The 270,038-nt window shown below is 39.6% G+C and overlaps 12 protein-coding genes and 1 long non-coding RNA gene across 20 annotated transcripts; 7 read left to right on the top strand and 6 right to left on the bottom strand.

The window, feature by feature from the left end:
- Positions 1–21,760: 21,760 nt before the first annotated feature.
- Positions 21,761–39,151, top strand: lzts1 (leucine zipper tumor suppressor 1). 2 transcript variants are annotated; one of them, XM_023958549.1, is made up of 10 exons: positions 21,761–21,998; positions 27,822–27,907; positions 29,105–29,445; positions 29,593–29,721; positions 33,135–33,294; positions 33,382–33,770; positions 33,882–34,055; positions 34,177–34,308; positions 37,445–37,639; positions 37,836–39,151. In XM_023958549.1, the coding sequence occupies exons 3-10, from the start codon at positions 29,215–29,217 to the stop codon at positions 38,379–38,381; spliced, it is 1,956 nt and encodes a 651-aa protein (XP_023814317.1). In that variant the 5' UTR covers positions 21,761–21,998; positions 27,822–27,907; positions 29,105–29,214; the 3' UTR covers positions 38,382–39,151. The 2 variants fall into 2 exon arrangements, with proteins under 2 accessions (XP_023814317.1, XP_023814316.1); XM_023958548.1 differs by lacking the exon at positions 27,822–27,907.
- A 2,288-nt stretch (positions 39,152–41,439) lies between these two features.
- Positions 41,440–44,396, bottom strand: hspb11 (heat shock protein family B (small) member 11). The gene is made up of 5 exons (XM_004072466.2): positions 44,136–44,396; positions 43,925–44,031; positions 41,825–41,893; positions 41,695–41,738; positions 41,440–41,599 (listed from the first exon to the last, which is right to left on the bottom strand). The coding sequence occupies exons 1-5, from the start codon at positions 44,225–44,227 to the stop codon at positions 41,507–41,509; spliced, it is 405 nt and encodes a 134-aa protein (XP_004072514.1). The 5' UTR covers positions 44,228–44,396; the 3' UTR covers positions 41,440–41,506.
- Positions 44,397–44,753: 357 nt separating this feature from the next.
- On the top strand, positions 44,754–51,193 carry LOC100049345 (survival motor neuron protein 1). The gene is made up of 8 exons (XM_004072465.4): positions 44,754–45,032; positions 45,417–45,488; positions 45,551–45,670; positions 47,079–47,270; positions 50,110–50,289; positions 50,438–50,512; positions 50,713–50,820; positions 50,946–51,193. Exons 1-8 carry the CDS (start codon positions 44,985–44,987, stop codon positions 51,000–51,002), a joined length of 852 nt encoding a protein of 283 aa, XP_004072513.1. The 5' UTR covers positions 44,754–44,984; the 3' UTR covers positions 51,003–51,193.
- A 4,383-nt stretch (positions 51,194–55,576) lies between these two features.
- On the top strand, positions 55,577–116,210 carry rtkn (rhotekin). Of its 4 annotated transcripts, XM_023958547.1 has the most exons (12): positions 55,856–55,966; positions 107,943–108,204; positions 108,480–108,533; positions 109,587–109,704; positions 110,023–110,247; positions 110,363–110,457; positions 110,981–111,087; positions 111,280–111,411; positions 112,403–112,568; positions 112,866–112,970; positions 113,437–113,533; positions 114,060–114,252. In XM_023958547.1, the coding sequence occupies exons 1-12, from the start codon at positions 55,856–55,858 to the stop codon at positions 114,064–114,066; spliced, it is 1,479 nt and encodes a 492-aa protein (XP_023814315.1). In that variant the 3' UTR covers positions 114,067–114,252. The 4 variants fall into 4 exon arrangements, with proteins under 4 accessions (XP_023814312.1, XP_023814315.1, XP_023814313.1 ...); XM_023958544.1 differs by lacking the exon at positions 113,437–113,533 and having other exon boundaries at positions 55,577–55,966; positions 114,060–116,210; XM_023958545.1 differs by lacking the exons at positions 55,856–55,966; positions 113,437–113,533 and adding an exon at positions 71,814–73,081 and having other exon boundaries at positions 114,060–116,210.
- A 110-nt stretch (positions 116,211–116,320) lies between these two features.
- On the bottom strand, positions 116,321–120,398 carry mblac2 (metallo-beta-lactamase domain containing 2). The gene is made up of 3 exons (XM_004072464.3): positions 119,828–120,398; positions 118,058–118,272; positions 116,321–117,293 (listed from the first exon to the last, which is right to left on the bottom strand). Exons 1-3 carry the CDS (start codon positions 120,267–120,269, stop codon positions 117,120–117,122), a joined length of 831 nt encoding a protein of 276 aa, XP_004072512.1. The 5' UTR covers positions 120,270–120,398; the 3' UTR covers positions 116,321–117,119.
- A 156-nt stretch (positions 120,399–120,554) lies between these two features.
- polr3g (RNA polymerase III subunit G) lies at positions 120,555–123,469 on the top strand. The gene is made up of 8 exons (XM_020706019.1): positions 120,555–120,804; positions 120,935–121,066; positions 121,372–121,501; positions 122,046–122,111; positions 122,189–122,248; positions 122,327–122,391; positions 123,030–123,140; positions 123,221–123,469. The coding sequence occupies exons 2-8, from the start codon at positions 120,956–120,958 to the stop codon at positions 123,308–123,310; spliced, it is 633 nt and encodes a 210-aa protein (XP_020561678.1). The 5' UTR covers positions 120,555–120,804; positions 120,935–120,955; the 3' UTR covers positions 123,311–123,469.
- On the bottom strand, positions 123,456–127,164 carry lysmd3 (LysM domain containing 3). Its single transcript, XM_004072653.4, has 3 exons — positions 127,039–127,164; positions 125,865–126,138; positions 123,456–125,696 (listed from the first exon to the last, which is right to left on the bottom strand). Exons 2-3 carry the CDS (start codon positions 126,129–126,131, stop codon positions 125,001–125,003), a joined length of 963 nt encoding a protein of 320 aa, XP_004072701.1. The 5' UTR covers positions 126,132–126,138; positions 127,039–127,164; the 3' UTR covers positions 123,456–125,000.
- Positions 127,165–127,265: 101 nt separating this feature from the next.
- On the top strand, positions 127,266–222,938 carry adgrv1 (adhesion G protein-coupled receptor V1). 3 transcript variants are annotated; one of them, XM_020706016.2, is made up of 95 exons: positions 127,266–127,961; positions 136,912–137,099; positions 138,289–138,438; positions 142,105–142,200; positions 142,395–142,499; positions 142,624–142,737; positions 143,057–143,287; positions 143,402–143,739; positions 143,828–144,098; positions 145,283–145,609; positions 146,069–146,245; positions 146,389–146,612; positions 147,581–147,707; positions 147,906–148,091; positions 148,251–148,428; positions 152,597–152,760; positions 152,844–152,967; positions 153,066–153,326; positions 155,029–155,155; positions 155,345–155,568; positions 155,657–156,379; positions 157,699–158,072; positions 159,611–159,781; positions 160,338–160,518; positions 160,703–160,896; positions 160,996–161,125; positions 161,405–161,485; positions 161,912–162,051; positions 162,136–162,501; positions 162,636–162,879; positions 162,968–163,183; positions 163,262–163,477; positions 163,567–163,811; positions 163,908–164,089; positions 164,196–164,691; positions 164,822–165,131; positions 165,219–165,428; positions 166,169–166,299; positions 166,461–166,560; positions 166,663–166,842; positions 166,958–167,121; positions 167,313–167,400; positions 167,585–167,608; positions 168,338–168,416; positions 168,508–168,646; positions 168,832–168,973; positions 169,345–169,610; positions 169,730–169,905; positions 170,031–170,158; positions 170,280–170,461; positions 170,553–170,699; positions 170,799–170,879; positions 170,991–171,255; positions 171,853–171,975; positions 172,118–172,340; positions 172,449–172,653; positions 172,736–172,882; positions 172,988–173,243; positions 173,675–173,877; positions 173,967–174,143; positions 174,276–174,458; positions 174,544–174,723; positions 174,815–174,979; positions 175,335–175,579; positions 175,676–175,814; positions 175,899–176,084; positions 176,163–176,398; positions 177,159–177,307; positions 177,460–177,658; positions 177,736–177,955; positions 178,026–178,265; positions 178,349–178,498; positions 178,580–178,800; positions 178,870–179,149; positions 179,261–179,404; positions 179,764–179,935; positions 180,122–180,263; positions 180,755–181,323; positions 181,398–181,661; positions 183,086–183,203; positions 183,340–183,511; positions 183,628–183,870; positions 184,657–185,064; positions 185,693–185,865; positions 185,999–186,245; positions 186,400–186,536; positions 187,423–187,583; positions 188,344–188,444; positions 201,735–201,851; positions 204,762–204,940; positions 207,718–207,875; positions 213,156–213,277; positions 217,798–217,983; positions 219,723–219,900; positions 222,479–222,938. In XM_020706016.2, the coding sequence occupies exons 2-95, from the start codon at positions 136,914–136,916 to the stop codon at positions 222,595–222,597; spliced, it is 18,618 nt and encodes a 6,205-aa protein (XP_020561675.1). In that variant the 5' UTR covers positions 127,266–127,961; positions 136,912–136,913; the 3' UTR covers positions 222,598–222,938. The 3 variants fall into 3 exon arrangements, with proteins under 3 accessions (XP_020561675.1, XP_020561676.1, XP_011477602.1); XM_020706017.2 differs by lacking the exon at positions 161,405–161,485; XM_011479300.3 differs by lacking the exon at positions 167,585–167,608.
- LOC105354753 lies at positions 213,269–217,648 on the bottom strand. Of its 2 annotated transcripts, XR_002290855.2 has the most exons (3): positions 216,156–217,648; positions 214,013–214,373; positions 213,269–213,379 (listed from the first exon to the last, which is right to left on the bottom strand). It is a non-coding gene; the product is annotated as an uncharacterized LOC105354753 (long non-coding RNA). The 2 variants fall into 2 exon arrangements; XR_909311.3 differs by having other exon boundaries at positions 213,310–214,373.
- Positions 222,939–235,579: 12,641 nt separating the features above from the next.
- Positions 235,580–242,323, bottom strand: arrdc3 (arrestin domain containing 3). The gene is made up of 8 exons (XM_004072460.4): positions 241,817–242,323; positions 240,172–240,253; positions 239,934–240,081; positions 239,707–239,809; positions 239,328–239,584; positions 238,742–238,892; positions 238,503–238,645; positions 235,580–238,417 (listed from the first exon to the last, which is right to left on the bottom strand). Exons 1-8 carry the CDS (start codon positions 242,094–242,096, stop codon positions 238,349–238,351), a joined length of 1,233 nt encoding a protein of 410 aa, XP_004072508.1. The 5' UTR covers positions 242,097–242,323; the 3' UTR covers positions 235,580–238,348.
- A 2,266-nt stretch (positions 242,324–244,589) lies between these two features.
- arsk (arylsulfatase family member K) lies at positions 244,590–247,809 on the top strand. The gene is made up of 8 exons (XM_004072459.4): positions 244,590–244,830; positions 244,971–245,100; positions 245,172–245,331; positions 245,456–245,738; positions 245,838–246,009; positions 246,439–246,663; positions 246,793–247,008; positions 247,111–247,809. The coding sequence occupies exons 1-8, from the start codon at positions 244,720–244,722 to the stop codon at positions 247,383–247,385; spliced, it is 1,572 nt and encodes a 523-aa protein (XP_004072507.1). The 5' UTR covers positions 244,590–244,719; the 3' UTR covers positions 247,386–247,809.
- Positions 247,810–247,861: 52 nt separating this feature from the next.
- ttc37 (tetratricopeptide repeat domain 37) lies at positions 247,862–264,675 on the top strand. The gene is made up of 41 exons (XM_004072652.4): positions 247,862–248,046; positions 248,214–248,303; positions 248,410–248,553; positions 248,674–248,765; positions 248,886–248,961; positions 249,044–249,190; positions 249,364–249,462; positions 249,569–249,677; positions 251,521–251,661; positions 251,748–251,846; positions 251,995–252,113; positions 254,065–254,151; positions 254,264–254,367; positions 254,458–254,584; positions 254,689–254,868; positions 254,964–255,088; positions 255,177–255,427; positions 255,528–255,630; positions 255,730–255,912; positions 256,000–256,150; positions 256,238–256,316; positions 256,491–256,552; positions 256,635–256,691; positions 256,781–256,849; positions 257,021–257,095; positions 257,264–257,405; positions 257,514–257,607; positions 257,678–257,755; positions 257,848–257,972; positions 258,057–258,180; positions 258,772–258,996; positions 259,275–259,347; positions 259,482–259,535; positions 259,736–259,847; positions 260,082–260,210; positions 260,281–260,405; positions 260,500–260,664; positions 262,443–262,595; positions 263,012–263,142; positions 264,228–264,357; positions 264,494–264,675. Exons 1-41 carry the CDS (start codon positions 247,996–247,998, stop codon positions 264,566–264,568), a joined length of 4,755 nt encoding a protein of 1,584 aa, XP_004072700.2. The 5' UTR covers positions 247,862–247,995; the 3' UTR covers positions 264,569–264,675.
- Positions 264,676–264,679: 4 nt separating this feature from the next.
- LOC101169368 lies at positions 264,680–267,062 on the bottom strand. The gene is made up of 2 exons (XM_011479297.3): positions 266,357–267,062; positions 264,680–265,751 (listed from the first exon to the last, which is right to left on the bottom strand). Exon 2 carries the CDS (start codon positions 265,724–265,726, stop codon positions 265,073–265,075), a length of 654 nt encoding a protein of 217 aa, XP_011477599.1. The 5' UTR covers positions 265,727–265,751; positions 266,357–267,062; the 3' UTR covers positions 264,680–265,072.
- Positions 267,063–270,038: the final 2,976 nt, after the last annotated feature.

The raw sequence follows: 270,038 nt of genomic DNA, 5'->3' as shown, positions 1-270,038 counted from the left end.
ATCGGCTATTGCTGAAAGCCATATTGATTACTTGACCAGCAGATGTGATTTATAGCTTAGTGCTGATAATTAAAAAGCTAATATCATAAGTGTTTGCAAGCCAAGTTAACATTTCTAATCCCTATTTAATACATCAATGTTGTTGCGATTGTTGTACCTTTTTTGCCTTGTTAGCACAACTCTTTAGCACTTTTATCTAGAGTTTGCCAAAAATGTTTTTCTGTTTTTTCTTATGTGGTGCTATATGAAAAGTAGCTACTCTGCACGGTTGCACTTAAAACCTGGAAAAAAATGGTAATAAAGTGCAGCAACTGCCCATTCTGTGGTCATCGACTCTCAATCCTTTTTTTACTGACTAGTATTGGCAGTGTCTGTGTAGCATGGTGAGGCTTAATTACCCCTCAAATGAATTAAGCTCAGTGTGTCCTGATTGACTTGCTGGTCATGGAAATGAAGGCAACGGCACAGACAAAGAGCAGAAGTTCCACCAAAGTTTCAACACTAGAGTTATGGTTCTAGAAGCTTCTAAGATCATTTCTAGATTTTTCAGCTGTTAGCTTCTAGAATATTCAATGCCAGAATCTGTCTAAAGAAAATAATTTGGTTAGAACCTGGCTAAACTGGAGAGGACAAGGAAAATAGGTCAAATTTAAACCATCTCTTGCTTTTGGCAATTATGGAAAGTTGTGAAAAATGTGTTTTTAGAAATGGCTTTTCAGTTCTATAACCTGACTTCTGGAAGTGGACTGTAAAGTTAATTTTAAATCTGAAAAGAAGAAAGCAAATAAATAAGTAAATCACTGTGGTCCACAGTTGAAAACTGTGGATGTGGTTGCTCCACCTGCACTTCTGTTCATGTACCTCCTGAGAAAGAAAATGTTGTCCAGCAAAAAACGTTTAAATCTACCAAAAACTATGTTTTCCAGAACCCCACCCCTTCACATTTGGTATCATTAAAAAGCGCCAAATGTCCTATGTAGATAATAAAGGAAGATGATTCACTAGAATGCAGTGGTTGGAAGATACTCAGATTTAGAGATGTCCTCTACAGAGGACAAATTTACATTGCTGGCAGTCAGGATATGGGCAAAAGTAAATGGTAGAAAGGCGTACACTCAAGTAGCACTTTACTATATTCTGGTAAAGACCCAAAGCTCTTTACAGTCACAGTCCCATTCAAACATGCACATTCATAGACTGACGGCGACTCCGGTGCTGAACACTGGCAATGACCTATAACCACCAAGAGCAATGTAGGGTTCAGTGTCTTGCCCTAGGACAGTTTAACACATGGCCTGGCAGGGGAGGAACCGAAACCTCCGATTGGAATTTGACCGCTCTACCACTGCACAGATCCGATATTAAATGCTTGAAAAGGTGTGCAGCTACAAATTTCTTTTTTGTAATTAAAAAAAAAGGTGTTTATTACAACAATTTCCATCTAGAAATGGATATAAAATACAGTTTGAGAATAAAACGCTTTAGAGTTGAATTAATACATTTTCTGCATCAAATTAAAAACTTTAAACTCTCAAATCGTATTATAACACTGCATGGATGAAGTTAATTACAATAAAAGACCTTGACATCTAAAATTATGACATTGTGGATTAATTTTTCTTTAGGAGAGAAGGGTTTTCAATTTCATGTTTTACCTTGTTATCTCAAGGAACCCCTACCCTCTACTTCAGTCCAAAAACACAGTGTGCCTGGTGGTTCCAGGTTCTTCAGGGGTCGGTGTGATCATCCATGAATATTTTTGCACATGTGGTGCTGTGATTGATTATATTTTGCTCACTTGCAGTTGGTACAAAACCTCTGAATTCTGGATAAAGAGCGGGTTTAAAAAAAGATCAAATATTTCCAAAAGGTCAATAGTTTTCACAAGATAAACCTTTTTTTTTCTTTTTTACCAAGATGTGGATCACTGCCTTGTAACTCAGGAAATTATTCAGCGCTGTCAGAAAAGTTATTTTGTTGTAAAATTCATATGTATTGGTTCTATCTTTTCTGTTTTATTTGTTCAGAGACAGATTATCAGGATATATAAACAAACATTGTGATTGTGTCTGTCTGTGCTGGATATATATATTTTTTTTTACTGTGTGACTCTCTGAGTCAGAAGACAAATTATTCAGCAAATTTGCATCGACACCACAACCTTAGCCTGTTTTCTTAAACCCACCCCCACCTGCCTAAATGTGAAATTTGAACTACAATCTCTCTTCCCTCTTGCAGGATATTTATACATCTATTGATTTTGTGTCTGCTCCTATCTTGTAATTAATCAGGTCAATAGGTTTTCAACAAAGAAAGTTGCCCAGAAAAAAAATAGGTCTAATTGGCAAACAAAAACAAAAAAATCTTTCATCTTATTCAAATGATTCATCTTAGACTTCACAGAATTTTGAAAATAGGATATGGGAGGGTTAGAACCGATTTGAAAGGAAAAATTATGTTTGTCACCGTGTTGAAAATTCATAAAAGTCTGAAGCAAACACAGCACAGCAACTATTGTTCTTTCAATTGTTCCACTAAAATTCACCCTTCTCTTTGTATGAATAAAATTAAAGGAGACTATTGCAGCTCCAGAGCCTAGGAACAGGAAAATCTTCTCTCTCTCAAACACAATGCTCTGGTTTTTGGGGGGAAAAGAGATAACAAAGACAGCGGTGATGCTAGTCTCCTCTGAGTTTTTGAAAGTTTGCATTGATGCTAAAACTCTCATGTTTAAATGCCATTCAGTTACAGAGGGAGCAGATGTGTGACCCAAAATTGAGGGATGTTTTTAAAAACTAACTTTAAGTCTTTATACTCACTGACAGACCCATCATGGCTCTTGTTTAAATGTAAAGTCCTGCTTTAGTCTCCATTTTTTATCTCTTGGCTAACTAAACTCTCTGAGGACACTGACTGCAGCTGTCTTGAATTCCTTTGTTTTGTTTGTAGAAAGCCTTTATCTGCTGGACACTTGCCAATTCCTATCTGTACTGACAAAATCTAAAATGTTTTTAAAAGTATGACAGATTCAAAATCTTCTTTCAGACAATGTTTTGTGTCTTGAAATAGGATGCAAGATTCCAGCTGACCATTTAAAAAAAAAAGGTTAGATCAAACTTTAAGACAAGACAAGACAAGAAGTGAAACTTTGGCACAATTTCAAAAATGAAGATCCCACCTCTCATCCAGGTCCGCTGGGTTGTTACTTTATTCTACACGCCATCATCAATTAGGCCTTCACTCTCAACCAATGGATAGAATCATGCCTTATCTTCTTTGCCAAATATCACGCTTTTTCCTTTTAATTCACAAAAGGTTGCCTTTCTGCATTCTTCTAGACAGTTTTTCCGGCCCTCCTCCACTCCGTTTTCCACCAGGAACGATCCTTTGCCATGATCTAGCCCTAAACCACCATTAACATCTTGACTCTGAGGTTTATTTAATCCAAGTTTATCCAAAGCATCAAAGTTATCATCCCAGAGCCTTGTGGTTCACCTTTCAGCACATCCCCTCAGGGGTCTCCACAGAAAATCAGCTTTCACTGATTCGCACAGGTGATTTGGCAGAGAATTTTACACACGATGCCCTTCCTGACTCAACCCTGTATTTTATACGGGCTGGGGACTGGCAGACTTGCAGCTTGAAGGGTCTTGCCCTAGGACCTACACTGGATGAAGCTCATCGTGCCCCCTGAGAAACAAACCCTAGTTTCCCATGCGCCAGTCCTACACGCAGCCAACTGAGCGGTTATCTGCTGAAAACCTAGCCGCCAAATATTGTGGACTTATTTCATGCACAACTTTCTTTTCCACGAATAAATCTTCAAACACACTCGTAAGATCTCTACTTAGTGAAATATCATCGAGATGGTTTGTGGTTGTGGCTTGTCTGTGATGTGGGACAGTGACCAGCTGGGATGTACCTGTAAATAATCCTTGTCTTTGAATCAATCAGTTTGCTTCCACAAATCCTCCTAGAGCAGAAATAGCACTGACCAGCTTTAAAAAAAATCAGTTTGAATGTCATAATGTATTCTCTGAAAACAGAAAAAAAGTAGTTTCAGCTTCATTTAAACTGTTTCTATTTGCAAAACTTAGTTTTTTTAAGCATTGTTATTTGATTAGAGGTTGTTTTGTTTTTTTAGCAGTGAATAATCTGCCCTGCATCATGAAGAGTTTAGAGCAGCGCAGGACTTCTTGGAATCCCAGCATGATCTTTCAAGTACAAGCGTGTGTGTTACTCACATAAGGGAATACTGAAGTTTGTATTTTTAGGTCTTTGCCAAGGGCTGTTGTACTTCCCTGGGTCTGTGGACTTTATGTATGCAGTCAGGCATACAGAAGAAAGGTGAACAGAGGTGGGAAGTGTAAGAGAGGCGGGGTAGCAGTGAACACAGGAAATATAAATGAACGTGGATAAAAGATGCTGAAGCATCTATTTTACCCAAATGTCAGCTTCCCTCCTTCAGTGATGAGCTGTGGGTTAGAATCCTGAAGCAATGGAAAGATGGACCCCACAACCATTGCTTCCAGACCCCCAAGACCTCCAAGCATCTAAGCGTTTATGGATCACTTATGTAAACTTGGAGCCAGGTCAAGAACATCTTACAACTACCTATTACCCTGAACTCAAAAAGGGGAATACGTGAAGGATAAAAGGCAGAAGGGATGTGGAGGGCAGCAGGAGATGGAGAGGTGCATGCAGAAATAAAAAGAACAGATGTAACCAAGAAGGAAAAAAAAGCTGTAGTAGGGTGATGTCCTGCAAAAGGTGATGAGAAGAGAAAGGGCTGTATTCACCTTCTGGATTTGTGTGGTAGGTATTTGTTGCAGAGAAACAGTGATGGAGGAAAAAAGAGACAACTAGAAAAAAAGGAGACATCTGAGAAATCACAAACCGGGCTGCTGAAGGTCATTTTTCTTTTCTTTTTTTCTCCCTTTTTTTATCACCCGATAAGTTTTCTGGACCTGCAGCATATTCTCTGTGAATACTGATGCACAGCAGAGCAGAGAGTTGAACTTCTGTTTGCTGCAGATGATACTATACCTCATCTTCTAATGTAACATCCTCCACCATCTAAATGAAACAAATTAAAATGTCCTAATTTGAAATATTTGTACTGACTGAAATAAACAATAAAACAATATTAAACAATCAAATTATAGTTAAGACAATTAAATTGAATGACTATGACCTGCTAGATGTCTTTTGCTCCCTATTTGATAATTCATTTACCTTTTTTCCTAGTCGATTGTGTTTCACAGGTTCAGAGGTTTTTGATACATTTCTAATTAGCTATATTAAGCAAACAAGGATGTGCTTCCACCAGTAGCAAGCCTACCAACTTTGGGACACTATACACCATCTGTTTTTAAACCTGGTAGTCAATACATGCATGCAAGTAAAATTACAGCACCAACAAAAAAATGAGTGCCATATAGGCTTTTGGAAAACTCACAAGCTGTCACCAAATTTAAAAAACGTCTAACTTAAAGTCTTCAAATTGGTTTCAAACAATGAACTCTTGCAGTTCATTAAACCTTTATTCATCTGTTCTTTCGTTAGATTGTCCAATGCTGTGATATACTTTTACACTGGGCAGATCTTTCTCCAAAATCAAAAGCTGCTGCAGGCAAAATTATGACAGTCAGAGAAAAAAAATTACAATTGGACAACATTGTTATTGATCATTGTTACAATAAATGTTAAAAAAAAGGTAAAACAAAGAAAAGTATGTTTTTTTTTCTTAAACCTTGTTGAAACATTTGCATGTATGTTTTGTAGGGATCCAATGATTTATTTTTTTATCAACAATTCGATTTGTATAATAATTTGCAGTTGGTGATACAATTCATAGTTTTGGTTAATTTTGAACAATCTGATTCACTGACCTAAAATCGATCCAGGACATATTTGGCCAAAGATTCAACCAGTGTGACTTAGAGATAAGTGCCTGTGCACTCAACAGTGCAAGTGAAGTTTTCCAGATTCTTTGTGTTTCTTACAAGATAATCAAGATAAAGACAAGATAAAGTGTAAATTAAATATGTGTACAAACAAACAAGTAGACAAGAATGAATGGCAAATCTATTCAAATTTTAGTTTCATAAAGTTCAGCCCACTGTTGTTTTTCCACATGAAAATAATACAAAGGGAACATTATTAGAACATAGCACACTGTATGGTTTCAAGTTTTTTGCAAATTTCAAAGTGTTCTCACGCATTGGACTGTAATGATGTGTTGACCATTGCTCCCCTTCCATATGTGCTGTCCACTGTAATGGCACTTAGTCATTTTTATGTTATACCGTATCTTAATCCAAATGGTACTTTCCAAGATTGATTATAATGATTTAAAAGCAAACATATCTGCAAATAATAGTATAATCAATTTTAATCATTTTGAAATGATTTTATAATGGTATAAGTCGATTTAGGTCAATTTTATATACAATTTGCCTCATACATGGTTAGATTGTACAGAAATATAAATCAATTAAGTTGATTAATCATTGCAACCCCTAATGTTTTCAAATGAGCCCGTACTAAAATCATGGTCTGACGTTAACTGCAGTAAGTTATGCCAGTGACTTTGGCTGTTTTTGTGGCTTTTCAGACACTTAATGAAAATTTGTAATAACTACACAAACCTTTATCCTAAAAAGGTGTTTGCAAACTTTAATCATTCTGTAAAGGTTAGAGAACATAAGTGTTCCTGTTGTATAAAGTTCAAAATTATATAAAGAACAGTAAAAGATCTGCAAAAAAATAAACACTCAATAGGACTTGGGTCAAAAAAATGTTTCATTGTCATTCAGCGGACATAGTTGGCAGCAAAAGTAGCATTTTAACTGGGGGAAATTCCATTTCAGCTTAAATGAAAGAACCCTATTGATGTATAGAGTTGAATATGATTTCATCATAATTCAGTGACTGCCAGCTCACACTCAAGTCACAGTGAATTACTGCACACTCAGAAATGTTGCATGGTCTTTAAAAGCATCATTCTCAGGGAGCTGTGTCTTCTTTCTCTCTGTTTTTAATCATTTTCTTATGAATGTAATCAATTCCAAAATTTGTTGTTTATTTCCACAGAATTACTATTTTGTCATGCTGGCTGTTGGTCATTAAGAAACGAATTATTGTGTACAATGATGTTGTTTCATATAAAGCCATGAGTCTTGTTGAAGCATAACTAGCTACATGTTCGGGTTTGAGCTGAGTTGCATGCTTTAGGTATGCTGTCCATATCCAACATCTAAATCAATTTTCTGCAAATAAAATGGACACACACATGCTCACACTCCTAAATGCACAGACCAATGAAACACTGAAAGATTTTTGACATTTGGAGGGGAAGGTTGAAAAACAGAGCAAGTATTTATGTAATCATGGAGAACATGCAACTGTAAAATTCTAACCTGGGATCTTCATGAGTCCTAATGCAAATAACTGATTCATAAGACCATGGCCACAGGAGCTAAGCATGCTTGATCTCCAAAGTCTAGTTGGTTTGTAATTTCACTTTTTTTCTTGCTGCTTTATGCAACTGTCACAAATACAACTCTGCTACCGCATAATGGGGAGGCATTGGCAGAATCATCAAGATTGAATGCCGCCCAATTGTTGGCGTGATCATGAATGTAGAATGTGGCAGTCAAGCAACAGTCAGTCAGGTGGGGATGAATCTGTTAAAAAATCAGGTGACAACTGGGCGTCCAGAGAGTGGTGGCAGCCCGATCGCCAGCCGCCAACCGCTCTGGTTGGATAATATGTAAATGTCTCCGGATGGCGGCCATCTATATCAAGTCCCACTAGCCATCCGGTTGTTATATAAAAGTGGGCCATTCTGCACTACATATTCGCATCACATATTTTGACCACAAATTATAATCTAATCAATTTACAAATGTTTTGGTGACTTGCCTCCTTAGCAACCAGGCAAGGGCAAAGTCCCAGCACCCAAGAAAACAAAAGTCCAAGCGGCCCAACTACAATTACGTCTTTATTGGATGAAGAGCATCAATGCAGTATCAATCCCATGTCCCCATGTATATGTAGGACCCACGGTGGCTGGGATTGCCAGATTGACGTCTGGTCATTGCTGGGCTCCCAACCCATGTCAACAGCCATCATCGAGTGTTCTCACGATTTATAACAATCAGACGGTGGCAGTGTGATTGCAGCAGGGGGGCAGGTGGGTGGCTGGAGATTAGCAGTCTAAAATCCGCCAATCATCAGACGATTTTAGTGACCTTGGAAATCCTCTTGTCAGTCAATTATGGCATTACTGCCTTCCTGCCACCCGCCTGTCACTTGAGTGCCACTTCTCGCACAACCTCCAAAATGTGCCCGGGCGGCCACTGACCAATGTCAAATAATTGTCCAGTCGTCCTAAAATTTTAACTTTTTCTTAAAACCACCATGGCCACCATGCTGCCTACAAAAAAAAGGGGCCCCACCTCCCAATTACAATTGCATCTAGGCCAATGTGTTTTGGCATTTTGGGATAAGTGACCGTAGTCAAAGTCAACCGGGCTTTGGCTGGCTTTCAGAAGTGTACTCGTTCAGTGGACTCAGGCATGGTACAGATCCTATCAGGATTCAGGTGCGGACACAAACACAGAACGCAGGGAGTTCCAACAAAAAGACCTCTCCTTCAGTGCCGTACACTGGAAACAAGGCTAGAAGGCTTGCGGCACTCGAGAAGGCACACAAAACAACCTGCCGACAAGTGGAGGGAACACACGGATTATGACAGGAGGAAGGATGAGAAAATCAAGCACAGGTGCATCCCTTAAGATGACAGGAGACCCAGGTGGGAGAGAGAAATTGGCTGGAAAGAAAAAAAAACAGAGACAAGAGGAACCGGAAACAGAAGGTAACAACAACTGGAAACACAACTACAGCGCCGCCCCAATATCCTACTGATCTGATTTCATTGCTAAACATGCCCAGCCTCAAATCTTTACAGTTCAGTTATGGGACAATTAGATCAAAATGGCTCTACCGAAATCCTTAACATAAATAAAACCTGACAATCTATTTTGATTTGTAAAACAGTGGAAACAAAAGCATTCAGCACTTATGAGGTTGCTTTTTTCCTATGTGCCGGAAAGCCTTTTTTCTTTAGTCTGACAGAAAAAGGAAAGACCACCATTTAGTGTTTGGTTTATATAAAACAGTTGTATCCACATTCTGCCACAAATCTTTAGGGGTGATATGAGCACAACCCGGCGGTTTAGGTATAGGTATGAGGAGAGAGCTGGTCTGCTTGTATTTGGTAACTCAAACTTCCCCTGCTTTTACCTCAATTGACAGGAGGGAGCATTCTCCATTGTCATCTTGTGTCACCAAGTTCAACTTGTATAAACCCAGGTCTTTACTCTGCATCTTTGAGTAACGGTAGTGTCCTGGAGATTATAGCACCCTGTTTAAGCTCAATGATTAACTTTTGTATTTCTGAAGTAAACAATATATGACATAATAACATAACTGCCTTTAATATCAGCAGGATGTCAAGACAGACTCTAAAGCAAAATTTACACAAAATGATGGTTAAAGAAAAAGCTTAAAAGGATTCCAGATGCAGGTTCAAAGTAAAGACACAGCTGGACTTTTCTTTAGCACAAGGTAGCACAAACAAGAATGTCACCATTAGACAAAAAGGAAACTGCAGTGACTAAATACTGATGGGAAACAGCTGAGATAATTAACTAACACCAGGTGTGACACTGACAGGAAGAAAAATTAAGCACAGCACAGAATCAAAGACCTAATGGGGAACAACTCAAGAAGACTGAAATATATCCAAGAATTTCATAAGAAGCACATAAACATACAAAAAAAAACTTTAACTGGCTCAGCCGTCAGTCACGAAAGACTTATCCATCCAACTTCCTGCTGTTTACAGACATATGCATAAAATTTGTAGATCTTTTAATTCAAACATTAAAGGCTAGGATGCATTCCAAAAGAAAAACTTTCACAAGAAGGCTGGAAAATACCTTCACTTTAAGTAGGTGCTTCCCGGTTATCAACAAATTGACTTCACCTCATAAAAAGGCTTCTGTGGAGACTCTAAGATGGAAGGAAAAGATAGAGACTGAACTGAACTTAGAGAGAGGGTAAACGTTCCATGGAAAAAGTGAGAGGAGGGGTAATTAATTGAGGGGGTCAAGTAGACTGAAAGAGCAGGCGGTTGCTTGTTGACGCTTGCAGTTAATGGGAAAGACAATAAGACGGTAATGGACAAATGCAAAGCTGGTGATTTGCTCCCACAGAAACGATGCCTCTAAATGTTTCCTGTCAACAGTATATTATTGAGAATGCCTTTTATCGCGAAGTTAAAGGGACAGTTCAGGCGAAATGACAACATAAAGGCTCCTTTGTGATGGAAATTCAAACATACAAGTATTTCCTTTGCTATTATTATCCAGAACACGTCATCCATTTCCACAGTGTTCAAAACCATTGCATACACTTTGTTGGCCTTCAGAGTTAAATGATTTATTTAGGGACCAAATTGCCTTTGAGAAATGTGGATACATCCGTGTAAATAATGCAGAAAAAGCAAGGCAATTATAATAAATCATTTTAAAACTTTGAAGATTTGAACTACCAAAATAAAAATTGTTAAAATTAACAGACCCACCTGTAATGTGTCTAATCTATAAAACTGTTGGCTGAAACACCCCAGTTTCTGAGAATCTTTAATCTTCAGCCTACTTGGAAAGAAAATCCACTGACACAGAAATAAATATGCTTCTTTGGGGAAGGGATTGAAACTGTAAGGAGGTAAAGAGTGGAAAAAATCCAAACATCTAGCTTTCAAGTGACAGGTTTAGAGTGGCAGAGCCTTAAATAGAGGTATGATATTTACTCTCACTCACTGTCATTTTCCATTTCTAACTCTCCCTGCACTTCCTTCCATCTGCATGTCACAACAATGTAGTCAGTGAGTCTAGCCAATCTGACTCAAAATCTTTTGCCCTCTACTATTATTTCATTGCAATTTTTCATTCTGCTTTCATGCATGAAAACCTGCAACACACTACCCAGCTCTGATCCCAAACCGCAGAACCAAGGTGTAATGAGAGGAATAAAAAACAGAGAGCAACTGCTGGAAATCACAGCTGAACATTAGCTTGAACCAGGCCTCTCACAGACCCACTTATCCGAAAATCACCTATGTTCTGCGGGCCGAACGGCCTATTATGAGCCAAACCAGAATTTCAGAAACAAATCAGCACAGTATCGTCTTCTTCTTCTTCCAAATCCAGAGGGAATTTATGTTATTTTATTTAACCTTTATCTGCTTATGGGGATAATCTTGTTAGGATATAATGCATTTTTTAGGCTCTGGCTCTTTTCTTAGCTTGCCCACTGAGGCTGTGCACCACTGCAGCACGAAAAAGGAGTAGTTTTGAATTTTTATCACTGTGTTACTGTGATGTTTCTCCAAGTTATTAATAATGTTATTTTGGTCCGATAGGATTGAGTTTGTGTGAAATTACTCACAGAACACCCCTGCATCAGTTCAATATCTGCAGTGGTGTTCCAAGTCCGCAGTAGAAGTTCATCAAAAGTCAGAAGAGCAAACTGAAGTTCTTTCAGCAGCACATCAGGGACAAACTACTTTTGATGCAGACTGTGTTTGAACTTTTGACCTTTAGCCATAGCTTGACAATAAAATAAGACAGTTATCTACAAATTGACTACAATGTTGATTTCCATAAAATGAAAAGATATGATTCAAACATGTCATCATTTCTCTTTGAATAACATAAAATGAAAAAAAAAGCTTTTTTATGTCACAGTTTCATAGTATTCCTATGCATAAGTAATAAAAAACTGGTATAATTTACATTGTATATTGCTCTCATTTTGCTTGCACAGAAACGTGTCACAGCATTACAGTGTGTATTTTTACCAGAGTGTACCTGTCTTTGCATGGTCAACTCAAATCTTTGTGGTCTTTCCGAGCCAGCAGGTTCATTTGGAAATGAGATTTGAGGCAATAATAAATATAAAATTATGTTACTGGGAAGGAGGAGAGGAGGGAGAGATTTTAAAATGATTTTGTCAGGGGTTGGTCCAACTCGCTACTGGGCGTTTGGAAGGATGCAGACAGACAGGCGTAATGGTAGTGACTAACTGTTTGCCAGTGTTTTAGTGCATTCAGGCCCCTTTGCTGAAAGCAGTATTCTCTCCACAGTTTGAAATCCTTTTCCCAGGATAATTATCCATTGTAGATGCCCATCGTCAGATAATGACTGCATCGCCACTGAGCTAGGAAATTAACATGGACCCAGAGTGCCTCCAGCACAATGGAGGGACTGCCCCCTGTATCAGCACTCAGCTAATTTTAACCAAGGATAGAAACTGGGATGCTTTTGTTAATGCTTTCCTCTTGCTTATAAGAAGTAACTTAATTTCATTTTGTGTATGATATCATCTAAAAGGAAGTGAAAATGAAAAATAATGCATAAGAAGACCAAGGTTCATGAAGGAAATGACAACAGTGCCCCCTTGTGAAAAGCTGCCGTGAGTTCTCTTCATCAAGCAGGCAGCACATCAGCTCCAAAATGTCCTTTTTTTTTTACATTCCGTTACTTCAAATAGCTCAATCTTGTGCTGTCAACACACTTCAGTTACTAAACTGTTGCTCAAATACATGAAGGAGTTGGAAAGGCTGAGGACTGACAAAATGGCAGAAGAATTTGGATCATATATGCAAGGTATTTATTTTGAAAAACCTCTACGTGTGGCAAAGACAAGAGCCTAATAAAATGACTGCACAAGCTGCCATTATGTCCCCAGTTGGTTTTTTTTAAAGGTGCATAACTATGGCAAAGCCTTTGTTTTAATTAGCTTGGCAAGTATTAACAGGTTTGTTTAGGGGTGGGTTAGTGTTCACAGGCTTGATTATAGGATAGTGTGGGCTGTATTTCAACTGCCCTGCCTTCTGCGCAGAGTAATAAGTGCTAGCTTACAAACTGCTCATTTACATGATTTAATTCAGACACCTGTTGAGAGCTGACATATGGACTAAAAACCAGTTATAAGTTGGTTCTGTTTTCAATTTACATATTTAACATCCTCATCCATTAGGGGAAACCAAATATACCCCCCCAAAAATGCCCTTTTGTCTTAAAACAGTACTGAATGGTGCAAACAGATTTTAGAGGAAGAGGTTGCTTGGTGTATTCTGTTCACGACGCCTGACTGCACACCTCACTGCAATTTATAACCCAGCTACACCCTATGTAATCCCTATTAGCAGATGCTTAAGACTTTTCAAAGCAGTTAACTGTTGTTAGCCTCTAAAGTATTAACCACAGAAAGAGATAGATGACTTTATTTGCGCTGTTTATGCCATGCAAATCCCAGCTTTGGGGTAAAATGAGCCAATGATGATGGCATCAGCAGTGTTCTATGCACCCTGCAAAAGTGCACACTTAACCTGCAACTCAACATTCACAGATCAAAAACGTAAACTATTGGCAACAGTGCTTTTATCAACCTTGGGGTTTAAAAGGATTATAGGAAATTCTTCGTTTGAAAGGTAAAATAGGGATGAAAGAGCAGCTGGGGGCACTGAGGTTCTCTATGTTCCCTGTCCTGTTGTTAACCTCTCCCATCTTCACTTTTTTGAAGGGTCAAGATGTATACTTAGCAGCAGATGTGTACGCATTTGGACTACAGCTTTTATCTAAAGTCAGTTAATCCTTTTTTGTCTTTGAAGACAGTGCTCTGGCTCAGAGCCCAGCATCTTCAGCATGGAGGCTACGTTCATAAATTAAAGCCTCATCAAACTGTGTCTTAACAGAGAGGAGCAAGGTACTCTAAATCAATACTAATAAGTCCTTCCTGCGATGGTGTGAGTGTCTTGGTGACAGGACCAGTGTCTGGTTGTACAATAGCCTTAAACTATGGTGTGTGGAAAAGAGAAATTGTCATTGTCCTCATCTAACCTGACAGGCTGTTACTGGGCTCTCTGACCGCTTATTTATAAGCAGGCTTATTTATATGCTACCTGTGAAGGAGATCCTGGGGGAGGAAACCGTCTTTGTGGAAAGAGAGACTGCTATCATCTCTTTGAAGTGTGAGCATCTGTGCGTGTGTGTGCAAACTCTGTAAGGCATTTTAAATCGTACACGTTTGTGACACGGGGAGAATAAATTCTATTTATGGATTTTAAATATTGATGACACATGCAGCGAGAGCAATAGAGGAATCAGGTTAAGCAGGAATAAAGCTTTGAACACACAGGTGAATGTCTCTATTGCTCTGTCTGGGTCACATCAGCTCTCGGTGGGAGCAATGAAGTACAGGTCTGGGAGGCCTACCCTGCCCCTACCATACCAGCAGAGCAACATGAGGTCCCTGAGTGGCCAGCTCTCTGACTCGTGTCCCTTGCTGCAGCGGCAGCAAACGAAGCAGCCATACATCACAGGCCAACTGTGTCCTCCGAGGGGGTGACAGACAAAGCCAACAGAATCAATAAAGCCTTAGCTCAAGCCCCACTTCTGTGCACTCGGACCGCCTTACCTTCTTATTTTTCCTCAAATTCTCTCCCGTCTTTCTTTGAGTCGTAGATTTCTCTTCCAATTTTCTCTACGCTACTTTTTTTTTTCAGGTGACATCATTTATCTGTGTCGTACTCCAACTACTGTCGGTGTTATCTCTATCTGTCCATCTACCTGGCCCTTGGTGAACATGCCGATGTGCAGTGGGGCTGTCACTCTTGACAGGAGATGAAAAAGAGCTCTTCAGAAAGAAAGAAAAGACCCGAGGCAGAGGATTACTGAAGGCCATTCAGCTTGTTAGTGGAGAGGTGCCGACATCAGAAAAATGCAAACCTAATTTTTGCACAGGGCAAAGTGATCGAAGTCCTGGAGTGATAAACGCTTCCTAGATAGACATTTTAAATGATAGAAGGCTTTGTGGACAACACACACCATGCAAAACAGAGAATGCCAGGGAGTTTTTAACTGAGTGTCAATGTTTCTTCTACCTGCTTACAACCAGGGAAAATGTCTCCTGTGATGAGAAGTAGCTAGTGGCTTTAAATTATTTATTTTGATTATCACTGAGGTAAAGAATGAGGTTTTGAAACTTTGAATCTGGAAAAATGTAAATCAAATCAAGTTTTATTTATGAAAAGCACTTTGCATGCAATGCTGTTTTACTTTATTCCATTCTAAAATCAACATATTACCTTAAAGAGGAAAAATGCACCTTTCTGTTCATGTGTAACAGCTAAGATGTGCAAAAGTTCAGCAGACCTCCAAACCAAAACCTTTCAAGTGACAGGGATCAAAATGCTTCAATTAACTACATTACCTGAAAAGCAATAACTTTTGAAAATTCCTCTTAAAAAATGTATTTAGACTAATTTAAATGTAGCTGCTCAGCAAAAACTGAATCTGAACAAAGTAAAAACACCCTTGTTTATTTTTCTGTATTGCAAAAAAAAAAAAATCTTATTAAGATAGACTTTCAATAGCAAAACAATCTTAGTTTAAGAAAACTTCTCCTACTGACTGGATGTTTTTAACCAATAAATCTTGAGGAGACATTTTTTCTGACTTCATTGGCAGACTTTTTTTTTCTTATTTAAAAAGAATCTTTCAAATTTTAAGAACTTTTAGCTTATTTCTACAGGGCCTGTTTTTACGGTTATTATCAAAGTACTTATTGTGGCTCAACCAATGGATGCTTTTTATAAGCATGATGCATCAGTGTTTGGAGAATAAACTTCCTAATATTAGTTTTTAACAAATGTGTCCCCATTAAGTCATCAGTTAAAGATGAGTCAACAACCTGCAACGATTCAACAAAGAAAATGACAGCATTTGAACAAACGTTTTGGCTTGATCATCTTTAAACACAGAACTGCAATACTAGTAAATATTTTAGCCACTATTTGCTTGTTGAGTGTTAATAAATGCGATTTTACTTTTTATTTAAAGCACAAAGACACTACAATATGCAAAGAAAGTTCCAGTTTTGGATCTCGACAGAAAACTCCAGATTCTGGGCTCCAGATCCAAAACGGAGAATAAAGAAAAAAAGTTTTGGATCAAAATTCTGGTCTGTTTGGAAACCTCTAGAAGCCATTCTAGAACCGAGATACCTGAGGGTATTGAAGAATTGCACCTCTACAGATTGAAACAGAAAACAATTTGCTGTCAGGAAATGCCAGAGGTACTGTACATTCATACTTTACACAATATTGTGTAATTGTGTATATATTGTGTTGGATATTTTCTTGCTGAAATGCCTTCACCACTTTCAAAATAAAGTAGTAAAAATGTCATACTTTCAGTTTGTCTCCTGCCATCTTTTGTCTGAAACAGAATATTTTGTAACATGCAATAAAAAGCTTGTAAAAAGTCCTCAAGCTATTTACTTTGACTGCTTATTTCCATACAGGGTCAGTGGCTTGCTGGAGACTACCCAGCTACTGAGGGACGAAGGTGCGGTACACCCTGGATAGTTTGCCAGTGCATCGGAGGGCCAGCTACAAAAAAGTGTTGTTTAATTACATTGGAAAAAAAAACTCTTATTGTTTGTTCCATTTACAAATCAAACATGGACATCCACAGTGGGGCAAAAAAGTATTTAGACAGCCACCAATTGTGCAAGTTCTCCCACTGAGAAAGATGAGAGAGGCCTGTAATTTTCATCATAGGTATACCACAACTATGAGAGACAGAATGAGGAAAAAATCCAGAAAGTCACATTGACTGGTTGTTAAAGAATTTATTTGTAAATTAAGGTGGAAAATAAGTATTTGGTCAACTACAAACAAGCAAGATTTCTGTCTCTCACAGACCTGTAACTTCTTCTGTAAGAGGATCCTCTGTCCTTCACTCATTACCTGCATTAATGGCACCTGTTTGAACTCGTTATCTATATAAAAGACACCTGTCCACAACCTCACACAGTCACACTCGAAACTCCACAGTGGCCAAGACCAAAGAGCTGTCTAAGGACACCAGAAACTAAACTTTCGACCTGCACCAGGCTGGGAAGACAGAATCCGCAAAAGGTAAGCAACTTGGTGTGAAGAAATCAATTATGGGAGCGATTATTAGGAAATGGAAGACATACAAGACCACTGATAATCTCCCTCCACCTGTGGCTCCCCGCAAAATCTCACCCTGTGGGGTCAAAATGATCAAAAGAACAGTGCGCAAAAATCTCAGAACCACACGGGGGGACCAAGTGAATGACCTGCAGAGAGCTGGGACCAAAGTAAAAAAGGCTACCATCAGTAACACACTATACCGCCAGGGACTCAAATCCCGCAGTGCCAGACGTTTCTCCCTGTTAAAGGCACTACATGTGCAGGCCCGTCTGAAGTTTTCTAGATAACATTTGGATGATCCAGAAGAGGATTGGGAGAATGTCCTATGGTCCTATGATGAAACCAAAAAAGAACGTTTTGGTAAGAACTCTACTCTGCGTGTTTGGAGGAAAAAGAATGCTGAGTTGCTCCCAAAGAACACAATACCTACTGTAAAGCATGGGGGTGGAAACATCATGCTTTTTTGAGTAAAACCTCCTTCCATCAGCAAGGGCATTGAAGATGAAACATGGCTGGGGCTTTCAGCATGACAATAATGTTAAACACACTACCCGGGTAACAAAGGAGTGGCTTTGTAAGACGCATTTCAAGGTCCTGGACTGACCAAGCCAGTCTCCAGATCTCAACCCCATAGAAAATATTTGGAGGGAGTTGTAGGTCTGTGTTGCCCAGTGACAGTCCCAGAACATCACTGCTCGAGAGGAGATCTGCGTGGAGGAATGGGCCGAAATACCAGCAACAGTTTATGAAAACCTTGTGAAGACTTACAGAAAACATTTGACTGGGGGTATTCCAAAAAGCAGGTTATGTGAGTTACCACGGTAAGTTTGAGGCTAAGGAAGTGGATAACCTCAGCTTTCAGTTCCGAAAAACAGAGGTATGTTTCAGGGTATGTCAAGTTGCCATAGCAACTCATGCTCTGAACACAACCTGGTCTGGAGCAGGTTTATTTGAAGGTTGTTTTCAGAGAGGTGAAGCAGCATGACGTGTCCATTTGAAGATGATTTAGTGGATGAAGAAGCTCAGATAAAACTTTTTCCACCGTGAGAGGATGATAGGACCATGTATGGATGTTGGAAAGATAAACTTTTTTAAATTGATCTAACTAAATTATTTGCTTCAGTTAAGATAAATAATTTTTTGAGATCAACTTAAAAAAAACACATAGGACATTTATTTTACTTTCATTCAAATTATTTCTATTAAGTAGGTGTAACTTGCTGTTAGATTGGCAGCGCAAGGAATGGTGGGATGCCATTCCCTTTGCCTGTCTGGACGGATTGGGGTTTAAGTGTGGCTTTTTGACCAATTGTGTTTTGTTGTTTAGCTGTTTTACTGTGTTTTGCCAAGTTATTTTGTCCTACTATGTTTAATTCTGTCTGCACCATGAGTGAGAGGAAGGGAGGGGATGATGAGATTATTTAGCACTCCCAATGCTGCTGATGTGAGTGTAACTGAAGTTAAAGTCAGAGTCATGATACAGGAATTTGTGTTTTGAATTGCAAATCCACACTGCATCGTTCATGTTAATGTTATAAAAATAAGAATATCTGCAGCCTCTTAGACATATGAGAGTTCAAGAAGCACAATAAATTAAGATGGAAAAACATTTAATTGAATTGAATATGACATTTAGTTAGATAAATATGTACATTTGAGTTGTGTAAACAATTATTGAGTTGGATAGACGTAAGAAATTACGTTGAATAAATGTAACTCAATTACTTGTTACCCATTGAATTAATTCATTTAAGTTGGATATCTATGTATGTCTGTATGTATGTATGTATGTATGTATGTATGTATATCCGTCACAATGAAAATAGAAATGAGGTAGAAACTTGTGCGTTTTCTTTGTCCGTTATTTTTCTCCAAGCAGAAACTATTTATTTCGATTATGCAGCCATATTACTTTTTTGATAGGCAAATAATCTTCATGCACCGTCATTAAAATCTCAAACTCCATCTCACTGGAGTATAGCGCTTCCATGGTAACTCTGGAAATCGGCGATCCATTGAGAATGCCTTTATGTACTTGCTGTGCACGCGCACAAACCCAGGGTTACCAAGTCGAGCGTAATTACGCTAACTCATATCCGGTCTTTTGGAACCGACATATCCAGAGTAAGCAAGTTCAGGCAGACTTCAGCGAGGGTTCAGGGTTAAAATCAGGGTAGTTTAAACATGCCTTTTGGAATTCCCCCCATTGTCATTGCCAACAAATAAACAAAGTACTGAGTTGAACTTTTTTTTATTGACCAAATACTTGTTTTCCACCATAATTTATAAATAAATTATTTTAAAATCAGACAATGGGATTTTCTGGATTTATTTGCCTCATTTTGTTTCTCATAGTTGAGCTATACCTATGATGAAAATTACAGGTCACTGTAATGGCTTAATGGAAGAACTTGCATAATTGGTAGCTGACTAAATACTTTTTTGCCCCATCAGAGCCGATGGCTTAAACTCCAGACACACCCCAACCTTTCATGCAGAGGTATGAAACTTAAACTTTGGCAGTTTTTGTTTGATGTTCATTTGTTGGTCTGTATTTTGACTTTGAAGACATCACTGTCAAGTCTTTGCATAGAGACAATAAATCTCTATCGTTGTGTCTCCACTGTTTTGGGTACTTCATTTACAATTTAAGAAAATATTTAAATAATTGTATCTGTGGCACTTGAAAGAAGGGACTTTCAAGTGAGCGTAAGTTCAATAACTTACAATGTGGAGAAAAGGGAAGCGCTTTCTAGGGTTTTATGTTGAAACAGAAGGTTTGAACCTTGTCTCCTGCTAAAACTGAAGATTACACATATTGCACATATATGTCATACATGTGGAGGGCTTCTATCCTAATGTAACCTTTCTCTGAGTGTTAATTTAATACAAATATACAGTCAGCTGCCTGCATCCCTCAATCTGGTAAAATTGACTTTCGTTTTGTGAGTTGACATAAAAGACCCAACACTAATAAAACTTAAATGAAATGACAAAAGAATGTGTGGCTGATTGAGTTCAAGGCCGAACATCACTGCCGAGAAATGCTTATTCACATGTGTGAGTGTGGAGTGAGTTTCTGTGCAGCGAAGCTCAGACTCGGGTCAAAACACAATGACTGTAGGGGTCAGTGTTATGCCAGCTGGGTCAACATTTTACTCTGTCTTTTCATTCTACAAGGTATTGATTCACATGTATGCGTTTATTTGTGTTAGTGTGTGTGCGTGCATGCATGTGTATGCACTTGCACGTGTGCGTTGAGTGTGGGTACATGTGTGTGGGAGTAAGTAAAAGATAAGCAGAAAGATGAGGCCAAGTAGAAGAAAAACATTGTGAAAGAGAATGTTTGACATAAAATCCAGTTGTTTTTCTTAACAGCTCCTCCAAGAAAAGAGGAGGAGCAAACATATTACATGAGTAACTGTGCCCAATTTATTTACTCAGCAGCATTTACCAAAAAACAGTCCCTTTAGGTACTCCGGGAATTTTATACAAGGTGATTTGTAATTGAAAAAAACCTTGTGCTCACACAGAACATGCAAATAAAAATGCTTTTGAGTTGTTTGTGCAGCTTTACTTGTTGAGTCGTTCTCACAGATGCTGAAGCAATCTTTACAGCAACAGGAAACATTAAAAAAAAAACAATACTGTGAAGCTTCTAAATAACACAATTCAAAGGCTTCTTGGAAACTCTGAAATTACAGGCTTTTATCAAAAACTTCAATACACCACTGAATGCAGAGATAAAAAACGTTGACACCCACTAAGTGCGAAGGCGGTGGCTCTGACTTTACTTCTGGCAGCAGATCAGACACTCTGAAGGTTGGGATATCATTGCAAAACAAACTAGCATACAAGGAAGATTGAAACACATCTTTATAACTCCACTAAACTGGCCCAGATGGCACTATGCAAAACTGCATTTTTATTCATGGGCTGCAGATGGGAAATGTTTTACACTATTCAAATCTCTGTTTAGCAGTTGTTGAGATTTTGAAACAAAAGGATAAAAATTAGAAGCAAGGCTTAAACGGGGAAAAAAGTTCAGGATCTAAAGGTCGAAGAGGAGTGAGCATGCAAACGTTTGTCTAACATGATTCTCTGTGAAGTTACAACCTCCAGATAAATCACTATGATTTAGCCAATCTATGTAACGCACAAATAAGATGAAGCAAAAGAGATTGTCTTCGTTTACACACCACAAACTGGAGGAACGAGTCAGCAGGCTAACAGTCACTTACCAACTTCCTTGTTGATGCACAAGAATGCATATATAGGTTGTACAGGTTCTGTACAACCTATATATTTCTGTTTCAAATAAAACACAGGGACATAATTTCTTTTAATCTTCGCTGGCAGTGAAGATGTGCTGTGTGTGCCCACGTAGAGTGGTGAGCATGTTTACTGACAAGGAGAAATAAAAAGCCAGAAGCAAGGTAAAGGCCAGCGCAGACAGGTTCAAACAAAGAGAGGCTGTCATGCAAAGCAAAAACTGGATTAAAGAGCAAAGCTAGGAAGAAAGGAGCTTTGCATTTCTACCAAGAAGTGGATATATGGGATGGCTGAAGCAGACAGCAAAGGGAGGGAGGATGGGACAGAGTGGTGGATGTTCAGAGTGAAAGACAGAGTGGGAGGGAGTTCAGGAGAGAGACAACAAGAATAGAGAGGAAAAAGAGGAGGGACAGAAAAAGAAGCAGTGTGTTTATGGAGGAATGTGACAGAGTTCAGTGTAAGGGAGCTGGGATGGCCTTATCGCACCAGATCGGGTGGTAAAGAGGGATCCAGAGAAGAAAAACAGTTTGTAAACTTGAAAATTCCTTTTCTTTTTTGGTGGTTTGTCCATAGTTTGCAAGATTTGGGCGACAGCAGTGGCAGCCAGTGCTGGCAAAGTCTAATTAAGGTAAGTAAGCTTTAGTGAGACTTAAAGAATATTTTCTCGATTTGAACAAAATGTTTCAAAGTGGCTGATTTAGGATTCCATAAGAATAAACAAATGCATAAATAGGATCTATTCTGTTTCATTTAATAAATCAAAGCTACTTCTACAAAATTAAAGATCCAGACGAAATCAAAGTCACAGCAAGACAACAATCCAAGTATTTTGCTTCTTTAGGTTAATAGTCTAATTTAAAATACCGGTAGTCTGAGAAATGTGCTGGCTGTCCACTTTTTTGTGTTCTCTCCAGAAGACAGTCATTGGTGGAAGAAAAAAAGAAAACATTGTTTTGAGGAGTACAAAATACCAGGGACCAGCCAGGGGCTTACTTTAATTGTATCACTGGATACAACAGTTGGTGGAAACACATGCTATTAAAATCTCAGCTGGTTATCTCAGGTGTTTAAACAATGAATAAGACTTCTGTTCACCCACGCTTGTCCCACCCACGGTTTCACATTGTTTCCAGTCTTGTTGCTTTTTAATTTTCATACGAGTTCTGCAGTCATTTCTTTTCAAATGAGAAGGATAAGTGCGTGGAAAAAAGTGAACCAAAATGTCACACCTGTGTACAGTGAGACATCTGTTGAGACCCGCAGAGATCATGAATTATTCTACCTTGTGCTCATAACAGGGTAAACTGAGTTAGTAAACTGAGTACATGTCACCTGTCCTGGCATGTTGAGCTCTGCTCTGTTGTGTAACATTGTTTAGGGAATTATAGGGCAGGGTCAGCATCACAGGGAAAGAGTAAGCAGGAAAAAAGTGTCAAAGGGTTACCTTATTGTCTTGTTGTTTAATCTTTGAATGCAAACGTTGAGAAAAATCAGAAGGATGCAAAATAAAACGGTACTTGTTTTTCCCACGATTTCTTCACTTTGTTCTATTTATCTGCTAAGTGACAATCAGTGTGAGCTGTCGTGACCTGCTAAAGAGCACACTTCCTAAAATAACTGCCCCAGATAACCAAATACTGCAAACTCCCATGAATGAACGCTCTGTCAGGCAAGTGCAGCATCTCTCCATCTTCCTCAGACTCCAGAGTATTATTGTAAAGTACAAAACTTTTGAGCTCAGATTTCCACTCTCTTCTAAATAAAGCAAGTGCAACTACTTTTTTTAGATGTCTAAAACCTGAAAATAGAGCACAGTTTTTCCACATGAACAGTTTTGTAATACAAGGTCAGAGTGATTTTATTTTGGAGCTGGGCACAGGTAGCGCCTGCTGCTCATATTTGCTTTCAGGATGATATAGACTCCTTAAAGTAAGATCCTTGTATATCCTTGTACTGCTGCACATAACACCACACATACGCACACACACACAGCCACAGAAGATTAGGAGGATGGGAGGATGGTTATGCTCAAGAATGACAACCTTATCACTCAGTCTTCAGTTTGCAGGTCAATGGGCTCTGCAGAGAAAGGCATCATTCTTTTCCACTTACCTATGAATATCATCATTCTGTCACAGCGTATGAATAAATATTTTAAACACATAGTGGAATGCGCAGCTGCAAGTGAATTGCCAATTTAGGTGGGCTTGTGTAAAGGTGACTGACGGGCAGAACTGTAAAGGCTGCACATGTAGGACATGTTTTTTTTTTACCTGACATTTATCATCCTGAAACTGGAACGTTTACTTGGCAACTGACTTGTAACTCTATAGCTGGAAACAAGTCATTGTTATCTGAAATGTTGTGTATTTTAAACAATAGGTTTTCTGATCGAGAAAAAGCTTTAATGATTTAAACCGACGTTTTAAAAAAGTTAAATTGCCCGATATTTTTAAAAAAAAGTGAGATATAACAAAACATTTAGATTCATGAATAATAAAATTAAAAGACAACAGTTTTTTTATAACTACAGCTATAGTTGTGACACTATACTCTTACTTACTTCGTCTTGAGTTTGGATAAAAGCCTGGGAAGTAAATATTTTATGATAGCGGAGCTGAACATGTTCCTCTTTACTTAATGGAAGAGACACACAGCACTTCTCCTGATCCATTTTTAGAAAGTTTTCACAGTGCACTGTAATTGTAAAAACAAAAAGAGACAAGTTGTACTAATCAATCTTACACAAACAGATCCAGCATAATAAAAAAATAAAAATTCAGTTCTTCAACATCTGATTTAATGACTCAAATTCATGAGCATCAGCTCCAGTTCATGTTGTAACTTTAAATGCTCCCATTAAAAATACATTTTCCTCCATTTTCCATCTGCCAAGTTTATGCAAATATTCACACTTCAGGACCAATGCTTGTCTGCCATATAAATTTAGCCAGCAGTGCAGACGGACTCCTTCTCTATTAAAATCCAAAGAGGCTGATTGCTCGTTTGACCTCATGTCTCATCATAACCACATTTGAATGCAATTTAATTTCAACGGGGGGTTCTTCACTAAAAGCGTGGCCTCTTGTCAAGGTTTCGGCCATGCATCCGCCAACAGAGGACACTGAGATCAAAATAATGAGTTTTAAATGTTTGTTCACATAGTTTTTGATTATACCTTTTTTGGATCCAGATCCTTGTCAACAGAGGATGCATTAGCTGCACCATGGCCTCTGGCTAGCAGTTCGTAACATAATGTGAGCCCCTCAGAAGAAAAATATTTCTTACACTCTTTCTCTTTCTGCTCATGCCTCTCACTCTGTGCCTGGCACTCGATCTCTTTTACTCCGGGGCCGTAATGAGTGTTTGGTGCTCTGCACTTCACCATTGAAGCCTTACTCATGCTCCATCTCAGTTACAATGCACTAAAAGGATTACCCAATTAGCTAATATTGGATGTCACTGAAGGTGTGTGTCTGTGTGCGCTTGGTCACTGAATGGATGCAATAGTGAAAGATGGATGAGTGTCTCGATCCCACACTTGGTTCCCAGTTGATGTTCCTCTGCAGGCCACATTAGTCATCCTAACAGCAGAGGCCTGCGAGTGGGTTTGTGTGTGTTCAAGAGAGAAGCAGAGAGCGCAAGGGAGAAACCAGGGTTTTGACAGGCAATAGAAGATGACAGAGAAAAAAGGAGAGCATTTCCTCTCAATAATTTAATCCCACAGTTCTTCATTCTCAAAATCATGCTCTGTTGTCACATGTGACCTGTTTCTTCTCTTTTTCTCATCTTGTTCTTAATATAATTATTAATGTTACTCTTGGAGGGATAGGAAATGTCTTCTCCATTGCCACCACTGACTAAACTCTGTGAACCATGGGTCAGTGCCAGTTATATAATAGGTTACATCACATTGGGACAAAAATGTAACATGTTGCATGTTTTGGATTTGTAATTCATTTGATTTGCATTTTCTTAAGTTTCTGTAGCAACCTGTATAAAAATAGAAAACACCAAATAAATCTAAATTATCCTAAAGTAATAGCTGATGCACTGGCCTAAATGTTGATGTGCCAGTGTGGATGCTAAGCATATGTGAACATCCTTTAAGCTCTTTTCTCTCAAATAAAATGCTATTTTATCCATAACATCAGGAAAAAAAATAATTTCATTAATTTTTTGGAAAAAACAATGTTCTATTCATTGTCAAATTGGCTGAAAATGCATGCGTAAATTTAGACATGTTTCCATAAGAACTTAAAATATAGATGGGTGTGTGATAGTGATTGCATTACTTCTTTTTTAATTATCAGCTTCAAATGTGGATTTAAAGGTGCAGTTTAAATGTTGAAATATTAAAGTGTGTTCTTTGTTTTTTAAGTTTACTTAAGCTAAAAACAAGTTATCTGGGATATAATGGAACAGAGAATGCCCTAAGCATTTAATTAAAGACAAAGCAGATATTACGGTAAATGTGTTTTCAAAACGCACTCCTGAGCAAATGACAGTAAGCTTGAGATTAACCTAAAAAAACAGACATTGAACTAGATAGATTGCATTCATCTGTTAGAAATTACCATACAGACAGTGGAGCCATCTGGTGCAGTGGCAGCGTGTGGAGGTACAGTGTGAGCAACAGAGTTTGATGGTCATTGTTAGACAGGTATAAATCCTAGACCTTTATATCACACTGCTGCCTCACACTGGCTGTGTAAATGGATTTGCCGTGCTTTGTGAATGTGTGTTCATCTGTGTGCACTTGACTGTGTGTCTTTGGTGGGCTGACGCAAGCAGGGGGGGAGCGTATTGTCAACTTGTCTTGTTTTGTGTCAGGCGGGTCAGCTGGGGCTCAAAGGCGGTGCAGATTCCCCCCCCGCCCTAATGCTTTACCACCCCATCCACCCCTACTTCACCCAGAAATACACATTACCTCTGCACACAAACGCATGCTAAACGAGAATGCTTTTGTGTATAACACAAAGCCAGTCAGATATAAAGATTAGATGTATGCATGCACCCACATGTTCACACAAACCCATCCTGACCTCAGCAGAGGTCCTGAATCAAACAGTCCACTACAAATCTGGGAGGTCAGAGCCTTTCAGTTGCTTTTTTTTTTTAATTTGCAAATTTGAAGCATTAGTGGTGCATTTAAATTACTTGCATTACACATAAGTAAAGTGGACCATGTTTGAAAAGAAAGTTAGTGTGACTGTGGAAGTGAAATATCTGTGTTGTCGTTCAGACACCCTTCAAGGTCATAACAGAACTAATGGAGGAACAATGGCTGTGAGCTGAAAGGATCTCTCAGGAACTCTATGTGTTGCTATGAGTGGGTCACATGGTTGTGAAAACACCTTGTAAAAGATTTTAACACACTTTATCCATGAAAAATCAACAGCAAATACTTTTAAATTACAAATAAAATTTCAATGGAATGTCTGATTCCTATTCCCATGTCTGATTCCTTTTTTTCACAGTAGACAGACATGTTTTGTGGCAAAAACAAGATGTTAGATTCACTTTTGTTTTTCTCTCTTTTTAGAAGAGGAGCTGAAAACCTGTTCTATTGTTCCTATCCAGTCATTTGGAACAGGGAGCTCTGTAAATTTTCTTATCTTGATGTTTATTTGTTGTCCATGAGGTGCTTTGTCACACGCTTTGGCAAAAGGCCTTGACTGAACAGTGACTTTGTGTAACAGGGTGGAAATCATGTGGCTTGCACAACTGCGTGGGAAAGCACGGCTCCGTGGGCGCATAGCCGAACAAACAGCCTAAAGGCAGGATGGCTGTAAATCTCTGCAAAAGTTGGGCTCTTTAGTCCTCTTATTGAGAGGACTAGTCATTTATTTAACACTCAAATATGGTCTCGGACTGTTTAGGAGGGGATACATCAACCAGGGCACAAGAGTCCACACAAAGAGGGCACACTTCAACAGACAAAAAACAAGAAGATAGAGGGCGAGCTCCTTTTTCTTTTTTTTTCTTTGGATGAATTGTTTGTTCAGGGTGGGTGCAGGGCACCAAGGGGGATGGATGGGTCGAGGGAGGGACTGAAAGGATCAGGGGGAGAGGCAAGAATGAATAGTTATTACACAGTCGATGCACAAACGGATGGGTGGGGGGGTTGACTATGGGCGAGTGTGCAGAGAGGAGGGAGGGGTTGCAGGGAGGGTGTAAAAGATCTTTTGTGAAAAGTGGGAGTTAATCACTTGAGCGGCACACGCCGGTTCTATAGGAGCACATGTTGTACACTGATTCCCCTGAGAGGAGTGGGAGGTCTCTCTCTAACACCAACACACACACAACTGAATTTACATGTCAGTAATGATGCAAAACTTGGCACAGGCTGACTAGACAAACAGTAAGCCCCGCCCCCTCCCCCAGAATAGTAAGCGGAGCCTCCTGGTTGTAGTGATAGTGTTTGCATTTGCTTTTTGTTCATTTATAGGCACAGAGACATACACATCCCGTCAGGACTGAGCAGATGAATCTGAAGAGGCTTTGTTAGAGATGGATGCTTAGTTTGGCCTGGCAGTAAGTAAAATCTATAGTTACATTACTTTGGTCCCTTGCCGGTGGTGGATGTTGATATCTGAGAGTGATAGGGAAGTCTATTGTGCAGATTTAGTGGCAGACGTGCAAACACGCTTAGAGTCAGACAGATATGGCTGTGCCAGAGTCTTTTCACCAGTCAAACAGAGGGTGCTTTGAGGCGAATCAGGAATCTCTTCATTTACTTAGGTATTCATTTTCTAAGTTTCTGAAGATTCATAATTTAAATTTAATTTCTATACATTTTTAAAGTTTCCTGCTGTAGCCACAACCAGAACGGAAAATACAAATCCTGTCATTACTCCTTGTTTTCCTCATGGTGGCTTTGTCTTTCTTTTTAGTAATGAATTAATTGACCAAAAAAATCTAATATTGACTTTTCTGTAATAAACATTTAAAGGTTTTTACTTTGTTTACCTAGGAAGATGAAAATAACACATTTTAGTTCTTCACAAATTTTGCAGATAATCACAGAGAAACCATGAACTTAATGTGAATTATTGCTGGCAGTTAGTTCCTTGCTTTGTTGCTGTGGTTATTAGAAAATGCTTAGGGCTTGAGGACCAGGTGGCTCGAGGAGCAAGTCAGTGCGAAGCCCTTTGCCATTAAAAGTCACCACCGAGTCGACATTTCCCCGGTGGGTTGGAGATCATGATGGCAACATCTGGGGTCTGGTAGAGCACTGACAAGAGTGAGAAAGCCTCTTTGACACATGAGTCAGCAAAAGAAAGTGGTTTTTTTTCTTCTATAATTAGGAAAATTCATGCATTAATATATGCATGCTCAAACTTTACTTGTTGACTGAAACCAATCTGTCTGAGTTCTTGTAAAATGAAAATCAACAAAAAAAAACTCTCACTGCCAAGTGTTGTTTAGATTGCCCCGGCAGCCAAGTGTTGAGTTGGCAGTAAGTGGCTTAATTGCCAGTTTGCTTTGAGGAAGGGCACCCAAAGGGTTATTTGTCAAATTCAATGGCAAAGTCATAAATCTCGACTCACAAAGCCAGGCAACATGCCAAGAAAAAACCCCTTTCAGCTTGTTTTTTTTAAAACACAGCTATCTCATTAATGCACGAGCAGGAAGCAATAAATATATACAAAATAAATGACATAAAATCAGATCTGACACTTCCTATTTCTTTGGTTTAATGTGTGTACCTGTTATCTTTGTGTTTTGCAGATGAATCCACTGACAGAACTCATCTGGTGTCAGGAGACATGTCTGCCAATAACTCCTTTGTAACTTGACCATCTGGACTTCAGCCTGCCCTCCCGTGGGCTTGGGGGATCATGGGTAGTGTCAGTAGTTTCATAAATGGGAACAGCCTGAACAGCAAACACTGCAAGGCAACGGACTACAGATTAAAAGAGGGATCAGGCCACCACAGAAAAAGTGGTGGTTGCAGTCTTGATAGTTTGCTAAAGTGCGGATTTTCTCAGAGCTCCTCTTCATCCAATCATCACTCTAAAAGCCTGTCTCACTCCAGGTCAGGACGAAGTGAGGATTTCTTTTACATCAAGGTAGATCACATTCTCAGACTGTAGATAAAAGCATAAAAGATCATAACAAATATAGGCATCTAACAGATTACTTCTGGGGAAAAAAATTGTTTTTTCTGTTGTGTCTAACTTTCGTGTTTCTTTTTTTTTTTTTTTTTCTAACAAAAGGTTAGCAATAGACCAAAGCCTGTTTACCACAAAGAAAGAGCAATGGAAGAAAGAGTAGCCAAAGATGGGGAATCAGGCCGACGACAGCAACCAAAACTGCTGCTCATGCCAGGAAATATGGCGGAGAGGGTGAGTGTGAGGACTTTTTCTTTCATAGTAAATACTGGGATTACTAAAACAGGTAAGATAACACTTATAAAAGACTGACGATAAGGACAAGAGCAAATCATGATAATTTTCAGTAAAGTCGTACAGAGAAAATTCTAAAAATACATCAAAAGGACACAATTTCTAAAGAATATTTGACATAACTTACTTAACCACATTGTTTTATTTACCCATTTCATTCATTTCTCTATTTTAAACATTTCTAACATGGTTTTGGGGGTGCATACTAGTCATTTGTCTCGTAAACAAACAACTTAATGTTATACATGTTAATTATAAAATAAACAAGATTTATTACGTTTAAAAAGCAAACATTAATTAAAGCCGCAAGCTGCGTTGTTTGGCGCGTAGGCGCTCGCCGTGACCGCCTCCACGCACCACTTCCGCCATCGCTGCCCACCTTCTAAGCAGCACCGCCGCCTTCAGTGCCCACCTTTGATCAAGGCTAATCAAAGCTGCATATGTTAAATATGCTAGTTGTGCTTATTTTCTAAAAGTGCATCGCAATTAACATCATTGTATGTCTCAGAAAACCACAAAGTGTAAGATGCCTGGGGATAACGATCAGATTGACATCAGTTTCAGACGAATCGGAAAAAGTAAACTTTTGGAAGTCCTTGACAATGGAGGTTTTTTGATAACCACGCCCACATTAATTATGTCCATATTCCATGTTTTTCAACATGTTCAGTTCCAGCCATGGATGCATGCATTCAATTTTTACAGTATTCCATTGAAAAACATAAGAGTTATAACAGTGCGCCACTTTGTAAGTTCGCCACGCGCACGCTGTTTAAAATCTAAAACTCTTGATTGCAATATTTTAGCCACAGTAGCTTGCCATTGATGCCCCAGAAGTTACGTGAAGATCGATAAAAAATTCCAACAAAAAGTTTATATTTGTACCCGGTAGTAAAGGGGCTTTTTATAAAAAATTCAAGATGGCGGCATTTTCCCAAAGCCAAAGGTCAATGAAACTCCTAAGGTGGTTGTAGACTTAAGCTAGCGACATGTGTGTGAAATCTGAAAAAATGAGAATTGCTTGAAAAAAAGTTAATTTTTTTCTACATTGTGTAAAAGCGAAAATCGCAGGTTTTGGCATAAAATGGTCAGGTCGCCATCCCGTGATGATTTCAAAACTTTGTTTTGATATCCCCGTCAAGGTTATACCGATTCTGTTAGCCGATTCTAAAAAAAATTCTGAAGTTTTTGACCCCATAAGCGATTTTTGGCCCATTCATTTTTTTTACGCGATCGCTCGCCATGATGTCATCGTCTTCGGGGGGATGACGCTCACTTTGTCGAAAATTCCTTTTCAATTTATCCCAGGAGTGTGCACATTATGGTGACTTTTCAAGTGTCAAATTTTTGCTGAAAGGCGCCGAAAATCTTTCCAACTACAAAAACAATATGATCCTTGCAGTCAGTGACTGTAGCCGCGGGCCATAATAAAGGAATTCAGCCATCTAGTAGCCATTTGGATCAATTTATATGATTTAAACATTACAAATGGTATTTCTTGTTTATCCTGCTTTCCAACCACATTTATTTTCCTCTAATTCCATTTAGATGACTTTGTAAAACACAGTCAAATTATATTGAACGGAGTGCATGGAGATGCTTTGCTTTTGACGATTCTGCAGATGACCGTTGGACTAGAGCAAGCCTGGACAACCCTTGTCCTCCAGAGCCACAATCCGTCTTATTTTCCAGGTCTCCCTGGAATGCTGACTACCTAGCAGTGTTCCGTCAATCAGGATATGGAATCTCCTGAGTCAGTTAATCAGGAGAAGGCTGGCCAGAGGGCACTGGAATACAGGCACGGTTTGGGCTCTTGAGGACCAGGCTTGGCCAACCCTAGACAAGAGATTCGCCTCCTTTTCACAAGGAATGGTCTGGTTTATCCAGGGTCAATGTAAAAACAGAGCCGTGACAACACTTTTACTAAAGTATTCAAATAGGAACCTGAAAATGTGGAGTTTTTTTTTAATTTTAGGATTACTGAGTTCACAAGAAACAGCATTTTATCGCATTCCAAAACAGATGAGTGAATTTCTCTGAAAGCTCAGAGTTTATTGTGCACTTTACTTCTCGTGTGTGAATAGCAGCCTCATAAGTTTTTATTTTGAGGGGCAGTTAAGCTCAAAACTCCCAACATCTGCACAGCAAATGATTACCTCCAAAGGGTGCCAATTTGGGAGCTTAAAGGAGGATTTTGCTGCCATCAGGCAAGTACTTTGTCGCTGTTTGCAACAAGGGCTGCCAGTATTGCCTAGTATGCAGACATTGTCTTGCAATATCGATTTTCTCAATGAACTTTTAAATAGGAATAAATCTTTTTTATACTTGAATGTCAAACAATTTCTTTTAAAGTTTACGTTGGCATTTAAGAGTCATGCTTTACCTGAACATCGTGAAATGTGTAATTCTAATGCTGCATGATTAAAAAAAGACTTCAAAATCCTCACATGACTGCAGAGGATGAGGGAAAGAAACCCACAACAGGTACTACAGTTTAATGGGCAGCAACCATTCCTCATAACCTGTGTCCAACCTTTCCAGTTTATTAATCACCCCCTCCCAGATTAATGACTAAAGAATGCCTTGATCTTCTCAGAGAAATCATTTCTGTGCCAAGAATAAATGAGCTGACAGCATTTTCCTAGATTGGCCTTCATTTATCAGGGGAGGGATAAAGGTAAAAGAGAAAGAAAAAGGGAGAGAGAAAAAGAGAACAAGGGCCAGTGAGAATTTGACAGATCGGGAGAAAAGAATAGGAAAGGCATCCTAGCCCTGAAGTCAGTGAGAAGGAATGCTGAACTCACAAGCTTTAGCTTTATACACTTCAGCAGTAGCTCATATTATTAATATCACAGAGAGGAGCTATTCATCTTCCTCCAGACAGCACATGGAGGGGAGACGTAGGGTGCAGAGAAGAAGAGGAAAAAGTGGAGGTTTGCTACTGCTGGTGACAGTCGCGGACAACACACCATGTGGTGTATAAGTTCATCTTGGAAAAAGGTTTTCTCTTCTTTAGACAGTCTTGGGAATTTCTCTTCCAGCAATAGGTGGTTTGCTTCTAATGCTGTCAGTTTGAAGTTCATCAATTCTGCACGCTTGGGTTGCTTCTCTCTTCAGTGAAGAAGCACATTTGGAAAAAAGAAAATGCATCCCCACTTTTTTGTACTGGATTTCAGCTTGTGACATTAGACACAGTTTCTCTGTGAAAACAGATGTTTAAAGTTTCAAAATGTTGCACTCCTCAATTCTTCATCCTCATAGTAAAACATTTTGCTGAGGAAATGCTGAATCTGAAAGCAAACGCAAGAGAAAAAAAGAAAAAAGATTGACTGTGTTTCATTTTACTTTTCAAGCCCTCTGGTAAAAAGTCGCCGGCCTATTCCACTGCCTTTTCATCTGTGAATCCCACTGGAGCATCCTGCAAAGAGGCGGGCCACAACAGCCTGGATCATATCCTTTGTCCTTTGAGGAAAGCAAGCAGTTCAAATGTTGGGAACAAGCAAGAAACCTTAGGTTTTTATCATTATTCTACTGGTTTTACATTGCCTGAAACTGAAACAGCAAATTACAAAAAATTGTGGTGCAATCTTGTTCTTACAGGGACCCTTTCTGACTCCGGACGGAACTCCATGTCTAGCCTCCCCACACAAAGCACAAGTAGCAGTCTAAGGGTCTCCACAGGCACCGTAGGTCATGGTAATAGCACTTCAGCTGTCGGAAACAGCCTCAGGAAAGGACAGCAATCCAATTTCTCTCAATGGAACAATGGAAATAATGCTAACTATGACTACTACAAGGCTGGTTTGAACAGCAGCATGTTGGTCTTCAAGGAAAGTGTGGATGCTGGTTCCCCGCTACATACAAATGAGACAAGCACTCTCCCTGAAGCTGCGGGGGGGATTAGATCTCCTATAACTACAGACGAATCACTGATTGGGCATCTGGAACAAAGACTTCTAGAGAAAGAAACAGAGTTGCAAGAACTACAGGTACTAATAATCATCAATTATTAATAATCACACAAAAAATGGAAATAATAAAGTTCATAAAGTCCCAGTTGCCTTTAGACAGCAACATCAAACTACTCAATTTTCTAACAGGTAAGTTTTGAGGAGAAGGAGACACACACCTGCCAACTGTTTGAGGAAAGACAACTGCATTGTGTTGAAGAGATGGAAGGACTGAAGCAGCAATGCTCTGCTAAGTTGAGACAAGCATCCCAAAATTTGGAAAAATCCCATCAGGCACTGCAGCTGCAAGTCTGCCAGCTTCAGGTCAGTTCACACCTGACTCCTGTCAGTCTGTTTATTGTCAGTATCCTTCCAAATGAAAAGCCAATGAAAAATATTTTCTTCGTTCTTTTGCCTAAATACTTAAAAAAAAAAACGTGTGTAGGCTGACAACAAGAAACTTCAGGAAGAGATCTCAAAGCTGACCCAAGACAAGGAGCTTGTTGAGCTCAGGCTGAGGTCCTATGAAAAGGAGAACACCCGGCTTGCACCCACACTTGAGGAAACACAGTGGGAGGTGAGTTGAAATTAAAGCTGCATTTTTTACTTCAAAACCTACAAGACAACTGAAATTTTTAATACCACAGCCATTAACACGGGACGCCATAAATGCAATTTAAATTCACTAATTTCAAATTCTTTTTAGCTCACAAACACATGAAAAGTGACCCACAAGCAGCCGTTTGTTTACTAATCTGAATTTCTTTGACAGCTGAACTTCAAACCAAACTTAATCTAATTCCAATTTAAGGAACGTTGCAGTACCAGATCGGCAAGAGTAGCAAGGTTTATCAACACCTTACAGGAACTTCCTCTTTTTAACCTGTTTATGGTGTAGGTGGTGTTGATGGGGGGTTTTGCCTGTTAAACTGGAATACTGAGCAGAGTACAAAGGCTGCACCCCTGATATACTCATCAAATCTTTCCCTGCTGTCAGACAGATCATATTTCTCATATTCGGGTTCCTGCAATCAGGTTCCTGATTGGCAGGACCTGTGAGAATGGGCACTGCAACAATGTCAGTAAATGTCTGGTCCAAAAAAATAGCTTGCTGCTTTTGACTAAACTAGGTGGGTGTGTGCGATCGGGAAACAACAAGCTCTCAAAATCCATATGTCTTATTTTTGAGTGAGTTATAATACCCTGTGGACATTAGAGAGCGGTACTGTTTTCTTCTTTCTAAATAAATATTAAAAAAATTGAATGCCCACCAGTGACGCGCAGTGAGGTCTGTGGTTTTTGAGGCACTGAGTCTTTACAAACATACAAACCCAATACATTTGCCAACCACTGATTGTGTTTCATATCATATCAGCAGGTTCATATTGGGCCAAGGAAGTATTGAATATGTAAAGCGGTTTAGTATGACTCCCAAACAACACCAAGATGAATGCTACAGACGGACTATAGCATAAACACAGCACCACTGAAAATGCATGCTCTTTCACACATGCGTGCGCGCACACAAAATTTGGACATTGGTATAACCTTTATTTGTAAATGAAGTCAATATGCTTCTGGGCAAAAACCTCTGCGACTTTGTCATAAAATCTCTCATATTCTTTTAGTTTTAGAAGTCCTTCAGTTTTAATAAAGATGTGTTGTACAGCACTGGTCATCCATTATTTGTTATTTCATGTTTTAATTGAAAGTTTAACTTTGAGAATTTTTTAACAATATTGCATCTTTCATTTTTGCAGTCAATCAGAGCAAGCACAAAATATTTAAAAAAAGGGCCCTTGGTAGGGGGGGTGCTTGGACATCACTGCCAGCAAGCAGCGGATGTCCTCCTAGCACCCTACCCGCCAATTTTAACCGCACCTTAGACATTTAGGGCCCCTTGGTGGGGAGGGTGAGGGGACGTCACTGTGAGTAATCAGGAGATGTCCCCTTAGTGCCCTACCCGCCAATTTTAACCGCACCCCCCTTAGTACACACACCCCTCCCCCCTCAATATATACATCCCAACATAAACACACACACATGCACACACACACTCTCTCAAACACACATACACGCACACACATTTTGCAAGGAAGGTGGGACCTAGGACCATCTGTCCCCTGCCTCTTCCCTGGTGGGGGGTACGGGCCCCTTTGCAACGGCGGCTGTGTCCCCGGGGTGCCGGCTTCCTGGGCCCGGCGGTGCTCTCTCCGCGCGGTGGGGGGGTTCACATTACATCTGAGCCGGGGGTGTTCGTGTCCCTGGGGGGTGGGTTCTGGTCCTTGCTCCTGAGTGCTGGGCCCCGCCAAATTTCCAACTGTGGCCGAGCCTGGTCGGGCCATATTTACAACACCCCTTGTGGGCCCTCTTTTTTCCCCGGGGTTCCCCCCTCCTGGGCGGGGGCGGCGGGCCCCTGCCTCGCTCCTCCCTGGACCAACCGTGGGCCGGGCGGATGGCTGCCTGGAGTGCGGAGTGGGTCTCCCTTGGGGGGTCCTGGCTCGTACCTGGGGTTGGGGCGGGGGGATGCCCGGAACTCCTGGGTGGTGGTGGGGTGCTCGTCTGGGGCTGTGGGCGTCCTTCTCCGGTGGGGCCCTGCGTTGGGTTCTCCCGGCGCGGCAGGGGGGCTGCTCTCCTGGTTGGGCTGGGGCGGCGCCCTCTTTCCCTCCGTGCCTCCCTGCTCTCTGGCTCTGGGGGCCTTGCGGCGGCCCTGCTGGCCCTGGCCTGGGTGGCGGGCTTGGTCGCCCGGGCGGCGGTTGTTCCCTGCCGGTTCCCGTGTGGCGTTGGGGGGATTCCGGCTGCCGCTGCTGGTGCGGTGGGGGTCTTGGGGTGGGGATGGCTGGGCACTCTCCCTCCTTCTTTTCACGTTCCACCATCCATTTTAGAAGAACATAAACACTCACCTGAGCACAGGTGTTAGCTCAACAGACTGAATGACTGAAATATTTCACACTAGTTGGTTTTAAGGCATAAGTATGCGTGTGAACACTATCTGTTTTGTGTACATGTCGACAGGTGGACATTTTTGCAACTAACAGGTGTGTTTATAACATTTGAGTGTGTGTGTGGACAGGCTCCGCCCATTTTTTTTATTTTTTTTTACATTTAAACCTTACCATAATGATTAACAACCACTAAACTTGTTGCTTTATGCTGCTTCATGGCCTTATCCCCCTTCCCCTCCTATTATCACCCCCTACCCCCCCTCTCTCTAACGTCCCTCTCTCTTCTTCCCCTCTTTCCTTTTCCGTCCGGTCCAACACCAAAGATTTTCAGACATGTTTGAAATTAATAAAGTTTGGCCTCAATAACAAAAGGGGTTTATTCAGACATACCTTTGGTTTGTCTGAAGATTAATAACCCCTCTTGTTAAAGTAAAATATGTCCAACCCAAGAGGCCCTCAGCTCTCATCTGACTGCCCAGCTGTTGGACAGGACAAGTTAAAAAAAAATATATATATATATATATATATATATATATATATATATATATATATATATATATAAAGATTATAAAAACTGTGGGGGGAAAAAAAACAATGATTTTGACTGTAAATGAAGTTGGATACACGAAAACATATCCAACTTCATTTACAGTCAAAATTATTTTTTTCACAGTTATAATCAATATTTTTGTGTTTTTATTAACATGTTTATTGGCTCGTATGTCACAAGCAACAGTTTCAACCTTTGTTCCTTTTACATGTGCTTAGGTTTGTCAAAAGTCAGGAGAGATCTCATTACTGAAGCAGCAGCTAAGAGAGTGCCAAACAGATGTCAGTCACAAGCTGAATGAGATTGTTGGCCTGAGAGCAGCACTAAAGGAAAGCACTGCACGGATGGAGGAGTTAGACAAGCTGAAAAAAGACCATGAGGGGAGGCTGTACTCCTGCACCAGAGAACTTGAGGTTAGTTTGTCCACAGTGATTGATTCATAATGCCATCTGAATGCAAATGTTTGCACTCAGTCTGTTTCCAAACAGAAGAGTTCTCAGTAATGAAAATAGTATAAAGAAAAGGATGATATGCTGTATGATTTTTATTTAAATAAATTAAAATAATTATGTTGTTTGTGTGTGTCTTAACATTTTCCATTTGCATCAGGTGTCCCAGAATGAACTCCAGCGCAAAAAAAATGAAGCTGATTGTTTGCGGGAGAAAGTGATTCAACTAGAAAAAGACATAGAAGGAATGAAAGAGGAGCTCGTTGTAGACCCCGAATCTCATAACCAGAAGAACAGTGTTGAGTTTCTGGTTCATTCTGAAAGTCAAGACACAGAAAGAGCAATCCCAGCTTCAGATTTCTCCATCCAGAAACAGGAAGTGGAACCCAAGGAGCCCATCCCCACTGAAACACTCCAAAAGGAAGTGGATAGACTGAGGCAGCAGCTTAATGAGGAAAAGGCTGCTCAAAAGAGACAGGCCAGCAGCTTTGAGCATGAGAGACAGACATGGAACAAGGAGAAGGACAAAGTCATTAAATATCAGAAGCAGCTACAAATCAACTACCTGCACATGCACAAAAAGAACCAAAACCTGGAGAGGAGGCTGAAGGAGCTGACAGCTGAGCTGGAAAGCAGAACAGAACTGGGCATCTGTTACGGCTCAGGACTGCAAACCTACGATGATGTTATTGCCACAGAGATTTGAACAAGGCGGTCTCCCTGCTCTCCACTTTCTGTTAAAGGGATTTCAGCTTGTTTACAACATGCAAAAGCCCAGCAGCAGTTGTGTGACTGACACATTGGGTTTCACTTTAGCTATTTATTAGAGTGTGTATAACCTTTCCAACCTTTTCATTAAATTATTTAATGTTCAATTGCTTAATTTTTTGTTAAGATGTGATTTTAACAGGAGCAACTACGGTAATGTCTAAATTCTGCTGGTTCAAACACTCTGTTGTTGGAGGTCGGACAAACATGCATTAATGTCAGGATTATTGCCTGATAGTAAGACAAAGCATGATGGTTGCTCAGCATCTCTTCCAGCATGACAAAATGACATTGTCAGCAAATTGTTCATTTTTATCAATGGAATTCTGTTCTCTATTCTGTTTAATCTTAGAGGGTTTGGGCATGGAAATACCTTTTTTTATAAAATAAGGCTTTTTTTTAATAAAATGCATTAAGGTTTTGCGATATCATTGTAAAACTGTAATACACTTCATAATACATGTTCAAAATCCACAAAAATGCAAACAGATGACTCTGTTATTAAGATATTGCCATGTAAGTGCCATTAAAAATTTGTATGTGAAAATTTTTATTCACTTGCAGGAAAACCATCACTCCAATTATGGTGTATGTTTATGCAAGTGGTCATTGTTGCAATTTCTGGAAGCAGGAAATCAAAACATTGATCAACCTAACACTTTGTTAACCAAACTTCAACTGACCAATTAAACTTCATCGAGCTTTCAATTTCATGTTTATTTCTGATACAGACCCAGCCGCACTGGGGAACATCAATAAAAATGCTTTGTTCCAAAACAATTATAGAAGCAAAGGGAGAGTAATTATGCATTTTTTTTTCATAATTTGACAGCATAAATCATGGAGGCTGATATACTGAATAGAAGGTCCAGCTTAAACTTAAGCTCTTGTAGTTTATGTGCATTTTTGAGACTTGAGCCTCAAAGGAATTTGAAACCTCAATCAAAGGTGATTTAATTAAAAATGGATTCAGAAATACATTTATATTGGTCAACATTGTCCTGATCCAACATGTTAGAGGAAAATGGCAAAAACATGGGCCAACATTTTAAAAAATGTTAGCAAATGAGCAACTGCTCTCAAACTGACAATCGTTCTATTTTAAAAAAATATATTATAATTTACATTGTATGTTTAAATAAAACAACCTAAAACAATTATCATTCAAAAAGAATATATTAAAAGCATTGTTTTCTAAATCCTCATCTAAATTAGAAATCGCTTCAATTCAACTTTTTTCTGAATCACTGCTTACCATTCTGTCTTCGTTCAGGACTAAAATGATCAAAATATTGTTTTCCCTTTCCGTCAAATTTTCTCATCTCTGCCTTTTGACAGTGTTTCTTTCTTCACACAGCGCTTGCACTACAGCTTTTGTCATAAATGGGCTGACGGGACCAAATCAAAACTGAGATCAAATTAAGGCTCATTGTTGGTGTGTGGCTGGCTCGGTGACTGAAATAAAGAGGGGACGTCACAGAAGAGATAAAATGAATTGGTTTGGCATAAAGAAAAATAAAAAACGAGGGAAGGTTGGAGGTATTGAGTGCTCAAAATACCAAATAAAACATCACTTAGACTTCAGTGAGCTATGGTGAATCTCTTTTATAGATGATTTGTAACATTTTGCAACTTGTGCTTTCAATAAATTTCATGTTGCTTTTTCTTGTCAAACCCCCCCCCCCCCCCCCCCCCCCCCCAATAACTATTTCTAAAGAATTTTAGTCTTCAGACCTTAGACTGTTATTCCAGCACATCTCAGAATGATTGGCAGGAACTTGGGAAGAGGATGCTGGGTGACAACCTACATATCTCAGCCTGCACTACAGCCACTTGATGATAATGCACTCATTTCCTGTTGTGATTCTCCTGTGATTTGCCTCACAGTTAAGCACAAAAGGACCTGAATTCATTATCAAGGGGAGGTGCAACTGCATTCCTGTTCCCCATCCACACAGAAATGAACCGCTTGCATGCAGGGAGCAAACAAATGTAATACTTTCATAAATTAAATCGTAGTATGTTTGTGTTCTTTTAGAACAAGAGTTTGTCGGCTGGTTTGCAGCCAACGCTTAAGCCCCAAGTTATAGTGAATATTCCACACTGTTAAATAATGAATGAGTCAATAACCCTGTATCAGTTTCTACCTTGCCCTTGTTCTTCACCACACACTCATAAACTCAAATGTGCTATAACCCAACCATATCCCCTAGCAATTAGTTACTCCAAAATACCAGGGGGCTAGTTATTCAGGCATGTATTTCCTATATTATTGGTTTACTCCAAGTCTTGTATGCAGACCAAGTTTTAGCAAACATAGCCTCTGCAAATTCCCAAGCTCCTCTCCAGTCAGCAAGTAATTGGAGAGGGAGTCCCTGAGGGTCCTCATATACTTCTGAACTTGACATGGCAATGGAGTTAGACAGGAGGTGGTGTGTGCGGCGAATGTGTGTCTCAGTGCAGGAGACGGTTAGAGTGCTTTGTGTAAATAGGCTCCGCAGCCTTTGAACGCTTGCTGGTGGGCTGGAAAGCCATCTGGTCCCTCAGCAACAATACCCATGATTATCCATATCTGTGGGGAGGGAGTCATGCTCATGGGTAAAATGGTTTAGGGGGAAGAAGGGGTGTCGGTGGGTGCTGGATGAATGCCAATTTAAGTCCTTGATGCTCAAAATGAACTAATTAACTTTATCTCTCACAAAGAGAGAAAGTACCTTTGTAACTTTCATCATCCCATTGCTTTAATTAACAAATGTTTCTAGCTATTTTAAAGTGTTTTTTCCTTATGTTACACTGTTGTTTGGTGTCCTTGGGTTTCTTAAAAGGTGCTCCTAAATGAATAATATTACTATTAGGCAATTGTATCATTATCTTGAACCCAGCTATCCAAAGCTTTTCCAGCAATCCGATTGTGGAACTGGCAGGGACAGCTGAGCGAACATTATGCAGCTTTGTGCTTTTTTACTTTGATGATAAAATTAAGCGAAATACACCTGTTTTGTTTATGAGATGAATTTATTGGGCTTTTTCATCAATGATTTATGCAAACACTTTAAATTGCATCTATTTTTTTATACTGACTTTGTGCACAGAGACAAAATGATCGTATCCTGAAGTGATAATAAAACGTAGGTGGGTTGCACTGCCGGGATTAAGCTGAAAGAAAGAAAAAAGAAAACACAAAGTATGCTTCAACGAATATTTGTTGAGGACACTCAGAAGCCTTTGAACTAAAATTTGTTTCAACTTACGGAAATGGCATTTGTCTGAAGATGTCCCTCTGTGGATTCAAATTCTGAAAAGCAATTAGGAATTATCAGGACTTGAAAGAAAATGCAAAAATAACAATAATAACAATAGGGATCCGGGTGTTGACCTCACCTTTCTCTGTAACAGATTCAAACTGAGAAGCACTTTGTGAGATGTTCTTTTCAATTTTTAGTTTTTTGACTGTAACAAAAAGAGAGTAAATTAGATACAACATGTAGCTACATTTGAACAGTTTTTATGGTGAAATTAAAGACCCACTCCAATGAAAAGTGTGTTTTTGTGGTTTGGTTAACATCTTCTTATTGCATTTTTCCCATGATGGAGGGCATATTTAAAGAAAATTAAGATTAAAATTCTGGTTATTTCTTTGTTACAATTGTGATGGATTAGGAGCAGATGGAGAAAAAGCCATTGGAAAAAGCTTGCAGGTGTGATGTAGAAGCCACAACGGCAAAGTCACAAGCTCCCTGCTCTGCTCCATTCTCATTCATCCACTTGCAGACAAATTGATCCATATACATCTTTGTTCTCCTCCTCTGAGCTGTCATCTGGATCAAAACTCTACTGCTAGATAGCTCCAAAATTGCTCGCCATTTTTGTTGCAGTGGTGATGTTACCTTAGGGAGGGAGAGTGTGTAAACAAGAGGATCATCGGAAACGAGCACATGCCTACTCCACGCCAGCGTTCCCACCCACAACTCAGAGGGGGATTTCTAGTGAACTCCTGCCGCTCTGTGGCAACTATGTCAGAAACTGACAGTTTTTTTGTTGGTTTTTTTAGCCTAAAAACTGCATAATCATAAATAAAAGACCACTGCTTCTACAAGGGACAATTGGACTGAGACTCTGAGGGACAACATTTATTTTTTAAGAAACCTTCTTACCTGGGTCAGAAACACTAACTTCTAGGATTTGGGTTTTAAAAAAAAAACGTATATTAAAAGACCAAAAAACAAAAACAAATATAAGCCCATCAATGGTCCTTTATGGAATTGTGTGCTGGGCGGGGGGCAGTGCAGGCAGAGACTTGAAGAGGCTTAACAAACTGGTTAGGAGGGCCGGCTCTGTCCTGGGCTGCACACTTGAGTCCATCGAGGAGGTGGCGGACAGGAGGATGTTAGCTAAGCTGACATCCATCATGGATAACCCCTCCCACCCCCTACACCAAACTGTAGAGGCGCTGACCAGCTCTTTCAGCACAAGACTGTTGCACCCTCAGTGTAAGAAGGAGCGCTACCGCAGGTCATTCCTCCACACAGCCATCAGACTGTACAACACCGTGTCAAAGTGACACTCCACGGTCCCAGGGGTGTTTTTTTCTGTTTAGTCATTGATTCATTTACTTTTGTTGTAGTTGTTGTTTTTCAATTTTAAATTGTTTTTTGTTCCTGAACAGTTGTTTGTTTTTGTTCTTGGTGTGAACTTCATTAGTTATTTCTGTATTTTGAAAAAATTTGTAATGTTTTTTTTTGTTTTTTTTTACAGTTTACATGTTTTGCAGATCGCATGTTTTTTACACTTTTGCAGCTGTATTTATTTAATATTTATTTGTTTATTTAATAAGAATCTCATTTTTGATAATAATTTTTCATAATAATTTTAGTAATATTTTTAATTATCTAATATAAATGTAATTTGTGATCTCCTTTATTGATGTTATATTATATAGATTATTTCTGAATGTCGTGTTGCTGCCACAGATAAATGAAATTTCCCCATTGTGGGATTAAGAAAGTCATCTATCTATCTATCAATCACAAACTAAAGGTTTTACGATTGTAAAAGTGTATCTGCTAATAATCATCCTTTTTCTTAAAATGAAAATCTGCTGTTTGCTCTGAAATGTTACCAAAACAAAAAAAAGGTTTTTAATTTTGTTGCCTTCCAACACAGAATTATAGATAGAAATTGTTTGTCTAAATGTGTTAAATAAACAGACAAACGCAATAATACATAAGTCCATCATTAACAACTTAAAGAATGAAAATATGCATGCAGCCACTACAAAAATCTATCAGATGAACATCTAAACTTTGTTTGTACTACAACTATCGGTAATAGAGCGATCTGCAAAAATAATAAAAGCAAAATGATGAGACTAAAAACAAAGTGATTCCATCTTATAAACAGTAAATGCTATTTTCCAAATTGTGTTGGTTTGCTACAGGTGATTGTTCTGTTTAAATCAAAGGTTTAGAGGTTCTTTCATACCATTGTAACTGTCCACTGTCAAAGCAGATATGGTCGTGGGTTCAGGAAAACGAATGATGAACTCCTGAGGAAACATTCCGGTGGACATCCAAAACGTGTTAATGTTTCTGGTTGAGAAGAGGAAATGTTCACTAAAGCGACGTATTGTTAGTAAAACAAAAATACCATCATCATTACTAATAATGGTCGTTTTAAACCAAAAAAATGTTACCCGTCCACTATGTTTTCTGGTGGGTGACTCTCATCGCTGGAGGACGCGAGGACAACTTTGGCATCCAAAGAGCTGAAAGAAGAATCAGTCATCCCCACGAAGTTTTTCAGTAAAACACCCTAGTAAACTATTGTCGATGTAAACAAAATAAAATAAAAAAACAAACGTCTCAGTGACTAATAATTCATCCGTTCATGTGAATTTACTTGCTAGCTATTGCCGTTGCCAGGCCAACAACAGCGTCGCGTTAAATATACGTCACGAAACCACTTCCGACGCACGCAGTGTTGCCAGATTGGGCGGGTTTCCGCCCAATTGGGCTTCTTTTGGTTATGTTGGGCGGGTAAAATTGGCATTGGGCGGGTCTATAAAATTTGGGCTGCTTTTCAAAATATTTAGCGGTTTTATTGTCATTATTATTATTTTTCTTATTATTTAAAATATTAAGTAAAAGTATACTAATTAATATATAGCCTAGCTGCCAGTTGTGGTCCAGCAACTGGCAGTGGCAGAAAGAGGGGGGCGCCATCAAAAGCCATCTAGAGTACACGATACGAAAAACCTATAACTGGATTTTCTGTACTTATTTTATAAAAAAAATTATTATAACAGACTTATTATATAATAATTTATTATTATTGCGTCATTTTTTATTAGGCTACGGCTATACTTTTACGTTCAACATTAGGTTTTTGCTAGGTTGAGATTTGGGCTTGTTTTTATTGAGGTGGGCGGGTTTTACGATGAGTTTGGGCTGGAAACTGTCGCTCAGATCTGGCAACACTGGACGCACGTTGCGCGGTAGCTGTTTAGACTTTAGCAATAGCTTGGATCGCATTTACGTTTCACATGGCGAATGGGTGTAAAGAAGTGTTGTTTAGTCGTGGAAGTGGACAGGTGGGTTTATTTCACTGCCGTGCGTAATATAGCAAAATATACAACTTTCTCCTTTTTGGTAGCCTTATTTAGCTTTCGATGTAAGAAGCTAAACTCTAAAAGTTTAGCTAGGTGGAGAACAAAGAGCAAAAACTAAAACTTTTTTGCGAAACGTTAGACTTACTTTAATAGAAAATTTAGGTTTTCATGTTGCACCAACATGGAAAGTAATTACTTTGTTGTTGCTGCAGACAGAATTCGCCATAAGTTAGCGTCCTTGTTGTTGTCACTGTGTCTGTGCAGCAGCAGGTGACTCTCCTGCTTGAAATATGATGAAACTGCATGGTACAAACTGTTTACATGAAATAACGCTGTCTCTATATTACTTATTTCTTTCTATCCTAGAGTGATGATTCAGATATTTGGGATGACACTGCTCTCATAAAAGCATATGACAAAGCAGTAGCATCGTTCAAGGTAAGTCTAGGCTCTGTTACATTTAAAAACAGTTGTCTAAGTTTTAATTTTGGATGTGCTAGACTGCCCTGAAGGGGGAAGGTGAACCACAATCTTCCAAGAAAATTCCCCCAGGGAAGAAACGCAAGAACAGCAAAAAGAACCAGAGCAGGAAAAGAAACAATGGACCAGGGGAGAAGGAGGTAAACACAATGCAGGCAAAGATGCCTAATTTTAAATTTGCAAAAACTAGATGTTGTGCTTTTACATCATCATTTTACATCATTTATTTTGGGATTTTGCTCAAATATAGAAAGCTTTCAGTGTTTTCATTTTAAATGATAGACTTTTTAGATTACCTATATTGTTTGTTTTACAATAAATAAATCGACTGATTGAAATTACTAATTGATTCCATGATGTGGAAATTGATTTTTACCATAGCTTCAAAAACAACTTAATAATGAAGAATAGATAATAGATAGCTCTAAATAAATATACAATAGATAATACAACTAGGTGCTCAGTGTCCATGAGGCATTGTAGAGCCTAATAGCTGATGGGAGGAAAGATTTCCAAAATTATTTTTCAAAATTTTACCCACTGAGACTGAAATGTGTACTGCCTATTTAGAAAGAGAAACATTCAGTGATCAATTATGAAATGAACATAACTGTTCAGATCCTGTTTCAAAGTGTGTGTCAGTGATTTATAAAACTACTATTAAACTTTTAGGCCACTGCCTGTTAAGATAAAGTTTAAAACAATTAAGGTCTAAAGTTTATATGCATTTCACCTCAAGGCAGTTTGCTTTTGATATCCTGCATCGCTGTGATCTAACTCAGTTTGCCCCACAAAATTCACATGACCTTTTCTTAATAAAATGATAGAGTAAAATTCATAGCACTGCCGTAAACAGCTAAAGATGTGAAGCTAATAATATAAAATGACAAGCAATGGAAAGTGAAAACTTGTTCATATATTATATTTTCATTTCATTTTCATTATTGTTGGTTCTGTTAGTGTTAATATATAATTTTCAAATTATATTTTTCATTAACACATTAACACACAGCTAAACCTGTTTACTTGTAATTATTCAAATTCAATCAGGGGCCATAAAGACCAGACTAAGCATATCAAAAATACATTTTCTTGTAGAAATAAATTAGGGCACGGATTTAACTGATTTTTTTTTTTTTTTTTTGTATCGCTGAAAAATAAAACGTTTCCATTAATCTCTGAATGCAACTTTAAAACTAATTGTTCATTTTTTGACAGTGTCCCTTATTTTGTCACTTTTAGCCTGACTTCAAACTTTATTTTTTTATTTATTTAAAAAAAAACTGATTACATTTCTTAATAGATTATGTTATCTAAACACTTAAGTGCCCTACGCTGAGGAAGTCTCACATCAAACATGTTTCTTTCAGCCTGAAGGTGACGGCTGAACCATTTATTGTCTCTGGCAATTAATCAGTTACTCTGATGCAAATCCATCTTAATAGTGTCTATTCAATCTGTGACTAATGCTGTATTGAGTGTTATTTAGACCAGGAGAGAGAGCGCTGATATGCTTTCAACCTAATCATGCTTTATGTTGCTTCTTAGTGGCAGGTTGGGGACTCCTGCAGTGCGTATTGGTCAGAAGATGGCCAGCTTTATGCTGCCACCATCTCTTCTATAGACTGGATCAAAGGCACCTGTGTAGTTGTCTATACAGGTTATGGCAACGAGGAGGAGCAGAACCTTGAGGACCTGCTTTCAGAAATTTCCGAGGCAGATGAGGAATCTCAGTTTAAGGTACAGTAGTATGAGTGAATCATCTATATACATTTTATATACATTTACATCATAACTTTGTATTTTAGTTAGGCTGTTTTACTGCTGTTTGTGCCAAGTTCATGAAATCAGTTTAAAAGTACTGCATACTGTTACTTTTTCTGTGAAAGTGTGGGTTTTTAAAAAAACCTACATATTCACAGAAAAAGTGAAACTCATTTCACATTTAAATTTGAAAATAAGTAATAAATGGATTTTGACCTTTAATTTGAAATAACGTGATGTTTGGTTTAACGTCGTGCATAGTCGGATGTTTTGCTCCAGAGAAAGCCTTGGAGCTCAACAGGACCGACCGGCTGCTCTGCGGATGCCCGGTGCAAAGCGCCGCTCCGCTCTCGCCCCGCTGGCTCTTCGCCTCTCCCCTCTCTTACACCCCTCATAAGGGGGGTGCCGGGGAGGAGAGCTTCGTGACCCGTGATGTTGGACCCTGCACGGTCCTGGCTCGTGTGCCGGTGGACCGAACGAACTGTGTCTCTGAGCAGAGCAGCTGGATTAATAACTGTGTGTTTGAGGGGAGGGAGGATGCTTTGTTTCGTGTGCGTTTTGTTGTTTGTGTGTGTGACTGCGATCCGTCCCGCCGCTCTCGGTTAACTGCTGTCAGGAGAACCGTGTGTCTGAGCAGAGCTCGAACTTCCAGCTCACACAGCGGCTTTGGGGCGGTGTGTGAACTTTTCAAAGCAGATTGTCGCTCAGTCCTTAGAAACCGTTCAAACAATCACGTGGATTTGTGTTTCCAGTCGTGTCCCGACAAATTAAAGGCTGATGTTATTCCCACATTTACGTGCAGCCAAGATGCAGATTGCGGGATTTCCCACATGGATTTTGTGTTCATCAAACAATGGTAAGGTTGTTAGCGCGCGTGTTAGCCTCTTCTGGGAGCTCCGTTCTTCTTCCACAAAAAAGCACTGACCACACAGATTAAAAATAAAATGATGAGCAAACAGGCGCTTCATAATATTAATAACATTAATAAAAGCCCGTTCGGAAGATCGTCTCGTATATTACCAAGCTGCTGCATAAATGTATATGAGAGCAAAGGTCTGTTTACTGTGGGACACATTTCCTTTTTCCGGCGTTTTCAACACTACTGCGCATGCCCAAATGATTTATTCCGACCCATGTGAACGTTTGTTCTAATCGGAAAAAGTTTTTCTGGGTCCATGTGCACGGTTGAATTTTAATCCGACCGTTGAGCCAATCAAGATATTTTGCCCATGTAACCGTGGCTAATGTCTGGTTGGTTTTCCATTACCATCCTATCAGTCTGGATCTAGACGTCCCACAGGATCTTTGCTCTCTCATTCTCTATCATCTTCGGAGGTGTAAACCCATTTTGACCTGGGGGTTTCCAGTCCATATTCTGCACACATGTTCCTGTATATTATTCCAGCCACTTGATTGTGTCGCTCCATGTATGCTTTCCCTGCCAGCATCTTACACCCTGCAGTTATGTGCTGGATTGTTTCAGGCGCCTCTTTGCACAGCCTACACCTTGGGTCTTGTCTGGTGTGGTAGATCTGAGCCTCTATCGCTCTGGTGCTCAGGGCTTGTTCCTGAGCTGCCAGGATGAGCGCTTCAGTGCTGTCCTGTAGGCCAGCCCTTTCTAGCCATTGGTAGGACTTCTTGATATCAGCCACTTCAGCTATGGTCCGGTGGTACATCCCATGCAGGGGTTTGTCCTCCCATGAGGATCTGTCCTCCAGCACTGCATCCTCTGCTCTCCATTGCCTGAGACATTCACGGAGCACGCTGTCAGTTGGGGCCTTGAGCTTGATGTATTCATGCATCTTGGGTGTTTCATCCTGGATAGTGGCTTCTACGTTCACTAGTCCTCTGCCTCCTTCCTTACGGCTAGCGTACAGTCTCAGAGTGCTGGATTTGGGATGGAACCCTCCATGCATGGTGAGGAGCTTTTGTGTCTTAACATCCGGGGGCTGTATCACTTCCTTTGGCCATCTTATTATTCCTGCAGGGTATCTGATGACTGGCAGTGTGTAGCTCTTTATTGCCCGGGTCTTATTCTTTCCACTGAGCTGTCTTCTCAGATCCTCATAGGAAGACATTTTTGTTTGTTTATTTTTGGTGGTCCGCGATCTATCCATACATCCCAACGTAATGAGAACCCCTGCTGTAGACTCATTTCTCAAATTAACGCATAATTTTTGTCAACTATTTGTGTTAATGTAAAGTGAAAGTTGCTGTTAGTCTAAATTGGGAATGGAAAATCAAATTATCTGTACTTCCAAGTATTTTGCTCTTTCAAAAAAGTAAACATTGAAATAACAAGATGCATTTACTATGCTTTCCAAATTAAATGAATCAAATCTACTATCTCTGACAACTGATCGGATACACATCTCAACTTGTTTCTTCTAAAACAAACAGATAATGAATGCAAAATGTAACATGGCAGCAACTGCAGCTTGACAAATGTATTAAACTCTCACAACCTGAGACAATAGTCAGGAAGTACTTCTTAGAAAATACCAACTTTACATCGGGCTGCTCTGGATTCACCATTTCTGCAGCCTTGTACACCCGTTTGGTGCGTGTAAAACAATGTTGGCTTTGATGGGCTACTATGAAACAGGACACTGCTTCAGCCAAGCATAATCACTTGTCCTGCTGTTAATCCACCCATGTTCCCCTCTCCAGTAGAAAATCCCTTTATAGCTCAACACCTGCTGGTTGTTGGTTTGATTTGCATAGTTTAATTATTAGTCGACTCACAGTAACACACGTGTTAGTAACTGAAGCAGATTTTTAGATATCGATCATCATATGGCTTTAACGTTTGCAGAGAAATGAAGCAGAATCGTCCACTGAGGAGAGTGACAGGTCGAGCACGCCAAACCTAAGCAAACATCAGCCACACAGTCAAACTCAGAAGTCCAGACCCATCAAAGGATCTCCTCCAGTGTGTCCTCCTGGTTTCCCTGGGTTTCCTCCTGGTCCACCTCCCTCGCAAGCGTTCAGACAGGTAAGAAGAGAAACTTCATCTAGAAAGTTGCTGTGAGAAATTTGAAAACCCTGATCTGGCTTTACATCAGCTGAAGTTAATTGAAAGCAGCAGAACTTTTCTTTAATGAAGTCTGTCACCGCTTTACCCTATCTTTGACTTCTACCAGAGGAAAAATCAGCAATCCAGTGATCCTGGACCTGTACCTCCTCCCTGGCCTCCCATGATGCCCTTTGGCCCACCTGTAAGTTGAAACCTGGTTTGATGAGTACAAATGCAGGAAGTCGTAGTTTTTTATGTTGTCTGTACTGATAACCTAAAAGCGGCATAGAGGATAGATACGACGGTGGATGTATGTCACCGTGTGGCATTTTTGATTTACTATAATGTCAGGAATCCAGAATCTTCATTTTGATCACAGACAGATGATTTTCTCTGCCTCAGATGATTCCTCCACCTCCACCCATGAGTCCTGACATGGTGGATGATGAAGCCTTGGGAAGTGTGCTCATTTCTTGGTACATGAGTGGATATCACACAGGATACTACCTGGTATGTGCACAAAGCCATGATGGAATATTATAGGAGGTCACGATCATCAATATATTTCTTTAAATCACTTTTTTTTTCATTTAAAATAAATGATAAAATATTAAACTGCATCTATTTGTTTTTAGGGGTTAAAGCAAGGACGCAAAGAAGCTGCCAAGTGGACAAAACTGCACCACAAATGAAAGGAAACATTTGAGGGATTTAAGACCTTCTACTTTTGAATGAACTGCTTTGGTCATGTTGGTAAATCCGTTCAAAATGTCTTGGATTCATTTGTAAATATAGTAAAATAAAGACTACTACGACCGTGTTTGTTCAGTGTTTTTTAAGAAAATATGAAGACTTGAAAATAAAATCTAAACTTTTATGGAAATTTTCTGCTTCCATTTTTTCATAATTTTTACATTTGAATAAGCAAAACAAATGTGGAAGTTTTCCTTTTTTTATTTTCTTTAAATAATGAACCAAAATGAATTATTTGAAGAACACAACAGCCACGACCTTCATTCTTCATACCTAGAACATTCAGCCTGAAGAAGATGGATAAGACCAGGCAGGCTATCAAAGGTCTTTGCATAAATACCTAATGATAGGGATCACATTTTATTGCTAAGAAACATTTTTCAATATACTATATTTTGAAGTTTTGTATATAAATGTAATTGCAATGTGGAGCTTTGTGAAAATGCGGCTTTTCTTTCAAGAATTCCTCGCTTTAGTTTAATATTCCTCACTTCCACAGATGAACTCTTAGTGACTCGTGGTGACATTGACTTTTTAGTTACCTGTCTGACCGAAGACCTTCACACCTTTCTGAACTAAATTTGGCCGGGCAGCCAGATTTTGAAAGTGTTGATGTTGTCAGACTGCTTTCATCTTAGGTTGCTTGAGGCGAGCCTCCCTTGGGCACTTCAAAGAACATTTTCTGTTATCCCACCCTCTACTTAATGCTGCAACAAACTCCTTATCTTGTAGGAGTATAGTTTATTTTTTCCAAAATTGTCACTTAGACGCAGGTGAATTCTTGCCATGTGTAGAAGGGTAATTTTTTATTTAAAATAGTTATTTCAAGCAATCAAAGCAAGGATAATGCACAAAACAATACAATCAGCCGTTATACATTCAGATAACTATAATCGTACCTATCAAACTTAGGATAATTATCTAAAATCAAAAGGCAACATGCACCACAGTTGAGCTACAAGTCTCAAAGCACAAAATTACAACTGCTTTATTTTAAACATTTTTCTACCTCTGGTGAATATTTTGTATCAGCAGAAAAATAAATAAAATCAGTCGCAGAAAAAAAGACTGATGTTTCCTTTCCCAAACTATTCATAGAGCCAATACACAAATGTGTTGCTCTCATCAATTTTACAAATGGATGCTCTGGCTAAATTGGATTGAGAGTCATGGTGGCGCATGTTTCACAAGGACAAATGTGGCTGTAATGGCAAATGTTGTCCAGCAGAAGTCAGAATAGTGTAATTTGCTGTCGCTTTTGAAACATCTTTCATGAATACAAAAATGTCTGTTTTGGCCCGTGCATACAGTGCATGTGCACACATCTCCCTCAATGATGCTTTCCAGGCAACCCATTGAGTGAATCGTTGCAGAGGATACCTTCCACCTGTCCATTTTCTCTGGGCTTTTTCTTGTTGTTCCTCATCTGTCATCAAAAATTCATATGTTTCTATTATAATTTTTCAATTCCAGATATGAGGAAAGAAACGAAAACTATTAAAACCATGTGTCAGTAATAATTTGATTTTCTCTCCCTTCAAAGCAAAATCACTCTATTTTATTTTATTTTGAAAATTTAAATAATCACTTTGTTTGACTTTGCCCAACTTAGGCCATAATGCCCAAGTGAGCTTTCTCCATTCAGAATTCTAGAAGGTTCAACAATATAAGATCACGAGCAGGAAAGACGTAAGGCACCATTTGAGGATACTTCCAGCGTGTTTATATTTAGAGTGTGGATAAACCACATGTAATTACAGAGGGAACAGCTCCGCTCATTCTGCTGAGCCTCACATGCTTTCATTCCACAAAAGGAAAACCAAGCAGATTTTTATAAAATGTCCTATGCTGGTGATTTGCTGAGCGCTAACACCCTCTTCTCCTGGTTCCAAACTTGTGGGGCATTGATCATATTGTGTGCAAAAGGGGGGGAGAGAAATACAATAGGTGTTTGTTAAGGGATGCAACAATATGATTGTGCATATTTATGCTTTCCAATCTTCTTCCAGCAGCTTCGCAGCTATTTCTTTCTTGGTAAAGAGTGGCTTCTTTCTTTGTGCACTGGCTGTGGTTGACATTTTATAGCCCACTGTGACCGCCTGCTCGTATTTACAGCTGAATGTGATTCTCTGCTTTTGTTGCACGTGTGCACGAGCAAAGGAAGGAAAACTGAAGAAAAAGAGATGTTAGCAAGTCCAGAAATGTAGTTTGTGAGATTTACAAATCAAATGTGTGCTATACATGACGGACGATTAAACCAAACCTATCGCTTCCCCACAGATGGGTTCTAAATCTGCCGCAGCAAAGCCTAAACATAAGCCAATTGCATGTCTGACTGCAGCAAACTGAGTCGCCCAAAGGGCCCAGTGGAGCCCAGCAAGGATTTTTTTAAAAGGGGGGGGGCTGACCTTGCTTGGGAGAGCATTTCTCCCCTGTGTGATTGTCAACCCCCACTTGACCAGAAACACAAAAAGACTGTAAACATAATCTGCATTTTGCATAGTCTGGGAAAGAGATACACAAGAGCAATCACATTGCTGCACAAGCTGCATGGCCTCCAGCTGTTTACTCAACATCAACAGACTCTGTGATTTTAAACCAGCAGACCTAAGTGACTAACAGCAAAACTGGCCTGCATAAGCCTTCTTTTCTCCTCAAGAAGCCCAGTATCGCGCAGTAACCCAGGTTGTTAAATTGAACTGTTTGAAACGTTGCTACAGACAGCACTGATTCCAGAATACACTGTTTGATCACACAAGAAAGCAACAGTTTGGACTATCAAGCTTAAGCTTGAGCCATAGTGAGACTTCTTTTCTAGAAACCCTACAGCCAGTTGAGAAATCAGCCAATTTATGTGCACCAAACTGTTACTTATATTTGCATATGCAACGGGTAGCAATGTCTAAGCCGTTTATTCAGATTGACAAATACAGGGGTTGAATTCTGTTTCTTTCTCAGAGCTAATGCACATTTGTGCATCACTTCACCCTATGTAAACGTCTGCTTTACATGCTTTGACCTTTTGTGTTCACAAGAATGATCTGCGATCACCGTCTGACCTTTCGGAATTCCAGTCACAGCAGGTTCCAAAACATTCCCCGGCTGGCTGAAGTTATGATTCCAATTCCTGCTGGATCTTCATGGCTCACTGCAGACGCTCATGAATAAAAAATGTTTATTTATTTATTTATTTTTAATGGGAGTACGAGTACAGCCTCTGCTGCAGGCTCCACAACACCAAAACGGGCTCTGATTGGGGAAGTTTTTCAAAGTTAAAACAGTAGCAAGCACACTGGTAATGAAAGAGAAAAGGAAGCCGTATATGTCTATCTTCATCCCGGTTCAATTATTGTTTTTTCTGTCTTGTATGTCTTCATCGGGTTTCTCCGAGCTTTAGGCATTTCTACTGTTACACACCCAGTCATAGTTATTTGTTTCTCCAGCTCATTAACAGAGCTTCCTCTGTTCTCCTGAATGCAACACATTTTAGAATTCACTATAAAATCTTCTTAAAAGGTTGTATGGCGGAACAACAAATATGCTAGTTTAACATCTAAAATCTTACCGCGCTACAGTAATGTTGGGAAATATATGATTTGCAGAATCTTGTTTGATATTTCATTCATGACACACGCCAATTATTTCATGACAGTTTTTGAAATACATATTTTACATTTTTCATAGCAATTTCAGCATGTTCCCTGGTTTATCAAGTCAAAGCTTTTTCTTTTGTGACAAATTTAGGAGCTACGAATAAATCTTTTTTATAGTACTTTTTTGACTGTGTGTGATAATTATTATATTTAATGAATCTACTGTGACAAATGTGTATGCATAAATGCAAAAATATGGCTGCTTATGACCTATTGGATGATGTCATCTTTGTTTATTTTTTCTTTAATTTGTAATTGATGTAATACTTAATATCTGAAATTGGTTAAAATGTACGTTTTATATATATATATATATATATATATATATATATATATATATATATATATATATATATATATATATATATATATATATATTATGCTTGAAATAAACCAATCAAACAAACATCAAATTTTATCAAATCCAATATTCTGTTTTGTTCTTCCCTTATAATGCAACTGATTTGATTTTTCACTGTCCTTTTAATTAACTTCTTCCTTAGAGGTCTATTGATTCATAGCTGTTTCTAGGTGAAAGTACATTTTGGAAACTTCTCCACCAGTCTTTCACAGGATTCCTTACAATGCATCGTCCTTTATAACTAAAATTAAGAAAAGAAATAAGGAGAAACAGGCAAATCTATTGAATCTATAAAGGAGCCATTCTTGCTCTGAGATAATAATGGATCGTAGAGAAGCCCCAGGGGCCTCACTGCTCGCTGGATGCCTTAGAATCTGGCCCACAGAGGGCTTCAAATTGCAGCAGTAAATCTCTGCCACCGGTAGAGGGCCCCGGAGACAGGACGGCGCTAAGCCGGATCTCAGCAGCTCCCCACTTGGGATGTCCCCTCCGTCACAGCTGGACGCCCCATACTGTTTGGAAAATAAAAGTTGCTTCTCTGAATGAAGTGATCTTCTTCCCCCTCTCCTTGTGAGTGGGACAGGGTTTGATGCTTCCCTCGCCACGCGTGGGACACTCCTCCGGTTTGGATCTTTGTTCTTCAACAGGATCAGCTCTTCTCGGAAGTTTCTTGAAGGTGTTTCCTCAATTTGGATTAAGTTTAGGCTGACGGTGGATTGTGAAGTCTCCTTCCCGAGAAGTTGTTGTGTGGGAGGGAGGAGGAGTTGCACTCACTCAGATGTTTTGTCGGAATCAAACAGCGAGGGCCACCGTTGCCCGGGGCTCCGCTCTGGAAATGGAGATACGGCGAGGAAAGTTCAGAAAGAGCCTCTTCACGGACACATCACAGGTGGGTCGCTATCGCGCGTGGATGATCACCATCAACAGCTGGAGGCACCTCCTGCGCTTCTGATCTGGCTTTTACGCACATGCGTGTTACTGCATGGGAGATTCCTAACAAATCTGCAGCTTTTGCACAGACATGAAAGTGTTTTAAAGATTATTGTGGGTCACTTTAAAGGCTCCTCATGCTGGGGTTGAACTTCTTTCATGCCAAACACAACCTTTTTATGTTCAAATGATTAATCCTAAGTATTTGTTCTCTAATTTGATCAACTTTAGATGCGTTTTGATTTTTAGGTCTCTTATGGGTTTAACTTCTTTCAAACTGTTCAGCAAAAGCAGTTTGTTCATCCTTCCAGCTGTTTATCATTGGATCAGAACCTCTGCATCTGCCTCCCATTAGCCACCGTTTTTCAGAGCAGGAGGAACTGCGACTAGAACCTCTAATTATATTTCAGTATTGCTGCTTTAATGCAAACTCCTCCTTTTTCCCAGACTGCTTACACCAACTTTCTCCTCCAATCAGTTTTTACAACTTATTCTCTTAAAAATGATTGTTACTTTCATCTGGTCCACTTCTGCGGACCAACTGGGTTGCAGTTTAAAGTCAGCTTTTGAACATTTACGGTGCTTTGGTTTTGAAACCTGCATGTTCCAAGTGGGGTTCTTTAGTCAAAGTGGAGGGAAAAAAAGCTAAATGAAAGGAGACTTCATTAGAAGGGTTGGCTAAAGGAATGTCAAGGATGCAGTATTGATCCTTTTCTCTTCTCTAAATCAGTTTTTTAAACTTTAAAGAAAGGAAGAGGCGAGGCCTGGCATTTGCAATATCAGTTTGTGCTCTTTACCATTTACCATGAAAGCATGGCTGACCGCTGGTTGATCTGATGCTTCATCGCAGTCATCTGCTGCCAGAATAATCTGATCTGATGTCTGAACAGTCTGGAACTCTGATGCACCAGCATCCAGCAGTGCATGGCATCGCTCCAGACACATGGTTTCATGTTTTGTCAGTCTTATTTATAGTTTGAGTCATCTGACTAAGTATGTATTAGAGCCCACAAGTAGTATTAAACAGACTTTTACAAGAACATTTGTTTATTTTAAGGCAAACATGTTTTTTACACACCTTAATTGAACATGTCTATAGAAGTAGTTGCAGAGAATTTCCATATTCACCTTTTTAAATTACATTTAGTTATGCATTTCAAATTCTGTACGAGGACGCACATTAGCTACCCCTTTATATCAGAAATCATTGCTTTTTCTTAATTCTATAATCTGCTTCTCATTCAAGAGTAATCTGTGTTTTAGCCTTTCTCCCTAATGCTAATGATCCTCTTTCAGAAACTGGGACTTTCCGCTCACTCTTTGTTCGGACTCTCTTTGCCCACTGTGGCAACTGTGTGTAGAATCTCAATGAAATGCCCTGAAAGCCCCCTGTATGTCTTAAGCCAAGAAACATCTTGTTTATATGTTTGTGCCAGTATTCCTCCTGTGTGGACATCCCTTTAAAGTTTTCTTTACCCCCAAATATTTAATTCTCAAAAACCGAAGCACAGTTAAGCATTCTTCTTAAGTTTCACTTCCTGTATTTTCAGGTAAATAGTCATAGTTTCAAGTTATATATTAAACAAAGTCTTGAAACATCCTAAAGTCCCCCTCCAATCGTTTTGTTTTAGCTATTTTGAATGCGTTCCCAGCGTCTTTCAGTTGTGATTATGCCGTTTTTAGCCAAAATAAGAAGACTGTGCTGTTTTCTAGGACATAGTTTCTGCAGAGTGACAGGAATTCATTCAAATTCGTCTCTGAGCTGTGGGTGGGACTGTTGACACAAAGCAAGCCCTTCTCCCTTTCCCCTCCCTGTTGCTGAGAGCTCTATGTTTACACATTCTTCCACTAGCTTACAGTTCCTCACACACCCAATCTAACATCACTGGTACAACAAAAATAGTGAGCAATATTGGAGCAATCCAGCCTTACAGTTTAGAGCCAGATGCCAGCTCAGACGAGGAAAACAAATACGTCCATGGATCTAATCGCCTGAAAGTGGATGCATCAGAATGGAGCGGAGCAGGGAGTTTGTGGCCTTTTTTTTGTCTGCTCCTCCTTATTCACCTTGATTTGAATAAAGAAACATTCAGAAATGCCATTTTAAGCTTAATTTTCCTTATAGGATGAAATATATATATATATATAAATCCCCCAACATCAGAAAAATGCTACAAGAGCATGTTAAAAACACCAAAAACACAATTTTTACCATAGTAGGTCTTTAAGTTATAGAAAAAGAAAAACATCACGTGAGTGTGCAAAGGGTCTTGTTTGGAAGGTGGCTCTTAAAACCTAGCCTATTTCAGTCGACAGGCTTTGACGTCAAGCTTTATTGTGAATAAATGATAAATGTTTTAGCTCTTGAAGGGTATTCATCCATAAAAGGCCTAGCTGCACCATTGCTTTCCCTCAGCGTCACTGAAGAGTCTGGAGCTGAACCATTCTGCTGCGTTTGCATAAGCAGAGGATGGGGTAATGTTGTCAGGGACTCGCAGCTTTTGGCAAAGTCCGTTGTGCAGCCCTCCTGTCGTTTCCTTGCCTGCTGCTCTCAGTGGGAGAATATAACACATGCTTCCTAAATCTCTTCAGTTTGTTGCATGAGGCTAAACACTGCCTCCATCCACAGCCACTTTGCTGTTTCAGCTGAAGCCACCCGAGCAAGACGATGCAGTTATTATTAGGGAGGAGATGGAATGTGCTTCATGTCAAAGCTCTATTTCTGCATGTTTTGTTGAGAGATGGATCACACTATAGTCTACACACTGAGAAACTAGGAAGTGGTTAGGTGTGTGTGATGACGCACCCGTCTACCCACATTTTCCCAGCCTCTGGGAGTGGATGGCAAGATCTGGGAATCTGCTGGGTCTTTTGAGTAAAAGGTTCAACAGCTTTGTGGCTGCTGTGTGGTTAGCTTTGGTGTTCTGGCGTCCTCCACCCTGTAAATCCACACATTCTCAAAACTGGGCACCAAATATAGACGTAACTACAGCCACATTCTGGTTAGTTCTGGTGAATTCTTTGTGCAATACATGCGCAACCTCTACTTACTATAAATCCAAACAAATTCTATTAGATTACAAGTAAAAAAGATATTTGAGTCATAATCACTGACTATATGAGAGAACTGGACTGATTAACTCCTCCTCCCACCTAGGAAGGAGATATCTATATTGAGATTTCTATAGATATCTCAATAGATATCTATTGAGAAAAAACAGCTGTTACTCAGTCATTTGCTTTATTTTATTTTTTACCATGTTTACCTTTTTAATATATATGATTATGAACATTTCCAAAGTGAAATGTGGTTTTCACAAACATTTCACTTTTAAAATGTTCATAATAATAATGTTAAAAAAGCAAATTTGTAAATCAAACTTGCCAGAACCTTTCTCATGCATTTGTGTTCATTTGGGATTTTATCAGTATACAAACCCTTCTGAAAAAATAAAATATGGCAACTCTTAAAGTAAAATAAGCGTGGTACAGCATTAGAATCAGATGCTTTAAGGTACATTTTTAAGTGTTTTGTTTGTAAATGTTGTAGTTTTTACTGCATGAGTGGACCGCATCCTTGTGTTGCCTCCCTCCATGTTTGGTGACTTAATATTTAGTCCACTTGAACTGATTTACAATTCACAGTGGAGAGCCAGTCTTTAAGCCGTCTCATGCTCGGCTGCCTCCCACATGTGGTTTCTGCTGGTGTTCAGAGGGAGATGAACCAAGCCTGTTCATGTAAGCGCATCCCTTCTTCTTCCCTGCATACAAAAAACTGTGAAAGGTTAAACAAGTCAACTCATGGGGAATAAGGAAACAACCTTTGGGTCTCACTTTCAAGGCATCTCTGAAAACCAAGGAAACAACAAGACCATCATGGCTCTGAATCCTTAAAATAGCCAATGCTCTAAAACAGGGAATGCCAGAAAATGGCTCTGAGGCCTGAGGGTTCTAAAGAATGGATGCACTCTACTTTATTGTTTTCTTGAACAAGTGCAGTGCCAAGACAGGCCTGGATGGAGTTGTATGTGTGTGTGTGTTTGTTTGCACCCTGAGGGCTTTCTGGCATATTGAACACTGCAGGGGTACAGAGGAGATGCCAGGGAAATGTTACCCCTTCTAAGACCCTCATACTTTAACAAATCTGGACCACTGGAGCTTTCTGCTTGAGGGCCTTGGTATGCTGAGAGATTGTCTAACAAGGAAATATTTAACTTTTTCCCTTCAAATAGGCTTGTGTCTACATTCATGTTTCCAGTGAATGAATGAAGGACATGTCTTATTTAATTGTCCAAACAAAAGGTAAAATTCAACCAATGTTCTGTTTGATTAGCAGTTGGTCCACTGTGCTTGATTTGATCTCTTTAGCAAAATAGAGAAGATAAAACAAGTCCTTAGTATACTTTAAGGCACAAAACAGACTTTTATTTTTTTAATTTTAAACAGTATCTGTTATTTATGCAACATTTTGTTTGTTTTTTATGACAGCTTAAGTTAAAATGATCACTTTCTCTGTGAAAGACGTAAAGAGATACATGACAGCCATCTGACACGCGCATTGTGTTCTTGTTGCTGAGCTTCACAAATTGACCTTTTTTTTCTATTGACCCCCCTCCAGTTCTCCCTATACACATACACACCTAAGCACCTAAACACACACACACTTGTTTTTTTTTTCGTCTTTGTGTGGGTTTTCCCATGAAAATGTATTTTCGAGCCACGTTCCCTGACTCTAAAGTTGTACTTTGTGGAGACCAAGCAAAATCTTGTCACTCACTACCACTAGTGTATTTACAATGTTTGTTTATCAGGGATTAGATTTTTAAAGGTATAACCAAGACATGCACATTAATAATAATAATCAGTATTTGATCCCTTGCTGATTTTATGGGTTTGTCCACTTAGAAAGAAATTGGCAGTCTGTCATCCAATGGTAGGTTAGAAAAATCACAAAGAAAATCAAGGAATTAAAAGAATTCATATACATTTATTAGCATTTCATTGGGGGAAATACGTATTCAAACCCCTCTTAAAATTTTGTGGCAAAACCCCTATTATCAGATGCGTCTTATTGTTAATGAGCAGGTTTCTGCACACGTTAGGAGGAATTTTGGCAAATTTATTCTAAATCATTAAGATTTCGTGGGTGTTGCTTGCCACCTCTGAGCTTCTGCTCTCTCCAGGTTTTCAAGTTTTCAAAAAGACTGCGATCCGGAGACTGGTTGGGCCACTCCATGACCTTTAAATGCTGCTGTGGTCTTGTACAATCTTCTCCCTTAAAGAAGAATGGAGGACATATATAAAATAAAAATAAAAATAAGAATAAAACTAAATGGCTGAGTATTTATTTAAATCAGGAGGAATCAGAGCAGATGATAAAAAGAAATTTGAAAAAGTTCTCTTTTGTGACGAAGAATGTGAAATGGGCGGGCCAAAGTCTCACTGCTACGCCCCATTCTGATGCATCCGCTTGCAGACAAATGTATCCATGTACGTCTTTGTTTACCTCATCCAAGCTGGCATTTGGCTCAAGACTTTTGCCGGATAGCTCTGACATTGCTCAACATTTTTGTTGCACTGCTAATGTTAGCATACGGTTGTGAGGGGATGTAAGAGAGAGTGTAAACAAAGGGAAGATGGGATATCAGCAGAGGTTTATTTTCACACCAACAGTCCCGGCATCAACTCATGGGCAAATTTCTAATGAACTACTGCCAATCTGCAGAAACTATGTCCTGGAAAACAACACAGGTTTTGGATTTTGTCTGAAATTGACATAATCATAAAATAAAAGACCACTTGGAATGTCTTTATAACAGATCAAAATATAATTGGAGTGGGACTTTAAATGCACTGAAAGCACTTTAGTGTTTTCCATGTTGGAGAGTTTGGAGTTGTTTCTGTGGACAGGTATAATTTGTACAGATGTTTAGTTAAAACAGGTGTCTTCGATTTAGGTGACAGGTTGATTAGAAGAGGAACTGGTCTGTATGAACCAGAACTCTTAAAGTCCTACTTTAATCATGAAAAAAAAATTTGCTACAAAATGCTACAAAATCACCATTTTCATTGGAGTGGGTCTTTAAAGGTTCAAATTCTGGTTCCTTGTTGTGCTCCCCTTTTAGTAATTTGGCTCTACATGCTGAAGCAGAGCAGCTGTCTAGCTTTTTTGTCCAAAAGTCCCATATTAGCTCTTAAGGTGTCTAAATCTGAAATAAAACTTAAATTTCGAAAAATAATTTCAGGTTTTGTCTGTAGATGACTATGGTTTAAAAACAAAGTAAATGTGTTTCCCCTGTGGACATTTCTTTTTAAAGGCCGAGCGTCACTTTGTTTCATCGACCTGTTTATAAATGTCTGTCATCTCTGATTAGCAATTATTGTGCAGTTTAATATATGTGTTTTGTCATTAACTACCATATTTGGGCCTGAAAAAGAAGCAGACATAAATAGTAGATGTGTTCACGTACAGGAAGTGAGTCACCCACACACGCTCAGTTCCCATGTGTCATCCTCTTCATACATGTCAGAACATTTACCAGGCACCCCCTCCCTGCCATTCAGTTCTGTGAATGAATGCTGCGATGTCCTGAACTCGCTGCTAGTGATCTATAAACCCTGCAGTGTGACACACGCGTATGGTAACTCAGACTGTGACTAAGAGGCAGCGTTTCCTTGAGCAAGTCCATTGTTAAACACAGACAGTAGAGCTTTGTTCACTCCACTGTCCTGTTCCAGGCTCAGCCTGCCTGTGTAGACAGACAGCAACATATTTCATGGATCTTTAATGACTGGATAGGCCCCAAGATCCTGAAATGTGGAAACTTCCACCATGCATTATCAAACCTGTCTCTCTTTTATTTACCACCTGGTTTAAATGAGTTGGTAAAGCATTTGGTCTGGTTTAGCTCTACAGTGGAACAAAAAGAAAGAATCCCTGTAAAGAGGTGTTAAAGAGGTTTACTAGATTAGAGTTTAAATGAAGCATCCAGAAAAATGGTGTAATTCTCCTGGATCATGTAAAAACATGCACTGCATTAGCTCTAATCCTACTTATTTGCCCTCTTGAGCTGAGTCTGTTATACTCTACTCACTTCTTCCTCTGGGGAGCCACATTATTTGGGCCATACCACTATGTCAGTTCAAGTCCCCTGATGAAACAGCAATATAGGTCCTTTTTCCCACTATTTAAATCTTAACCTATTTTCCTGATCCAGATTGAAAAAAAGGAATCCTATGTTTTTCTCCATTTACAGATGTTGGTGATTTACAATTTGTTCCATTTTCTTTGTTTCTCTTTGCAGTTCCTGACAGAAGCTTGAAACAACTGAGCTTAGAACACAATGTAAATTGATCATTGTCATTTTTATCTAGTGATTACCCTCAACACAAAAAAGGCTTTCATTCATCAACATACATTTTCAGATTCCAGTGCGATGTCATTTGCAAACCAGAACACTTACAGTTGCGGGCGGCCATTTTCACTTTCAGCTCACTCACACAAGACTGCGGTTCTCACGTTTTTACGAGAGTAGAAGACTCCCATAACAGACCAGGAGAAGGATCAGGAGAAATATTAAAAAGTAATGACATTTTGTTCATCTTTTTCCTTTGAATCTTACTGAAATTGTCACATCCAACTGGAATTGCACTTTACAGAAGAGCAGGAAAGTCTTAGTTAGTCTTTTACATAGACAAAGACCAGATTTGTTTAAAAATGATAGCAATTAAAGTTCTGCTCTGCACTCTGTGTTCATTCTAGTATTAGAGCTTAAAGACCCATTCCAATGAAAATTGTGTTTTGGGTGTTTTTAACATGTTCTTGTGGTATTTTTCTCATGATGGAGGACAATTTAACATAAAATTGCATTTCTGAGTATTTCTTTACACAAATTATTGTGAATCAGAGGCAGATACCAAACTCCCATTGGTAAAAGCTCAGAAGTGTGTCGTACAAGTTATTATGGCAGGCCACAAGCTCCCTGCTCCGCTCCATTCAGATGTTTTTGCTAGTTCAGTGGTCCCCATCCCCCAGGTCACGGACCAGTACCGGTCCTTAGAGCACTTGGTACTAGGCAGCAGACAAAAAAAAAAATGCACATTAAACACTAGTTTTGATTACTTCTGTTTTGTTTATTTTTCTCATACTAAAGGAAGTTTTAATTCGGAAAATTACAGGATTCTGTTCACCACAACCATCTGTTATGACGTCACGTGACTTTAACCTCTACAAATCAACAATTTTCCGTCACTGAATCCTTGTCATGTGCAAAAAAAAAAATCAAATGATGTTTTTGGATATTTTTTTATTAAATTTTTTTGTTGTGAAAAAGTAGCTTTTTCCAAAACCGAAATAAAGATAATAGATATTAAATGTAAAGTTGGCTATGTTCAGACCAGTACGTGAAAATATTGTCTAACATTAACCTGGTCCGTGGCCTGATAAAGGTTGGAGACCACTCTGCCAGTAGACAGGCGCAGTGGTCTCATCATGCACACCTTTGTTTTCCCCATCAGAGCTGGCATCTGGCTCAAAACTGTTGCGTGGTAGTTCTGATATTGCTCTTAATTTTTCTTGCACCGATAATGTTAGCTTGGGGTTGTGAGGGGCTGTAAGAGAGATTTTAAACAAAGGGATGATGGGTTATAAACAGAGGTTTACTTTTGCGCCAACAATTCAACAGTCTAGATTGAGTTGTGAAGGGCTAGCTACCAGGAGAGCACATAAACAGATGGATGATTGGAAGGGAACAGGCTTACTCCACACCAACAGTCCCACCCACAATTTATAGGCAAATTTCTAATGAACTCCTGCCGCTCTGCAGAAACTATGTTCTAGAAAACAACCGTTTTTTTATTTTGCCCAAAAACATCATAATCATTATTATAATTAAAAGATTTAACTTTCAGTTAAGTTGAAGAACTAAAGAGTGCACATATCAGGCTTTATATTCCTTCTTTTCTCTGTGAGTCTGTTCTTTCATTTTCTGCACAAAGGGACTCTTTATCCCTCGCTCTATGCATCACATGACCACCTGACTACTTTGTGAAATAGATAGAGTCAGGGCCGAGCTTTCATGTGGAGGAATGTGCATTGGAGGAAATCAATACTAACAAATGTTTACAGGTATCTGCTTGAATGAATGAAGAGTAGGTAAGCTGTATGTTTCTGTTCTTTCACTGATTCAAACTGTCATTTTCCTTTTGTGCAGTCTGTCTGAGCTCCATTTGAAGCACTGACATCACCCACATATCTTCTTCTGGGGAACTTTGTCAAGCAACTGATGTGTTGTAAAGGTCAAGGTTAACAAAAAAAGAGTTAGTTTCACGTTGCTATGGCTGCCAAATGACTTTGCAGTAAAACATCTCAATTGAAGGAATAGACAAAGGGTGAGATTTTGTAATTCTGATTTGAAGACAGTGTTACTGAATGCGGATAGGGTTCTTGAACAAGCAAATGTACAGTGTGTTTGCTTTTGTTAATGTTACACAAGTTTATGACTTCATGAGAGCAGATGAGGCTGTCATGCATGTCCACCTTTTCTAAAATATGCTGGTCCTTGCCCAAATGCGACGCTGCATTTATTATTGTGTGTGAGTACTGGGCCATTGAGACAGAATGTGTGTTGACTCATCCTGCAACATTATGTTGTTGTTTTTTCTGCCTTGTTTTTTCTTTTTTCTTCTTTTTTTTCTGGTATATCCTGAGCGTTGACTTTTTCTTAGGCCTTTAGTTTGACTGTAAGATGAGATAAGATCCCTAATATACACTTAAAACTTCTTTAAAACTTTTTTCAGTTTTTTTTAATCATCTGCAGGAGAAGTACGGTAATAGGTTCATACATTGACAAAAAATATTTAAATTGATATCATGTTTAACGATTAATAGTATAAATTTTTATCGCTGTTTTTTTAACTGAATAATTATGTCAGAGTCTGTTGTTAGTGATGCCTAAATGAAACGATTTGACACATTTCTCCGGTTGACTTAAACCAAATAAATTTGCTAAGAATGAAAAAAAAAGTTTAACAATGTTAATTATACATATTTTTAGAGTTTAAGAAATGATTTATGTTATTTTTAAGTTAGCTAGTATATAAATAAAAAAGAATAAATGACCTAAAAAAGAGATTTTAGTCCTTCCGTCTTTGTTAAGGAATTTACCAGAGATTCCTCCGTTTTTTTTCTGGCAAAACCCTCACAACTGCAGAAATGTTATGATATTGTGACAGTTTGAGTTGTAGTTTCCTGCGTGTCTCTTGGCCTGATGTGTTCTGGTACATGTATTGCTTTAGCAGATGACCAGACTTGTGTCTGTGCTCACAGTCTTTGAAATGTGTGTTCACTTCAGGGGCCAACCTTGTGGAGTGGCCTCTCATTTAAAGCCTGAAAATGTGGGTAAATAGCAGACAAATGTGGGTCAAATCCGCCAGCTTGTTTTAAAGAGTTATTCTGTTTCCCCTCTCATTTGCCTCTCTGTTTCTGAAACATATCATTTTTGTTCTTTTATGAGCCAGAAACAGAAACAAACTTCTTCTTGTGAGGCATGAAATGTTGGAAATGAACAACACAAATGTGAAAACACTTCTTGTTCTGTTAGATTTTGCCTCATGAGGGACTGTATGGTGCTATTCTCGTTGCTGTTCTGTAGAGGGAGCCATTACTCCATTAGAAGCTGAATATACTCTTTTTATTTTTCTCATGTTCACCTTTTATAATTAGCATACACGTTAAATTCACATCAGAGTTTTTAAACAGTCATTTTAGAGCATCATTCTCACACTTACCTTCCAATGAATTGCCTTGTTGCCCACATCCTCCTCAATTCACGCACATCTGCTGATCCGGCACAGCCTGTAAACCTCTGAGAGCAGAAATCGATGGAGATGAATTTTCTAACGAGCCAGTTTCTCTTTCACTGAGGTGTCCATTCCTTCAGAGTGATGACTTGCTGCAGACTCGTGTAAACGGCTGAGGCAGCGTTCTTGAAAGTCAGCGCTGAGTCTGGGAAGTAGCCAAACTGGTCAACTGCGTTCGAAGGTGTGTGTTTGACCACTGGAGTTATTTATTTTTTTGTCTTGTAAGCTAACTACACAAGGAGTAATGTTGATACAAGATCATCTTTGCTCTGATGCTTCAATGACCAAACTATAAGCTGTGGCGCTTTCGTCCTTTCCTTCACGGAAGGATTGTCTTTCCACAAGAAAAACATTTCTTGCATTTTTGCAGCTCTACGCCAGACTTTTAATCTCCAGATTACTCAAGCTTTGATGATCAAGAGTGGAAGTGCAGACATTATTGCCTCTCCTTTGCCTAAATTCAAGTATAAATCTGGATCATTGAGGCAGATTTGTCACAGTGAAACTGATGCTGATGAGATTTACAGCATCGTTACTTTGCCTCTGTGCTGAGTTACACTTTTCAAACTGTCAGAACAGGTTTTTTTAAAGCTATAAAACTGAAAACTGACCTCTGGGGGGGGTTCACTCTGAAACTTCTGGTTTCACAGCTCGTCATGCACTGGTGTCATTGACATGAACAGATGTTACCCAGCGCCAGTGTAAAACAGTCATGTAATGAGCATTGTGTTGAGTCAGATATGATTTTGTGTAGACTTTTCTCATGTCAGTCACTTCAATATGGTGTCTGGCCTGTACTTTTCAGTGGAAACGTGTGGAAAAAAATAAAATCAAAACCTTTGTGTCATTTAATGTGGGCACAAAAAAACAAGCCTAAAAGGATCGTTTGCTCTGGTAAATTAGGTTATTTTATCTTCCATGTGTATACACAGGTATATAAAGATAAAGACACCTTTATCCTTACATGTGACTTAAAAATAAATATGGTTGGATCAGAATTACACACATTTTTTTTAGCTTTTTTTTTTAGTCCAGGTTGATTTGGTTGATGTGGTGGGCTTTTGTTTTCAGAGTGGGGTAAGATGACAGTTTGGTTTCTTTGTTCCTTTTTTTTTTTTTGGTCAGCTCCAGCTGCTTGAGGCCTCCACTGAGTCTCCCTGCCTTAACAATTTTCCACACAAAAAAACCCATCTGCACAACAAAAGTAGAAAATGCTAGCTATTTTACAAAAGACAGTTGGAGGTCATCAGAAGTTAAAAATACAGTTTGAACAGCAATATCTTAACATAGCAACACATACTGAGTTCAGTGGAAATTTGTCATGAATTTCTGGCCCCCTGGTCCTTTTTTTTCAATAGATCTCTAATTTTTCTAACTGTTCTAAATGAAACGAGTCACAAACAAAGCATGCAGAGCAGCAAACTTACTTTTGAGAAAAGCCGCACATCATGTAAATAAATTCCCTTTACCCCTAACTAAATAAAATACCTCCTTTGGAAAATTTGGAACAATTTTACAGAAAATGGAAGAATCACCTTAAGCTGCTGTAGACCAAAAATAAAAGCCTGGTGTTAACTCAAAGTCAAGATTCTTGTAGACTCAGTCTGTGTAAAAACCTTTTTAAAATCTCAACAGGTTAAAAGCAAACTCAAGAAGAAAAAAAATTAAATATCAAATGTTTTTTACTGATTATAAGGAAATAAAGATGTTACCCTTCTAAATTAACCTTCCATACAGTTGGGGTTTAAGCAAAAGACTAACATATTTTGTCCAACAGCTGCTACCTGGAAGTTGCATTTTTTAAGACTCAAAGACTCGGTTCCTTTGTCTTTTAGACATGATGGAAAAAAACAGAATAAATATTTTACATTCTAAAAAGTTTCTGAATTATGTTTTGAATGACATCAACACTACCGTCTTCTCCTATGCTTCATCTCAAAAAGATATCTACCAAACATAAAGGCACAACACCGGCTCCACAAACATTGTTATCGTGGAAATCCACGTCAACAGCTCTTTCACAGCAACAATCAGGAGTGGAATGTGTTTCTAAAGTGACATATGCATGGAGCAAGCAAGATTTATAGGCGTGATAACCGAGAGGCATCAAAAGGGTGAGTGTGCTAAAGAAGTTTTGGAAAGTCCAATTAGGCATCTCTCCTTTCTGTAAAATCTCTGTTACCATGTGCAACACTTGATTTTGTTTAAGGAATTGCTTTGCATGTTTTTTTCATCCTTCTTTCTTACCTTGACTTAACTTGACTTTTTGTTCACATCTGTTCAATTCTAACACACATTAGGAAAGGGTTAAGCCTTTCAGACCCAAATTTGATCTGTTTTAAGGCTCTAAAGGAAAAAGCGTTTAAGAGTTTAGAGAACCGCTCGTAATTTTTGGTGTTTTTTAAATTATAAGTTTCTGAATATTTTTTAAATTCAAATTGTTGTGAATCAGGAACTGATGAAAAAATGCAGTTTGAAAAAAAAATTGTATTTGTGATGTTGAGAGAATGCTAGGCGGGCCACAAGCTTCCTGCTCCGCTCCATTCTGATGCATCCACTTGTAGACGACTAGATCCATGAACATCTTTGTTTTCCTCGTCTGAGCTGGAATCTAGTTCAGAACTGTGCAGCTGGATAGCTCCAATATTTCTCGCCATATTTGTACCACCGGTAATGTTGGGTTGGGGTTGAGCGGCCCTGTAAGCTAACGGGAGAGCAGGTAAACAGAGAGCTCTCAGTAACGGGAAAGGGAAGGAGGGTGGGCTGCTCCACACCAATGGGCCCACCTACAACTCAGAGGTCATTTCCTTATGCTCCCCTGCTGCTCTGCAGAAATTATGTCCTGGTAAACAATAGGTAATTTTTCATTTTGGCTAAAAATGGTATAATCATACTTTTATGACCACTGAGAATACATCAAAATATGATTGGAGTGGAACTTTAAATGTTGGCATTTATGGTGAATTAAAATCATTTTTACATTTACCAGAATTTTAGAAAAATTTATTTAAGGATTTAATTTAATGTATTGGTTCATTTCAAAATTATGTTCTGTCGTGCACCACTTTGGCTGGAGGGTCAAAGAACACACTCATAGAATTAAGGAGCTCATTCAAAGGATTTTAATAACATTATTAGCGTTAAAGTTACTAATCCTGTAGAGCTGTAACAAGCACTAGTCAGACATTGTGGGAATAGGTTTCATAAGCTCTCCTCACAAAAAAAGAAAGAATATTCCCATTACTTAATTTGGACCAACCCATGCATGTGATGCAAAGAGCTGTAAGGGCTGTTTTCAGTTCTCATGCAGTTCAGAAACTCTCTGTCAGTACAATGGCTTAAAAGATATGTCAATGAAAAGAAACTTATTCAGTTTAGAGAGAAGCTCCAATTATTCTTGGTTATGTTATTTACATAAAGTCATATGTTTAAATGGTATTTATAATTTGCTATTCTGCAGGTCACAATGCTTTATTTATTTATTTATTTATTACTTTAAAGAGACTCAGAATGAAAAAAGATCATCATAGATGAATTGTGTTTTTCATTATTTGACTTCAAGTCATTTTTGGTTAACAAAATCTTGTGGTGCTGTGGGAGAATTTAAATGATAGGGTGCACCTCCAGCAGCTAACCCTCAGCTCTGACTCAAGTCAGAGCTGATGAGGTGTATAACCGGAAGTTTTCCATATTGCTCCTTACATCCTTCTAAAAACATCAGAGCTCCGGTCATTGTCTAGAAAGCTGCCCAACCCTCTCAGCGTTCTCATAATCAATGGTCAGTCTGGGTTTGTGTGTCCCCATTCCCTCATTTAGCCAAACCTCTGAGCTGGTATTACAGTAACATATTGTGCAATGCATTGATTTCACAACCTTCTCACTGCAGCCAATTAGCTCATCTGCCTCTGATACAGTCACAGACCTCTAATCCATCACACATTTCGTTAGTGTTGAACTTTAAACATTGCAAATAAGCCTGGGGTGTTAGCATTCCTTTACAAAAAGAACAGCAACCTGGAGATTGAATGACAAAAGTTTGTGACTTTGGACCAAGAGCAAGTCAGGCCTACCTGCATGCCAGTCTTGTATTTGTACTTATGGTTATTTTCTGTTTTTGTTAAACCCTTTATGTTTTGTTAATCTTTGTGTATGGGGTTTACCTGCAGCACATTCGTCTTATGGCTCCCTGTTAATGATATGAAAAGTCTATAGGAGAAAGTTGGGTGTCCGATTTTGGAATGTGTGTGTTTTTTATTTGTTTTTTTTTTTTTGTGGTATTTCACTTGTGCTGTTAGAGTTGAGCCTATTCAAACAGAGCTTTTCCATGTGGTGGTTAAAACCAGATTTCCTGTTAAATTGATATTTTTCCAGTTCAGCTGCATGCCAGATGAACTCTCAGAAGACGTAACATACGCACTTCGAGGTGTGTATTCAGCTGATGCACGTTTTCTCCCACAAGTTTTAACAATCCCTTATTGAACCCCTTTGACCCAGCTTCTGTACATTTATCCACTTTTTTTTATTCCAACTCAATGCAAGTAAAGCTCCTGTCTGGCTGTATTTAAGTGTCTGTGATGAGTTAGACTGCTTTGGGCTCCTGGGGTAAAGGCTTTTCTCAGGAAAATGACCCTGCTTATCCTGGCACCCCTGATTCTGCTCTCTTGAAGTGAAAGTTGCTACTTATTTAAGTGCTTAAAAAACTCACAAGGAAGATTTTAGGCGGATAGAAAGTCATATGGCATGCCATTAGAGAGGGGTTCTCCCAAAATATGAGGGCAATTTTGAAGTTTTTATCTGTGGATCCTCCAAGAAATGAATCCTTGCAATAAACTCCAATCCAAGAGAAGGCATGTATTATAATAGATGTGACTCAGTGAGCAACACCCAACATGACGCTGGTTTCCTGTCGAGGGGTCCGCTTGTGAAGTGCGCACGCAGATTGCTCCCTCTCCCCCACACCACATGGAAGGATGCACGCTTCTCCCTCACAGCTGTGTCGGGAAAGGGCTTTGGCAGGCTGGGGAGGAATTTAAATGTTTTTAATTCCTTGCGTCGGCATTTTTTTGTGTGAAGATTTGAAGCAGGTTGCGCAGAAGTGAAGCCTTCTGTGGAATGTATGATTGAAAGTCGCACGGATAAAACTTCTTGGTTTGATTGCCAAGGGTCCGGAGACTGGAATAGGAGATTGTCCTTCTTTTGTTTTTTTCTTAAAGCGTTTTAATATTGTTGGGTTTGCAACCAAAACGCCAAGTTTGCACTTGATAAATAGCACTAAAGGGAAAACACGGAGATCTGCTTCTCAGAAGCGAGTTCTGCATTTTTGATTCCAACATTTGCGCTCGAATGCAAAAAAAGTTTTGTAGTTTATTTGTTTAGTTTTCGGTTTTTAGATTCACTGAAACACTTTACAGGTTATAATTTCTTCTGTAAGTCTGTTATCAATTCAGTTAAAAGAACAAAGCTGCTCATTTTGCTGCGGAACTTGCTATTTATATATTTTGTAAAGGGTGTGGGTGCTGCTACAGTAATCCCTGCTTTGCCATTTTTTTCTGCTTTGAAAAGTCACTATTAAAACAAAGAGACGCCTCGTAGGGGTTAATTTAGCACCAGGCGAGAGGAGCGCCAAAGCGCGCGCGCACAGTGGAGTGGTTGTGCCGAATCTCAGAGGCGATGCCCTTTTGTGGAGAGGTCTCTTGTCACTGAGGACACACGGGTTTCACAGTCGGGACACAAGGGCACAGAGAAGAACTGAATATTTAAAAGGCTTCATTCTTTCCCCCCCACTGCTGCTGTGAGTTGACTGTAGGCGGCTGAGAGGATCTTTGTTGCCTTGGACTGGAGAAAAGTGGAGAAGAGGAATACGCGCAAGTTGGGGGAGATCTTAAGAAAAGTGTCACTGCATCCGATGGTGTCACCATCCCATCTAAAGTCTGCTTTCTCACACTGTCCTGACGGGCTTTGGATGAAACTCCCACTTTTACGCGTCTTTTTACGCACGAGTGCTGACAGCGCTAGACGAGATGATGTGATCATGAAAAAGCTTTTGTCCACGGTTCCTGTTAAGGGTCGCCCAGAACTCGCTTCTTTACTTTAAAGGAGTTACTTTGCTGCTGAAAGAATGCCATCTGATAAATACTCAAACATGGAAGAAAAACTGTGGATACTTGAGGATTTGAATATGATGTACATCCGTCAGATTGCGCTCAGCTTGCAGGTAAAAACGTAAACAAACAAAAAAACACTCTTTATCAATGATTTTTGTTTCATGTTTGTTTTATGCCCTAATTGGATGGCTTTATGGAAGAGTTATCTTGAGTTTATACTTTTTCTGTAAAGTCCAGCTAGTGATAAACAAAATTTGTTTCCAGATTCTTTGCCTTAATTGCAGTGCGTCTCTGCGTTAAATGATCCTGAATGCAGCTGTTGTGTTGCAGAGTTAACTGAAAGACAGTTTGAGGCAGTAGCGGTTTTAGGCACGGGCCATACGGGCGATCGCCCGGGGCGGAAAAATGACGGAGGGGCGGCGTCAGCGGCTCAGCTCTTGTAAAATACTTTATGCACCACTATTGGTTTACTTATATCACAGAGTTTGTAACAGCCTGAAACCTGGCTGCGCCCCCGCCCCGCAGCTGCGCTCCCTCCTGTCTTTGAGAAGTAGACGCAAATGTGTGTGGGAAGGAGAAGGGAGGGGGCGCGGGGTGAAGAAGGAGAAGGGAGGGGGCGCGGGGTGAAGGGTGCAGCCTGAGAGGTGAGCACGGAGCGCAAAACGCATGCGCAAACCTGGCTGGATCTTCTTCCAGGGGGGCAACGGTCGCGGGCCGCGGCTCAGTGCTTGATGAAAAAATAAAAATTGCGCCGCCATGTAGCGAATTGGCGCCCCTGGGTGCAGCTGCACGCGCTCCTGCTGGAAATGTTTGACGAACGGGGGGCTGCGGGTATAAAAAAATCATGCTTTTTTGGTTATTTTTGTATGAAATGCCCAAATACAAAATGGGAAAACAAAAACAATTCTTCACTTAGATGACAGTTGGTTTAGTCGACAGACTTGATACCTATGTCAGGACATTTATGCTAAATGCAAAAGCATCTGAAATATGGAGAAAAAAGGTCAAAGCTGGTGCCCAATTAGGAAAGAAAAGAGAAGAAGAGGAGAAAAGAGACAAAGAAAAGGGTAATATAGCATAGCTAGATGCACGTTTTTTAAATTCGAATGCTATCTGCCCTACAACAACAACGTTGCAGATGAAAAATCTCTTGTTTGGTCTATCATGAGCAAAACTGAAGGAGGCCCAAATATTGCAAATAACGTCATTTTTAAGATATTTATTCTTAAATGTTTGCTCTGCCTTAACTTGTAACATTAGTTATGATTCGTGTGTCTGTCTGCTGTAACACAAAGTTTTTGTTGTGTTTCATTGTTGTATATTAGTTCATAATGTTAAATAAGCTGTGATGGTAGCATGCTGCTGCTGCTGCTGCTGCTGCTGCTGCTGCTGCTGCTGCTGCTGCTGCTGCTGCTGCTGCTGCTGCTGCTGCTGCTGCTGCTGCTGCTGCTGCTGCTGCTGTTGTTAGCTTTTCAAAACTCCAGTTGATCAAGTCATACCTGAGATCACCAATGTCTCAGGAGCAACTCACTAACCTGCTGTTGTTAGTATCAATCATTCAGGGGGGGAGCAGATTTCATATGATGACGTTATTGACAAGCTTGCATCAGGAAGGCCACAAAGGTTAGGTTTTAGTTAGTGTTTTCTGTTCTTAGTGCTGCAGTTACATTTATTCTAGTGTATTATTAGTGTGATTTGTAGTTTATATTTATTTCAGATTATTTGTGTTTGATTAAATATTTCCTAACTGTATTTTCAGTTACAATAAATGGACAAAGTGGCTCGATTGGGGGGGGGGGGGGGGGGGGGGGGCGCCAGAGGAGGGTCTCGCCCGGGGAGTAATTCAGGGTAGAACCGCCACTGGTTTGAGGAATGTTTCCTCGCGACAAACAAGCTGACGCCGGTGCGTCGCTGTACAGATGGCAAAGCTCTCACTGACAGCAGACAGAAAACATCACTGCATGCCATCCATCTCTTTCTCAGTGTCTCCTTTCAACTGGGGCTCACACACGGGCCACAGCTGCACATGTGGGCCTCATAATTCCCTCTGAGTCTGTGACTTTTGCGTGCGTGTGCATGTGTGATTGCAAAGACTAATTTGTGCTCTGAGGAGAAAGAAAGACAAGGTGCATATAAATCCAAAGCTTTGCCACCTTTTTTTCTTTTTGCATATAGCCTTTGTTTCTGGTGGAAATTGCTGATTTTTTTTGTCTTTTGAATTTAAGTAAATGGAAGTCATGTAAAGATAAAAAAAAAAATCATTTTATTTTCTTGCCCCATTATCTCCTGCAAGGCTGATGAGTTGCTATAAAGAAATGAAGTTTTACACTCATTCATTAAGAAGTTATAACACATCATAAAATGGCATCACAAGAGAAAGTGTACTTTATTCCACCACACGTTAATCTTCTTTTGCTTATGGCACATATTGGGGGAAAAACAAAAAGATTGTTTACCTCTTTGAACTTTATTGTCCCTGTGGCCTGACATGCCACAAAACCCCATCACAAGTTCAGTTTAACATGTTGATTAGGCACTAATGGGGTTAGAGGACTCTGACACACGGCCTTTTTTCATTAAGAGACTTGTTTACTGCTTGAACACAAGATAGAAACATGTGTCTTGTCTAATTATTGAATCGGAGACATGCAGACATCTGGAGATCCCCTTGCATTTAATTAAGGTTTAGTTGCTTTTCACAAAAAACAGAGTAAGAAGGTTAGTCTTTTTTAGACATTTCGGAAAACTATGCTGCTATTTCTAAATTAGGGAGTTTGAAGTAAAGAAATTCACTTTCTCTGTTTCAACCAGTAAAAAATATCAGTTTATTGGATATTTTTGCTGGAGACACTCACTTGTTTACTCACCCCCAACCCCCAAATTTTCCTTAGCCTGGGTGGGTTTATGGGACAGGGATTCTTTGTATGTGGCATAGCAGCAGAGCTTATAGAGTAACTGTAATTTCAGCGAGCTATGGGATTTTTTAAAGTTTGCTGCAGGGCTTTTCATAAATGTCCTGGTAAGTAATCAAAACTCTAGGTTAATAAAGTGTGCACCCTTCATCTACCTCCCCTTTTCCCCTCAGAGTAACATGTTGAGCCTGCAAGCTATTCCCACCCTTTAATTAACCACACACAATGACAACATATGCAGAGATTGTCTGTTTCTGAAGGTGATTTTGAACAAATATTAAAGAAGTGGAATTATGCAAACACGGGTTGTTGCAGCATTCCCGAAGCATGTCTAATTGCTGCTTCTGTGGGCATCCATTGTGTTATTTTCATTGTTAGAGGAAAGTAGCATTTTTGCCTCAGGTTTTAACAAGTCTGTTGGTATAGCAGTGGCTCCGATCATGGCTGCAGTGCACAGTTTTCTTTCTATTTCTTCCTTTCACAGGCTCATAAGACTTTGCCTCTACTTTAGCTGCAGCTGTGAACTGCAAAGAGCATTTTTTTGGTCACAGGATACAGGATTTTCCTCAAAGGAGTCATGGTTGATGGGAAACAGGAAATGGTCATTTCTAAATATGGGTTCCCACCGGAAGAGGCAGCATAATGTCTCAGAACGTGCCGCTAAATAAAAGTAACATACACCACTTCCTGTTATCAAAAAGCCGGATGCACGTGTGGTTCCTTTATTAACTCACTACACCTCTTATGGTCACCAGCACTGGTTTTGTCTCTGGTTTCTACTGTCCGGTATTCTCACTAATGGGCTTCATTGACTCAGATGGGCCCTCTTGTCAAAGTTTTCATCTTTATGAATAATAAAGATTTCATTTAGTGTTCAGAAAACTGAATTTGAGCTAAACCATGTTTCTGTTTGCTCCTAACATCAAGCAACAATAATTGTTACTCTTGGGAGTATACAGACTGGGGAATGTAGACAAATTCAATCATGTATGTCTCATTGAAAAATTCCCAGGCGATGTCAACTCAGATTAAGTCTTAGCATGATTCAGCAAAAACAAAAGGGTCTTAGTGGCTTTTACTGTGACATCAAACTACCGCATCCAATTTTTTGACATAAGGACCGTGAAATATTCAGTGTTGAGGGGTTTTTTTTATATAAAAGGACAGGTTCTATTTTAGGCAAAGACAGATTGTGCTGTGATAGTTCATGGCTAACCTTGCTTGCCTGTGAGCTCACATGAGGGTCAGATGTCAGTTTCTGACTGCTCTACCGAGAGCTCATTCTTGGACTCTGGCACGCTCCAAACTCTAAACCTAGCTCTGGCAGTGCCTCAGATATTTGCGTCAGATTCTGGACCTTGCAGTCAGGCTGTAAAAACACTTTGAGTGATATTCACGCACCATCTCTTCAGCATGTCGCATAACCTCTGACAAGCTGCCTGAACTGTTTCCATGAGCGAGAGCCTTCAGAAGCAACACCCAGTGGGATAATTTTGTATTGGCTCAATGTGCGCTGATATAACTTCACTGGAATAAATCTTATGTATGATTCAGCTTGTTTCCCTTGTTTACATGAGCTCATATATTTGAAAAAAAAAATCTGTGTGGAATTAGACATCCGTGTGTCCATATCTGATATTTACAGTCCCTTTAAAACACAAAGATTGTTTTGCCGGCCAAAACGAAAATTCATGGAGGGCAAGCTTGTCCAGAAAAAAATTGTTTTCTCAAAGGGATTATTATTGAGTGCAAGAAATAGATACATACGATAAAGTGCTTTTAGAACTGCAATAAGTCCTTAAGGAACAATCCATCTTTACTCAGTGCTGGAGGTTTTGCTAAATCCAAAATTTGTAACAAAACTCAAGAAGAAAAACAAACATGCCTAAACAAGCCCTCCAACTCTTCAGTATGACTGCAGGAGTCACCTGGAGTTTTACATGTATGTTATTAGCAATTTTATATGCAGCTGTCTGTCGGAGTAGCATCAAAACCCGGACTCGGAGATGAACAAGCCGGTGAAATAATTGCTGGGTTTGTATCTGGGATGAGTCTGAAACCTCTGGAGCTAGTTTTGTGTGCAAGGTTGACGCACAAGATTTTTAGCATGACTAAAATTTGGTGACTGTTTTTCCAGACTTAAACTACTGGTAGAATTATTTTCCTTCCTTTGTTGTACCAGTAATATTAGATTTGGTTGGAAGGAATTTAAGCTTGAATGTAAACAAAGGCATGACATTTTTTTATTTTTGCAAAAAATGGCATAATTATTATTATAAGTCTACTGGGAACGCTTAAAATAGAAAAAAAAGATGATCAGAGTTGGTCTTTTCATTCAAGTGATTACAAATAAAATTCAACTTTTCAAACAAAAAAATGTTTAATGATTATCCCCATATTTTCTCATTTAATTCCATATAGGTTACAGATCTTGATTTTCCTTCTTTATTACTCTATTTAAATATGCTTTTAATTTTTGGCCATTTTATCAGAGTTGTTTCCATGAAACATTACATTTGTATTATTTGGCAGGTTTTTGATAGACACAGGTTTTAATATGCAAAAATAGTTGATAAGAAAAATCCTGTAGACCAACTGCAGAGGTTCCCTTATAGTTAGCAGTTAATGCTGCTTTCTGCTTGGAAATAGTAATGGATCCACTTGGACAAAAGTTTAGTTCTTTATTTTAGGTTTTTTAATGTTTAGTCCATTTGTCTTGTATTTTAACCTGGCTTCCCTTTTCACTTTGTTTTTCCCCTTTATCCCCTTTAATCATACCTTTTATATATTTTTTTCTGTTTTTTTTTTCTTCTTAAGATACTATTCTACCATCCTTTGTTGCACAACTCACAGTTTCTTTTCCTTTTTGTTTCTTTTTAAAAAGGGCACAATCCTGCAGCATTCAGGTGGGGATCAATACATCCGTTCACATGCCAATGATCAGTGGAATTGTGCTAATGTGTGTTTGTGTTAGTTCAGCTGGGAGGTTGTTTAGGTAACCTATAAATCTATGCCAGAGTTGAGCTGAAGGCGTGTCCAAGCTATAGCCCTGGATGCTTTTTGCAGGTCAGTCATGTCTAAGCTACAACACATTAATCCTCAATAGGCGGATGAACTGCACATTGCTCTGTTCTGCTTCATTATTGTGTCTGTTTTTAATTGAGCTATAACTTAAGAGTTACCACTTGATTCTAAACTGTAAAGTCCTTTAATTACTTCAGTGGGTTTTACATATTATTTGGTGTTTTTTAAGTGGCGTGTTCATTTTGAATTAGTTGAATGACTCTTTGAGTGAGCTTACTAGCAGGATTCTGTGTAAGACCTATGCGTTTTCATCTTTTTGCTGTGTGTGGTTTATGATAAAAGTATGTGTCTTTGGTATGTGGATATTGGATCCCTGCACTGATGTTTGCTCGAAGGCTGCAAGATACATAGGAGGAAAAGAGAGGGCACTGTATCACCTCACACACCTTCTGCTTCCCTCCTCCTCCTTGGATCAGCACATTTATCGCCATGTACTTGGCTTCAGCTTTGCAGGTCTAAATAAACTGGGGTCTTTCCTTTTTTTTTTCAAAAACAAAAATCTCTATCCTCACCCCACCCATCAGCCTTCAAGCGGTTAGGAGGAGCTGCACATGCTTGAATAGGAACTCTGTGTGTGCAGGAACCAGTTGGATGTTTTGAGCTGATCCAGCTTCCTTTGAAAAATAACAAGCGCGATCACAGAGCACACAGAGGAGAAAATACCAAGTCAGAGGAGTTAGTATTGAAAAATCGACCTGCTGCTTTTCACCTTCCCCACCTCTGACAATTTTGTTATTCTCTGCCATGGCCACTGTATCGGTCTTAAACGATTTTTTTTTTCATTGACTGAGCTAATTTCCTGCCTCTTTGCCCACTTTCAGCCTTCCAGCCTATAGTTTTATCCTAGTCTTAAGTTAAAACTCACAAAAACTCTTGGTAATCCTTTTCTTTTTTTTCATCTGAGTATAAACAATGACAAAAAGAAATATGAAATTTAGGAGGTCAAAAAATCTCAAGCAGCAGTAGCTAAAGAGAAAATCGAAGGTTTTTAAAGTTATATCAGTACAGTTTAAATTTTCATATGAATATGGAAATGATTTTTGAAAATATTTTGAAGTTAAATGACTGATTATTAGGTTTTTTAGAGAAGGGTTTTCTGCAATTATGCTGCCTGCATCTAAAGTAGTGTTTGAAGTAGAAAAACGGGCCCCCTAGAAATAAGTCAAACATTCTTAAAATAAAATAAAAAATCCTTGATTTTGCAAAAATCTGTCAATTTGGTTAGAAAATTTGCTTTAGAATTTTATTTTAAGAAAAAAAAATTCCATTCACTAAGATGAATTTTCTAAAACTGCGATTATTTTGCTATTGAAAAACATTCTTGATAAGATTACAGTATTTTTATTGAAAAACAGAAAAAAATAGAAATTATTTTAAACTTTTTACTTTCTTATTCTGTTACTGTGTGAAGTGATATCACTTAGTAGTTGGGATTTAAAGGGTAAACTAATTGCTGCAATTTTCATGCTTAAAGGAGGAATCTCTGTTTGGTTTTCTTTTAGGGTCAAAGGAAGAAACTGGAGCTTCAAGTCGGGTTAGATCAGAGAGGCAAAGTAGTCTGAAAAGGACCTTTTGTTGTGGTACAAGGGTGGTGATAGACATGGCTATGCTGTGATACCCCTCACCTCATCTTCTTCTTTCTCTTTCGGCTTTTCCCATCAGGGGTCGCCACAGCGAATCATCGTCCTCCACCTCACTCTATCATGGACATCTTCTACCCTAACACCAGCCAACTTCATGTCCTCTGTTAAGACATCCATATATCTCCTCTTTGGCCGTCCTCTTGCCCTCCTGCCAGGCAGCTCCATCTCCAACATCCTTCTACCAATATATCCACTATCCCTCCTCTGAACATGTCCAAACCATCTCAGTCTGGCTTCTCTGACTTTGTCCCTAACACAGGCAACATGAGCCGTCCCTCTGATGTACTCGTTCCTTATCCTGTCTAACCTGGTCACTCCTAAGGAGAACCTCAACATCTTCATCTCCGCTACCTCCATCTCAGCCTCTTGTCTCTGTCTCACTGCTACCGTCTCTAACCCATAGAGCAGAGCTGGTCTCACCACTGTCTTGTACACCTTTCCTTTGAGTCTTGCTGACACTCTTCTGTCACACAACACTCCTGACACTTTCCTCCACCCGCTCCAACCTGCCTGCACTCGCCTCTTCACCTCTTTTCCACACTCCCCATCACACTGAACTGTTGACCCCAAGTACTTAAACTCCTGCACCTTCTTCACCTCAGCCCCCTGTAACCTAACGCTTCTACCTTGATCCCTCTCGTTCAGACACATGTATTCTGTCTTACTATGACTGACCTTCATGCCTCTTCTTTCCAGAGCAAACCTCCACCTCTCTAGCTGTTCCTCCACCTGCTCTCTACTCTCACTGCAAATTACAATGTCATCCGCAAACATCATTGTCCAGGGAGATTCCCGTCTTACCTCGTCTGTCAGCCTGTCCATCAGCATAGCAAACAAAAAAGGACTCAAGGCTGATCCTTGGTGTAGTCCCACCTCCACCTTGAACTCCTCTGTCTGACCTACAGCACATCTCACCACCGTCATACTTCTCTCATACATGTCCTGAACTACTCTGACATACTTCTCTGCCACTCCAGACAATCTCATACAGTACCACAGCTCCTCCCTCGGCACCCTGTCATACGCCTTCTCTAAATCTACGAACACACAATGCAGCTCCTTCTGACCATCTCTGTACTTTTCCATCAACATTCTCAAAGCAAAAATGGCATCAGTGGTGCTCTTACGGGGCATGAAACCATACTGCTGCTCACAAATCTCCACCTTCTTCCTAAGCCTGGCTTCCACTACTCTTTCCCACAGCTTCATTGTGTGGCTCATCAACTTTATTCCTCTATAGTTGCTGCAGTTCTGCGTGTCACCCTTGTTCTTAAAGATCGGAACCAGAACGCTTCTCCTCCATTCCTCGGGCATCTTCTCACTCTCTAAAATCCTATTGAACAACCTCGTTAGAAATTCCACTGCTGTCTCTCCTAAGCACTTCCATACCTCCACAGGTACGTCATCAGGACCAACGGCCTTTCCGCTCTTCATCCTTTTCAGAGCCTTCCTAACCTCATCCTTTCCAATCTCTGCTACTTCCTGCTCCACAACAACCACATCTTCCTCCCTTCTTTCCCTGTCATTTTCCACGTTCATCAGCTCCTCAAAATACTCCTTCCATCTTTTCTGTACACTCTCCTGGGTTGTTAGCACCTTTCCATCTCTGTCCTTTATCACTCTTACCTGTTGCACGTCCTTCCCATCTCTGTCTCTCTGTCTGGCTAGTCTGTACAAGTCCTTCTCTCCTTCCTTTGTGTCTAACCTGTCATATAGCTCATCATAAGCTTTCTGTTTGGCCTTTGCCACCTCTCTCTTCACTCTACGCTGCGCTTCCTTGTACTCCTGTCTACCTTCCTCAGTCCTTTCTACATCCCACTTCTTTTTAGCCAACCTCTTCCTCTGGACGCATTCCTGTACTTCCTCATTCCACCACCAAGTCTCTTTACCGTCTTTCCTCTTTCCAGATGACACACCAAGCACCTTCCTACCTGTTTCCCTGATAACCTCTGCTGTAGTTTCCCAGTCATCTGGAAGCTCATCCTGACCACCCAGGACCTGTCTCAACTTCTGCCTAAATTCCTCACAAGTTTCTTCATTCTGTAGCTTCCACCACTTGGTCTTCTTTTCTGTTTTCCCTCTCTTCTTCTTCCTGACCTCCAGAGTCATCTTACACACCACCATGCGGTGCTGTCTGGCTACACTCTCTCCTACTACCACTTTGCAGTCATTAACCTCTCTCAAATGACCTCGTCTACATAGGATGTAGTCCACCTGAGTACTCCTACCTCCACTTCTGTATGTCACTCTATGTTCCTCTCTCTTCTGGAAGTAAGTGTTGACTACAGCCATTTCCATCCTCTTCGCAAAGTCCACCGCCATCTGTCCTTCCAGATTCCTTTCCTTCACACCAAACCTGCCCATCACCTCCTCATCACCTCTGTTGCCCTCACCAACATGCCCATTAAAGTCTGCTCCAATAACAACTCTCTCTCCTCTGGGGATACTCTCGATGACCTCATCCAACTCACTCCAGAATCTCTCCTTCACTTCTAACTCACAGCCAACCTGTGGCGCATACCCACTGACTACATTCACCATCACCCCTTCAATTTCCAACTTTAGGCTCATCATCCTGTCTGAGACTCTTTTCACCTCTAGAACCCTGTTTACAAACTCCCCCTTCAGAATCACTCCTACCCCGTTTCTCTTCTTATCAACACCATGATAGAACAGTTTGTATCCTCCTCCAATAGTACGTGCCTTGCTGCCCTTCCACCTTGTCTCCTGCACACACAGTACATCTACCTTCCTTCTCTCCATCATGTCTGCCAGCTCTCTGCCTTTCCCTGTCATTGTGCCAACGTTAAGAGTCCCTATTCTCAAACCTATGTTCCTGCCTTTTCCCTTCTCTCTCTGGTCACGGACCCTTCTGCCTCCCCTCTTTCTTCGACCAACAGTAGTCAAATTTCCACCGACACCCTGTAGGTTAACAGCATCGGTGGCGGTCGTTGTTAACCCGGGCCTCGACCGATCCGGTATGTCTAAAGTGGTGTGGATGATTCGCATAGTTATTTTGGCAATTTTTACGCCGGATGCCCTTCCTGACGCAACCCTCTCTATTTATCCGGGCTTGGGACCGGCACAGAGGCAACTGGCTTGCAACCCCTGTGGCTAGATTATACCCCTCACCTCATCAAAAGGAGAAAAGAAAACACCCTTTGTCTCCCCTGCTTGGTGAAGTCATGTTTGACACTTGGAATCAAAAGCTCAGGGTCACAATGGAAGAGACTGTGTTTGTATGGCTGCTTACTCATTATAAAGTCCAACTCATTTCACACCAGTTAGGTCATGCTGGAGTTCATTTGGCGCCAAAGAACAATTTTTCTGATAACTGTGATCCTTTTGGTGCCATCTGGGGGCACAGGCTTGCCTTACAGATGTGTTCCACGGCACTTGATTCAGGAGCTTGATGGTGGTGCTGTGAAGAATCTCACAGCTGATAGATGTAAAAACCTCCTTGAAATGTATCTGCATATGTATTCACCATGCATACTGACTGGTCATCAATCAGTCCCCATGCGGTGCTGTAGGCATGGGGCAGTCAGTTGTTGTTCAGTAGTTTGGCCGTCAGACTTGCACGTCACTCTAATCCAACCATCCATCTCCCAAACTCACTGCATCCCCTTCAGGTCACGGAATTGCTGGAGCCAATCCCAGCTACCGGTGGTGCATAGGCAGTGTACACCCTAGACAGGTCGCCAGTCTGTCGCAGTGCCCACTCTAATCCTTTTATCTCTACTTTGATGTGTAAATTTGCACCCACTCACTTCAGGCTTTGGTTCTGGTGATGTTGCCCTTCTGCATTTGTTGTTTTGCTAGCAGTTTACGTATTCTAAGAGATGGTGGTGGTGGTGGGGGTCTTTTTGTGATTTTAAAAGATAAAAGTATCTGGAAGTTATCAGGATTGACTACAAGATGGGACAAAGCCTCTTACTGGTTCAAGGAAGAGTCAGGCTCACCGTGATTGGCTGAGATCTATAGCTAAACAGAAGTCCCTTTTCTAACCCCTTTTACACCTACCCCTTCTGTGCCATTGGTCAGTATGTCAGTGGACACAGTAGGTTATGTAACTACACCAGCAGGTTTACTTAGTGCCTATTTCAGTCCCGCATGTTAACACACACATTGAGGTTGTGTCCTCACAGTTGGTGCCGCAGCTGTCACTGTTAAGAAGCCCATCAGTCAGTATTTATATATATATATATATATATATATATATATATATATATATATATATATATATATATATATATATATATATATATATATATATATATATATATATATATATATATATATATATATATATTCCTGGGTGATGTAACACAAACAGTAAAACAGCTCATAATGTTGTTTGATATTTTAATGTGCAGGCATCTATTTTGTTGCAATGGTGAAAAATGTTATTTGACTTTGATGATAAAATAAATATTTCAGTATAATTTTAAAGTTTAGTTTTATATGTACTTGTCTAGTAAAGCAAGAATACTACTCCAGTACAATACTATTATCTCTTTAATGTGGTGATGCTATATTTGTTTGTGGTCGTGCTTTTATAGACTCAGCACCCTTGGCGTTTGGCGTCACTTGTGACCACGGGCAACTGCACTGTACTTCATGCTGTGTGAAACTGGGAGGAAAACTCATTTCATTTATGAAAGATTTTATATAAAGCTTTTTTTGTGCAGCACTTTAAGCCTGAGAAAGAATTTGGCAGCTCTTTATTAGAACAGTTTGTGTCGTCATGACCTCTTGGGGCCAATAGAGGGCTGTTTGGCTAATATATTTAAACATTGAGGGATGTCTTTTTTATTTTTCTTATATCTTTTGCTGTAACCAAGAGCCAGATGGTTATGAGTCACTTGAGTGTCAGCTGTCATCATATTCCGGAATATTTGTGGGTATTATGTTTGCTTCCTTAAAAAAAAAAGCATTTCAGTCCGCCAAGAATCATGTTTTCTAGTAATATTTTGTTTGACATAAGTTGCTGGGGGAAAAAAGCTGTTGCTATTGTCCATAGGTGCATGGAGGGTTAGGGTTAACTGCCTCAATAGGAATATCCTCTCTTACTGAGAAATGCAGAGAGATATGATCATTCATTTAGTTCGACATGCAAGCATTAAACGGCTAAAGTCAACTATGTAGATATTGTTTTTTTTGTTTTATCCAGCCTTCTTAAGAACTTTTATTGTTTGTATAGTACAATAAAAAGAACATTTAAACCACTTACTGACAAAATCGTTTTTTCTGCTCTGAATGAAGCCCACGTGAGTGAAAAATAATGCCTGTAGTAGCGTTTTTTGCTCTGCTGCATGCACTGCTACTTGCTTATAGAACCTTAATCTAATTAACTCCAGGATATTAACAGCTCTAAGTTCTAAATTAGCAGGGATCATCTTGTTTTTGTTGTACTCCCAGACATGGGCAAAGAGAGCTTTCTTTAAGAGGGTTCAACGGCAGTTTAGAGGGCTAGACAAAGATTGTTGATGCTTTTGTCTGTATTTGTTGCCCGTGGCTTCTGACTGTCTTGTGTCCTCACAGTCAATATTATTTGATTGAGGTAAAAAGCTGAATCCATGCAGCCAAATGCACTGATGCATTGTTGCACCAATGAGACAGATCACTGTCAGCCAAGTCTGCCCACAGACTCACTCTCTCCTCTTCCATCCCAATCCTCCTACACATAATCTGTTGCATCCCTGCACTGCAGTCCAACTCCAAACTCGCCCACAAACGACGCATGAGAAAACAAATGTGTTTTTGTTAAGATCTAAATGTCTGTCTAAAGTACATTAAGGATTTATTTCTCTCATATGTGAAAAGTAGTTGATTCCCAATCTTTAAGTCCTGCAGAAGTATTGTTTCATCATCTAATTTCCAAAATATGTCCCAGAATGTTCATCAATACATATATTGTGGGTTTCCTGCAGCCAAATATGCAAACGATTCAAATTAACCCCTTTATTCTTAAATCCACCCTGTTTTTAGAGCACTTTTCTGGAGTTTGGTTTCACCACAGCTTCCTAGTAGGCGCCTGTCACGAGTGCAGATACAAAATAAGTGTGGAGAGATCTATTTATACAGATCAGATTGTGGTTGCACTTTGAATCCATGCTGTGTGTAGTCACAATGACATTGGACTGCAGTTATGACAGAAGCTCATGTAACCATTGCTGACTTTAATAAATGTATAGATTTTGGAAAGCATTCGGAGTGTTCTGACAATGTTAATATGCGCAGCATCAGTCTGATGACGACATATCTCCAATGTTGCACTTGGTATCTGCTGAGGTCATTTATCCTCACACTGTTCAAGCTGCTAAACACTAGGAGGAATTGAAGTTTATATAAATTAAGAGAATAGTAGATATTTGTGAGGAAAATGTTGATTTTTAGTATAAAGAGAGGGAATTGGTACACTAAGCAAAATGTATTGTACTTCAAACTGTACAAACTGTGACTTTCTAAATCCTTATGGGATCTAATGACTATATACGTAAGTCTGTGCGCAGCTTGAAACAACATTGTTCACATTTGCAGGATCTCAGTTGACCGACTGATCCGAAATCTGGCATCATGCTCACACAGGACTGCTGCTGGCCACCGTCTTCAGGAGCTTTGATCTCTTCTCTGCTTGCATGCAGCTACACGCAGATTAAAGGGCGCGCGCAGACAAAACGCGCACGCACCCGCCTCTTCGGGAACAGCTCTCGGTTGGTCCATCGGTCGGTCAGTCTTGGTCCTTCCCCCCGCGGTGGAAGTGGATGTGGCGGCGGTGCGCGCGTGTTGGTCCGGACTGGTGCAGCTCGGGCGTCCGCGATGAAATCCGGAGGAGAGGGTTCGAACATATGACCCCTGTTCCAAACAACGAGAGAGTGGAGGGGGTGTTTGCGCCGATCTTTACTGCTTCCGGTGTGAATGTACGCCAGACATTCCGGTATTGCCAATGAATATTTCACTTTGCTGGTAAATGGAGGCACTTCACAGGGAAGAACTGAGTTGTGGGCTTGTGCGGGACGCTGGCCGGTCCGTTGCGTAACGCGCAGTGCTGTCCTTTCTTCTTGGAGAGTTGGCAAGAAAAAAGAAAGTGTTCCCCTTGGGGAAGGATGAACGACTCTAGGCATCTGCGGGTAAGACTAGCCGCTTATCATTTTAAAAGAAACATGCGTGAGAGTGGATGGAGAAATGATGAGTGACACGCGCCAGTGTTTAGGTTGTACTCGTCACAGCCACGTTACGCACCAGAGACTCCCTCTGATTTGGAAGGTGAAGCAGAACAGCAGCTTTGGACATTTCAAATCTGTGATGTTGTTGTGATTAAAGACAGTTTCAGGATTTTAAACAATAGAAACATAAAAAGACTTAATTTTAATCATTTACCCCAAAAAAGAACTTTTGGTTGAATGTGTTGGTCTATTTGACCATTTAACAGGTGTTACATCATTATTTCTTCAGTCATAATGTCAAATGTTGAAATTTGATTATATAATGCATGGTTTTTGAAAGCACTCAGTTTTTTAAATAGATTCACAGCATTTAAGAAGTCCTCATTTTTTCCTTTTACTTGTAGAGGAAAAACTCCAGTGAAATGACAACAGCACCTCTGTATTGTGAAATTTATATTATATGGGCTGTAAGATGGTTCTGACACAAGTGACTGGATGTGGATGATCCATAGAGATCTGTTGGTTGCGTTTTCTTATATTTTTTTCCATATTTCCTCTTAATGTTTTCAATTCAAATACTTAACACCTGAAACTGAGCTCTCCACAAATACTTTGCTTCGAAGAGCTGTACAGGACTCTAGTGTATGAGAGCAAATCTGTTTGTTTTTGAAAGTTTAACATTCAGAATGATTTTTGCCCATCAAGTAAAATGCCAGACTCTTCTCAATGCTGATTGTCTCCACTTTGCGTGATGACCGAGGCTGCTTCTTTGTTCGAGGATCTGAGAAAAAGTGTTGTTGGGGCTGGAGCCTTTGCCTGATTTTAAAGGTCACCTGCTTTAGTTGGATATTGAGTGAGCTGGACACATGGATCTTTTCCATGTAGGAACGTGTGTGTATGTCTTCATCTGTCTGCGTGTGCAGGAGTCCAAAGCAGTTGGTACACATGTGTGTTTGGGGATTTTTTTGTGCCTACTACTGTTACAGTCTGATCCATCACTGATCATCAACACTGAAAAGGTCACTGATCTATCAGGTCTTCAACTTGGTGTGAAATGATGCAGATTTTTCTTCTTTTACAACAAAACCGTTGCACGTTTTACATTGGTTTTGCACTACTATTGCTGCAATGGGGATGACTTCTAAAAAATGTTTATCGTTTATTTTCCATGCTTTTCCATGCTTTTAATATTCAGAAGAAGAAAAGTCAACAACCTCAATTCCTACTTAACTTGCTCTGGAATCCTTTGGCTTCATCTTCCAATCAATAAGCTCTTACTGCAGATGAGATCTTTGTTGTCAAAGCCTTTCTGTCCACCCAGCTTTCTGCTTTCTCTCTCATCTGTAAGATGGACATTACTGGTGTCCCTGTTTGCATCTGCCTTCCTCCCCCAGCCTTCGTTCAGTCCTTCATTCACCCCCCACCCCCCAACCCCTCTCACTGTGTTCTCCTGCCCTTCTCTGCTGCTCTGTGCCGGCGGTAGAGGTCATTCTGCTTCTCTGCTGATATAGTCCCCTGCATTTTGCCAGGAGTCAGTTGCTGGAACTGCGATAGCTCGCAGTTCCTTGGCCTAGGAAACACAAGGGAGCTGCAAGTCATTACTCTAAAGTACTACGCAGCGTGAAAGCAGCTGTGGAGGTGGGATATGTATGCGTTTGATTCTCTCCTTGAGCCAGTTGTCTGAGTTACTAAGAAAAATTAGCCACTTACACCCGTCTATGCCTCTGTATTGCTCTGCTGCCCAGGCAATTATAGATGTCTGAACTCAAAGTTCTTCATGCTCTTCTTGGGTTTCATACTTTCTCACAGTTCTCACTGGCCTCACTTGCTGTCACAATATGTTCAGTGGTACAGATTCCTCCACAATGCCATATTTGCTTAATATCTCAAAAATTGATATATTTGTTTTATTGAAGTAATGTTTGCATAGAGGGCAGTTATTCCAAAGTTCCATAAAACAAATCACTTATAATCTTTTTTTTTTTAGATGAAAGACCTGAAATGTTTATTTATGTGAAATCAGAGAGATGTTTGAGTGGATTCTAGCAGGAGTGATGGGTAAACACAGAAAAAAGAACAGCATTAGACAGAGAGAAGTAATGACCTGGTAAGCTAGAGATTGTCAAGTGATTTATAAAGGAGAGGGCTTGAATCCAGTGGCAGATCATCCGCAGAGCACATAATAGACTGCTGCTGGGGGAGGATCACCCCCAGGCCCAGTCACTGTCTATCACATTTGTCTGAGCAGATGTTGAGCTGTCTGCCATTTTTACAGCATAGTCTGACAGCTTGACTAGTTCACATTAGGGCTGGGAATCACTGGGTACCTTACGATACGATATGCGATACATTGCTCACGATGACGATACTATCACGATATGGCGATATTGTGGTAATTGATATATATCGTCTCCAACAACTCACGATATGTCAAACTTTAAGAAAGAAGAACATATATGTTTTTTGGAAAATATTTCCCCATTTTTTTATTTTAAACACAATGATCACAGACAACTTGTGTCCTATTTGGTGCAACGAATAATAGATGTTTTTGAAACAATGCTGAAATTAGTAATATTCTGAATTTGACAAACAATTACAATTTTAATTAAAAATATATATCTCTAAAATTCTGTGTAAACGTAAACAGCAATGTTATTTAGTACAAAGTTGCTGCAAACAGGATTCAAATTATATAAGTCAAATAGCTGCCAGGCACATTGGTATTAACCTTTAAAAAAACAAAGCATAGCTATTGCGTAATTTAAAGAGTGTAGCTGTAAATCAGATGTTTAATACTGGGAAAAAATTCAAGTGTCTTTCTAATAAAAATCTCCCAGAAAGAAAATAAAGTTGTAGCTAGGAACCTAAAGTTATTTAAGACATAAACTGCTTTCAAATTAAATTACCTGGGATAAAATACATGAACTTAAAGTGCATTTAAATGTAAACATCTTTGAGAACTTAAAGTCTGGGGAACAGCTGCATGTGATGCATGTTTTATATGTTTTTCTTGAGGAAAAGCAGTTGATTGATGGCTCTCTTGATCTCTCGAACCAGAATCTTCTTCAGTGTTTGTTGTGTTGCACAGCAGTTGGGAATGAAGCGGAGCAATCACTGGGATTCCTTTTCTCACACATGATGTTTGTTGCCACGAGCATTGGTTTAAGTGCTTTATCCATCTCTTAGGCCAGGGGTCGGCAACCCAAAATGTTGAAAGAGCCAAATTGGACGTAAAAAACAAATATGTCTGGAGCCGCAAAATAAAAGCCCTATTTATGCCTTATAATGAAGGCAACACATGCGATATGTATCTATATTAGCTATATTAGCCTACTATCAAAATGACTAAGTTATACATATACATAATGAACATTAACGATAAAATGTTTATTTGCCCTGCAGTGTATTCTGCGGAGAACGACGCGTCACGTGACTGCTCTGTTGTGCAAGTTTAACTTCATTACAATATCAACGAATTATGTTTCATTGCTTTGATAAAATTAAAGAAATGTAATAAAGAAATCCGATTTTTGATGTCATTTTTATTTTGAGGATTCAAACCAAAAACAATAAAATGGAACGTGAATGCCCCATGACAGTCAGCTTGCGCTCGAATGACAGAACAGCTTCTAGCATTTGAGGCGCCTGGAGACTTTCATTCAGCTCGTTTAGGTGGCTTGTTACAGTCATATCCACCAAAAAGTGCAGCTTTTTGAGCCACTTAGGATCTTCCAGTTGCGGATAGTTCAGGTCTTTGCTTTTCAGGAATGTTTTCACGTGTTCGAAACAGACGACAAAGGGACGCAAAACGTCACCCCTGGACAGCCATCGGACTGTGTTGTTTAGCAGGAGATCAGAATATTCGCTTTTCAACTTCATCAAGCAATGCACAGAACTAACGGTGGTTCGATTTACATCAGCCACCTGCCTAGCGGTCCGCTAAAAGCTTCCTCCTCTCTGAGACTGTTTGGAGTTGTGCGGTGTATGGGCCACGGACAGTTCTTCAGCGCAGCCAGTTGACTGACAGCTCAACTTGCTGACAGCTTAGCTCCCGTATTTCCCGCTGCAAATGACGTACCTGCTGAGCGTTACAATATTTATTCTACACATTCTTACAGCATTGGAAAACGTTAAGAATGTTTGTGTCTTGTTTTCCTCCTACAGAAACCATATTAAAACAAAAAATATATTTCTCTCCCCAATCTTTTTACATTTTCAAACATTTTTGAAAATGCTCCAGGGAGCCACGGGTTGCCGACTCCCGTCTTAGGCGCTTGAAATGTCATACTCTGTCAATGCAGTCTGTCACATTCTTCCTAACCTTAAGAAAAAGACATTCAAATTTGCCCTCAATAAATGTATATTTTATAATTTATTTTTAACCAATTGTGATTTCTAACTATAATCTTAATGTGTATTAGCAATATATATATACATGCCTAGTTATTATTTTATGTGTAATGTCAATGTGAGTATTTTTTTCATTAAATTTAACTTTTTGTATTTTATTTTATTATGCTAGATAAATTGTGCATCAGTATTTATTTATTTTTTCCACAATAATTACACAAATTTAAACTACTGCATTACACAGTTCTTACCTGAGGTGATAAGAGGGCAGCGCAGACAGCTGGCTGTTGTTCTAGAAACCTGGACACCACCTCATAGGCACTATTCCAATGAACAGGCATGTCTGTGATCAACTTGTGATTAGGGAGGTCAAGGAGTTTCTGATTTCTTTTCAGGGCTTCTGCTCCACATGTGCCTCTGTGGAAGAATGTTGAGACCCACCTCACTTTTGCAAGAACTTTGGCAACAGAAGTTACTTTCAGAGCACGTTGGGATGCAAGATTTAGAACAAGGGCAAAACATCTAACATGTTGGTAGCCTTTTAGCTTCATTACAACACACGTTAGATGCGTTGTCAGTGACGACCACTGGCTATTTAGTGTCAAGACGCCACTCATCTACTGCTGCTTTCAGTACATCTGAAGTGTGTGCACCGGTGTGAGATATGCGCATTGCTCGGTTTTGTAGAACATACGAGATCATTTCCCAGTCTTTGTGAATAAAATGCACCTTGAACGTCATGTAGGTCCAGCCGTCACACGTGAGCCCCAATCTTTCTGCCGACTCCAGCTTCGTCTCAACTTTAGCTTAGGTCTGGGCGTGCAGTGCAAGGATTATTTTTTCCGCAAAGTATTTCCGAGAGGGAATGTCAAAGCGTGGCTCTAATGCATTCATCAAAAACCGAAATCCCTTGTTCTCCACCTCGCTGTAGGGACGGAGCCTCTTGCACATGTAAACGGCAATCCTGTTTGTTATTGCCTCTGCTCTTGCGGAAGACGGTGGTAGCTTCGCCTAGAAAGAGGTATCCAAACTGGGCTGTGTCGGCTTCTGGCCAGCAACAACCACGCCTTTCTCATACAACTCCGGGTGATGCCGCGACAAATGGCTGTGCATATAGGTTGTAATTCCAGTGTACTGAACTTTTGCAAAACAATTTTTGCAAATTGCATAGTGCTTATCCAGCTTAGTGCAGTCTGCACTGCTGTAAATTCCAAAGTGAGTCCACACTTTGGACTTAAATGTTTCCGGCGCGTCTTTTATCTTGATGCTCTCGCTTTTTTCCATGATTTTTTTCCTCCGCCATCTTTGAGTGTGTGTTATTCTTCGTCCGCCTGCGACAGCCAATCTCGGAACGAGCGCGCCCTATCTACCTCCGAAGAAGGTTTTTACTAAAGGAGGATGAATGTAATGTCGTACAAGGTCTTCAAACGTAAATAAAAGGTCGATACTTGATGAAAACGCATCGAGAATCAATCGCTGGACTAAATATCGGGACGTATTGCCATATCAATATTTTGGCACACCCCTAGTTCACATGTGCCATGTGTTCATTGTGCTGGGTTTTCTCTAATAATTCTATGCTGCCAACCCATGCTTATTGAGTGGATAACTTGTTGCTCTGGTAATGACATCCATTCTTCCATTTTCCAAACCCAATGAATCCCTTTCTGTGTCACGTGGGACCTGAAACCTGTTCCACCTACCGTTGAAGGCGGAGAACACGCAGGAAAGGTCCTCGCTCATAACAGAACCACTTAAGTCACTCGTATGTACGTACGTCTATGACGTAGACTCACTTTGAGGAAAATTGTGGTTTTAATATGTTCTTGTGTTTTTTTTTCTGATGATGGAGGACATGTATTAAGAAGATTAAGTGGAAAATTACATTTCTGTGTATTTCTTTTTCCTGATTGTGGTAAATCAGGAGCAGACAAAAATGTTTTTTGAAAAAGATCCAAGTTCCCTGCTTCGCTCCATTCTGATACAGTACATCCACTTGTAGACAACTACATGTATGGATGTACATCTTTGTTTTACTCATCCAAGCTGGCATCTGGCTCAAAACCCTACATCTGGATGGCTCCAATGTTGCTTGCCATCTTTGTCACACATGTAATCTTAGGTTGGTGATGTGATCGTACGTAGGCTAGCGTGGCAGAGCGCGTAAACAGATGGATGACAGGAAGTGGGGTGGGCTTACTCGACGCCAACAGTCCCCTCCACAACTCACAGGTGAATTTCTGATGAACTCCTTCCAGTCTGTAAAAACTGTCCTATAAAATGACACAGGTTTTTTAAATTTTGATTTTTACAGTAGATCAACAGATGATCAGAGTGGGACTTTAAAAGCATCACATAAGAGATAAGCTTCAGTTTTGATTCTACTAACCTTTAATGAAATCCTGACATGTATTTATATACAGTCTGCTGTAAAAGCAAATATATATTTCCCTTAAACACAAGAAAACCTTCAAAGTTCATCCACATGCTTCCATGTATATTCCATCAAGGCAACAGCAAAAAGGAAAGAAAAAGATCTTCCCTTTACTTCCATCACCTGTAATTGTGTCAGGTCATGGTTAATAAACCTGACAATGATTGAACATCAACACAAGAAAAACTTTGCATTGGCAGGTTTAGCTCTGTGAGCTGTGAGATTAGGTATAAAATCTCTGCTGTCAGTCTTTTTGATAAGAAACCATTAATACTTCAGTTAGTTGTCACTCAATATTTGTTTTGGACTCCGAATATTTGCCAATAGTCAATAGAGTGTGTGTGTTGCAAGCAGCTCTCCACAGCTCAATCCAACGTTTCAAAACAGAAATTTCACAACACATAAAATAACCATGAAATCGAAAAAAATATGGCATATCTGAATGTCTTTTACAGTTTTCAAAGCTGGCATGCATGATCATGTATCCTGGGGAGGTTGCATGGATGCCACAGGGAGCTGACATTTTCCCTCTGAGCTCTACCACAGTGGAAAAACTTGACCTGTTTAGGCCAGTTCAGATATTTTTAAAACTGACTGGGCCAGAACCCAAGGACATGAATGTTCTTAAAACACATATTTTCAGGGACTCAAATGTTTATTCAGTTCAACCCACTCCCCCCCCCCAGCATTTTCTTTAGTTGAAAGCCGGGTCTAACCCCCCCCCCCCCCACCACCACCACCACCACCACCACCACCACCATGAAACGATGGTTGACCCAAACACTGAGAATGTGAAACGGCATCTAAAAATATATACAGTCAATACTTTAATGCAAGTAATAGTACTTTTAACTAGTCAGATGTGTGTTAGTGTTAGGGTCTGATCTTCTGATCAGAAGGTTGCAGGTTCAATTCCTGCCTTGCCTGCCCATGTGTCTGAGTGCCCTTGGGCAAGGTGGAAGGAAGGTGCTGGTATTCGGCAGCAGAGCCGCTATCGGTGTGTGAATGTCTGAGTGAAAAGGTGAACAGGATTGTGACTGAATGGCATTTACCATTTAGTTTGTTTTATACTAATCATACTCTTTACTAATTTCTCTTTTAGACGGGCAGAGAAATGGGTGTAATGTAAACCCCTCAGACGCATACAACTCATATTTGTAGACCTCAAGCTGACAATCACTGTAGAACAGATGTTAACCCTTAAGTTCCATGTCAAGTAATAAGAAAAAACTTTATTGATATTGCAGATTTTTAAAATGTGTTCATTTGTCTTTATATGCATCTAATACTAGATAGTGCTCACAGGGTTACGTATGTAGAAATGCTCCCAGCACAACTATAACAGACATGCTGTGAGACAGAGATAAGACGAAGCACACAGACCTGCTTCAGTTAGATGTCCATTCTTCTTATTTGCTTTCACTGTCGGCCGCTATTATCTGCCTTCCTGCCTTCCTGTCTCATTCTCTCACTTTCAGTCGCTGACCTCGCACACGTTTGTGGATGCACGTGCAAAGGGGGGGGGGCTCCGGGGGTTGATGTGGTGATGTGGACCATTAGTAACCAGAGCTGACTGTAAGAGCTGTGAAGTGGTGGGAGGGTGAAAGCAGAGTGGATCTCACTTTACATGACATTAATATGATGGCCATTAATCAAGGCACTGAAACAAATACTCCCATTACTATCTTTAAACGGCAAAACAAGCTGGCCCCCAAAGTATGTCACATACTGTGGTATGTGTGGGGTACATTCTGCTTGTTTACTAGGGCTGGGTGTCACTGCCGAAATACTGATGGACTCAATTTGATGATTTTTGGATTCAATTTATTCAAAATGGATCTTATTTGGTTTTGAAAAACACTTCACAGTACAAGTCATGTAAACTGAGCAAACTTTTAGCATTAAAATGATCAGTCTTACATCAATAACAAACTGAGAGCAGTTTTTACCAAAAGAAAAAAATCAATAAATGGATTAAATGAATCAAAATGTGTCAATAAAGAATTGTAGATTTTTTTGATAGAAATAAGGGATTTTTTTTTTAAATCAGAGCCCTATAGTTCACCATGAACTATTTCATACTGTGACATTTAAAGTTCATCTTTAATATATAAATTTTTTTTTTTTTTGTTTTTTGACTTTTTAAGAGACATGAATTTTTGTCTGTTAGGGAAATGGAAGTCGGGAAAATGGACAGACCATTTTTTACTTAGAATTGTACTGTGATAGTATATAGTATACAATACTATATACCAGGGGTCGGGAACCTATGGCTCGCGAGCCATATATGGCTCTTTTGATGGTCACATGTGGCTCGCAGACAAATCTTTAATTATACTTTTTTCTTTTTCTTTCATAGACCAGTCCTTCTCGGGCGCAATGCGATGCCAGAGGCGCGCAGTAGTAGCGGTGCTTGGAGAAAAAAATCTGCGCCAGCGCTATCAGTTACTATCATCTATTATTTCACAGAGTTTGTACCACCCGGAAACCTGTGAATTACCGTGCCTAAAACTGCGCGCTCCCGTCTCTGAGAAAGAGCGCGCAGATGCGAGGACGGGATGTGTGAGGGAGAAAGCAGAGGGTGGGGCTGAGGTGTTCTGGGGACAGGCAGCAGGTGAATCGCGCAGGGATTGTAAAAACCTAAAACCCGCTGCCTGTCACTCACTGCAGCGTGTAAGTGTGTGTTTGGCTCCGTATCTGCATGTGAGCAGTCTGTCTCACATCTACAGAACATTCAGACCTACGATCACGTTTAAAGTCTCAACGCCTGCATGAAGAAGAAACTCACCACGTATAAACCAGACTAGTCTAGACCATCAGCAAAACTACCACGAGAAATACCCATCATTTATTAGCAACAGCATAACAATGTTATTAAAAAGAATCCTCAGACTTATTGTACTTTAAAAATGTTGAAATTAAATCAAATGCACACATTCACTTGTATATTTAGTTTTAAACAAATTGTCGCGGACTGAGTTGGATGGCTGTTGGGCCGCGTTAAAAGTTCTGGAGTTCATGGAACGCATCGATCAAGCAGAGATCTGATTGGCCCTCAGTTCTGTCGCTCAGCCTGTTGTTAGGTAGTTTGGACCAATGGGGTTCAGCTGTGGGCCGAATAAGGAAAATGGGAGGGGCTGGAGCGGGAGCAGGGGAATATAAAGTTGGGAGAAGCTCTCTCGTCTCGGCGGGAGAGATTCATGAGTTGCTGAATGAATTGAACGGCGTTTGTTGCGGTCTGCAGTAATCAGAATAAAGAACTTTAAAAGAGGTTAAGTCTCCGTGCCTCAGTGTGGGAAAAGAACACTACATTATTGTATGGCTCTTTCGAAATTACATTTCAGAATATGTGGCGTTTATGGCTCTCTTGGCCAAAAAGGTTCCCGACCCCTGCTATATACTGTATATATAGTACTAAGCTCTTGAACACCACTTTTACAAAACATACTCCAGTTTTTACTTGTTTTGATTGAGATCATACAACTGTCCTATCATGTTGGTGCAGCATCTCTCATGTGGGTTTAGCAGCTTAAGAACTCTCCCATCCTCCTTTATTTGTTCTGTATAATGATTAGTCAATTTACGTAACACTTTGTTACTTGGTTTTGAGGCTCCATCAGAGTTGAGATGATCTTATATTATGACATATATAGCACCGACAGTCCTTGGTTGGCTCTATATTTCTCACTTTGAGCATGATGCCTAACCCAAGAGACCCTTTGTTTTTGTCTTCCCGCATTATCATTATTTTTTGGTTCTCTTCCAACCTTTTGTTTGACTTAAATCTGCTGGTAGGCCATCACTTTGATGTTCTCCATTGTATAAGGTCACCTATGAAATATTCCTTTAGAATATTTAGAGGTTTGGAATAGGGTTGTGCCGATGGACGATATCATCGTCCATCGTGATGGGTGACTGACATCCCGATGGAGAGACCACCATCGTGATGCCACGCCCCCGCCACGTTGCGCGTCGACACCATAAGCCGCGGTTACATGTACAAAATATCTTGATGGGATCAATGGTCGGATTAGAATCCAACCGTGTACATGGGCCCAGAAAAATGTTTTCAGAATATAAAAACGTTCACTAAGGTCACACTTTCCGTCGGAATAAATCATTCGCACATGCGCAGTAGGGTTTGAAAAACGGAAGGATATAAACTCCGCCGAGCGGCTTTTTTTTTCAAACTTTATTGTATGTAACAATTCAATACAAAACAATGTTAAACAGCGCCGAGCGGCTTTATACATTGACATGTCAGCTCGGTAATATACGAGACGGTCTTCTAAACGTGCCTTTAATAATGTTACGGTTATTATGAAACACCTGTTCGCTCATCATTTGAATTTTAATCCGTGTGGTCAGTGCTTTTTCTGAACGAAGCCAGGATAGCAGTATGCTAACACGGGCTAACAACATTAGCTTTGGGTGCTGCTGCTTGCTGGCTGCACGTAAACATGTAAGAATAACATCAGCCTTTATTTAGTCGGGACACGACTGGAAACACAAATCCGCGTGATTGTTTGAATGTTTTCTAAGGACTGAGCGACATTTCTGCTTTGAAGCTCAAACCGCTGTGTGTGCTGACGATCCGAGCTGTGCACAGACACACACTTTTAGACCCGGTTCTACTAGCGGACTACTTCTTTTCTATTTTGTTTGTTATTTTTTTTGTTAAAGTCACTTCCCTCAGTTTATACTGGATCATCGCGGATTAGTCATCAGTTGGGAAATAAAATGAAAAAAGCAAAAAAACGAATAGCAGTTATATAAGAACGAAAAATGTAAAAATACCCCCCCCCCCCCCCCCCCCCCGACGATGTCATCGTCCATCCCGATGGTTGACAGCAAACATCGTCAACGGCCAATTTAAGGGACATCGCCCAACCCTAGTTTGGAAACCTCTAAACTCCGGCAATTCCTGATTCCAAGGCATCTCAGCACAACATAACAGTATGTCTGTCAGGCCCATTTACTTAAATTTCCCATCTTTCTGTGTGTGTCTTTTTGTACAAAAGCTGCAATCACCCAAGGTTAATCACTCCTGTGAGCACATTGCCTGAGGTCATGGTTTATCTGTCTTTTTTTAAAATACAGATTCCACACTAATTTCATAGGACAAGGTCCAGTTTGGTTTCCCTGGGGTGCATTCCAAGAATACCCCTCAAGCCATTTACCCTAACAAGTCTGTATTTTGAGCTATAGTCACATGATGCCTTTCTCCAAAAACTTCAAACTGCAATTTGAGATAATTATTTGGTTATCATGACCATAAGTGAGCAGAGGTTGTGGTTAAGGTTAGGGGGACAATTATTTATTTTCAGCAGAAACCAGGATGACATAAAAATGAACTTCTGGAGGTGAAAATCTTATGGTGATAACAGGAAATGAGTTGATAATTTATGCATTGGCTTTTTTGGTGATAGCTTACTGAGGACTTTGGGCAGTTTAATGATGTCAGGCTTTGGTCTATCTGAAGTGAGAGGTCCCACAGCTTCATGAATATTATAATAAACTTTATTGACTTCAGCAGGTCGATAACCATTCAAGGACACATTAAAGCACAGCATATTCCCACAGGGTCTTCTCCCTACACTAACCTGAATCATGCAAAACTTAAAGCAGAAGGGAAAAAATGATTAGTTGTTAATTATTAGAAGGCCTAATTTAGTGTAAAGGTGATCATGAGCAGGGATTTTACATTTGATTTTAACTCCATGCCTCCATGTGATAGGCATTAGTGACAAATTTCACCCTCAATCAACACATGCATCCCAGCTTAAATAAATCAGAAGTTACGATGATATTACAACAAGCATCCTCAACTGGAATCTTGGCTATATTATAGACTCGGAGGGAGAATCCCCAATAAAAAAGAAAATTTCTGTTCTCATGGTTTGTCCATCTCTTTTTTTAAGAGTGCAAGTTTTAAACTTTGGTATGTATCAGAAATTGACTATTTTATGATCTTCATCAGAGGTCGGAACCTGATTCATTCAATTGAAGTGCTTTGGCACTGCATACTCCTGACCCAACTCCCGGTGTGCCTGAAGGGCAGCAAAGAAAGTGCAGATTAAATGACGGAGTTAAGACCTGCCGATTTAAATGCTAGTTCGGCTGTCTGAGCTAATTAGCCTAGATATCCTCATTCTAATTTGTGGAGCTAGCAGTTTGTTTATCTGGTAGCTGAAAAAGCTGCAATGGAATCTTTGTTGTGACAGTACTAATCAGGGCACATTCAGCTGAATAAATCTGTATATTCAGCTTTCTGCACCCTTTGTGAGAGCTTGAAAGTTGCCATAGAAAATATGGAGAAATACAGCCTTAATTAAATCCAGTAAAACGAGTCACGTTGAGCTGTTGAAAGGCTGCAGGCACAGATAGAAAAAAGCATTTTCTCCATTTCTGCTTTTTCTCTAAGCTCTTCCATTTTTTGAGGTTTGACGTCTGTCAAATGCTTGTGCACACAATATAAATTTATTGGTAAGGTAAAGAGGGGTTTTCTTTTCCTTTTTCTTTTTTTTTTGAATGTATAAAACACTGTGCCAAACACGTTTCCAATCCCCTACAACCACCCTCGAAGAGAAGATAAAAGACGCGGTCAACTTCCATTAACGGACTAACACCTCTCTTCAAAAAGTAAAGAACAGACAGGGACTGCATGTGAACAGCTTCTGCAAAGAGTGGATTACCGTGTCTCATCTGGTCCACTTTGCCTCATGTGCATCTTCTAATGTGATTAATCCCATTGACTCTGTCTTCCATGTAGGGATGTACTTACATGGTGCTCTCATTGATGGATCACAGTGCTGTTTGATCAAAGGTTTTTATTTCCTAAGCCCTCTTGTGTGAGGGCTTTGGTCTCACAGAGAAGGCTAATCATCTGATAATACAGTATCATCTTGTGTAATAGAAGTTGGCTGTGTTTCATTTTTTTTGTGCAAAATGTGTACTGTGCCAGTACAGTGTACAGAAGTGGTTACAGTGGCATAGGAGTGCTTTCGTTTCTTAATTCGCTAATTAACTTCTGGAACTTTTGAGCAATGCCGCCCAGTAATTTAATATTTTCAAAGTTTTTTTTTTTTTTGTTGGGAGGCTTTTTCTTAAGCCTGAAAGTCCCATTCTGATCATCTTTTGTAGAGGCGTTTCTGATGGTCGTTAAATTATATTTATGCCGTTTTATTTCGTTTACTAGGACATAGTTTCTCCAGAGTGCCAGGAGTTCATTAGAAATTCACCACTTAGTTGTGGCCTGAAATATTGGTGCAGAGTAAGCACTCGTCCATTTCCCATCATCCCTCCATTTATTCGCTCTCCCATTATTTTACAGCTCTTCACAACCCCATCCTATCATTAGCGGTGCAGCAAAAATGCCGAGCAATATTGGAGCTATCCAGCTGTTTTGAGCCAGATACCAGCTCAGACTAGGAAAACAAATACGTACATGGATCTAGTTGCCTGAAAGCGGATGAATCAGAATGGAGTGGAGCAGGGAGCTTTCGGCTTGCCTTGGAAGTTTCTGTGTCACACCAACAAGCTTTTACCAACGGTGTTTTTGTGTCGCTTCCTGACATAATGATTTGAATAAAGATAAACTTAAGCGCTTAATCTAATTTTCTTTATATATGACCTCCATCATGAGAAAAATGCCACAAGAACATGTTAAAAACATGATTTTCACCAGAGCTCGTTGAAATTCAACTTTGTATTTATTATATTTTTCCTTATTTTGATGTTTCAACTACACAAAGTTGCCCTAGAATACCATTACAACTTTGACTAGTGCCTTTTGGAATCTGTTTAAACTGGCTGCTTCTTTAGGTATAGGAAAACCATGATTTTTTTGGTTGTTTTTTGGTTGTTTTTTTAGTTACTTAAAATTTGAAACCTTTTTTTTTTACTTATCATGACATTATTTGTTGTATTTTGAACAAATTCCAATTATCGGTCCATGTGCTGTTTGTGTTGTTCTACAGAAAACTTTTAACATTAGTTTCCTTCTCTCTTCTTCCAATGCAGAATGTTTGGCTTGTTTAATAAGGAAGTAAAAAAGAAAAACATACAAGTAATACAAGAATAAAAAATATATAGAATACTCCTAAAAGGTCACGAATAATCACTTATCTTTTTACAGAACAACTTCAGGTTAACTGGTGAGTGTTGGTGTTTATTTTATGGCTTTAACTGTTGATTTTTTTTTTTTAGATTTTTGTTGTTTCTTTTATAGATATTTTAAATAAATACATTTGTGTTTAAAGTCCTCTTTATCATGCAGGTCTATACCCACCATATTATAAAACAAGGACAACTGAGTGGAACATGTGTGCATTAATCTGCACTATGTGGGGATGGGCTAAAATACCACATTTTGCTATACAAAAGCTCTGCTGAAAATGTGAAAACAAAATGACCTATTTCATCTTTAAAATGCCTTTGTCTGCATTAGTTAGTGTTTGCAGGCCTTACTCCTTTTGTTTTAATTTAGCCTTGGATTATGCAGAGTAAAGCCTGATCGATCTTTAGTGTGGCCATAAAGTGCCAAAGTGATAACTGCTTGGCAGACCGTAAACTCTTTCTATTCTATCATAGCTTTCCACAAATTGATTTTATAGTTTGAGATTCACTTAGCTGTTTTATCTTTTGGGATCAGCAGCTTCCAAGTGAGCAGTTCCACTTGGAAAATGCACACCTGGAACAAATACAGTTGCTGACTTGCATGCCGCCTTTGGCATATTCTGTCACCATATAAACGCACATAAAACATTATTTAGAGCACCAAGGGGATTATTATTACATGCGGGGTTTGTTTTGTTTCTCTTAGTGCATTGTACAGTCAGAGACCCCGCCCCCTTGATCCCAGTGTCCAAATCACTTGGACACTGACTCACACACCTCACGAAGATATGTGCACGCAGTAGTTAGCCCTGCAACCAGAGATAAACACAGTGTCTGTTGTCGAAAGTTAATTGCATGCGTAAGGTGTCAGGCACAGAAGTTCACTGTGTTCAGGCTGCAAGGTTCACTGTTGAAACTGTGTGCCAATCCGCCTCCATCATGACATCAGCTCGCTGACATCTATCACACACTGCTTCGAGGCACTTCACCCAACAGCCCTTTTTTACGTATGACTTAGGTGTGTTTTGGTGCTAAGCTGCTATAAACTGCAAGTGCAAACAGCCCACTTTTTTCTTCTCTGTTCCCCTCCTCTGTAATGTATTCCACAATCAGCACCAAACCAGTTCCTTACTGTTCTCGTGCCCGGAGTTTCCAGCTGCAGCTGAAGTCTGCAGCACTGAGGACACACTGTTTGTTGAATGGGGTCATTGTTTACAGTGGTTTGAGATGTTGGAATAGTTTTTGTTGTGGCTTGTTTACTCCTAAACTGGCTCCAGGCTTTGAATCGATGACTGCATTGCATTTTTCATGTGTATTGACATTCATGCAGGAGTGTGGTGGTCATGCGTATATCATGTGTTTTTGAATGTCTGCTACGTCTTGATATGTATTGTGTATCCATTCTCCTTTGTCGATTCTTCTTTGCTTTTCCCTTATACTTTGGCACAATCAATCACACCACCATTCTCGTTTTTCATTTGGTCTTGTGTGTGGCTGATTTCCCATTGATTGTTGTTCCCACTCCTCATTTACTCTTTTGTACTCTCAGCTGCTCCCTCCATCCCCAGGATGTTGGGGAGAGGAAGGGGGATAACAGGAGGGAAAGTAGCGGAAAAGGGTGGAGTAAGACGAGGCACATAGTTGTGGTGAACTAATTGAAAGCCAGCAGTTTGGGTCAGTGAATCCCAACTATTGGGAGTGGTCACGATTTTTGTGAAAACAGTTCACAACACATTTGTTTCAGTCTTCCGATGAGAATTCATGGCAGATTATGCCTGTTACCGCAAATGTTTGAGTAGGATTCTTCTTTTCATGCTTTGCTTTTGTATTAATGTCCACATCTGGTTATTTTATTTAGTTTTAGTAATTCCTTTTTATGTTCTCTCTGTAGCCTCCCCTGGTGTGTTTGGGCAGGCAACTGCAAGATCTTCTCAGTTGACCTGCTTGTCAAAAAGGAAGAAAACCCAAAACATTTTGGGGTTGGACAGAGCCGTCTTCTGCATGTGCTCTGGTGGGAAGCCCCAGCTTAGTCTTACAGGTGTTCATCGGGGTTGAGCACACAGTGGATCTATAGAAACAAGACCAAACATGTCAAGTGATGTTAGAACCTCTGAAGGAATGTAACACGGGGGTTATCTGAAAACATTCAGAATCCCAAATTTTCCTTTTGCACTTTCAGATACCAACTTATTGGCCTTTTCATACCCTTTTAATCTTTAATATCTGCTGAAATGTGGATCCAGTAATGTGGCAAAAACATGCTGCCGGCTCTGCAAAAGTAAGCAAAAAAAGACTATTTGTGTTCAAATTTATCTGCTCGTCTTTCTCTCGCTTTTAGGTGGGTTAAACTTGTTTTATTTACTAAGCATTTTTGTGTTAAACCTCATCCGGAGGGCTAAAACCACGCTGTAACTGTGGGGCTGCACATTGACAGGGGCCGGAGGTCAAAGGTCAGTGGTCTGAACAGGGAAGCGTACTCATGCAGAACAACACATCGTAAACAAACCATTACACACCATCTGTGGCGGCGTCAAATCCTCCCCCCGGCAGTGTTTGTTTGTTTTTTTGTGTGTGTTTGAGTAGGTGTGCATTCTTGAATCCCAGTGATCTCTCCCACATTCACACAAGCGATGACCAACACCACCAAGCCGAGACAGGGAGGTGACCATCTGGAATCCACTGAGGCATTAAATTACCTGCCAAAAGGTTAAATGTAGTGTAGTGGTTCAGGCTCAGTCAGATTTTAGACCTTATTGTTCTAAAAAAAATTCAAAAATCTTTATGTGGAGTCATGAATTAAGATTTAATGCCTACATTTGTAAATAAGCAGTTGAAACATTTTAATGCCGTTTTTTTGCAGTGGAAATTTCATCAGATTGATGTAGAATTTGTGTACCGGTAATTATACGATACTTGTTTTTTTTTCAAAGGAAAGTGGCACTTTTGTCGTTGCAACTGTTCTTTTTAAATCAAGTTGAATGTTTTCATTTCATAAACTCCCAGCTTTGTTTTCTTTTTGTGAAGATGAATCTCCTAATTATCTCCATACCTGTTCAGTTACAGAGCTTCATGCATAATTAGCTTGACAGAAGATGGTTTATACAACCAAATGCCCTTTACTCTACGCTCAGATTTTTCTATTGTTGTGAGGACCTGCTCTCTTGTCTTTTTCCATCTTACCTGTCATCTTTAATTTATCTCGACATTTTGCTTTCCTTTCTTCCTCCCACAGTACACCTCCTCTTCTCTTCCTATCCTTCAGGTTTCTTTTCAAAAGTCTCACCTAGTGTTAACCTTTCTCTCAACTCCCCTTTTTTTCTCTTAAAGATCTCTGCTTCTCTTATTCTCTCTGACAGTGCCACATCCCCTCCACAACGCCACTTAATACCCAGCATGCACTGTACCCCTCTGTCATCCTCCGTCCTCTCTCGTCTCTCTGCTTCCATCATTTCTGAGAGCCTCTGTGATACTGCCCACTGGTCTGACACCTGCTACTTTGAGCTCACCCTGTGATTGGACTATTTATACGTGCCTCTGGGAGTTTCTAAAATGTAATTTACATTTTTTTTTAAACTTCAATCCGCTGCTTTCATTAAACCTTGTGTTGTTTCATGTCTATTTGTCTTAAGGGTCAGTTGCACAGTTTGATTCTGACATGTCACTAGACATGTGGATTAGAAGAGAATGGAGGCTGCTCCTTCTCTATTTCGAGAAGCCCAGAAGGAGAAGATTGTTAATTTAGCTGCTATAAATAATGAGACTCACCCCAGCAGGTACTGTAAGGTAAAGACCCAGTGCAGTACTGGGGTGGCAACAGCTTCTTTAAGCTCTGTGTGTGCAGATATGGATGCTGCTCATTGATCCATGAAGCTTAATTTTAAGTCACATGGATTGTTTCTTGGTTTTGACACATTTGAAGCCCAAGTTTTTTTTTCTTTTCTTGGATATCAAAACGTTAGGCTGTAAAAAAAAAACAGAATTATTGAAAAGATAAATACAAATTTGCTTGAATATTTTTCTATTACATTTTCATTCAAATTTTGGATAAAATAGTTTCACTTTTCATGAAATGTGTGATTAGGCTTAGATTTTTCGACCAATTGATTTTTGGTCAGTGATTTTTATTTACCAACAGAATAACACCACTCTATTTGTGTGAAATTTGTGTTTTTTATACATGATTTTAGTCCTGACCAAGCATAAATCTACTATACTTAATATGTATTTACTGCCATTAGGCTTCCTTTATTCTATTTTTGTTCTACCACCTTTTTATGCTGCTCTCTATAAAACTTGTATTAAATTGATGTGAGATTTTCAGGTCACTGTGCAGCTTTAAATACCTTTTAATAAACCTCTTTTTGAAAATATGTACATTTAAGGAAACAGGAATCCGTTCATTCCTGTTGAGTTTGCTTGTAATATGTTGAGGGGTAAGGGGGGCGGTGTGCAGGAGACGAACAGAAACCCAGCTGTTAAGTGAACAGATGGAGTGAAGGTTGATGAAAATTAAGGGTGAATGTTGAAAAGCTTAAACAAAACCGATGGCACTTTTAGAAGAACAAGGCAACAAGAGCATGAGGTTTACTGGGAGATGTAAATCTAATGACAAAAGATTGATAAGTTGCTCAAGTGAATCATATTATTCAGCTGTATATGTTTTAGATATGTCTCAAAATGAGAAGGTTAATTACTTATCAACATGCTGATTGGCGTTGAAAGCTCTTTTTGTATGTTTGTGTTTTTGTGTTGTGTGTGTATGAGATGTCAATTTTTTTTTTACTGCGGTTGAATTTTGTTGTGGGTATTTTGTTTTTTCTTCTTCAAGCTGTCAGTTTTTAAAGACATTTTGCTTTAAGAAAAGTTTTTTTTTTTTGAGGATATTATTGTGTTCCCATGTGGTCTGCAGATGTGCAGAGTTTGACAGCATCGTCATTTCTCAGACCCAAGCTGCGCCTTCTGTCTGTCTGGGCTTCTTGGCTAAATATGCATGAAAAATTTTAATATTTTCATGTCTTCTCAGAACTGTTTCAAGCTTCTGTGTGAGATGAATATAGATCACTCTTATTGAATCTAGAAAACCTTTATATTTTGAAGTTCCAATGTAGTTAAGGATGCTGGCTTTTTTTTGTGTGTTGATGTCTAATAAAGAATTTGACCCTTTCTTTGGTGTTAATATTCCAGAACTGTGGTTTCCCATCATTGGAGACATCTTTTAACTTTGTTATTGCCTCTCCACCATCCCTTGTCTGCTGCAGGACAGTGACATTCAGAAAAAGATTGACCATGAAATCCGGATGCGCGATGGAGCCTGCAAGCTGCTGGCTGCCTGCTCGCAAAGGGACCAGGCTCTGGAGGCAGCAAAGAGTCTACAAACATGCAGCACTCGTATCATGGCCTACATGTCGGAGCTGCAAAGGATGAAGGAAGCTCAGGTGATGCAGAACATCTCACGGAGATCATCGGATGTTGGGCCAATGGACGACCGACTCCCCTGCAAAGGAAAAGTGGCAATCTCAGGTGTGTGATAAATAACCATATAGTAGAGGCAAGGAAGTTTGTGTGTTGTTTTTGAGCACAGAAAGAGTGTGGACATAAATTAATGAGATAAGTGTCTGGTAGCATCTGCTACCTAACTGGGGGGAGGACAATACACACCATCAGTGATTATCAGTAGTGGCTGCTTTCTCTGGTGCCAGAGAGCAGCGTGGGATAGGAGTCAAACGCTCGTCACTTGGACAGTGGGGATGATTAACATATTTGTGAGCTAATCCCCCTGTCTGTTGTCATTCCAGATCTTCGAATCCCTCTCATGTGGAAAGACACAGAGTACTTCAAAAACAAAGGAGGTGAGGAGGAGCCCCTTCTGCATGGGTGTGAAGGCATTCTTATGGCCAATTTATGACTAATTTATGAGAAGGGGCTGAGGACCATGTGCAAAGTTCATGGGGGCATTTGTGCAAAGGTCTTGATGGGGAGTTCTTCATTGCTTTGTTAAAATACAGGTGTAATTTATTAGTAGTACATTCACCTAGTGTAGTGAACACTGCAGACAGATCATTAACCCTTGTGCTATCTTAGATGACCCCACCCTTACATTGACATGTTCTCCCTACCATGACAAAGGTGGATAAAGGTGGAAAGATTTCATGTAATCCATGGACACCAGGAAAGATCACAAATCATTGAAGAAAAAAGGTTCAGAGCACTGTCTAGTGGGTCTACATGACCCAACTCCCAATGTTAAAGTGCCTAGGATAGCACAAGGGTTAAGAAAGACATTTTCTGTCGGGTCCTGGAACTCATCCAAGTCGCATTCAAATCTCCTCCTGACATTTTAAAAATTCAGCAGTGTGCAGAAAATAATCGATTTTTACAGTGCCTATTTTATGTTTCAGCACCTTGACAGAGTCTGTGTAGTTCACCTGCGTAGCTGTAAAAAAAAAAAAAGTGAAATACTTGCCCAGTTGCTCCCTTGGCAGCTAGAATGGAATTAGTCAGCATAAATGAACTCAAGAAGCAGTACACTGTTAGCAAAGCTTAATGAGGCACTTAGCCAGGGTCTTTAAAAAGACTGAGGCATAAACTGAACTCAGGGGGCAACAATGAGCAGCATATTTACGCCAAAGAATTGAGCTCCCACTAAAATGGAGAATTTGCCGATGCGACATGTACTTAAAAATATACAAAAATAGTTTTATAATTGTTAATAAATAAGTTTTATGTTTATAAATGTATATAAACAGTTAATTTCAGTTGAGGTAAAATAGTTTACCCGTGTCTTTTGGTGAAAGCATTGCTCAGTACGTCTTTCCAGCTAAATATTAAAGTAGAAATATCTTGCAAAAGCAGTTTTAAAAATGTATCCTTTATTTGTCTTTGTTGCCTGTTCCTTTCCATAGAGCTTCATCGCTGTGCAGTCTTCTGCCTGCTTCATCTGGGTGGGGAGATCTTTGACACCGACATGGTGATCGTGGACCGGACCCTCACCGATATTTGCTTTGACAACCCGATTATATTGTACGTCTGCTATTGATCAACTCTGAGAAGCTGTAGTTTAAACAGTCTAGTGTTTCATCTATGCAGATTTTGTTTAACACATTTATATGATTTAAACAAATGTTTTTATTTTAATATATATATAATGTTAACACTTAAAGTTTTAGAATGTATACATAATATAAAGTTATGTTTCAAATAATCTTTTATGTACAGATCAGTGCTAAATAATGTTTTTATTACTAGATCTTGTCATGGAACTTCTTAATTATTGATCAACAAGTCTCAGCAAGCTGTCTAGAAATGCAGTTTTGTCAGCGTATGTTTCTTGTTCTGCAGCAGCGACGCTGGCCCGGGTTTTCAGCTGCATGTTGAGCTCTACAGCTGCTGCTTTGAGGAGGACTACTCTACAGGAAGCACACCGAGGAAACTGGCTAGCAAGCTGAGCTCTTCACTCGGTCGATCGGCAGGGAAGAAGCTCCGAGCGGCCATGGAGACTGGACCGGGTAGTCCTGTCAGCAATGGAGGGGCATCGCCACTTCTGCTGCCAGTTCCCTCAGTACAGTAAGTTGGTCTTAATGGGTCATTATTGCACAGTTAAACACAGATCTGGAAATATTTCCGGAAATATGAAAACTTAAAAGAGAAATCCTGTTTTTCCCATCTTGTGTGTTGACAGGGGCCCAAAGTACCATCTCTTAGCTCATACCACCCTCTCGCTGTCTCACGTTCAGGACAGCTTCCGCACCCATGACCTCACTATTTCAGGGAATGGTGAGTAGCAACTACTTTCAGTCTGCTTCCTCTCTGCTGCGCCAAATCAGCCATCTGCCCTCCTCCCTTTTTTCCCTCCACTCATGATGGTTTCCCATCTTTTCTTGTGTTCTAAGAAATTACTTTAAAAAAGCAAACGCTGCAACCTCCTTCTCCAGATTTTCCCATGTTCTCTAAAGGTCAGAGCCATTACCCCTATTGGGGGGGGGGTTGCTGTGTAAAGCTGTAATGATGCTGGTTTACAGGGGTTCATACCTAGAAACAGAAGGGCCCCTTGTATTTAATTCATTGGCCCCTCATGGTACTGTAAAGTTTCACAGCTGCATTTCATGAAGCTTCCAGCAGCTGTCAGTCTTTTACACCCAAGAACCTCATTTTGGGTCTTAATGGAGGAAGGGGGGGGGGTTGTTAAGCTAAGAAAAAAATGATGCCTTTTGGGTTTTTTTCCCCAGCGTACCTGTTCGTGTGTTCATATAAAAGTCAAATTCTGTGCTGACGTATTTGTTTGTCGTTTGCGTTGCAGAGGAGTGCTCATATTGGCTGCCGCTTTATGGCAGTATGTGTTGCCGCCTTGCGGCTCAGCCCAACTGCATGACCCAGCGGATGATGAGCGGATGGTTAAAAGTCAGGGTAAGTTGGCAGGTGTGTGCGCCCGCACCACTGATGTGATGCATTCCTCCAGGGTTTTCATTAGCTGCTGGCTTTGTTTCGGACTCACGTTTGCCCCTACCTCCCCCGCAATGCGCTTCCTCCTCGCCATCTCATGTTGGCTTGTCTCTTTGTTTCTTTTGTGTTACTTTTTTTTTTTTGTTTCCCTCGCAGCAGTGTGGAGGTGACCCTCAGAGCTGGTCCAAAGTCTTCGCTGTTCTCAAAGGAACAAGCCTGTTCTGCTACCATCGCCAAGAGGATGTGGAGACAAACATTGAGCCCGTCTTCACTATCGGAATTAACAAGGTGAGCTGAAAAAAGAGGAGAAACTAAAGAGAATGGTGGATTCGTCCACACCACACTCTTAGCTGTGTATTTTTGGCAAAGCCAAAGGCGTTACCAGCATTGATGCTTCTGGTTTGCTGCCAGTTTGCTTCTCAAGCCAAGTGTTGGAATATGATTTAAAACTCTAGGCATATAAAAGAAGCCATTTTTTTTTTTACTTTCCAAGTTTCCTTAAAGCTAAACCCCGTCATTTGTTCTAGTGAACCCTCCAGGAGGTCAAGAGTTGAAACATAGGTGTTTCTCTGCTCCTGGGGTTTGACTGAAGATTTCTTTTTCAGGTGGAAAATTCATGTCTTTAAAAAAATTTACAAAACTTTAAAACAAACGAAAATCTACCCGGTGCCCACAGGCTTTCTTTTAGAGGTCATATAAAATAAACTGTTGAAACATTATTTGATTATTGCCCTAAAACTGTCAGGTTCTGAAACCTTTTGTTTCCTTATTTTGTCCTTTAATGTTTTCAAATCCCCTCATGCAAAAATAATTTTTAAAGTATCACTATTCATAAACACAGTCAACCTAAAATGGCATCAACATTTAAAAAAAAACAGTGGACTTTAAAGTTTTTTCGACCTATTTGACATGAAACTGTTTAATCATTACAAATAATTGTAAAAAATCTATTAGTTGTCAAATAAATGAGTGGAGCGATTCTGCCACCTATTGGTCTTGAACTGAGTTGACCAGAGTTAAAGCACACAGGAGGAGGTAGTTGAGAGTCTGCCCCGTTTGTTGGGTAATTGCTGAAAGGAAATGGTTTGGAACAAGGCTAATCGGTGGCTTTATTGATGAGAGTTTATTTCCAGCAGAGACTTCGAGTTAAAAATGTTGCAATAAACAGTTGTAGCGGCTCGATGTTGTTCACTCAGGACCTCTGGCGCTCATTTCCTACTGTTTGCATTTGTATGACACTCGATCCATAGCTTTTGTGTGTCTTTTTTTTTGTTTTCAGGAGACCAGAATACGTGCATCAGACAAAGACCCTCACAGTAAAGCTCAGAACATCTGCATCAGTAACCAGTACGGTGGCGAGGAAGTCACACACACTCTGACCACAGAAAGCCGAGAGGACACACACAGGTGGATGGAGGCCTTCTGGCAGCATTTCTATGATATGAGTAAGTGCTTGCGTCATTGCAGCAAAGTGTGTTTATGTGATTCACACTTATTAACTACATTCAAACCTATGTATTTGTTTATTCAAATGATTAATTAATGTAAACATTTGTTCTTCTACCTGTTGATTTAATAAATTAGAGCCGAGAGTTTCATTAACTTACGGTTTTTATTGTATACAGAGGTTTGTAACAGCTCTGAGTTTAATAAAGATGCCTTGGGAATGTCTTGTGCATTGCCATTTTTCTCCATCTATATGAACTGTTTATTAAGGAAGACCCTTTTGTTCCACTCCACAGGTCAATGGAGGCAATGCTGTGATGACGTCATGAAAATTGAACTTCCATCGCCAAGGAAACCAGCACCTATCACACCAAAACAGGGATCTCTTTACCATGAAATGGGTATGTCTGGGATCATGGGTGTACAAACAGATTTGCTTTGTTTGATTTACAAAAGACAAAGCAAGAAAGAAAGTACTGTAGTTGCATGTGATTGTGTGCATTTTCCTCTGCAAAATTTCCAACTCACCCTGCTTTACTATCTCTGTTCTGTAGATAGGAGGGGTCTGAACTATGATTCACTGACTCAAATCTCCGTCTTGTTTCTCTCCTTTCTTCCTCTCCTCATTTCACCTTTCGTTTTCTTATTTGCTGTTCTATCCTTCCTTCTTCCCTGATATAATATACTTCTCATTCCCACTTTTATTCAAATGTATTTTCATACATTTAATCTTTCCACACTCCTTTGTACATTTGTTTTCCTGAATCAATTCCCCCTCTTATTCCACAAACTAAACTGCTTGTTGCACCCTTTCATTCACTCTTTCGTACCATCCCGCCTCGTGGATTTCCTAAACTTCGCTGGCAGCGCCTCTTGCCGCACCCTCCTGCGAGGGTCTTCTGCTGCAGGATAACGCTGTGTCTGCTGAGATTCGTGCTCTGCTTTCATCCTATTACAGCGACAGGTGAAGTAGCAGGTGTAGGGCTTCTTAAATTCTTCAGAAAACATGACGTCCCTGAAGGCTAAGATGAAGGATCTGCTTTACTGTGATAGCTTAATCGATCTGTAAACCGGCTTTAGACTGGCTTTAGTGTTTTATTATTATGATTAAAACATGCTGTGATTGTGAAGATTTATAAACATAAATGTAATATTTGGTGAGGTATACATGAATATTAATGCACAATGTTTTAAATCATTATTCAAATTGTTTTTTTTAAGTGAAAATAAAACTCCTACCACTAAATACACTTTTCTATTCCAAATGTAGACATAAAATAATTTTTAAATCATCATGTTGTTTATGAAACTTCCATTTTCAGACGTCTGTATTTGACTTTGCATAAATATGAAATACAAATCTTAGTGGATCTAAAATAACATTAAAAATATAGTTTTTTTTAAAATCATCAGATAGATATAAATGTTTATTAATCATTTTTAATCGCACTGCAGCTGTGTAATTGAGTTCTGGTGCTTCTCACCTGCAGTTATTGAGTCATCAGATGACCTCAGCAGCACTGTGTCAGACATCTTGGCACAGCGAATGCAGGAGCTGGAGCTCCGTAACCAGCTGGGCACCTCTCCCACCTGGATGTCTTTGTTTGAGGAGAACCTTCCAAAAAGTGGCGCCTTCACTCGTCAGTATTCTCCCCGCCTGTCTGGCCTCAGCCCCAGCTCTCCTCGTGGAAGACCCCGGAGCCCTTTGAGCTACCAGCGTTGCCCCCAGCTGGGTCTGCTGTCCTCAGATGCGAGCTTGACGTCCGACAGCGACAGCCACTGCAGCAGCCCCTGCTCTCACCGCTACGGCTGGCCCGAGCCTTCCTCAAACTTGTCTCTTTTGTCGTCGTCTCCTTCCCGTCTGAGGCCGCGCACTCTTTCGCTGGACGCTAAACTCAGTACTCTTCGAGGAAAGGGCTATGGAAGTACCCTTCAGTGCCCCTGCCACCCTCCACCCTCGTCACTACTCGCTCCTCTCCCTATGTCTTCTCGGCCCCCTCGGTCACCGCGCGGCGCGCAGACCACCCTCTCGTGTTCCAGCTCCACCTCAAGCAACAGCTCCAGCAACAGTGAAGGTAACCACAGCCCAGAGTCATCTGAGGGTGTTGCTTTTTCAAGACCCTCCCCGGTCCGGCGCAGTTTGAGGAACCTCAGGGCCAGACTTGATCCTCGAAACTGGCTCCAAAGTCAGGTGTGAATTGTTCTGATATTTTAGGATTATTTAAAGGCATTAAAGTGGGATTTAACTGGCTTAACATGTGAACTAAACTCAGGCAACTGCTTGGCAATGAGCACATCCCTGAAAAGTATGGCGGTAGGATGCCCTTCGATCAGGGATGGAATAATGGAAGACTACCTGTAGAATGTCTGCTTTGCTCAAAACCCAGGTGGAAACCCCTGGTGGCGTTGCTGAGCTTCCACAGCTTTAAAGTTAAGCGGTACTCTGCCTGTTTTAGGAAGTGGTGGGCCTGCTACTTGGGGGAAATTAATGCTCAAAGCTCTGTTACCGTTTGAATACGTAATGACGTGTCTGCGAATCTCTCTGAAACCTAATTTTAAAACTGGAAAAGGTTTAATTTATGTCCCTAATGTCCATCCTCCTGATGTCTTCATGCCATGATGTGAAGCTGTATTTTCACTGGATGTTAAGTATTGTGATATCCAGGTGGTTTGTTGTGAAACCAACAGCAAAAAAAGAGCAAGTTTTAAAAGGTTAGGGGCTGCTGCTACATGTAGAGGTAATTAGTCCATGTTTGTTTCTTGTACTTTGACTCCTAATTCAGTGCACTGACCCAATCATTCAAAAATTATCTTTGCAAGTGTTCCCAAAGTCTGTTTGCACCATTTTGCTTCCATGCATGATTTGGCCTGGTCTTAAAATGTTTAACTACTTGAGGAAATTTTAGCGAGTGGAAGCTTAATGCAATTGCTCAAAATTACTGTACTATTTATGACTGTGATCTCTTAGAGTAAAAAAAAAAGGCAAAACTGCTGAGGTCTTCACTTATTTATCTGCACACACAAAACAGGTTGTCATCCACTAATCCATCATGGTCAACAAAAATTATGGTATAAGCCAAAGCATATACTTCTACACTGACTTACTGAAGTATTTGGGGTTTTTATTGGATGTGAATTCCTAAATTACAAATATAAAGATATATTTATATGTCTGTGATACGATAAACCACATAAGAAGTATAAAATTATCTTAGGATGGTTTTTACATTTCCACATCGCAGGGCCTTTTGTTTCAAGACCTCTTGTTAGTTTAAGTCTGAGCCCATTTAAAAAGAGTAAAACCTCCATCTTGATTTTTTTTTGCCGTCACTCTTCTGGGAAACTTTTATTTTGATTTTTCAAATGTTTCAAAAACACATTTTTCTGTAAATTTTTACAAGTTAACGGTTTTCTTTTTTGATTTTATAAAATGTATAGATGTATGGTAATCATAACGAATGATGTGCAGACCTTTAACTGTTAGAATGAAAAACTGAATGTCGTAACCTTGCAAGGTTCCCTTGTTAGTAGGCCTTGTGATCTGCATGTGCGCTTTCCTCAAGGGAGAACATGTGAGGAACTCTCATGTTTAAGCAATGTAATACTAATTATAATAAATGTTTTATCAATCTGTCTCATTATTTTCTCATCTCTTTAAATTAATCTTCCCTGAATAATTTATTTTCATTAGGATTAGCCGATTCAAACCTCATTTTTTTGTCATATTTCAAAAGAAAGGACAAGACACGGGTTTAATGTGGAAGAACATGTTTAAACATTCTACTACTTTGTTTTACAGAGCTGTTATAAATGGATTTTCCTTCTGCACTGCGGGCGAGCACTTTTGCATGCAGTGTAAGAGCCCACCATAATATCAGAAAAGTGCTGTAAGTACTTGGCACTTTAAATGTGTGATGGATCATTCCTCATTCACTCTCCCTCCTTCTTCTTCTTCAGTTTCTTTCGCTGGCAGCAAATCCTATCAGAAGTCCACTTATGTAATTCCATTTGCAGAAGAGACTGCAAACTCCCGGGCGAAACGAGAAATCAAAGCCAGCAGAGCTGAGAATTTATTGTCAGCATTTCCATAGCAAAGCTGTTGACTACTAGGTACAAAGCACTATTACAAACATAGGAGGTAGTCAGCACTGGGTCTTCTCTGAGTGTTTGATGTGCATAGAGAAAATATGGCCATAACAACTGCTTGAAATGCCTTAGAGGACCCCTGCTTTGTTCATGCCTGGTTATACCATCGTTGTGCTATTATATCATCCCATGTGCTTAATATGTTAAACACCCATCTAATAAGACCAACAAATACAGATTCAATAATGCTTAAATACTATATAATATTTGCTTCTGTGAAGCTTATTGACTTCCAGAACCCAATAGGGTAATTTGACATCAAGTTTGGCAAATACATTTATTTCTTATATTAGTGAGTAAAGAGAGTTACGCATATTTCACAAGTAAAGATGGGGCACTTCCCCTCTTCACATTATTTGAAGTCCTCCACCACGTTCCTTTGTGTCCTCCATGGTCCGCTCCCATTAGCAGGCGCAGTGTGGATTGGACATCCGCAGTGCAAACCCAGCCAGGGTCCTCCAGGTGAGTGTGGAGAACTTCGCAGGGCATGTTCCGGCTCGGCTGATGTACGTAGACGCGATGCGATGAAGCCGCTTTGCCCCAAACGTGTTGTAGTGTCCTGGGAGAACTTGGTCAACCTTTTGGATTTAAAATTTTGGAGTAGGAATTAGTGCTAGAAACATCTAACATCAGATCACTACAAAATAGGAGTGCCAATATCAATACCAATGATCCAATCAGATTAATCCGTCTGAGGCTAGTTGTAAACCGAATTGGCCTATTCCATTATAAAATCTTTTCAAAAGGAAACACATTCATTTTATTGATCTTGGAAAACACCGTTTGGATTAAGACATGTTAGGTTCATTTTACTCCAATGTAAAAACGACCAAGTGCATCACAGCGGACAACACACACGTGATAGCAGCATAAAGTGATCAAAACATCATTCCAGTCCAATGTGTGGAAACACTTTGAATTTAGCAAAGACGTGTGACCATACAGGGGTAGAATGTTCTAATAATGTTTGATATGGAAAAACAGTTAGCTGAACTTTGTGACATTAAAATGTGAATGGATTTGTCATTAATTCTTGTTGACTTGTTTTTTTGTACACATTTAATTTGCACTTGATTATCTTGCAAGAAATACAAGAATCTGGAAAACTTCCCCTGCCTGTTCAGTATCCAGGTATTTGTCTCTGAGTCACAATGATAGACATTTAGGCTACAGATGACCTGGATCGATTTTAGGTCAGTGAATCGGATCGAACCGGATCGTTCAAAATGAACCAATATCAACTACGGATTGATTCAGCAACCACAAATTATGATATGAATCGATTTGTTCCACCCCCTGGTACAAAATATATAAATGATATTTGAAATGACTTGAGAGTTACCTGCTCACTGTCAACCAGCCCCACCAGGCGCTCACAGCTGCTGATGTAATCACTGACCTGGCTGTAGGGCAGCCAGTCAATCATGGAGCCATCATACACAACATCCCCACTAAACAACAACTTGTTGTCGTGATCGTGCAGACAGATGCTTCCCCGAGAGTGGCCTGGCATGTGAAGAACGGTCAGCTGTCTGTCGCCGAGGTTGATGACATCCCCTAAAGTGAGATCATACTTCTTCACACAGACATCCATAACAACATTCCAATTCTACGAAGGCGAATATTAAAACTCCATCCCCCTTTTAAGCACCATATTGTTTTCACTCACCTATTTAATTCAATTGGAATTTAATTTATGTGCTGCCAGGAAGCCTTTGTTCTGGCTGCAATTGTGATAGTTCAAGACAATACCAAGACATTTTTGACAATTCTGTGATCCAAACTGTATGGGATCAGCTTTGAGGATGGCTCAGAGAAAGTCCATAAAGACATAGATGAGAGTGTATGGTGAGTCACTTCTGCATGGTCCACAACTCAACTGGATAGAAAAACTTTGGAATGAATTAGAGCGAAAAATGTTTGTTGGTTTTCAACCAACAAATCAAATGCACTTCTAGAATGGTCTAACATTTCTGTAAACATACCATTAAAGCTTGTAGAAAAAAATCCCAGGACAGTTGAAGCTTTTATAGATACAAAGGGTGGGCTGACATTAGAAAAATAAACTCTATGGGTTATAAATGAGATGGAACTTAAGTTCATAAAGGCTAACACACAAAAACAAACAAAAACAGTGGCTCTGACACAGCAGAAGGCTGCGTATTGATTTATGAAATCTTGACCACAGTCCAACAGTTGGAGCTGCTCTGCACAAATGCAGATCTGATGTAAGTGCAGAGTGCTGTGTAAATGTATGCTTTAACCCTTGTGGTATCCTAGGCACTTTGACATTGGGAGTGAGGTCATCTAATCTAGACCCCACTAGACAGCGCGCTGAACCTTTTTTCTTTAATGATTTGTGATCTTCACTGGTTTCCATGGATTACATGAAATCCTCTCCATCTTTATCCACGGTAGGGAGAACACGTCAATGGCCATCTTGACCCCATAGGATAGCACAAGGGTTAGACAGGGCTGTTCATTCCTGATCCTCGAGATCTACCACCCTGACGGTTTTCCAGATCTCCAAGTCCTGCTAGCGGATGATTAGCTCAATCAGATGTCTCCACATTCTGATTGAATGAACACACCTGCTCCAGGTAGTCAGCAGCAAGCAGTGCAGGGAGAGATGGAAAACAGGCAGGGCGATAAATCTCGAGTACCAGGAATGAGGAGCCCTGGTTTAGAAAATGCTTATGTCCAGAATATACTTATTCACAGACAGGATGGTGGGTGATAAATATCCCAGTGCTTTGCTGTGTGTGTGAGAAAAACCTACACACTCATTCCTGAAAGTAACAGAATCTGCCAAAGTCATCAGCATGGTGACTTAAAAATAGATCAGCTTTGCAGGAAGAGAGCCAAGACAATGGTGAGGACCACACAGTATCCCAACCTCACCCATGTGCAAATATTTGAAAGTCTGGTTTCTTGTGTCTGGCTTGTCACTGGGCCATCTGTTAATTTCGTTTTGCAGAAATTTGGTTTGAGAATGAGAAGGATTTTGAAACTCTAATACACTGAATGAAGTTTTTAAGTTGTAGGTTTGACCCCAGATTTAGCCCCCACTAGCACCAAGCACCACATGTGTGCTGACAGATGCCCTGCCTACCCTCTTGCAGTATGTGCGTGGGCTGAACAGCCTTGACTTTGTAGTTCCTTGCTCTCCACCCTGGACTGGGGCGCTCGGCTATCTCCCTGTCGCTCAACCAGGTGACCGTCTCGAAGTTGTCTCCGTTGGCCAGCGCATCGACCTCTGCGCTGTGGACGCCCACCTGTTGGAACTGATGCAGACCCCCCGAGTGGTCGAAGTGGGCGTGAGTGGCGATGGCCAGCAGCGGGTTCTTCCTCTGCGGGTCTTTTCCCAGCAGCCCCTTGGAGTCGATGTAGTCAGGTAAGCTCCTCAGCCCCAGGCCGGTGTCTATCACCACGTCCTGATGCGAACCGCGGAGCAACCAGATGTTGGCCCGGTTGTCCGATTGATAAAACCGCTCCTGGATCCAGAATAGTCCGTCTCCGAGCGACTTGTGGGCGTACCAGTCGGCTGCAGACATCCCAGGACATGCAAATGTCGAGGTAAGCTTCGGAAGGGAGACGCGCCGTCGGCTGAATTAGCACAACAGTGTTAGTAGCCTCGTAGCTAGGAGCAGTGTGGTTTCATTGAAGCTGTAATGATGGTGGCCGCACACACCCTTGTTTGAAAGCAGCCAGCCCATTGGTCGAAGTGAGAAATGACGGTAGATGTGAACGCGGCAGCGATTGGACGAAAATAAGAAACGCCCTATTGGGACGTAAGCAGGGGCGGAGAGGGGAAAGCATCTGCTCACGCTGACTAGTCTATTGGTTACACATGCGTTTCCCAGCCGGTTCCACAAAAAAACCATAGAAAGAAGCGATAGGTTTATTTACTTATCTTTTTCGCCTAAATGTAAGCTAAACCGCTAAGCCACAAACTCGGACCGTTTAGCTTTAACAAATAAATCAAATTCAATAAGATTTCATTGGGAAACACGTGTCATTTATAGTTATAAAACTTTATTTTTTTATCTCACGTCTCCATAAAAGGAGAGTTTTACCAGCAGGCCTCCTGTAAGTATTTATGAAAAAATATATATCAGGGAAAAATTGTCATTTCTCATAGCGGACTCAATGGTGCAATACCGGCAAGCACGTGCTTGTCAATGACGGTGCTTGCCTGAGGATGAACCGTGTGTTGCAGGTCGTGGTCAGGGGCGCAGCCATGGCAGGCAAAGGCCGCGGGGTGGCTGCGTTTACCTTCAACATTGATGCTCTGGGCATTGGCAGAGGCAACATGCCAGAAGCCAGGGTGGGGCCCAGTCCACTGTTTCCAGTAAGTAAATGCCACACAAACACGGAAAGATGGAAGGTTTAATTAGCAAAAATTCAAGTTTTATTTAAGTAAAATAAATTGGCATGTGTCATCAACGTAGGGCTTTTAGTGTACTCTCCCTGTGTAGTCTCAGTACTTTGTAAAATGTGCTCAGAAAGCAAACTATGATGTAATCTATTTTGTGTCAAACACTTGGTTTATGGACACTTTCTGAGAATGACTGCCTGCTTGGATTACACCAATTTTCAGATAAACAAGAAACGTGTCACTGTAATAAATATCTTGCATCATTTGCCCTTATTTAGACTACTGAATTTAAACCGGTTCCACTCAAAGGAGGTGAAGAGGAAGACTACATGCTGGCGTTAAAACAGGAATTAAGAGGAGCAATGCAGAGGCTACCACACAACATTAAAGCTTGCTCCAGCAAAACGGGTAGGGGGGAGAGTGCTGACATATGAGAGATTTCTACGTCAAGATAATTCTGGGCTGCTGGAAGTGGAGATAACTGCTGCTTTTGGGAAATCAGACATTTTATGAGTGTTATACATAAGAGAAATGAGATTCTATAGTTACTGCTTATGCCTCATTATGAAGTTTTCAATTGTTGTTGTTTTTTTAGGGGTCCATCATTACAGATATTTTAAACATCTTTAATTTTCTTTGGTCTATGACATAAACCCAAGAAAAAACTTAAAGGAGTACATTTAATTTAAGTCACCTGTTAAAAAAAAGACAATTTCTAATCCAGGTTCCAGACTTTTGATCATTAGAAAATACTTTTTAAGATTCATTTATGAACAAATAATTTGGTACAATGCATAAATGTCTAAACAATAAATTTATTTTTGCTGTAGCAATGAATTGATTCCAGAGATTAACTTTCATTTGTTTTTTATCTTTTATGTTTAGTAAAAAAATTCTCACTGATCTGATACTTTTTTCAAATGTACTCTGTTGTTCTGTTTACATGAAACAGAGGTGGAGAAATACACTGAAAGATACTTGAAACAAGCCCAGATTAACAGTGAGGAATGGACTCCAGGTAATTGCTTTAGATGGAAATTTTTTTTTCAAAAGGTGTCATGTAAAGTAATGCAAACATCGTGTCACACATTTCAGACTGGAACCTTTTTCCCAAAGAACTGATGCCCCAAAGTAAAAAACGTAGAATTAAGAAAGGTAAATTAAAGTCACATTGCATGCAGGAAATGTTGAATGCGTGTTTTTTATTTATTTAAAAAGTGTTTTTTGCTTCAGGCACCAAGACTAAAACTGTGAAGAAGTTGAAGGAAGATAAAGCCAATGTGCTCAGTAAACTGGATGTAAGCCTATCTTCCTTCTTTAGCTTTTTTAGACTATTTAAATGTTTTTTTTTCTTAATTGAACTTTGTACAAGGATGTCTTTAGGCGCTGTCATTCGGTGCTGAAGTTAGTAGGCACATGCCTTTAAAATAAAAAAATCTAGTTTGGAAACTGCCATAAGGACAGAATAGTTTAAAGCCATGTGAAAAAAGATTATGGTTGTACGAAGTTTTAGCAAGATTTTGCAGAAGTCTACATCTGTGTAAAATATAAGGCACAATTTTACCTGTTTTTTTAATACCAACATTAGACTGAAAAACGCTTATTGTACTGGTGCTTCTGATTTTGAATTGGTAAAAAAAGTAAAAATCGCATGTCCCTTTCTGAAACTGATCAAATTACATCAAGTTTAAAAACAGTTTGACTCTTGAATGATCTTGACAGACCCATCTTTAGTGTCTGATGGGCTTAAATCTATTTAAAAAGGAAACTGTTCAGACTTGAACATTTCTTCCTTAACTGATCGGCTTTAAACACATTGGCCCAAACCATACTGCCAAGCAGAACAAAGAGAACTGCTGTGAAAATGTAGACTTTTTTTTAAATGGGAAGAAAGCCTACCATTTAGTTTGAATCCCACCCCAAAAAATCTGCTCAGGAATTGGCCAAGAAAGATGAAAATCCTGAGAAGTCAGATGAGGAAACTGAGAAGAAAGCAGAGGACGATGAAGAAATCGAAGAGGAAGAACTCGAAGAAGACATAGAAGAGGTTTGGTCCCAGGAATAGTGGAAAATCTGCATTGGTCTTATTTGATGCAACTAATGTTTTATCTGCTTGTTGCTCCTCAGGAAAATGACTACATTGAAAGCTATTTTGACAACGGTGAAGATTTTGCTGCTGAAAGTGACGATAACATGGATGGGGAAGCAACCTACTGAAGCCCATTTTGCATGGCTTTGACAGTTGCATATGAAATGTCTGTTTAGCTAAAGCTCGTAAGCCAAGTAACTTCATGTTTACGCCATGTAATTATTTAATGGATATGTATATATAAGCATAAATATGCAGACTTCAAAAAATAAATTATTCAAAATAGATATTTATTAAGCCTGCAGTATATTTCCAACTTGAAAGGCACACAGTCAACAAAACTGTCACAGGATAGCAACTGTACAATACATAACATTTAGGTAATTTATCTGGGAACATTGCATATTAAGATATTGATGCACATATGCAGTTTTACCACAGTTTCATGTCCAGCCAGATTCAGGACACTTGGATAAAACAAGGTTTCATTGAAAATTCAATACTGGTAGTATCACTGAAGCTCAGTCTTGACAATAGTTTAAAACCCCGTCATAGTTTAACACAATAGTATTTCACGTGTGCACAAAGGAAAACATTAAGATTTCTTCCAGAAGAAATTTTGTAAAAAAAAAATTAGACCTGATTTTTACAAACAGATGGTTCACTGGGAAGAAAAAACCTCACAGCAACTAATTCTAAAAGCATTTGTAGCCATCTTTATTAGCAAAATCTTGTTATAGTTTCATGTATGACATCTTGCAGAACGAATGTGGCAAACTTTGTTTTTGTCTTTAAACTATCACATTCTTTTGGACATTTTACTGAAGCAACAAAACTGCTTTGCTGTTAGTCAAATTGATAAAGGCATTTTCCTGCTGAATCTTGAGTTCAAAAACAAAAAAAACCTCTCATCAGCTTGAGAGTTAATGTTTGACAGCAAGATGTCAACTTCCCACAAAACTGTCCAAACATCTCCTTTTGTCTCCACTGTCCAAAGCAGGATATTCAAGACTTTTGTGGGCTGTTAAGGTTTACAAATTAGCAACTAAAGAATTGAACTTGTTAGTTAAAAAAAAAAAAATTGTTAGCATAGACAAATCAAATGTCCCTTTCTGAAACTGATCAAAGAATATCAAGTTTAAAAACAGTTTGACTCTTGAATAATCTTGACAAACCCATATTTAGTGTCTGATGGGCTTAAAACCATTAAAAAAAAAGAGAAACTGTTCAGACTTTGTGAACATTTCTTCCTAAACTGATCACAATTCTTTAAAAAAAAAGAAAACGAATGTCTTTCACCCCTGGCATTGAGCTAGACACCTGAATATTCCAAACAAACCTCCAAAACCTACTGTTGTAGAGGTAGTCACAGTTGCTAAATACCAGTAATAAAGTGCATCATAAAGAGTGTGTGGCTGTTTGTTTCCCCATTTTCTATCTAAGCAAGCTTTAAGGTTTGTATTGTAGTTTCACCAACAGAATTTTAAGGCCAAGTAGGAGACAAGCATCTGTCCTAATATTCCAATGCGATCAAATACAAAATATTCTTCAGTCAACCACCTACTAATCCTGATACGGTGATTTCTAATTTTATCAATGAAAATCGACAGAAAAGGCATTACATTAAAAACGTATAGTCAACTTGAAATGTTCTAATCCTGATCCTGCAGAAGTAGTCTGAACCTCTTTCTACATAAAGTTAAATTATCAGAACTTTTGTCCTTTTCTGAAAAAAAGTGGAAAATACCCAACAAGGAGAACATTCCACTTATTTTTATTTATCCTATGAGTTAGACCAAAAAAATCTATCAGCATATGTTACGTATTCTTAAGCCCTGCATTTTTATCATCTTCTGTATTGTATTTACCAGGGTTCTGTGGATCTCCATTAACCGCATCTCCAGCTTCTGCATTTTTGTCTTCTAAAGGCTTGTTCATAGATTCTCCACCCTCTTGCTGTACGAGATGAATACCGCCATGAGCTTGAGTGGTGGTACCATGATGGCTGACGTCACTTTTCACAAGAACTTCGTAGTACAGCAGATAAAACACAGGAGTAATGATCCCAACGAAGAGCATGATGGCCACAGCTGTCCACCACCTCATCCCCCAATCAGCCCCATAGTAGGGATCCTTTCTCTGAGATGGTTTGTACTCTGCATCTCCAAGAAGCGGCTGTTGTTGGGTTAGGGATGAAACGACTTCGTTAAGGCTGCTTCGAGACGGTCCTGTGGATTTGACCAGCTGCTCAATGTCCTTGTCTTTTTCCAGTAGAAATCCTTCCACACTGTCAGTAGAGGAAGTAGACGAGTCTGTGGAAGACTCGGTTGGAAGGAATGTAACAGGTGTGATGGGGGAAGCATGTCTAGATCCTGTAGGGGAGCCAGATTTGGGAGGGCCACTGTTATGAGTCTCCGTTAGGACACTGAAGCGCCTCACAGGAATCTTGACAGAACGCAGAGCAAAGAAGTCCTGTTCCGTCAGAAGGTTGTTGGCACGTTTGATGTCAGCCACCTACAATTCAGTAAAAAAAAAAAAAGGTTACATTGAAAAAAAATCTTAAATACTGGGCTCCTAAAATGTATTTAACACACACCGATTCTAGATACATTAAGATATTTAGAACTGTTAAACTTTGCTAAATGTTTTTAATTAGGAGTCAATATGTCAAAAAAAACATACTGAGCAATGGTACTGCAGAGCCAAGCTGTTCAAGGTGTCTCCTTCCTGGATGTCTCGGGTAAGGTAGATAATGTTATCCATTTTTTCTCTGGAAGAGTTTTTCCAAAGCCTCTCTTTCCCACGTGACCGGAGCTCGTAGCTTTCTCCATCTTCCTCAGACAGGTCGTTCTCTGAGCCATTGTTTCCAAAAAGATATGCAAGGCCACCGTTGGAAGGCTGCACCATGGTGGCAGACTGGAATCCATAGCGCTGACTCCTACTAGACATTTTGTCTCTATGGAGGAGAATGAAAGGCATTTTAGTATAGCATAAAATTAAGAAAAACCCAGAAAGTTTCCATTACAACAATGTAAACATGCTTTAATCATTCACTAATAATTATGAAAACTAACTTTCAGATAGTTCAGACTGTGTGTCTGAAACAGTAAAATCAAACTTAACAACATTATCTCTAATCTTAAGCAGTGTCGTTTAAAATATTCCATACACAGCCTGAATATTTCTGATTAAACTAAAAGGTTGTTTGTTTTCCATCAAGTCTCACGGGAGCATAAGCCTTAGTAGTTGTCTTACTTCTTTACTTTTTGTTTAATCCACAAGTAAAATTAACTCCACAACAAAATTAGTTTTAAAAAAAACTATTACTTTTAGAATTTAAGGAACCACCCTTAACCTTAAAAAAACAAAGCAAATGTCATATCTGGTGACGTTAAACTGTAAACTAAAAGTCCCACTTAAAAGAAAATTTATTAATACGAACCAGTAGAATTAAACGCGTCGAAACATGTACGTACACGTCCTCGTCGTTTTGTAAAACAGTAAGTAATGTGGTTAAAGCCATACAGACTGGCTGAAGTTGTTGTTCTGTCAATTCTGCTCATCTCACAACACAAGACGACGGATAGTCAACAAAAGAAAATGTGTAAATAAAAGTTAGCTTATTCTATATAAACTGTCGGAATAATTTGATACCGCCACGCTTAAACTTTATCCATTTTAGATTATTGCTGAATTAGCAGGTCAAGATTTATCTTGACTTGTTTTATCTTTTGAGCTAAGCTAGCGCCAAGACGAGCGTCTAAATAATGAGCAGCGCGGCATTTAATGTAGCCGTTTTACCGAACACCAGCCTTAGTTTAAACTTATAAAGACACACAAATGTTTACTACTTTACCTTAAACAAAACTCAGAACAGATGGTTGTCCTGTGAGCTTTCCATAACTCCTCTGAATCGCCTTTGGTCTCACCTTGTAGCTGGTTTTATACCTTTTTGCTAGCCTCCACAGTTCCCACCGCTCACGCCACGTCTACAAAATGTTTACGTAATGACGTTGTCACTGGCTTCTCCACACGTCATTCAAATGTTTATCACTGGGTGGCGCCAAAGGTCAAGATAAAATTTCAATCTAGATCTGAAATGAACAAATATTTTGGTTTGTTTGTTTATAAGTTTTTTTTTTTGTTAAATGAGATACGCTCCGTGTCACGTAGTCTTGCAATATTATTAATAATTTCAATCTGGTTTCGTGTTTTCTTTTGTCGCGTGCTTTCAAAGAAGTAGAAGTTTGCGGTCGTCTCGTGCTCTGTCCATTGTGTGGCGCTGTCCGCCTGCGCACAGGGAACCATGCTGCGCATCTTTGAGAGACAAATTGGATTAAAACATCTTGTCTCATTATGCTGCGACGGAGAGACCAGCATGCGACTGGGGCTAGCTGAAAACTAATCTTTGCATTGGGATAGTAAGAGGCGCTCTAACTAGAGGAGCAGGAGGTCCCGCATCGCATGGCTGCGAGAGCGCAGCGTTGTAGGAACAGGGTCTGAACCAGACCAGAGAACAGCTCCGCTCGTCTTCTTTTTTTATTCACTCCAGTGTCGTTGGATGACACTTGGCTTAACACTATATAGTTTTCTGGAAAAGTTGTAAAGTCTGGATCCACGAGTGGGTGGTTTTTACGCACAGCAATGCGGTCATTACTGCGCGCTCTTTGAATCAACACAGGTGGAGCGGACGACTTTGGAACCGTTTCCCAATGTTACCCACAGCAGCAAAGTTCTTGTAAAAATTATCTGGGGCTGAGAGGATAAGCAAGGTGTCAGGTAAGATTTAAGTTATGGATCTTTTTCTTGATGCTCCCATCTTCTCCTCCATTGTCGTTTTATGGGAGACTCGTGCGTCAAGCAACAAAACTTTCAGAGGGATTACATTATACGACTTGGTGTAACAAACGTTATTGCTTTGTCTCTCAACAAGTAACCCTGATCACAGAATGGATCACAGAAACAATGAGCCATGCTCCTATCAGAGAAAACGATTGAACGTGATTGACCACTCCTTATTTCTTAGCACTGCGCTAAAACAAATTCAAAGCATGTAATAAAATCGAAAAGCCTAAATATTGATTCAGCGCAATCAGTAAATGAATAGCCGGAGAGCCCATTGAGGACTGAGACAAACGCTTCCATGGTTACATTCAGGATCTCCAGTGTGATCACGGCGCTTTGTGTGGGTGTTTCTGTCTCCCACTGAAATAAGACAACTGCCACACATGGAGAGCTTGGGAGCCACTCATAAAGACGCCGCTGACTAATCTATATAGGCTTACCCAGACCATAAGTAATCTTGGCACACTTTGAGCTGCGCACATGTGCTGCTACTGTTCAATAAACCAGATGGGCCAATAGAATATTTCGTGTGTATTTCCAGGTTCCATAAATACAGCAGTTTGACATGCAGACTTTTCTTCTTCTCTTGTTGTTTTCATCTGATAATGAAACACGTTCTGTAGATCTTTATACTGAGCTGACATGATGTCATTTCTGTGTGTCCTTTTCAAATCTCTTTTGTGTCTTCCTCTGTGGTGCCTCAGCAGAGTTAGATCCTTTCTCTCCACGAAGAGAGCTTCTGTATCCATTCAGTTGGTACACCTGCTCTGCCTCCATACCAGCTTTTGCCCCAACTTGAACATTCTAGTAACCCCCCCCCCCAAAAAAAAAAATCAAATAAATAATCATAATTATTTTTTGTCCTCTACTCAGGCTTCCTCCTGTCATGAAAAGCACACACGTCACATGGGGTTTTGCAGCTTTGCGTCTACAAAGATCTTCGTTTACTCCGAACTCAGGTCCTTTGTTAGTGTTTATGTCATTGCCTGGCAGGGGTCAGCCCCCGTTTGCCTGTGTGATGGTCTGAATGTGATTCACTGGGCGGAAACTTTTTTACTGCCGGCGTCTCTCCCCTTCTGTCTTCACCCCCTCCTTGTGAAGGCCCAGTACAAAAGGGGGTAGTGCCATAAATGGAGCCAGCTCACTATGGAAGGTGCTGAAGTGTTGCACGTTGCAGAATGGAGACTGATGAGAAGGCTTTGCATCCTCAGTATGTAGGGCAGATGAGGGAACTGCTCTGCAACAGGCTGTTCTGTCACCCTTTTCACTGACCTGTGTGCCACAGGATCGTCGTCAGGAGAAAAGTGACAAATCTGGTCTTTATTTTTCGCAGAAAGCAAGAAAGATTTGTGATCTGTTTGCAGCTGAGTTTTATTAGATACTCACAATCATATGTGAAAGACATTGAGATTAATCTAATTTGTGCTTTACCTTTTTATTTGACATGGAAAAGCAAAGGGAGCCCTTAACGCATTTTATTTCTGGTTTGGTTCTCACTTTTTGCATAGGAACACAAAATAGCCTACTCTATGGTACAAAGTCCAGGTGCTGACTTAACACTTGAGACGGCGCTCACTTCATATGCAGATGTACCAAAGCTGAAGTAGTTTTCAAACATCCCATTACAATGTTAAAAAAAGCACATGATCTTAAGTTTATGCACATTTATCATGTTTGGTTTGAACTGTAGTTTTCAAAAAAATCTAAGAGATCAGATTTATGGTTCAGGAGTATGTGCAAAAATACGTTGATGGTGATTTTAAAATAAAAGATAATCTGCACCATCTTTTTTAGGTTTTAATGAAATGAGATTGTATTTCTGCTTGATTGTGGTATATTTTCTTACTGTGGAGAGAATTGTGCTGCCATAAATGAACCACATAGTTAGGATTTACAGGAGAAGGTCAATAAACCAGAAACAGGGTTCAAATATAGAGAAAAGAAAGAAACAAAACTGTAATACCTGATTTATTTAATTAAAGTGCAGGAAATTTATTTAATACTGTGCACTGATGGAACTCTGGTTACCATTGCCACATTGTGTGCTTACTGCAGTAGCAATCCATGATGTTGTGGGGAGCTAGAAAATGGTGGAAAACAGTTTCAGACTTGTATAGTTCTGGCATGAAAATGATTCCATTTGATTTTAGGTTTTCATAAATTATTTTACACCTCATGCTCGGTAGACAGAAAAGTGTAGATGTTGTCTTTGGAGCAGATAGAGACGGAGTTGTGGTGTTTTTCCAGCTGTGGCCAACAATCCAGAGGCCTACTTTTGCAGCATGACCAGCCACATCTTGTTCTTAGTGAGAGGATTCTTGAATGGTGGCTGCAGTGAAACGTTGGCCATGACCTCGCTGTCAGCTCTCATAATCATACATACATACATACACAGAGGGGGGCATGAATTCATACACACACATTTACATTCCTTTCTATTTAGAGGCAGCAGGGTTCACTATACACATGTTTAGCATCTTTATTTAACAAAAAAGTCTGATTTAAACCCTGTCAAAGAATAAGTGTTAGATTCAAATTAATATGTATTGTGTGTAAGAATATAATGGTTACGATTCTGTTAAAGGATGCAGCATTTGGATTCAAAACTATGTTTAATTGAACATAAAATAATTTTTTTACAAATCCAAAAGAATACAAAGTATCAAAAGTGAACAAAAGTCTGCTGCCTAAAGTTGCACAGAGCAGTGAATTGTGAAACCTAATTTCTTATCTTTTGAAAACACGATTGCTTTCGGAATTCTTTTTAAACGCAATTAGCATTTCATCCGGACCCAGCCAGTTACATGCAATGAAGCAATACCCTTTCAAATCCATGCCTTTGGTCTGTCAGGCAATGCAGAGAGCAGTCTTGTTTAATCCCCTGCAAGTGTTTTTCTGTCTGCGTCCATCACTGTGTGTCATACAGACTAATCAGTAAGCCTGTGCTCAAACTTGAAAACACTTTAAATTGCATTGGTTCCTGCTCAGTGAAAATGTCTTTCTTTTTTCTTTATTCTTTCCTTTTCATTTTAGCAAGGAATGCAAGATGCTATGGCCTCAGGCTAAGAGCAGCCGACCACGGCCGTACGAACAATGCCTTAATGAAAACTCTCCTTCATTCTGTTTCTTTTTTCTCAGCAAAATGCACACTTGATTGGCATCCTTTTGCCCCTAGAGGGGAAATCTCTGGTTTGAAAAGTTTTATCGGACAATAGCCTGAGGGCTGACCTTATGCATTTTTGTTCTTTGGGGAGCATTTCATTCATCAACTCATTTTGCCATCTAAGTTTGAGCAAAAAAATCTGGATACCAGCGTCCTTATTTAAAAGGAAAAAAAATCTTCATTAAGGACCAATGCTGACTTTTCTGTTTTGTTTTTACCTTTAAAATGAATATTATGGAGTTATCCAAAATAAGTTCAGTGAGTAATGAGGGTTTCTCAGATTTAATGATGTATGCTTTAGCTCTACCTGCTTGTTAACCCTTTTAATTTCTTTACCTCTGCTTTTCCTGTATGGCAAGTGTGTTCAATGGTCTAAAAATACTAGAGACTGAACTTAATGTGAATTGCAATTATGGGCTATGCAAAGCTGAGAATGGTTGCTGGGTGGTTTCTCAGCCTAAAACACACACACACACACACACACACCCACACACACACACACACCCACACACACACATACTGGGCTTGTGGCATCACATAATGTGGAAAGCACGGTAGTCCAATGATGAAAAGTGGCTTCAAAATGGGCTAAAACTGGAGCCTTTAATATCTGATTGGGCTGGTAAAGATATCAACGGTGATCCTGGTTTGTTTATTTTCCACATTTATTTATCTAATTTTATTTTTATGGATTCATTATTATTAGAGAAAAGACATGCAGTATCTTTAAGATAAACCCAAACTTACTCATTTTACTATAACCTTGACCTCAATAAACAAATTTCATCTTTCAAAATTACTACACAGTTGTTACCTTTATGTGTTGCTTTCAGTGTTTCTTTTTCTCTGTTACTATTTTTCCTGTTTCGGCAGTTAACTTTTAGTGTGATTTTTTTATTTTATTTTGCGGAGGGGTAGGAGACAGAGCACTTTTATAAGGAAAACTCTTATACTAGTTGATTTTTAATGACAGAGTAGTTTCCTTTTATGGCAAGAGTGACTCCTCATCGTCAATTGGAGCTTTAAGATTGATGAATGAGATCCCACGCCAGGCCCACCAGTGTCGGGCATGTAGGAGATCCCAGTGTGTGTAAATGTCTGTACACTTGATAAACAGCCACACATAACCACATACCCTTCACCATGGGCGTCGCAGGTCCAGCGAGGCCTGAGGGCAGGGATGCCGCATGGGAAAGCCCTTGATTAAAACCCAGCAGACTGTAATCCTGCAAACCCAGGACCAAAAAGGAAGTGAGAGTATTACTTTCCACTTTTAAAGCTTGTAAAGCAGTCTATTCTAAGAGAAATAACCAGAAAGACACATTCCTTGATTGTGGTTCTGAAGGTGTGTCTTGAATCTTTAAAAGTTTCCAAAAAGGTTTAATAGAAACTGGTTCTGAGAGACAGAAAGTAGGAACATTGTGTTATGGAACTTGTCTGTTCTGTAACTTGTCACTGTCAAACAGTACAGCTGTAGGAGCACCATTACCTGCCATGTCAGACACTTAGTGCAGTCAGTAAAGGACCCAGTGAATCCTGCAGTGTCACACCTACTACAATCTTATGACTCTGAACCTTCAGGACCACAGTGAATAATTGATGCCAAAGATTACGATACAGGCCACTGTCAGGAGAAACCCTGAAGGTATCAGCGGCAAGCCCTGACCCAAGAGCAGCCCTGCAACCAGACACCTCTTCAGGACTTCTGATAGGGATATCTAATGCATCAGTGCGCCCCTGTGTGTGGTATGTCTGCAAGGGATCTGATGTAACAGTTTTAGTCAACCAGGCTCCTTACACCAGCTAGCTGTTTTAGGATGGGGTGACAGGTGAAAGGGGTCAAGCAGCCTTGGACCTGGACCGGTGTGATCACTGTGATTGGTCTTGATACTCTTCATGTTTGCATTTGCCAGAAAGTCTTTGGGGAAACATCGCAGCAAAACAGAAAATACCAAATGGACACAATGTGTATTTCTGTTGGTTTGTGATAAAGACTTTATTCTGAAAGGATACTCCCAAACAGCAAACTATTATGCTTGTTTTTAAAAGGACTTTAATTTTGATCTGTTGCTTTTTCGACCTTTGACTGGGACAAAGCCCATTTGCACATAACAACTACAACTCTAGAACTGCTGATTGTTCAAAAACAGAGTGAAGTCATCTAAAACTATAAGGCATTTAATTGAAGTTTAAAGGCAGTTTAATTGAAATTTTCTTTTTAAATACGTGATTTTAAAGGGTAAAAATGAGGTTCTGAGGGACCATTTCGATTTAATTACATGTAAATGTGTATGGTTCACAGTGTTCGAAGTTGTTTATTTTTGTTCATATTTTGGTAGTAGGGTCTAATTTGGTTGTAAAAACACTATTTTGGTTGTAAAAACATCTTAGATGGTTCTGGATTTTCAATATTTCACTAAGATAACAATAGATCATCTTTGTTCTATTGTAAAAGCATTCCCAGTGGTTTCTAAATAATAGTTGTTCCATTTTTGGCTCACATTTTAAAAATTGTGTAGTTTCCTTGTATAGTTTCTGGAGAGCGCCGTAGATCATTAGAAATGCACCTCTGAGTTGTGGCCGGGACATTGGAGCAGAGTAATCCCACTCCCGCTTCCCGACATCCTTCTGTTTACATTCTCTGGCGCCAAATTAAAACCCCTAATAACCCCAACCTAACATTACTGGTGCAGCAAAAATAGTCAACAATATTGGTACTATCCAGCCATACAGTTTTGAGCAAGATGTTAGCTCAGACGAGGAAAACAAAAACGTACATGGATCTATTTGTCTACAAATAGATGAATCAGAATGAAGTAGATTGTAGCCTCTACATCACTGCTACAGGATTTTTCCCAATGGCATTTTTTATCTGCTCCTGATTCCCAATTATTTGAATAAATACTCGAAAATGCAATTTCTGATTTAATTTTTCTTTATATATGTTCCAAATGCCACAAGAACATGTTAAAAACACAAAAAAAACACTTTCATTAGAGTGTGTCTTTAAAGTGAAAGTGAAGTATATTTAAATAAAATCTCCTTTAAAGAAAAACAATATTTTGTTTCAAATGTACCAGCACTGCTGAAATGATTGCTTGTAATTTGATTGATTAAGGGTAGTTGGGGCTGCATTGTAGTATAATAGTTAGCACATTCACCTCACAGCAAGAAGGCCCTGTTTCAAATCCCAACAGGGTCCGTTCTGTGTGGCGTTTGCTTTTCTGGTGTACATGGGTTTGATTCTTCCGGATATTTCTAGATTCCTCCCATGGTCCAAAAATATGCTCATCCTACTCTATAATTCTCTAAAATTCAGTGTGAATGTGTGCGTGTCTCGTTGTTTGGTTCTGTGTGACCCTGCAATGGACAGTCAATCTTTCTAGGGCGCACCCCACCAACACGCCCTAGTCGTACCTGGGCAGGCTCCCACATCCCCGTGACCAAAATTGGAATGCAGCAGGTTTAGAAAATAAATAGATGGATAAAAATAGATTAGAGTAGACAATGACTTTTAAAAGTATTTTTTGCTGACGTTGTAGTTCATACAGTAATGTGATGTGATTTTGTCCAGAATACTAATACATCTTACATTATATTTCTGACACTTGTTTTCATGACAGGCCTCATAGACTCCTCATCTCAGACATCATCTTCTGGTTTCTGTGTTAATGCTTTGATGAACATTTTGTTTACTTTTATTGAGTTTTAAGAATGGGCACCTATAATTTGTTGCTGCTTGGACAGTTTGGGCAAGTTCTTCCAATTAATGCAAGTGTGTTGATGTGAGTTCACACATCTCTGACTATGGGGTGGTTCACCTCCCTGCATAAATTCCTGCTCCTTGTTTTATCAATGTCAGACATCTGCGCCAGACACCACACGCCACCTTTAGTGGTGACAGACAGGTTCTTGGGGTCCCTGTCATCCCTGGGGTCAGGGTTGGCAAAATCCATGATGCCCAAACAAAAAGTGTCCCGACACTCATGAAAAAAACTTGCGCCAACCACCCAGCATCTGCTAACAACCTAAATGAACATCCTAGTCATTGGAGCAACCCCCCTCTTTTTTTAGGAATAGCGTTGCTGAAAGTTTAAAAACCGGAATGCTTGCTACCATCGATCAACTTGACAAGTTTGACAAGCTTTAAAGTGTGTTTTGAATTAAAAAAAATGTAAAAAAGGATAAAAGTGATGTTTGACAACCCCTTGCAGTTCAACTTTGTAACCAGTTAGGTCTTGCTGCGATCAAATTGATGTCAATTTTACTGACTTAAAACCAAAGAGACTTTGTGTTCAGCTTTACCCAGCGCAACTTATTTGGGGAGGTTGTTGTGAACCTCGAAGGACTTGAAATGAAAAACCGACATCTATTCCTTTATGGTGTTTTGAGAAACAAATTTGGAGTTCCTTCACCTCATCTCCAGAGCAAGCACGATTCTTTTTACCCCAGGCCCCTCTTTGTCCAGCAACACATTTACCAAGTGCTGCTCTAAATCCTTTTTTGATGGATTTTCCACCAGTTTACCAAATACTAGCAACACACGTGTGTAACACACAGATCCTTAACATCAAGTTTCTACCACAGTCTCTCACTCAGATACAAGGAGCTCTTTTTACTGAAATGTCCATAAAATCTGCATGCAGGCTCTTTTTGTACAAAAATTTGAGTATTTTGTCCAGGAAGCAAACTGAATGATTTAAACACCCAATGATACAAAAAAATATGCCAAAGTTAATATTTTGATGACAACATTTGAAAAGAAATTGATATTTTACATGCCCAACTTTCCCAAAATAATTAACTCTGTGTCTGAAAACATAGCATGACTTCATCCATCCACTTGGGTTGCTGGCATTCATTTACAACTGTAATTAAGAACAAATACACTGAATGATCTCTGTGTTCTTGTTTTGGCCAGGCTGTGTGGGGCAGATTATGAATGGATTGGCAAAAGGAATCAGGGAAGGGAAAGGCAGGACAGGATCGTTCCAATTTAGCTTTAAGCTGGCTCCACCTCGCTTGTCATGCTGTGTTGTTTTGTTGTATTAACCATGACAACTGTCTGAGTGGCTTCATGCAGATTTAGGATTATTCTTGCTGAGAGTTAAGAGGGAAGCACAAGAAGAAAGGGGGCAAGGAATGCAAACGAGATAGATTTAGGGAGGAGAAAAGTAGACACCAGACAGACTCAAAAGTGATTTTTATTCCTGTTCATTATTTTTTACATATAACATCTTAAAAACAGGCAGCTTTAAGAGTCCCAAAGACATGAAGACATGTTGGATTTGCGGAATAACACTGCAAATCAGTCAAACCACAGAGACCAGAAGGTTTGCAAGCCAGCTTGGCTCGTACATTACCAGTCAGCAAATATCACAATCATCTGGCAGTTTAATGCAGCTGCTAAATCATAAAGGATTTTATCTCTATCAACCTTGTGTTTTTACATGCTAATGTTTGGATCTTTTAGTGCAAATAGTAGTAATAAATGCAATAAATAAATTAGAAGTACCAACGCCATTGAACATAGATAGTGTTTGTAGTTTGTGTTTGTAATTTTCAACATAGTAAGTATGAAATAAGTACTCCATTTGTAACTGGGGTTGTTAGAATTGTTTCAGTTGTTTTGCAGTTACCTTAGTTTAGAAGTTAAACTGTCTTTTTTTTACTCTAAGTTGATGACATTAATTGGTTTCCTTTACATTTTTTCTTCTGTAGGAATGCTCTCTGTCTTCCTGCTAGCTGGGTTAATACTGGCTCTGTCCATCCCTGGTACTAAGTCTGAGTCAGCCACGCTGCGCTTCCTCGGCCAGACGGACTTTGTTGTCAACGAGAGCAGCACAGCTGTCGTTCGCCTGGTTGTGGAGAGAGTGGGAGATCCGGTCAATGTGACAGCTTTGGTTCTGGTAAGTGGAGGTTGTCAGTGGGACACTTCATGAATCACCTGAATTTCAGTTTGTGCCAATTGAGGGTTATGGCTAGGGTCAGGGATTCCTCACCTCTGTTTAAGAGAAAGTCTTCTGATGTATTTCTGAGATGCTAGTGTTCTCAGTGAAGAACATAATTCGACTTTACCTAAAGTACTAATTACTAATCTGTCATGTGGTCAAAAAGATTGGGCTGCAGTCACGAACCAGAAAATGTTTCGCAGCATTTGATTTGTTGGATATTGTTTCTTCTGCTTGTCTGCTTGACCACTGAAGTATTTTCAAATTTAAATCAATAACATTTTCTTTTTCCCCTCATGTGTTTTACTGTATATAACCTTGAGGACAATAGATATTTAGCATATTTTTAAGCAAATTTTAGCAAATAATAAATCTGTTTACTAGCATTTAAAGCAATGTTTTCAAAGAAAACATTTAGCACAGTTGTCTGCAGTAAATTGTGGCATAAAATTGATAAAAATGCGACAAATATTAGAAAAATTGGCTAAACATGAAATAAATAGCTATTTTTGTTTGCTGTAGTGGAGTAAAGTCGATTTTTTTTTAAATACAAAGAAATGCATTTTTGCTGATGTTGTAGTTGATAGTGTAGGCCAGTAATTTGGTTTTGCCCAGAATAAAACATGTCCTAAGTTATGTTTTTTTTTTTTTATTATCTGACACTTGTTTTCACGACAGGCATTAGAATTTTTATCTCAGACAGCATATCCCGTTTTACATGTTTTTGCTCTGATGAATATATTCAGGTCAATTCACGCAGAATATATTTGCTGCTTGGACAGATCGGGCAAGTTCTTCTATTTATGCAACTGTGCTAATGCGAGTTCACACATCTCTGACTATGGGTGGTTCACCTCCCTGCATGAATTCCTGCTCCTTGTTTTATCAATGTCAGACATCTGCGCCAGACACCACACGCCACCTTTAGTGGTGACAGACAGGTTCTTGGGGTCCCTGTCATCCCTGGGGTCAGGGTTGGCAAAATCCATGATGCCCAAACAAAAAGTGTCCTGACACTCACGCTTTTTTTTCACGCCTCCATTTTTTGTACTGTAGGAAACATTTTAATAGAAAATGCACACAAAAACATTATTTTACCAAAGGCTTTGGTTTTTCTGTTTATTGTTTATTTTTTTATTTTTTTCAGCTAGAAGGAGTTGATACCGGGGACTTTGAAGCCATTAATGCTGCGGCCTTCCTGCTGTCTACCGAGTCCAGGAAAACAATCTTTATTGCTGTGAGGGATGATGACCTGCCTGAAGCCGATGAGACATTTACCTTTAACCTTAGACTACAGGTAAGTACTTGTTTGCAAGTTTATTTATTAGAGGGTGCATGTATACCTTTGTTTTTTTTTCATCTTTAAAAATCACACAGGTATTTAATGTGTTTACACCTGCTACCATTACATTTTTTCTCCCAGGAGCTAAATATTTCTCCATATTCCTCTGCCTGTATTAAAGCACAGCCCCATACTAAGCAATGTGAACCGGAGGTGTCATGCATTCAACCCTGGGCGGCTCTAAGCTGCAGACTCTTTGATGTATAAGCTCTGTGGGACTCTTGCAGAGTGTGTGTGGACAGAGCCATAGCATGTGCATCTATGATACCCCCCTCACCATGAGAAAAGAATAAAAAGAGAAGAGCCTCACCAGCTATACAGCCATTCTCTTGTTCTTCTTTATTGTTCCCATTAACTTCATGCATCAGGTTTATTCTTTTTTAATTTGTTTACTGTTTAAGCTGTTTTGATGTAGCAGATTTCTACTTTTTAAATTCATTCGTTTCTATATTTCTTCACCTTTACCCTCATTACCCTTAAAGACCCACTCCAATCATCTTTTGATCTATTTTTAAAGCGTTCTCAGTGGTCTTGTCATTTTGATTATGCTGGTTTTTTTTTTTTTGTTTTTTGTTTTTTAACCAAAATCAAAAAAACCTGTGTCATTTTCTTGGACATAGTTTCTACAGAGCAGCAGTTGTTCATTAGAAATTCACCTCTGAGTTGCGGACTGTTGGCGCGAAATAAGTCCGCCCCCATTTCTCGTCATCCATCTGTTTACACTCTCTCTACCTAGCTTACAGCCCCTCACACCCACAAACTAACATTAGCGATGCAACAAAAATAATGAGCCATACTGGAGCTATCCAGCCATGCAGTTTTGAGCCAGATGCCAAATGGTATAAGGAAAGCAAAGACAAACATGGAAGTTTTTGGGGACACATCATTTAGTACTTTCTTGTTTTAGTGTTTGTACTGTAGTACTGGCTGCTGCCTTTTTATTAAGTCATTCTATTTGAAAATAGTGATGTTTAAATGCAAAATCTTTCCGAAAAAAAAACTGCTTTATTGAGCAGTTTTCCAGGATCAGTTAGAACATTTGGAATATTTTAAGAAACTATTGATTACTTTTGGAAAACCTAAAGCAGTGTAGAAAGACTTGGTCACTGTTTTTTTTTTTACAGTGATAGTTAAAGTGATAAAAACAGGTGAACCCCTCATCTATTTTAATGAATGTAGCCCACTTGCATTTTTAGACTTTGCAATCACTACAGCCACAAGTCATCTAATGACTTGTCCTTTAATAGATTCTTTGTTTCTTCTGTCAAATTTCCCAAAACAAATGACAAATGTTTTTTATTTCAGTTTTTTTGCCTTTCTCTTGATAAAATGTGCATTGAACAAATGCTTTAAGTTTGAAAAATGGTTCAGATGGTCCGTCCTGTAAAGCCCTGTCAGAGTATTTACCAGTGTTGGATGCCTTACACCTAGAGACATTCTCCATGGTTTCATGCAGCTTTTAGCTGTCAGGCTTGATTGATGAGCTGGAGGTCTTTTCTTGCTGTCAGCCCATCTCACCCTTCATTAAACAACCTGAAATAAAGGGCTTTGTGAAACACTGTTAACTATATGCCTTTCAGAAAGCAGTCTGGCATTCAGAACAGCTTTTCAATTTTTTAAATATTTGACTGCATTTACAATCCTGTTGTAAATGCCCTTATTCGGCCTGCTGCTAAAGTGACATACAAGATGAGGCTCACTTTGCCTCTTTGTTTACACTACAGCAAAGACAAAGCTTAAGCCAAATGTTATCCTATCGGCTTACCGCAGAGCTGTCTGGAGGATGAATGTGAGCTAGAATGGGGTGTCATAGATTTAGTTTTGGTGACAAACAACGCCTTGATGTGGGAACATTAATCATTTATGCCAAGTAAATCTGTTTCTGTAGAAAATATTGTTCCAATTTTGTTTGGTGGACAAAAAAATAGTTATTGATGTTGCGCACACTAAAGGTGGAAAAATAAAGCTGACTTTTGACGCTGTGTTTCTCTGTTAAGCTAGTGACGGGTGCTTACAGCAGGACATCCACTGGAGGATGTGTTTGTGAGAAATAATTTTGTTCCTTTAATGGTTTCACTTCACAAGAGCGTATGGATTCTGCGTGAATTGACCTGCAACTGGGTTCAGCGTAAGAAAGGCTCTTTCACTGTAGACAAAAAGCTCTTTTTCAATAGAGACGGATCAGAACCCTTTTTTTGTTTTTGTCAAAATTATGTTTAGGAACACTTAGGGATTTTGGGGTATAGAACTTCCTTTTCCAAAACTCAACTTATTCGTTATAATTTTTCAGGGAACTTGTGCGAAAACTGGTTATTTTTTATGTGAAATTGTTTTATGTTGCAAAACGAGCATAAATGTTTGGTTGAAACACAAAACATTGATGAAGCCTATTTTTTCTTTTACATAGTTGTCATCAAACAGACCTGATGCAGTTGTTCCAAATACAATCTCTTTTTTTCCCCTAAATTTGGGAAAAAAGTTCTTAAAATTAGTATTTTGAATTTCTGTGACTGTAAGGAAGCTGAAACTTTGTCAGGTTTTAGTGCCAAACGGTAGAGCACAGCAAACTTACTGAGGAGGCATCATGCAGAGATGTAACCTGTCAAACCAACCAGCCTGAAACTACTGCTTCCTGTCTTTGTGCCCTCTCATCAGGGTTGCACACCAGGAATGTACAACTAAAGGAAAGATAGCATACTCTTTGGCTTTTTACATGAGTACACACTGCACAAACTGAATCTTAAGAAAGTAAAAAGACCCTTGTTAAAAAAAATTTGTCTTAATTTCTGTCTTGCAAAAAAAATAATAGCAAAATAATCTTGGTTTAAAGGGCCTATATTGTGCTTTTCTTAAGCCTTTCAGTGTAAACTATATCCATATATATGATAATATATCACCTTTGGCACATTCAAGAACGATTTTTTAGATGAAATGTTAGTTTTTTTCATAGCTAATTTTCCTACCCAGAAGGTTAGACGACTTGATCTCTGAAGCACCGCCTTTCGCTCCTTGTGGGCTGCCGCCATTTCAGGACGTCAACCTAGAGCCGGCAGCGTGTCTGCACATCTCCCACGAAAACAAACAACATCCAAGCTTTTGCAAAGATGGATGTTCATATTGCGCATGTGAAATAAAAGCATTTTAGCCGATAGCCGTTCCGCTGAGAAAGTAGGTGTGTGTGTTAGCCTGGGGGCGGAGCCAGAAGCGCAGACTCTTCATGGAAGGGGCTGTTCTCCACGTATGTATGTCACACTATGAGAACTCGCTCATTTTCGTAGATTGGGAGGGGCTGGTGCTCAGAGCGCAGGTTTTTAGAGAAATACCCCATACTCAGAAATGCGTGAATGGATCAAAATACCATTTCGGGGTTGTTTTTGTGAGGAATGAACATTATAATATTTGGCATGATATAGGCCCTTGAAATGAAACATGTCTTTTTTTTAAAATAAGAAATCCTGGTAAGACCATTTTTCTTATCCCATTATAAGCTTTTTTTCCTATTTAAAGAAAATCTGCCTCAGGTGTAAGTTTTAAGAGTTACTGATAGAACTACACCAAGAAACATTGCTTTGTGGATATGTGATACTACTGTTTATGATTTAAAACACCTTTTCTTTCTAGAGTTCATCTAATGGTGTGGAACTGGGTACACCAAACAAAGCAACAATCACCATCCTGTCCAATGACAATGCCTTTGGAATAATTGCTTTCAATTCAGTAAGACAAAAAAACTATTTAAAGTTGATTTTGTTTTAGTTCTTAATTTTCTTTTTTATTAGATAAAAGCCTGAAAATACTGCAAGAAAACCATAAGTTGATGATTCTTGTTAGTTTAATGAAAGCAGTTTGTCAGAATATTGAAATGCTGAAACAAACTTGACTGGCGCTCATTCAGTTTGTTTTCTTCTCAGACGGAGGAGATTGCTGTCGATGAATTCAGAGGAAAAAACCACAATGTGTCTTTCACCCTGATCAGAGAAAAGGGAACCTATGGGACTGTAACTGTCAACTTTGAGGTGAGAAATAAAACTCCATTGATTTCTCATATCTGTTAGTAGAATAAGTTCATTCTTTGTCAGTTTTTTTTTCTTCGTATTTGTATTATTTGGGAAAACACCTTGATTGATTTTATAATCCTAGATTGCTGATGGACCCAATCCTGCTATTGAGGATGTCAATCCAGACAGAGGCAGCATCACCTTACCTGTAGGACAGGCTGTAGCGCGATTCAATATTCTCATCCAAGATGATCAGGTACTCAGGTTTTATGAAAATCCCTTTTGCTAATAGTGTCATATACTTTTGGTTTTCAATAGAATTAGCAGCAGAAGTTTAGAAGAAGACTTTGGGAAATCTTAGAAGACCCCATCTAAACATCAATGTTTAAACTGCACATTGATTTGTTCAGCACTTGTTTTTCCTCGTGTGAATCTACTTCAAATATCCTAAACAAGTGCAAAAAGAAAACTTCAAACTATTTTGTTTTACATATTATTTTATTATCATATTTTAAATTCAGTATAAAATCATAATTGAAACTGTTTTATAACAGTACATGGTTTCTGTTCCGTAGATCCCAGAGGATGATGAAGTGTTTTCAGTAAGGTTGACGGGTGTAACTGGAGGAGCCCTACTTAAACCCAATGCCAGCAGTGTCCAGCTGAGAATTCGTCGAAATGACAGCCCGCTTCGGTTCCTCCACTCTGTAATGGCTGTGCCAGAGTCTGCGGCTGTCATTGCACTCAATGTGACCCGTGGTCGACTGGCTGTGGATGGGCCTCTCATCGGTTCAGTGGAAACTGAGGTAGCCCTCTCTGTCCATTGCATGTTTACCTTGACATTTAATAGCAAGAATACTCAATTTATCATTATGTATAATGACAAATTTATCTAAGGGTTTTGGACTTTTTTCTTTTAGGTCTCCATAGATTACATGATTGTGAGTGGTGAAGGACTGGGCAGTGCCACTCCAACTGTGGATTTTCTGGACTTACAGCCAGTCAGAACAATTCGGTTTCCTCCATTTGTCTTTAAAACTAGCCTCTTATTCAACATTAGTGATGATACCGTGCCAGAAATTGCAGAATCCTTCCATGTGGTTCTGCTGGAAGATACTATCAGAGGAGATGCTGTTTTAGTTTCACCCAATTCCGTGCTGGTAACCATCGAGCCCAATGACAAGCCTTATGGTGTTCTATCAATAAGCAGCAGCGGTTTCATCCAGCCGTTCAGGATCAATGAAGATCTGACGCAAAGGTTACATTATTAACATTGACATCAGCAAAAATGCAAACATGTTGAGGTAAGCAACAACAAATTAAATACAGAATTATTACTCTTTCAGATTTGATGGTATTGTCATTGTGAGAAATGGAGGAAGCTATGGAGCTGTGTCTGCTAACTGGTCCATCAGCAGAAACTCCAGTAATGGCTCATCGGTGTCAGATGATTTGTCTCCAGAGGTGGGGACAGTGAAATTTGCTGCTGGTCAGGTGACGGCTGTGATTCCGCTGAGTATAGTGCAGGATGATCAGCCTGAAGAGGCAGAGGCCTTTGTTTTCAAGTTGTTGCCCAAAACTGTAACTGGAAATGCAGAGGTCGACGAACCAATGCAGGTCAGTAAAGCAGAATATTTCATTTGGAGTGTTTGTGAGTAACAAAGCGACTGCGCCACAGATATTCCTCCATGTGTTGTACATGTGTCTCCCATATTTAAGCTGCTATGGCAAACTTTGCACAAGCGCCATAGGTTGACCCCTTAATGTGCAACTGCTCTGTGGGTGTTCTTTTAATGTGGCTGGGTCCAAACAAAACAGTGACAGCGGGCACGCCCTGCCTCTTCTTTAAAGCGTGGGTAAAATGGGAGACAGTTTTTTTATTGCATTATCTGTATCAAAGCTTCTTTAAAGTGTGAAAGAAGGGAAGCAGATGTAAATCTGATTTATATTGAGGGCATAAAAGGCGCCATAAATACTCACAGGGCTGCTTCCATTCTTACATGTATGTATGTATACTATGTATGTACGATAGGGTTCTTTGAACCATTTTTTCTAAATCAAGGTTTCTGATCAAAAATGTATCCAAAAAAATAAACCTGACTTAACATTTGGAATCAATAGTTTTATTAATTTATTGTTAGGGTTGTGTCAGACATGCACCAGACCCATTTTCTTAGGAATGGAAGAGAACATGAAATGAATGAAAGAATCCAAACACAGACAACCAGGCTCGGTGGGAGATGATTATAAAAAGCAAAACCTAAACTATAAAAGCAAACATTTTAAAATTCTAAAAAAAGTTATGCCAAAAGTGGTAAAAGCTACCAGATCTGGCAGTAGCATACAGAAAACCATGGGGTTAAATAAAACTGAGGAGTAATTAACTGAAAAAAAACAGCTGAGTAATTGGAGACTTGAATCTGGTGGGCTGTTTGAGAAAACAGAACATAACTTAACAAAAACACAACAAAGGGGAAAAAAACACAACCAAAAAAAAAGCAAAGATCCTCACACATTCAGATTTCAGTGAAAAATTAAAGAGCCACCATCCGACAAACATGGAAACATCTCCACCAATCATACCAGAGCTAATTAAAGAGGATGCCACTCTAAAGTTATCCTGTGGCTTTACTTTACTACCTCCGATTTCACATATTTCATTTCTTCTGTCACTGTTTCACCTCCTTATTTTTCTTTGTGTGAGTAAAATACTATCACAGCAACACCCCAGCTTTTAAAATATTACAATAACTATTGTATGCCTCTCATGTAATCTGTTAATTTGTCCCACTCTTTTCTAGATGGTTTTCTTCATCCAGGACAGCGATGATGTCTATGGCCGTTTTCTGTTTGACCCAGCCAAAGAGCAGAGCATCCAGAGCCAGCCTGAGGGGCGATTCTTGTCCTTACATTTTGTGAGAAATGGTGGCACGCTTGGTGAAGTGTCTATGGCCCTTACAGCCCTCTACATTCCCGCTGGTCCAGTAAATCCAGAACTGGCTCGGGACCAGGTTCTAAATGTTAGCAGGTCTATTAATGTGGTGTTTTCCCATGAACGGGCAGCCCATGTGATACTTCCTATCAGGAATGATGCCTTTCTGCAGAATGGAGCTCATTTCTTTTTACAGGTAAAAAAACTGTTAACAAGTAAGGTTGGTTTGTTATTTTACTCACATGATGCAAAGAAATGTTGATACAATCAAAACTAAATTATTTTGGTAGAAGAGACAGTCACTTTCTGTTTGCTCTTGTGGCTAAATTAAGGCAATCCAGACTTCAAGTACCTCATTTGCATGTGTGAATCGTTAGACACTGGCACTGAGGTCTGGCGTGGTTGTGAGGGTTTTTCTCAACTGTCCAAACAAACATCAGCAATCCCCAAAAGTGAGCAAATTGTACTTGAAAGGCCTTCTTGAGACTCTATACAACCACATCATGCTTTCAACTCAAATACCTAACCGCGTTTGCACAAAAAGTCAAATTAAGTTGGAAACCTCTCTGCTTAGAAGATGTATAAAAATTAAATATGTGTGAATTTATTTACCTCTTAGAATATTTCTTACTATTTTTCGTTTTTTTTCTTTTAGTTGGAATCCCTGGAGCTAGTTGACATCAGCCCCTTAATTCCTTCCAACAGCCCAAGGTTTGGTGGACCTTTAAATTTGACTTTGACTGTCACGCCTGACATTGCTAACGGAGAAATTGGCTTCATAAGTAACACAACAGTTGTGCTTTATGAGCCAGAGGACACAAATAGCAGTCTGGTAAGGAATAAGCCCAGTTTTAACAACAGCCTTAAAAACGTTAGTTCTTGAATGCAATTATTTTAAGCCACCAATTTGTATGATGTGTCTAGAAAAAATGTAGTTGGGAGTGTTGAGATTTTTTCTACTGATGTCCGGTGCAGGTTAGCCTCCATCTTCGGCGTGATGGAACCGACGGGAAAGCTTTGGTGTTCTGGAGTATTCAGCCAACTGGAGCCAATCGTGCAGATGTCACCCGGAGTGACCTGACGCCATTCAATGGATCGGTTGTTTTCCTTTCAGGCCAAAGTGATGCCTTCATCAATTTAACTGTGTTGGCTGACAACATCCCGGAGGTTAATGAGACTATGTTGCTTACACTAGATAGGTAAGAAACAGTTACAAAAACATGAGATTATTCAGTCTAAACCTGGCAGAAGAAATTTTGACAAAACAGTTCACATGTACAGGGAAGTACAGACTGTCTTACAATGGATCCCTAATCATAAATGATTTTGGTGAAAGTGAACAGAGGGGTTTCAGCTCTCATCTTTCACTTGTAAAATGTGTATGTTTGTACATACTTTTATGAGAACAGTGGTTTTCTCTTCCGTCCACTCCTCCCCTGCAGGGTGGAGACTGCACGCTTTATAGTGTATTTTGGGTAAGTGGAGAGTGGAGTGAACCTGGGTTTTTTGAGGGGCTTGAATCAGCTCTTTGTGTTTTAGAGCAGGACCTACTTGAGTTGTTGGTCAAAATGGGGACGATGGCCACAGCATTAGAGAAGGAAATCTGCATTGACATGGATAAAAAAAAATCCACAAAAGAAAGTAGATTTTTTGGGTTAATGGAGTATCTTGTTTATGTGTTCTTACTCCAATTAACCAGACTTGATTGTGTGGCCTTTTTAAAGAATTTCCTGTTTGCATGCATTCAGCACCTTGGCCGTGATTGGAGTACTCGAGTCTTTGTATGTCACTTCTTTGTGTATTTGCATGCTTGGCTTCAGTTTTCTCAGCATACACACACATACACACTCTTGTGGAGCTGCTTAAATGGTGAAATTATAATTGACTGCAATTAAAAGTGAACATGTGGAGGTAATAATGTCAGACAAGGCAATTATTGCATTAAGAGCATAAATGAAAGCGGAGCAAGTTATTACACATTTGACCTAATATTCATTAAAAACTGCCATTTGGTGTTGCTGTTTGTACAAAATTAAGCCCAAAAAGCTTAACAATGGAATTAGAAAAAACTTGCAATTAACTTTTATTTTTGCTTCTTCTGTATAATTCATCTTTCAGGATAAACATTATTTTTAAAACATTTTGTATGTGTGACTGTGTCTCCCAGGAGTAATGTGGATAATCAGATCTTGAAAGCTGGCTTTACCAGCAGAGAGATGATCATAGTTGAGAATGATGACCCAGGTGGTGTCTTTGAGTTCTCCCCATTCTCCAGGGGCCCGTGGATCATCAATGTATGTACAACTCTTCTGCACTTTTGCTCTGCCTTTTCAATATTTGATGTACATTTGTTGATCGGTATTTTGGCAGCTTTAAGCTACATGTATGTTCAGAAGATATCAGAAAGCCTCACATTTTTGTTATTTAGCTAGAGCATGTAAACACGGCTTGTCCTATTTAGTCATTTATTGTGTGTGCATTTCAAAACCCAGGAGGGGGAGGCTGTTGAGCTGCGCGTCGTCAGAACTCAGGGACAACTTTTGAAGCAGCTGGTGCGATATGTTGTTGTACCTTCTGGCAGCGCTGAATTCTATGGAGCTACAGGCATTTTAGAGTTTAAACCTGGAGAGCAGGATGTGGTGGTGGCTCTGGTGGCGAGGCCTGATGGTGTGCCTGAGGTAAGAGTGCCTTAGTCTTTTTGTTTTACTTTAAACTATTTTATAATTGTCCCATGAATTGATGTAGGAGCTGTATAAGTAGGCATCATGAAGAAAACTTTTTTTGTTTTGTTGTAAAAGTGTGTGCCTGACTTTTTGCATGCCTCTGTTCTCATGCAGCTGGATGAAACGTACTCTGTGATACTCAGCAGCTATAGCACGCCACCAAGTCGTCTAGGCAACCGCAGAGAGGTCAACATCACTGTGAGAAAAAATGACGACCCTTTTGGAGTTGTTGAATTCCCGTCCGAACTAAAGGAGACCATCGACGAGAGTAAAGGGGAGATTAAGCATAAAGGTGCTTGAAGTAGCGGTGATACTTTTTAATTTCAAATGGTATCTCATTGACACCCAAACATACCGAACAGTAGTGAGAATGTGCACAAGAGGACTTAAATGTTAACAATTACAAAGAAAAAGCATCTTATTTTCCATTTGTGCTTTAATTCAATTCAATTTTATTTGTATAGCCCAAAATCACAACAACAGTCGTCTCGATGGGCTTCGAAGTAAAACATGAAATCAAAAGGATCACGAATACAAAGAGTTCAATAGAAAAATACTAAAATGAACTAACAAACTGACTAAGCTATACTGGCATCCCTGCCCTTAGACCCCCCTTCGCGGTAAGGAAAAACTCCCAAAAAAACCGGATTCCGGAAAAAACGAAGAAACCTCAGGGGTGCCCACATGAAGGAGGGATCCTCCCCCAGGACGGACAGGCGATTTACCAGAACTCTTAGAGAAGAATTAACTTATCTAAATCTACAACTACATATATAAAAGTCCAGCAGACGAGCTTCATCCAGCCGTGGTTGTGGGGACAGTCAAAGGCGCGAGTCGAGCCGGAGACAGGAACCACAGCCAGGTGTAGGAGCAGGAGCAGAGACGAGGTACTCGGTCAGGTACAGAGCAGAGACGAGCCAGAGATGAGCCAGAGGCAGGATCCACAGCCAGGTGTAGGAGCAGGAGCAAAGGCGAGGTAAACGGTCAGGAACAGGAGCACGGATGAGCCAACTGGAGTCTGGAAGCACTCCCACTCCCCAGGAGGGGAGAGGAAAAGAGGGACAATACATGAATCGCACTGCACCAAACAGAGGCATGGAGAACTAAATGATAAATTATGATCAAGAATAGAGGAGAGGAAGGGTAGAAGTAAAAAAGGAAAGAGGACAGAACCCCAGTGCACCATAGTTACCCCAGCTTCAACTTCTAGCAGCCTTTTAAAAGAAATAGTTATTATTAAGTTTAATTTAAACAAACTAACATTAAGTTAAATAATCTCTGAATACTAACTAGTCTGACAATAAGCCTGTCCAAAGAGGAATGTTTTCAGTCTAGCTTTGAATGTAGAAACTGAGTCGGCCTCTCTTACATGAGCTGGGAGTTTATTCCATAAGGCAGGGGCTTGGTGGCTAAACGCTCTACCTCCAACCGTACTTTTACTAATTCTAGGAACCACAAGCAGTCCTGCATTTTGCGAGCGAAGTGTTCTGATTGGTTGGTAAGGGACTATGAGGTCCTTAATATAGGACGGGGCCATTCCATGTAAGGCCTTATAGGTTAACAGGAGGATCTTGAACTTAATTCTAGAATCAACTGGGAGCCAATGGAGCGAAACTAACACAGGAGTGATGTGATCTCTTCTGCTAGTTCCAGCTAACAATCTAGCTGCTGCGTTCTGAACAAGCTGGAGACTTCTTAAGGAACTCTTAGGACACGCTGCTAACAAGGAGTTACAGTAATCCAGCCTCGACGTAACAAATGCATGGATGAGTTTTTCAGCATCACTCTTAGAAAGTATATTTCTGATCTTAGCAATATTCCGCAGGTGAAAAAAGGCAGTTCTACACGCCTGAGATATGTGAGCCTTAAATGATAAATCCTGGTCAAGTAAAACCCCAAGGTTTCTATCTGTGGAATTGGGGGCTATACTTATACCATCCAGGGAGACTATCTGAGCAGACAGAGCATCTCTGAGGTTTTTAGGACCAAGTATAATGACCTCAGTTTTTTCTGGGTTCAAGAGGAGGTAATTAATTGTCATCCAGGTCTTGATGTCACTGATGCAGGCGTTCAGTTTCTCTATCTGGTCATTCTGGTCAGGCTTCATGGATAAATACAACTGCGTATCGTCGGCATAACAATGAAAATTAATGCTGTGTTTCCTGATTATGTTTCCTAGGGGTAACATATAAAGCGTAAACAGGATCGGTCCCAAGACTGAGCCCTGTGGGACTCCATAGTTGACTCGAGTGCACTGAGAGGAATGGCCATTTACATTAACGAACTGATACCTATCAGACAGATAGGATTTAAACCACTGGAGAGCAGATCCTCTGATCCCTATGTCCTGCTCTAATCTATGGAGTAAAATACCGTGGTCGATAGTGTCAAAGGCAGCACTGAGGTCCAACAGGACCAGAATAGAAAGTAGTCCCTTTTCTGAGGCCAATAACAAGTCATTAGAGACTTTAACTAGTGCAGTTTCCGTACTGTGGTGAGGTCTAAACCCCGACTGAAAGTCTTCAAAGTGGCTGTTGTCCTGTAGGTGGCAGTAAAGCTGCTTAACTACAACTCTTTCTAGGATTTTAGAAATAAAGGGCAGGTTTGATATCGGTCTATAGTTGGCCAAGATGCTAGGATCCAAACTGGGCTTTTTCAGAAGAGGTTTAACAACTGCATATTTAAAAGACTGTGGCACGTAACCCGTTTCCAGAGAGGCATTTATCATTGTTAATATGGGATCATTAATTAGGGGAAAAGTTTCTTTAAAAAGTCTAGTGGGAATTGGGTCTAACAGACACGTTGAGGATTTGGAGGACGTAATAATTGATGTTATTTCCGCTTGATCCACAGCAGTGAAGCAGTCTAATGTTACAGAGGTTTCTATGGATGCCTCCATTTCTACCGCTTCAGCCTGTTCTGGGCTGATAGTAGGAATAACTTGATTTAACTTATGTCTAATATTTGAGATTTTACTATCGAAAAATGTAAGAAAATCATCAGAGCTGAGAGAAACAGGAACATGTGGTTCTACTGAGCTCTGACTGCGAGTTAATTTAGCTATAGTGCTAAAAAGAAATCTTGGATTGTTTCCATTCTCTGATATTAAGGTTGAATAGTACTGGCTTCTAGCTCTACGCAGAGCTTTTTTATAATTTAATAGGCTATGTTTCCAGATATCCAGAGACTGCTCTGAACCGGAGCGGCGCCATTCTCTTTCCAACTTACGGGTTTCTCGTTTAAGAGAACGTGTTTCAGCGTTAAACCACGGTGCTACTCGTATTTGTCTGACGAACTTAGGTTTCAAGGGGGCAACAACATGGAGTGTACTCCTGAGGGCTTGTAAGGCATCATTAACAAAGTGGTCATTTATACTAGGACTGATACTATGGGAGCTGGTCTCAGAGTATTTTCTCAGAATATCACTAAGTACTGGCTGAACTGTGTGTTTAAACTCAGACACAGAACGGTCAGTTAAGGTTCTTCTAAGTTGTTTCTTATTCACTGGGGCAGAAGGATGTTCCAGTGTAAACTGGAAGGTAATCATAAAGTGATCAGAAATGATGGGGTTAAGAGGAAGGACACTCAGCTGGCTGATCTCTATACCATGGGTTAGAACAAGATCCAGGGTGTGCTTATGACAGTGAGTGGGTTCATTCACACTTTGGGTGAAACCAACATCATCTAATAAAGCTGCAAAAGCCTTTCCTAGGCAGTCACTGGGGTCATCAACATGAATATTAAAATCCCCTAATATTATAGTTTGATCAGAATCTAAGACAATAGTCGATAGGAAGTCGGAAAACTCAGTTAAAAATTCTGAATATGGGCCGGGGGGGCGATAAATAATTATGAGTAAAACAGGTTTTCGAGTTTTCCTGTTTGGGTGACTTAAAGACAATATGATGCTTTCAAATGAATTATAAGCATTTTTAACTTTAGGGCTGAGAAGTAAGCTAGACTGTGATATTACTGCCAAACCACCTCCTTTCCCTGAAATCCTGGATTTCTGATAGTTAGCATAAGTGGGGGGGGTTGCTTCATTCAATCTAACATAGTCATCCTGATGGAGCCAAGTTTCTGTTAAGGCTAAAAGACTAAGATTGTTATCAATGATTAACTCATTGACTAAGAGGGACTTGGAGGAAATGGATCGAATGTTTAATAAACCGCATTTAAGATTTTAAATTTTTTAAGATTTTAAACTTGCATTTAAGACATTCAAAACATTTAAGATTTTAAACTTGCAGAACTTGACTTTCAAATTGACTGAACCTATGAATGCATCACACACTTTTGTTTTTTAAGGAAGCAGCTATTTAAAAAAAACTGATCCTAAAATAATGTGAACTTAAGTAGTGAGACACAAAAACACTTTTTTAGTGACACAAGCCAATGTAAGCTTATTCAAAGAGCTTTCTGTGCTTAGACCATCACGGCCAATTCTCCTCCTCTTTCAGCTGTGTACCCTGTTGTAAGGAACAGGGGCCTTTTTGAAGAAGTCTCGGTTTTGTGGGTCTTGGAGCCAGCCCTGACAAAGGATGTCAGCCCCATCCAGGGAAATATTACTTTCAAAGAAGGAGAATCTTTGCAAAACATCACCGTATTCTCTGTAGCTGATGAGGTAACATTTTAAACTCAGAATCTCATGTGGCAACATGTCTTTTCTCTTGTTTTTGTAGTTTTATTTTTTGTTTTATTTCTTAGATCCCAGAGGACATGGAGAATTTTACCATCTCTCTGGTAAATGCTACAAATGGGGCTCGACTGGGAAACAACCTTATTGCCAGTTTAAGGATAAATAAAAATGACAACCCTATATACTTTTCTGGTAAAGAGATTTGTCCTTTGAGTTATTCCTTTTTTTTAAACTACAGTACTTCTGTCCTGTATCCATCAATCTTCTCCATCTTCTTTCTCTCGCTACAGAACCTGTCGTGGTACATGCTCGGGAAGGAGAGGTCATCCACTTCACTGTTCTGAGGGACGGTAAAACTGATTATAAGGCAACAGTTATGTACCGAATAGAGCATGGCGGCACATCCCTAGGTGACTTCACTGTGCTGACTAATGACACACTGTTGGTGTACAACCTGGGTGAATGGATGAAGAACATCACTGTGGCTGTTGAGGATGATGACACACCAGAGACAGATGAACCTTTTTACATTGTTCTGTACAATACCACAGGTAAAAATATTGAGCTTTATATTTTGCTTACATATCAATAGTGTATTTTGATTGAAAGTACAGTCATTTTAAATTGAAATCAATGTCATCTATTGCTGAACTGCATGTCAACGTTTAGGATATACTAGTTTGTTTGTTTTTTAATCTGGTGCACAGCTTTGCAACCGTTTTCTCATAACGCATTCAAGTAGGATCTGGTGCGTCCCAATCAGACTATAATTGTCCATTTTTAGTGAACTCTTCACTGATTTCTGCAGTGTAGATTGACATGATTTAATTTATCTAATGTATTACCTTACATTATACCATGGTCCAGGAGAACACTCGATTCTGATTGGATGCTGGGTGTGCATTAAAAAGTGATAATCCACAGTGATAATACACACCTAAGAAAGAAGTTATGGTCACATAGCTTAAATGTTCTATATCCCTGCCTTGGCTTCTTTAAAACAAAGTTTAGCTTCATCATCTGGACATAAAAACAAGCACTAAGAGGTGAAATTTCTTTCTGAACTGATGCCTAATTTAACCTGTTGTGATGACCAGCATTTATATAGATTTCCTTTGCCGCTGCAGTCGAGGTCGGTGCCGACTAAGCTGTTTAAGCAGCTGCACCACGTAACAAATAGTCCACTTTTTGTGAAAAATTGATCTAAACTGAACAAATAACAAGAATAAAGTACTAAAAACTGATTGAATATTTATTTCTATTGTAAGAGACCATGGTATAAGTGGATTAATAGCCATTAACCCCTTACTTAGCTTGAAGCATTAAGGGTTTGCGTTTAAATATCCACTCCAATTAAAATCGTGTTTTATGTTCTTGTGGCCTTTTTCTGAATATGGAGGACCTTCATAAAGAAAATTATGCTTAAAATTGTGTTTCTGAGTATTTCTTTATCTAAATTGTGAATCAGGAGCAGATGAAAAAGTGTCATGGGAAAAAGCTTTTAACAGCTCCCTGCTCCGCTCCATTCAGATGTATCCCCTCATAGACAACTAGATCCACGTACGTTTTAGTTTTTCTCACATCTGACTCAAAACTGTACGGCTGCATAGCTCTGATATTGATTGCCATTTATGTTGAACCAGTAATGTTAGGTTGGGGTTGTGAGGGACTGTAAGCTAGTGGGAAAGAGTGTAAACAGATGGATTGTGGGAAATACGGGGTGGGCTTACTTTGCACCAACAGTTCCACCCACAACTTAGAGGGGAATTCCGAATGAACACCTGATGTTCTGCAGAAAGTATGTTCTAGAAAACGACACAGGCTTTTAAATTTTGCCTAAAAACGGCACAATCATAATTTAAAAAACCACTGGGAACAGTTTTACAAAAGATCAATTTCAGATGTTTGGAGTGGGACGTTATGGTCGGTAACCTTAAATGTTTAAGAGTTAATCAAATTTGACACCATTTGCCTTTCTGGCTTGATTACCAGTAAATTTTTAGGGTTGTGACATCTAGCGTGTTGTCTACTATTTGCCTTAGATAAAAAAGTCTATCTTTGTTGAAGTAGTACTACTTTAGTAAACTGCACCGCACACTCTGACTCCTATTTAAACATTTTATTAGATGAAAACTTTAAAAAGTAACATCTGCTTTAGTTTTAAGTTTAGTTTTCTCAACAAAAAGACAATTTTTTTTTGTTTCTACAATGGTGTGGTACTATTTTAATCAGATGATATGTATGTGTACATAGGAGATGCGGTTGTGTATGGAGCAGACAAAGCAACCGTAGTAATTGAGGCCAATGACGATGCCAATGGGATTTTCTCTTTGGAACCTATAGAAAAACCAGTCGAAGAGGGCAAGGCAAATAGTTTTAAGTAAGAAAGATTTCTTCCTTTTATGTTTCTTAAAGCAGATCTTGTTTACTCAAACACAAGTTTTTTTATTAAGTTTTGTTTTGTGCTTTTTTTTCTGTCCATTTTAGTTTGAAACTTAACTGTTCTTTGGTAAATGCAAAGCAATGTTTCTTTCTGTACATTTATTCATGTTGTTGTTTTTATCTTTAGTGTACTTCGAGCGAGGGGTCATTTTCGTAATGTGTCCATCCACTGGAGGCTGTTTGCCAATGACTCTGTGACTCCTCTTAACGAAAACCAGGAGTTCATAAACACATCAGGCTTCATCACTTTTACTACAGGAGAAAAAAGCAAGCCTATTATTTTGGAAGCCATCTCAGATAAACTGCCAGAGTTTAATGAATTTTTTGTGCTCAGGCTGATAAATATCTCTGGTGAGTTTACGTTTTCCTTTTTGACTGTGAAGAAAACGTGAATTTGTGTTATAATTGAGTGTTTGGCTGTTCTTCTGTGTGGTTACAGGCGAGGGTGGTCAGCTTTCAAACACTTCTTTAAATGCTTCTGTGCTCATCCCATTCAATGATGATCCTTTTGGCGTCTTCGCCTTCGCTGACTTTAACCTGGACCAAGAAGTTGCAGAGGATGTTCTCTCTGTAGATGATACATCCAATTTTGCCCCTTTTACCATTTTGCGACAACAGGGCACATTTGGTGACGTTCGGGTGTCCTGGGAGATCGTATCTGAAAGCTTCCCCCAAGGTCTTCCCCTCATGGATGATGTGTTGCTTTTAGCTTCTTTCCCAGATGACGTTGAGCTCAGGCCTCATTCTAGAAGACACCATTCAGCCACAGACACTTGGTTTTTCTCAGGGCTTCCAGGAGCATATGGAAGCATTAAGCCTGAAGATGCTCCTGCCTCTGTTGGCAACTTCACCTTCTCTGCTTGGCTGGTGCCTAGACTGAACACTGATGGCTTCATAGTCTCCAAAGGAACCAAAAATGGGAGCTTTCATTACGGAGTGAAGTTGCACACCAATGAGTCACATGTCACAGTTATGTTGTATTATACAGTAAAAGGATCAAATAATACCCAGGTGGCCCGGGCCACTGCTGAGAAGTTCCTGGAGGAGAACACATGGGTACATATCATTATAACTGTGGATGATGGGATTATTGAGTTTTTCTTGGATGGAATCTCTATTCCTGGAGGCTTGAGGAGCGTCAGAGGAGAAGGCATCAATGATGGTATGCTTCTTTTTAAAATCTTTTGGTTTTTTTTTTTTTTTACCTTCTTTTTGTAATGAATGGTTTAAGTAATTAATATTTAGACTTATTTAAAGGTTACAGCAGTACTAATAACTTTGAAACATGTAATTCCTGCTTCTCCGATAGCTAAAGGGATTTATCGTACATTGATAGTTGTAACTCTGCAGGTTTATTTTAGCAGAGAGCTATGTTCAAGACCTCTGGATTAAAAAAAGTTGTTAAACCTTATATGGATCTTATTTCAGAATCCGAGAAATAATCCAAAATTAGATGTGAACATTTTTACTTTTAATACTATTTTTATGTTTTAAAGAGACACAGGCTATTGGTTTCTATAGATTAAATTAAAAAAAAAGGAAACACAATGGACGCAGAATAAAAAACAGAACAATGCTATTAATATAGATTTTTCTCCACTAAATTTCTCTTAATTTTCTTTTTCAAACATAGTTCTATTTTTATCTTCATTGCTGTCTAATTGTTCTGCAATACTTGGTCTGCTAAACTTGAATGACTGCTTGGCCTGCAGAAACAAATTGGTTAGAATTATAATTTTTTGTGTGCAAGTTTTTAATAATTAAAGCAGACACTGGCCAAAAAGCAGATATTGACAGATTTCTTTACAATACCCAGTTAATGAGGACTTAGCCCAAGGACAGGCTGTTTTTATGTCAGGTTTAGTACATGTCTACTGGGGCAGAATTATATTTTTTTCTTAATTTATCTCACTTTGTTTAATTGGCGGACATGATAGGGAAGGAAGGTGTAAGTGTGTTTAAATAAATAATAAGGTAGAGCTGAACCAAGGCATTTGGTTGCCTTAATCAAGATTCTGTTTGTTGCCTTAGTGCATTACAACTAAAGTAAACACATAAGTTTCACCAAAGAAACTAAGAAAAATATTTTGATTTACAATTATAATTCTTATAAAGTTGCTACGATCTAATTAACTGACTACGCTTTGAATAAAAGCCTCTACTAAATCTAAATCTAATCATGCTTGGCAAATATCATTTCAAATAACCATAAATCATTTTTTACTAACTAATAAAAACTTTCAGTCTTTTCTACAAAGGTACTAAAGCCCTAAGAATTGAAAAATTGAACAGTTGAGGCAAAAATTCAACAAAGCCAACTAGACCCTTTGTTTAGTTTTGAAAGGTATTTAAAAGTATCGTCATGTTGGCATTTACAGTTTGCTTTATGTAGTGCAGCTTTGTCTTTGTTGACTGACTTCTTTATTTTGTCATTTTTTTCATTGGTAAAATTGACACAAATCCTGTTTTTTTCTACTCCAGGTCCAGCCTCAGTGTTTATTGGATCCGATCCTGAGGGCAAACAGCTCTACACTGGTCTTCTCCAGGACCTACGCTTGTACCACTCTACGCTAAACCGCAGCCAAATTCATGAGCTCCACACTCAACCTTCCAAAACAGATCTGCGAAACATATCCGGTTACCTGCGGTACCTTCAAGATGAAAGGCAGAAATCGTTTGTGGTGGAGGTCAGGAATGACGAAGTCGAGGAACCAGAAGAGATGTTCTATCTTCAGCTTGTGGCAGTGAGCGGTGGAGCCCGTCTACCCATTCCCAGACCCACTGCTCTTCTGCGAGTTATGAAGAGTGACAATGCCAATGGGCTTTTTGGGTTCACTGGTGCCTGCATACCTGATGTAAGTGGAATACTTGAAATGCTAAAACGCAAACCTATTTTTATACACTTTTAACTCTTTTTTTCCCCTGTCATTTTACATACTGAACTTGATTTTAAAATATGACTTAATACTTTTTTTGTACTTTTTACCTCATTGCTCTGTTGTTGTAGGTCTCTATTTTCTTGTGTTTCCACAGAGACGTGCTGTCGGATTCTAGCCCCGTCTTTAAAATTAAACCTGCAGGGTTATTATAAAGTCATCTCATTCATTTTCAATCAGTGTGCTTTTTGTTTCCTCATCACTGAAAAATGAAGCTCTGACAAACTTAGGTTTTTCCTCAAGATTGTTTTTCATTTTAGAAAAGAAACGGATCCTGTAGCTTCACTGCAACAAGTATTTTGTTAAAGTATTGATAGATCTAATAGGAGCTTTTTTCCTTCATGTATTTTTTGTAAATGTATTCTGTTCATGTTTCAAATGATTTTGTTTTGTGGTATCTGAGGTTTCCTTTGATAGCCCCCCTCCGAGGCCTAACTGGTGAAATGCAAATTGCTTTCTGTTTATTTACTGAGCATCTGGGTTAAACTTGTTCCTTTGTATTTTCTTAAGCAGTAGTATCAATAGCTACATTTAAAGAAAAAGCTACATTTAAAAACCTGCACAAAATAGCATCAAATATATAAATTATTCATTAAAAAGAAGGCCTGTTCCTGAGCTTATTAGACTGTGATGAGGTTCATATGGAACAACATATCAGAGAAGTTCTGCTGAGCCACGAACAGATTGTGCACCAGCAGATGTGTTTAAGTCTATGCTCTGAGTGACATGAAGCCAGTGCAAAAACATTTTCATATACCAAACTGCCTTAAAAAAGCGAATAAGCAAACCATTTTCATTGTTAGTAGAATTTAAAAAATTACCCTAAATGTTTCAAATTTGTTAAAATAATAATAATTGAAATATATATTTACTGTATGCTTGGGATGTTTAAATTATGAGCCACTTTGATGTTTTCCATTAGAAGTAGTAAACCAAATTAATGATCTCAGTCTACCAGACACTATATTAACTTCTGTGTTAACACAAATAGAATTTATACTGCTAACATGATAAAGATGATAGGAACAGGTGTAATATGAACCCGTTGGGTGTTTAAAGTCCTTATCCTGCTACATATTTTATCAGTCTCAGTGCCTGGAGACCGAAAAGTTAGAGCACGGCGACCCTTTTTACTAGGATTAGATGATTGGCTTCTCGTGTTGGGCCATCTCAGGTGGAGCGACAGCTGGTGAAGCAGCAGCAGGTTTGTCAGTGGGGGCATTCCTATAGAAGTGGATCTGAAGTTCCAGCACTGGAAATGGGAGATGTTGAGCAGCAGATGGCAAGGCTAAAGATGGCATTCCATCAGATCCAAGGATCTTCCCTATGTTAGACTATCTAGGAATGTTCAGCAAGTCGTAGAACATGCTCCAATGTAGGAATGCTTTAGCCAACAATTGTTTCTCTACATTTTAAATCTTTTTTTTTTTTTTTTTACTTATTTGTGTTTTAAATAGATCGGCAACGAGGGCTCAACTATTTCTTGTGTGATCGAACGAACCCGGGGTTCCTTGGACTACGTTTCTGTGAACTACAACGTTACCCAGCTTGACAGCGACAGCCCCGCTCATCAAGATTTTGCCAATGCAACTGGATCAGTGCTTTTCATGCCTGGACAGCGCTCTGAGGTGGGTGTGAATCCGTACATGCAATCAGAGTTTTGCATGAGCAGGAGAAAGTCCCTCTTAACCCATTATGACCTCAGGCTTAATCTTTAAAAGCCTTTTAATACCTGACATTTGTCAGCAAAACATAAAGGTGTGAACATAAAGCTTTTAAAAGTAACACTATTTAATGATTTATTGGCTGATTGTAAAAAAAAAAGACGTTATTTTAGTTCAAAATATTATATGCTAAACACTTATCCACTTTATTTTTTACAATCTTTAGGAGAAAGCTGTGGAATCCCTTTAAATAAATGTATTATAGTTAAAAATGGGTCTCTGATGTCCTTTTTGCAGGTGATCAAAAGGTTCTATTTATTGCTACACAGCTCCTCCTAGGGGCTGATTTCATAGAGATACAGTCTTAGATGAAAAAAGTATCTATCTGGTCAAAATACTTTTAAAACTTTGCATAAATACTTTTTTAAATGGCTAGACAATTAAAACAATCTGCATATGTATCTGACAGATATGACCCCTGCAGAAGATGTATTTCTGTTTGTTAAATCTTTCGTTTCAGGTGTTGAACCTGCTCATTTTGGATGACAACCTCCCAGAGTTGGCAGAGTCCTTTAAGGTTGCACTGGTGTCAGCGCAGTCCGGTGATGGGAAACCAGGCTCCACCCCCACCAGTGGAGCAAGCATTGACCCCAACAATTCAGTTAACACTATCACCGTCACAGCTAGCGACCATCCTTATGGTACTTTGTCTCAAAAGTAGCATTCTTATACTCTCAATAATGCTATAAAGTACACCTGAGTTTATAGATAATTTTAAAAATAAAAATCAATGGTTCAGTAAGTTTTTTTCCTCCAAAATCTGCATCTGGAGTTTCTAATGCCTTTGCTCTTTGATTGTATCTTTCCCTTATCTTTCTGCTCTAGGTCTGCTGCAGTTTCAGCCCAGTCCTCCAGGGGAAGGACTTATCTCTCCAGCTTTAAAACCTGCCAGCATAACAGTAGCAGAGGAGGATAGACTGATCAGTCTGCCAGTGGCCAGAGCCCAAGGCCTCTTGGGAAGTGTTATGATAGGATTCAGGACAACCCCTTTCACAGCTTCCAGCCCAGAGGACTATCAGGTTTGTTTAAGTATTGAGGGGAAGTCACTTTAACAGTCCTTCAATAAACAACATACTGTATGTTTTAAATGTTTCACTGGGTTCTTGTTTCACTGCTAGGAGGCTGAGGGCGTGTTGGAGTTTCTTCCAGGGGAGAGGTTAAAGTTCATCAATGTGACCATCGTTGACAATCCTGTTCCTGAGCTGGAGAAGATTTTCAGAGTGGAGCTCTACAGCATTGACAATAGAGGTAAGATCTCTAAATCTGTATTTAATTTGCTGAAATATGAATCTGTGCTACAGATTCGTGTGATTTTTTTCTCCTGTGCACTGTTTGGATTGTGGTTATTTCTACTATAATTTTACTGAAAATTATAATTTTTGGAGCTTCTGTGTGTTTTCTTTGTGGCGATCTCTGTGCTTCCCCACTCCTATGTACGAGGCTTCTCTCACAACTCCTTTCCCTCTACCTATTATCCTCTATTCTTCTGGTGTGATATCCCTCTGGTTGTCCTGTGTGATCCATTAGTGGATCCTTTCCTGGATAGTGAAGGGAGTGGTACTGGGGAGAGTGACTATGGCTTCCTCCCTTCATCCTATTACCACCCCGGTAAGCACTACCTTCCTTTCCTCCCCTAGCTGCAATTTTCCTTTATTTATATATCATCAACACATGGTATTTGGTGCACATACACACTTGCTGTAGCTGTGTATGGGTGTATTGCCATTTTTTATATTATGTTGACACCAATGAGAAAAAATGTCAAACATCACTTCACAGGGATGCAGGAGGGGAAGAATTTTATTAAATCCACTAAAAGCCTTAGTTATCTTTTCATATGTATTCAGATTTTTCCAGTCTTCATTAAAATAATGCCACTGAATTTTTTTTACTGTGATTTTTATATTATTGCCAAGATTAGCACATGTAATAAGACGAAGATTAGATTGTTCCCCTCTGCTGTGACAGATTGTATGACTTCTTCTCAATGTCACCACTGAGTACAAAGAGTCACGTGTGTGATCTTCTGCGCAGCCAGCTTGGGAGTTGCATCTCGCATCACTGTCACCATTGCAGCGTCTGATGATGCCCATGGAGTGTTTCAGTTCAGTCCTAAATCTCTGTCTGTTAATGGGACAGAGCCTGAGGATGGATTCAATTCTGTTGTCCTGGAGGTCAGGAAAGTTGACAGTTTGGTTAACATCAAACATCCTGTTGTTCTTGGTGAGTTTGTTACATTTTGTTTTGTTTTCTCCTAGGTGAATCGTTCCTTTGGTGACCTGTCTAATGTCACTGTGTTCTGGGAAGCTGATCCCAGCTCTAAGACAGAGCTCGTCAGCAGATATGGAAACATCACCTTTAGGAAAGGGCAAAAAACAGAGAACATCATCATTAATGTTGCCCAGGATGAGATTCCAGAGTTGGACAAGAGCTTCATTATTTCTCTGGTTAACATTTCACATGGTCGTCTGGGAAACAAGACATCTGCTACTTTGACAATCCTTGCTAGCGATGATCCTTATGGCGTTTTTGTTTTTACCAATGCAACAAGATCCATTCGACTTGCTGAAGCTGATGCAACAGTTTCCCTCACCATTCAGCGACAGAGAGGTTTAATGGGCAAGGTAGGTCCAAATACTAAAGTCTGTGAACTGTAGAATGAACACACAACCAGTTCTGATTTGTCTTTAACGCCATAATAAAATTATATATACATGCAGATATTTGAAATGTGTTTCACCCACTTCAATTCATGCAGGTGCGTGTCACATATGGGACATTAAAAGAGGCAGATCCAGAACCGTTCAGGACCCCTGGAGTGGGTCGAGCTACGGAAGGAAGGGATTTTGTTTCCCTCCTGGATTCTGTTGTGTTTTCAGCGAATCAGAGTGAAGCAAACATCACCCTTCGGGTGCTGGATGATGATGACCCTGAAAGAGATGAGTCGATATTTGTAAGGTTAATTAGTGTTCATCTAATCCAAGGAGAGCAGGAGAGATTCAGTAAGAGCCTAGAAGATTGGATAAACAGAACTGTTCAAATCTGCACATACCACAATCAGCTCATATGATGTTTCCATGTTTCCTCTAGTCCCAAATACCCCTTCTCTGGGCCTCAGCACTGAGGTTGTATCACAGGTGATTGTAGGAGCCAGTGATGCTGCCTTTGGAGTTCTTCAGCTGTCTGCCTCTGCTGTCAGTGTAGCTGAAAGCTACGTAGGACCGATCATAAATGTGACCCGAGTAGGGGGGATTTTTGCTGATGTATCTGTCAAGTTCCGAGCCCTGCCTTTAACCGCCAGAGTTAGTAAGTAAAGCTCCTATTCAGGATTGGTGTCTTATTAGTTCTTGCCTGTTAAGTTTGATGTATTGTGTGATCTTACAGGTGAGGACTACAGTGTGGCTTCGACTGATGTGGTTCTGTTAGAAGGAGAGTCCAGCAAATCTGTTCCAGTCTATGTCATAAATGACTTGGTCCCTGAGCTGGAGGAGACCTTTCTCGTAGAGTTGATCAACCAAACAACTGGAGGAGCTATGCTTGGAGACTTGACACGTGCCATCATCACCATACTGCCTTCTGATGATCCGTTTGGTGCCTTTGGTTAGTCTAAATCTTCCAAGAGCATATGTCTAACTTTGTGCTCAGTTTCTTAATCTTTACTTGATATTGTTTATTTTGAATCTACCCAGTCTTCCAGTCTACTCCGATAACAGTAGAGGAGCCAGAATCCAGCTCTGTTGAGGTCACTTTGCCCATCGTGCGTAATGCTGGTACTATTGGAACAGTGACAGTGAAATGGCAGGCCACTGTTAATGGTAAATTAGCAGAGGGGGACATCAAACCAACATCAGGAGAGGTGACATTTGTTCCTGGAGAGACCATAAAGACATTCAGAGTGGAGATTTTAGCTGACGATTTACCTGAAATCACTGAGGTGAGAAGTTGTACGAGAAAATGTCATTACATTTTTTTACCCATGCACACTTAAATTTTTATCTTAATTTTTGTTTTACACTTTGTGTCTTTTCAGATTATTAAAGTCGAGCTAACAGATGCTTCTAATGGAGGCAACCTGGGAGCTGATAAATCTGTTAATATTATAGTGCCTGCTAATGACAACCCCCATGGAACAGTTTACTTTGAGCAGTCTGTTTATCGGGTTCAGGAGCCCCTAGAAGGTGTTTATAGAGCTAATGTTACTGTCCGAAGAAGGTATTTTTGACCACAATCAATTGTTTTATTTTTAATATCTTGCATTGCTCTTTTTAACTTAGTCTAACTGTTGTGTCCTCTGGGTGTTCACATTGTCTGTCTCCAGAGATGGACACTTTGGCCGCTTGATGATCACGTACAATACCTCTGAGATCGACGTTGTTGGTTTGGCTCAGGCCAATAACCAGAATCTGTTGATGTACTATGACTCTCCAAAGCCTGGCAGACCAGCCAGTGGTTTTGTGACCGTTAACATCACTGGCCAAAGAGAACCTGTGGCTGCGTGTGCTGCAGCCTGCCTGAGAGAGCAGGCCTGTCAGGCCTTTTCTGTTTCTTCTGCCATGACCCCACCGTACTGCACATGGGTGACTTCAGGAGCCGAGCAGCTGACCTCTACCTCGCAGGTTTCCACCTATGTAAAAAATGGGACTGCAGCCGCTGTCTTGTTTAGTGCCAAAGCTGTGGCAGGAAGTGATTATACTCCTGTGATTGCTCAAAGTGCCTTCATGGAAGATGGATCAAGGACTGCTAACCTGACTGTCCTGATTTTAACTGACACTTTCCCTGAAATGGATGAGAGCTTCTTGATGCAGATATTAAAGGTAAATTATACTGGAAGTCTATTCTACCATTTTGTTCATGATCTCATTGGTTTGATTTGCTTCAAATTTACTGCTTGACTAAATGTATATAAAACAAAACTAATAATACTCTCTAATCCTGTTTCTGAAGGCAGAACTGGTAAATTTGACAGTGCCACAGAAGAACCTGCCTTCTATTGGTCAGCCAGACAAAGCTTTAGTCACTATCGGAATAAACGGAGACGCATTTGGAGTGTTTTTAATCTACAGCATCAGTCCCAACACCACCAATGATGGACTCTTCCTAGAGGTTCGAGAAGAACCCACAGTTGCAGTGACATTGGTTATTGAGAGGCGAGGAGGAAACCTGGGCACCGTCACTGTAGAGTGGAAGTTTGTTGGAGGAAAGGCTACACCAGATGTGGACTTCATAGGAACCGGAGGAACCCTGGTCTTTGATGGTGTGTTACATGCAGCATTATGAAAAATCTTGAAGTGTTGTCTGCTAATAATTAACTAATATGCCCTCTTCTTCCTCTTCTCTTTAGGTGATCTAAAGAAAACCATTCGGGTACAAATCAAGGATGATGATGAGCCCGAGGACAATGAGAGCCTCATGATTGGCCTTGTCAACACGGCAGGAGGAAGTCGAATTCTACCCAGTTCTGATACTGTAACCATAGTAATACTGGCAAATGATCATGTGGCGGGAATAGTGGGATTCCACTCAGCTTCACGTTCTGTTATTGCTAGAGAAGGTGAGTTCTGCACCACAGGGTCATTTAGGGTCATTGCCTTTAGCATGCATGTCAACCACCACTCATGAAATGAGGCTGGTGGAGGATGAACAGGCATCATGAATTTAACAGTGACATTTGAGCAAAGCAGTAAACAGACACAAACCTGCTGCTAATGCAAAAAAGATATAAACGGATTAACTAAACTGTCAAAATAACTTGAAGGAAGGAAAACACTTTTACAAAATGTAATTAGTACGAACAGCAATAAGGGGATTTGTTGGTTGTTGGAAAAGTTGGTTGGTGGAAACACGAATTGTTGGGACCTCTTCCCTTGAGGATGGATGCACATCTAGCCAAATGCAGTATCATGCATGGTGGGCAGCTTCATCACAGCTGGGCAGCAATGCTGGTCCCCAATTGGAGCTGCAGAGGCTGAACAGCAGCCGAACCAAAGGGAGAGGCTCCGACTGATGAAGCAGATGAAGTGTTTTTGTTGCGAAATGTTAAACTCAGAAGTATTTTAAACTAAGTTTGAAAAACAGTAAAACAGGTGCTCAGAAAACAACATGTTATAATACCTTCTATCATTTCCAGGTAGGTCTGCCAAACAACAAATGTTTACAGTAGTTTCAATTTCTTAAACCACAAACCCCTCTCTTCACAAGTTCAAAACGTCAAAAATTCAAAGCGCTAAAGCCATGTTAAACTGATTTTATGGATCTGTATGAAGGTTAATTGCAAATGTTCATGGTTTTCAGGGGAAAGACTGTCCTTGTTGGTGTTGAGGACTGCCCCAGGTTTGGGGAATGTTACCGTCGACTGGACCATACAAGGGCCGCTGACTCACCGAACTTTTATTCAGACCTCAGGAACCCTCTTCTTCACCAAGGTCAAAAACAGCCTGCTCATTTCCTTATTGTGGAATCATCCCTGCACATTAGGGAGCTGCATTTTTGGCATGCACTGGCATTTTGTTGCTGTTGTAATTCTGAGTGAAATATTTTAGCTACAAAGTTTAACAATGTAACAACGCTGCTGTATTTCCCACAGGGCCAACTAAATGAGACCATAGTTCTGCAGCTCCTTGAAGATGCCACACCAGAAGACAAAGATGAATACAGAGTTTTATTGTCTAATATAAAAACGTTTGGTAAATAAAAAATAAATTCCCCTTTAAATAGGTCATTGTAAGGGATGCCATTTTATAGAAATGTGACATAGATGACAATAATCATCTATGACCTTTGTCCAGGCGTAGCAGTGACAGGCCATGCTGCCCTGGATGTTCAAGGCAGTGAAGCAGTACTCACTGTGGATATCAGTGATCAGCCCTATGGACTGCTAACCATAGCACCATCATCTGTCAGGGTGACCACAGAAGAGCACAACCAAATTATATACATCTACATCAACAGGGAGTTTGGAACATCAGGTCTGTAGGCTTCAATGCCAGAAAATGAAGAAATGGGTTTTCAGTTTTAAATATTTTCAGCTTTTTTTTATCCTTTACTTTATAACTGATATGTCACTCAAATGTGTGAATGCAGGAGCGGTGAATATCACTTACGAAGTAATGAGAGGCTCTCTACAAAACCTGACTCAGGTAGAAGGTGCCCTTGCTGACCCAGGGCTAGATTTCATCTCTGGCAGCGGTTCTGTCCTTCTTCAGGATGGACAAACGTCCATAGCAATCCCTGTCACTATACTGGAGGTAAAATAAAGGATGCCTCAATTTCAACTACTGCTGTGTCTGTCAAATTAAAAAGCATCATATTATGTTTATAGCACATAAATGGATTGTGTACAATACGTGAAGGAATTAGTTTTGTTTTTGACTGAAAAAGTCTAAAAAGATGTTGGCATTTGTTGGATGTTGAAAACTGAAGCTTCCTCATCTTTTAGGATGACCTTCCAGAACTGCAGGAATTCTTCTTGGTGAACATAACATCAGCAGTTCTCATCACAACCCTCACTACAGTCCCTCAATTAGGTATTGATAAGCAGTAGTGCATGCACAGAGTATACAGATCAGTTATTTTATTTTTTTGTGCTTTTTCTTGGCTTCACATGAAAATTATGCCATTTCTGTTGTTTCTATTATGCTAAAAAATAATAATGATTTTTTTTTTCTTTTTTTCATCTAAAATGTCTTTTTATCTATTCTGGTTGATCAGAGGTTGTGTATTGCACTTTGCCAGGTAAAATGCATGTTTGTCTGCTTACAAAGATTACAGTAAAGCTCATGTAGTTAAAAAACATAAGGTTGCTTTACGCTGTTATTGTAGTAAGCATTCAAAATGCACATCGCCAGGCTTGTAGTTGTAGTTCGGTTTATTCCTCTTAGAGTCCTCCAAACCACAGCCCCAATTTATGAATGGGAAACTTAAGATAGTGATGAGTTGACAGAATACTACGGTACAGCACTCACAAGTTCCCAGAATACTGTCAGCCATCTACCCGGAAGGCACAGAGAACACACTGCCTCTCTTTTGGCAGCCGTCACCTTGTGGCTTAGAGGGTTGGACTGATGCTTTCTATGATGGAAGAAGCCTGGGGATTTAGCAGCAGCAATTGCCCTGTGTGGTAAGGAGGGAGGAAGCCAAACTAAACCCACTGCTGGCCTCCTGCTGTCTTGGCCGTAGAGTCAAAAGGAGAAGACTGTTAAAAGGAACTATAAATCAGTCCACCCAAAAAGCTTGGCTGCTCAGCCATCCAGATCTTTTACAGGAGACCCTTCCTTGTTGTAATCAAGTTCTTAAATGTGGCATGACAGAAACTAGAACCTCTCAGTTTTTCCTTACACAACTAACTACTGTTTGTACCCTTGTCTGAGTAGAGTGAAATGTCCGTCTACACACTACAATTACTGAAAACAATTGACAATCAAAACCTTATCATTGCTATCCCTCATTCATTCCGCTCTTCAGATACCCAGGGTTTGGTTGCAGAAGTCAGCATTGCCCCCAATGATGGAATTCGAGGGGTCATTGAATGGACACACATCATGTAAGAGAAAAGTCCGTCAGAAGTTTTTTTTTTTTTTTAATGATAACACAATCTAATATTCTTTTTTTGTTAAATGTGTTCTGGTTTGTAGGTTTGAAGTGAATGAAACAATAGGATCTGTCACACTTGTGGCCTTCAGGAACAAGGGGACTCATGGAAACGTCTCTCTTTTCTTCTTCGCTCAGAACTTAGAAGCTGAGCAAGGATTGGACTACAATAGCAGTGAAACGGTCAGACATAGCTGGTGTTTAAAGGTGTTTAAATCTGTGACAAAGATGTAACTATAAGGGAAATAGTCCTCAAGTGCATGTGGAGTGCCTTATTATTCTTACTTGAAATCTACTTGCGCATGACTTTTGTTTTACCTAAAAAAAATGGCACGGCTTTTTCTAAATAGGACCCTCTGTTCCAATAGATGCTTCATTTTGTGGATGGCGAAAGGCATAAATTTGTGGAAGTTCAAATTCTTGATGATCCCATTCCTGAGGGACCTGAAAGATTCCAACTCATCCTGTCTAATCCCTCCCCTGGCTTGGAGCTTGGCACAAATACCACAGGTAGACTAAAATCTGAATGAAAAATAATAAAATAAATTTAAGTGAAATTAAAAAAAAAAATACAATTTGGCCATAGAATAATGTAAAGTAAATTCAAATCAATGGTTTAGCCCATTGCTATTTATGCATATTTTTGTGTTTACATAAAAAAATTAGCTTTGATTTTCAAGGGAAGATTTCATCTTTGCATCCTTAGTAGAAAAAAATGTAAGAAAGAAAGTGTCACAGTGATAAAGACCTAAATGATTGTCCTTACTGTAACAGTTTATCACTAAAATAAACTTTTATATTGACAAAATTAGCTAGCTTTTGTCTCACTGTTTAATTTTTGAGAAGTACTGGTCGTTAACTGATATGTTCTCATTTCAAAGCAACTGTAACCATCCTGGCCAGTGATGATGGACACGGTGTCCTCTCTTTCAACACGAGCACTCACTTCCTCCTTAGAGAGCCCACCTCTGTGTCAGCGCTGAGCGACAGTGTGGCCAACCTTTACGTGATCCGCAACCCAGAGAAGGGCACCTTCGGCTCTGTGTCGGTCCAGTTTACCATCACTGATGCTAATGGCAGTTTAGCAGAGGGTGACCTGATGCCTACACAGGGGTTTTTGGTTCTGGATGATGGGGAACGGTTTAAGGTAAAAGGGAGCGGGTTTCACAACCAACCAAAACAGTAACCAAAACTTTAACCACATGGATTATAATTTTTTTTTTAATTTCGTCAGTTATTGAATTTGTTTATTTTTTATTGTTTTAGATGCTGGAGATCAGGGCAGTACTTGATGCTGAGCCTGAAGGAAATGAAACCTTCACAGTGACACTTTTCAACCCAACTGGAGGTGCACGCCTTGATGATCAACTCCAGACTTTCATAACCATCTTGGAAAATGTAGCTCCTTCTGGCTTGTTCCGAATTGGACCTACACTCAACAGGTCTAAGTGTAAAAAGTGGAACCGTTTTTAGTATTATTTATATTTGTAGTATACGTGGGCATAAAAACTGTAATTGCATTTGGAACAATGCTTAAGCTGAACAGGATTCTGGGCTTTCTGTACAGAACCAGTGCAGTTGTAGTTGCTGATGAAGGGGGCAGAGCTGTCTTCCTCACCATATCTCGCAGTAACGGTCTGAACTCTGCTGTCAGCGTGGAGTGGGAGATGCAGCCCAACACAGCTAAAGCTGCTGGTGAGATCAACTTTCAAGGAAGCCTAAAGTCCTGAAATATTAATTCCAATTTTTTTCCTTTGCTGTTTCTTCAATATTCTCTTTTCTTTTAATTTTAGTTTGAATTTTCTCTTCCTTGCAGCTGGTCCCTTTCCAGTAATGGGTTGGTACCAGAGCTTTGAAGACAACCCCACATCTGCTTGGTGCACACTTCCAGAAAAACATTCCTTCTTGGCTCTGAGACTGGATAAAAGGCCTATGATTGGATCCTCCTACACTTTAGCCACTCTGTATCGATGGCAGGGTGTTTTTGTGCCAATAGAGGTAAAACCAGCCTTTGATGATTGCGCATTTTGAAATATAGTGGAAAAAATGTCCATTATCAGGCTTAAGATTTCTGTTTTGGTTCCTAAAGTCTATTAGGATTAAAGACCCCGCGACATGTATTGGATTTGCAATGAATGGCTCCACGTACATTGGCATTACACATGGTGGCCCCCCTTTCTTCCCTGCAGCCAACCTCAGCATCTTCAAAGTAAAGACAGACCTGAATATTACACTGGCAAGTATATACAACATAACTCTGGTGTTTTCCTACATGCCTTTTCTGCTATGGTCTTCTTTCTGGTGGTTTGATTGTAAAATCTTTTGATTTCTTCAGGATCAAACCTTGGGTGTTGAAGCTCTGGATGTAAAACACTTTTCCATTGAAGGCAAAGATTTTCTCATAGCCTCAAGCCAGGTAACATGGGCAGTTTTATTCCACTGATTAAATGAAAATATGAAAGGATTTTCATTCAATAAAATATGTGTAATTCTATTAGACATTTTTCTTTAATCTTTTTTTTTTCAGATTTTTGTTTGGACTGGCAGCTCCTTCACGCTTCAACAGACTCTGAACTTTAAGCAGGATATCCTCCATGTAACTCCTTTCACTTGGGCAGACGTTCCCCGCCTTATAGTGTGCATGGACAGCCAGAATGTGAGCTGTCAGCTGCTAGAGTGGACCAGTGGACGGTTTCAGAATGCAAAGCCTCTACAGCTTAATGGCAGAGTCAGACAGGTGGAGGCCATCAGCACAAAAACAGACCAGATCCTTCTGCTGATTGCTACTGAAGGTGATCTAATTTGCATCAATGCTAACCAGTATTTAAAAATGTGATTACATTTCATAGTTAGCATTGTTTTGCCAGTTTAAATACCCTAAAGTTGCGTTTCAGTGAACTGCTGTACAGATTTGTCTTTAAATATTCCACATTAGCAGCTTGGACAGAAGAACAAGATGCATTTTTGTTAAACAAAGAAACCTCACACGTTAGTGCCTGATGGTCTCACCAGGCTGTGGTTGGAAATTTCTTTTGAAATTATACAAACAAAAGGGCAAAAACACAAACTGTTTAAACATCATTGTTCTGTTCAGTATGATTAATCATCAATATTTAGAATTTAACGCAAGTCAGTCTGCAGTTTAAAGAAATATATTTTTGTGAGCTTGCAAAAGTGGTGAATTTTTTGGTAAGGTCTGTTGTGTGGGTTTATTTAGAAGGCCTCAGCTTGGAGCACAGCCAAGCCACAAGGACTCAGAGGTTGTAATTTGTCAGTATTAGGCGTGTTATTTAAGCAAGTGGTTACACAAACTTATTATTTTGGCAATAGAAAAAGTAAAACAGAATGTTCTAGTGTTTAAGCAATCTTGTCTCTCTTCCCCCCCCCAGGCCACTCTCCATCCTGTGAGGTGCTACTATGGAGTTCAGGAGTCCCTTTACCTCAGCTTCATCAGTCTATTCCTCATCCTGGCCTCTCCTCCATTCACCCTTTTACCATGTCTTCTGGAATCAGTAAGTGCAAATCCCACAAACTCATTTTTTTTAGGCAGAAATAGGAATTCAAATGTACATTTTTGTAATCTGAAAATCTTTGACTTGCATAAAATAAGAATTTTGATTTAACTATGTACATTTTTTATTTTTACTTTTGTAGCTTATCTCCTGCTAGCTGGAGTAAATGGTTCATCTCTCTACTCCCGGAGGTCTGATTTCAGCTTGTTCTCTGTGGTCCTGAGGGCTCCACCAGCCTATAGCTTCCTCTCTTTCATGGTGCCATCCTTCAACGCTACAAAGGTCCTCTTGGCAGCTACTGAGGAGAATGGCTCCAATATTTATGAATTCACTTTTGTCTCAAACCAGTCGGACTTCATACCAAGGTATTGAGTGTGTCACTAAATAAAAACAGGAACCAAAGCAATTCTTTTACAACAGGAATGAATCATATTAATAACTTTTTTGTGTTTTCTTTGCTTCCTCTCACAAAGTTCTGGTGAGCTGTATTTTGCACCAGGTGACAGGGAGATGGAAATAGCAGTGAATGTCTTAGATGATGACATTCCCGAGATAGAGGAGTATTTCCAAGTCAAACTGAAGAATCCAAAGGGCGGGGCTGAGATTGGGTTTGGTGGTCAGGTGACAGTTGTTGTGCCAACCAACGATGATGCTTATGGAGTCATTGGTTTTGCTCAGGTGGAGTGGACACCATGTTTTAGTAATAAGTAAAGTCCATTTTAAAGCGTTATTGTGTTTTAATGTAGGCTTTTTTCTGCAGGATTCTCTTAACTTTGAGGTGGAGGAGTTGGAGGAAAACAACCTAATTTCACTCACTGTAGAGAGGAAAAGAGGGAGCTTTGGCAGACTGACCGTTCACTGGGCTGCCAACGGCAGTTTAGCTGATATTTACCCCACTTCAGGAGTCGTGAGTAATCTGTCCTGACCTATAAAACAGAAAACCTAAACTGAAGTACTTGTTCAAGCAGAAAATGGTAAAAAAAAAAAAATCTCCTTTTTTCTATCATTACAGGTAACGTTCTCGGAAGGTCAAAGATTTGCCATCATCTCATTGGCTGTGATAGCAGATGGTTTCCCAGAGCTGCGAGAGAGCGTCACCATCACTCTCATGGACGTTACCACTGTAGGTCTTCAGGTTCCACAACAAGCAGCAGCCATTGACAAGCACTTGTCTCGGGCTCTGTTCACCATCTTACCAAACGGGTCTCCATACGGTGTGATTGGATGGCATCTGGACTCCCAGTTTACTCTAACACAAGAGCCACAGAGTAAGAGATTTATTCAGAAAAATCCCTTTTTTGCTGGATTCAAGTGCAAAGACCTCGTAAAATTCCAAATAGAAAGAGTTAAGATATTGTCAAAAGATTCAAATATGTATTTTTTCATTTTGTTCCAGTTTTGTTAACTGTATGTTTAACTGATGGTAAAATCCAGTCATTGTCGTCTCCTGAAATAAGACTACAATTCTTTGCAGGATGTTAAATATTTGGAGATTTGTTGCAAATTGTGTTTTGTTTGAGACTCAGCCACACAAAAATGAATGGTGGAGTATTATCCCCTCATGTGGTTTCTCTTCTGCGCTTGTTTTTTCAACAGTTGATTGTTTTATTTCCATCTTTTTTTTTGTTTTTTGAATATAAAGTTTATTCTTTTTAAACACCTTTTTAGTTACTTTAATTCCATATTTCTTATAACACAGGGACTCCAGTCAATGTTAGCCTGACCATTGTGAGAGAGCAGGGCTCCTCAGGAGAGGTGGCCATCCATTACAAGACCAGCCCAGCTCTGCACCAGCCCCCATCCAATCAGGCCACTGCAGGAGAAGACTACATAGGCAAAACTGACAGCATCATCATGGTTAACGGTGCCACTGTGGCCCTTATTACTGTTACAATTTTGCCTGTAAGGATGAATGGCAGTCTAAAAGCTCAATAGGTCTCAGATTATAAATGTGCTTTTGTTGTTGAAATTGCACTTCTATGTGTTTCAAGGATGACATCCCAGAGCTTGCTGAGAGTTTTCTAGTAAACATAACAGGGGTGGAGTTAGTGAAAGGTTTGGGTGGAGCTGGGCAGCCTACTGTAAAAAGGACAGGAATGGAAGTTGCAGAGATCACCATCCAGGAGAATGACGACCCTCGAGGGGTTCTTCAGCTCAATGTTTCTCAGGTATGAGCAGAAATATTCTACATGGAACATCTGATTATTCTGATAAAAAGTACATTAATGTTCCAAACTGTAAATAGATAAATGCTAATTTAATGACACCTATTTTTTTTGTGGCAAAACAATCTTTTCTAGGATTTTTCTGGAAAGGTGTTGGCCTATGAGGTGCCGCCACCAAACAATGTCTTTAATCTGTCAGTGGTGCGACTCGGGGGTAAAACTGGAAGACTAGTGGTGTACTGGGAGGCTGCTCCAATCACTGCTGATCCTAATGACTTCAGTCCTTTGTCAGGAAATGTCACCTTTCAAGATGGACAAGTAAAGAAAGCTAGCCACAAAATTAGAATGTTCAAATGCTTTGGAGCTGAAATGGCCTCAATTTTGTGCCTTTTAATGTCTGTAGAGAGAAACCTTTATATCCATCACTATCTTGGATGATGAACAAGTTGAGGCCACGGAGACATTCACAGTGACTTTGCTGCGCGTGATTGGCGGGGCTCGTCTCGGACAGGTGACCTCTGTTACTGTCAGTATTCCAGCCAACGACTCACCTCTTGGACGCTTTGGATTCCAACACCTGGAGGCGAGTCCATTCCTTCTTAAAGGAGATTTGAACTATGAGCGTGTTATAATTTAAAGGAGTTACAAAAAATACGTATGTTATAAATCTGCAGATGCTGATCAGTGAGCCAGAGTTTGTCGATGATCCTGCTGCTGTCGCAACTATAACAGTGCTGCGAAGTTCAGGAGGTAAAGGTTTGGTGACACTCATGTGGCAACTGGAAGACCATGCAAAAGATGACCTCTCACCTGTTAACGGCACACTTATTTTCAATCAGGTATGATTTGATAAAAGGTGTATTTGTGCTACTTTTATTTTGCAAAGGCTCACTGGTTACCTCTTAATAATAATGATATTAACACCTTTATGTATAAAGCACTTTAACACAAACAAAAAGTCGAGAAAAGTGCTGAACAATAAAAACTCAATAAATTTCATTAATATGTGATTAAAAACAAAATTAAAAAGTGAAAGGTGGAAGCATAGTAGAATCTCATGTTGGACCAAATGTTTTTTCTGTAAAAATGATTTTTAATTGAGTTTTAAAAGTCGATTGAGAAGATGCTTGTCTAATGGTTAGAGGCAAAGTGTCATCATAACTGATTTATTCTTTTTATTGATATTCTTTTCAGACGGAGTCTATGAAGACGTTTGCGATAAGGGCCCTTGCTGACAATGTGCTTGAAGGAGAGGAACATTTCACTCTGAGGCTGCTACCTGCAGACAGTGGTGCCATCATAGATCCTTTAAATGGTTTAGTAACCATCACCATCAAAGCAGACAAGGCTGCTCTTGGGATTATTGGAATAGCTGGCTCATCTAGAAACATCCTCATCGGAGAACCTCATGGAAATTACAATGGGACTGCCACAGTCAGGTGATAGAAATTCCATATCAACTTGAAAAAATTACGTTTAATAACTGGCTTTTATTTGTAATGTGAAATTTGTGTTCACTTGTGTCGATTCTCCAGTATCATGCGAGGGCCTGGTGTGTTTGGAGAGGTGCAGGTATACTGGAACATCACTCCAGCTGTGGCTTCTGAATTTGAAAAAAGTTCTGGAACTGTGACTATGACAGATGGACAGCCATCAGCCAACATAACTTTGAAGGTTTTTATGGAAAGGGAAATAAACGTCTTTAAAACTGTAACCTTGGAATGTTTTTTGAATGATGCCATTTTCCTTTGATGTCAGGTCCTTGATGATGAAATACCAGAGGAGCGCCGTGAGTACCAGCTGTCCCTCACCTCTGCTACAGCAGGACTGGAAATAAGCCCCAATGCCAGACACGCCAAGATTACTGTTGCAGCCAGTGACAACCCTCACGGCCTTTTCTCTTTCACTCAACTCCAGCTCCCAGCAAAAGAGGAGGAGGGAATGGTGAGGTTAAAAAAATGTACATCAGTGTCAGCACACAGTTTCAAATCTAATCTACATTTTGCCTTTTCTTTTCCACAGGTGAATGTGACCATTTTTCGCTTCCTGGGTAGTTTAGGAAGTGTGCTGGTGACCTACAGCACTTTTGGGAGCACTGCAGTCAGTGAGCTGGACTTTCGTTCCTCTTCAGGGCAGCTGCTATTTAATCCCGGCCAAACCTCTCGGCAAGTCACAGTGTTTATCCAGGATGACAGTCTTCCAGAGGGACCCGAGGTGTTTTTTATCAACATCACTAATTTGGAGCTTGTAAACATTAGGTAGGTACAACAATGTTCAATGTTTTTGAAATAGGAGATTACTTTTGACAGAGGTTCACTTGACTTCCTTTCAAAATAAAAGACATCCTGTGTAGAAACATCTCAATGCACCAAATGTAGTAATAAGTAGTGGAATGTCAGCAGAAATTTAAAATGAAGTGCTGCATTTACCCAGTAATACAAAAATCTAAAAGAATATATAATTAAATAGCTTATTAAGTGAGTCATACGTTTTTATTTAATCATGGGGCACACCAAAAATCTTTGAATTTGTTCAAAAATTAAAAGAAATTGCTCCTTATAATCCTGTGAGCCTTAAGTATGAATTCTCGTTGTGCTTACTGACCTGAAATTGATTTTCTGTGGTACACAGAGCTTAAAAATCTGTCAAAGTGTTTTAGTATGACTATGGTAAACTACAAAGGATTGATGGATTCTTAGAGAACTATGGCTACCATTGTCAGGAACTTCATATTGTCCTTCAACTGTTTGTGAATAAGTTGAATAAAGTTTGAGTTTATTTGACTTTTTTTTAACTTTACTACTTGCTCACTTTTTACTCATAGTTACTTTTTAAATCTAAAAACGTTTTATTTTTCTTTAAATAGAGAGCCACAGTAGAAAGGTAAAAGAGCCAGATGTGGCTCTGGAGCCTCAGGTTGCAGACCCCTGGTCTAGTCAGATGTCCAAAATTGGTGTGACTTTTAAAACATCTCTTGTCATCCTTGTCTGGTGTCCTTTGTCTTCCTCTGGTGGACAGTGCTGTGGACTACACAGTTAGAGAGTTCGGCCTCCAGCTGGACCAGCCGCCCTCCAAAGGCAACATCTCATCTCTTGCTGTGTTAATAATGCAGAACGACAATGTAGAAGGCATTCTGGAGATCCAGCAAAACTACCTCAACATTACAGGTAAGAATGAAGTAAAAAGCAAAAAAAAAGTTTGTTTTGAGACGTTAGATCCTCCTGCTTTTTAGACTATGTTTTTGCTTTAAGTAGTTATTCAGTATTCCCTTGTGTAATGTAAAAGTGAATGTAATGGAGGTTTTTCTCTTTTTCTTTAGTTGAGGAAGGTGTCGGTACTGTTTTGATTCCAGTGGTGAGGAGAGTGGGTTTTTATGGGCCTGTTTCTGCCCACTTCATATCAAGAGGCTTGAGTGCAACTCCTGGTCTAGACTATGTCCTGAAAAATGGCTCAGTGACATTTGCCAATGGGCAGAATGTTAGTTACATCAATGTCACTATCATAGATGACCTGGACAGGTGAGAGAAGATTTAAAAGCAATTTAAATAAAAAGAATGCTTGATATATACATAAGAAATTAAAATCTTTTTCTCAGTGAACATGCAGAGACTTTCGAGGTCCTGTTGGTTGAAGCCACGGGAGGAGCAGTTTTGGGCCCTCGAGATGTCGCAAGGGTTACCATTGGCAAGAGTGACTCTCCGAGTGGGGTGGTCCGTTTCATCAACCAGACCATCATCATGGTGTCAAACCCAAACTCCACTTTGAAACTCAGTCTTGTTGTAGAGAGAGCAGGAGGACTTCTGGGCAATGCAACGGTATGAGGAAAGACGCACATTCAGAGAAGCGCATGTTGCATTTCTCAGAGAGTTGATGTCTCTTTCACAGGTCAGTTGGATTATCCTTGGCCCAAACAGCAGAGAAGTTCTGCCCCCATTTAATACCGATTTCCGGGCACCAGTGAACGGGTCCTTCTTCTTCAGAGATGGGGAGGAGAGCTCAGGGGTCATTGAGCTGCAGATATTGCCCCATGGTGAGGTGGAAGTGGAGGAGAAATTTGTTATCGAGCTCAGTATTCTTTCAGGAGAGATGGATGTTGATCCTCAAGCTGGGTCTGTAACACTGCAGGTTCGTCACAGGATCACAAGAGTTTGTCTCTGTAATACAGTGCAAAAAATTCCTACTCTTCTAATGGGTGCCTCATCTCTTAGATTGGGAAGTTTGGAGACCCTAATGGCATTGTGCAATTCTCCAAAGATGCTCTTAGAGAACTTGTCATCAATGAACCGAGTGAGACAGAGGCTCCTCGCAACATTTCCCTGTTGATTACACGCAGAGAGGGTGTGATGGGCAACATCACAGTACGTGTCAGATCCATTTTTAAACCAGACCTTAAATCGTCATGACAGGGGATTTGAAACGTTTCTGCATCGTCGCTGCAGGTCCACTGGCAAATCCAAAGTGACTCCGATGTAACGGGTGACTTCATTGTCATAATGGGCACGGTGATGATCCTGGAAGGACAAAGGGATGCAGAAATTATCCTTAACCTCATGCCCGACACAGTCCCAGAGGTGGAGGAGCTCTACGTTGTCCAACTCACAGATGTGAAGGGTGGTGCTACGCTAGATGCAAACCCAAACCTGATCAGAACCTACATCAGGTTTGTTGTCATAATTCCATTCAAAATTGTTGAATGAGCTGGAAACTGATCTTTCCCTCATCTCCACAGGGTGCCAGCTAACGATGAGCCGCATGGTGTGTTTTTCCTGAACACTGAACAGCAGTCTGTGGTGGTTGTGGGCTCAGGCTTTAACCTCACCAGAGCTGTGGTTATCAATGTAACTCGGCTTGCTGGGCTGTTTGGAAATGCCAGTGTGGGCTACAGGATCACGGGAGGGGTGGACGTCATGATGGACATCCAGGAGATACTGAGAGGGCAAGCTGAAGGAAGCCTGTTTATGAGAGAGGGACAGACATTCAGCACAATCACTGTGCCCATCAGCAGCCAGGTAGGGGACCAGGAGAGTCAATTTACAGTCATAGAATCCTTAAAAACAGCTTTACCCATTGTTTTTTGAAGGATTCATTGGTGTTTTCTGGTTTTCCAACGTGTCTCTTAGGTGTTTTTGCCAGTTGGTACAAGTTTCACAACAGAGCTGACAAATGTTAGACTCGTCAGTGATGTCCAAGGCTCTTTGCCTCGTCTTCTTCGTGAGGCCAGCTCTTCCACTGTGACTGTACCTGAAGAGGCTGCAAACTCAGAGGTGACTTCCCTATTCTCTGTCCTCTCTGAAGTTCGCTGAAGCTTGCTTAATGTTTCTTAGGTTTCACTCATCTTTAATATCAAATGTTGCTATTATTCACAAAGGTATTGATCGTAAATTCATAAAACATTGTTCTTTCCAAAAGGACTTTGATACTTCAAAGTGTATACAGCAAAAATGCACCTTTTTTTAATTTCATCCACACCTTCTTGATATGGTTGTATTACATACAGTATATGATTACACTGCCAATGCCCAATTTTGACCCTTCTTATTGAGTTTCACTATATTCTGCTATGTTAAATGTTTTTGTAACAAAACTGAAGAATAACACAGGGTTTTCTCTTCCTATGATGTAGGTTGGCTTTAATTTACGAGCTCTGCGAGTGTCAAGTGTAGAAACAGGATTATGCGAGGCAAAGGTGACACGAACTGGGCTTTTTGGGGCCATCACGGTACAGTGGAAAGCTGGATATCCTTCAGGACAGGCTCCACCTGGGTTCAAAGCAGGGGTTGTTGTCCCAAACTCAGGTGAGACCATCAGAGAAGAATTGAACTATTGTCAATATTAGCTTACTCTCACACATTTTCTGAGCCTAACCTGTGTATCTTTAGCAGTACTATCCTGTTCTTTTTCATCTACCATGCCCATTTTAAGCACCATACTTACTATAGCCAACGCATAGGTTGTTGGTAATTTATGTTTTTTGTATACAGGATTGCTGACCTTCGCCCATGGAGAACGAACTAAAGCCATAGTCTTTACAGCTGTTGCTAATACTATGGAGGCAGCTTCCTATGCTATACACCTCACCACTGCCACCTCAGACGTTGCTGCTAGTAGGGCAGTCAAGTTCAGGTAGTTGCTGATGAAATGTGCTGTTGGTGTTTTTAACATGTTCTAATGGCATTGATCGCAATGATGGAGGATATACATAAACTAATTTAAGCTTAAAATTGCATTTCAGAGTATTTATTAATTCAAATCTTTGTGAATCATGAGCAGAGAAAATAAATGCTGTTTAAAAGAGATTGTATTTGTCATGTAGAAAATATAATGGGCAGGCCACAAGCTCCCAGCTCTGCTCCATTCTGTTCAAATCCACTGGCATCTGGATCAAAACTGCACGATTGAATAGTTCCAATATTGCTTGAAATTTTTGTTACACTATTAATGTTTGGTTAAAGGCGTTTGGGGCTGTAAGCTAGTGGGAGAGCACTTAAACAGCGAGCTCTCCATTATGGGTACTGCCACTCTGCAGAAACTATGTCATAGTGGGACTTTAAGGAATGTCAGTGTGAACTAATTTTGATTTAGGCTGAACTTTTTGTTTATCTGTCCCCTTTCAGGTCCGGTTTTACCTTTGCAGAGGTGGAGCCATTGGGTATCTACCAGTTTGCGTTTGACTCCCAAAAGTTGGTCATTGCAGAAGACATCCAGACGATAACACTTTATGTTCAGAGACTTTATGGATCACGAAGCAACATTACACAGTTGTTCTATAAGACGCTGGAAGTCAGTGCAGAAGCAGGAAAGGACTTTGTTGCAGTGCCTGACGGGCGTTTGGTCTTTGACTCACCTCATCAGACCAACGCTTCCTTCCGCCTTTCAATACTCGATGATTCCCTGTCTGAGCCAGACGAGCACTTTCAAGTCAACTTGACAGATGTTCAGGCTCTTGATCCAGAGTCAACGTGGAAAGATGCATCTCCTCGGCTCAACCGACAATACAGTGTGGCCACAGTCACCATCCTTGCAAGTGATGCAACCGGTGGAGTTCTCAGTATTGGACCTGGACTGGTGCAGGTACCAGAGGATAGAGATGAGGAAACACAGCAGGAGCAAAAGGTTATTCTGAGGGTGCGGAGATCTAACAATGTTGCTGAGGCTGTAAGGGTGCGAGTCCAGGCATATGGAGGTTTGTTTCTATTTATTATTAATTTTATACATTTTATTTCAACTTTGGGACAGACTTTTGTTCATTTTACGCAGATGGAAGTACAACAGCTCCTCCATTCAGTATACAACTTGCTGAAACTCTGGCGAAGGAGAAACAGGACTTCCGCTTGGAATCCACGGTAGTTTCTTTGCAGCCAGGTGAAGAAGAGAAAGAAATCGTTCTCAGCATCGTGGATGATTCAGAGCCAGAGGGACTTGAAGTATTCTTCATCTACCTAAGTGATCCAGAGGGAGGAGCTCAGATCACAGACAGTTTTTATCAAGGCTTTGGAGCTTTTGTCAAGATCACTATTTTAGGTAAAAAAAAGCATTCTTTAAAACTAGCACTTTTGTTATTCATAGTATGTTTCTTCACAGTATTCAGACTCAAACTTTTTGGTCAGTTTGCCAAAATTGTGGTTGAAGTTCATCAAATTGCTCTAAACTAAAACTATTCACTTGTTTGAAAAGTGGTGCTTTATTTGTTAATTTTTATAAAAAGAAATCAGGTAAATTCAGACACGAGTTTTAAGAGGGTGTCTTATTTGTTCTTTAGAACCCCCACAGACTCTGCCTGACAACATGCGATGCATCTGTCTCCACAGAAACTGAGGCTCTGTAATTCATTGACACTCAGATTTGTTATAAAGAAACTCTGGCCTTGTCCCGCTTATGACAGGATTTGTAGGTCATTGCTGAGCTGTTTTGTAAACGGTGTCCCCAATCTGATCTCATTTATGGCTTTGTTTATCAGTCCTGCTCTCAAACACACTGGCTGAATGATGCAGCGTGTACCAGTATTGTCTCTGAGTAGCTCTGTTGTTGAGCAGATAGTCTTTCTTAAAGGGACTGTCAAAAGTTCACTTTCCCCTGCCTTCGCCCACGAGTGGACAGGATATGCAATCGGCAGCCCCGTGACCCTGAAAGGAATGAAACGGGTTTAGAAGATGAATGAATGAATGAACGAACGAACGAACGAACGAATGAATGAATGGCACTACTTTCAAATTCAGACTATTTTGCCATCCAACATATGTGGCTTCCCTTTTTAAGTACTTTTTATTAATTTCGGTATTGTCTTTGGACATCTCAAATTGCTCTGTCATTTACTACTACTAATGCAGACATCTGAAAACCTTAGAGTTCCCTCGTTTCTTCTTCTTCCATTATGTTTTGTGTTGTTACAAAACTAAAATATGTTGCTTAATTTCCTTCACCCCTACATCCCTTCTGGAGTCACAGAGTTGCCAGAGCCTGTTCTGGCTACTGTCTGGCAAAGGTGGGGTACGCCCTGGACAGGTCGCCAGTCTGTCACAGGGCACACAATCCCCCCACACACCTTAATTTCAATGTCAAATATATACATTTTCTAACCATAAACAAAAAGTAATAATGATAATTTCCATTTTATCAAACAAAATGAATCCAATAAGAATGGGAAAAGTTCCAGAAAATGACTAAATACATGACTTATTTCAGTTAACCAGAGAACTGGTTGCTATCAAGATTCTGAAGGACTTGTTATGACGACCATTGCACCCTTCTCCATAGGTCTCCAGTGGGAAACATGAGATTACTCTAAAAAGATCACAACTATATTGAATATATAATCTGGTGGAAAAGTATAAATGCCTAATGTTTCTGCAAATGATAACATCTAAAGCAAACTTTATGATTAAACTTATACGGACTGCTTTGTTTTAACCAGTTTTTTTGTTCTCATTAAACTTTATCCACACCAGGGAGTGACTTTCATAACGGTATTGTGGGCTTTAGTCTGAACTCTCTGATGGGTCAGGTCCTGGATGAAGATTCAGAGAATAGAACAGCAGTGCTATACCTGCAAAGACAGGAAAACAGGTAACAAAAGCATTGTTTTCAACCATTTTTTCTCTTTAGGATAAAAATTATGTTCAGTAGCTCGAAATATATCCTCTATTAGATGCCGATGTGGTTGGATATTATTGTTTCTTATCTCGTTTCTTCTTTTGCTCAGAGCTTTTGAGGACTTGCAAGTCTCCTGGAGAGCCACCTTCAGCAAAGAAGCTTTAACTCTCCTTAGCAATGGAGTCAATCTGACCTCACAGCTTGTTCAGACCTCAGGAACAGCGGTCTGCAGGAGAGGAGAAATACGCTGTGTCCTCTCTCTGGAGGTCCTGAATGATGAGGTAAATATAAGGCAAAAACTCCAGTGGAAACAGACCTGTTATTACAGCCCAAAATATAAAAATGTGTGGAATAAATGGTGCATGAGGTTGCTAATCACTCAAATGAACCTCTGCAGGAACCAGAGTACCAGGTATGGTTCTTGGTGGAGATTTACCAAGTGGGAGCTGGAGCCGCCATAAATGAGAGCACTCGTTTCGCCAACGTAACCTTAGCCGACAGCGACAATCCACGAGGTGTTGTTTACTTTAACGTGGGCCACAGGCTGCCAGTCGCCACCCTGACGTCTACAAGACTCACTCTACAGGTGTACAGAAGAGCAAGCACAGCTTCAACTTTGTTTCTGCAGTACCGCACAGTGGTAAGGGATAACATAAGCCTGCAGGTTTTCAGGCATGCAACACAACAGACACAATGTTTAACTAAAAAAATAGGTTTTTGGATACTACTTATTTTATTTGATTGTTTTTTATCCCTTTTTTTTAGCTGTGCATCTTTCCTTTATTTCCTGCTTTTACACATTACAATACAAAACCAGATATATCTGCTACAGATGGGTAATAAGACTAGTTTCCTGTTATTTGTAATTTGTTAACCTCAAGGATGGTAAAATCAGGGGCCCGATAACAAAACTGTAAGACCTTAAAATGAGGCACTTTTACCGTACGTAGTCTGTTTTTCTTTAAGATTAGACAAACACAAAATTAGATTGTTTTCAACTTTCCACTCTTGTTCAATGTTGTTTCAGTGCTCCATTTCTTTTTAAGTAGGTAGGTTTTATTCTTGGCAGAGCTAAGATGAAGGATGTACAGTATGAGACCTCTCTGACCCTCTTTGATATTGAATTTTAAAGTAAGAGTGTGTAGTGGACTCAATAAAAATCAGGAACTTCACAGAGACCCATGGTCAAGCCATTTGCTTTCATCTTCTAAAGCATGTTGCCAGATACTAGGTCTGCTGTGAACTAAAAGATCAGTCCTCGTGTGGTGAAAACCTTTTGAAATAAAATATTACAGGTTTAGTCAGCCTTAGTGAGAGTGTGCTGCGGTCCAAACATGGAACATATGAAGGGTGTAGACCAAATGAATTCTGTGCCTGTTCGGAGTCTGGGGCATCATACTCTCAAACTGATTTCTTGTTCCTTCAGGAGCTTATTAAAGAAGAGATGGTCGGCCCGTATGTGATCTGGCCGGCTAAAGCGGGAATGGACTTCCCTAAACAGGAGGGTGAAATAACCTTTGATGTTGGGCAGCACCTGACATCTCTAGTACTTATTCTGACACCTGACCAAGCCTCAACCTCACCCACACCAAAGCGCTTCCAGGTGGAGCTCTACAATCCCACAGGGGGAGCCAGTGTGCACCCTCAGTTTGGGCTGGCTAACGTTACTCTGGTGGCAAATGCTGCAAGTGAAGCGATGTGGGTCTTACTGGATCAATTGCATCAGCCACTTGACCCGACCATACTCAATCCAGTTCTGCAAGGACTGCAGAATAAAATAATGTCTCGTCTTACTGGAGAGCAGATGACTGCAGTGTTTGAGGCTCTAGGAAAGGTAAGATGGGGAATTTTAAAGATCAACCATACTTGTTTCACTTGTGGCTCACATCTGCAGTTTTACTTGGTCCACTGCTTGCTCTGACATGGCTGCATAGAAATATAACATGGCTGTGGTGTTACTAAATAGCAAACATAGTCTGAATTAGTATGAAGATGTTCTCCCTATATATCGTCTGAAAGGAATCAGAGGGAAAAAGCCTTTCCCCTAAACTACAATATGAGACTAGATTTCAACTATGCATGCATTAATTTTAGTTGTAAATTCTTTGTTTTTTTGTTCTTGCCACACACAGGTCACATTACTTTAATCCATTTCAAAGCCTCATTGTTGTTTGCAAAAATCTTGGTTGCCATGTAAAAAAAGCAATGCTGTCAGTTTATCCATTGTCCTGCATACAAGCAGAGACATAGGGGAAAGTATGTATGAAAGTTAAGTCATTTACATAGCAGAAATATACTTAGAGGCATTGTTCATGTTTAAAAGAGAAAAAATTAAGCTAAAACTCAACATTAAAACATAGAGAATATGCACTAATGGAAAAAAATTAAATTTACTGTAAATGAACACAATAAATGAGAGAACAGATAAGTAACGCTGATGTCTTTCCTGTGTCTTGTGCCAGGTGCTTGCTGAGGCAGAGCGAGCTCCTTTACATGAGAAGAGCCAGAATTTGACCTATGACCTGCTGTGTCCTCTGGCTAATCCTAGCCGCATGGACACTCGAGGTCTCAGCTACCTTGCGGAAATAGCTGAGCGATTTGCATTCTCCTTTGTCAAACATATCCCTTGTGAGATGTAAGTATGATTTTAAGGATTTCAGAAATATTTAAAACCATGTTCCTGAATTTAACAGAGAAGCCCAATCCTTTCATGCATGTCACATTGTAGTTGGTGTTGCTCTTAACATTCTTCTTTGTGATTTCCTCAGAAGGGGTACGGTGCTGGATACATGCCCGTTTATGACCATTTCCGCCTTCCAATGGTATCCCACGCAAATTAACGGGCACAGGTTCAGGGGCCATAATGCAGACTTCTTTCAGCTGCCTGACAGACTGCTACCAGTGCCAGCAGTGCCGGCTGCAGGCTGTGGGAACCTCAGCAGGATTCAGCTGACAGAGTTCAGAACTGAACATTGGTTCCTCACCAACAACACCATCACAGCTGTTGGTGGGAAGGTAGGGACCATCAGCCAGAGCAATCACAAAAATCAACTACATACTTTTATGACAATGTTCTGGCTTACACAGCAGATGGCAGTGTTGCCTTGACATATGCCAACTATTCCTTTTTAAGTCTATCTGCTCTTAAACCTTTTGTCTCTTTTTGGAGGTATTCTCAGCCAGCATTCAGGACAGAGGCTCACGGCCTCTAGAAGATGGCAATGAAGTCGTATATCGAATCTACTCTAGCGGTCAAGTTAAAGCAGGGAGCTCTATGTGCCTACTGTGGAACCAGACTACAGGAAGGTAAAGTACTAGCAAAACTCACCTAGTTGAATAAACACTCTAATATTGAATAGTCTAGCATTGTTTGAGTCTAATTAGACAATAGTAACTTATTTTATTTTTTCCATAACCAAGTTCCCTTTGACACCATTCAAATATTCCCATCCTGTATCTGTAACCCATGGACCCTCTGTTTGTCATCCGGGGTGACTGGGATCAGTTTGCAAATTTAAGGTCAAAAGTCCAAGTTCAGTCTCCCAGTAAAGTATTTCTGTGGTCATGAAAGATTTCAAATCTGTTTTTCTATCTGGACACATAGCCTTCTGCACTCTACCTGGAGGCAGTTTGCTGAGGACATTCCTGGGGCGTGAAATGGGTTTTGGCTGGAACACGCTGTTTGAAGTTAGGATTTGGCAGGTTTTGTTTGGCCAGAACTGTTTCTTGGATGAAAGGTTCCAGGAAGAGAAACTCACAGCAGAAGTGACATTGAGAAACAGCAGTTTTCAACTTAGGGCCTGTTGAATATCCGGAGAGCCTGTATGTGTGTGTATACATTTTGTGGTTTAAAGTTTTTTTTATTTTTTATTTTTTCTGGTATTAGCTATTTAGTACCAACATTTCAACAGATCACAGCTTCCTCTTTTTTATGCATCAATGTCCCCATTGAAGAGGGATTTCTTTATTGAGGATAACTGTATACATAAAAGTTTCCTTTTCTGTCTAAATTTTTACTCCTTTTGTTGAGGTAATATACTTATATTGTTTATGGCTGACACTAAATCACCCATCGTGTATTGACTTCCTGTCTTTTCCAGTTTTGAACTATTTATTTATTTTTTGTTTTGTTTTGTTTTTCTGTCATGAAACCTGCCAATTTTATCTTCTCTATTTCTCTCCTCTCATCTAGCTGGTCAGCAGATGGTCAGTACTGCAGGGTTGTGAAAGAAAGTGGAAATTATGTGGAGTGTGCATGCTCCCATTTGTCCATCTTTGCAGCCCATGCTGAGTTTGCCATGCTGGCATCTTACAATGAGGCCTTCTATGCCTCCGGATTTATCTGCATTTCAGGTATAAAAAAAGACTATTTTGAGATTTTTTTTTTCATTATTTCAGTTGTCTGCGTTTTAATTGTATAGATTTACCAAATTTATTTTATCATAATGTGCTCCAGCCATATTCAACCACAGATAGTCAGACCTAATTAGAAACATTTAAAGACCCACACTAATGAAAATTGCCTTTGGTGTTTCTAACATGTTCTTGTGGCAGTTTTCTCAAAAAATTATATTTTAAAAATTAGGCTTAGAATTACAATACTGAGTGTCTCTTTTTTAATCGTTGTCAACCAGGAGCAGACGAAAAAATGCAGTTGGAAAAAAACGGTAGCAGTGATGTAAGTGCTATAGTCAAAAACTACCCGCTCTGCTCCATTCTAATACATCCATTTGCAGATAAATAGATCAGTGTTTGTCTTTATTTACTTTATTTGAGCCGGTATCTGGCTTAATACCATACGGTTGGATAGCTCTGAAATTGCTTGCCATTTTTGTTGCATCACTAATGTTAGGTTGGAGTTGTGTAAGCTAGCGGGAGAGCGTGTAAACAAAGGGATGATGGGAAATGAGGGAAGGCAACTCGGAGTCAAATTTCGTATTAACTGCTGCCGCTCTGCAGAAACTCTGTCCTAGAAAACAACACAAGTTTTTTATTTTGACTGAAAACGGCATAATCATAATTAAAAGACCACTGGGAACGCTTTGAAAATAAATCAAAAGATGACCGGAGTGGGAATTGCTTAAGTTGTTGTTGTCCATTTGTCTTTCTACAGGGTTTGCCTTGGCCATTATGTCCCATGTTCTGTGTTCCCGCTTTCCCATGTTTGCAGCCAAACTGCTCACGCACATGATGGTGAGCTGCCTTGGAACTCAGGTAAACGACAGCTAAGATGTTTTTAACTGCAATAATGCATTAATTAAAATTGGTATTTTAATGTATTGGACTCTTCTTATTCTGTTTATAGTCAAAGGTGTACATACAGGTCATTTAAAAGTGTAATATAAAAAGGCAGTCCATACTAACCAATCAACAATTAACTAAACTTCAAAAGATAATTTATTTAAAATACTTAAAACACATGGACACATGCTGCAGACCCATCCCCATGCCCGTTACAGATGCCACATGTATTTTCTTGGAAATGTTCATGGATGTGAACACATATAATCAGATGTCATTGGTTGCGTAGTTTGCGGGCCGCTGCGTCCTGACAACACAACCATGCCCCCTCCCGCCCCACGCCCATTAAAAACGCAAGCTGTCACATAACCATTGAGCGAGATAGATATGTAGCTACAGGTGAGCTTCTCTCTGGGTTATGATCATGCGTGTGTCTGTGTGCGTGAGGCAGTAAGGGTACTGGTAATTTTCCACTGATCCCCCCTCTCTTTGGCTGACAAACACGAACGCTTTCTAAAGCAGGCCTTGGGGGCTATAGCCACCTCGCACTTGACCTGTTTATGGCCCAGGCAGAGCCCCTAAACCTGAGTCGTTTTTGGATGGAAAATTCCAGGCTGTTCTCTCACCATTTTGGTACTTAACTGTACTGCAAGGCTTCAGTCCTGCTGTCTATGAGAGTGTGCTGTTTTAGCTATGTCTGTGTTTCTTTGGCCTTCCAGTCAAGGTTTGTCAAATGCCAAGTAAGCCTAAAACCCAACAAGATGGAATTTAAAGAATACGTATTTTATTAAAAGTTATCTTTGTTTAATTGGAATTGGAACTTGGACGGATGGATGGATGGATGGATGGATGGATGGATGGATGGATGGATGGATGGATGGATGGATGGATGGATGGATGAAAATACATTCAAAAAGAACTTTCCAGGAATAAAATCGTGTCTTTATTCAACTTCAAAAAGAAAAACATGTTGCAGCATTTACATATCATAAGGACCTTGGCTCAGCATGTGTGTCACTGTCTGTGTTTATTAATGCTTCTAGAAATATCAGTCTGACCACCTTCCTTTTCAGACCTCCAGACAAACACCCACATATTTGCTTCTTCTCTCACCACTGGGATTAAAAAGCACTCCTTTCAAGGACGTCCAGAGTCTCTGTTTGCCGGGAATTGTCTGAATCTAAATCCGAGTTACCGGTAGACTAAAACAACTTTGCATGGCCAGTCAAAATAATTTGTTTCTTACAATGTTGGTTTTAACAGTTTTTTTCTGTGTTCTGTTGGACATTTAAGATAGAGAGGATTCTACATTTGTGTTTGCAAACAGTTATTTATTTAGAGACAGTAGAGTGCGCATTTTTAAGGTTAATGTTGGAATTAGTCCATTTGGAAATGGACTATCCTCCTAAAACCTTCGCTTGAGTCCCTTTTGAAAATACAGAGTAATAATCAAAGAGTACTCTGAGTGATGCAAAATGAATCAATGCAATTATATCTGCTCAGCAACAACTGTACGGGGTAAATTGAACAGATTTTTTTTCTTTATTTTTTGTAAAAACCTTAAGATTGAAAGCAGATGAAACAGTGTGGTTTCGGTAAGTTAGAAACTTGGAAAAAGGTTAAAATAGACATAACCTTTTTTTTAATAGGTGACTTGTATAAGATCAATAATAAGCACTTTGTCAAAAAGGAACATCCGCTGCAGCCAATTTTACCACAGTGTGTAAAATCCAGATTTTTTTATTGCAAACAAACCACGATCAAAATGTTCATCATTGTGCTCTTGATGTCCTTCAGTTCACTCAGTCAGAGAGGATTCACCCCAACAAATGTCATTGCTTTCTCCCAGCATATGGGAGGGTTGTTTTAGTGACTCCCAGTTCTGGTTATAAAGGGTTTCCTGTTTGTTCTGGGAGTGAATCCAGCATTTATCAACCTCTTCCTCTGTCATCAATCTGGCATAAACACCATATTAACTTCTGTCTTTCTTATGTAACGCTCATAGCATTCACTTCCTGTCTCTGGACAGGCACTGAGGCACTCTGTTTTTGTCATTCCTAAAAGGTTCTTGACTGTCGTCAGCATCTGCGTTAACTGTTTTGGTGCCTGTGCTTCTGATCCACACAAGGTCAAGACAAGTCTTTCCAAATAAAACTAAATGACTGCTTTTCCTGGGGATGTTTATCTGTTCCCATCATGACCAATAAAACATTAAACCCATAAACAGAGGCAGACTGAGGGTGAATGTGTTTTTCTTGCTGATGTCACAGGACGTGCGTATCTTATCATAGTTTACGCTTCTGCCTAGAAAATGTTAAAAACATTGTGACAAAGCAGACGAAGAAAAATAATCTGAAGAACTCTTTGTGTGCCTCATACAATGTTGAAAATATTTTTTTAACATTTGTGTTGCTTTGTGTGCAAGTCATTACATCAAAGGGTTTTTCGAATTATCTCACCAGACAAAAGAACTAAATGTCCTTGAGAAGAATTGAATGCACCGTCAAGCTTTTGTTGTTTGCCAATGTGAGCTGGTGGTTGGTGTGTAGCTAGCCGGTACCAAGAGTATAAAGTATCAGCAGTCAAGGCCTGTGTCACTGCTTGTGTATAAACCAGACAGATGAGAGGTGAAGAGAGTCTTTTGGGACAATTGCGTTTCACTCAACTGGCTGATTTCTTAGTTCACACCAAGTGTTGCCATGGCTCCTCTCCTGTAAGCTGATTCACCTTTGGTGAAGTCCGTGTTGTCTCACTTGAGTAATTTAACTTTTTTTTTTTTTTAGCTGAACAGTCAGGCTTATCTTACTGTCTTGGGCAGTCTTCTACTTCTTTTAGTAGGGGTTTCCTTCTCATCTAACCTTTATCTTTTACTCTTACACATTGTATTTTTGTTTTTTTTTGTTTTACATAAATCAAAGTCCATTTGCCATTTTTTCATCTCTGCTGCGGCCTAAGTCAACATAAACATCAATTATCCATCCATTTCCCAAAGTCGCGTAATCTTTTTTGTGGTCACAAGGTTGCTGGAGCCTATCCCAACTACCGTTGGGCAAAGCAAGACACTAAACATTAAAATGACCAATTTTTAATGTTGAATTTGTGTTTTTAGCTTGTTTTTAGATCAGTTGGCCCATCATCTGTATCTTCAAATGTGGTCTTTGGATTTAAGTGTAACAGATGTTTAACATGCTAGGGGGTGGAGCTGTTCAATTGCACATACATGTGTACAATAACTGTTTATTGTATCTAGATCATGATATTATTGGGGTGGAGCTATTCAATTGCACATACATGTGTACAATAACTGTTTATTGTATCTAGATCATGATATTATTGAAATGATCTTTGGCAGTTGATTTGATAATGAAAACATGAAGATAGTGTCCAGTAGTGGTGGCTTCTGTGTGCAGGTCATGAAGGAAATGGATCTCTCCACATAATTGACTTTTCCTCACAGATACTATCAATATATAATCATATTAGATTAGAGCAAACTTCCCCATTTCACATCTTTTAACTAGAGCTGTTATCAGCAAGTACAGAGTAAACGTTAATGAACGCTGTGTGGTTCTTCATCAGATTCTCACCCTTTTTTGATTTTTCCTTTTGTTACAGATGTGTGTTGTACTTTCAGCTGTTAACACTTAAAATATGTTAGCTTTTTTTCTCATTTTTAAGAGAATTCAAGAACCCAACGTTCTCATTATCCAACTGCAGTTTGGCAGTGAACTAAAAAACAGTGTTCCCATGTTCAAGTTTGCATACTTCACCTGGGATCCCTCAAGTGGTTGAGCATTTAAATTGCCATCCCTTAATTCCTTTGACAATTTTTTTAAGGGGCCGGCAGTCATGAATGTTCGGCTTTTGCTACCAACTACCTTTCACCTGATTTTGGTGTCGTACCACTTTTTTTTTTTTTTTTTTACTGGTACTTGGTCAAAGGGAGCTGCCGATGCTGTGAATGAATGTGGGATCCTCTCAAAGACCTTGGTCTCCTGATCTAATTTTGGATTTCAGTTTGTTTTGGCAGACAGGCTTGCGTGGAGGTGACTGAACTCTTGAGGGTCAGGAAAGGGTTTTCTCTGAAACTGTTGAGGTCTGTGGTGTTGCTATTGCAGCTGTTTTCTCCTTTAGGTAGGTCAGATTGAATATTTCCCAGTTTTTCCAACATTTGAACCAACTCACTTATTCATTTGGACCAACTTGAGTCAGGATAATGTCAGTATGATTGAGAAATTTTTAAAAACAGAAACCCTAATGAAACAGGTAAAAGCAGGTGTTGAATTTTTTTCACAGGGTAGTTTTAAGTTTTAATTAGGACGTGACGTACTTACAAGTATAAATTCTAGGATATGCAAATAAATGCACTCAAACACAAGCATACTGCACATGGGAAATGTTTTAAACTTACTGATGTCACATGCATTTGTTTCTTTAGTTTACAGTCTTTTTTCCATTGGTTTGGCTTGTTTCATGAAACTGAAATTACATTTTCAAAACTAAAAGATCATTTGGTCAAATACAACTACACTTCTGCACATCAGTTCAGCCTACTAGAAAAAGCAAATTTCCTTCCCAAAACTTTTCAGAAGCAAATTCTTTTCTCAAGTAAACAGTTACTTTGGCTCATTCTCACCCACTCAGGTCTTTTCTCAAAATAACTTGAATGCTTCAGCACAACACCACTGATCACCTGCAGATGCTCATATCGCTCCTAAAACTGTTTGTCCATGGGTCAAAACCAAGTTTATTTCTTACATGAACAGTCAGTGCCCTCAAAAAGCATTTCCCTTTGGCAGTGTGTGAGCATTGCAGGTTGGAATGCTTAGATGTTTTGTCACTGTTAAAGAGATCGAGCTAACAGAATACATTTATGTTTAAAAGTAAAAAAACAAAAGGATTTCACAGTAAGAGCAGCTTCCAAATATGGACATCACGCACAGATACACTGCATAGATTTCTATGTACACGTCTAACGTAAAAACACAACCAAAAGAAAAATCCAATCAGCCGACAGTGCTGTAAATAACATTTTAGGGTAAACGTCACTGGTCACTGTTTGTGTCCTCCCTCGTGGCCATCGTCTTCACACTCCTGGCCATCCACACGCTACTTTCTGTTTGGCCAGAGATTTTCATCCACATCACAGCGGATATTTTTCTTACAATTCACTGAGGGGAGAAAGGATATGAATGTTTTTACCATCCCCTCCACTGATCCCTGTAATGTTTTCACATGCAACATCCATCACTTGGAGCAGGAAACTCTTAGTCCACCACAACACACCCTCACTCCTCCTGCTCCTCTTCTTCCTCCAGCTCCTTCTCTTCCCCTTCTTCCTACAGGAAGTTGCCCTTGCTCATTTTGTTGGTGAGGTACCACCATGTTCATACTACAAATGGTACTGGCCATGGCCTATTTTTACATATTTGCCAGCATTCACAATCATTGACAGCACCTGTGAGGTAACAGAACTTAGTGGCTGATTGGACATATGAGTTGTGGAAAACTCTTTATTCATTAGTAAAGTTTTCATTAACATCAAAAACTGTCTTGTATTTTAGATTGTTCCAAGAAAGTCATGTATGTTGTTCATAGAATTATCTTGACTAATTTTGAAAACTGAACATATTGTGTATATTGTGTATTATTATGCATAAGACGACCCCCATACTAAAATCTTGCTGACATGTTTTGAAGAGAATGGCCATTAGACTGAGAATTGGCTAATCAGTTTAGATCAAGATCTAAGTAATTGTAAAATGTGCAAAACATGGGTTCATTGTGCTAACTCTATGCTACTTGTACAAAACCACTTGCAAAGTTGTCCTACACACTTGAGACATATACATTAAGACAATTGAAATTGGATGAAAGCACTGAGAAATGACATTCTGTTTAAGTTAGTTTGGAGATTTGTTCATGTAGTTTTGAGAATGTCATTTCAGTTTCAAGAAACTTGCTGAACCAACAGAGAAAAACTAATAAATTCTTCAAAATTTTTCGAAGTTTATATTACTCAGAATACTCTGTAGGGGTCACTGTAGCTCCATGGTTAGTCAAGTTCAACTGCAGCTGTGAATCAAGTGCTTGATCAACAATTCCTCTGAGAGCTACTTTTTTATGACTGAACCTTTTTGAGAACAAACAGAAATCAAAAAGTCAAACTGACTCCTCTTAATTATTTTCTTTGACTGAGCCTGCCTAAGATTAAAGCCGAAGTCGACATTGGGTTGTATACTAAATCCACTCTGCCATTCATGGTTGTCAACTATTGGAGATCAATATTTGCCACCTGTTGCAAATTGGAAGGCGAGTTTACAGAAAATTTTTGACTTTGTCGTGAAGTTTACTCATTACCTTCTGTTTTTAGTCAAAGCTTGTCTAAAGAGCCATTGACTTTAAGGAGTGTTTGACATTTCTGCTCAGTTTTTAATCTATAATACATGGACAGACATTAAGCAGACCTTATTGACTCTCTGGTCAGTCATTGATAGAAGCAGGACCTCTTTTTTATCCAACCATGGTGTGTAGATATGAATGGGTTGCCTTTAGATTTTTCTGCAATCCCCTTTGCATTAATGGCATTCTTCAAAGCATTTTCAAAAAATTACAGCATATATGTACAGAAATAGTTTATTAAAGCAGCATTTTCTCAATCCAAGTTCTTTGTTGGACTTCTATCTATGCTGTTCCATGCATCTGATTGAGCTTTGCAGTGCAATGCAAAGATCATATAGCACATCAATCTTGTATATCCAGTTTCTGAATTACCCTCACATGGTATGCATGTATTCTACAGTTCTTATAGATATTGTCTCAAGGTGCTGATAAAATAGACCATCTGCCTTTTGACTCTTTTGCTTAAGATAAAACATATACTGTAGGTTCCATACAAAGATATGTGTCTATTTTATCTGATTTACTGCAGCTGATATCTATTCATTGCACTTTTTTAAGTTAGATATGGTCAGCTAATTTTATAGCATATTGCATATTTGCAACAGTTTGTAAAGATCTCTCTCTCTCTGATTGTGAACTGGTGTTTAAGAGATTAAAGACACATCTTTAAAGTAGCACTGTTGCAATTAGAAGTAATTGTCTATTTCCAGCACCGACATGCTTTGTATAGGAGAAGATGGTGTCTCGTGTGGGTGGTACTGCTTAGATTTCCTATGTGGAGGAAGTGGTATCGCCATCGGTGTATAGAGGAGAACAGTACAAACAGTGGGAGGGGACACAGCAATGGGCAAAAATAGGGAATATAGGTACTGACTGTGCATGAGTGCCAGAGATAAACACATTGTGCCAAAAGCAAAACAAACCAAGGTTGTTGTTCTCCTAACAAGCCCTTAGAAGTAAAATAATGACACCAAAACACTGTAAACTTGCTGACAGCATTGAAACCTTCTCTTTTCTACCAATGGTCCATCATTGTTCCGTCACACAAGTTCACAGCCAAGCTTCTCTTATCATAGCCCATCACTTATTCTGGAAGTGCATCAACGGTAAATCTCCACATCAACCCACAATGCAACACAAGCACATACACACATTATAACATTATCAATGTGTGTGTGTTCACGTAAGCAAGTTCAGCTGGAGTTTTGTGGTTGTTTGAATGTGAAACAGACCAGAGGGCGGTGTGTGTTTATATGCCAACACCTCTCACAGCATGTATGGCTCTTCCAAGGATGCAACCCAAAACACCTCTGAACTTTACTGTGGCTGCCGGTCGTTATGTAACTGGACTGCCATGTTAGCATTCCTAACATGGATGCTAAATGCAAAGGGTTCTATTCAATTGGGTAAAGCTCACATATGAAAAAGAGTATTACCAATCATCTTAGCTTCTATGTTTTTAATTTTTTCAATTTTGATCAACCTGAAATGCCTTGCCAGCAGATCTTTTGGTGTCCTATGCCCCAAAACTAAGTTGAACTGATCCTGTCTATGGCTGAAGTTTTTTTAACTTGCTTAATTGTGGTACTCAACGGCATTAAATATTCTAAAAACCCATCATTGATACAAATCAATAATGAAATGTAAAATACTATTTCCAAATAATTCAGATTCCAATTTTCCCTGCAAAACGGTAGTTTTTAAAACTACATTTGACTTAATCACAGGTCACGGAGCCTCGCCACAAAACAATACTCCATTTTAGCTAAAACACCACATATCACTTTTCAGGCATAAGAAAAGAGAAATGAAAATCAGGATATGTTTAGCCACAGAGCCTTGGAACATAGCAGTTGTAATTCCACTAAATAACAAGTTTAAAAATCACATGTAGTGGCTTCTGTGCAACAGCTTAACTTGGTTTAAACTGGGTCACCCAACAGGACGGATATTCAAAGCATGCTAGTAAATCTGCAGCAGAATTTTTTAGAATGTCCAAACAATGAAGGAATCAAAGTTTTGATTCAAAGCATTGAAGCAGTTCCTAAAGCTTTCCACAAAAGATGCATTTCATCTACAGACATTAACAAAATTAAAAGAATGTTCTAACAATGCTCTAATGATATAACAGTGGGAATACATCCTCATTGATGTGAGATACTGACAAAGTCGGAGCTATTGCCCTTTCTCTGGGTTTTACTCTGATAATGCGAGTACCCACTGCAATGATTATAGATGATTTTATTCAGGTTATAGAATTTTCGATATAGGAATTACTGGCCCAGTATCTTAGGTACCAGCCATCTTCAAGTTGCATTTGAATCTCCAGTGTGCTTTACATGCAGAAAACTGATAGGTTGCAGCATGGGGAGACTGGTGACAATGCTTACTCTGAATTGAACAAGATGGTGTTCACCAGAAAGGTCCAGTGATATTTGTTATTTTAGATTCTTAACCCTGTTTTTAGGGATTTTTTTACAGCATGTTTGCCTTAGTTGCTGATTGGGAAGGTGGGGCAAACACCAAATTGGTGAGGGAACTAAAGTATTGTCATCTGGAACTTGCATATTGATAAAGAAACTGAAAATATTTGGAAAGACTAAATTTATCTTTCATGTCCTTATCTCTCAACAAAAGCAAAAGAGGAAACGCCCTGGGTGCAGGCTGATGCCGGAGCCAGCTAGATCAGACCGGTAGCTGTTAGAAAGAAGGGGGAGGTGAAGGAAAAAGGAGAAGAAGGGGGATGGGGTGGAGGGGCAGCAATGAGACAAAGTGGAGCTTAGGATGGATGTGAAGGGTGGAAGAAATATATGATATGATGGAAGCAGAAGGAGGCAGGATGTGGAAGATAAGTGCGGTCAAGTTTAGGTGGACAGTCTCACAGGCAGGCAGGCTAAGACCCCCAGTCTCTCAGTGATGTAATGCACAGGCTGCATGCTATTTTTAGCCACATTGTACAACACACTGGCCTATTGATCAGCAGCATATCTGACTGTGGGGGAAAGAGCTGCAACCAGCAGACACAACTGAAAAGCTGTACCAAACTCTATTTCCCCTGCAAGGTTCTTATTCTCTTATATCTTGCACCATTTTTATTCTGATGATGGAATTACCTGTTAGTGTGTTCATGATTTACCACTGCAAGACTTCTTTAAGACTTTCAGGTTATAGAGGAAGCAGGTCAAAAACATAAGTGGAGGAAAAGTCATTCCCAGGGCAGCAATGTACCTTTAGGAATAACAATGGTACATACTGTCTGTTGGGTGGTGCAAAAGTTAGCTGCAGTGTTTCCTGTTTTACAAGTGACCATGCAAGTATACACGCAACAGACTTCACCCATAGATTGGGAGTCTGCAGCACTTTTGTGTGACTGCTTTGAAACAGGTTGTTGCCTAAAGGTCTAGACGAGTCGACTCCTTCTGCTTCACACAGAAGAAAGACAGGACAGGGACATACAGCATACAGTACATCCTCACCTGTAATCTCCAAACTCGGAACAACCAATTATTTACAGTTTCCCAAAAAAAAAGATCTGTCACAAAAAGTTCTTTTCCAACCTCACATTGGATATAAAGACGGATTTGTTTAGTATTTACACAGCTTTTTATTTGACCTATGCAATAGTGTTTGTCGGTTTTTGTTTAGAGGTAACTAACTTACTACTACTACTTTTTGTCGCACCCTGTCATGCAAATTTAGATTCTCTCTTTTTTTGCATGGGTATAATCTAATCTTTATATCTATATAAATGCACAACAATATACTCAGCATAAAATCATTGTTTGGGCCTGTCATATTTATGAAAAGCATAAAACTGGATAACCAAAAAAAAAAAAAAGTGACACCAATCCTGGTAAGCTATTACAGAAGAGGACTGTTTGATGAGAACAGTTCAGTATTTAGGTCAAATTTCCTCCAAATTGTGCTTCTGTATGTGCATTTCAAAGGTCCTTATCATGAGGCCCTTTGAATTATCAGAAACCAGCCAGACAAGAGTGAATTAAGGGAGGTTAACTCTGTTTCAATATTAAATTTTCACAATTTTTATTCTCCCTAACCTGAGGCAACAGGTTCTAGCCGAGAGTATAATTTAGGACAGAAACACTGGCATGCATATCAGTTCAGGTCTATGCAAATACTCCTTTTTAGAATGGAGTTTTTAGTCCTTTGTCCCCTCTTTTGCTCTGCCAGACTCCTTGTCTGATGTGGAGTTGTGTCACTATAGGGTCAACGGGTTCAGTGTCTGTGACTTTAATATCACTTTTCCGTGGATATATTCTCCAAACTTATGCATAAATTACATAGCAAAAGGTTTTAAATATGGTTATTAAATATGTAAAATGAAAATAATATCAGTCTATACAATTCTAAAATAGTTGAACAGATGCAACAGTTAGAGTTGCATCTGCATTTAGACTACTTTTTTGTTTTTATTGTGAACTTTAGTTTAAAACGGTTTCCCCTTTTTTTCTTTTCAAGTAGGAGAAATAACACACGCTGTATTTTTGTAAAGCAGGCTATGATAAAAACTGCAAAGCTTTATTGCGTAATCTTTGATCCTGCAGGCTAACTGGGGCTTTTTTCAATTCAGGCACAACTCCAGGTAGTCCAGGCATAAGTTCCCACCCCTCCCACTCATATCTTCCAGGCAGGACATGGAACATGTACTGAAAATGGAATCCCAACCCTTTAATTCACACTGTAAGGGAGAATCCCAGGCGTCTGCCTCAACAGGACTCTACAGAGAAGGAAATAAAATAAAGGAATATAGTTTTTTTTAGGTTTTGTGTATATACTTAGGCAGATTTAAAAAGACAAAAAAATACACTCCCTCTTATCAATTCTATATAAGAATAACTCATTTAAAAATGATTCCTGTTTTACTTTTTAATCTATTTTCATGTTTCCTACAGCCTTCCTGAGAAAATTTTGGTTTTCATAAATAAGATCAAGCAAATGGAAGGTGATGTACAGATAAACACAGAAAATTAAAGGAGAATTCTCAATTTGCCTCCTAAAGTTTCTTCTGGGTTAACTCACGATCTCTGCAGAGGTGCTAAAAATATCCTGATTTGACTAACAGATGATCATGCAACTTGCAGCCACTTTGGTGTTTACGATCCTTTACTGTACCACAGACCATAACAGATTATTGTTTTTTTTAACCCTTATGTGGTGTTCGGGTCTGTGGGACCCGTTTTCATTTTTTATCAAAAGAAAAATGATACAATTAATTAATTTTTCAAACTCAGACTCACTGGCCTTGGCTCATTTTCTGTGAAGAACATATATCAGAATACATTTTTAATGACCACACACCGTATACCCCCCCAACACATTTCTATTACATATATGATGTTCGGGTCCACTGGACCCAGGGCTAATAGAAGTGTGGAAATTGATGTTTTTATGTACTTACACTCTGTCCTCCACCTGTCTGGGCCTGCTGTGTGTGTGTGGGTGTGTGTGTGTGTGGGTGCGTGTGTGTGGGTGTGTGTGTGTGTGTGTGTGTGTGTGTGTGTGTGTGTGTGACCAGTGAGAAAGAGAGAGAGAGAGTGGCAGAGAGAGAAAGATTCACTGTAAATGTGAGTTCTGTTTCTGCACCTGCGGTTCCCGCACAAGGTTGCAACATTGTTAAAATAATTCAAGCATCAACTCTGTTTGCTCTCGTTCTCCCGCACATTTGACCATTTGACTTTCTTGCGGGAATCTTTAATATCTCAATCTTTATCGGCTACAAATTGGAGGCGGGACACTATAAATATAGCTTTGCCAGTGTGGTTTCTTATCACAACTGATCAAAATGGCCAAAAGACTTTCTGCGCAGAGGGCCCTGGAATTGATTTTAGAAGAGAGAGACGTTTTTGAGGATGATGTAGAGGGAGACGATTCAGAAGAGGAGGTTTCAGAATGAGAGGATCACATTTCTGAAAATTCAGAGTCTGACAGTGACTCTGAAGAAGATGATTAGATTGGGGCGGCCGTGGTGCAGCAGTAGGGTGGTCGACCCCTGATCGTAAGATTGCAGGTTCAATTCCCGCCTTGCAGGCCCATGAGTCAAAGTGTCCTTGGGCAAGACACTGAACCCCACCTTGCCTCTGGTGGTAGGCGGGCGCCTGTGTTTGGCAGCGGAGCCACCACCAGTGAGTGAATGTGTGTGTGACTGGGTGAATGGGTCCGTGACTGTAAAGCGCTTTGTCCTTGTAGGAAGAAAGGCGCTATATAAGTATAAGCCATACCATTTAGATTGAGCATCAGCCAGTTCCAAAACAAAGCCATCAGCCATGACCAGGCTGTCAGCAGCCAGGACCATGTGTTGTAAAGGCTAGTGGCTAGAAGGCCATGGGGCTGATGTGTTGTCTTGACAATAGGTTTACTCTGTGTTCAGCTTGTGTTGTGCACCTGAATGGGTTCAGTTTCTGTGTTCAAATAAATAAAAGTTAGTAGTTTTGAAAACCATTGCTTCACTTGAAAATTTGTTTCCACTCATATCTTGATTTTAATTGATTTTCTTTATCACGTTTTAAATAATGAGTTATGAATGTGATCTAACAAAGGTAAAGGGCAAATATTAACCAAATAAACTGATTGTAATTGGATGAGGTAAACATCCAATTACAATTGCAATTCTCCTTTAATTTTCTGTGTTTATCTGTACATCACCTTCCATTTGCTTGATCTTATTTATGAAAACCAAAATTTTCTCAGGAAGGCTGTAGGAAACATGAAAATAGATTAAAAAGTAAACATCAAAAAAGGGAATAGCTTTTTTCAAGAAAAACTCCAAAACAAATCTTCCTTTTTTGATTTTTTTTTAAAACTGTATCTGTTGTAAATCATTTGTGTATTTTTCCTTTTCAGATTTGTTTCCTGGTGTCAACATTTCGTGGACGAATATTTTCAGAGGACAGCTGTGCTACTCTGGCTCTCTTTACCCATTATTTCCATCTCGCTCAGTTCTTTTGGATGCTCATACAGGTGAACCAGTGCATCACAACTTCACATCACAGCCATTTCATTAAAGGTCATTTGTTTGTGTTTGCTATTTGTTCCTGAAAATAGTTCATTTAATGGCATAATAAATCATTTAATTTGAGTGTTGACTTCTTGACAGGCAGTTAAATAATTCTTCTAATTATTCTTAATTTGTAGGACATTTCCTATCATATTTTTGTATCATGAATGAGAATAATCTCTGTCGAATGGCAAAAAAACATGACTTCTAAAAAAAAAAATGAAGACCAAACAAGCAAATTTAAGCTGTGTTCTTCTATGGTCTTGCATTTTTTATTTTTCTATCACTGTAATATAACATTTTGCCCAAAAAAACTGAAGACTTCTTTTTAAAGCAATGGTTTGCAAATTTACCAATTTACTCACAACAACCTATTAATGATGTGCTTTTGACAGAAATATCTGCCAAAAAGATGTGTCAACATTGTAAGTTTTATAATTCCTGGTATAATATCATAGAAAATTCTTAGATTAGCTTCTGAGTGGACCGAAAGCTCTGACCACAACAGGTTTCTACTGGATTCGGGCTGCGCCGTACGTGCTGAGCGTGTGCAGTGTTTTCTTATTTCAGATTTCTTTTCTGACTATGCAACCTGAGATTTCTCAAGGGATTAAGGTTTCATGCCAAATGCTTTCATTTGGCTTAAGAAGTGTTAAAATGTCAATAACAAGACCTAGAACAAAGAGGAAATGAGCTGTGACGTACAAACTGGTTTTAGACCCACATGGCTGTGGTTGACATGGTAGCAGAGCTGATTAAAACTTCTGCAGAGAATGTAAACAGGTCTGAGAGATCTGGTGAGTGTATTTAGACTGCAGCACATTCATCTTTTTGTGTTACTTTTTCAACACTGGCCTGACAGTACTTCTGGTTGTCAGGGGCTTTTCTAGATGACAAAAAAAAGTTTTGCCATCGCTTTAGTTTTTACTAAAGTGTGGCACTAAAACCTTGTCTCCCACACTATCGTAACTTAATCGACCCAAGGGATATATATCTTACTGCCCGCTTTTCACTTCTATCAGGTAGCTACTTTAAGATAAGACGCCTCAAATGAGATGGCGCCAGGAATCCATCTCAACCAAAAAAAAAGGACTTGAATCAATAACAGCAGTGAGTATGTGTGTGAGGATGTGCGTCTCAAATCATCAGTTGGTAGAGTATACCCTGGCATAATGCCAGTGATTCAGTCTCAACTCCTGAAAGGCCATTTCACCACCGCAGAAGCTCCATGAGGCAACTTAGCTCATTGTAAGTGTAGAGTATGAAAGTACACACTATATTTTTAATGACCGAGGCCAGCACATTGAGTGCAGATAGGGTTACGTTTGGATTTCACATTTTCTCACTTGTTCTTCTCAAATAAAAGAGACAGAAAAAAATTCCAATTACGCAAAACTGAATATAAACGACCCTTGCAAGCACATTATTTGAAAAATTAAAAAGCTGTTTTGGGTAGAGACTTCCTTCAAAATAGAAAAACTTTGGTTCACACAAAAGTGGGCCTGTAAAGGTTGACCCTGGTATCTTTTGAAAGCAGTTTAAAAACTTTTAACTCATTTTTCTACTTTTAAAATATGTTTAAAAAAAAATGTTCCACTTTGATATTAGGAATTGATTTATGGAAGAATATGAGCTGTGATGGAGTTAAAATTAGACTTAAATATTTTGACTGATATCTTGATTATTAATGTTACTTCAATCTTGGTTGGTCATATTTGTGATTGAAAACCCCCGACTGCTAAACAATAATGTAAATGCACAACCAAATAAATCATCGTCTTGGCAACATGAAGCTTTTTTTGAGAAGTGAATGATACAGTCTCTGCAGAGAAAACAGCTCAGCACAAAAATGCCCGCAGCTCTTGAATCTGACATTAGTCTGTTGTCTTAGTGCAGTGCAAACTGTTACGCAAGTGAAACCCCTCAGTGTTGCTTGCTGCATTTTTACTATGTGTTTGTGTTTGCTTGCATTCATCAAGTGCTTGTGCATCAAAGTCTGTTGTGTCAGTGGTTATGCATTATCGTTATGGTGATGGCTGGGACAGATTTATTTTCAGGCGAGGTCAGCATTCTTTGCTCTACTGTCATGTGTTGCATCACAGTTTGGCCTCTGCAAATGTCCTGCACGCGTGTTTGCAGACACACACTTACACTCAACTCGGATTACTTGGTGGCCTTATAATTAACTTATAAGAAAAACAAATCAGTGTTTTAATAACTTTTGAAGGAATGGCTGACCCATTCTAATGTTATTGGCATCCTAAGATATTTGTTTTTTTCACAAGGACAAAACTTTGTATCTCTGCTAAAATCAACAGGTGCTCAGAAAAGCTTCTTAAAAAATAAAGTTTGGCTTTGAAATGATTAAGAATGGATGAAAACCTGCTAGACTACAAAGCAAATACAACTATTTTGGGTGTGATGTAATAGTGGATGTGGGTTTATGTTTTAACAGCTGGCATGATTGAAATCTTCAAAAGTCCAAGCCATTTCTAATCTTTGGCAGTTTTATTTTGCAGTAGTCAGAGTTGATCCATTTGCCACAAAATACTGTATCAAAGGAAATGATTTTAAAATAAAAAATATACAGAAATTGTTTTCCTTAAAGACGTACTCCGACCATAATAGTTTTTTGTGTGTTTTTAACTTGTTTTCATAGTGTTTTTCTCATTATGGAGGGCATATATTAAAAAAATTAAGATTAAGATTGCATTTTTTTTCCCCAAAATCATTGTGAATCAGGAGCAGACGAAAAAATTCTGTTAGAAAACACCTGTAACAGTGACGTTGCTACAGCTGTTAGGCCATAAACTCCCTGCTATGTATTCAAGAGAAACGGAGTGGGTCTTTAAATTGTTGTTTTTTTTCCTCAGGCGGTAAACTTCTGGCAAGTCCTGGTGATGAATGATGAGCACACAGAGCGGCGGTATCTGCTCTATTTTCTGTTGGGCTGGGGACTTCCTTCGCTGGTCATAGTCGTCCTGGTCATCGTTTTGCTCGGAGGCTTCGGATGGAACATACACGCTGTCTATGGACTGGTACATGGAGAAGTGTAAGTTTACATTACAAATTAATAAAGTAAAACATTGTTACAGATGACTGGAATATAGTGGGCCTACTTTTTGTTTTCCTATAATTACACCAACCAAACAGCCATGAATCATCCCGGGTGATTTCAGTTTCCTTTTTAAACTAAAGGAAATTCCCCTTCAGCCTTTTATGGGAAGAGGAAAAAATACCTGAGCCAGTGACGACACATGAGCAGGTCGCTCGTCCAATCCGCTGAATGAATAAGTGAAAGAGTTTCAGTGTTTGCATGCATGGCCTCATACAGAAACTTGAGTCTTTTTGCCTTGGAGGTGGAGTGCCTCAGAAACCATTTGCACTGTGTATACAGTAAATGTGAGGAGTAGAACACACAAGGTATAGTCATTCAGTTCAAACCTTCACAGCGGTTGTTGGACAGTCCATGTTTGAGTCTGTGTTCTTCATGTGTCATGGAGGAACATGTGCGTGCCACAGAAAGTCAAATGCTGATGGAGCTTCAGCTCTTTTAAATCTTGTCCTAAATTAGCCAGTGGTGTTAGGTGTGGCTGTTATCCTTGGGATCAAGTGAGTGCATATTTCCAGTGGTTGGGTGGGTGGCTGGCAGTCCGTCAGGGAGCAGGACACGGAGGAGATTATGCCCTCCCCTTTGAGGGAATGAAGCCGTCTTTAAAGCCATTCGCCCATGTCCATTTCCCACCCGCTCCATCTGAGTAAATAGGTTCCCTCTTGTTTTGTCATTACACTTTGTTGTCTCGGTTTCACCCTGCCTGGACACAAAGAAGTGTCAAGCTCACAGCTTACGTAAGAAGTCGTTTTTGAAGTAATTCTATCAGGGAGGTGCAGACCACGCTATGTGTGAGTGAAACCCCTTTGTTGTTGTAATCTTGACTAGATCCTGTTTAAAGTAATAAAAATATAGGAAAACAATTCTGACAGAGAAGTGGACCCTATTTTACTAAGTGTTGATTTATGGCTTTTGTGTCTTTTGTGTGTTTTGATGAGAGATAACTGATCAGAAGTCAAACTTTAACATTACAGCGTTTCAATCCTAAAAGCCCTTACATTTGAAGTCAGGTAATAGATAAACTGGAGGCTGACTGGTGAGCTTGAGGCGCTAAAACTTACAAACAACAAAATTAGCTACTTGATGGGATAAAATACGGTTAAAATTTTTGTTGCGTCCATCCATGGTTCCACCCACCTAAACTGCAAAACACGCCTATCAGAGAGGAGTAAAAAATTCTTACACCATTGGGGAAATTTATAAGCAAAAAACAACTCTGCCAATGGGGTAAGAAAAATCAGGAATTCTTATTTGAAGAAAATAATTGAACTTACTAATACCTGTTTTGTCAAATTAAGACTATTTCACAATTGAAACATTTGATAAGGTGAATAATGGTAAGATTATTTTTCTTGGAAGACAAAAAACAAATAAAAGTATTTACTTAAGATTTAGTTTTTATAGCGTGCCAATGAGAGGGATGGGGGTGAAGAAGACTTTGGAAAGGTGGCAAATGAAAACAGCAGAGTGGAAAACCATTACTAGTATTAGTATTTCGAGCTGTTTTATTTATTTACTGCTTCTTCAAGTAGTCGCAATACTGAAAGAAGCTTATTTTGATGATTTCTTAATCTCATATAATACTGACTCAAGAATTTGTAGGGCTAATGGAGGTAAAGCTTTTTGTCCCCCCGTAGCTCCGCCCCTGGTGCAAATAAAAACAAAAAAAAGAACGAGAAATGAATGATCTTATCTTAATATGTGATCTTTATTACTAGGCAAACTTGCTCAAAATTTGAACGTTAGTGCGGACCAAACAGCCCGCTGTGAAGGTTCCAATAACTGTCCTTGGAGCTTAGATTCACTACTCTTTCATTTGCCTAAATTTATGTCAAAATGTTGTGCTACCTCAATACACTTTGTGGGGTTTTTGCCTTTAATCCATCCAAGTTTTTTCGATGATGCCTTCTTCCTCCTTTTCAGGAATTGATGGGAGTTTCTGTTACACTGGGCTCTCATCCCCAGCAACAATACATAGGCGCATAGATTTATTTTCACGTGTTTTCACACTAATCGTCAAGCTGTTTTGGTGATACAAAGGGATGCGGTGGTCTATTTGGCATACCTTTTACTGTTTTGACTAGCATAGATCTAATTATTTTACAGCAGTTCCTCCGACTTGCGGATGTCCTATCTGTATCCGTTGCTCCCACCATACCAGGACTGAGCTTGTTTTGTGAAAAAGACAGTCACATGAGAATTTTCAAGATGTTTTCCCGTCATTGTTTATATGATCATGTTGAGTTTCCCAGAGGGAAATATTTCATTTGGTTTTCTTTGATAAACAGATGATTGAAGAAAGCTGGGAAACACATCCACAACCATTTAAATGATAATGCATTTTAGCTCATTATAGAAATTATAGAAGTATCTGATAAATATAAATGTAAAAAAGTGACTACATAAATTATTGTTGCTTCTTTACATGAGTGCAAATATATTATTGCTTTTCTTGCATGGTTGTCTGGTTATTCTGAGGAGGTTAGAGCAATCGTGTGTTGGTACGGAACCACATTGGTATCTTCAGTGGGAAGATACAATGTGTAAAGCTGAAGAAAAACAAATATTTAGAAAAAATACATGAAAGGGAAATATGAATATTACATATATTCAGATCTGTCTTTTTAGTTTCTAATTTACAAAGTACCCTTTTTCCTGCTGAGTTTTTTTTTTTGCCAGCTTTTGAATCTACTCTCTTCTGTGCTTCTCTTCTCCAGTTGTTTTATCCCGAACATCTATGCAGCTCTCTGCACGGCGGTCCTGGTTCCCCTCATCTGCCTAGTTGCAGTGATGGTTGTATTCATCCACGCTTACCAGGTCACGGAGCAGTGGAGGGCCTACGATGATATCTACCGTGGACGGATCAACAGCACTGGTAACAAACTGTTTCAACACACTCATTGGTGTGTGCAATCAAGCAGTCCTGCTCTATCACCTCTTTTAAATCACCAAAACAAAACACAAGAATCATGGAATCAACCACTTTCTATGGTTTTTCAAAGAAGCAAAGCTTCTGTACCCCGTCTCTCATACCCTGCAGACTTGGTGAGATCCCTGAAAAGTGGAGATCAAAACCGTGTTTTTTGTGCTTCAAGCAGTTATTCATTTGTGACAAAGAGCACGGCTTATCATTCCAAAGCAGGTCAACTTGAAACTTTTGGTGGGAAAAGGGGAACTAAAGCAGGTCGTACAGCAAACAGATCTGAAGGAGATGAGATTCCTTGAGACTTAATGAGATTCCTTATTTTACTTTCCAGTCTGGAAAAAAGAAAGCAAATGTTGGAAAAAACTGCAAAATATTGAATGTTTTTGACTCACTGTGTCCTCCATGTAGTGTCTAAGTATTGTCTGCACTTCAACATAAGCAAACATCAAAGCAGAGTTCAGATTTGGTGAAGTTACATGTTTTATGGCTCCAAATATTGTTGACATCACTTCGTCGGGTTGTAACTGTTTTATGTGAGGGATAAGCAGCAGTTTAAGCAATATTAAAAGATACAGTCAAATTTGTATTTACCCGTGATTATGATAAGACATTCTCCAACCGGGACTTTTAAGCGTAGAAACAGTAGGATAGCAGATTTCATTTCCACCGTGAATATCAAGGTCACATTTTCAAATTCCTTAACTCCGAAAACAACTGATGAGATAAGCTTAGAGCTAATCAGTTCATGTGCGCATGTGTGAGAAACTTGTGTGTAAAGCATGCCGGGCAGTCTAAAAAACATTAGGATGTTTGACGTCAGTGAAGTTGGGCGAGGGTGTCAGTGTCTGGCTTAAACAGGTTCCTCCCCACTTGCAGACATAAACCTGTTTTTCAGCCTCAAATCTCATTTCTCTGCGGACTTTTCTGCCATTTGCCAGCAAGAATGAGAGCGAACTGACCCGGAGATAGTGAACGCTGAAAGATCCCCAATAAACTCTTATCACTGCCCAACTAAGCACACATGGTGTGTTTACAAGACGTGATGTTCTTTTGAGAGATTTTTTATGGCACCAAGTGTGCCAAATCTACTCTTTGAACAATCATCTGTTGAACATCTGGAAGTCTAAATGACTTCTAATTCTTTTTAAAGATTCTTATTAAGAATGAATTCTTAGAGGCCTATGTAATTCTCCTCCAGTTGTGTAATTTGAATTAAATCGTGCGGTAAGAAAGACACTCAAAATTTCTAGTATTCGATGTGATTAAAAGAGAATTTGTTCCTTTATTTCTTCATTTGTTTTTTTAATAAATCAAATCTCTTGCGCATGTGAGAGCTAGTTTTAACAGCTGCTGACCTTTTAAGAAAAGCAGCAAGTTTGTCTCAACTGCAGGCCCACTTTAGTTATCCTCTCATGCTGGGAATCCACGCTGATCAAATGTAAACAGGAGCTCGTGCAGAAAAGCAGTTCCTTATTGAGCAAAAGTTCCTAGAAACCCTTTGAGTCAGGGAATTGCTCCATTGAAGATTAAAGAGTTTAGTTTCTGCTTCGTTCTAGTCTGACAAACTGTGAGTCATGCACATGGCTTCATTTACACAAGCTTTCCATAACAAGCACTTTAAATTGTGTTTCAATTTTCCATTTTGGCCTTTTCCGTGGCGTCTGATCAGCCAGCTGGACAGCATTTAGCACTTTGGGAACAGCTTCCTACTGCAGGAGCTCCTCCCTTCCCACAGACTGGAATGTGCTTACATGAAGGGAAAATGTCGAAGTAGTGAAAAGCATCTTGAAAGTTAATACTAAGAACTAGAGATGGAAAAGCTCTGGACTGTTTGGAACGTTGAGAACTCCTGAAAAAAAAATACAAAATACTAGATCGGGTGTTAATGGCCCTGAGGCTGTGTGTGAAATTACAAACACCTATTTGCGGGAAAGAAATGTCAGGGAGTCGGCTTTAAATTCAAGAAAAAGGGAGGGACAAGTTAAAAGGGCAAATAAGTTGCTTTGGGATAAGAGGCTAAAGTAAAATGGAATGGCTGGGAATAGAAGTGACACCATAGTGAGTGATTTCCATGCAAACTTGTGCCCTGTGCGGAACAGAGCCGTATAATATGTCCTAAATAAAAGCACCAGACTACAGCTCCTGACCCAACAAAATAATATTAATGTTAGGTTTCTTAGCTTTAAAATCCTAATGTAAAAAATAAATTGTTTTTGGGAGAAACAAATATTATTAACCCTCTTTGCTTTGTTATCATCCTGAGAGCAACCTGAGGCTCTAGAGTCACATGCGGCCTTTTCTCCATCAATTGTGCCTCTATGGCTTTGAAGAAAAATGTTAATGATTTAATGAATAATGGGGTTGGTTAATTTGTCTTATGGTAGTTCATTAAGTTTTGTTTACATTTTTAAAGTGTCAGATAACTGCTAAAAATGATGCTAAAAAGTATCAATTACTTTCAGAGTGTTTTATTGTTGTGTCTTTATATTATGTTTATATAATTTTTAAATTGTATTTTACACTCATCTTGCCATGTTTTTTTCTTTGATAGTAAAAGGAGAAAAAAGATGAAGGCTCATGTTTGACATTACATTTTTGCATTTTTAGTTCAGCAGGAGGATCCTATTTGACAAGGGTGTACTTTATTTTGAAAGGGACTGCTGCTGTAAAAAGTAAAGGGAGTTAAAATATTTAAATATAAAAAATAGAACACCTTTATAATTCAATTACTGTAAATATTTAAAAGCTACATTTTATAAATGAATGGCTTAATAGCTATAAAAACATAAAAGTGTGTTTTTATAATCGCTGAAGTGGAACTTTGCAGCTCACGCTGGGTTTTGGTCTATAAAATCAGACCAAATGGCTTTGTAGTGTAAAAGGTTGCAGACCACTGCCTTTTTGTCTAAAATCAAACTCTATTTGCTATAAAAGACACAAGCAAAAAATATCTATTTGCGTATTTGCCTTATTATAAAAGAACCTAGCAGCTCAACTACAAACAAGGAATTATGTGTTCATGCAGTTGAAAAAAGGTACATTGTTACAAAATGACAAAACAACCTTGTTGAAATGAGCTGCCCAACCCGGGGTTTTTTTAGATTTGCTAACCTCCCTTTTTCCAGCTCTTTTTGCCCTGTTTATTGCTGACCTGCTGACTCACCTTTTCCACATTTTGATAGTCTAACCACACCTGATCTAGGTAATCAGCACCAAGGAGGGCAGGGGGAGCAAAAAAACAGTGTGGGAGGCAGAGCTTGTGCTCAATAACATTTTTGCAATCCTTATTTGTGTTTTTTTTTTTTCACTCGTTAAGTCTGCCTGCAATATGTCAATCCTAATCCATCCACTTCACAGAGAAAAGTTTGGTCCAGATGTTTCATATAAATATAGACGATATCTGAGAACCCCATAGGCCATCTGTGGTCTGCCTTTGTATGAGTCATTTTTCTATCTATTTCTAAAAGATTTATTCTTAATCCTAAAGGAAACAAAGTTAGAACTACCAGTAAACTGCTTTTCTTTCAAACAAAATGAGTCCTTATTAAATAAATTATTAAATCCCAAAAAAAAAAAAACGCCTGGTACATGCAGAGTGATTCCTGGGCTGGTGGTGTAGTGGTTCTTGCCTCACAGCAAGAACCCCCATGTTTAAATCCACTTTTTTTTTTTACTGTTACAGTAACTATGTCTGCCAACTGCAGTGGTGGGATGAGGCTTGATGTGAAATGTTGAAGCGGTGCAAATCCAGCAAATCTTGCTCCAGGCTTTTTCTGTCACAGCTTTGTTCTGATATTTGTTAGTGCCGTTTAATTCCAGTCAGGCAAAAAAAGCGCCATTATTAATTTTCCCTCTGTGATTATTTTTACAGTGGTTTTTAACCGTGTTTTGAAAAGGACGCGGCCTTCCCGTCACTACCAAATCTTTGATTGGTCACAGGTCAGAGTAGTCGCATTTTAGCAGCCAAGAGGTGCAACTGGTTAAACTTTCAGCACCTTCAATAAACATACGTAGAGCCCGTGACCTGACTTAAAAAATTTCATATCAACACGTGAGCACTACTGGATGCAGAAGCCCGAAATTGGGGTTGATGTGCGCCTACATAGACCGTTCATTGAGAGTGGTCATTTAAATGTAAGTCAATGCAACTGGTGTGAACGCAGCTTGAATGTGAGCATGTGAAGTTGTATGTTTCTGTGTAGCTCTGTGATGGGCTGAATAAGCTATCCAGGGCGTACCCTGCTTTTACCCAACAGAGGCTGGGATAGGCCCCAGCATCTCCATGACCTCAAATGGGATGAAGCAGGTTTGGATATTGGATACATTATTAAAATTTCTTTACAGTTTTTGCACACTTTACAAAGTAATTTGTGCTGAAGAGGCCCACATACCTTTAAAACAATAGCACATTGGGGGTTTTTTTTACGTAGAAATGGCTATTTCTGATTGGATACAGAGATCTGTGAAAACACAAGTTGTGCTTGTGTTTGTAAAATGGCAGGATTCCTTGATAATATAATGAATTAATTCCCCTAACTGCAGCAGCGGCACCATTAAAGCCAAACAAACAAACTTCTGGGAGGAGAAAGCGACTTCTTAAGTGCACGATTATGTTGTGCCATAGATTGCTTTCTTTGCTTGGATCAGTTTCTCTTATCCGCTCTCTCGTGTCTCCTTTCCACCAGTGGAGGCTTTAATCTGTGTCCACACAAGTCCACACTCATCCCACAGAAGAGCAGACATGGCACAAACTACTGAGCCAGTAAAAGCAGATTCTTTACTGTAAGCAGCCTCTGGTCCACTAATCATCCCATCATCTTTTCACTCTTTTCACAGCCTTGCTCATGGGATTATTGGACCTTTCAAAAGTCTATCTGTAGAATAACACTTACAGTACCACAGCGACTAGAAATAAACCATATTTATGACAAATTACAGAGCTGTTGCTCATCAAAAGACAACAAAAGTGACAAAATAAGACTCTATAGAAGGCTTTTATTCCTAGGTATTGATTAATTGATCACTGAAGAGCAGCTGTGTGCATGACAGCACTCCAAAATGCAGAACATGTACATTTTGACATATGGAGTAAAAGGTTAGAAATAAGTTTTAATTCTATTTAAAAAACAAATGGATATAACAAAATATGTTGTCATCAAATTATTTCTTTTTATTGTGTTCTCTGTTGTTGAATTATCATCAAAATCTTCTTGTGCTGTTGTTTTTCAGAGGTCCCGCTGGTCCTCTGCCTGTTTTTGCTCATCTCATTGGTCTGGTTGTGGGCGGGACTCCACATGGGCTACCGGTACCTGTGGATGCTAATCCTCTATGTCATCTTCAACTGCCTGCTGGTAAGTCAGATGAGAGTTCTCCCAAAAGTCCCTTTTTTTGGTTTGTAATAAATTCAGATGCAGCCTCCGGCAACATCTCATTGTTTTATTTCCAACTGTGCACTGTGAATGAAAAGAGAGCACACAGTGTGAGTTAATGATGCGGACGCGATGCAACTAATGTGTTTTAAAGGCTTAGATTTTTTCCTCTGATTCCTAAAAGATCTTGATAGTGTTTAATTGAATTATCACATTTTCTCGTGTGTGTACAAATCAGGGCACATGACTAGATGAAAGAGGACTACTATGCTTCACAGCTTCAAAAAACAAAATTGGCGTTAGGCCTGCAGAGAGAGTCTCATCTCCCATCTGCCTTTTTCTTCATCTGTTTGGGGTTTGGTCTGTTTGGAATGACTTCTCTGACATTTTTTTTTTACCATCCCGACTTTCGCTTAGCAATTCAAAGTATCAATGAAGATGAAAAAAAAAATAATTGAGATAAAGCTACATTTATTAAACATGTCATCACAACTAAAAAACCTTCGACTTAAAGTACAAATGTCAACTGCAGTGGATGCTGCATCACATGGGATTTAATGGAAAACACAAACCAAAGCCATAAAACAACAATTAAAAAACTTGTAAGAATACTCTGCATAAAATAAATCACCATTTCTATTATTATAACTATTCTATTACTATAACTATTATTGTTTAGAGAAAAATGAACAAAATAAAAGACCAAATACTATACACCTTTCATCTTCTAATCCGTTTAGTCCCTTTTGCCGGAGCCAATCCCGTGCACGCAGGCAGGGGACACCCTGGACAGGTTGCCAGTCTGTCGCAGGGCCACAACACACACACCCATGCAGTCTCACATTCACACCTAGGGACAATTTAGAGTAACCATTTAACCTATGGAGCATTTTTCTAGGCAGTGGGAGGAAGGCGGAGTCCTCGGAGAAAACCCACGCATGCATGTGGAGAACATGCAAAGTCCACACAGAAAGGTCCCCATCGATGTTCTGTTTCAGGTCTCCCAGCCGGGTCTTTAACCAGGGGCCTTCCTGCAAGAGCGCTAACCACTGCTACACCGTGCAGCCCTACTATATACCTGTTAAGAAAAAAAGAAAAAAAATTATATTTTATAAATAACCGCATTAAAATGTGAAATTTTAATCCAACATTAGAAATTTTAGAAATTATTGCTTTTTGCTACTATCTGTTTAAGCAACCCCAAGAAAATTTGTTTGAATTTTACCTGGTGATATTGAAGAGTAAAAGCAAATTTTGTGCTGTTTTCTGTGTAAAACAAGTTTATTAAAAAACCCAGCAGTGTATGTGCAGTCACAAGGATTTAGATTTGAGATCATGTCTTGCTTTATGGTTTTCTTTTTTGTTTACAGTGGATAAAGGTTTGCGTCCTCCACTGTTATTTTCTTGAACACACCGTTTTGTTGTAAAATGCACCCAAAGAGGTCTGGGGTAGTGTGTGGTGTTATGTGGCAGCACCACGCCAAAGACATCAGCGCTTCACCAAAGCAAACCTCTTCTGTTGGCAGAGAAACGGATGAGGGAAAAAATGTCCACACCAGTGGCTTGTGTTGTATTTAGCGCTCGTTTGTGAGCTCCAGTTTATCCAACTCTGTGACCTCATGTTGGCGGCCTGTTCATTGACCAAACCGTAATACAGCTGACCTCAGTTCATTACATTCCTCCAATAGATTCGTACAAATGTTCTTGTTCCTGTCTCCAGTTTTGTGATTTAATGCAGTAATTCTAGGTTACATGACTGACCCTAAATGTGTTGTTTTAGCATTAAAAAATATTTACATTTTGCGTTGTTGTGAAACTTCTAAAATAGATTGAAAAGCAATATGTAAGAAAAAAATGTTTGTTATCAGACTAAAAACTTGCATGATACAGGATAGGATGAAACTGATGTTCAGTGGACCTTCAGAACATGTGAGATGTGTTTTTGTGAAGCCTGGACCGAAGCAAGTCGTTTCAATCGATGCATTATTGAAGAATCAAACATTCTTAAGCACCTTCTACCGTTGTAATAGTTCCAAGTTTGTGTTTTCTTTATGAATTTGGTGAGCCTGTGGAAAAGTTCCTGATGTTATTATCTTCTCCACGCCATGTGATGCTGAAGATCATGACCTTAATTGAGGTCTTTAACGTTCATTGTGTGTAAGTGCGTGTTGCAAAGTACTGGACTGGATTTGTAGCTGTACATTTTCCATGAGAAGAATTTTCCGTATTTACCTTGTTGTTCGTGGGTTTACAAGGCACACCACCCTGCTACTAATTGCTGCAACATGTATTAAGCAGCAGCAGATGTTATAGCTGCACAGCTGTTACAGCTGAATGTGGTTATGTTGCAAAGCAGTTGCAGAAAAACTTTTCACTGAATCATATTTTAGGATTTAAGAGTTCTTTTCTTGCATTTTGATACAATCTTCGCTAACCTTTCTGTTTAACTTCTCACGTTGACTCACATCAACCTTGCTTCCCCCTCGATATCTCCTCATTCTGCCGATAAGATTTGCATCATCTTAAAATAGCCGCAGCTGTGAAGCAGGACCATTCCTCATTATCCCATCCTAGCTTCCTCCCTTAACCTTCTCAAAAAATAGAACACAGGATAGATGTGTGTGTGATTAGTTTGAGGAAAAAAAACTGTCTGAAACTGATGAGAGCAGAAATAAAGTCAGTTTAGGAAAAAACATTTATTCATGGTTTATGAAAAAAAGCACATTCTGGCATGCAGCTGTGCTGAATCTGGCATAATTCACTAAGTTAAAAGCAGGAACTTCTTTACAAGTGTTTAAAACCATCGTTAAAACTGCTGACTTCACAGCTTCTTTTTATGGTCTTCGGCAGCTTCACTGACCTGAGTGCTCTTCATCTGCAACGACCTTCTCTCCACTGATCGGGGAACACTTACATAACACGCCTGTCGGAGTCAACCTGGTTTATCAGGCTACCTAATTATCTGAGCTAATCACCCTTAGTGCTGCTCCGATGGAGCCGCATTCACAGACGCAGACGTGCACAACCAGACAGTACACACCCAGCTGCTTTTTGCTTTGTCTTTTATGCTATCACAGAGAGGAAAGTTCATTTCCTCCTTTAATGAATCACAAAGAAAAGTAAACAAAAAGTCAGGACAGTGGAGTCTCTTCCCACAACACCACACCCAGCCTCTCCAAACACCCATCTCAAAAGAGAAAAATCTCTCTTGGCTTGCACACTCCTGCTTGTTCTAAAGACGCTGTGATATATTGGCAGCATACAGCACAAACATTTATAGAGATCATTTGTGTTTGAGTAATTCACACTTAATGAAGCTTCAGGATTTAAAAAAGCTAACGACCTATAAGGTTCTCCATGTGTTTTCCAGCTGTTACTGAGCTTGTGTCCGTCTTATTGTGTAGATGCTGCAGTTTTACAATTCTATCATAAACACAAAATAGTTTCCATGTATGGTTCCTGTTTCCTGGTAATGTTGATTGTAACCAGCCACCCTATTGGCTACTAGTGACTCCATGCCTAGTGCTGTTTGTCGTTGGCTGTGACGTCCATTGTTTTGTGTGGCACAAGTGACCTCAAATCCAAAATTCAAAGTTAGATGTGAGTTATGAAAATGTGGGAACATTTTTATTACACAACTAGCTGTTAGATACATATTATTCCAAAACACATAAATCAAAACTGTCTTTATGCTAAAGATTCCAATATCTACTGGCAGGTTGCTGTCATAAAATCAATAATATGCAGCCCCCAGCACTATGATTTTTTGATTGTGATTGGCTAAATTCCGTTATGAGCCATTCCAAACCTTCTAGGTCATTTCTAGACTGTAAACAAAATGAACAAATTTGTTTTCTCTGATCAAAATCTATTTTTCAACTAAATAGTTATTCAACTATTTATTGAAATGAACTATTTCAATCAATTTGCATTTAATGTTAATATAAGGATTCAAAGACTGTAGGCCCTCACACATTTTCACCTCACCTGACCCTATTTATAAAAAGTTTGGACACCCCTGTGCTGGAGTATTGTTCATTTCATAATGTATGTACGCACCATTTTAGATCAAATTGGTCTTGATTTGTTAGATTGTGTCTCTGTGGGATGAATTCTCCTTTCGTTTGCTCTTGAATTTTGCACATTTGGCTGTTTGCAGCTGCCGTCATTCCCCACTTTACTGATGTGAAATGCGGGACGGCCTCGTGGCATTTACCACTCTGGTGTTTTTGTGTAATTCACATCCTGATGCTGTTGACAGAGGAGATTTGGTAATGCAAGTAAATGGACGACGGAGAAATACCAGCGATGTCATCCTCCAGGGATGAAGTAACTCCTCTACACTCGTAGTGGAGCCTGTTGCTGCTCCAACGTATAACAATTTAGAAAAAAATGTGTAACCAAAAATATTTTTTTTATGAAATATGTATTTTGCTCTTTTTTTTCATTTCAACAATTTCCTTATTGACTCCATTCTTTTCTTGTTCCTTCTTTACTTGCAGGGCTTATACGTCTTTGCAGTGTACTTTATCATGCACAACCAGCTGTGGTGGCCTACCAAAGCTAGTTACACTGTGGAGATAAATGGCCAAGACCGTGCCGACTCTGCCTTCCAAGGAGGGGGTCCCACTACTGTGGGAGGCGACATCAGCAAGTCAACTCAGAATCTCATCAGTGCCATGGAAGAGGTACATACACCCAGAAAGCAACGCATTCAAACATAGCGAAACGTTATCAGTCCTCCCAACAAAAATGAAACTTTATAGCTTATATGGAGATGTATATACAAAACACTTTAAAATAAAGAGAATAACAAATCCCAAAACATGTATCCCAATACATAAAGGAACTGGTTGATTAAAAGACAAAGGAGCCACCCTTTTTAAATTGAATAAACACTTTTTTGTTCTAAACGTTCAAATAAATAAAAATAAGTGATACTTTTGGTCATTTACAAAACTTTTTTCACCTTAGAATTGACTAATGTCACATGAATGTCACTCCTACTTTTTTACTGCTTTCTAGCAAAGTAAGAAACATGTATTGTGCTCATATCTGTGACAACAAAAGGTACTTTTTGTTAGCAGAATTGACCAACATTTTTGCAAATACATCAATATTTTTTGTTGCTCTTTCTCTGTCAGTTCCTGCTTCGTTTTTCATTTTCTGTGACCTCATTCCCATAACTCTGTTTGCCCATGCCTGTCCCATCATCATATGTTTATCACATCAGTTAAATGTGTTTTTCTAATTAAAAAAAATATATTATAGGTGCAGGTTCTCAACTTAAACTGACACTCTTATTAGGTAACTTATATTGTTTGTGAAACTATATGAGTTCAAGTGTCACGCATTATCAATCCCGTTATTAATGGTCCCTTGTGGGATTTTTCTCCCACTGCCACATGACATGAGAACAAGCAATGAACTGAAGAAACTCCTGAGCAACTCTTTTTTTTCCTGAAGAATGCCCTAAAAGGAGATCTCGGTGGTTCAACGTTGTGCTCTTGGGAACCCTCCCTTCTGTCTGATCTCTCTCGTCACACAGTCCTCCTAATCTTGTTCTGTTCATCGAAGCACGCTCAAGCCTCTCTGAAACAACGCTGCAGCCCAGTCACAAAGATAAGACAACAGGTGGAGAATTAGGCCTCTGATAGTTGGTAGTTGGACTGCAAGAAAAGCAGTAAATGTTAAAAGAAAAAGCATTGAAGGAAGTTATTTCAGTCATTTGGTTTAGTACGCATGCATTCACTGCCCCCTTTCAGAGTAGATATGACAGTTTTTAGGTGCCTGGTGGTACTTAATTCACCTCCCCGGGCCACTCTGTACCAGTCAAAGCCCACATGGCTCTCATTGCTGGAATAACATGCACTAAAAAAGTTCAACAATTGAAAACAGTGAAATCCCAGGTATATTTCATCTGGTTCAGGGTGATAAAATACTACATTTAATAATAATACTATTGTGATTTAATACTAAATTACAATAGTGTTTTTCATAAAAAATTCCTTTTCTTTAGTTCCTTTTTTCCTAGATTCTTTTATTATCTTATTCCTTTCTCCCACAAAATAAGTTTAGAATGTTGTTGACCTCACCCTTGGACTCTCCATGTTTGTTGGCCTTAAGCCTTTAGGTACTTGGAAAGCTTCCACTCACAGGGGTACAGGTGTGCCCATTGTCCAAGTTAAATATTACTGACTTTTTTATGGGAGTGCATTTGACCTGGTTTTATATCAAGTATGTCCTCAAGTTGTTTTTGTCATAAAAAGTAGTTTAATGAATATTTTTATTCTAAATGTGATGCAACTGCTAAATATTCCCACTATATACAACTTTAGAGAGAGGTTGTAGTTTTTTTTAGATTTGTGGAAGTATTGAAAGTAGGATTTGTTTGTTGGCTTGTTTTTTATGATGTTTGGTGTTATAGTTATCAGCTGACTGGGAGCGAGCATCACTGCGGCCAAGTACTCAGCCCAGCAGTGGGTTTAAGCCCAGTCCTGTGATGGGGACCTACGCCACTGAAGGAAGCTTCGTCAACCCCAACCTAGTCTCAGCAGACGAGGAGTCACAGGAGTTTGATGATCTCATATTTGCTTTAAAAACAGGTGAGGATAGTTATTTTACCTCGGCTTGCACAAGAATACTGCCTCAAGTATTCCTGACAAACTACTTTTTTTTATCTCTTTCTGAAAGCTGATAAGTATAAAACACCTGTTATATGTCCTTAAACAATGCACAATGGTTTTAGTTTAACCAGAAAGGTCAAAATCAGCTTGAGCACAGATTGCACAACAGTAAAAAAAAGAAATAAAGCAGGAAAACCTTAAAACAGTTACCTTATCCTTAGATTTGGAAGTGTGTTTATTTTTCTGGATCTCTTTGAGTGATTATTTAGCACATTTTTGGGTGTTATTGGACTGTTTGAATAGAGGGATGGATGGATTTTTAATGATTACAAAAGCAAAAGTAAATAACTCTGTAGTGTTGTCCTTTATACCCCAAATTAAACTGTTTATACCAGTTTTGCTCATTCAGATTGAATGTTAACAGAGAAATATTAAGGATTAAACAACTGAAAGAAATGCTTTATAATGTGGAAGAAGGGGAGTCACTGCCACTTGCACAAAAAGGAAAGGTGAAGGGTCAGCCATTGCATAGAGAATTCTCATATAGAAATGATTTTTCCAATCTTTAAAAACATATGAAATAAGTGTTTTCAGTTGAAATGTTTTCTTTAGTCCCAATGTGGAAAATACTGCAAGACTTGCTTCTAATAAAAGTATCCAAGGATAATTCCTAAATACTATTAGGCTTATACTGTTTACTGTTTAAATTCCTGGATGAGGAGCTAACGTGTGAGCTTCCTCTATAAAGCAAATTAAGTGCATATAGGAGAAGGCCAAACTGACAGATCTTGAAGTGAGTGGATTTTTTTATCATTATTTGAGAGGAATTTAAAAAAACTGTAATCTTGATGAGATGTTAACCTGTTTGGGCTTGTTGTGTGACCCCAGGACAACAAAACTTAAAACCATGGAAACGGTCAAAGTAGAAGTCTTTCTTGACAGTTGTGGCTTCGAGCTGATGACAGCCATTAATAATGGATTAGGCTTAGAGGATAGGGTTAGGCCTATAACTGAACAGAGCCCCTCTGCTCTTGTTGCTCCTATACGGTGGCAGATTTCTTTTTTCTATTTTTATGAGACTCAAGAAGTTGCTGTGGGTCTGCAGCAAACTCAGCACTACAAAGTAATACATTCTTATGAATCAGAGAGCAAAGAGGAAAAGCTTTGAAGATTGAAGTAAATAAAAGTTCTTGGCCTTTTGTACGGCTCCTGGCGTAGTCTTGAAATAATGACTTTCCAATACTTAATACTTTCTTATATACAGCCAAACTTTTAAAAAATTCTATTAGATCATTTGTTGCATTTAGCCATTGTCTATCCTGCATATATACACCTTCGTTTCAACTCAACTTGTAATTTCTAATCATAACTTTGTAATAGACAAACCACACAATAGGGGTCAGGGAGCAAGGCCGTCTTAACACTCTTAATTTGGTAGTCATCCATAGAAATTATACTGTACATCAGTGCAGGGTAACACATACTTGGCACACTTATGTAGCACTGAACATAGATCATTAACCCAGCATGACCTGATGTGAACATGTGTGCCTTTTATGTCTGGAGCACTGCACACAAAACAATGAAACTTTTCAAATGACATTTTTGTGAATGTAGAGAGAACATCAGGGTAAAAAAACAGTTTTGGATTAGAATAGTACAGCACAACACATTTTGAATAAACAAGAACTACTTAAGGTGTTTAAATAAGAATAAACAATAGAAAAGTGCAATATTCTTTATAGTAAGATGTTACTGATTGAACAGACCTTCCTGTACTTGGGACATGTTATAAAAAAGTAGCGTTAATTCATCAAATCCATTATTCAAATCAAATCAATCTTTATTTATATAGCACTTTTCCAACTGCTTTGCATAAAATATGACCAAATTTAAAACAAAATGACACGACAAACAATGCCGACAACCCCCCCCACACACACACACACACACACATATACACACACCATAATAAAAAGATTGATAAAATGATGGAATGTAGAGACCTGGCTTTGTCCTGAAGTGGGGAAACGATATTTTCTATTGTCATGTTCCAGAAGGACATTAAGTACAGACCAGAGCAACAATAACAGCTGTCAGTTCATTCTAAAACTGTTAGTTCCTTAAATCTATTTATCTAAGCTCAAATGTTTCCTTTTTTTAAATAACTTTGCAGGTCTGGAAGACACCACTATAAAAGCATGTGTGTTGTTAATGTAGACAATGAAGACCCAAAGATAGGCCAAATGACTTCCCCCTAGAGATACGAGTCATTTAGTTTGATTGTGTCTATCTCTGATGTTACATCAAAGCCGGTTGGTCCGCTCACATCTTTGTTACCATGACTGCCGTAGATACAGGAAAGTACAGCGTGCTAGCTCATATAGGGACAGTTACATAACACCACAATGAAAGTAAACGGCTGACAAAATTTTTATGGTGGCTGATTTCAGCCGCTTAGAAATTTACCAACCTACACATGGAGGTGGAGAAGATACTGAATTTTAATGAAAGCATCTGAAGCTGACTTTTGGTGGGGTTTATGCTTTACTTTCAGGAACCGGCCTTAATGTCAGCGATAACGAATCCATCCCTGGAAGCCACGATGGAGGAAGTGTTACCAATTCCCAAATAGTAGAGCTGAGACGAATCCCCATCGCCGACACACACCTTTAACCATCTCACCTCACACAGACCCCATGTCTTCTGTTGCTTGTGTCAGAATAATTCCTTACGTGACAGTATTTTTTTATTGTAAAAAAGCCTTTGCACTAAAAAAGTTTTAATGGGTCATTTTCACGTAGATTTTATTTTTTACTGCTGAGGATCTCGTAGGCACACAAATGTTTTACAAGATTACTTGTATGAAGGTCCGTGTTAAAGTCATTTTCTAAATGTTTATTTTGTTGTTTTCTGTAGCAACTTAGATACTCAGATGTGCCCCAAACGTGCTGCCTCTGCTGCTGAGGATGAAGACTGTTTTAACATTCTTAATAAATAATATACCTCATATGTCATTTTAAATGTTGCTGATTTCGCTGCATTTTCACATACATAGGCTGGGTTCACTCCAAGGCTTATGCAAGATGTGTTCATTGGGGGTCAGGGGTCACAGCTGCATGATTGATTGACTGAGAGGAAAATTCCTACTGCACAAGATTTCACAAACTGGTCTGACACCTCATCGACCTCTGCAAGTCCCTGCAGATTTAGAGAGAAAAAAAGCTAAAAATACTTCTTTTTTTTTTGGAAAACTCCAGTTTAGAGGAATTTCTTTGCTGTTTTTGCTTCTTTACAAAAGAAAAAGTAAAAGCCCTGCAAAGTATTTCTCCATGACAAATCTGGTGCTTTAAAAGCACAAGTAAATCTCCCACCCTATCCCACTTAACCCCAACCCTCCACAAACAAATGCACATCGATTGATTCTCCCTCCTACAAGCAACACTTTCACTTTTTACACATGAGGAAGTTACATTTTGTTCAGTCAGTGGAACAGCCAGTGTTTTCCGCCTTTGAAATCTATAAAATTGATCAATCTGTACATTTATCACATATAAGTACAGAACTTAACCAACTTAACTCTACCAAGCTTGCAGCATGCCGCAAGAACTATTGACTGATATAACTTTACAGAATTGTTAATTTAAAAAAAAGGACTAAGCTAATAATATTTTTATTACACCATTTTATAAAGAAGACACATTGCTTGACTTTTGGCAGAAATTGTGTTTCTTAAAAACTGTAACGAATGTGAGAAAACTATTGTAAATACTTCAGGAGATAAAAAAAAGACCTGACCTTAGATTAGACCAGCTGATAAAAGCCTGTACTAAGTGATGAAAAAAAACTGCTAAAGCAGTCCACGGGGCATATTTTATAGGATTTATCAGTTATGTAAGAAACCACATGTAGTCTTGCAGCATGTCCACAACATATCTAAAGTTCTTATCAGCAGCAGAGTATTGTATAATGTCTGATGGGGGCTTTAAGAGGTGAAGAGCAAACTTTAGTTAGTGACTTATTCCTGCAGCTGAATATTCCAACTCAGTGATCTGAATCCAGAAACATTTTCCGTATAATTAGGCGTTGAAATGCTTCTCTTTTGATTTTACAGGTGAAATGTGTCTTGCTGATAGTATCTCATTCTGATTATCATGACACAAAATAACAACAGACTTTGAGCAAAGAGGCTTCATGGAAAAATCTCATTCAAAATGATCAATTCTGAACATATATTTCTTCTCTATAAAGTTGGTTTTGTTACATTTGACTCTTACTCCACAAACTGTTTCTTCAGAGGTTTGCCACACTAAAAACTAAACTACTGCAATTGGGCAGCCTCAGCACCATCTGAATAACAGAGAAGGAATTAAAAGAGTTTCAATTTATGGTGAGCTTCTTAACTGGGCAAGGTAAGACATACAAAATATAAATATTAATGTTCTTAATCTGATAATCAGCACAGTTTAGAAGCAGATCTTCATGAAATTTCCTGATTACTGCAGTAAGCTGCAGTCTATCCCATTTAGGCTGGAGTTCCCGTCACCTCAAGTCTTCTTTTTTCATCTATGTCCAGAAAGGCTGTGACAGATTCAAGACAACAGGTAACCAATTCACTTGTGTAATGTTCATTTTCAGAAAAAGATGTGGGAGATGAGGCTGCGTTACCTGAAAAGAGTAAAACATTTGTTATAAGTTTCAGCAACTTTAAGTAATCTGTGCTTTGCATCTGTGTGGATGTGAACTTTAGACAACAAATCCCCCTACCTTTTGACTTCTTTCGCTTATTCGAAATGTAATACATTTCAGTTTATTTTTGGGGTCTGTAAAGGTTTTTCATTAACACACTATACAGCTTATCAAGAGATGCAATTATCCAATTCAAAAGGGAAAGTTTAGCAGTAAAAGTGATGCTCAAATAGGTCAGAAACCAGAAAGAGTGTGAAAAAATTTAACTTTGCGCAGATGCTTCCTAACCCGAGCAGTTTTAATGTGAAAAGGGAAGTCAGCATCCATGTTAGGAAATGCACAATACAAAGGTTACTGCGCTGCTAAAAGTCTGTATTTAATGACTTCAAATATGCCCCTTTACGAGCCTGTTGACCATCCAGGTGCAATTTAATCAATCCATGGACTCGCTGTGACGTCTGTGAACAACACAGTAATTTGCTGAAGGATGATTTAAAAGCACAGAAGCTGATTAGAGACTTTCAAGTCACTGAGGTTATTCCAAGTCAGTAGAGATGAGACTGAATGCAGTGAATGTAATGCATTCAATACAGATGATCTGTGCATGAAACTGTTTAAATCATTTCAATCATCACTCAGCCGAAAATCTGCTGAGCAAAAAGACGTCTCCATCTGTTACAGCCTCAGATAGCAAGTGGGGTCAAGATTAGAACTGCTGATTTGCATTTATTACACATTTATGGTGTTGCTGGAGTTCATCACTTTCTGGAAAACAGACCACAGAAATGGACAGTACACAGAGCCAGCAGAAGCATCATTTGTACGTTGGATCAAGCAAATTGAGAACAGAGTGGCTCAAAAACACAAGAGAGCCAGGATGTAAACAAGTTGAAATGAGACGGCTGAAGACAGGCTGTTTTTCTGCATGTGTTTGCATGTGTCTGAGCAATCTACACATGTCCACATGCAAAAGCTGGCAAATGTACCAATGTGTAGTCGTACTGCATGTGTGTGTCAGCCCAGGCCTCTGTGCACATTATGTTTGTTCTTCATTACCATGGCAAATGACGACCTTTTCTATAATGAGATCATAGAGAGCGTCTCTCTCTGTGCTGTCCAAAGAGAATTAGAGTACCTTGTCATCTGCCATTAATTACGCAGCACTCATCACCATGACACTGTTGGTTCTGACATTCGAGCTGTTCCTGGTGGATGTCTTGTACCTCCAGCAGAGCCAAATGAGGCACATCGCTCCAAAGCAGTGAGCATGTGTTTATTCCTGGGTGATTAGAAGGAGACTTTGGTCTTCTGCAATCAAATCTGGATGGACATCATGAGCTGCACTTCACTTTACACCAGCCATCGGTGTCAGAGGTGTGTGTTTGCTCATGTACAGCACTTAGGATTACATTCACGGATGAATTCCTTCCATGGGGTTGAACACACCATTGGGACTTTTACACAAAGTTCTCACAATATTTGGTTGTGATGTTTTTTTTTCCAGTTGTAGTTAAAAAAGTGTGGTGTCTGTGCAAAAGAAAGGAAAAGAAAAGAAAGGAAATATCAAATACAAAATCTGGACTTAAATTGAGGAAAAATATTTTTTCCCTCAAAAAGCCAGGGAAATGTTTTGTGATTTAATATGGTCATGTTAACTTAATGTGCATGCTGAAAAATTCGAAGAGATTTTTTTTATATTACTATTTGATATTTCAGCCATAAGCTGTAAACAGATTTGAAACGAATGTACAGAGAATCCAAAATTAAAATGTCAACAGAATGCTTGATCTGTCAAAGGAAGAAGCTAAACTTCAGGAACTGAAGCAATATCTAGCATGTATGTTAAGGGTGCTAGTAATAGACTTGCAAACAGCTGTGGTGATTGCAGATTTAAACCAGGTGTGATCAATCAACACAAAACAAAGCTAAAGTGATACAACCTCAAAGCCTTACTACAATGAACATCATGATTTTGGTTGTTTTTAACATGTTTATGTGGCATTTTTCTCATGATGGAGGACATCTATAAATATAATTAAGATTAAAAATGCATTTCTGAGTGTTTCTCTAACCCTTGTGCTATCTTAGATGATCCCACCCTTACTTTGACGTGTTATTCCTACCATGACAAAGGTGGAAAAAGTTGGAAAGATTTCATGTAATCCATGGATAACAGTGAGGTTCACATATCATTGACAAAAAAAAGGTTCAGCGCACTGTCTAGTGGGTCTAGATGACCCAACTCTCAATGTTAAAGTGCCTAGGATAGCACAAGGATTAATCAATCGATTGTAAATCAGAAGCAGACAAAAACTACCATTGGACAAACCTTGTAGGAATGACGTAGGTGCTATAGTCATCAGGCCACAAGCTCCCTGCTCTGCTCCATACCAATTCATTTACTTGTAGACAAATAGATCCATGTACGTCTTTGTTTTCCACATCCAAGCTCGCATCTGGCTCAGTCAGAACTGTACAACTGGATAGCTCTAGTTGTACACCCGATGTTTGTTGCACTCTAATGTTAGGTTGGGTTTGTAAGGGGCTGCAGAGTGCAACCAAATGGATGATGGGGAATAGGCTGGGCTTACTCCACACCAAACGTCCCAACCACAACTCAGAAGGGAATTTTTAATGAACTACTGCCGCTCTACAAAAAAGTTGTCCTTGCAGAAATGAATCCCGATTTCCCGATTTTGGCTAAAAACTGCATGATCACATATAAAAGACCACTGGGAACGCTTTTACAATACATCAAAAGACGATTGGAATGGGACTTTAAAAGGAACCAACTCAAAATGCCAAAAGAAAAGATTAAAAAATGCCCTGATGCTGCAAAAATGTTCAGCATTGTCATCACACTACCACTGCAGTGTTTGACTGTTGGTATGAGCTGGTGTAGTGATGAGCTCTGTGTCGTTTTGGAAGTCATGGTCAAATATTACCGTTTGGTTAAATCTTGGGAGGGGGGGGGTCCTTTTCCTCCAGACAATTCATTTTAAACAAGCCAGACCTATAGCTATAGACTGATTACCCTTAAACACTTTCTTACAGAGGAATGGGATACTTACTGGGGTTTTGTTCCAGATAATGATTTCCGCTTACGGATAATGCCAGTGAGTGCAAAATCATAGACTCTGTAGGCTCTGAAATGGCTTTTCTTGGGTGAGTTAGTTCACATCTGTCTACAATAGACAGTTATATAATATTGTGATGATTTACACTCTTAAAGATCAGCTTAAGTGCATTTGAGTTGCAGCATCACCTTAACCTGTTTTTTTTGTCCTAGTACAGACCCTTAATGCTGACAAAAGGTGTTTTTCCCTTTTATCTGACAAAGATGCATGCGGAAAACTGCTTTTATTATGATCATCACAGTAACTTGAAATGTCATGTAGTAGAGATTATAAACAGAACACCTGATCCCAACCACTTCCATCTTTGTTTAAGCTCCTGGCATTATTTAAGGATGAAATTTGTTTACACTTGTTGCAAATAATCAGGATTAATTTCCTCTTTTTCCAAAGGATGTTTGTCCCAACATGGAAACTCTCTCTTTGCTAATCTTATGTTATGTAAAGAAACAATTTAAACAAGTGAAATAGACAATAGACCATTTATTATCTGCAGGTAAGTGACATTAGAGTACAGGACATGAATAACAACAACAAAAATGTTGGACAGCATAAAAGTGATGAGGTGGAGAGAGGAACCACTTGTGACCTTGATGGGGACACATTTGACCTTAACAAATGCAAGGAGGTGACACATCTAAGAGGGAAAGTTATCATATCACACTGTTTCCTCTGTTTGTGCTCAGCCGGTTTCAGCTGGTTTGATCCAGCAGCAATATGTCATGAGGCTGAATGACCAGCCCAGTCAGGCCATGAACAAAGTCAGCGATTGTTGTCTAATGAAATGTCAGAGGTAATGCAGTCTGGGTGGCACACAAGGCCTGGCAGAGAGGAAGCTGTCTGACCAAACCACATACCACCATAGAAACAAGAACAATGAGCCTGATCACAGCTGAAATCAGATTTGAAACATATATTTACTCTAATGGTCTCTGTTCTTTTCAAACCAATTTCTCTGTCACTTCAGCCTGGATACCATGAAAATCTTTACCAGGAAGCATTTAGTCAAAGTTAGTATCTTTTAATATGCTGCGTGCCTCGCAGGTCACAATGCTTATAGTTGCCCACCTGTTGTTTCATATTTGCAGGCATAGAGAACAAGAACCCAATGTGTGAATCAGAGGCACTGCATTACAGTGTGTGGGGTGTTTGTATGTTTAAAAAATGATTCATACTTTTATGGGGTGAATGAGTTTATTGAGTCAGCCAGTAAATACATAAGGAAATGAGCTCAAATCAAATTAAGCTTTGCCACGTGAAAATTTCTGCTCTTTCTGGGATGTAATGTTTCTGTAACTTTTTTGTAAAGGTCATTTTGTTTTGTTTGTTTTTCTCCTGCTTTAGACCTCTGGTGAAGTATGTGTGGGCGAAGCCTTAAAAACCAAATGTTTCCCACTTGTATGAAGCTGGTCCTTTGGCATCAGGATGTGTTGAGGCAGCTTAAAAATAACTAGACGAGGGTCTAACCTTCATAGATGATGCATATTACCTGATGTCTTTTTTTGGTTTGATTTGTAAAAGGAAAACAGTACAGAGGGTGAGCAGAGAGATTAGATAGTTTTTGTGTCGCTTTTTTTTCTGTCTGGTCAACACTCAGCCCTGCAGCTCTTCTGATTTGAAGCAAAAGCATCAGCTGCCAAAAACTGGCTCAGATAAAATAATAGAGACCTTTCAGGCCCTGTTTCTTTCTTTTTTTTATTAGTGTAACTGGGCAGCAGTTCTCAGTGATAAGAATGAGTCATAGAACTGGTCCAAACCAGAGCCTGTTCACGTTGTCTTCATTTGAGTTTTAAGTATCAAATGAAGACATGTCAGGCTGGATGTAGTTTTAAAACACTTTAACCCTTGTGCTATCTTAGATGACCCCACCCTTACTTTGACATGTTCTCCCTACCATGACAAAGGAGGATAAAGGTGGAAAGATTTTATGTAATCCATGGACACGAGTGAAGATCACAAATCATTGAAGAATAAAGGTTCAGCGCACTGTCTAGTGGGTCTAGATGACCCAACTCCCAATGTTACAGTGCTTAGGATAGCACAAGGATTACAGATTGGAGGAAATAAAGGGGGAGCAAGTACATCTATTTATTGTAGTTATTGATCAAAAATTGAAGAGGAAGTCTGGACTTCATCTGATCTATTCAAGCTTATGACTTAACTAAAAGAAGACAGTTCAGAAATCTGAAAAAGCTAATAGAAGAAAAAGTCAAAATTGATGGAAGGAAAACACCTAAACAACAGAACATCATTACTACAGTGACAAAGCAGATTTAATGCTAATTTGATTCTTGGTTAGTCCCTGAATTTTCCAGAAGGGAGTTAAGCCTCTGTCTCCTCTGCACAGCCGCGCTCACCAAAACTCCGACCTTACAGAAGCGCCGGCCTCCCTCCAAATCCTCTTATACCTTCTCAAATAGAATCTATAAGAGAGATTACCAGAAATTTCAAGGTTGCATTCTAAGAGAGTATATTTCCAGAAGAACTCTTGAATGAAAGTTTTCGCTCAACATAATTTCTCTGTTATGTAACTCTGACATTTTCAGTTGATGCAGAATCCAATTCAAGCCCGTTAACATTTCTGCAGCTCTCATTTAGCTAAGATTTATATCTTTTATGGCTCTCATCAAATTGTCATTGGCGCACAGCTGGAGGAGTTGTAAAACGAGTATTTGGAACATGCTGATGGACCTGCATGTTTGGAGGTCTCTATGTGTGCTTGTTCCATGTTTAGCAACTCGCTCAGCTTTATCCAATCTCCTGGATCCGACGTTACAGACACCAGCTGGAGGGCAGACACTGTCGTTCATAGCCGGAGGGGGGAAAAAATACAGACTGGAGGGGGGAGCAGATGCCAGTCATGTTTAGTCCGGTTCAGGCAGGGCAGATGGAAACCTCTGGAATATGAGAGCTGGTGTCGCTCAAAAAACCTCCAAAGAAGAAACTTTTGGTCTGGTGTTTTTTTTTTAATACATTTTGCCTCACAACAAGTTTCAGCTTTTAAACCAGTGTCACAGAGTGGAACAAAGCTCACTACCCTGTAAAAAAAACTTCTACAAAATGTCTCTGTACCTAGACAGAGAAGAAACTCAACAAATTTACCTGCAGCTTTTAGAATACTAAAGAGTATGCATATCTAAATTATATTCAAAAGTCTGAAAATTTCTTAACAATGAACATTAAACAGGGTGTTCAAAACAACATATAGTAAGATTTAAAAAAGAAAACCCTACATTGAGCATGACCGGACTTTTGTCAATGCAAACAAATTTTAACCTCTTTGATCTAAAAGAGGCTTTTTTGCCTCATGGCCCATTCCTGTGAGTCAAAATGGCACCATGTTGTTTTTGGAAGTTAACTGGCAACCACTCAGAGGATTAAAATGAGACGTATAGTTGGGAACAGGCAAACTGCTGACAGCAAGTCATCAAGGACGACCTAAAACCCCCATAAGTTGCATCCAAAGAGCTGCTAGAGGAATGACAATAAAAATAATAATAAAATATACCTGGAAAAAAGGAGCATCCACAAGGAAGAACAGCATAAGAGGAGAAAAGAGACAGGGAAGGAGGTGCTCAGACGGCAGACGGGGAAAGGAGGAGTGTTTCGAAGTTGAGTAAAAGATGTTGAGGAGGTGACAGATTGGATGTTTGGAGCCAGACGGGTAAAATAACAGAAAGAAGCGACTGCAACACTTGGCCAACCTGCCCGGCGGACCACATGCCCTCTCTAGGCCCCTGCTGCACCTGTTGTTGATCAGGAGCGAGACACCCCGAAGGGGAGGGAGAGGGTTCTCCTTTGCTCTCTGTGACTCAGGAGAATGTGAGCAGGCACAGAAAGGGAGGGTTAAAGCTGAGCAGGGAGTTTGCAAAAGGACCTGTGGGGGAGGGAGGGGGGGGTATGAGTCAGCCATGGCTAAAAAAGGAGGCTGAGGAACTTCCACTGGGGACCAGAGGGGTAAAATAAGATGAGCAACACTCCTCTGCTTGGCCTCCCTTCTCCTTGAAACAGGATACACGACGAGTGAGGACTTTTGGGAAAGAGCTGCAAGATTAGTTACATAGTTTCACCTTCAAAATTATTCCTGTCTGGAAAAAAACACCAGAGAAAACGGTGCTTAATTTTAGGATTACCTTTGGAAAATATGCATTGCACTCCAGCTTCTATCCTCTGATGTTATTTGCTTATTTGATGTGGATTAAGGAAAACCAATCAAATTAGGACTTCTCACTTTTTAAAATAGCTTTGATGACAACTCAAAAGCATAGCAACTCCTACACAGGTGGTTTTGGAGGAAGTACTACTCAAGGCCAACACCTCTGCTTTGCCGCAGCAAGAAGGAAGAACTTCTAAATCCTTAGCTGCTTTATCTAAAAAAAATCCCTTTTTTTTATTTGTTGTTTTTTGTGTGCAGCATCTGCCTCCTTTTAGGCCTGAGCTGATTTAATGATCGTATTTACACCTAAAACGGCCTCTATGAAGTTTGACTGTTTTAAGTTATTACATTTTATTTTTTGCACAACTTACAACTTCAGTATGTCAACTTGTTCAACTTTGAAAAAAACTACAGACAACAGAGTTGTTGATGTCTGCAAGAGGCAGCAAGGTCTTGAACTTCTGCTGTAGTGTTAGAGTTGGAAACTTACCAGTGTGCGTGAGTTTGAAGAAGGTTGAAGGTGGAATGCTCACCATGCTGGGCCTTTGGTATGGCAGGGATGGGAGTCTTGCATGAGAACATAGTTCACTGTCACTGAGTGTCATGTTCCCTTACACACTAAACATGGAGAGGCACAAGAAGTCACTCAGCTCCAAAGAGGAAGAGCCCATGCAGCTCTACTCAGAACTTTTATGAGGATTTTCAGTGACCTTAGTTGTCAATAGCTACACTTTCTGCTTGTGCAAGAGACTTTGGTCGGCAGGAACAACCCTTTCCCAAAAAACATAATAAATGTTTTGGCTCTGCGCCGATAATGTGACATATCAGCAAGACAAGGCCAGACTCTGGAGTCTTGAGGCTGAGATTAAAGGAAGAAATTGACATCTGTGTTTTATGGTGCGACAAACTGAACACCAAGACGGTTTGCAAAAAAAGAAACGTCATTCTCTCTGTAAAAAACATAAAAACAGAAAGAAGACTCATTCCTTTCAATTCCCTCCTGATCCTTTCTGTGGCTCCATCTGTTCCTTTAACTCTGTCACATAACAAAAGCCGACATGCGTGTTTGAAACTGCTGCTTGTGTTTACAAGTGACCTGACACAATGATGAAGGTGATGGCTAGTGACTATTATTCACTGTACTTTCTGGAAGGATTCACGGACATACTTCCAAACAAAGGTCTGTGAAAGACCAATCTTCATTTCGATAATGAAAGAATTCAAGTAAAGTTTTATTTGTGATACAGAAAGATGTGCATAAAATAAGTATGCACATCTAAATCAAGGTTTTTGGGCTCTGGGCCATTGAGGTCTTGCCTGCATGGGAAAAACTTGGACCATTGATAGACCCCAGAGCCCAGACGCTAATGGGGGTTTAGGGCCAGACCATGCCAAAGTGGAAAACGGGTTGTAGGAGGGCCAGTGGAAAGAGAACCATCTATAACTTTAAAGGCAAAAATATGATTGTGACTGGCTAAGAAAAAAAAGATAAGCAAACAGCCATAGATTCAAAGTGAAGGCCTAACTTATGATGGCATGTAGAGTAAAATAACAATCCACTGCACCTGAAAGTGAGGTAGATCTCCCTTTTTGAAACTCTGTAATTACTGCAGACTTTTGAAGAGTCTGTGATTTTAATAAAGCCCTTTTAACTGTGCTATCTGTGTCAGACTTTAACAAATATGAGTGTACATTATTCAGTTCTTTCCTAACAACTCTGACGAAATAGAGTAAGAAGGGATCTTTTTTCTGTGTGAATCACAGATGAACTTTTTAAATTCAAAATTTTCCATTTTACAACCATATAAGAAGAAATGTGGGGTCTTATTTGTCTTAGATCCCAAGGTGACTTTGATTAATTTCAGTCTATTAGTGACAGCTTCATGTTTAAAGAGAGTATCTGTGCCCTGCAGCTTTAATGCAGCTGCAGTTCTTCCGTTTGTGATACCTTTATTCTGGCAGCCTCCTGTCTCTGGGTTTGCTCCAAGATTACAGTATGAGCTGTTCCCCTCTTTCCTGGAATCTGTGTCCGCATCATGCTTCAGTGCAGAAACCTCAAAGCTCCCTATGATGATGTAGCATTGAATAACATGCGTTCGAGGGGGCTTAAGCCTAGCCCCTCCGTCCATTCTGAATGTGCCTGGTCACACCAAGCTACTAAGAACCTCTGGATCTCAGGGGCTTCTGGGTAGTGGGATTAGTTGGTGAGAGGAAACAGCTGAGGCCCATGTGGTGTCAGCATTTGCTAATCACACTATCACTGCACACACAAGCGTGCACACTGCTGCTTTCGAAGCTCCTCCCCTTCTTTTTGAAATGCCCCGGCCCACAAAGGTGAAAAGGGGCCAGGGGATTGAGGGTAGGGGCAACAAAGAAAAACTGAAGTGCTTGGTCAAAGCTGGGGGATCTGCTGAGTCATCACTAAAGCTTTGCGAAACAGATTCATTTCTGCAAAAATTTGCATTAAAGCTGGAGACCTGTCTCCAAGTCGTATGTCAGGTTTGGTTCAGTGACCTTTCTCTCCAAAACTTTACATTTTTCAAAGGTTTTTGTGTTTCTGAGGACATTAAGCTTTCAAAAAACATCAAGGTTGTGTTATGCAACAGGCAAATGACTCTCCTGGGTTTTGTCATAGATCGCCTTATGTCGTATGTTGCTCTCTCTGCAAATCATAGATCAGTAGGACACATGCAACATCCGGTGAGACCGAACAACCATCCTACATGCATGATGGTTATTGCCAAAATAATCAATAATATAAGACTGGCTTGACGCAAATATGTCGAGCCAGTGCTTTACAAATGAAAGTGATTGTTTGTGGATGAAGTCAACAAAAGGCATTTCAGAGTTAGTGACCCGCATCTTCCACAGGTTAACCATTGGTTTAAAGAGTGATAAAAATGGGTTTAAAGTCACTGACGGATGGCTTACTTAATGATAGTATAGTATACAACAACCACCTAAATAGGTTTCAAAAAACTTGAATGATCCTTAGACAGCTTTTGTAAACTGAGATATAGCAAAGGTTAAAAAAAAAAGTATCATCTTAAAACTTAACAGATTTGACATTTCTGGTTTATTTGACCAGTTAACCGTGAACTATCGTTTTTCCTTTTCTTAAACTTTATGGTTTCATTTCATGACTTAGACGCAGAATTGGAGGAATGGATTTTTTCCTTTTCCTTTCCAGAAAGGTTTGACAATTTCTTTCAATTTAAACCAATGTGAACAAGAGAAGAAAGAAACACCCAGGTCAAGCAGCATTGTTAAGCTCTCGTATGATGGTGCATTTTATTTTAAAATACATCTGAAACAATTTTGACTTGACTGACTAAATACTCTGATTTTTTTAGAAGTGAGATTGATTCGGTTTGAGTCTCACTTTCAGGCAGGAAGGCCAGGTGCTGTTCTGCAAACGACCTCTAGGGGCAGAGTTGCATCACTTTTGAGAAATGCTTAACTGGATACTGGGAGGCCAAAAAAACATCTCACTGTTTTCAGCAAGATGAAGCACTGAATTATTAACTATTTTGCGTTAATTACTGTAAACTGTAAAACTCACTCTCAGCACAGCAGACAAATGACGTTTATTTACCTTTAATTGCACTAAAAACAAGAACGTGCATGAGGGGCAGACTTATTATGTACTTTGTAACAAAAAGAAAATTCACTTAGTCCGTTTTTATTTTAGAACAAAATGTTTATTTAAATCAACAAGGAAGAACTAGACATGGGTTAAATCATTCAAAACATAGCATATTCATAGAATATCTATACATTTTTATGATTAACAGACATAACATTAAAAAAAATAAAGCAGAATATGGGGAGGGGGGGGGGGGTCAATGAGCAATATTGCACTTTGTTTCTAAAATGTTTCAGATCCCATCATCAGCTGAACATTTTAGCTCCTGCCTTTGTTATCATTAGGTCAGGATTTTAGCTTAGTTATGACAATGGACTACTCTGAGCAAATAGACTACTGAAATGACTTAACTGGAAAAAAAAAAAAAAAGCTTATTCTTCACCACACCGCTTGATTCAACTTCCCTAACAAACAAATCTAGAAAACTGCAAACAACTTTGACACAAGTTAACCAGCAAGGAATTGTTTAGTCTGCTAGGCCACACAACCATTTTTTTTTCTAAGTAGGAGGCGCCGATCAACAGCGGCCTGCCTGGCTTTGAAGCGGGTGAGGAAAGTCTGGGAGACTAACCCAAAGGGTTGCATGAAAACGACCAGTAAGAATGCCCAAAATTGAAAAAGAAAAACAAAATAAATGTTATTAGCTGACCCTCACAGACAACAGAAATCAAGAACGAACATTACTTTCCAAGATGTTTTAGTTTTTTTTTTAAAAAATTGCTTTTAGAGGACTTTTCTCTTCCCTTTTTGTCCTTTTTTAAAAATCACATGGAAAGGTCAAAAAACGTACAGCCCAGACCAAACGTGAACCAAAACATACAAGAGCATAGACACTGGAAAATGAAGCATCATATTCAGGTCATTACTGCATCAAGGCCACAAATATAAGATCACTTTGTCAAATCTGTTTTTTAATCGATTACTATCGGATTCCATTTCGTTGCCAGCAGGATCTTGATAAGCGCGTGCACACACAAACTTTTATTTATTCTACATTTTAAATGTAAACTTGAGTTACTAACATTTAAAAAGACTGAATAATGCATTAAAGTCCCACACAACACTGCTTTACTGGGAAAACCCTGTTAGTTGGTACCTCCAGACCTTCACCTAAATGCTGGGTTTTTTTCTTTTTTGTTTATTTTCTTATCAAAAGAAGTGCTTCTTGACTTGACAAATCTCTGTTCAGGTGGTCTTTTTTGTTGAGCGAGTTAGAAAACCAATGTATTACTCATTTCAACCTATTCTACGACTTATTTCTGACCGACCTGAACAGAGGTTTGGGATGCTTCCAGCTTTTTCTATCAGGCTGGGTTTACTCCTTTAATGCAATAGCGGTGACTTTCATCATAACGCTCCTTTTTTTTTTTTTTTTTTTTAAATACCCAGCATTGTGGTGTCACTGGTCTGGTAACATCTGTCTGTTGGCTGGATGCAGAAGCAGCAGGACAAAAAGGGAATGTGATTCATCTCAGAAAGCTGCCTTGCTCGTCTGCAGGTCTGTTCTTTCATTTGGTAGTTCAACAGAACAAGAAAAAAAACATTTTACAGTGCAACTTGAAATAAACAAAACAAAAAAACAACTCCTTTTCTCCTTCCAATTGCTTGGCAAGTGAGACAACAACCTGAGACAAGTGTATTTTGGGCAGTAATGCAAACCTTTTGCTCTGAGATAAGGAAAGGAGAGGTTGCAGGCTTTTTTTCAACTATTTTCCTTCTATTGTACAGTTACTGCAGCTTCTCTAATCCCAACGCAGAGCAAATCTCATCTGAACACAGGCTGTAGCTATTCTCCAACTGGAGTCAAACGGAAACTATCAAACACAACAGGAGTTAGGCTACACAGATCCATGCTTTAGGAGGCAACACACCGAAAGAGCTTCAATATAATTAGTGTCCTGCGTCAGAAAGTAAGCCCACGGTTAGTTATTGGTTTCTACGTTACAAAGCGAACGAAAAAGGATAAACACTAGGAAACAAAAACAAAAAAAAAAGCTCAGTGCATTCTTCTTGAACTGTCTAGTCCTTTGTTTTCAAGAGTCATTTGGGGTTCTCAAGCATTGCTTGAAGTTCCGCCGATGACAGTCTCAAAGGTTAAAGCCCACAGTCTAGTATTAGGTTGCTGCTTTACAAAGCCAGACCAAACTATAAGTTTAACTACGAGTGATTTCAAGAAAAACCTTGTCAAACAGAGCCACGCAACTCAAGTAAATATAATGTGCAAAACAAAATCCCAAATGAAGAAGAACAACCACGTTTTCTTTTCTCTCTCTGTGACTTTTTTTTATCTGACAGCGTGGTGCCAGACTGTTGTGGTTCAAACATTGTTGTTTCTTCTCTTTTCTTCATCCTGTTTTAAAGGTAGTTCTGCTTAAGTCTGGACACGATCAGTCCTAGCCTTTGTGTCCTTGTGTGCCACAGGTTCAGAAGATCTTGGTGGATTGAGCTGTGGTCATTCTTCTTCGTGAACCTGGCCGAGAGTGTGGGATTTAGCATACAGGCCGAGAGTGTAGACCTGTACGCATCCCATGGCCTCGGCTGGCTGACACAGAAAGGAGGCCGTGACCCCAAACTGGAGACTCCAGTTCCTCTCATTACGGGAAGCAGGAGCACGTCTGTTCAATCCAACACACCTGCGAGCAAGTCTTTGTTGGTTGAGTCATGTGTTTCTCTCTTGGTGTCGACAGCACTATGTGAACGTTTTTCCCGAGAAAAACATTTGAAGCAGAGCCTTGTAGGCAGGTTTTTTTTTTTGATTCACCCTCCCCCAGCATGGGTTGAGGGGAGTTTTAGGAATCCTCCTCAGCGGGATGGACAGGCATCAAGCCTGCGCTCTTCTGTACGACTGTCGTGATCTGGGTTAGGATCGATCTAAAATGAGGGGGGAAAAAATGGGTTATTTATAAAAAAAACAAATCAATATGACACTAAGAACTTTTTTATTCCTGGTGCTTACTTCAGAGTAGAGAGGAGGAGGCTGGAAGCGAAACTCGTGAATATAGGCAAAAAGGGGCCCGTTGAGCTCCTCTCGAACCACTTGGACGTCTAGACAGCTCTGCCGTTGCTCTTCTGTCACAATTTCCAAATAGCTTGGAGGGGCTGCAAGCATACACAGTAAATGATCAGCATTCTTTAAAATGATTCCTATCGTTCACTCAACGATAAGAAATCCTCCTAAAATCGATGCCAAAATACCTTCAGGTCTCTCTGGCAAACCCAGCCAGCTCATGCTGCACTGGCTGCTAACACTGGATGTGCGGGAGCCAAACGGGTGGAGAGGAATGGTTCCGATGACAAGGGGCAGGTTCAGAGAAAGATTTATCGCCCCGGGTATGTCCACGTACACCTGAGGAAAAACATACAATACAGCAAACAGTCAATGGAAATTCAAAATAAGGATCTGCATCTAACTCTATAAGGATGGATGTCCGCTAAAATAAGGATACGCAGGGTTAGGCAATAGTTCTCCAGGAAGTGGGTCAATGTTTTGGGGTCAGCTGTTTATGCAAGGCACTGCACTTGACAGGTATCTGTCTGTAGGGCACATAGGCTATAAGCACCCTCATATCAGGTGTTGACACCAGTGTTCTGGGCTGATGCACTCAACGGCATGTGGGGATAACCCTGATGCAATCCAGCATTTGCCAATGCATCCATTCGCTGGGAGAGAGCTTTGCTCACAAGAATATAAGGATTCTGTATTTATATACTTTCCCCTTTCTGTGTCCAGAAATACGTTAACGGTACAACATGGTAAACAAATGTAAGGGTCCATTCTCACCATGAGAGAGTATTCCACTCGAATAATGCTGCAGTCCAAGATGGAGGGCGAGACAGGTGGGATCTTCAGCATCTTTCCACTCCAGGTCTCCGTTTTGCCGGACGACAGAGACTCGCCTCGCAGGTTGGCCACCAGCTGCTTGACCTCCTTCATCTTCCCTTTGGCATAGAAGGTCTGTGTCTGGTAGATGGCTGCCTTTGGGACCACCATGCGGGATGAGCAGTTCTCTATCTCAGCAAAGATCTGGATAGACTCTCCTAGGCAATCGAAAGGTAAGAGGGGAGTTAATTGATGTTCGAGTTAAGCAATTTCTAGAAAGCTATAGATGAACAGAACTAGAGAATTGATCAGAAATGACTGGTCATGGATGACTTCTTACCTGGCGTGTAACCCTTCCTTTCGATTTTGGCACTTAGGGAAATAGGACCTGAGGTGCAGAACCAACAGCAAAGAGTCTTGTCTTTTGTGCCCGCCTGTGGCGACTGAAACACAATTTTTTTTGTTAACATATTAAATATTTAAAAATAGAAAATAACTTAAAACTCAGCAGTAAACTAGAAAATGCAGTTAAAGCACCAATGTGTATAAAAAATAAAATAAAATTACCAGCAAAACTGGAGTGTTGATGTCAATGTGCTCAAAGACTGTAAATTCTTTCTTCGTCTTCATGGGCAGGAGCCATGGCCTGTGAAGTTCTGCCTTTACCCAGTATCGAACACTGCCATGCTTCCCTTCAAAAGAGGTAGCCAGAGGTCTGCAGACAGAGACAAAAATAACAAAAAATGTTTAAAAAAAAGGCCACTAAAAGAAAAACCAATGAAATTCCAGAGTCAAAAACACATACGTCTGTGGAAGCTCGAAGCTGAACGCGAACTCGTGTCTTCCTGAATGAATAGTGGTGAGTCCTTCCTCAGAGTTATCATCGTCTGAAAAACAAGGACAGTTTTCCAAACACATGTATACCATACCTGGATAAAATGCTGTACGAAGGCATCTGAAAAAATCATACCAAAAAACACAGGGTGGGGGAGACAAAAAGAGAATAAACGGATTTTACTGTCAAAATCTGTCTGTGAGGAACTGATGTATTGAGAGACAAATCAGCAGAGCAAATATGTGGTAGAAAATAAAGAAGTTGGTTGTTTGGAGGTGCCAAGGCCAAAGAAGAAAGGGTTGTGCTTGCATAGCAACAAAGACCCACAGCAGTGATGTCATGAGGGGAGATTTATCTACAGGATAATAAACCCTAAATACAACAAATGTCAAATTAAAGTTTATTAAATGCCTCAAACTCCTTGGAACGTATTTTTTTACGTACTAATGCAGGAGCTTTATGTTTGTTCCCGAAATGAAGCAATATTTTTTTATTTTATTCCTTATTTTCCTGATGAAAAATGAAGGAAAATCTGCATTTTCAGCAATCCGGGTGTACTGCTGCTGCCAGCTCAGTACCCCCCCCAAGCAGTAGCAGTAGTGTGGTAAACAAGTAGGGAGCTGTCAGTCAAACGGCAGACTCTAGCAGGAGGAGACCGGACTAAACCGGTGTGAGCAGCCCCCGCAGCTGCGCAGCGCTCATTACGCATTCACTGTGCGACGCTGCAGACACTACTACAGCGAGGAAGGCCGACCAAAACGCCTTTATAATCCCTTATCTTTTTTATTTGGAAGAAAAACACATTACGGCAATTATTGTTTTTTTTTCTGGCTGCTGCTCAAAGATTGATTCAACTGCGTTGCATTTTAAGCTGAAAGCGTTTTTCTCCCAATAATAAACTTCATTTTTTTCCACTTCTCTTTACACATAATAGATTAGTTTTTCAAATACGAGCTGCAACTCCAACAGTGTTGAAATTCGGGCTTTAAACACTCATTTATTGAGTCCTCTAACGACATTTCCCAATGACCAAAAAAGTTGCAGAAGCTGCCTTCACGCTGTAAGACAATTATGTCACTAGCCACACAAGAACCTCTCCACCAATCACAGCCGAGCAGGCTGAGCTAGGCTCCGCCCCTTCCTGGTCCAGTTTTCTGAACAGGATTGAACCGCTTTGAACAATAGGTGGAAACTTAAGACAAGCTTCAAAGAAACGACCTTTTTAAAGTCACTATGCCATGTAAAATGTTCCACAATCCTCAACACCCAACAAAACACGTTTTTGCACAACTTGGTCAAGTTTTAAAACGATTTTCTGGGGGGATTTTTGCACTACAAATATATGATGAACGACTGGGATGCTTAAGCAGCTGTCATTCATTCAAGCACCTTGCCCTCAAACAATGATGGAGCTATATGTAGGCAGTGTCGAAAAACAAAAAGTACTGTCTTTCTAATGACAGGCAATAATGTGGAAGTTGTCTAACTTTTAATCATGTTAAGGGTTTTGTTATCATCCCCTGGGACTGTATCTCTCGGTGATTTACAAAACGCATCATCATCATCATCGTATCTTTCTGCTTTTCGAAAATAAACCATGAGACTTCAATCTTACCTCTCTCATGCCCAATTAAAATTTCCTTGTGATTCAGGTATTCCAATTCTTCTGTGTAGTTCTGCGTGTAGGCAGTGTTGGATCCGGCGTTCCTCGATTCCGTCCAACGAACTTTTGCAAATCCTTTTGCGTGGATTTTGAGAGATTTGACTCGGATTTCTCCCGTGACTTCGATGATCACCCTCCCTGAGACACAGTCCCCGCTGGAGAAGACGGGGACGTTGCTGTCATTAAGACAGTCATAGCTTATTGTGAAGCTCTTTACCTTTCCTAGCACCATGGCGGAAACAAGAGACCTCTTAGTTAAGATAGTAAAAAAAAATCTAAGAAAAAAGTAATCTCATGAATAAAGACACTGATCTATAGCTATAGCCTGCAAAAAAGCAGCAGGCACGATCAGTGACTTGTTTCTGAGCAGTTCATTGAGCTGTGTGAAGGCTGGGTAACAGCAATGGATGCTGTAGTCATCTGCTCTCTCGCTGGGTTCCAGCCTCAGACGAGTAAACCCCCGCAGCTCAGCTCTCTTTAAACGAAAGCTGGAGTGGAAAAACAACCTTCTGCGCATGCGCCTGTCTTCACTGCCCCCTCCTTCCGCCTTCTGGAAAAAGGCTCGTGCGCCTCACAGATTACAAGTATGCTGAAACAGCTGAGAGGCCGCACAAAGACATTTTGCTGCATTTTTGTTCGCCGGTTGAATCTTGACAGAAAACTAAAATAAATCCCTACACTTGTTCATCTTATAAACACGTTTAATCCATTCACCATCTCTGCCAGACAGACACAAGTGAAAGCCAGCGTCCGTTTTTAATGCAGATTTAAGCAGCTCTGTTGCATGCACCTGCTCCAAAGTTCTAACATATTTAGAAGATTGTCATGTTTAAGCACAATTTAAACGCACAGTGCAACTGTGTGCTTGCAGTAAAAATGCATCATTTTTTGGCGTATATTGTGCGCCCTACTGAAAGAGATTGCATGCAAATTGATGTGCAGAATAAAGGAAAATAGACTGGTTTGTGTCTTCAAAAAATAATCTGTGCTCAAATGCTTTCTGTATCCTACTGGTCGAGCGCACTGTTTGCATAAAAACAAGTCCACAGCATTGACTCTTTTTGGTGCACAGGCTCAAAACGCCACCTTGTGGACATTCTTATATGTGCTTTGTGGTGCAGAATCACCTGTTGATCACGTTGTTTTCAAAAGCAAGTGACATTTCAGATAGATAGATGTGTATTTATTGTAAAAAATGCTTTGAAATTTCTGAGGAAGTTAATTTAAATATTTTCATCTTTCTTCCATCAAAATTCATCTGTAAATTCTGTGTATGCAAGGTTGCAACAAAACTTTACTGTGACAGAAAAATCTTCTTACAGTAATCTCGTCAACGGTCCATCAAAATCCAAGCATTGCTGCTACTAATTTACACAACCCTGTAACCATTTGAACAAAGGTTTTCTCAGACTTCATCATAAACAGGATAATCAAGAATTTATACTTTAATATTTTGCAAAGTATTTATTTAGGTTAACGGCAAAAACAAATACACACACACAGATAGATAGATAGATAGATAGATAGATAGATAGATAGATAGATAGATAGATAGATAGATAGATAGATAGATAGATAGATAGATAGATAGATAGATAGATAGATAGATAGATAGATAGATAGATAGATAGATAGATAGATAGATAGATAGATAGATAGATAGATAGATAGATAGATAGATAGATAGATCTTTAGATGTCATTGCTACGTGTGTAATGAAATTAAAAGTCCTGCCTAGTCAGTGCAACATTCATCACCTTAGAAAAAAAACTTTCTACTTAAAATAATAAATGATACATAAAACTACATAAAAAGGTGCTTCAATGTGTATTAAAATAGTCAAAAAACCAGAGAAATAATAACAAAGAAATTTTTTTTTGAAGTGGGACACAAAAAATTTGGTTAAAACACCAAAGTGCAGTCATTGGCATACATTTGGTTTGTTAAAATATTTTGTTTTTTATCATTTTTTTTTACTTAAGGATAAATTCAGAAATGTTTTTATGTTAATATTAAAGTGCTTAAATCAGATATAAATTTGCATCGTTACATGTACTTTTTTCCAGGATGAATACATATATTTAAGTATTGAGATATGCACAGTATGTTTTTATAGTTGAAAGTATTTTAACATTATTTTACTTGATATAGGAAAATGTTGTAGTCTGTGTGCATAGTTCATCGGATTCTTTGCAACTGCAGTTAATGACGAAGACCTGCTGTAACCTGTATATTTTAACTCACGGTCACATGATGCCCTCTAGGGGATTTTCTTTGTCATAACATTTTCAGCACGGTCTAAAGATATTGATTTTATTTGTTCCTTTGCTATGCTTTCTTTCTTTCTTTCTTTCTTTCTTTCTTTCTTTCTTTCTTTCTTTCTTTCTTTCTTTCTTTCTTTCTTTCTTTCTTTCTTTCTTTCTTTCTTTCTTTCTTTCTTTCTTTCTTTCTTTCTTTCTTTCTTTCTTTCTATATTTTTGCAATGGTGATAGAGTTCCATTTTCACCATCAAACACTATCAAGCAAGATTGTCTTTAAAATTGGGAAAGTTGCTCATTTTATTTACTTGATGTTATGTACAAAAGCAAACAAAAAATTTTTTCGTTCTCGCCCCGTTTCAACTCTTTTTCATCTCTTTTATATTTTGCTTTCAAATATCGATCAATGAAGAATTTTTTTTAAAGCCACGGAGGGGGGGCTTTAATTTGAAAGCGCAACCCGGATGTTGATGAATCAAAGAAGCCTAAAAGCGGAAACACAGCGCAACAGTACCAAATAGATATTGCACAGTGTTGCTTTTATTACTTCCTTTAAATTTCAACACATGTTTCGGACCGGTTTGTTTTAGGAGGTGAATGGAGAAAATGTTTTTGGTGACTTTCACTTTTTTCTTCTCAAATTTTGCTCAGAGTATTTGCCTAAATGTTTCCAGACCCAACATCGTCATGGTAATGAGTGATGCTTTTGTGAGTATTACTTTAAGTTAAGTTCCGTTTTAAATTTTCCGCAGCAACTGTCTGTGTGTTATTTCATGTTTTGCTATAACCTTTGCTTTATTGCAGTTTAATTCGTTGGGTTTATGTGTTGTTGTTGTTTTCAATCTTAGGATGGGCGATTGTCTTTTGATCCTGGAAGCAAAGTCGTGCAGCTGCCTTACATCAACTACCTCAGACAGCTGGGCTCCACCTTTCTGAATTCTTACACCAACTCCCCCATCTGCTGCCCCTCCAGAGCAGGTAAGTGATCTGCTGTTGAGTGAGTTGTGAAATCAAAAAGCATTGGATTTCACCCCCTGGTTTCTTCCCAGCCATGTGGAGCGGTCAGTTTGTTCACCTCACACAGTCATGGAACAACTACAAGTGTTTAGAGGCTAACGCCACCACATGGATGGATTTACTGGAAGAGAATGGATACCTCACTAAAATGATGGGAAAGTTGGACTTTACATCAGGGAGTCACTCTGTCAGGTATTGTCAAATTAGAGGAAAGTTTTATATTTATTAAGCGATATTTGTGCAACGAAAACAGTCTGAATTGTCATTTATTGAGCTTTTGCAATCAACTTCCTCTTTATGAATGCGTCCACTGCAGTAACCGGGTTGAGGCGTGGACACGAGATGTCCCGTTCCTGTTGACCCAGGAGGGTCGGCCTGTTTCTCAGCTCGTGGGGAACATGTCCACCATAAAGGTGATGAAGAAGGACTGGCAAAACACAGATCAGGCGTCACAGTGGATCCGTCACAGAGCCGCCTTCTCAAATCAGCCTTTTGCTCTTTATCTCGGCCTCAATTTACCTCATCCATATAAAACGGAATCCCTGGGACCTACTGCTGGTGGATCCACCTTCCGTAGCTCACCATACTGGCTCTCAAAGGCACGGTTACTTTTTTTTTAGATTGTTTTAATTTTTATTGTTCTAGCCAAATCAGTTTTCTACTTGTATCATACTGATTTACAGTTTGGTTGTACACAGGTGTCACACGAGCTTGTCTCTGTGCCTAAATGGCTGCCGATGGCTGCCATGCACCCTGTCGATTACTACTCAACCCTCACCAAAAACTGCAGCGGGGATTTTACTGAGGAGGAAATCAAAAGCATCCGCGCCTTCTACTATGCCATGTGTGCAGAAGCAGATGCCATGCTGGGTTCGTTTGACAGCCAGAAATTGCAAGAGGTGGAAGAGGTTTAAGGAGATGGCCAAATGACATATTTACTGAAAGCAAACAAGCGAGAAAAGTTTTTTTTTAAAATCATTTCTAAGTACTGTAACTTGTAAACAACGCAATCCTTTCATGTACATGGAAAACAGTGTTTTTTAATGCTATTTTACAACAGTAAGATGACTTTAGTTGTGTGCTTGCAATACATACTGTATTATATTAACAGTATGTTGTGTATTTAGTGATTCATAATGTAAATTATGAAGTTTTTCTGTAGTTTTTCTCTTAACATAGATACTCAGCTATAGCTCTTTTTTGCTATATTTTGAATTTGTGGTTATTGCTTACAAGTTAAAAATGTTAGCTGATTCTAAGCTGAGAGCCATACTGACTTTTCTGTCTCTGTGCCATCAGGGGAGGTGATTTCAGCCCTGAGAGAGTCCAAGCTGCTTAGCAACACAGTTGTGATCTTCACCGCTGACCACGGAGAACTAGCTATGGAACACAGGCAGTTCTACAAGATGTCAATGTTTGAAGGCAGTTCCCATGTCCCTCTGCTCGTCATGGGGCCTGGATTGATGTCAGACCTGCAGGTCAATCAGCCCGTCTCTTTGGTTGACCTCTATCCCACTGTGCTGGGTAAGTGGGAAGGCTGGAAGCATATGCAAATCATCATACTCAGGCTTAAAATCTATGTGTAATTAAAGAAAGGAAGATTTAAATTGTTTTTATCTGCTGTTAATACAATAGATCTTTGGTGTTTTGCAGAAATTGCTGATATTTCAGCATTAAGCCATCTGAGCGGCTACTCCCTTCTGCCTTTAATATCCAAGTCCAGAGGTATTTCAAAGAAGCAGCATCCAGGCTGGGTTTTAAGTGAATACCACGGTTGTAATGTGAACGCCTCTACATACATGCTTAGAAGTGGTCAGTGGAAATACATTGTCTATTCAGATGGGATCAGTCTCCCACCACAACTTTTTGGTGAGTTCTCAAAACAGCAATGTCCACAAAACGTTTTTTTTTTTTTTTTTTTGAATGAAAAACTAATCACGCCTTATAACTTCCTCCATCCTCCTTCTTTAGACCTTTCGCTGGACAAGGATGAGCTTCACAATGTGGTTCATAAATTCCCAGATGTGCAGTCGCGTCTGGAGAGTTTACTACGCAGCATTGTTGACTATCCGCAAGTCTCTTCAACGGTCCATTTGTACAATAAAAAAGCATTTGGTAAATGGCGATGGGGTTTGGGAAAAAACTACAGCCATGTTATTGCTGGACTTAGGTGGCATGTGGACTGGCAAAAAGATGTGTTAGCTCATGAGAAAGCTATTGAAACATGGTTAAATGGCACCTTATGAACATTTTAAATCAATACTAATGGTGACTTTTAAAAGGTCTATTTTGATTTAACCTTTGCTCAAGCATGTTTTACAGTAAAAGCTCTTGTAAAGCTTTATGTCTTATGATTAAAAAAAAGTAAGATTTTTATGTAAAGAAATATTTTTAAAAGATATTTTCCAAAATGTTTTAAGCTTTTAGTCTTGCACTAACTTCAAGTTATACAATTTTTGTGTCCGTGCATATTGTGTGCTTTTTTTGTAAAAAATAATAACACACTATGACCATATTACTGTTTTAATATTTTTTATTTATCTATTTATTTTTCCATTAAAAAATCAAAAACGAACAAAAAAGTCTACCCATGAACCGAACGTAATCAAATGTATGCACGCGGCAGGCCAAACGGGGCTTTTATTTTGAAATAAAGTTATCTGGCTCTAGTTTTGCTCTTTCACTTCCGTGTCATTCTGGTGAGCCTGTGCAAGTGTACAACGTAAATAGGTGGTGCGAACTTTGACAGCGACTGTCAAAAGTTCCTTAACTAGTTTATCAAACAAAATCGTTTGCTAAAATAGTTAAAAATTAGGTTCACCTTTTAAATTAGCTTAACTACTTTATTAGCATCGGATGCTACACAGTGGTTATCTGGCTAACACACACACCACTGTCATCTATGAAGTAAGTTATTTATTTCTTTATCTAAGAATGACATTAGATTAGAAAAAGTTTAACATGTAAAGTTAGAAAATAACTTCGAACTGTTTTATCGTCATGTTGGTCGTTACCACTAAGCTATTATTCGATCATGCTAGCAATGCTGAGTTTTTTCTGTTTATTTCTTTCAGATGTCGAGTAAAGAAGTGAAAGCTGCACTGAAAAGTGCCAGAGACGCCATCAAAAACAAAGAATTCAAAGAGGCCTTAAAGCATTGCAAGGTAAATAGTCTCTAAATTGAAATGTTATTCCTCACCCCTCCTGCTGTAACGTCACGAGGGTGTTTTAAACTAAAGCTGAATGTTTTCTCTCTAATATTGTTTTTAGACTGTCTTGAAACTTGAAAAAAGTAATTACAATGCGTGGGTATTCATCGGCCTGGCCGCCTGTGAGCTGGAGCAAACGGATCAGTCCCTGACTGCTTATAAGAAAGCAATAGAACTGGATCCAGAGCAGCTGCTGGCCTGGCAGGTGAGCTGAACCATATGATGATCCATTCATGCAGATTATCTCACAGGTTTGAACCTGTCGGCATGACAGTAGATCATCTATAGATAAAAGTTTCCTGGATCTTATACCTTACTTTTGTAGGGCTTAGCAAATCTTTATGAAAAGACGGATCAGTGGGATTTCAAAGTGGAGCTGCCTAATGTGTACCAGAAGCTTGTAGAACTGTATTCAAGGTAAGTCTTGAGTATATTATTTTTAAATATTTGATTTCAAAACGATCACTACTTACCACTTAAAAAAATCTGGATTTTCTTTAGCAGTTGATGTTAATTTTATTTCCCCTTTTTGTACAGTTCAGATAAAAACAAATGTTATGACATGATCAAAAAGCTGTCCGATATTTATCAGTCTGACAGAGAACAAATAAAGGTATGTAATAAAAAAAAAGATGAATACACGTGTTCTGAAGTTAACAGTTTGAAAATGAGTTGATGCTTTTGTTTCAAAACAGTTGGCAAAGGTTTGGCAGCAGCTAATTCAGCTAAAGGAGGAAGACGGGGTGGAGAAGAAAGAGCTGGTGAAGCTGTTGAAAGACATGATCCAACTCCTTTCAGAAAGTCTGAATGAGACGGAGCAGGACAATGGAACTCACCAGCATGTAAGAGGACTTTAAACTCAACAATAGGATTTTTGATTTGGCATAAAACTGCATAATTATCCCCTAAACAGAGCATAGATTATAATGCATTTGTCACACATGCATATCAACAGATCACATAATTTTTCTTATTGATGCACATACGTAACGTTTTTTTTCTTTATTGGTGTTAGTTAATTGCAGCATTTGAGAAAGCCATGGCTCTCGTTGAACCTGTGCCAGGAGAGGAGCACAAGAAGATATCAGCTGATTATCTTAAATGTCTTTCCAAGGTGAGGTCTTCCCTCCTTTTGAAATGAGAGAAACTTTGAAGGAGTTTTAGAAAGGTGCTCCCGTATTCATAGAGATTTATTTTTTCTGATTTTTTTCCCCCTGCAGCTGCCGTGCGAAGAAGCCAAAATAAAAGAAGCGTGTGAGTCTGTGCTCTCCCTGTATCCCAACCACAGCTATCCCCTTGAGGTCCTTTGCGGTCACTACCTCAAAACAGGTAGAACATTGTTCTTATGAAAAGTTTTTAGCTGAGCATTCTTACCAATGTTGAAGCTTACAGACCCGCTCCAATCATCTTTTGATCTATTTTAAAAGCGTTACCAGTGGTCTTTCAATTATGATTATGCCATTTTTAGGCAAAATCAGAAAACCTGTGTCGTTTTCCTGGACATAGTTTCTGCAGAGCGGCAGTAGTTCATTAGAAATTAGTCTCTGAGTTGTGTGCGGAGCCATTGGCGCCTATTCCCTTCCCTGTTGCCAAGAGCTTGCTGTTCACGCGCGCTCCCACTAGGTTACAGCCCCCCACACCCCCAAGCTAACACTACTAGTCCAAGAGAATTACTGTCCAGTTTTTTTCCAGCTCTGAAGAGGAAAATAAAGACGTACATGGATCTATTTGTCTGCAAGTGGATGCATCAGAATGGAGTGGAGCTGGGAGCTTCTGGAAGCCCCCACTCCATCTGGATGAAGCTCATCTGCTGGACTATTTAAATATTTATATATATCCGCCATCATCAGAAAAATGTTAAAATAGAACAGGTTAAAAATGCCCAAAACCCAGTTTTAATTCGAGCGGGTCTTTAAAGGTTTTTAAACGAACTTGCCAAGAGGAAAGGAAAATCTACTTTGCTAATTTAATACATTTCCCTGTCTGTTAAAAAAAAAGCCTCCCTGCTCTCTGGCTCTGGGGGCCTCGCGGCAGTCCTGCTGGCCCTGGCCTGGGTGGCGGTCTTGGTCGCCCGGGGGGCGGTTGTTCCCTGCCTGTTCCCGTGTGGCGTTGGGGGAATTCCGGCTGCCGCTGCTGCTGCGGCGGGGGTCTGGGTGTGGGGGTGGCTGGGCGCTCCTCCTCCTTCTTTTCACATTCCACCATCCATTTTAGAAGAACATAAACACTCAACTGAGCACAGGTGTTAGCTCACCTTTGCACTTATAGTTTGCATGATTGAATGAATGAAAGACTTCACACTAGTTGGTTTAAAGGCATAGGTATGCGTTCGTGAACACTATCTGTTTTGTGTGCATGTTGACATGTGAACATTTTTTGCAGCTAGCAGGTGTGTTGATAATATTTGATTGTGTGTGAACAGGCCCCGCCCTTTTTGTACTACATTTGAACTGTACCGTAATGATAAACAACCAGTAAACCTGTCTGCTCTATGCTGCTTCATGGTCTTACCCCCCCTCTCACTATCACCCCCCCCCCCCCCCCCCCTCTGACATCCCTCTCTCTTCTTCCCTTCTTTCCTTTTCCGTCCGGTCCAACACCAAAGATTTTCAATCATGGTTGAAATGAATAAAGTTTGGCCTCAATTACAAAAGGGGTTTATTCAGACATACCTTTGGTTTGTCTGAAGATTAATAACCCCTCTTGTTAAAGTAAAATATGTCCAACACAAGAGGCCCTCAGCTCTCATCTGTCTGCCTAGCTTTTGGACAGGACAAGTTAAAGTTTCTGCTATATTTAATTTTAATATTGTTTGTATCCTTCAAAATAAATCTTCCTCTAAGAGAAATATCAATTGGAACAAAGCAAGTACTTGCGAGTGACGAGGAGTTTTCTTTGTGTTTTTACAACATTTCCAGGTTTCACTTCTAAATCTTCAGCAGGACGATCATAACAGCAAATCTCTGCTGTGATTTTATGGTCAGAACATTATGTCCTGTTGTTGAATATGGGGATTAGCCTAAATAGTATTTTTCCCTTTTTAAAACAAAAATCTAGAGATAATTATGGCTAACTCTTGCTTAATACGTTAAAAACGGCACAAAATTTTAGACCATTTTTGTCGAACATTGCTTAGCAGCTCAGTTTCTCTAATTATATGTTATTTTATTTTCAGGTAATATGGATGAGAATGCAGTCAGTTGTTTCTCAAGGCTCCAGGATTTAGCCCCCAACAGTGGTTTAAGTCACTTGGGTTTGGGTACTAAATCACTCCAAGAGGGAAGGTACAATGATGCCATAAACAATCTAACAAAAGGTTTGTTTTTATCTGAACGAAGTATTCTACTACATCTCTCTTTCTATGTGTTTTCACTTCTCTGATAACTATGCTCTGTCTTTTAGGTCTAAAGCGAATGAGCTTATCAACAGGATGGTGTAGCCTGGCAGAGGCTCAGTTTAAAACACACAGATACTCCGATTGTGCCGTGTCATGCTCCCAGGGTTTGTCCCGCTTTAATTTTGGTTGCTGTGTAATGTTGTGTGGAAAATAGGTCGTCATTAGGACATTATATGCATCATCTCCACTTCTTTTGGAAATTCTAGGTTACTCATTTAATGCCGCATTTCTGTCAACGTTTCATTCCATCAGGTTTGAAAGCTTGTGAGGATGAAAAGCTGAGGAGCAAACTTCTCAGTCTGAAGTTGCAAGCTTTAGTGAAAAGTGGAGAAGAACGTGCAACAGATGAGGCTCTAGACACATTTTCACAGGTAATTTTATTATTAAATGCTCTGTTTTTGTTCTGTAGTCTTGGATATTTTGCATTTAAATTCCAGCAACAGAATTTGAAAGACGGACAATAAACATCATCATTTAAACTGTTTTTTGTCGAGTCTAGCTTCCACATGTACGGGTTTGTCTGCCACAGATTCTTACTTAATAGTAAAACCGTTGCCTCAAGTTTTTGAATCCTGTAGCGTGATTTATTTCCATTTCTTCATATTTCTTGTCAAGCTTGTAAAGCTGGCAAATTACTTTTTTAAAAGCAAAAATGTCACATAAATATTAGTAGGAAAACATGTTATGTCCTAATGTCTATTACAGCAGTGTTTTTCAACCAGTGTGCCGCGGCACACTAGTGTGCCGTGGGAGATGGTCAAGTGTGCCGTGGAAAATTGCCCTCATTAACTGATCTAAAAGCATTTCCCATCTCCAGGAAATCATCTCTTTGTTCATCCAAACAGGTCCTGATAAAACACTGAGTAGTTAGGAATATAAACGATCATAAAATCCTTTTTTCTTTGTGTTTATTTGATTCTATTAAAGACATTTTGATAAGAATGACGGTAACGCGAAATAGCTGCAGCTGTGTAAGGAAAAGTCCCGCCCCTTTAACTGTCTCCACCAATCATTCTTGAAGGCTTAATCACATGTCATCAGTCTGACCAATCAGAAGTGGTTAAAGTCTCCACTTCCTTGTTCCAATTTAGCTCATAACTCAGTCAGTTCCGACAAAAACACCAGCTAAAGCTCGTCTTTAGTGGTGTAGCTTTCCACAGAATCCGGTATCAGACCGTGGAACAAGTGAACAAAACCATGAAGCTCAGAGACGCGAGTCTTTCTGCCGTTTTCTCGCAGTTTTCACACTACATCTCCCATGATGCATTGGCTTAAAGGGACAGCGTCTTGAAAACACAACGAACATACAGTTTGTATGTAACTTAACTTTTATTACATCTTTTAGAAAAACATCTGCAACTTCCTGCTTTTTCTGCCACAATTATCACAAAAATGCACGTCAGATTGCCGGGGGGGGGCTGTAGATCAAAACAGACTATGAGTTTCTGCTTTTTTTTTTTTTTTTTGGGGATGCTGGTGTGCCGCAGGATTTTTGTCAAGGTTAAAGTGTGCCGTGGCTCAATAAAGGTTGAAAAACACTGTATTACAGCATAAATAATTGAATAATAAATCCAAGCATTTTGTAGTACTTCCTCTTCCATTATAGTGTTGCCTTTGCCTTGCATTTTTCTAATAATGTTGGACATATAAAAAGAAAACTGAGATTGAAATGGCGTTTTGAGTCTTTCTTAATTCAAATCGTTGTGAATCAGTATCAGATAAAAAAAAAAGCCATTTGGAAAAACCTTGTAGTTGTTACGTACAAACTCTAATCAGTGGATCACCAGCTCCCTGCTCTGCTCCACTCTGATGCCTCCACTTGCAGACGATTAAAGATCCACGTCTTTGATTTCCTCGTCTGAGCTGCCATCTAGCTCAAAACTGTACGGCTGGACAGCTCCAATACTTCCACGCCAGCCGTCACGCTGACATATCAGAGGCAAATTGAAAAATTGAACTCCTGCCGCTCTCCAGAAACTATGTCCTAGAGAACGAAAGTTTTTTTCTAATTTTGGCTGAAACGTCATACTTAAAAGACCACTTTTAAAATAGATCAAAAGATGATCGGAGTGGGACTTTAAATAAAAGCAACCCAGCATGAGACCAATTAAATATGTCCTTTTAATTTAACTTTATTTGATAAACTGTGACTTGGGGCGTTAAAAGGCAGGTGGAGAACCGTGGTTGATGCTAAAACTCTTGGAAACAATAAATAAAAAACTAATGAAGTCAAAGTGCTGGTTCAGAGTAACTTATATATGTTTTTATTGTAAGCAAAATGTCAGATTTTCCTCTACAAAACCTAAATGTGTATGCTTTCAGATTCCAGAGGCTGAACAGGACCCGTCAATGCTAGCCCTTAAAGGATACGCATACCTTAACAAAGGACAGATTGACAGAGCCCTCCAGGTGAATTTAAGATTAAATCTATGCCTTACATGTTTTAGTTCATAAAAATGTAAAACATACAGTCCCTTAATCCTGCAATAATGTGGTACAAATGAATGGATTCTTTTGGTAGGTGTCATCGGAGCTGCTGGATTCCAATCCAGACCTGGTTGAAGGATTAGCACTGAGGGCTCTCGCATACTTAGCTGAAGGTCAGCAGCAGTTAGCAGAGGAAAGGTACAAACTAACACTATTAAGAGGCACATCACTGTGTGTGTGTGTGTGATTCTTGTGACATTGTTATTGTTTCTTTCTTTTCTTTTGTAGTTTGCTAAAGGCTGTGAGCCATAGTCCAAACACTGGAGAATATTATTTCCTGCTTGGAAAACTCTACTGGGAAATGGGGCCAGAGACTCGCAAAGACAGAAGCAAAGCCCACACACACTTTTTAAAGGTTTTCAAAAGAATGATCAGGACTTCAGCTAATTTATGAAAAGCAACACAATGTATTGATGTTTAGACGTGATCGTCATTCTGATCGGGTTTTGTCCATCCCAGGCTGCAAAGTTTGACCCACACCTTGGCTGTGCCTTTCGCTATCTTGGCCATTATTACCGGGAGGTGGCCGGTGACCGCGGCCGTGCTCAGGGCTGCTATAAGAAGGCCTTTGAGTTGAACGGTGACGATAATGAGTCGGGAGCTGCATCAGTGGACCTCAGTATAGAGCAAGGAGACATGGTGCGGAGCCCATGGGTGTAAAGTTAAAACAATATTATCACCTTACTGTAATTGATCCTCTTCTTCCCTATTTTCCATTTCCCATGAATCCACAGGAGACTGCCTTAAGGATTCTTCAGTCTGTGACTGAGAAAGCCACTCCAGGTTCAGCTAAATGGGCCTGGATGAGGCGCGGCCTGTACTACCTGAAAGTTGAAGAACATCAACAGGCTGTAGCTGAGTAAGAATCAGCAAAGAATGTGTTTTTACTTTTGATTTTTTTTTTAGCAGAGGAGCACAAACTTAATAATTATCCTTCATGTGTGTAGTTTGCAGGCAGCTTTAAGAGCAGACCCTGAGGACTGGGTTTGCTGGGAGTGTTTAGGTGAGGCATATTTGAAGAGGCGGAGCTTCACGGCAGCTCTCAAGGCCTTCGGCAGAGCTCATCAGCTTCAGCCGTCCTCCATCTACAGTGTCTACCAAGCAGCTGCTATCAAACAGACTCTGGGGAAGTTTAAGGAGGCTGCTGCGGAGTATTTGCTAATCACAACCAAGCAGGACTATGTTCCAGCTCTTAAAGGTGTCTGTTTTCTGATGCATCTTAAACATGAATCTCATGTGTCATTGTCATACTTTCCTGAGGCTACATGTTAAAATAAATGTGTGTAACCCAAATTTAGGCCTTGGTGAGTGTCAGCTGTCTCTTGCAAAAAGTTTAATGGAGGACTGCAGAGATGGTGGAGCAATTGATCTCATCGAGAAAGCCATTCAAAACCTTTTCAGGTAATGGCAGGACATTTACTGAAGTTGCACCTCAAGGAAAACCTTTTGATTTTTGATTCCCCTGTTTCATTTATCCTTTCTCTTATGGCGTTTCTTCAGGGCTGTACAACTGCGACCAGATCTGTCTTGTTTGTGGAAGCTACTGGGAGACGCTAGTACTGCAGTCAGCATTGTTTCTCCAAACCGAGCCCAGGTTTTGGTGCCAGCCTCACTAGCAGGTTTAGACTCCAGCTCCCAGGCTAACAGGCTGAACCAGGTCCAGATGCTTAAAGTTGGTGAGCGGTAGGTTCAATCCTATGGATTCACAGATGACATTGAAGTTGTTTCAACATTATTCATTTGCTTTAATTTAGTGGGATTTTGTTTCAGATGTTATGCTCGTGCTTTAAAGCTAATGCCTGAAGCTCCCAGCCTTTGGTACGATCTTGGACTTAACTATTACCGTCAGGCTGCTAGCCAATCTGCTCTCACAGAGGAAAACCAGAACTCTCCATCTCAGGACTTGGAGAAAGCCCATCAGGTAACTCAAACTCTGCTATTTTAATACTTTCGGCATGATTTTGCTTTTAGATTTTTCTCAAATATTTCCTTTTTTCCCCCCCTTCAGTGTTTGAAAAAGTCAATCATGATGGACAGTGGAAACTATAGCTACTGGAATGCACTGGGAGTGGTTTCAATGAACAAAGGTATTACAATTCTAGTAAATAAAGAATCTCAAGTTTTATGTCATCTCCTTTAAAAACAAATTATTAATTGTCCATTTACAAAAAGAGTTTGTTTACTTCCCTGCATTAATATAGGAAATGTCTTATTTAAGTCTAAGAAATGTGTTAAAAATGTACTTTTAATCTTTATTTGAGGTCTGGAGAACTTTGCTTTGGCTCAGCATTGTTTCATCAAGTCCATCCAAGCTGAACCAAACGTATGTTTAAATAGCGAATACAACATTTGATTTTTACTTAAATCCAGACCATTTTATGTGACTTTGGAATGTCTTCATGCAGAATGTTGTTGCTTGGACAAACCTTGGCACCCTGTACTTGAAGAAGGAAAACATAGAGGTGCGTTGGTGTGACCCATCCCATCTTGATGTGTTCTTTTGATTTCATTCAAGCTGGTTGACATTTGAAGTGTGTTCTTTTTGTTGTAGCTTGCACATGAAGCCTTCAAGATTGCTCAGTCCTTAGAACCCCTATATGTCAACTGCTGGATTGGACAGGTACACACCACACTACTAGACTGTACTTTTTTAAATTACATGTACAGACACAATTCTGTCCTAATGACACTATCATCATGTTGTTTATAAGCTTTAACTAAAGTAATGGGTTTTGGTGTTTACATTATAGTATATATGCTAATTATAGATCTTCTTTTGGGCTTCCTCTAGGCGCTGATAGCAGAAGGTGTGGGAAGCTACGACACCATGGATCTTTTCAGGCACACCACCGAACTCAGCACTCATGTGGGTAACATCCCGAAAGTGCTCTTATTGTAAAACCCTCTCATGCTTGAGGCAGACATTCTCTGAAGAATTTTCAGCTTCTTGCAGCTACTAAGAAAAACCATAGATGGTGTTAAGCATCGATGATGTGTCTCCGTCATCATTTGTTTCAATATCTTTCACTGTCAGATGGAGGGAGTGAAGGGTTATGCCTACTGGGTTTGCTCCACCATGCTGGATAAGAGCAATAGGAACACTGAGCTTTACCGCTACAATATTGTGCAAATGAATGCAATCTCTGCTGCTCAGGTGGCTCTCAGCAAATACACAGGTGCGTTGTGATTCTGTGCAGATGGTCACACAAGAGCATACTGCCTTTGCTTCACGGGTACGTTGGGATTTTTTGTCAAATTATTGTCTTATTTGCTTTTCCACACAGAGAGAATCCAGTCTGACCCCGAAGCTTTTACTATGCTGGGCTACCTTAATGAGCATCTGCATCTGAACAGGCAGGCCCTACAGGCTTATCAAAGGTAGAGATGAACAGAGAGCCGATTGAAATGTTTAGAAATCTCCCTTTTTTAATTGAAATTCTCCTCGCAGAGCGGTTGAATTGCTTCAGTCCACGCCGTCCTCAGAGGAACTGGCTTTTTCTCTTGGCAATTATGGCCGTGCTTTGTGGTAATGCCTTTGTCATTATGATTCACATGAACCACTTCTAAATAAATTTATTACATGCCCAGAATTTGTACGATTCACTTTATCTCCTGCAGCAACTTAGGTCAATTGGAGGAGGCCGTACGTGCTTACAATTCCACTCCACTGCAGGATCTCAGCGACCTGGTTGGGCTTGCTTTGGCCTACTGCAGGTCAGGACTCCTCCAGGAAAGCATCGCAAGTAAGGAGTGGGACATAACGCTCTAACAGGTTGTTTGTTTGATGGTCAAGGCGTGGAGTAAGAGTACAAATATGTATCTTGCAGCATATGAGCGTGCCTTGGCTGTGGCTTCCAGTGAGAAAGAGAAGGCTTACTTATTGACGGCTCTGGCACTACTGCAGCATCGGCACGGCAACCTGGACTCTGCCAAGACTCTGCTGTTCAAATGGTGAAACTGAACACTTGTTTTTACTACATCAACCCCAGAGAATGACTTTTTTTATTTAAAATTTATCCTGTTACATTCAAGTGCCTGAATTTACAACCTATCTAAAACTCAACCTTGTAAAAGTTGTTTTATTTATTTGAAAAACGTTTTCTGCTCCTTGAAGACGTTAACTTTATATTATTATATACTGTTTATTCTATGGCCATTGTCAGTCATTTGGTCGTCCCAGAAGGGAAAGGCAGTTTTCTTTTAAACTTTAGAATTTTTTTATTTCTTGTGTCAAATTTTTTTGTGTCCATTTTTCCTAAAAGTGACACAATTAAGCAAACTTCACAAGTTAATTATGTCCTTAAAATATTAGAAACCAGTGAAAAATTGTATTTTTAGCATCAGAAGTTTGAACATGTGCCCAATTATTGTTTGTCCAGTTTGGATTAGCAAAGGACATGCATATTACAGAAGTTGAGATTGTGACAACACTTCACATAAAACTGTTTTGTAGGAAAAATCCTTTTGTCAAAAAACATGTTTTGGTTTGTTATTGTACAAATGTCAGCTCAGTCTAAATGCATGTAACCTCTCTGATCCCAGCTCGATGTTAAAGGAGCCAATCTCCGAGTCTTTGCTGTGCTTGTGCGCCCTGGGACTGGTCCATAGTGATGCTACGTTAGCTGCTGCTGCCCTGGCTGAGCTTCTGAAGCAGGATTCCACCTCGGAAGGGGTTGTGCAGCAGCAGTGTCTGCTCACCTGCGCCCTGCTAGCCCTGCGGGGCAGTTATGTTGCAGTCCAAAGAGAGGCCTCCAGAGCTGTTCACAGGTATGACGTTTGTAGGATTCAATAGTCATTAGATGGCCTGATTTAAATACAAAAAAAAAAAGAAGAAGAATTCTTCACCACAAACTTACACTTTTTTGAGGGCCTGTTCAAATGTTCCAACTATCTTTCATATGTTTATGAATGAACCCATCAGTCCCTCTGGATGCAGAGGCTGAACAAATTGCGCTGTAGATTTTCTCTGTCATCAGCTCAGCCTCAAGTTTCTCTAACTGGATTTTTATGAAAGTGTTTAATTTCTTTTTTATATCTAACTACAGAAATCCAGGAAACCCATCTTTGTGGGCCCTTCTGTCCAGAGTGGTACCACAGTTCTACCCTAGAAAGGCAAATGTAAGTCAGTCGATGCGTAAAAGGACCAATTTCAGAAAAGCTATTTTAGTTATTACACTAAATTCAGCTGTTTCATCTGTTTCTTTTCTGTAAATACCTGTTTGAGAGATTTTTATTTTTGTTTCATATTGTAGGGTGGGGCTGTAGCTGGTTATGTTGCCTGTCTCTCCAGTATGACTCAAGGAAAGGTATAGGTCTGACTTTTTGTTGTGATTTGAAAGCAACCTTTTATTTTTATCATCTGTTCTCTTCTCTGTAATCCTAAGGTGATGCTATGTTTTACAAAAATATATTTCTGTTCTATAGGTATGCACATAGATTGTGCATACCTCTTCAGGTAAAGTTTTCCATTGCCTCTACTGAACTGACTTTCCTTGTGTGACTGCAGAGGGCGCTGTTGTACAGCGGACTGAACCAGCTGGCTACTGGCAGACACTCTGGAGAGGACAAGTATAAGAATGCTCTGAAGACAATACAGAGAGCTGTGCTGCTCTGCCCAGGTAAACAAACACAACAGATGTTAACCTTCGTACTTCAAAGTTGACGTTAAATGAAAATGTAGGCATCAAGTTGAGCACTATTAAGAATTTATGTAAGATTAGGAACACTGTAGGCACAGTGTTCCTAATATTGAACAATATCTGAAAGGAAAATAAAATTTGAAGGGATATTTGCAAAAACATCTGTATTCATATAGCTTTCAGTTTAGCTCTGCTGTCCCCTCTTTTCTTCAGATGATCCAGCCGCATGGGCCGCATTAATGGCTGCATGTCATACAGAAAACACTTCCTGTTATCTTTCTGGGTCTGCCCCTTGCAGACAGTCACTGGAACACACTCTCATGTCAGTGGTTTCTATGAAAGGTATGTTGACGGATGTATTTTTACGTCTTTGCCTGTGTGTGTGTACGAGGCTGACACGTGTCCCTTCTAGTGCAAAATGTGGAGGAGATTGAGCGCCCCTTAGCTCAGTCTTTGGAAGGCTGGGTACTACAACAGGCTGTGACAGGCCTCATGATGGAGGGGCAGCTGGATCAGGCAGAAGCCCTCTGCACACAGGTGGAACATTACAGTGCATTCTTTTCTTACACGGTCTTTTCCTCCTAGAAGGTAAACGATGCACTTTAATGTCCTCCTGTTTTGTGTTCTCCAGGTTCTCAGTGTGTCCCCTGAACACCCAGCAGTGTTGCTGTCCCTCAGACAGGTGCAGTGTCAGCGACTGCTTTTGGCCAGTCCTGAGCCTGTGCTTCCAGAGGTTGTGCTGGAGCAACTTAACAAAGCTGTTCTAATGAACCCCACTAACCTTGGAGCATGGCACGTGAGTAGATGGGATCTCACCTGTAAATCTGCTTTGATCAACGGTGGCAAAGCAATAGTACTGAAGGAAAGTTATGCTTGAATGTATATTAAAGGTTCAACAAGAAAAATAAAATAGAAATGTCACAGAAACAAAAGATAACCAAAACAGATGGAACTTTAAAAATGTTGAAGCATTAACATTCACATCACTCATTTTTATTGCGGGAATTGTATTCTAAAAATGACCAACAAAAGGTTCAATCTAAAAAGTAGGATTACAGATGTTTTAAAGACCTACTCCAAGGAAAATTGTGTTTTTTGGTTTTTAACCTGTCCTTGTTGCATTTTTCTGATGAGGAAGGACACATAAATTAAGATGATGTTTCTGAGTTTTTCTTTAATCTAATTGTGGTGAATCAGTAGCAGAAAAAAAAGCAATTGGAAAAAGCCTGTAACTGTAAAGCAGCTGCTATAGTCAGTGGGCCATAAGCTCTTTGCTCCACTCCATTCTGATGCATTTACTGGCAGACAAAGAGATCCATAAACGTATTTGTTTTTCTCTTCGGACCTGGCATCTGGTTTAAAACTGTACAGCTGGATCGCTTCAATATTGCTCGCCATTTTTGTTGCACCGGTAATGTGAGTCTGGAAGGGCGATTGACTGTAAGCTATTGGTGGAGAATGTAAAGAGCTGGATCATGGGAAATGAGCGCAGGCTTACTCTGCGCCAACAGTCCCACTCACAACTCAGAGGTGAATATCTGATGAACTCCTGCTGGTCTGCAGAAACTATGTCCTTGTGTTGGCTAAAAATGCCTCATCGTGATTGAAAGACCATTGGAAACACTTTAAAAATAAATCAAAAAGTGATCGGAGTGGGAGTTTAAGGATGTAAAACCCCTCATTACATTAATACACTTCTCAGAAGACATGAACATTTTCACACCGTTTTCTCTTCTTTTTAAACCTCAGGGTTTAAGGTCTGCATTGTAGAATGAAAACCCAGATCTGCTCACGATCTAACATTTATGTAGATTTGGCAAACTAACACATTTTGCACAGAAGATACGGCATGGAGGAGATGGACTGTCAACACTCTACAGCCTCTACAGGACGCAGAGCACAGTGTGCTGTAAAAAACACATGGCAAAAATCATCAAAACAGGGAGAATATAGAGAGGAACCACTGTTTAGCTAAAAGCATCTTAAACTATAGATCAGCAGAAAAATGACATGATGCAATTTTAAATGTAGCGGAATACCTGAGGAGCTGAACTCCAGGCCTTGAGGGCTGCTGTCCCAGTTCCTTTCCAAATGTTCTCGCAGCTTTTTATTAGTAAAACACCTGATTTAGGTGATAATCAGCAGGGATAACTAGAAAACAAGTAGATCCTTAGGGACTGGGTTTTTGCAGCTCTGTCCCATACAATTTCTGATTTACATAGATTCTATACCTCATCAGTTAACAGGTGTTTAAAAACTTTAGATTGGGGTGTAAAGCAGTTATTCATTCTTTAAATCACAATGTCTTACATTTAAAGCTCTTTGTGTCTGCAAGAAACAAAGTCAAATTTAGTTTCACTATTGTGATCATACTACAGATAAGGTTGTTCTATATAGTAAGAATAAAGGTATTATACTTGGATGTCATTTTCTCTATTAACTGTAATTAATTACACTTTTGTATAAGAGTTTTGTTCTTACATACGTTTTCTCCCAAAATTCCTCTTTGTCCACCAGCTATATGGATTCTTCATGTAATTCAGCTATTCATTTGCTGTTCTCTGTTTCTCTCAGTGGTTGGCAGATGTGTATCGAAGTCAGGGGCTCCTGGTTCAGGCAGTGATGGCTTACAGGCAGAGCCTTCAGCTTGCTTCACAGCTCGGTGTGCACAGCTACCAGGTAGCCAGTCTGCTCCGATTAGCTCTGCTAGCTCTAGGGCCCTGTATGGTGAGTCTCTTTGATTACGTCTTTCTTTTAAAAACAATGTAACAGTTTTTATTTTAGCTCAAAATTATGTTGGAAAAAAAATTGTAGAATAACTTTCCGAAGCACTTGTGTTTAGCCAGAGGCCTTTATGGATCTCTGTCAAATGAAAAGAAGCAAACTAGAGGAGGTGAAAGATGAGTGAATATCCAGCTGTGCATCAAAGGATCAGCAGACTTGACAAAGTACAAAAAAATCCATAACATTTGTTGTCTCTTTTTCTCTCAGGGCAAGAAATCCATTTTAAAATCTTTCTCTTTTAAACTGTTTTTTTTCTCACATTTCTTTAGTCTGTGGCTGTAATGCCAAAAAACTTGTGATGCTTAAATGTAACACTGGGCAGTATTGTTGACCTGTTTGGTTCGGATTTATCTTTCAAGGTGGATGTCACAGGAAATGACTGGAAAGACCTGGTGATGGAAGCCACCACTGAGGTCCTCAAACTGGGGTCATTCCCTGTGGCCCACCTTTTCCAAGCCCTGCTCCAGTTTGTGGACAAGATGAATTCGAGGTCAGTGCGTTTCAAGAGCTTACAAAAACTCCTGTTCACGGTGTGCCAAGATGGAGATTACTTTACGCTCTAAGAAAAGTGGTTGGGAACTTCCCTCCCTGAAAGGCTTGGTGCATCTGCATGTTTTAGAAACAATAGAACTGTATTAATCTCACAAGGAGATCTTCACCCACTAGTGAAATTAGTTTCAGTATAAACATTGGACTGTTTAAAACAACTGGACTGAGGGACCTCTCCCCTCTCACACTCCAGATAGGAAGTACCCACCAGCTCTAAGAAGCCAAAATCCCATAGACTTCAATAGAGAAATAAACAGCTACTACTCAGTCATTATATCTGTCAGAATAACCATCCTAACTCTGCTACCATATTTTTTCCTTTTTTCTTTATTGCAAGTTATAAACTGGCCAGTCAGATGTCTCGGTAAAAGTATGTGGTGCCCGCTAGCCCCCACCTCGAATGTTCTAAATGCTTGACACATTCTCCTTAGCCCAATTTCAGTGCTAGAGGTGTCTCAGACTCAGACCAATCACTGCTTACTGGCGTCATCTGGCTCCAATATGGCAGCGTCCGTATTGCAAAAAATGGCGACTGAATTCACTTCATTACGTTGGAGCCGGAAGTCATTTTTTCTATGGGTGACGTCTCACTCACTAAGTCCAGTTATCTGACACAGTCAATGAGTACAACCCAAAACAAGATCAACCAGACAGAAATGCACACATACAGTTCAAGGTTGACTGCGGAGCAGCGCTGAAAAGGTGCCCCTTGCTTAGCGTGGGTGTAGCCGAGTATTTTAGCTTGAGCTCGGGTATGACGACAAACAGGTTTACAAAAAAAAAAAACAGCTTCATGTTTCCAATAGTCTAAACTACAGATCTCAAACTCCAGGCCTTGAGGTCCAGTGTTTTCCAATTAGCCTGCCATTGAAGTTCCCTATTGGCTAGACGAGCCTGATCCAGGTGATCAGCAGCAGATGGGGCTGGATTTATTCAATTCCAGCAGGATGCCGGCCCTCGAGGCCTGGACATTGAGACCCCTGGTCTTAACAGTATTTTATTGTCAACTGGATGTTGTGTCTGTAGGGAAACGAGACGGTTGCTGGAGCGTCTGGTCTACACTTCATCCCAAGACTTCCCGGTGACAGTGGCGCAGGTGGCTAGTTGGTACCTGCTCAGACACTTGCATGCCAAACATGACCAGGAACTCATCGATGTGAGTATGACATTAACCTCGGGTAATGAATTCTTTGCTAGTTAAGAGTCAGGAGATTGTATACGGACAAGCAAAAATTGTGTGAAACACTACTTCTTTAACAGCAAACACATTTTTATCGTCTTTTCTTATGCAGGTGCTTTTGCAACATGCCAAAAAAAAAGACGACCAGAGGCTGCTGGTGTTTCATTCATTACTTAACGGGTCCTAATCCTGAATGATGCAACATCGCTGTTGTCTGCTGCTGAGGTGCAAGGCATTAATAGCAAAGACACAGTTGGTTTCATACAAAAATAAAACTTTATTAGTTTTGCTTGATTTCTTTTTTTTTTTAATTCTACAAGTTAACTCCCTGAGACAAAAAAAACAGATTTCAACATGGGATGTACGAAACATTAAGGTGAAAATAAAAGCTTTTTGCATTGTGTATAGATTCTACCGGTAATTTATATATAGCACACAACCACATTAGGTTTCTTGTACATATGCATAGCATATATATCAGGTTTCAATAAATGTAAACTTATTATCAAAAATATATAACATAAAAATATATCAACTTTTATATTAAAACATGAATTACGTACCTTTGCTTAAAGAAACCTTCCATCCTGATTCAAACACCAATGATTATAACAAAAAATTCTATTACAATAATTCTCACTGTACTTTCACGTTGTTTAAATAGCCAAACATTTCAGACCATCACATTTTCTTAATTGGAAAAAGAACAGAAATGCTTTGTCATCAGAGGGCAGATATTTCCCCCACATCCCCAGCATTGTTGTATGATGTGTGGAGAGCTCTGATCCTCCTTTCTTTTGCACAGTGAGCATGCATCCACACCAGGGCCACCGCTACTGGGACTGTTGGCAACAAGCTTTTTAAGTTCATTCTCTGCTGATTTTGGGGCCATTACGATGCCCACAACCTTTATCCTTTTCGGGTCAAAAATGCAGTCCTCCTCCAGGCCGCTCTTCACAGCCTTCATGCCACAGTTGGGAGGTACCCAGGCAGTGTCGTAGCCATTTGAATGCCAGGTGTACTGCATCGGATGGTCGTCCTTATCAATGCGCTTGACCCGGCCGACACGCACCTCCAACTCCAGGACCACACGGTTTAAAGGGTTCTCCTGTAGAGGATAACGTTCTGCCTTTTTCTTATCACGGCTGACGTACACCCCTGGCCCCAGCATTCCTTTTGTTGACGGTACAAAACCGCTGGTAACAATGGAACGTGCAAAGGCTACAGTCGTACCATGGTACATGGTGTAAACCCTCTGGTTTTTAGGATCCTGATTGGCCCCTAATTTCATACCAGGAGAATCATCATCATAAGTGACCTCCCAGCCAAAGAATTGCAATGACATTCTGCTTCACTGCAGGCCTGGAACTCTGGGAAAATAACACAGAAAACAACTTTAGAAACAATGTTGAGGCGTTGCGTGTAACTTTACAAAAAAAAGAAAATAAAAACATTTCATAAGCAATGATTTGATGGAGCAGCAGAAATGTTAAAATGGCCAAATGTGCTTTCATATTAAAGGAATTATACTTAAGGTACAAAAGTAGCCAAAGTGCACTGAACTCTCACCTCTCCACATACTGGAAAGGGAGTGTTCTATAAATATAACACCATGACTCATTCAGAGAGCTAACATTTTAGATCATTCTAAAATGATCACAAAGAATAAGCTAAAGTTCTAATGTGAAGCTAAACGAGTTAAAGTAAATTGTAATTTTTAAAGTCTATATGTTCACACAATATTTGAATGAGCAAATTTCGAAAGTAGGCCTATATAAAACTTTAGTTCTTTGTAGTAACTAAGCTAAACAATAACGTAATGCTAGCTGGATAGCAAACCCTATTCTTTTTAACTGAGAACCGTGCAGAAACGCTCATAAAAAGTAACACATGTCCATTACATTCAATACAAGTAGGTAAAATTTATGCATAGGATGTGTGTGTGTGTATTAGTGTTAATATTCCGAGAACCTACCGTAAGAGGAATCAACCGGTTTCTTTTCTTTTCATATGTTCCAAGTTTCACTTTCAGCCTCTCCCTCCTTCCCAGTTCAAAGTTGACTTTGTACGTGTGTCTTAATTGCATATCCTGTTAATATGCGAACGGCCGGTGCTAATAACGCCAAGGTCGCGGGTTCGATCCCCGTACGGGCCATGAAGTCTTTTATGTTTAATTCAACGGCTTGGTCTTCGACTACGACTCGTGACAGTTTGTACTCGCTCTAATTTTTCAAAATGTATTTAAAGAAAACAGCAAAAACATGTGCCCACACTCATCTATTTCATTCTTCATTTGGGCTTTTACATCTAATTTTAAACTGCTTAGATGGACTCCTATAAGCATCATCAGTTTGGTAGAAGCTTTTCACCCATAAGAAACAAAGCCCTTTTTGTTTTTAACAACACCTTAACTCCAGTAGTGGGCCGTCAGGGTCTTCTCTGAAGGCCTAAAGAATATTAGAATCATGTATTAATTATATTTTAGCCATGCATACTCATTAAATAAATCAAAATCGTCTATTTTATTCCCTTTTTTTTTGTGTTTATGATGGTTATGCTGCTTCCATACATCCATCCATCTTCCTGCCCTTATCCGGGACCGGGCCGCAGGGGCAGCAGTCTAAGCAAAAATGTCCAGACTTCCCTTGCCCCGGCCACTTCTTCCAGCTCCTCTGGGGGGACCCCGAGGCGTTCCCAGGCTAGCCGAGAGACATAGTCTCTCCAGCGAGTTTTGGGTCTTCCCCGGGGCCTCCGCCCACCCCCTGAACACCTCCCCAGTGAGGCGTCCAGGAGGTATCCGGAATAGATGCCCAAGCCACCTCAACTGGCTCCTTTCGATGTGGAGGAGAAGCAGTTCTACTGCGAGCTCTCCGCAGGTAACCGAGCTTCTCACCCTATCTCTAAGGGAGCGCCCAGCCACCCTACGGAGGAATGCTGCTTCCAGACAGATGTATTTTCTCATTAAAGCATTATTTAACCAATTGCATTTTAGCAGTCCTTTGTTGCCAGGCATGGTCAGAGTTAAAAAGGCCTTCACTATCAGTTCTGAAGGTATTCTAATGCAAAACCAATGTTGGACATTCATTTCAGGGTCTTCTAGCAGGCTTAGGTAACATCACAGTATTCCGACCTTCTAATTGGACAGAAGTTTTAGATTTCCCAAATGCAGCCTTGCGAAGTTTGACACAGAGCCTTTGAGCACTTTTTGATCTGTCTTTTTGATCTTGATGGATGGATGTTAAAAACAGAGTTGACTGTAATCTACGCCTTGGATGGTTTTACAGGAAAATCTTCCGCTGATCTACTTGACTTCCTTCATCAGAAAAATCTGAGTGAGAGCATGAAAAGCTATACGGATTTGTGTGTCCACTGCGTCTGTCGAACTGACATTTTCGGCTCTACAGCCAACTGAAGCCTATGCTAAAACACAACTGGACAGACTAGGATCTGGCCTTGATGGAATAGAGAAGGACTTTTTGATGGAACTGAAGCGCGATAATCTACATGACAGGGTGATGGACTGTTTTGGAGAAAAGAGAGGAGGATGGAGTTTGTCTTCAAAAAATCTGATATTTTTATGAGTGAAATGATAAATATCCCATATAAAAAATATTCCAAATGTATGTGGTTATTTTCAGTATTTGCATAATGAGATTTGCTTACTCTTTTGTTTATTTGGTTTATTTAGAGGCATTTATTATTATTAAATCTAGCCACAGTGGTTGCAAGCCAGTTACTTCTGTGCCGGTCCCAAGCCCGGATAAATAGAGAGGGTTGCGTCAGGAAGGGCATCCGGCGTAAAAATTGCCAAAATAACCATGCGAATCATCCACAACACTTTAGACATACCGGATCGGTCGAGGCCCGGGTTAACAACGACCGCCACCGATGCTGTTAACCCACAGGGTGTCGGTGGAAATTTGACTACTGTTGGTCGAAGAAAGAGGGGAGGCAGAAGGGTCCGTGGCCAGAGAGAGAAGGGAAAAGGCAAGAACATAGGTTTGAGAATAGGGACTCTTAACGTTGGCACAATGACAGGGAAAGGCAGAGAGCTGGCAGACATGATGGAGAGAAGGAAGGTAGATGTACTGTGTGTGCAGGAGACAAAGTGGAAGGGCAGCAAGGCACGTAGTATTGGAGGAGGATACAAACTGTTCTATCATGGTGTTGATAGGAAGAGAAACGGGGTAGGAGTGATTCTGAAGGGGGAGTTTGTAAACAGTGTTCTAGAGGTGAAAAGAGTCTCAGACAGGATGATGAGCCTAAAGTTAGAAATTGAAGGGGTGATGGTGAATGTAGTCAGTGGGTATGCGCCACAGGTTGGCTGTGAGTTAGAAGTGAAAGAGAGATTCTGGAGTGAGTTGGATGAGGTCATAGAGAGTTTTCCCAGAGGGGAGAGAGTTGTTATTGGAGCAGACTTTAATGGGCATGTTGGTGAGGGCAACAGAGGTGATGAGGAGGTGATGGGCAGGTTTGGTGTGAAGGAAAGGAATCTGGAGGGACAGATGGTGGTGGACTTTGCGAAGAGGATGGAAATGGCTGTAGTCAACACTTACTTCCAGAAGAGAGAGGAACATAGAGTGACATACAGAAGTGGAGGTAGGAGTACTCAGGTGGACTACATCCTGTGTAGACGAGGTCATTTGAGAGAGGTTAATGACTGCAAAGTGGTGGTAGGAGAGAGTGTAGCCAGACAGCACCGCATGGTGGTGTGTAAGATGATTCTGGAGGTCAGGAAGAAGAAGAGAGGGAAAACAGAAAAGAAGACCAAGTGGTGGAAGCTACAGAATGAAGAAACTTGTGAGGAATTTAGGCAGAAGTTGAGGCAGGTCCTGGGTGGTCAGGATGAGCTTCCAGAGGACTGGGAAACTACAGCAGAGATTATCAGGGAAACAGGTAGGAAGGTGCTAGGTGTGTCATCTGGAAAGAGGAAAGACGGTAAAGAGACTTGGTGGTGGAATGAGGAAGTACAGGAATGCGTCCAGAGGAAGAGGTTGGCTAAAAGGAAGTGGGATGTAGAAAGGACTGAAGAAGGTAGACAGGAGTACAAGGAAGCGCAGCGTAGAGTGAAGAGAGAGGTGGCAAAGGCCAAACAGAAAGCTTACGATGAGCTATATGACAGGTTAGACACAAATGAAGGAGAGAAGGACTTGTACAGACTAGCCAGACAGAGAGACAGAGATGGGAAGGACGTGCAACAGATAAGGGTGATTAAGGACAGAGATGGAAAGGTGCTAACAACCCAAGAGAGTGTACAGAAAAGATGGAAGGAGTATTTTGAGGAGCTGATGAACGAGGAAAATGACAGGGAAAGAAGGGAGGAAGATGTGGTTGTTGTGGAGCAGGAAGTAGCAGAGATTGGAAAGGATGAGGTTAGGAAGGCTCTGAAAAGGATGAAGAGCGGAAAGGCCGTTGGTCCTGATGACGTACCTGTGGAGGTATGGAAGTGCCTAGGAGAGACAGCAGTGGAATTTCTAACAAGGTTGTTCAATAGGATTTTAGAGAGTGAGAAGATGCCTGAGGAATGGAGGAGAAGCGTTCTGGTTCCGATCTTTAAGAACAAGGGTGACACGCAGGACTGCAGCAACTATAGAGGAATAAAGTTGATGAGCCACACAATGAAGCTGTGGGAAAGAGTAGTGGAAGCCAGGCTTAGG

This window comes from Oryzias latipes, chromosome 9 (assembly GCF_002234675.1).
Source record: "Oryzias latipes chromosome 9, ASM223467v1".
NCBI classification, from domain to species: Eukaryota; Metazoa; Chordata; class Actinopteri; order Beloniformes; family Adrianichthyidae; genus Oryzias; species Oryzias latipes.
The sequence above is the reverse complement of the archived record's forward strand: the minus strand, read 5'-3'. Positions and strand labels throughout refer to the sequence as shown.

What these genes read in the sequence shown, in the direction of transcription:
- lzts1 (XM_023958548.1), top strand. Translation starts at nt 29,215, where the DNA reads ATGGGTAGTGTCAGTAGTTTCATAAATGGGAACAGCCTGAACAGCAAA. An exon ending in GAACAAGCAAGAAACCTTAG is followed by an intron (nt 33,295 to 33,381) that starts GTTTTTATCATT and finishes TTGTTCTTACAG; the next exon opens with GGACCCTTTCTGACTCCGGA. An exon ending in CAGAGTTGCAAGAACTACAG is followed by an intron (nt 33,771 to 33,881) that starts GTACTAATAATC and finishes ATTTTCTAACAG; the next exon opens with GTAAGTTTTGAGGAGAAGGA.
- mblac2 (XM_004072464.3), bottom strand. Translation starts at nt 120,269, where the DNA reads ATGTCTGCAGCCGACTGGTACGCCCACAAGTCGCTCGGAGACGGACTA. An exon ending in CACGCACATACTGCAAGAGG is followed by an intron (nt 118,273 to 119,827) that starts GTAGGCAGGGCA and finishes ATCTCACTTTAG; the next exon opens with GGGATGTCATCAACCTCGGC. An exon ending in GGCTGGTTGACAGTGAGCAG is followed by an intron (nt 117,294 to 118,057) that starts GTAACTCTCAAG and finishes TAAATCCAAAAG; the next exon opens with GTTGACCAAGTTCTCCCAGG.
- arsk (XM_004072459.4), top strand. Translation starts at nt 244,720, where the DNA reads ATGGAGAAAATGTTTTTGGTGACTTTCACTTTTTTCTTCTCAAATTTT. An exon ending in TGGTAATGAGTGATGCTTTT is followed by an intron (nt 244,831 to 244,970) that starts GTGAGTATTACT and finishes TTTCAATCTTAG; the next exon opens with GATGGGCGATTGTCTTTTGA. An exon ending in CACCATACTGGCTCTCAAAG is followed by an intron (nt 245,739 to 245,837) that starts GCACGGTTACTT and finishes GGTTGTACACAG; the next exon opens with GTGTCACACGAGCTTGTCTC.
- rtkn (XM_023958544.1), top strand. Translation starts at nt 55,856, where the DNA reads ATGTTTTGTCGGAATCAAACAGCGAGGGCCACCGTTGCCCGGGGCTCC. An exon ending in CTGCCAGTTCCCTCAGTACA is followed by an intron (nt 110,248 to 110,362) that starts GTAAGTTGGTCT and finishes GTGTGTTGACAG; the next exon opens with GGGCCCAAAGTACCATCTCT. An exon ending in ATCTCTTTACCATGAAATGG is followed by an intron (nt 112,971 to 114,059) that starts GTATGTCTGGGA and finishes TCTCACCTGCAG; the next exon opens with TTATTGAGTCATCAGATGAC.
- LOC100049345 (XM_004072465.4), top strand. Translation starts at nt 44,985, where the DNA reads ATGGCGAATGGGTGTAAAGAAGTGTTGTTTAGTCGTGGAAGTGGACAG. An exon ending in ATGAGGAATCTCAGTTTAAG is followed by an intron (nt 47,271 to 50,109) that starts GTACAGTAGTAT and finishes TAACGTTTGCAG; the next exon opens with AGAAATGAAGCAGAATCGTC. An exon ending in TGATGCCCTTTGGCCCACCT is followed by an intron (nt 50,513 to 50,712) that starts GTAAGTTGAAAC and finishes TCTCTGCCTCAG; the next exon opens with ATGATTCCTCCACCTCCACC.
- lysmd3 (XM_004072653.4), bottom strand. Translation starts at nt 126,131, where the DNA reads ATGTCTAGTAGGAGTCAGCGCTATGGATTCCAGTCTGCCACCATGGTG. An exon ending in CTCTGCAGTACCATTGCTCA is followed by an intron (nt 125,697 to 125,864) that starts GTATGTTTTTTT and finishes ACTGAATTGTAG; the next exon opens with GTGGCTGACATCAAACGTGC.
- hspb11 (XM_004072466.2), bottom strand. Translation starts at nt 44,227, where the DNA reads ATGACTGATTCTTCTTTCAGCTCTTTGGATGCCAAAGTTGTCCTCGCG. An exon ending in CCAGAAAACATAGTGGACGG is followed by an intron (nt 44,032 to 44,135) that starts GTAACATTTTTT and finishes CTTCTCAACCAG; the next exon opens with AAACATTAACACGTTTTGGA. An exon ending in TGAATCTGTTACAGAGAAAG is followed by an intron (nt 41,739 to 41,824) that starts GTGAGGTCAACA and finishes ATTGCTTTTCAG; the next exon opens with AATTTGAATCCACAGAGGGA.
- arrdc3 (XM_004072460.4), bottom strand. Translation starts at nt 242,096, where the DNA reads ATGGTGCTAGGAAAGGTAAAGAGCTTCACAATAAGCTATGACTGTCTT. An exon ending in TCAACACTCCAGTTTTGCTG is followed by an intron (nt 239,810 to 239,933) that starts GTAATTTTATTT and finishes ATTGTGTTTCAG; the next exon opens with TCGCCACAGGCGGGCACAAA. An exon ending in TTTGCCAGAGAGACCTGAAG is followed by an intron (nt 238,646 to 238,741) that starts GTATTTTGGCAT and finishes GTATGCTTGCAG; the next exon opens with CCCCTCCAAGCTATTTGGAA.
- adgrv1 (XM_020706016.2), top strand. Translation starts at nt 136,914, where the DNA reads ATGCTCTCTGTCTTCCTGCTAGCTGGGTTAATACTGGCTCTGTCCATC. An exon ending in TGTTCTGTACAATACCACAG is followed by an intron (nt 153,327 to 155,028) that starts GTAAAAATATTG and finishes ATGTGTACATAG; the next exon opens with GAGATGCGGTTGTGTATGGA. An exon ending in GTGTGATGGGCAACATCACA is followed by an intron (nt 178,499 to 178,579) that starts GTACGTGTCAGA and finishes TCGTCGCTGCAG; the next exon opens with GTCCACTGGCAAATCCAAAG.
- LOC101169368 (XM_011479297.3), bottom strand. Translation starts at nt 265,726, where the DNA reads ATGTCATTGCAATTCTTTGGCTGGGAGGTCACTTATGATGATGATTCT.
- ttc37 (XM_004072652.4), top strand. Translation starts at nt 247,996, where the DNA reads ATGCTACACAGTGGTTATCTGGCTAACACACACACCACTGTCATCTAT. An exon ending in CCAGTATGACTCAAGGAAAG is followed by an intron (nt 259,536 to 259,735) that starts GTATAGGTCTGA and finishes GTGTGACTGCAG; the next exon opens with AGGGCGCTGTTGTACAGCGG. An exon ending in TAGCTCTAGGGCCCTGTATG is followed by an intron (nt 262,596 to 263,011) that starts GTGAGTCTCTTT and finishes TTATCTTTCAAG; the next exon opens with GTGGATGTCACAGGAAATGA.
- polr3g (XM_020706019.1), top strand. Translation starts at nt 120,956, where the DNA reads ATGGCAGGCAAAGGCCGCGGGGTGGCTGCGTTTACCTTCAACATTGAT. An exon ending in AGCTTGCTCCAGCAAAACGG is followed by an intron (nt 121,502 to 122,045) that starts GTAGGGGGGAGA and finishes TACATGAAACAG; the next exon opens with AGGTGGAGAAATACACTGAA. An exon ending in ATGTGCTCAGTAAACTGGAT is followed by an intron (nt 122,392 to 123,029) that starts GTAAGCCTATCT and finishes AAATCTGCTCAG; the next exon opens with GAATTGGCCAAGAAAGATGA.